This window comes from Ovis aries, chromosome 5 (assembly GCF_016772045.2).
Source record: "Ovis aries strain OAR_USU_Benz2616 breed Rambouillet chromosome 5, ARS-UI_Ramb_v3.0, whole genome shotgun sequence".
NCBI lineage: Eukaryota > Metazoa > Chordata > Mammalia > Artiodactyla > Bovidae > Ovis > Ovis aries.
In genome coordinates, this window is record NC_056058.1 from 29,861,151 (window position 1) to 30,149,508 (window position 288,358).

General features: G+C 37.3%; 1 long non-coding RNA gene and 1 pseudogene across 1 annotated transcript; one reads left to right on the forward strand and one right to left on the reverse strand.

The window, feature by feature from the left end:
• LOC101112977 (PRELI domain containing protein 3B-like) overlaps window positions 1-18 on the reverse strand; it is a 3,282-nt pseudogene extending 3,264 nt beyond the window's left edge.
• A 94,296-nt stretch (window positions 19-94,314) lies between these two features.
• LOC132659876 (uncharacterized) lies at window positions 94,315-207,772 on the forward strand. The gene is made up of 2 exons (XR_009600833.1): window positions 94,315-94,535; window positions 206,879-207,772. It is a non-coding gene; the product is annotated as an uncharacterized LOC132659876 (long non-coding RNA).
• The last annotated feature ends 80,586 nt before the right edge of the window (window positions 207,773-288,358 follow it).

Here is a 288,358-nt window from a genome sequence, read left to right on the forward strand (position 1 = left end):
TGAAGTCCAGATCTTCATGGTGCTGGTGGCCAGTAGTTTCTGGGGGCTGCTAGGTCACAAATGAGGCAAAGAGGCCACTCTTGCCCCTGCCCCGCCCCTCAGCCACCCTGCCAGCTGCCCAGTGTATATCTTCTTTTTCTAAGAGAAATGTCTGTTTAGATCTTGTGCCCATTTGGGGGTTGGGTTATTTGGCTTTTAGATCTTGAGCTGCATGAACAGTTCATAAATTTTGGAGATTAATCTCTTGTTGGTTACATCATTTGCAAATATTTTCTCCCATTCTTTGTGTTGTTTTTCTGTTCTGTTTATGGTTTCCTTTACTGGGCAAAGGCCTTTAAGCTTAATTAGGTCCCATTTATTTTTGTTTTTATTTTCATTATTCTAGGAGTTGGATGCAAAAAGATACTGCTGTGATGTACATCAAAGGGTGTTCTGTCTATGTTTTCTTCTAGGAGTTTTATAGTATACAGTCTTAATTTAGATCTTTAATCCATTTTCAGTTTATTTTTGTGTATGGTATTAAAATTTTAATTTAATTCTTTTACATGTAGCTGTCCAGTTTTCCCTGCACCACTTTTTGAAGAGACTCTTTTCTTCTTGTACATTATTGCCTCTTTGATCATAGAGTAAGGTGACCAGAGGTGCATGGGTTTATTTCTTGGTTTTCTATCCTGTTGTATTGATCTATATTTCTGTTTTTGTGTCAGTGCCATACTGTTTTGATTACTGTAGCTTTGTAGTATAGGCTGAAGTCAGGGAGACTGACTCCCCCATCTCCTTTTTTCCCCTCCTCAGAGTTGCTTTGGCTTTTTTTTTTCTTCTTCTTCTGTTTGTGTGTTTCCATACTAACTTTGAACTTTTTGTTCTTGTTCTGTGAAAAATGCCATTGTTAATTTGATAGGCATTGCACTGGTTCTGTATATTGACTTGGGTAGTATAGTTATTTGACAATACTGATTCTTCCAATCCAAGAATATGGTATATCTTTCCATCTGTGTCATCTTCAATTTTGTTCATATCAGTGTCTTACAGTTTTCAGAGTACAAGTCTTTTTCCTCCTTAGATAGGTTTGCTCCTTTATTTATTTATTTTTTGATGTGATGACAAATGAGATTGTTTCCTCTCAATTATCAAATAAATCAGAAAATTTTTTTCTGATCTTTCATTGTTAGTGTATAGGAATGCAAGATATTTCTGTGTATTAATTTTGTATTCTTCAACTTTACTAGATTCATTTATTAGCTCTAGTAGTTTTGTTTCTGGTGGCATCTTTAGGATTTCCTATCTATAGTATCATGTCATCTGGAGATAGTGACAGTTTTACTTTTTTTTCCAAGTTGGATTCCTTTTTCTTCTGATTACTGACCTAGAACATCCAAGACCAAATTGAATAGAAGTGATGACGGTGGACATCCTTGTCTTATTCTTCATTGTAGAGGGAATTCTTTCAGCTTTTCACTGTTGAGTATAGTATTAGCTGTGGGTTTGTAATATATGACCTTTATTATGTTGAATTATGCTCTTTCTCAGAGAAGGCAATGGCACCCCACTCCAGTACTCTTGCCTGGAAAATCCCATGGATGGAGAGGCCTGGTAGGCTGCAGTCCATGGGGTCACTGAGAGTTGGACATGACCAAGAAACTTCACTTTCACTTTTTACTTTCATGCATTGGAGAAGGAAATGTCAACCCACTCCAGTGTTGTTGCCTGGAGAATCCCAGGGACAGGGGAGCCTGGTGGGCTGCCGTCTATAGGGTTGCACAGAGTCAGACACGACTGAAGCGACTTAGCAGCAGAAGCATGCTCTCTCTATGATCACTTCCTGGAGAGTTTTTATCTTAAATAAGTGTTGGATTTTATCAAAAGCTTTTTCTGTATCTATTGAGATGATCAGATGGTTTTTATCTTCAGTTTGTTAATCTGGTATATCATACTGATTGATTTGCAGATATCGAAAAAATTATTACATTCCTCGGATAAATCCAACTTGATCATGATGTATCAGCCTTTTAATATATTGGATTAATTTTAAGGGTTTTTGCATCTATGTTCATCAGTGATATTGGCCTGTAATTTGTGTGTGTGTGTGTGTGTGTGTGTGTGTGTGTGTGGTGTCTTTGTCTGATTTTGAAGGTGATGGTGGCCTTATAGAATAAGTTAGGGAGTGTTCCTTCCTCTAATTTTTGGAATAGCTTGATAAGAATATGTGTTAACTCTTCTCTAAATGTTTGATAGTATTTGTCTGTGAAGCCATCTGGTCCTGGACTTTTGTGTTTTGGAAGATTTTTACTCAGTTTCAGTTTTAGTGCTTGCGATTGGTCTGCTCATATTTTCTATTTTTTCTTGGTTCAGACTTGGAAGGTTGTACGTTTCTAAGAATTTTCCATTTCTTCTAGGTTGTCTATTTTATTGGCATATAATTCTTTTTAGTAGACTCTTGTGATCCTTTGTATTTCTGTGGTGTCCATTGTAACTTCTCCTTTCTATTTTCTAATTTTATTGATTTGAGCCCTCTTCGTTTTTTTCCTTAATGAGTGTGGCTAAAGGTTTATCAATTTTTTTTTCATAGAACCAGAGTTTAGTTTTATTGATCTTTTCTATTGGTTATTTCTGTTTCATTCTGTGATACAATTTTTTTTCCAGTTTGTGAGTCACCCACCCAGTGGGTAGAGAATTTGATTGTATCACAAATGTGTCCCTCTTATCATCTCATTGTGGCTTCTACTTGTCTTTGGAAGTTAATAACCTTTTGTGGTAGGTTCCTGTCTTTTTTTGAATGTTTGTTTCAGCAGTTAGTTGTGATTTTGGTGTTTTTATGAGAAGGGATGAGCTTAAGTCTTTCTGCCCCATGATCTTGTATCCTCATTCTCTCTCTTCTCTTTTTCTAGAAAACCCCAAAATTTTCCAGTCATGTGATGTGGGTGGGATTAAATCCACACAATCACCTTACCAGAACAGAGGATCACATTCCCCTGATCCTCACAATCAGAGGTTGACAATGGAAGTGGTTGGCTCAAGGAAGTTCAAGATTTTGTGTGGGGTTTGCAGGAAGAGAACATATTTCTGCCTTCCTATAACAAACATGTAACTCTTGTCAAAGATGCTGTCTAACCTGAAAGTACAAGGATGTTTATGTTTAGATAAAATTTATATTGTGGAAAAGAATGGAGGGTCAGAATGAAATCAAGAGCTTATTAATATTATTGGGTCACTACATCTTTAATTTTTCAGTTACCTGAAGCACTAAATACCTTTTTTCCTAATGCTTTCAACTGAAGGGAATTTACCTAATACAGAGTCAAATAGGGATTAAATTTACTGCTTCCTCTAATACCTTATAAGAATTGGTTTTTGAAAACTATATATTTAAACAAATTGAAACAAGATCTCTTATTTATTAGTCTTTCCCTCTTCCTTTTGTATTAGAAATGAACCTTCATAATTGAACAGGATATATGGGAAACCGAAAATGATAGATAATTTTGTTGTTAGAATAAGGCATCAGGTGGCATTTTCTACGTACACGGTGATTTAAATAAATAATGATGATTTTATGCATAGCAAAATATAAGGACAGTTTTATTCATTGACTAATTTATACCAGTGTCATCAAATTCGGTTTGTGTGCCAAAATAGCCCAGGTTGGAGGGCATAATTGTTGATAGCAGTTCAAAAGTGATTTTACAATGTGCCTAATAACCAAATTCAACTTGAAATTTAAACTCAATTTATATATGTAAACATGGAAGTTATTTCTTCAAAGTTTATGAACTGGTGCTAAGTAGATTGTTTTCCTCCACATGTAAAAAGAAATAATTTTGTATATATTCATTGACTATTGTCACCATGTATGTTAACTATATGTGTGTGTGTGTATATATATATATATGTATATACACACATGTACCTATACATGTCTATTTATATAATCTCTTTACACATATAAAATATATACATGGTATGTAATATTTCTCTATAAAAATATATTTACCTGAAAGTATGCTATTTTCTAGTCTCCTTATACAAGTCTAAATAAATTGTTTTTATACAACTATTCTTCTTCTATAAATATACATAAATTTGATTTTGAGAAAATGTATTTGAACAGTATGAAACTGACTCACTAATACAGGAATATTATTAAACTGTAAGGAAAATTGTGCAATAAACTTTTTGACAACTTTTTCTTTTAGAATCAAGTTAGATTAAAGTGTAATATAGAAAAAAAATATGTGGCCTCAAGTTGTACTCAGTAATTCTATGCATACTTGTAGATATGACAGAAAGATTATAATAATAAAGGTAATGTTTTTTAAGAAAACTTCAAATGGGTGTGAGGTTAGAAAAGTCATGGGGTTTTTATTTTCAAAATGATTTCTAGAATACTGTTGTCACCTTAAATTTTTAATCAGTTTAATGAATAGCTACTGTAAAACTTATGAGGAAAAATTTGCAAATGAGATACATTTTTATTCTGAAGAATATTGTTACAGAGAGATATCATTCTCATGTCTATCAAAAGATTATGGGTCATTGTTTTTAGAAGAGAATCATTTCCTCCTCTCATACTTTTTAGTCATGTCCCAATGATCCTCTAGAGGAGGTGCCCCCTGAGAGCAAACTAGGTTCACAATTAATGTACTGACTCCTCCAGGAAACAGGGCTGTGGCGGCTGCTTAACTATTCTGCTGCCATATTCCACAATGACACTTTGAGTCCAAAGAAAGAGAATAAAAGTACTTGTCCCCAGGTATAAATAACAATTTGGGTGATGAAAATAGCTTAAATCCACCTTTCCTGTAAGTAATGAAATAATTGGTTCCAACAATAAAAGAATCCATTGACAAAGATAACAATTTCTAAGCCTCCTAGAAATTTCCAGTCTAATATAATATGTGTTTCCAAAAAAAAAAAAAAAAACCAAAAACTGTGTTTCCCAAAGTTTGAGGTCTTCCCTTATGGCTCAGATGGTAAAGAATCTGCCTAAAATTCAGGAGACCCAGGTTCAATCCCTGGATTGGGAAGATCCCCTGAAGAACGACAAGGTTATCCACTCTAGTACTCTTGCCCGGAGAATTCCATGGACAGAGGAGCCTGGCAGGCTGCAGTCCATGGGATTGCAGAGAGTCAGACATGACTGAGTGACTAACACTTTCTCCCTATTTTTAAGAGAAAATTTGAAGGCTAATTTTTTGGAAAAAAAAAAAAATGCACTTATGTATGTTAGTTGCTCAATCGTGTCTGATTCTTTGTGACCCCATGGACTGTAGCCCACCAGGCTTCTCTTTTCATGGAATTCTCCAGGTAAGAATAGTGGAGTGGGTTGCCATTTCCTTCTCTAGGGAAAAAAATGCATACATTATTTCAATTTTTATTTATATTTGTCTTTTTATTAAAAATGTATGCAATTTAAAACAGTTGAAGATCCCCAGGGAAAACAGTGTCACTTCAGTTTTCTAATCTTGATTATCAGCAATGATCAGAGTTGTTGGCTTCTTGTGTATCCTATAAATATTCTACATCCTTCTTCATGCATCTCAGTTCAGATATGTAAATATATTTGTTACATGATATTGCAGTGGATTTCTAGGTCAGGGGTGTTTAAGTCAGGGTAGGCTAAGTTACATTACAGTAACCATTAATATCAAAGTGTAAGAGACATAAAACACCAAAGTTTAATTTTGACTCGTGTTACATGTTCATTTACAGTCAGTTGAGGTCTCCATGCAGCCTGGAGTGATGAAGCAGCCAGTGCCAGGAATATTCAGCTGTCAAGTTGGTTTCTATTTCTAGTCTGTGGTCTGCAAATTTGCCTCAGTCAGTTTAGTTCAGTTGCTCAGTCATGTCTGACTCTTTGCAAATGCATGGACTGCCAGGCTTCCCTGTCCATCACCAACTCCTGGAGTTTGCTCAAACTCATGTCCATCCAGTCGGTGATGCCATCCAACCATATCATCCTGTAAAGCACAGGATCTTTTCCAAAGATCCCAGCATCAGGATCTTTTCCAGTGAGTCAGTTCTTTGCATCAGGTGGCCAAAGTGTCGGAGCTTCAGCTTCAGCATCAGTCCTTCCAGTGAATATTCAGGACTAATTTCCTTTAGGATTGACTGGTTGAATCTCCTTGCAGTCCGAGAGACTCTCAAGAGTCTTTTCCTACACCACAGTTCAAAAGCACCAATTCTTTGGCACTCAGCCTTCTTTATGGTCCACCTCTCATGTCCATACATGACTACTGGAAAAACCATAGCTTTGACTAGATGGAACTTTGTCATCAAGGTAATGTCTCTGCTTTTTAATACGCGGTCTAGGCTGGTCATAGCTTTCCTTCCAAGGAGCAAGCGCCTTTCAATTTCATGGCTGTAGTCACCATCTGTAGTGCTTTTGGAGCCCAAGAAAATAGTCTGTCACTAGTCCATTGTTTCCTGATCTATTTGCCATGAAGTGATGGGACTGGATGCCATGATGTTCGTTTTTTGAATAATGAGTTTTAAGTCATCTTTTCACTGATATTTCTCCTGGCAGTCTTGATTCCAGCTTGTGCTTTATTCAGCCTGTCATTTCACATGATGTACTCTGCATGTAAGTTAAGCAAACAGGGTAACAATACATAGATTTGATGTACTCCTTTCCCAATTTGCAACCAGTCCATTGTTCCATGTCCAGTTCTAACTATTGCTCTTAACCTTGAGAGATATCTCAGGAGGCATGTAAGGTGGTCAGGCATTCCCATCTCTAAAAATTTTCCAATTTGTTGTGACCCACATAGTCAATAAAGCGGAAATAGATGTTTTTCTGGAACCCTCTTGCAAATTTCCCTACTTGCTCAAATTTATTTGTATCCAACCACCGAGACAATACCCATAGGACTGTTGTGGCCATTCAGACATGCACAGAATGGCAAAGAAATCAAGTTGCCCAACATACATGTTTTCCAGGTGAGATCAAACAAGGTGATGCAGTGCCCTCTTGTTCAAGTCTTATACTGTAAACAATTGACTTTTAATGAAGTCTATTTAGTGCCTTTTTTTTTTTTTTTTGCTTTGTTAGTGATTTTGCTTTTTAAGACAGCCACAAGCTTAGTGCTGAAGTGCTCTCTAATGTTTGTAAGCATGAGAAGGCTGTGATGTGCTTTATGGAGAAAATAATGTTTGATAAATTTTATTCAGGCCTGAGTTATAGTGCTGTTGGCTGTGAGTGCAGTGTTACTGAATCAACAGTACCGTACATCCAGGAAAAGAAAAAGAGATTTACATATCTGTATGTGAGCCTGTTCCAGAAAAGGCTAAAGTAACACCTACAGTATTAACATTCAAGCTATATAGTAACATCTGAAGCTAAAGGAAGGATGAAAAATAGTTAAATTTGTGGACTCATGAGAGGACAATCAATTAAAAAAAAGAATATTGCATACTATTGTTGCAAGGCTGAAAAATAAGATAATTTAAGATCATGTTATTCAGCTGTGAAAACACCCATTTTAGCTACTACTATTTTACTATAAAGAAAAATTGGATTTAAATTTTGTAAGAAATATGTATTCCATAATATCTTTAGGCAGAAACATATATAAAACATGTATTACTAGTTGTATTGATCAGTTGATAGAAAGGAACCTAACCATGTATTTCTCCTAGGAGCTGTGATGTAGGATTTGTTACTTCACTATTCATAGAGATTTTAAAAATTTTATTTATTTAATTGGAGGCTAATTACTTTACAATATTATAGTGGTTTTTGCCATACACTGACATGAATCAGCCATGGGTGTACATGTGCTCCCCATAGAGATTTTACAGAACAGAACTACTGTATATTGTTGACTATAGCTTACATTTGTTCTTAAAGACTAGAAGTGACACACATCCTTTCTGTTCATATATCATTGCTCAAAGCAAGTCATATGACTATTACTGGCTTCCAGGGGGTAAGGAAGGATAATTTTCCCACAGGAAAGAAAAACTCGATATTGGTGAATGGCAATCCATCTACTAAAATGGGTTTCAAATAGCCAAATGTCTTCCAACTTCCAAGCTACTTGTATTCCTAACAGCATTTGAGAGTGCCTATTTCCCCACACACTCACATACTGATACTAGGGAACTGAAAAAGTAGGTCAAATAGTGCATCTCTTTCTCCACACCCTGTGAAACTTCTGTAAATATGCTTCTGACCAAGGAGAATATTATCATTTCTTTGAGAGTTTCTGATAAATTGTTGCCCTCATTGTCTTTTTTTTTTTTTTTTTTCTTCTTATAAGACTACTCCTACTTCTGTCATGAATGGAGGAATACTGGGGAAAGATTCTTTTTCTGGCCAGCAAAATAAGATTATCTATATTTATGTATTTTACCTAGATGAATATCCTTTTAAAAAATTCTGAACAGATTTAGAATCTTAGATTTATTTTGGTATGTAACAGTGTATATGAGCCATTGGAAAGTTGTTGAAGAAATAGATCCTGCCCCTGGTGTCTGCGTAATGTTTTAAGATCATATAATCATTTAAAAAATTCTTATTCAGAGTGATAATCTGTTCCAACATCAGCCTTGGTTCTCAGGAATTCACAATCCATCTTGTCAGCTTGTTCTGTCAATTATTGAATGAAATATATCAATCTCTCTTTACAGTTTTTGTATTTGTTTTCGGTAGCTTTTTTTTTTCTTTCAATTTTTCTTTGTATGTTTTAAAGACCATGTTATTCTGTGGGAAGATTTTTGAATTATTGTGTCATTTTGGTGGGCTGAGTCTTTTTACTTCATTTTATCCTCTTAAAGCCCCTTTGTTTTAAATTAATAATTTTGATTAATATTTACATGATGTACCTGATTTCATTTCTTCAGTTTCAGTTTTTCTCTAATTTTGTGCTGTTAATATATCAAATGCATTTTTATACAGTTTGAAAATCCTTGTATTTATTGCAATTACATTTATTGCAACTACATTTATTGCAATTACTAATACATTTGAAATTCTGCTACCAAACTATGATCTTCCTTGACTTTCCCAGACTCTTGTTCAGCCAGATAGGCATAGCTTCTTAGTTGTAAATTCCTGAAGTGTGCTTCATATACCAGTCTTCCACATCAACTAAATTATGGAAGATATGTAGAGTGTCCTTGAGAAGCCTCTTCCTTTGATTTAATGTAGAAAGAAGCCTTCTCTCCCCATCGCCATGGGGTAATGCTAGCTCACTGGCATGACTTTTCAAGGCAATTCTCTCTGTGAAGATTAAGCATTAAATTTTTTAAAAAAAAAAAGTTAGGTGAGGTGGCTAACCTTGTAGAACCTCAAATGTTTCTCATGTTCTGGCATTGGTGAACTACATCTCACTCTAGGATATATGAGTGCTTGGCATATAATCTATAGTTGTCAGCCTTGGAGGACTTCACCAAAGGCAAGGTAGAAAGATTATAATTTTAAACTCCTATTGCATTAGTTCTTTGAGAATGTTTTGGCATCTCTTTTTAATATGATTGCATATAATTTTTAATATAGATTTTTTATGATTGTACATTTAAGCTTAAGGATTGCAATAGTTTTTTAAAAATTATCATATAATTTGCCTTGATTGGGTTGCAATCATAGTATTTTAAATTGAAGCTATAACATATCTTTTGTAAAAAGTGTGTAAGAACATATATTATTCAGTTGAAATTATAAATCTAGAGTTTAAGGCCATTCTAAAGATTATGTTAATGGAATAAGCTTTAGATTGGTAGAAGTTCAGCTAAAATTCATAACTGAAAGACTGTTGATAATAAGACTCACTCTTGAGTCCTAAAATTTAAAAGATATTTTCCTTAAAAATTATCTACTTCTTGCCAAAGGCCAAATAAGTTCGTCTAGTGAGAATTTATAATTTATGATTGCGGTCCCATCTCCTTTGAATCAGAATAAGAGTACATTTTCACACAACATTCAAACCACTAGACTGCAGACTTATATTTTAATCGGCTTGTACACATATGTTCTCTCTATTTCACATTCTGTCTTTCTGTTGCTTACATAAATATATATATATATTTGAAATAGAAGAAAAACTGCTTGTAATATTTAGAGAATTCTCTCGCCTTCAGTATGCTTTTGACTAATTTGTAGAAGGTGGTAGGAAAGTCAGTGATTAGCAAAGTTAAACAATGTGTCTCTCTTGATTTTGTAACGGAAGCAAAGAATTACCCAAGTTTATTTGGGATAATGCTAGTGGACCGATGCAATGGACATAAACTTGGGCAAACTTCAAGAGATGGTGAGGGACAGGGAGGCCTGGTGTGCTGCAGTCCATGGGGTTGCAAAGAGTTGGATATGACTCGGTGACTGAACAACAATGCTGCTGCTGCTAAGTTGCTTCAGTCGTGTCTGACTTTGTGCGACCCCATGGATGGCAGCCCACCAGGCTCTGCCATCCCTGGGATTCTCCAGGAAAGAGTACTGGAGTGGGTTGCCATTGCCTTCTCTGGAACAACAATGCTAGTGTATCACAATAAACATGAAATTTGAATTTGCTATTTTGTGTAAGTCCTACTGGCACCGCAAAATTCTTGTGTGATTCCCTGGCATTCAGTAAGTGTTAGTTGAATTGGAGTTGGACAGCAGAATGGTTCTGAAGCTATCATCAGCATATCTGAATGAGATGGTAGCCTCCCAGCATTGGCTGACTTCCTTTCAACTGCTCTCCATAGCAGATCAGTTTTGCAAGCAGGTTTTCTAACACATGTAAGCGAAAGTAGTTTTGCTTTGTCTGCAAACTTATACTGATCCTATATATTTCCTCCATTTCTAGCAATCCCTGTCATTTTTAATGGCTTCTCATAGCCCAGGGGAATGTGGAAACAAGATGTTTTTCAATTTGAAAACTATTAGGTGGGCAAGTGGAAGGTAAATTGTGAGCTAAATATTGATATTTATGGATTTTTCTCCCTCCAGTACAGCAATTTGACTGGAGAGCAAGAAAAGCTACTTCTCAAATTCATGCCAAGGCACTCATAGCATGTGACAGGAAGAAGAGAGAGATAGCCATTCTGACACCAAATTGGAGGTGAATAACATTTTTTATTTTTCTCTCTACTAAATGGATGAATGGAGAAAGTTTGAGGACTTTGAAGTATTTTTTTAAGGTCACATGGAAAGATGTTCTTTTCTCAAGTTTTCTAACTTTATCTTAAATGATACGGGACTATATATCTCCAAAGTTGCCAGAGAAGATGGCAGTAAGCCCTCTTTTTAGATGCATATTTACACAAAAAATATCTTAGATTGAAATTAGAGTTCAGAAAGGACCATGTAATTTTTAATTTATAAAGGATTTCTAAGATCACCAACTTTGCTAATTCTCTATTCAATTGATGAGGAAATTGCTGTTCCAAATAGCTGGATGATTTCTTCAAGGTCACACAACTAATTTGCCAGGTATTCTGGTTCCTAGTCCTTTGCCTTTTTTATTGTATCTGCCACTTTGGGGGTTGGATATTTTTCTTCTGACAAGACTCCGCTAATTCTTAGCAATGAACATCTGAGTCTTTTGACACAACAGAAAGAGCTTAAGATATGTGCCCAATCTAGCCTTGTATCTGAATGTCAGCTCCTGCATTTACTGATTGTGGTCTCTTAGCCAACTGATTTTCTTATGAGGCTCAAATTCAGATTGATGCTGCTGCTGCTAAGTCACTTCAGTTGTGTCTGACTCTGTGCGACCCCGTAGATGGCAGCCCACCAGGCTCCCCCGTCCCTGGGATTCTCCAGGCAAGAACACTGGAGTGGGTTGCCATTTCCTTCTCCAATGCAGGAAAGTGAAAAGTGAAAGTGAAGTTGCTCAGTCGTGTCTGATTCAGCGATCCCATGGACTGCAGCCCACCAGGCTCCTCCATCTATGGGATTTTCCAGGCAACAGTATTGGAGTGGGGTGCCATTGCCTTCTCCACAAACTTAGATTACCTATATGTAAAATGAGAATAATGGTACCCGAGTTGGATAGCTGTTATTATATTAGACAATGTATATGTAATGCCCACAAAATAGTAGGCTTACAAAAAAGCATGTATTTTCATCAGTACCTGTTTGTACTCTTTATATTTTTGTGTTATACTTCAAGCAAACTGTATTACAAGCAATAGGATTGAGAGATGTGTAGGGCAGAAAAGTGGCCATGAAAATAATCTAACTTCAGAGGGAAGTTTTATTGGTTTTGTTCAGTTAACTCTATCAGAAAGTCATTGTGAATTCTAATGAAGCAAGTTTGTTTATGGAGTGTAAGGTGGGAGTGACAGACTGACAGAACAGCCCACCAGGCTCCTCCGTCCATGGGATCTTCCAGGCAAGGGTACTGGAGTGGGGTGCCATTGCCTTCTCCAGAAGCAGATACAAGAGAAACTCAAAGACAGTACTTTGTCACATACTGTTATAATCCAGATAAGGAGTCTATTCACAATGGGTCCCCAGTAATGTGTGTGTGTGTGTGTGTGTGTGTGTTTTGGTCGCGAAGTCGTGTCCAACTCTCGTGATCCCATGGACTGTGCCTGCCAGGCTCCTCTGTCCATGGGATTCTCCAGGCAAGAATACTGGAGTGGGTTGCCATTTCCTTCTCCAGGGGATCTTCCCAACCCAGGGATCGAACCCGGGTCTCCCGCATTGTAGACAGACGCTTTACCATCTGAGCCAGGAAGTATTAAAGTACAAAGTGCACACAAGCCCTCAGTGCTTATTCTTAGAACAATGGATACTGGGCCTGTTGGCAATAATATCAGTTAACCTGGGGGGACTGAAAATCCTGATCCAAACATAAATGAGCAAGAATCTGCCTATGAACTAGGAAATGACTAGGTCTGCCAGCAGCTTCACTATCAAGTCAGCCTGTGAGGGTCCGGGGAAGTCAGGGCCTCCTGGGAGGAGACGGAGACTGAGAAAGAAGCATATTTGTTCCTGCGGCTTTTGCTGTGGTGAAAAGTGAAAGAGAATCAGTTAGCAGTGATTGTCTCTGTTTGTTTTTGTTTTTTGACTCTTTGCCCATTTCCAGATAGGAGCAGCTTCTTTTTGCTCACCGGTGACAGAAGACTCCTGGGTAACTCAATTCCAAAGCTGCAGAGGCTCTATGGTTGCCCTTTGTATTATGTTAGTTTGTGTGTATGTGAGTGTGTGTGTGTATGTGCTGTGCTGTGCCTAGTTGCTCAGTCATGTCCAACTCTTTGCAACCCCATGGACTGTAGCCTTCCAGGATCTGCTGTCCATGGGGATTCTCTAGGCAAGAATACTCGAATGGGTTGCCATGCCCTCTTCCAGGGGATCTCCCCAATCCAAGGATTGAACCCAGGCTTCCACATTGTAGGCAGATTCTTTACCATCTAAGCCACCAGGGAAACCCAAGCATACTGGAATGGGTAGCTGGTCCCTGCTCCAGGGGATCTTCCCAATCCAGGAATTGAACTGGGATCTCTTGCTTTGCATGTGGATTCTTTACTAGCTGAGCTGCCAGGGAAGCCCATGTGTGTGTATAAATATATATAAAACATGTATAAATATGTATATATGTGTTGTTGGTCAGGAAGTCGTGTCTGACTTTTTTGGACCCCATGGACCATATCTCACCAGGGTCCTCTGTTCATGGGATTTCCCAGGTAAGAATACAGGAGTAGGTTGCCATTTCTTTCTCAAGGGGATCTTCCCAATTCGGGGATTGAACCCACATTGTCTCCATTGGCTGTGGGTTCTGTACCACTGAGCCACCAGGGAAGCCCCTCAAACATGACTAGAATACAATAAGTACTCAAATTTTTGTAATAAGCTACAAAGACTTAAATATATTTCTGTTATCCTGCTTTTAAAAAGTTATCTTTGATTATAATTTAAAAAGAAAAAGTGTCAAGAATAAGAAAGCTTGCACTCAAGGGGAGTGCATAGACTTAGTTGATTAATGGCAATGAAAAGTTCAACTTTTTAGACAGAATTGAATCCTTCCCCTTTCAAGCACAGGTGTTTACAAGCCTCATGAATAATTAATATTAGACAATGCACCAAGAGTCATGTGAAAACAAGAGAATTACAGACACTTTGTCAAAATTCTTGAAACTATCAAAATAGTTCAGGCAGCAAAAGAATATTTTCTGAATAAACAATTAATGGGTAGCTGCAGTAGAAAAAAAAAAAGCCATTGGAAGTTAACTAAGTGAAAGTGAAGTCGTTCAGTCATGCCCGACTCTTAGTGACCCCATGGACTGCAGCCTACCAAGCTTCTCCGTCCATGGGATTTTCCAGACAAGAGTACTGGAGTGGGGTGCCATTGCCTTCTCCGCTGACTAAAATGATGCCTAATTGACCTAGAAAAACAAAAACTTGTGTTTTGAAATCTTGAAGCTGAAGTCAAAGATACTGAAGCAGATGGGACTGTCTTGTTTTTAACCTTTAGGTTTGGTATAAGTCTTTTTGTACTTATTATACATTGTACTTATTATTTATTGTTATCTGTGCTTAGTAAAATTTCTGGAAAGAAAAAAAATGGTAGAAAGGAGAGGAGGAAGGATTGGGGAAATAAAACAACCTCTATAGCAATATAGATGAGAGAACATATTTTAATATTGAGTAAGCATTCTCAGATTTAGAAGCATCTAAGTTTGCATGAAGTTAATTATAAAATCTGGACAGAATTTCATACTAATTTATATGGTAATACAGAAAATTTAAGGTTTCTCTTATCTCCTTGAGCGACAAGAAGATTTGGTTTGTGATTGTCTCCTATATATTTTATGAGACTTCACAGTTAATCTCAGCTGTGAGTACAGTTACGGTAGTCATGAGGTCTTGATCTTGCAGTGAAAATCAAAAGATTGTATCTCTTAGGCTTTCTAGAGAACACTCTGAGGAGGGGTAGGGAACCAACTGTCTCCTTCCTCTTCAATATTAAACAAGGGAAATTTGATCTTTGTTTACTAAGGATTTGAATGCTAGGTCATTTTACCTTCATAAAAGGAGGAAAGGGAAGGAAGGAGAGAAGAAAAGAAGGGAGCGAGCAGGAGAGGTGTAGAAGGGAGACCGAAGAATGGGCAGATTCACAGGTGAAAATGCTGAATGTCCCATAGCAAACCAGGCACCCTCCCATTCCCCTATGGGGAAGTTCCCAGGAGTAGTAGATTTCTGTTCATTGAATCTTGTGAAAAGACAGACACACACAAATTAATCTACAGACTCAGGAAAATGTTCCATTGCCCTCTTGTCCAACCTTAGAGAAGGGACTCCTGTTTGGGAACAGTCTGCATTTGATTTTGTTGATTTCCTGTTGAGACAGATTCTCTCTTTCCATAGACAAGCAATAGGAGCTGGGGCATCAAAAAAAAAAAAAAAAAAGAAAAAGAAAAGAAAATCTTAGCAACTGTTTTTTTAGTGAAAGAAAACAATTTCTCTCCCCAGTGGTTTCCCACTCCCTACCCACTGTTTTTGCTCTCTCTATTCCATCCTTGAGTCTTTTTTTTTTTTTTAAAGGGGTCTCAATTTTAATCTCACATGCAGAATGGTAAAGAAAGAAATGACAGCAATCTGCCAAAGGGATATTCAAAGGATGTTTCTTATACACACAGTTTAGTGATCACCCTGATAATGGAAAGAATCTGCCTGCAATGGGGAAGACCTGGGTTCGATCCCTGGGTTGGGATGATCCCCTGGAGGAAGGCATGGCAACCCACTCCAGTATTGTTGCCTGGAGAATCCTCATGGACAGATAAGCCTGGTGGGCTACAGTCCTTGGGGTTGCAAAGAGTCAGAAACGACTGAGCGACTAAGCACAGTACAGTAGCCTGTTTAGGTTATTCAGTGGTTTGTGAAAAAAAGTAGGGAAGGAATACTTTTTCTTTACATGACAGATATGAGGAGGATAATGTGTTCAGATTTCTAGCACCATCTCAGATTTGATGGTAACAATTGTGGTCATTATTTTTTAATTTACTAAGAAAAAATTCGCTCAGAAATCTTTGTCCCAAAAGACAAAGAACACAACTTACATAGTACAACTTGAGCATCATATTCTCCTTTGTAATAATTTTTTTCTGGGTGATTGTAGAGATTCAAGGAATTGTTTCCATAAATACTCCAATTATGACTTGTGGAAAATAGTTTGTCTCTTATCAAACCAAGAGATAGTTATCATTTACTATAGAAACTCTTCTCCAAAAATCTGTTTTTGTGCTACATTTGCTCCAGAGGAGTTGATTACATTTGGAAAAACTATATAAAATTCAGAAGATTTACCTAACTTACCAGTTCTGATGCCTTGTTTCATAAAATTTACCTTTTTCACTAATAAATTCATTTCTGTTGCAAGTGAAATATTGTTGTAGAGTATAAGATTCTGCTTCCAGAAACTCTATTTCCTTTGCCACTGAGAACAAGAAATTCTATATATATATTTTTAATTTGTCATAACTTCCTGGTCTTTAAAATTTCTACTTTTGGTAAACTGCCAATGTAATTCAGCAAGGTAGCAATACTGTAGGTTTTTTTTTTTTTTTAACATTCCTTCAGATAATTTTAAAAGTAGGCCAATTTTGGAAGGAACATAAATCCCCAAGCTTAAGTGCATGTGAGGTTTCTCAGTCAGTCCCCTCTGGCTGCTAATCCTTTACTTGTCTTTTTAGTCAGGTGCTAAAAAGCATTACTGTACAGTTTCCTTAAAATAAACTTCTGTGATTTGCATATGATAGTCAAGTTGGGTTCAACCAGTGCCTTTTAAACTCAGTATCCTTGTTTATCTTGCATGTTAGGAAGCTCTGATTACATATTTCCAACAAAGTTATTAGAAAGCTGTTTTGCCAGAGACCTATAGAGAAAAAGGTCAGATTTAGTGCAGTCAGCAATAAGAAACTTTATTCACTAAGTTGGAAGAAAATAATAAATTATGGGTCTACTTATGTTTTCTTAAATTGCTACTGCCTGCTTTTGAAATGAGAGAAAATGAAGCATGTCTGTAAAATGCTGATTTTCAGAAATTTGTTTCAGAAAACAGATAACCTTGTCTCAGGGATGAGAGCACCCCTTTTCTCTAGCTGATTAAAGCAATTGAGCTTTTATGTGAGAGCCCCCTGATTGGCCAGAATTGCTTCATTATACCAGAATTTTGGTTATTGGCTCTTACACGAAAACAGATAAATTAATAAATGAACAAAAGCATATGTTTATAGTCTATGAAGATAAATATCCCACAAATTTGAAAGAGTCTTGTGTCAAATATGGGCTTCCCTTGTGGCTCAGCTGGTAAAGAATCCACCTGCCTTGCAGGAGACCTGGGTTCGATCCCTGCATTGGGAAGATCCCCTGGAGAAGGGAAAGGCTACCCACTCCAGTATTCTGGCCTGGAAAATTCCATGGACTGGATAGTCCATGGGGTTGCAAAGAGCCGGACACGACTGAGTGACTTCCACTTTCACTTTTTACTTGTGTCAATTATAAATATATATAGTCTGGAAAATTATAATTATCTGGTCATGTTTGTTTAATTTGGGGGATTTATCAAGTAACCATTTTGCTCTCAGACAACTGACAGCAATAAAACTAAACTGATAAAACAAAAAGAAATGGATTTCTGAGTCCTATAAAATTTCCTTGCTTAATATTTTCCTTTCATCCTATTTAAACCTCTGTCAACAAGCTACACATCTAAATTTGTTACTATATACACACACACACACGCACACTTTTGACTCCCACAAAAATATGATATATTTAAAGCAGAGTCTGAGTGATAATGCACATATGCATTTAAAATAATGTATATGTTGATACATGTGTTATGACATATATATACACATATGTTAATATTAGTTCTTACTATTCTGTAGCCACCATGAACTTAAATAATGTTTTGATGAATAGAAGTCCTGGTTAACTAAGAGAAACTTAAACTGAACTGTATTAATGGAAAAACATGTAGGCACACTAAACTTCTGATTGTTTGTGCCTTATTTGTCCTTGGGCAAAATGAAAAATAACCCCAAAGGGGTTTTGATTTATCTGGTAAAAGTGAATGACATAAAGAAAACCCTTGTTACCTAAGAATAATTCTGTCACCAAGAGAATCCATTAAAAATGGAAATGAACATTTCATGGTGACTAATGAAGACTATTTAATTTGGATTATACTTTGAAAAATAAAGGAAGCATATCTATTATGTACAAACCAAAGTTTTACCTGCCCTAATTCTGATGATGAACTTTGAATGTAATTTTTCTGACAAGTTGGCAACACACTACTAATTTCTCTATTTCACCTTTAATTTTGCTTTGTGACCTTAGGGAATACAATTTATGCCAAACAACAACAACAACAAAAAATCTGAGTTTTATTACTACTCGTAAAGACCACTAGCGATTCTTAGATCCTCAAATCACTATTTTAAAACATTTCTTTCACCATTCTTGCTGATTTCCTTTTTCAGTATAGCTTGGTTAGATCGTCCTTATCTGAAGAGTGTTTATAAGATTCAAGTTCATTCTCCAACACTACTTTTATGTAGTCTTTGACAAGCTTTGCTTTACTTTGGAATTACTTTGCCTTTTTATTTCAGCTTTGGTGTTAATGTTCGAATACTCAACTGTTGATGTGAGAATTCCTGACAAAGGACCTGATAAAATGGGATAAGGTACTAGCAATAAGCCACAGAGGGATAATTGTGTGGACATTAAATATTTACAGATATTCAGCTAATTGGTATAGATATGCAAGTTTTGCAACTGAAGAGACTTGTATAATGAACATCACATAAAATGAGCAATCTCATAAATTTAATTAATCCTTCAGGACATTAAAATTACATTCTAAAGTGATGGTAACAACTGTTATAAATTCCACCAACAGTGATCAAGCGAGGTTTATTTGACCTGCTTTTATTGCTTTTCATCTGTAATTATAGTTTTAATTAGTTTTTAAAGGACATAGCTCCCATTATTTCCCTAGATTTTCTTTAGCTCTTAAGTTTTGAATTATGATTATGTTAGCAACCAAAACATGTATTTCAGAATGCAAAAGAGCTAGTAATGATTAATTATGTGAGATTTGAACAAATGTGTACAATGTGGACTGTTTTCTTCCATTCACAAAATTATCTTTATTTTATGAAACATCTTATATTGCAACATTAATTACCTGACTATGATATGAAAATTTCAACAAAACATAGTTGATCAACTTTCAAAAAACTAGTCAGCAATAAAGGAAATTGTTTTACTTTAATACAAAAATAACAATACTCAGAAACAATTTGAATACTAGATATCTTTTAAAAGTCACTAATGTGATATATAGGCTTGAGAACTAATGGTTTTATCTTTCCTAAAACTAGTTCCATCCTAATGTAATTTTTGAAAAAAGATGACTTCTCCCAAGTGATTTCTTAATATTTTCTCTTAAAAAAGTTTATTTTAGCATAGTTTGGTTAAAAGTTATGTTAAAAATAATGAGAAATTAAAGTTAATATGTGATACCTAAAATGCATTTAAATATGATTTAATTGTGAATTTAAGTTTCATGTTAAACAAGAAACAGATGCATACAGAGAGGCTTAGTCATCTGCCCTTTGCTTACCAAAGTGCTGGGCTCATTTAATTGTCAGATATTGCTTGAAATTTTTGGTTTTATTTTATCTAACTTTGTTAAGAAAATTGGCCTTTAAACAATACAAGTTTGAATTGCGTGAGTCCAATTATGTTCAGTTTTTAAAATAGTAAATACAACATGAAAACGCAGTCCATGGCTGGGTGAATTTGCAGATAGAGAGGAACTCTGAATATGGAGGGCTTACTATAAATTACGGGTGGATTTTCAACTATGTGCCCCAACTGCCATGTTGTTCAAGAATCAACTTTTTATCTTTGATCCATATCTGTACTCCATTAATAATAACAGCAATCAGCAGGAGATGAAATTAGATATCAGTTTTGTTGATGCAGGGCAAGATAGATGCCAAGTCAAAACTAATGGTCTTTGCATTTCTTTATCATTTGTTCTTAAAATGTTTAAATAGAAGTGAGGCTTCTAGTTATTTGCCTCAAATTGAGTTTCTCTCTGTAGCTAGCTCCTGTTTAAAATGCTATAAAATAGAAATAAGATTGCTTATGAAGAAAGACAATATAGAGATATTCTATGTCAACTTTAGTCATGGCAACAATAAAACTCTGACCTTGAATACAATCTGATCTTGGTTGTTTTAGTTTCTTTAAAATTACGTTTTCAACCTTCCTGTGTTTGGATTTAAGGGAACCCCAGGTGGCAGTTTCTCATATGCCCTTTCCCTTCTGTAATTGCCAAAGTAAATTCTGCATTTTTGTGTTTAAAAATATAGGTTATTAGACTTTTTCCATGGTGAAAGTGTGATGGATATAAACGTAATTTGAGGTAAAATATGTTATTTAAGATAAATGAAAAACACATGTAAATATTAGCAGGTATTCAATTTAAAATATACTCATTAAATTTTTATTGATAGTGGAAGGAACATAGGCAATTTAATTAATTTTTATTGAAGTATAGTTGATTTACAATGTTATGTTAGTTTCTGGCATTAAGCAAACTTATGGTAACCAAAAGGAAAAGGGATAAAGAGATAAATTAGTAGTTTGAGATTAGCAGATATAAACTACTACATACAAAATAGATAAACAAGACAGTCCTACTGAATAGCACAGGGAACTATATGCAATATCCTGTAATAAACATAATAAAAACCCCTAAGTTTGCTTTTTATGTCTGTGAGTCTGTTTTCTGGTTCATAAATAATTTTCATTTGTGTCATATTTTAGATTTCACATATAGGTGACATCGTATGGTATTTGTCTTACTTTTTCTCATTTCACTCCATATGACAGTCTCCAGTTGAATCCATATTGCTGCAAATGCATATATACCACATCTTCTTTATCCATTCCTGTGTCAATGGACATATCCTGGCTATTGGAAATAGCACTGCTGTGAGCATTAGGTGCATGTTTCTATTCAAGTCATAGTTTCTTCAGATATATGCACAGAAGTTTCCAAGGAGCCTCCATATTGTTTTCCATAGTGGCTGCACCAATTTACATTCCAATCAACCATGTAGGAAGAATCTCTTTGCTCCACACCCTCTCCAGCATTTATTATTAGCAGACTTTTTATTGATGGCCATTCTGACTGTTATGAGGTGGTGCCTAGTTATACTGGGTTGTGCAAAAACTTTGTTTGGGTTTTTCCATAACATCTTACAGAAAAATCCAAAAGAACTTTTTTGCCAACCCAGTAGTTTTGCATTGCATCTAATACTTATTGAACATTTTTTCATATGCTTATTGGCCCTGATGCTGGGAGGGGTTGGTGGCAGGATGAGAAGGGGACGACAGAGGATGAGATGGCTGGATGGCATCACCAACTCTATGGACATGAGTTTGGGTAAACTCCGGGAGTTGGTGATGGACAGGGAGGCCTGGCGTGCTGCAATTTATGGGGTCGCAAAGAGTCGGACACGACTGAGCAACTGAACTGAACTGAACTGATTGGCCATTGGTATGTGTTATTTAGAGAAATGTCTATTTAGATTTCCTGTCCATTTTTTGATTGGATTGTTTTATTTTGTTGTTGTTAAGTTATATGAGCTGTTGGTAGAGTTTAGAAATCAACCCCTTGTGGGTTGTATTGGTTGCAAACATTTCCTCCCAGTCTGTAGGCTGTTTTTTGTTTTTTCATTTTGTTAACAGTTTCCTTTGCTGTGTGCTAATAAATTTGATTAGGTCCCATTTGTTTTTGCTTTTATTTCTAATGCCTTGGGAGACTGACCTAAGAAAACATTGCTGTAATTTAACATTAGAATGTTTTGCCTAGAACATGGGTAATTTAATGTTGCACTTGAGGGTTGCTTTTGCCATCTTAGTACAATATGCAGGACAATTTGTGTGAGTTTAAAAGGGCTAACAAACCCTGACAAATGCCTTGAACACCTATTAATTTTGATAAAATTCTGTGTGGTAATTAATAATCTGAATGTAGGAACCTATCAGAGCTCTCTAGCTGGATACCACCAGTAACCAAAAATTTACCCACACCTGCACAGCCCTATCCAGATATATTTTCTGCCTAACATCAGCTTCATGTAAATCTATAAACTCTCCTGTACTTGTATTTGGGTCCCTAGTCTTTTAACCGAATGTTTAGATGGGGGATTGAGAAGGAAAGGTAGGATAGATCTGAAAATAGAATGTCCCTGCCTTGGGAGGGCTAACGTTTTTTGATCAAAGTCTGAGAAAGTTGAGTTATTTCCAGATTTGTTACACTATAGCCCCCACAAGTGTTGCTAGTTTCCTTGCCCCCATTCTCTCAGAGAAGATTAAAGTTATCAGGTGCTAACTCCTATATATAGCTTAACCTCATCTTGAAACATCAAAAGAGTTATATATATATATATATATATATATATATAATTTACTATTTCAAAGGAAGTTCATATACCTCTCTATATTCTAGGTCTAATTCCTTCTCTCTCCATATTACCCTTATCATTAGCCCTTCTGTCTCTAGTAATCAATTATTCTCTTCCCATAGACTCCTCCCCTCTGCTTTCCCTTGTTAAAAAAAAGCAAAGGTAAACTATCATTCACTCTCATCAGGCCATTTATTCATTTATTTAAAAATAAGTGCCTATTTAATTGCTAGCTCTGTGATTGGCACATCTGTTAGCACCACCCTAGTCTTCTCTTTCCTTTCCTGGCTCAATGCTTGCGGTAACTGATCAAAATTGTTTCATCTGAATTACTTATAGCATCATAAAATTTAACTGTGTATTCTATCACATTAATGATGCTTACCTTTTGTAATTTCTATCTATCCTGTAAATGGATTTCTCTTCTGAAAAAAAAAAATCTGTAGAATTTGGCATTATGGAATACCCTTAGCTGATTTTGAATGCTCTTTTTTTGTGTGTCGTATTTTTGTTATTTCTCTATTTTGCTTCCCCCAGAGTAATGTCTTTTTTTCTGTTGTTTCTTCTGATTGAATCTAAATATGAACATTTCTCAAGACTCTAGCTTTGACTCTTGCTTGTCTTGCGTGCATGCTAAGTCACTTCCATCATGTCTTGACTCTTTCCCCATAGATGCAGACTTCCAGGCTCCTTTGTCCATGGGGTTCTCCAGGCAAGAATACTGGAGTGGATTGCCATGCCCTCCTCCAGGGGATCTTCCCAACCGAGGGATTGAACCTGCATCTCTTGTGTCTCCTGCATTGGTAGGTGGGTTCTTTACCAATAGAGCCACTTGCTTGTCTTGTTACACTGTTATTTGTTGTTGCTGTGTTAACCACTGTTTCTATGAGATTGAAGTGTATCTAGTCAGATGTGACCTCCAACCTTTGTACCAGTTCCATATTTCTGTTTGTCTTCTCAATCGCTTTATTTGCCTGTTGTGCCATTAACTGTATAATCTGAATATCCCTATGTCTTAGCCGATTCTGGATGCAAGTGAATCCACATTAATGGTAATAACTCAGATTTCAGTGCTGTGACTCCTATATACATAGCCAGGACACCAATACTCTCCCAGAATCCTTCCAGTTTCTGGGGTTCCCTGGATACCATACATGTGCTCAAAGACTGTTCTGTCCTGTTCTCCTCTTCTGATTCCTTCATAGATGTTCGTTGTCCACAGAGAACTGAAGGAAGCTGCTGCTGTTAACACATGTCCTTAGTCAGCCACCCTTCCTTGCAGATACTGTCTGCCCAGCCACTTCTTCCACACCCTGTTTTAGTTTTTTTCATAGATCTTGTTGATACCAAACATGATATTTTTTTCTTTAGGTATTTTTTATTGTTGGACTTTTATTAAATAAGACTTTGTCTTGTTTACTACGCTACACTTAGAGCCTATAACAGTGCCTGACACTTGAGAGGCTTAATACATACTTCTTCAATGAAGAAATGAACAAATTGATAAGCCTAGAATGCCAAGGTGGTGCCATCTTCCCTACCATTCTCATTTTATGTGTATACTCTGAGTTAGATATGGAATTGAGAAAAATGCCACTTTCAAGACTGTATATCACGTTTACTACTTGGACATCAAATATATGCTTTTGTGTCCCATGGTCCCTGAAGTCCCATATGACAGCCAACTTTGAAAGTGGGCCTTTCTGAGGATAGCCGTCTTGGGTCTACATTTTAATCATTAAAAAAAGAAATCCAAGGAAGAAAAACCTCAATAGAATTATTTAATTGTGTATGTTATACTGAAGCCTGTGTCTGAATAAAAAATGGCTAAAGTCCTTATTCTTGAATATACTTGAATGTAGGATGTCTAGTCTTTTAGCAGGTTTTCCTCCTCCAGTATTACAGAGTGTACCAGGAGTTCTTGATGCCCCGCAGTTTGTCGAGGTCCAGCCTCAGCAGAGTCCAGGGATATACTCAGGATAGACGACGTCAGCGAATGAAGAAAGATACAGAAAGAGAGAAGGAAAGAATGACACGGGGTGACCAAGCTTCTGTGAGCGAGGCCCACTTACTTTATTTTCTTTGGGGCTTTTATACCCTGAGTTGTACATACAGCAAGGTGAAAAATGCAGAGTCAACTCAACATTCCATCAGTATTAACTTTTATCGATATCAGGTTCCTTCTTGCAAGAGTTTTATTTTTTGTACATTATCTTCTGGCCCGGAGGCCTGTTGATATTTTATGACCTCTTTATGATAAAGGTTGATCAGCCAGAACAATAATTTTCCCTTAAAGTGTTTCTTCTTAAATTCCTAGCCTGCATCACCCTTAAAGTACAGAGTTACATTTTTATGGAGCAAAGATTCAGCGGGTTACAGCAAAGAAATAACTTATTAACTCAAAGTCTAATGTTGTTAATGCTAAAGCTACTGCTTGTTATTTCTATATCTTGACTATATGCACTCCCAGGAACACAATGGATAAGGGATGTGAGAACTTGGCAGCAAGCATTGGCTCAACAATGTTGCAAGAGTCTGGATAAACCTGCCAAGTAAGCTAGAATGCTAACAGGGGGTTGAAACATTCCTTTCATGTCCAGGAGGTTTATCAACTAGAGCCCTAAGTTTACTCTTTCCAGAGAAAGGTGGTTGGGGATAGCCCCCTGTTAATGTCAGAAGAGCTGGTGAAAGACATAAAATAGTAAGACAGACAGATTTTGGTTTTGGGGTAGATGCTCGAGAAGGTGGGCCCCTCGAGGCCTGATCTCGCCTTTGCCCATTAGACCTCTTCCTCATGACCTTTGCCGTGGGCGGGATTCTCCACGCTGGCTCCCAGCAGCAGTTAGTTCTGGGAATTACTGCCCACATCAGTCTGATGTCACATTGTGAACTAATGCCCAGTGGTCACCTTGCCCTCCATTGCTGGTGGCCTGCTGCCATCGCAGGGTGGAATGTCTCTTAACTTACTGCTTTTCTCTCCCAAAGCAATATCTTTCCCTCAAGGATTAGCACACAGTTTCTCTCATTTACTCAGGCTATGAGGAAGATGGAGGTTAAGATTGTAACTTGGAAGCAGAGTATAGAAAGTTTGGGAATAATGGAGGCGGAGTCTGGCATAAGTAAACTATGATAGCTCCTGAATGTGAGGGCATGCAGACACCACCAGATACAACACAGTCTCAGAAGCCTTTCCAGAATATTCTTCGGCTCAGACACTAGCCTGGTGTCACTTAACAAAATGAAGTTTATGATGAGATATTGACTATTGTTCCCTGTGTTATACAGTAAATCTCTGCTGCTTATCTAATTTATATATAGTAGTGCATAGCTCTTAATCCCATACTTCTAATTTATCCCATCCCCCTCCCTTTCCCTTTGATAACTATGAGTTTGTTTTTTTATGTTTCTGAGTCTTTTTCTGTCTTGTAAATAGATTGATTCATTTGTATTATTTTTTAGATCCCACTTATAAGTGATATCATATTTTATTTGTCTTTCTTTAAGAGTAAATAATCTGCAAATAATATATATATATATATGCATAGATGTAGCACTTTGCTTTACACCTGAAACTAATACAATATTGTAAATCAATTATATTTCAATTTTTAAAAAGTAAGTTTACCCAGAAGGAGTATTTTAACCGTTTCTATTCAAAACTGCTCCCAGGATACTGAGAAGAGTAATCGGTTTCTTTGGCACTTCGAATGCAAGGCTTACATCTTCATTTTCATTTTTGTCATTGAATGATTAGTGGTCAGAATATCCACTCTCCTTAGTTAAAGTCTCACCCCCATCTATAGGTATGTGGTCTGCTCTTATCCTTCTGGTACAGTAATCTTATATAAGAACATCTACTGAAGTCTGAATTAGTCGGCCTTAAGTACAGCCATGTGAAGTAGCACCAGTGCAGAACAACACAGTCTGGAATAGAGATCAGTCTAGCAGACCTTTTCTGTGGTCTTTTGTGTCTCTGCTCCTGATCCCTTTAAGTAACTTCTTGTTCAAGGATATATATGTATAGCTCCCTGAAAATAAGCAGTAATGTACAGATCCAGGGAGGAAAAACAATGCAGTAATAGTTTAAGGATACATGGTCCAGATTGTTGTAGGTCTGCTTACATTCCAACCAGCTCTTTCATTAAAAATGAAAGTGATTTCATTTTTCCCAAATAAAGGACAATTCAGGTCTTCACCACTTGCAAAGAGAAAAGTGATGCTGAAAGTTCTAGAATTGCATGATTTCCTTGTTTTTAACCTATGTCCTTGATCCTTCCTTACTGAAAAGAGAAAACTGATGTCTCTCTACTAGATGTAATTATGGCTTAAGATAGGATTTATAGTTAATTACTATTTTGATATAGCTATTTTATACTTTATATTCTTGATTTGAATATCATGAATGAGGAATATGCTCCCAAGGTATTCTAGGGGACACTAACAATGTATTGTTTCAAGTTTCAATTAATCTAAGAAAATTATGCCAGCTTGGCAATGTCTAAAATCATGCTACTATAAAACCTTAAAATGTATATAATCTAGAGATGTCTGGTTAATTTTAGCAAAGTTCTGTTACAAAATCTGAATTTTTAGGTTAGCTTCAGAGTCTTAATAACTTAGAGGTTGTTATTAAGGAGAAATGGGTTTCCCAGGTGATACTAGTGGTAAAGAATCTGCTTCCCAATGCAGGGGATGCAAGAGACTTAGGGGTTTGATCCCTCAGTTGGAAAGATTCCCTGGAATAGGAAATGGCAACCCACTCCAGTATTCTTGCCTGGAAAATCCCATGGACAGAGGAACCTGGTGGGCTACAGTCTAGGGGGCCACAGAGAGTGAGATGTGACTGAGCATATTAAGGAGAAGGAAGCATTTGCGGAGTAATACCAATCAGCAGGTAAGAGATTACTGTCAGAGAACATAATTTTGAGCAGGATTCATAAGTAAGGAAGACATCTTGCTGACTTTTTACATTCCATTGATTTAACGTTGGGGCGTAAAATCAGGAATATTTCAGATCTAAAATTCTGATACTCAAGTCTCACTTCCATCTTTGGCCTGAAAGAAACTTTGCCAGTGTATGGGATGATTGCTTGCAAAAGTCTTTTTTGAAGAACTCTATCAAATTCAAAGAGATGAAATAGAAAATGTCCTAAAAAAAATGACTTTGCTGAGAGGGGCGGCAGTGTCAGAGTTAACTCATTTTGGAATTTGTGCCAATGAGGCTGAGTTGCTTGCTAACCTGGAAGTCTTTCATATAAAAGCTTTGTCAGTGTTATACTGCCAGGTTTAAGTTTAAGGCACTGGGAGTTGGTAATGCTCACTTTAGTTAAGATGCTAAAGACAATTTGGCACTTAGTGTTCACGTAAACATTTAGTTAACTTGATTGGGAGTCTCTGATATTTTTTAAGGAAGAGAGGTGAAGATGGCCATTGTTACATCACTTTTTAAAAGAATGACTATAGATTATGTTGTCAGATTCAAAGAAATTTAAAAAGCCCCCCAGCTGTTTTTTTTTTTAAACTCTTAGTTATGAGCCACAACTGTAAGATAAACTGTAAGTAATTTGCCTAAAGAAACTTAACTAAATAAAAAGTTACAGGAGAATGGGTTTAGAATGCCAGACTATGAATTTCTCTCAAAAACAGCATTTAGCCATTGGCTTGAGGTTTAACTGCAAAAACCAGAAATGTAGGTCAGGCAGAAAAGCTGGGGTCCTGTGACATGAATTCGTGGAAATTAAGCATGTTGTCATTAAAGTTTCCTGGAAATTGAAAGAGCATATGGTTCCCATAGTTTTTTTTTTTTTTTAAATATTGGCCAATTGGCTCTTAGAGAGGAATTGTTTCAGTTTGGCTCAAACAGAAGTAATTTAAATAAGACTTGCAGAAAAGCAACAGCATGCTAGCCACAGCTCTACAGTTTGCTGTTTAATTTCCCCCTCAAACTCATGAGAAATAATGAATGGAAATACTTATGAAAGGAAACTGGTATTGAACATTTTGTTCTACTTTAAGTAAAGGAACAATTTACTTACTGTTTGTGATTACAAGGTAATTTAATTTAGACACAATAGCATATTAGAAGTTTTTGATTATTGTACTTCTTACATTACTTATTTCTTGATTAAAAATGGATTCCATTCCCATTTGTGGTACAAATGAGAACAAAAGAGAAAGAAATAAGAAAATTCAAACTATTCAATCTTTTTCTCCAAAGAAATAAACACTCAAATATATTTTCTTAAGATTTTTTGTTCAATGAATATATTTGAAGAAATGAAGATTTTGCATTCTAGTGCCAGTCATTCCATTGTCTGGTGAACAGCCAAGCAATAGACAAACATAATTAACCCCTAATTTAAGTATAACTTATAGTCTACCTCTGGGTCACTGTCTCTTACTCCTTAAAGATTTTAACTTCTTGTTTACTTTCCTTTTCTCCAGTACCACTCCTGTCGTGGTGATGGAATATTCATGTTTTGTCTATTCAAACTTCCTCTCTCCCATTGATCTTGTCCTGCTCTCCATCAACCACTCTGTCCTCTGGTTACTCTCTAGATCTTGTCCATTTCAAGCACCACACCTCTGACCACCACCTTCTATCTTTTTCCGTGGTCCATGGGATTTTCCAGGCAAGAATATTGGAGTGAGCTGCCATTTCCTTCTCCATTATTTTTTCCACTCACATCCAATCCAAATAATCCTTTAACCCTGTCAGAATATTTAAACCAATGATCTTACTACTTTTTCACTGTTCCTTTTATCTTTTCATGTTCTCCTTTTCCCCCTGGGCTTCCCTTATGGCTTGGCTGGTAAAGAATCTGCTTGCAATGTGGGAGACCTGGGTTCAATTCCTGGGTTGGAAAGATCCCCTGGAGAAGGAAAATGCTACCCACTCCAGTATGTAGTCCCTTGGGAAAGAAATTCTGTGTAGTCCCTGGGGTGGCAAAGAGTCAGACACGACTGAGTGACTTTCACTTTCACTTTTCCCTCTAAATTGTAAGTTCTTCAATTTCATGGTCTTTCATTTTAATCACTTCTTTGCATATCCCCTTATCTTCTTTGTCCTTCTATTGCTTCATTATATTCACTCAGAAGTTCTAGGTAAATCAGTCTCTGACATTCCATAGAAATGTGGTAAGAGAAAAATACATAATTAGACAGGTGGATCTTACTTTCACCCCATCTTGGCCTTTAGTATGATCAAGACAGCCATAATGTTTTGCTCAGATTGACCTAACCTTAGAAAATTTTCTTCGTGACAGTAAGTCCCTGACCTTTCTTATTGTAGAAAACTTTCAATTATAGAATCTTTCTCTGATCCTATGAGATGTAAATCTCTTGGCCTCTTGCCAGTTTTGAAACCCAGGAATGTCTTTCTCAATGATTTGGGCACCATCCTTTTGAAATGTAATCATCAAGAAATATAAGGCCCTTGTCTTCCATTCTCTGTAGGAGGGTAGGAGCTTAACATTGATAAGCACCCATTAGAAAACTCAGATGGTCTAATCACATGGACCAACTCCTCTTCCACCCAGCACCTTTCCTCCATCTTTACATTTATCTGTCCATTTGAGAGAAGAAATTGAAGCAATTAGAAATGAACTTTTACCAGTTCCCATCATCACCAGTGGATGCTTAACCTTTTCTCCTGGTCACATAAAGACATTCTTATGCTAACTTCCCCTACTGTGTCACATTTTTGCTCATCAACTCAAGGACATTGTTTCAGGAATTCCCCCTCCTCTGTCTTGCACTGTCATTTTTTTCCACTTCTGGAATGACTTTTCCATCAGTAAATAAAAATGCTCTATGTCTCATTTAAAAATCAAAGCCAAAACATACTGAAACTATATCACTTCTTTCTCATTCTAGCCACAATGCAATTTATCTGTCTACAAAAAAATATTTGTAAATTTTTAAAAAGGTGCTCCAACATCTGGTTTTCTATTCTTTTGACACTGCCTATTCTTATTTGAACTCATTGCTTTGAATAAAACATTTGGAGGCATCTTTTATTCTTCTAAGTTTGTCATATCCCATATTCTGTCACTAAAAATTTTTGCTTGATTCTCAAAATATATCTCACATCTCATTACGTCTTTCAACTTCTGCTGCTAAAGTGTTGTTCCAAGCTACTATTCCATCTTCTCCTACCTATCTTATTGCAGTAGCATCCAACTGGCCTTGTTGCTTTCTCCTTTGGGTCTATTTCTAACAGAGCCACAGCAGTAATGTAGTTCAAAAGTAGGTTAGATAATATCACATAAGATCATGTCAATTAAATACAGCAATGGCTTCCCACATCATGAGACTAAAAACTAATAACCCCGCTAATCACCTAGAAGGCTCCACACAATGTATTTCCTCTCTGCTCCACAATGCTCTTTGACATTTCCCTCTCTTTTGCTTATTTCTCACTACCTAAACCAGCCTCATTACTATTCCTCACTCATATAAGCAGAGTAAATACTCAAGGCCTTTGTGCTTGTCCTTGCCTCTGTCTTTGTTCTGTGAGTGGGCCAGGCTGTGCGTTAGGTTGTTAGGTTAGGCCTTCTGAGATTCCAAAACTCCCCACAGACCCACGTGTGAGAGGGGTTCCTACTGTGTGGAAACTTTTTTCTCCTTCATGACTCCCTCCCCAGGACAGGTCTGTGTCCCCAACTCTTTTGACTCTCTTTTTGTCTTTTGCAAGCTAGCTGGCTACCTACCAGTCCCTACCTGCCTTTTATAACCTACCAGCCCCTCCCTGCCCAGAGGAAGACAGCCAGAGCCAGAAAGCAAGGGCCTGCTACAATCTCAGCCTCAGAGATGGCATCTTCCACCAAACTGTGAGCAGGATCCCAGCTGCTAACCATGTCTTCCTGAGATCCTGGATGGTTGATATCTGCCAGGAGGGTCGCAGCCTGAGGTCAGCTCTCTGGAGGAGACATACAATACACCTGTGATGATGCTCTCATGGCGCACCCGGGAAAATGAAAGGCCAGGACTGGGGAGGTGACTAAGATGCACAGTCCACCTGGGACAGTGTGCTTGCCAAGTAACTGGTTGCCCAAATGCTCAGACCTGGGAAGGACACAAGGAGGTTGCCATCAGCCCACCATAGAACCACCAGAATTTACACAGGACTGATGAAACAGACTCTTGGAGGGCACACACATACACACACACACAAAAATCCCTTGTGTGCACCATGATGCAGGAGAAAGGAGCAGTGACCCCACAAGAAACTGACTCAGACTTGCCCATGAGTGTCCAGAAGCCTCCAGTGGAGGCTTGGATCAGCAGTGGCCTGCTGCAGGGTTGGAGGCACTGAGTGTAGCAGTGCATGCATGGGACCTTTTGAGGTGGTCACCATTATATTCATTATTTCCACCATAGTTTGGCCTCAGGTCAAGCAACAGGGAGGGAACACAGCCCATCAACAGAAAACTGGATTAAAGATTCACTGAACATGGCCCTGCCCCTCAGAACAAGACCCAGTTTCCCCCTCAGTCAGTCTCTCCCATCAGGAAGCTTCCATAAACCTCCTATCCCTAACTATCAGAGGGCAGACAGAATGAAAACTACAATCACAGAAAACTAACTAAACTGATCACATGGACAACAGCTTTGTCTAGCTTAATGAAAATACGAGCCATGCCTTGTAGGGCCACCCAAGATGGATGGGTCATGGTGGAGAATTCTGACAAAACCTGGTCCACTGGAGAAGGGAATGGCAAATCACTTCAGTATTCTTGCCTTGAGAACCCCATGAACAGTATGAAAAGGCAAAAAGATAGGGCGTTGAAAGATGAACTGCCCAGGTCGGTAGGTGCCCAATATGCTACAAGAGATCAGTGGAGAAATAACTCCAGAAAGAATGAAGAAACGGAGCCAAAGCAAAAATAACACCCAGTCATGGATGTGACTGGTGATGGAAATAAAGTCCGATGATGTAAAGACAAGTATTTCATAGGAACCTAGAATGTTAGGTCCATGAATCAAGGCAAATTAGAAGTCATCGAACAAAAGATGGCAAGAGTGAACATTGACGTTTTAGGAACCAGTGAACTAAAATGGGCTGGAATGGGTGAATTTAGCTCAGATAACCATTATATCTACTACTGTGGGCAAGAATCCCTTAGAAGAAATGGAGTAGCCATCATAGTCAGCAAAAGAGTCCAAAACGCAATACTTGGGTGCAGTCTCAAAAAGGACAGAATGATCTCTGTTCGACTCCAAGGCAAGCCATTCAATATCACGGTAATCCAAGTCTATGCCCTGACCAGTAATGCTGAACAAGCTGAAGTTGAACTGTTCCAAGAAGACCTATAAGACTTTCTTGGACTAACACCCAAAAAAGATGTCCTCTTCATTATAGGAAAATGGAATGCAAAAGTAGGAAGTCAAGAAATACCTGGAGTAACAGGCAAATTTGGCTGTTGAGTAAAAAACGAAGCAGGTCAAAGGCTAGTAGAGTTTTGCCAAAGGAACTCACTGGTCATCACAAACACCCTTTTCCAACAACACAAGACTCTACATATGGACGTCACCAGATGGTCAATACCAAAAAAAGACTGATTATATTCTTTGCAGCCAAAGATGGAGAAGCTGTATATAGTCAGCAAAAACAAGACTGGGAGCTGACTATGGCTCAAATAATGAACTCCTTGTTACCAAATTCAGACTTAAATTGAAGAAAGTAGGGAAAACCACTAGACCATTCAGGTGTGACCTAAATCTACTCTGTTACAATTACACAGTGGAAGTAACAAATAGATTCACGGGATTAGATCTGATGGACAGAGTGCCTGAAGAACTATGGACGGAGGTTTGTGACATTGTACAGGAGGCAGAGATCAAGACCATGCCCAAGAAAGAGAAATGCAAAAAGGCAAAATGGTTGTCTGAGGAGGCCTTACAAATAGCTGAGAAAAGAGGAGAAGTTAAAGGCAAAAGGGAAAAGGAAAGATATATCTATTTGAATGCAGAGTTCCAAAGAATAGCAAGGAGAGTTAAGAAAGCCTTCCTCAGTGATCAGTGCAAAGCAATAGAGGAAAATAATAGAATGGGAAAGAGTAGAGATCTCTTCAAGAAAATACCACATACCAAGGGAACATTTCATGCAAAGCTGAGCACAATAAAGGACAGAAATGGTGTGAACCTAAGAGAAGGAGAAAATATTAAGATGAAGTGGCAAGAATACACAGAACTATACAAAAAAGATCTTCATGACCCAGATAACCACAATGTTGTGAACACTCACCTAAAGCAAGATATCCTGGAATGAGAAGTCAAGTGGGCCTTAGGAAACATCACTATGAACAAAGCTAGTGGAAATGATGGAATTCCAGTTGAACCATTTCAAATCCTAAAAGATGATGCTGTGAAAGTGCTGCACTCAATATGCCAACAAATTTGGAAAACTCAGCATTGGCCACAAGACTGGAAAAGATCAGTTTTCATTCCAATTCCAAAGAAAGGCAATGCCAAAGAATGTTCAAACTACTGCACCATTGCACTCATCTTCCATGCTAGCAAAGTAATGCTCAAAATTCTCCAAGCCAAGCTTCAACAGTATGTGAACTGTGAACTTCCAGATGTTCAAGCTGGATTTAGAAAAGGCAGAGGAACCAGAGATCAAATTGCCAGTATCTGCTGGATCATTGAAAAAGCAAGAGAGTTCCAGAAAAGCATCTACTTTTGCTTTATTGACTACACCAAAGGCTTTAACTGTGTGGATCACAACAAACTGGAAAATTTTTAAGGAGATGGGAATACCAGAGCACCTTACCTGACTCCTGAGAATTCTGCATGCAGGTGAAGAAGCAACAGTTAGAACTGGACATGGAACAACAGACTGGTTCCAAATAGGAAAACGAGTACGTCAAGGCTGTATATTGTCAGTTCAGTTCAGTTCAGTCGCTCAGTCATGTCCGACTCTTTGCGACCCCATGAATCACAGCACGCCAGGCCTCCCTGTCCATCACCAACTCCCGGAGTTCACTCAGACTCATGTCCATCGAGTCAGTGATGCCATCCAGCCATCTCATCCTCTGTCGTCCCCTTCTCCTCCTGCCCACAATCCCTCCCAGCATCAGTATTTTCCAGTGAGTCAACTCTTCGCATGAGGTGGCCAAAGGACTGGAGTTTCATCTTTAGCATCATTTCTTCCAAAGAAATCCCAGGGCTGATCTCCTTCAGAATGGACTGGTTGGATCTCCTTGCAATCCAAGGGACTCTCAAGAGTCTTCTCCACCCCACAGTTCAAAAGCACCAATTCTTCGGCGCTCAGCCTTCTTCACAGTCCAACTCTCACATCCATACATGACCACAGGAAAAACCATAGCCTTGACTAGACAGACCTTAGTCGGCAAAGTAATGTCTCTGCTTTTGAATATACTATCTAGGTTGGTCATAACTTTTCTTTCAAGGAGTAAGCGTCTTTTAATTTCATGGCTGCAATCACCATCTGCAGTGATTTTGGAGCCCCCCAAAATAAAGTCTGACACTGTTTCCACTGTTTCCCCATCTATTCCCATGAAGTGATGGGATGTATATTCTCACCCTGCTTATTTAATTTATATGCAGAGTACATTGTGTGAAATGCATGGCTGGATGAAACACAAGCTGAAATCAAGATTGCTGGGAGCAATATCAATAAACTCAGATATGCAGATGACACCACCCTTATGGTAGAAAGTGAAGATGAACTAAAGAGCCCCTTGATCAAAGTGAAAGAAGAGAGTGAAAAAGTTGGCTTAAAGCTCAACATTCAAAAAACTAAGATCATGGCATCTGGTCCCATTGCTTCATGACAAATAGATCGGGAAACAATGGAAAGAGTGAGAGACTTTCTTAGGCTCCAAAATTACTGTAGATGGTGACTGCAACCAAAAAATTAAATGACGCTTGCTCCTTTGAAGAAAAGCTATGACCAACCTAGACAGCATATTAAAAAGCAGAGACATTACTTTACCAAAAAAGGTCCATCTAGTTAAAGGTATGATTTTTTCCAGTAGTGGTGTATGGATGTGAGAGTTGGACATAAATAAAGCTGAGCACCAAACAATTTATGCTTTTGAACTGTGGTGTTGGAGAAGACTCTTGAGAGTCCCTTATACTGCAAGGAGATCCAACTAGTCAATCTTAACGGAAATCAGTCCTGAAATATTCATTGGAAGGACTGATGCTGAAGCTGAAACTGCAATACTTTGGCCACCTGATGCAAAGAACTGACTCATTATAAAAGACCCTGATGCTGGAAATGATTTAAGGTGGAATAGTAGGGGACGACAGATGATGAGATAGTTGGATGGCATCACTAATGCAACGTTCACAAGTTTGAGTAGGCTCTGGGAGTTGGTGATGGACAGGGGAGCCTGGTGTGCTGCAGTCCATGGGGTTGCAGAGTCGGACAGGACTGAGCGACTGAACTGAGCTGAACTTGCCTCTGTCTAAAACATTCTTTTCTTGGACATTGACTTAAAAATTTCCTTCACTTCCTTCAGATCTTCACTCAGGTGGCACTATCTGAGTGAAGTCATACTTAGCCACGTCATCACAAGTTTACATATGCTGAACTTCTTGTTCATCCTCTTGCTTTATTTTTCTTCAGAGCATTAGATATACGTTTATTATCTTCTTTGTTGCTGTCTTTTGTTGTTGTCCTTTTATCTACTAAAAAGCAAGCTCTCTGAGGATTGGAATTTTTGTCGCTTTCTCTCTGGTTGTGATACCAATACCTAGAACAAGGACTGTCTCAATAGATGTTCATTCATGTATTTGTTGAATGAATAATAGAAAGATACCACAAAGGCTACAACAGAATACAATCCGACTTAGTCCTTAATCAAAGTTTAACTCTCTTAGAAAAGCTTCTGATACAGTATGAAAAGAAAGGAAATAAGTGAGAAATTCAAAGCACTCTATGAAGGAAGAGTTGAAAGTGAGGCATTCTTAGAATTCATAATAGAGAATCTGCCAATGAAGACATTTGACTCAGAACTAGGCAATAGTAACAGGACTGAAAATCTATGATGTGTGAATCACAATGATTTACTGTAATACATCCCTTTGCATTTATTTCCAGGAAAATGTCTCCAAAGAAAAGTTCTTCATGTGGGTGGGTAAGAATGCAAATCTTAAGTGGAAAATGTCTTCTCCAGCACCACAGTTTGAAAGCATCAATTCTTCTGTGTTCATCCTTCTTTATGGTTCCACTCTCACATCCATACATGACTACTGGAAAGACCACAGTTTCATCTATACGGACCTTTGCCAGCAAAGTGATGTCTTTCCTTTTTAATATGCTCTCTAGGTTGCTAATAGCTTTCATTCCAAGAAGTAAGTGTCTTCTTGTTTCATGGCTACAGTGGCAATCTGCAGTGATTTTGGAGCCCAAGAAGAGAAAATCTGTCTCTGCTTCCACTTTTTCCTCTTCTATTTGCCATGAAGTGGTGGGATTGGTTTCCATGATCTTAGTTTCTTTAATATTGAGTTTTAAGACAACGTTTTCACTCCCCTTTCTCCCTTATCTAGAGGCTCCTTAGTTCCTCTCTGCTTTCTGCCATTAGAATGGTATCATCTGCATATTTGAGGTTGTTGCTATCACTCCCAGCAATCTTGATTCTAGCTTGTAAATCATCCAGCTTGGCATTTTGCATGATGTATTCTGCATATAAGGTAAATAAATGGTATGACAATATATAGCCTTTTTGTCCTTCTTTCCCAATTTTGAACAAGTTAGTTTTTCCATGTAAGGTTCTAACTGTTGCTTCATGACCTGCATACAGGTTTATCAGGAGACAGGTAGAGTGCTCTGGTTTTCCCATCTCTCTAATTTTCCACCATTTGTTATGGTCCACACAGTCAAAGGCTTTCACATAGTCAATGAAGCAGAAGTAAATGTTTTTTCTGGAATTCTCTTGCTTTCTCTATGATCCAACAAATGTTGGCAATTTGATCTCTGGTTACTCCACCTTTTCTAAAGCCAGCTTGTAAATCTGGAAGTTCTTGATTCAAGTACTGCTGAAGCTTAGCTTGAAGGATTTTGAGCATAACCTTACTAGCATGGGAAATGAGTGCAACTGTCCAATAGTTTCAATATTCTTTAGCTCAGTTGTGAGTGTGTTAAGTGGTGAAAGTAAAATCCAATTCTGTAAAAACAATCGACCAGCGCACTAAGCACAGGCAGCTGCGATGGGCACAATAAGTGAGGCTGAGAGGAGCTACCCCACCTCTGAGGTCAGGGGCAGAAGCCGGGAGGACTTCATGTCCAAAGGGCGGCATCCAAGAGGAGTTACCCCACATCTGAGGTCAAGGGCAGTGGCCGAGAGTGCCAGGCTGCAACGGCACAGGAGCAGCTGAGAGGAGCTACCCAAGTCCGAGGTCAGGGGTGGCAGCCAGGAGGAGCACCCCGTGTCCAAGGCCAGGGGCGGTAGCTGGGAGGAGCCATCCTGTATCTGAGGCCGGGGGCAGCAGGTGGGAGGAACGGCCCCACATGCAAGGAGAGGTGGCTGCGTGGCGGCAGGAGGGCCTAGAGGAGCTATCCCATGTTGAAGATCAGGAAGGGCGGTGGTGAGGAGATACCCCTCATCCAAGGTAAGGCGCAGCGGCTGCGGTTTGCTGGAGCACCCGTGAAGAGCTACCCCACGTCCAAGGTAGGAGAAACCCAAGTAAGATGGTAGATGTTGCAAGAGGGCATCAGAGGGCAGACACACTGAAACCATACTCACAGAAAACTAGTCAATCTAATCACACTAGGACCACAGCCTTGTCTAACTCAATGAAACTAAGTCATGCCCATGGGGCAACACAAGACGGGTCATGGTGGAGAGGTCTGACAGAATGTGGTCCACTGGAGAAGGGAATGGTAAACCCCCTCAGTATTCTTGCCTTGAGAACCCCATGAACAGTATGAAAAGGCAAAATGATAGGATACTGAAAGAGGAACTCCCCAGGTCAGTAGGTGCCCAATATGCTACTGGAGATTAGTGAAGATATAACTCCAGAAAGAATGAAGGGATGGAGCCAAAGCAAAAACAATACCCAGCTGTGGATGTGACTGGTGATAGAAGCAAGGTCCAGTGCTATAAAGAGAAATATTGCATAGGAACCTGGAATGTCAAGTCCATGAATCAAGGCAAATTGGAAGTGGTCAAACAAGAGATGGCAAGAGGGAACGTCGACATTCTAGGAATCAGTGAACTAAAATGGACTGGAATGGGTGAATTTAACTCAGATGACCATTATATATATTACTGCGGGCAGGAATACCTCAGAAGAAATGGAGTAGCCATCATAGTCAACAAAAGAGTCTGAAATGCAGTACTTGGATGCAGTCTCAAAAATGACAGAATGATCTCTGTTCATTTCCAAGGCAAACCATTCAATATCACAGTAATCCAAGTCTATGCCCCAACTAGTAATGCTGAAGAAGCTGAAGTTCAACGGTTCTATGAAGACCTACAAGACCTTTTAGAACTATCACCCAAAAAAGACGTCCTTTTCATTATAGAGGACTGGAATGCAAAAGTAGGAAGTCAAACACCTGCTGCTGCTGCTGCTAAGTCAGTTCAGTCGTGTCCGACTCTGTGCGACCCCATAGATGGCATCCCACCAGGCTCCACCGTCCCTGGATTCTCCAGGCAAGAACACTGGAGTGGATTGCCATTTCCTTCTCCAATGCAGGAAAGTGAAAAGTGAAAGTGAAGTCACTGAGTCGTGTCCAACTCTCAGCGACCCCATGGACTGCAGTCTACCAGGCTCCTTTGTCCATGAGAGTTTCCAGGCAACAATACTGGAGTGGGCAGCCTGCAGTAACATACAATTTGGCCTTGGAATGCAGAATGAAGCAGGGCAAAGACTAATAGAGTTTTGCCAAGAGAATGCACTGGTCATAGCAAACACCCTCTTCCAACAACACAAGAGAAGACTACACATGGACATCACCAGATGGTCAACACGAAAATCAGATTGATTATATTATTTGCAGCCAAACACGGAGAAGCTCTACACAATCAACAAAAAAAAGGCCAGGAGCTGACTGTGGCTCAGATCATGAACTCTTTATTGCCAAATTCACACTTAAATTGAAGAAAGTGGGGAAAACCGCTGGACCATTCAGGTATGACTTAAATCAAATCCCTTATGATTATACAGTGGAAGTGAGAAATAGATTTAAGGGCCTAGATCTGATAGATAGAGTGCCTGATGAAATATGGAATGAGCTTCGTGACATTGTACAGAAGACAGGGATCAAGACCATCCCCATGGAAAAGAAATGCAAAAAAGCAAAATGGCTCTCTGGGGAGGCCTTACAAATAGCTGTGAGAAGAAAAGAGGCAAAAAGCAAAGGAGAAAAGGAAAGATATAAGCATCTGAATGCAGAGTTCCAAAGAATAGCAAGGAGAGATAAGAGAGCCTTCCTCAGGGATCAATGCAAAGAAATAGAGGAAAACAACAGAATGGGAAAGACTAGAGAGCTCTTTAAGAAAATTAGAGATACCAAGGGAATATTTCATGCAAAGATGGGCTTAATAAAGGGCAGAAATGGTATGGACCTAACAGAAGCAAAAAATGTTAAGTAGAGGTGGCAAGAATACACAGAAGAACTGTACCAAAAAGATCTTCATGACCCAGATAATCACAATGGTGTGATCACTCACCTAGAGCCAGACATCTTGGAGTCAAATGGGTCTTAGAAAGCATCACTACGAACAAAGATAGTGGAGGTGATGGAATTCCAGTTGAGCTATTTCACATCCTAAAAGATGATGCTAAGAAAGTGCTGCACTCAATATGCCAGCAAATTTGGAAAACTCAGCAGTGGCCACAGGACTGGAAAAGGTCAGTTTTCATTCCAATCCCAAAGAAAGGCAATGCTAAAGAATGCTCAAACTACCGCTCAATTGCACTCATCTCACATGCTAGTAAAGTAATGCTCAAAATTCTCCAAGCCAGGCTTCAGCAATATGTTAACTGTGAACTTCCTGATGTTCAAGCTGGTTTTAGAAAAGGGACAGAAACTTGAGATCAAATTGCCAACATCCGCTGGATCATGGAAAAGCAAGAGAGTTCCAGAAAAACATCTCTTTCTGCTTTATTGACTATGCCAAAGCCTTTGACTGTGTGGATCACAATAAACTGTGGAAAATTCTGAAACAGATGGGAATACCAGACCATGTGACCTACCTCTTGAGAAACCTATATGCAGGTCAGGAAGCAACAGTTAGAACTGGACATGGAACAACAGACTGGTTCCAAATAGGAAAAGGAGTACGTCAAGGCTGTATATTGTCACCCTGCTTATTTAACTTACATGCAGAGTACTTCATGAGAAACGCTGGACTGGAAGAAACACAAGCTAAAATCAAGATTGCGGGAGAAATATCAGTAACCTCAGATATGCAGATGACACCACACTTATGGCAGAAAGTGAAGAGGAACTAAAAAGCCTCTTGATGAAAGTGAAAGTGGAGAGTGAAAAGGTTGGCTTAAAGCTCAACATTCCGAAAACGAAGATCATGGTGTCTGGTCTCATCACTTCATGGGAAATAGATGGCGAAACAGTGGAAACAGTGTCAGACTTTATTTTTTTGGGCTCCAAAATATCTGCAGATGGTGACTGCAGCCATGAAATTAAAAGACGCTTACTCCTTGGAAGAAAAGTTATGACCAACTTAGACAGCATATTCAAAAGCAGAGACATTACTTTGCCAACTAAGGTCGTCTAGTCAAGGCTATGGTTTTTCCTGTGGTCATGTATGGATGTGAGTTGGACTGTGAAGAAAGCTGAGCGCTAAAGAATTGATGCTTTTGAACTGTGGTGTTAGAGAAGACTCTTGAGGGTCCCTTGGACTGCAAGGAGATCCAACCAGTCCATTCTGAAGGAGATCAGCCCTGGGATTCCTTTGGAAGGACTGATGCTAAAGCTGAAACTCCAGTACTTTGGCCACCTCATGCGAAGAGTTGACTCACCGGAAAAGTCTCTGATGCTGGGAGGGATTGTGGGCAGGAGGAGAAGGGGATGACAGAGGATGAGATGGCTGGATGGCATCACGGACTCGATGGACATGAGTCTGAGTGAACTCCAGGAGTTGGTGATGGACAGGGAGGCCTGGCGTGCTGCGATTAATGGGGTCGCAAAGAGTCGGACACGACTGAGTGACTGAACTGAACTGACCTGAAAGAACAATATTGCTTAGGAACCTGGAATGTTAGGTCCAGGTTCAAGTTAAATTGGATGTGGTAAAGCAGATAATGGCAGGAGTATACACTGACATCTTAGGAATCAGTGTACTAGAATTGAAAGGAACGGGAGAATTCAGTTCAGAAGACCATTGTATCTACTATTGTGGGCAAGAATCCCACAGAAGAAATGGAGTAGCCCTCATAAACAATGAAAGAGTCCAAAATGCGGTACTCAGTGCAATCTCAAAAACAACAGAATGATCTCAGTTCATTTCCAAGGTAAACTGTTCAACACAGTAATCCAAGACTATGCCCCAACCAGTGATGCTGAAAAGATGATGTTGACCAGTTCTGTGAAGACCTACAAGCCCTTCTAGACCTAACACCAAAAAAAGATATCCTTTTCCTCCTAGAGGATTGGAATGCAGAAGTTGTTGAATGCAGATTTCTATTACTGTCTGAAGTTTGATAGGGTTATGCCTCCTGCTTTATTCTTTTTCTTCAGAATTTCTTTAACAATTCTGAGTCTTTTATGGTTCTATAGGAATTTTAAGATTATTTTTATTCAGTGAAAAATGTTTTCATTTTTTATCTCTATCAAATGATTTGGTAGAGGTCTCTAAATTTCTGCTTCCCCCATAGCTCAGTTGGTAAAGAATCCCCCTGCAAAGCAGGGGACCCCAGTTCGATTCCTGGGTTGAGAAGATCCACTGCAGAAGATAGGCTACCCACTCCAATATTCTAGGGCTTCCCTTGTGGATCAGCTGGTAAAGAACCTGCCTACAATATGGAAGACTTGGGTTAGATCCCTGGGTTGGGAAGATCTCTTGCAGAAAGGAAAGGGTACCCACTCCAGTATTCCGGCCTGGAGAATTCCATGGACTAAGTCCGTGGGGTCGCAAAGAGTTGGACATGACTGAGCGACTTTCAGTTTTCACTTCATTAAATCTGTAGATTGTTTTGGGTAGTATGGCCATTTTAACAACATTAATTCTTATAATCCAAGAGCATGGGATAGCTTTACGTTTCTTTGAGTCAATTTTCATTTCCCTTTACTAAGGTTTTATAGTTCTCAGCTATAAGTCTTTTACCTCCTTGGTCAGATTTATTCCTCAGTATATTATTTTTGGGAGTATAAAAGGTATTGTTTCTTTGCATTCTCTTTCTGATATTTCATTGTTTGTACAAAGAAAGGCAACTGATTTTTGTATGTTAATCTGTATCCTGCTACCTTGCTGAATTCATTTATCAGCTTTAGTAGTTTTTATGTGGAGTCTTTAAGGTTTTCTATATATAGTATCATATCATCTGCATATAATGACAGTTTTACATCTTCCCTTCCAATTGGGATACCTTTTATTTCTTTTTCTTGTCTGATTGCCATGGTTGGGACTACCATGTATATGTTGAATGGAAAAGGTGAGAGTGGGCATCCTTGTCTTATTTCATATTTTAGCAGGAACACTTTCAGCTTTTCAGCATTGAGTATTATAGTAGCCATGGGTTTATTGTAAGAAGCTTTTATTATTTGAGACATGTTCCCTCTGATCCCATTTTGATAAGTTTTTTAAAAATCATGAATGGATATTGAATTTTGTCAAATGCATTTTCTGAGTCTAACTGAGATGATCATGTGGTTTTTGTCTTCTGTTTATGCGGTGTATCACATTGATTTACATATGTTTAACTAGTCTGGTGAACTTGGGATAAATCCTACATGGTTGTGGTGTATGATAATTTTTTGTGTATTGTTAGACTCTATTTGCTAATATTTTGTTGAGAATTTTTGCATAGATATTCATCAGAGATACTGGACTGTAATTTTCTTTCTTGGTGGTGTCTTTGTCTAGTTTTGGTGTCAGGGTGATATTGGTTTCATAGAATGTCTTTGGGGGTGTTCCCGCCTCTTCAGTTTCTTGGAAGAGTTTGAGAAGGATTGGTATATGTTCTTTTTTCATAGAATTTGCCTGTGAAATCTATGGGTCCTGTACTTTGGATTGTAAGGAGTTTTTCAATTACAGATTTTATTTCACGTATAGTAATTGGTCTGTTCAAATTATCTTGTCTCTTACTGATTCAGTTTTGGTGGGCCATATGTGAGTCAGGAAGTATCCTGTGGAGAAGGAAATGGCAACCCACTCTAGTATTCTTTCCTTGGAAATCCCAGGGTCAGAGGTTCCTGGCAGGCTACAGTTCATAGGGTCACAAAGATTCAGACACAACTGAGTGACTAAGCATAAACACACATGTTTCTAGACATTTGTTTATTTCTTCTAGGTTGTCAAATTTTGGGTATTCACTTTTTTTTTTTTTTGGTATTTCTGCAGTATCAATTGTTTTGTCTCCCTTTTCATTTTTTATTTTATTTGTTTTCTCTCTGTTTTCATAGTAAGCCTGATTAGATATTTGTTAATCTTGTTTCTACTTTCAAAGAACCAGCTCTTAGTTTTACTGATTTTTTTCTATTGTTTTTCTATATTTTTGTGTGTCTATTTTATTTACTCTCTGATCTTTATTATTTCCTTCTTTCTTCTGAATTTAGGTTTTATTTCTTCTTCTTTCTGATTCTTTTAAGTGGTATGTTAGACTGTGTGAGATTTTTCTTTTTTCTTTTTTTTTTGCTTTCAAGGAAGGCCCGTTTTTCTATAAACTTCCCTCTAAGACCTGCTTTTGCTGCTTCCCATAGATTTTTTCATGGTTGTGTTTTCATTGTCATTTTTCTTAAAATGACAGTGGTATTTTAAAATTTCCTCCTTGATTTCATTTTTATTATTGACCCATTGATTTTTTTTTTTTTAGTAGCATGTTGTTTAGTGTCCATATATTTGTTTAGTCTTAATTTAATTGTTTAGTCTCCATGTAATTGTTTAGTCACCATGTAATTGTTTAGTCTGCATGTAAACCTCTATGGGTAATTTCTAATTTCATGGCATTGTGGTCAGAAAAGATGCTTGGAAAGATTTTGATTTTTTTAAATTTATCAAGGTTAGATTTATGGCTCAGGATGTGATCTATCCAGGAGAAGGTTCCTGCACACTTGAGAAAAAGGTGAAATTCATTGTTTTGGGGTGAAATGTGCTATAGATATCAATTAGGTCTAACTGGTCTATTGTATCATTTAAAGTTTGCGTTTCTTTGTTGATTTTCTGTTTAGTTGATCTGTCCATAGTTGTGAGTGGGGTATTAAAGTCTCCCACTATTATTGTGTTACTGTTAATTTCCCCTTTCATACTTGTTAGCATTTGTCTTACATATTGCGGTGCTCCTATGTTTGGTGCATATATATTTATAATTGTTATATCTTCTTCTTGGATTGATCCTTTGATCATTATGTAGTGGCCCTCTTTGTCTCTTTTCACAGCCTTTGTTTTAAAGTCTATTCTATTGGATATAAGTATTGCTACTCCTGCTTTCTTTTGGTCTCTATTTGCGTGATATAACTTTTTCCAGCCCTTCACATTCAGTCTGTATGTGTCCCTTGTTTTGACGTAGGTCTCTTGTAGGCAGCATATATAGGGATCTTGTTTTTGTATCTATTCAGCCAGTCTTTGTCTTTTGGTGGGGCATTCAACCCACTTACATTTAAGGTAATTATTGGTAAGTATGATCCCGTTGCCATTTAGTTTATTGTTTTGGGTTCGGGTTTATATGCCCTTTTTGTGTTTCCTGTCTAGAGAATATCCTTTAGCATTTGTTGGAGAGCTGGTTTGTTGGTGCTGAATTCTCTCAGCTTTTGCTTGTCTGTAAAGCTTTTGATTTGATTTCTCCTTCCTATTTGAATGAGATCCTTGCTAGGTACAGTAATCTGGGCTGTAGATTATTTTCTTTCATCACTTTAAGTATGTCTTGCCATTCCCTCTTGGCCTGAAGAGTTTCTATTGAAAGATCAGCTGTTATCCTTATGGGAATCCCCTTGTGTGTTATTTGTTGTTTTTCCCTTGCTGCTTTTAATATTTGTTCTTTGTGTTTGATCTTTGTTAATTTGATTAATATGTGTCTTGGGGTGTTTCGCCTTGGGTTTATCCTATTTGGAACTCTCTGGGTTTCTTGGACTTGGGTGATTATTTCCTTCCCCATTTTAGGGAAGTTTTCAACTATTATCTCCTCAAGGATTTTCTCATGGTCTTTCTTTTTTGTCTTCTTCTTCTGGGACTCCTATAATTCGAATGTTGGAGCGTTTCATATTGTCCTGGATGTCTCTGAGATTGTCCTCATTTCTTTTAATTCGTTTTTCTTGTTTCCTCTCTGATTCATTTATTTCTGCCATTCTATGTCACTAATCCTATCTTCTGCCTCCGTTATTCTACTATTTGCTGCCTCCAGAATGTTTCTGATCTCATTTATTGCGTTATTCATTATATATTGACTCTTTTTTATTTCTTCTAGGTCCTTGTTAAACCTTTCTTGCATCTTCTCATTCCTTGTTAAACCTTTCTTGCATCTTCTCATTCCTTGTCTCTAGGCTATTTATCTGCGATTCCATTTTGATTTCAAGATTTTGGATCATTTTCACTATCATTATTTGGAATTCTTTCTCAGGTAGATTCCCTATCTCTTCTTCTTTTGTTTGGTTTGGTGGGCATTTCTCCTGTTCTTTTTCCTGCTGGGTATTCCTCTGTCTGTTCATCTTGGTTATATTGCTGCGTTTGGGGTGGCCTTTTTATATTCTGGGAATTTGTGGAGTTCTCTTTATTATGGAGTTTCCTCACTGTGGGTGGGGTTGTATCAGTGGCTTGTCAAGGTTTCCTGGTTAGGGAGGCTTGTGTTGGAGTTCTGGTGGGTGGAGCTGGATTTCTCCTCTCTGGAGTGCAGTGAAGTGACCAGTAATGGGTTATGAGACATCAATGGTTTTGGAGTAACTTTGAGCTGCCTGTATATTGAAGCTCAGGGGTGTGTTCCTGTGTTGCTGGAGAATTTGCATGGTATGTCTTGCTCTGGAAATTGTTGGCCCTTGGGTGGTGCTTGGTTTCAGTGTAGGTGTGGAGGCGTTTGATGAGCTCCTATCGATTAATGTTCTCTGGATTCAGGAGTTCTCTGGATTTGGACTTAAGCCTCCTGCTTCTGGTTTTCAGTTTTATTTTTACAGTAGCCTCAAGACTTCTCCATCTATATAGCACCGATGATAAAACATCTAGGTTAAAGATGAAAAGTTTCTCCACATTGAGGGACACTCAGAGAGATTCACTGAGTTACATGGAGAAGAGAAGAGGGAGGGGGTAGTTAGAGGTGACTGGAATGAGATGAGGTGGGATCAAAAGAGAGAGCAAGCTAGTCAGTAATCACTTCCTTATGTGCGCTCCACAGTCTGGACTGCTCAGAGGTATTCACGGAGTTATACAGGGAAGAGAAGAGGGAGGAAGTAGACAGAGGTGGCCAGGAGGATAAAAGAGGGAAATGAAAAGGAGAGAGACAGATCCAGCCAGTAACCAGTTCCGTAAGTGTTCTCCATCGTCTGGAACACACAGAGATTCACAGGGTTGGGTAGAGAAGAGAAGGGGGAGGGAAGGGACAGAGGCCACCTGGTGGAGAAAAAGGAGAGTCCAAAGGAGGAGAGAGTGGTCAAGCCAGTAATCTCACTCTCAGGTAAAATTGGGTACTGAAGTTTGGGTTTTTAAATGTACAAAATTGACAACAAATACCAAAAAGCAAAGATTAAAAATCTAGATTAGAGGTTGGATTTTCAAAAATACAATGTTAAAGAAAAGAAGAAGAAGGAGAAGAAAAAGAAAAAAAAGCCATAAGAATTATTAAAAAACAACAACAACCACAAAAAGACTATATACGGTGTTTGCGTTAAAAATAGGGTCTTTTTTTTTTTTTGAAAAGTAATAGTAGGTTATAAAAATAAAAATTAAAGGAGAAATAGAGGACTTAAAAATTTTTAAAGGTTAAAAAAAAAGAAGAAAAAGAAAAGAAAAAACAATCACACAGCAATATCAACAACAACAACGAAAAAGAATGTGAAAATAGTAAAGATATATCTGGCCTTTTCTCTGATGTTGTGGGCAGTGTGGGGTCACTTCGAAGGCGGTTCCCTCTGTTTAACTTCTGTTTGCTGGTCTCTTCAGTGTCTGATTTCCGCCCTGACTCGGGGGGGGGGGGGCGGTGGTGGACACTTTTTTTTAAGGCTCACTTGTTCAGTCACGCTGTGGGGAGGGAGGGACGCTGCAAACAAATAACACTGGCATGTGCTCGCAGTGTCTCAGCCCCGCTGGGCCTGCCCCTGCTCATGGCGCACACCGCTCAGGCTCTACATTGCTCCACTGGGAACCGTCTGAGGCCCGTCCTAGGTTGCATACACCTCCCCGTTCTAAGCCGCTCAGGCTCTGCGCTCAGGTAGCCCTCAGAGGCGCAGATTCAGTTGGGTCTGCATTTTGTGCCCTTCCCAGGTCTGAGTAGCTCGTGTTTGGCGAGTGTGGTTGCTGCACTTATCACCTTTCCTGTCTCTACTGCTCAGTTTTCTGGGAGTATTGCTGGTGTCCCTTCTCAGGCGGATGGTGACTGTCCAGAACCCCCAGAAGTCTTAGCAAAGAAGCCTGCTTGCATTTTGGGAGGTAATGTCTCTCTTGGTCTGTGATTGCCCCCTTCCAGCCCTTATGGCCCTGGCTGCCTGCCACTGGCAGGGGATGGTCTGCAGCCGGCTATTTCTGTTCCGTCCTTTGTTCTGTGCATGGTCCTGGCGGTGTCTTATGTTCGAGTTTTTCGCATGGTAGCTATCCCACAGTCTGGTTTGCTAGCCCAAGTTAGTTTGCTCTGGTCACGTGTGGGGTGTTGTGGCCCGAATCTTACAAAGCACTGCAGCCTGCACCTCCTGCGCCTCCCTGCCCAGCCCCCACTTGCTAGTGGCGGATGCAGGCGTCTGCACTGCTTCTCCGCTGGGGGAGTTACTGTTGGGCTCGTAATCTGTTGGTTTTCATTATTTACTTATTTTTCCTTCCCTGTTATGTTGCCCTCTGTGCTTCCAAGGCTGCCACAGACTCAGGAGCGAGAGTGTTTCCTGGTGTTTGGAAACCTCTCTTAAGATTCCCTTCCTGGGACAGAACTCCCTCCCTACCTCCTTTGTCTCCTTTTTTGTCTTTTATATTTTTTCCTACCTGTTTTTGAAGACAATGATCTGCTTTTATGGGTGCCTGAGGTCCTCTGCGAGCATTCAGAAGTTGTTTAGTGGAATTTACTCAGCGTTGAAATGTTCTTTTGATGAATCTGTGAGGGAGAAAGTGGTCTCCCTGTCCTATTCCCCTGCCATCTTAGGACCGCCCTCTGATCTCCTTTAGAATGGACTGGTTGGATCTCCTTGCAGTCCAAGGGACTCTCAAGAGTCTTCTCCAACACCACAGTTCAAAAGCATCAATTCTTCAGTTCTCAGCTTTCTTCACAGTCCAACTCTCACATCCACACATGACCACTGGAAAAACCATAGCCTTAACTAGATGGACCTTTGTTGGCAAAGTACTGTCTCTGCTTTTGTATATACTATCTAGGTTGGTCATAACTTTCCTTCCAAGGAGTAAGTGTCTTTTAACTTCATGGCTGCAGTCACCATCTGCAGTGATTTTGGAGCCCCAAAAAGAAAGTCTGACACTGTTTCCACTGTTTCCCCATCTATTTGCTATGAAGTGATGGGACCAGACACCATGAGCTTTAAGGCAACTTTTTCACTCTCTTCTTTCACTTTCATCAAGACGCTTTTAGTTCCTCTTCACTTTCTGCCATAAGGGTGGTGTCATCTGCATATCTGAGGTTATTGATATTTCTCCCGGAAATCTTCATTCCAGCTTGTGCTTCTTCCAGCCCAACATTTCTTGTGATGTACTCTGCATATAAGTTAAATAAGCAGGGTGACAATATACAGCTTTGAAGTACTCCTTTTCCTATTTGGAACCAGTCTGTTTTTCCATGTCCAGTTTTAACTGTTGCTTCCTGACCTGCATATAGGTTTCTCAAGAGGCAGGTCAGGTGGTCTGGTATTCCCATCTGTTTCAGAATTTTCCACAGTTTATTGTGATCCACACAGTCAAAGGCTTTGGCATCGTCAATAAAGCAGAAATAGATGTTTTTCTGGAACTCTCTTGCTTCTTTGATGATCCAGCGGATGTTGGCAATTTAATCTCTGGTTCCTCTGCCTTTTCAAAAACAGCTTGAATATTAGGGAGTTCACGGTTCACGTATTGTTGAAGCCTGGATTGGAGAATTTTGAGCATTACTTTACTAGTGTGTGAGATGAATGCCTTTGTGCAGTAGTCTGAGCATTCTTTGGCATTGCCTTTCTTTGGGATTGGAATGAAAACTGACCTTTTCCAGTCCTGTGGCCACTGCTGAGTTTTCCAAATTTGCTGGTATATTGAGTGCAGCACTTTTTCAGCATCATCTTTTAGGATTTAAAATAGCTCAACTGGAATTCCATCACCTCCACTAGCTTTGCTTGTAGTGATGCTTTCTAAGGCCCACTTGAGTTCCCATTCCAGGATGTCTGGCTCGAGGTGAGTGATCACACCATCCTGATTATCTTGGTCGTGAAGATCTTCTTTGTGCAGTTCTTCTGTGTATTCTTGCCACCTCTTGTTAATATCTTCTGCTTCTGTTAGGTCCATACCATTTCTGCCCTTTATTGAGCCCATCTTTGCATAAAATGTTTCCTTGGTATCTCTAATTTTTTTGAAGAGATATCTAGTCTTTCCCATTCTGTTGTTTTCCTCTATTTCTTCGCATTAATAGCTGAGGAAGGCTTTCTTATCTCTTCTTGCTATTTTTTGGAACTCTGCATTCAGATGCTTATATCTTTCCTTTTCTCCTTTGCTTTTCACTTTTCTTGTTTTCACAGCTATTTTTAAGGCCTCCCCAGAGAGCCATTTTGCTTTTTGCATTTCTTTTCCATGGGGATGGTCTTGATCCCTGTCTCCTGTACAGTGTCACGAACCTCCATCCATAGTTCATCAGGCACTCTATCTATCAGATCTAGGCCCTTAAATCTATTTCTCACTTCCACTGTATAATCATAAGGGATTTGATATAGGTCATACCTGAACGGTGTAGTGGTTTTCCCCACTTTCTTTAATTTAAGTCTGAATTTGGCAATAAGGAGTTCATGATCTGAGCCACAGTCAGCTCCTGGTCTTGTTTTTGCTGAATGTATAGAGCTTCTCCATCTTTTGCTTCAAAGAATATAATCAATCTGATTTTAGTGTTGGCCATCTGGTGATGTCCATGTGTAGAGTCTTCTCTTGTGTTGTTGGAAGAGGGTGTTTTCTATGACCAGTGCATTCTCTTGTTAAAACTCTATTAGCCTTTGCCCTGCTTCATTCCGTATTCCAAGGCCAAATTTGTCTCTTACTCCAGGTATTTCTTGACTTTATACTTTTGCATTCCAGTCCTCTATAATGAAAAGGACATTTTTTGGCAGTGTTCGTTCTAAAAGGTCTTATAGGTCTTCATAGAACCATTCAACTTCCGTTTCTTCAGTGTTACTGGTTGGGGCATAGACTTGGATTACTGTGATATTGAATGGTTTGCCTTGGAAATGAACAGAGATCATTCTGTAGTTTTTAAGATTGCATCCAAGAACTGCATTTTGGACTCTCTTGTTGACCATGGTGGCTACTCTATTTCTCATAAGGGATTCGTGCCTGCAGTAGTAGATATAATGATTATCTGAGTTAAATTCACCCATTCCAGTCCATTTTAGTTCACTGATTCCTAGAATGTCGACCTTCACTCTTGCTATCTCCTGTTTGACCACTTCCAATTTGCCTTGATTCATGGACCTGACATTCCAGGTTCCTATGCAATATTTCTCTTTACAGCATCAGACCTTGCTTCTTACACCAGTCACATCCACAGCTGGGTATTGTTTTTGCTTTGGCTCCATCCCTTCATTCTTTCTGGTGTTATTTCTCCACTGATCTTGGGCACCTACTGACCTGGGGAGTTCCTCTTTCAGTATCCTATCATTTTGCCTTTTCATACTGTTCATGTGGTTCTCAAGGCAAGAATACTGATGTTTTTGGCCATTCCCTTCTCCAGTGGACCACATTCTGTCAGACCTCTCTATCATGAGTGGCATTAGTAACTATAATAAGAGGAAAACGAAAATTAAGTCTTCAGGATGTCAGTCAGGAATGATTTAATTTGTTTTAAAGACCTTCTTGGAATAAAGCAAACAATATAGATTAGTTCACTTGCTTTTGAAAAAAATGAACACACAGCAGTAACACTGAGAAAGAAAATCTACTCAATTCCAATTCTGCCTCTGTGCTATTAAAGGTAGTCGTTTTAAACTGCAAAACAAAACAACCATAGTTACAGCTATCTGAAAGCTAAGTGAAAGGTGGTGTATTTATAATTTGGAGACTGAAGAGAAAGACACTGGGAAGGGTTTATCATAACTGTAATGAAATCAGGAGAAATTTTTTCCCTAAGTTCAAACCTTTTATCCTGGACAGAATTAAAATAGAAAGCTCCTATAAAGTCAATGATAATATTTGGTGTTCTCTTTTTATTCACTCCTTAAGATTTCTAATTTTAGATGAATAACACACCATGTAAATCTGAGGTGTTCTGATATCTAAAGCCATCCTGTCCACATTTTTAATGTTGTTTCTAAGAAACTATATTTTCCATCATGATGTTTAACTCATCAAATCATTCCAGCAATAGTTATACTATTGACATTTTACAACTTAATTCATGTGTAATTTATTGTGTGGGCCCTCTATATCTGTACCTGAGGTTTCTTCACAGGTTCAACCAACCACAGACCATGTAGCACTATAGTATTTACTATTGAGAAATATTTGTGTATAAGTGAACTCAGTTCAAACCTGAGTTCTTCAAGGACTACCTGTAAAACTATTTATTTTCTTCATTTTCGTTAAGTTGACTTTTTCTTTTTTTTAACCTGGGAAAATGATTTTCCTTTTGTATGGATCCGAAGCCACAGACAAATGTTTGCAAGCACTCTGCAGTGTTATTTGGTGACAGTCATGAGTTATGGTGAGGAAAATGGCTGTGGAAAGATAGGCTTTCCTTAGTTTGTCAGTCATCTTTTCAGACTGTATATGCTAGAGGATTTCTAAATGTTTATGAAAAGATTTTAGAAGTGGAGTCTAGAGTAGGTGAAAATGCTTTCTTCCTCTATGGAGCATGCACTCTGGAGTTGGTATTACTTGGAGTCTCAAGACACCTGAGGTGTGAATTAGTGCACTTCCCAAATTGAAAAGCCATTTATACCACTGACAACTGTAGTGGTTGATCATTTGCTATGTCCTCTTCCTCTTCCAAAGTTTTGTAATATAACATAAAATATAATATACATAATAAATATATACATTATAATATAAAACTAAAAATTGAGATTGATTATCACTTGTTCTTCAAACTTCTTAAGTTTTCTACAAATACAGAAAATTTCAAGTCATGTTTTAGCTTTATTTAGATTATAGATGTTATTTCAGTATGATTTCAAATTCTGCAATTTGGCACTCAAAATTTTACTGTTTGTTGAATGAAAGGCAGAAAATTTCCCAGTTAATGCTGTGAATAGCTGAAGTCAATTAGATTCATAGTGATGGCTTTGTAAAGCTTTAGATCACTCAATTAAAGTTGTAAACTTAGAGAATTTTTTATTTACCCTTTAAGATTACTTCATTATTTTCTTATTGAAGAAAATTTTCAAAAGGAAAAAAATAGCTCTTATTACCTAGGTATCTATATTTATTATTAAGAAAGATATACTATTATAGTATGTTGTAATAGTAAATATAGATATCTAGGTAATAAGAGCTAATTTTTTCCTATCTGGAAGTGTAGACTTCCCTGATAGCTCAGTTGGTAAAGAATCCACCTGCAATGCAGGAGACTCTGGTTCAATTCCTGGGTTGGGAAGATCTACTGCAGAAGAGATAAGCTACCCACTCCAGTATTCTTGGGTTTCCCTTGTGGCTCAGCTGGTAAAGAATCTGCCTGCAATGTGGGAACCCTGGGTTTGATCCTTGGGTTGGAAAGATCCCCTGGAGAAGGGAAAAGTCTACCCACTCCAGTATTCTGGCCTGGAGAATTCCATGGACAGTAGAGCCCATGGGGTCACAAAGAACTGGACACGACTGAGCAACTTTCACTTTCATTCTGGAAGTATAATTATTGCTGTGAGATGAAACAAAACTAAAGTCAGTTTGTTTGTTTTTTTAATTTAGTGAATGCTGTTAGTCACTGTCACTTGATTAAGGTCCTTTCAGAAAATTAACTATCTTTATGCTGCTTATTTGTGCTCTTATAAGGGAGAGCATATTTCTGTGGCTAATAAAGATTATAAACCTGTTAGAGAAGACTGATTAGTGAAGAGAAGGCAATGACACCCCACTCCAGTTCCCTTGCCTGGAAAATCCCATGGACGGAGGAGCCTGGAAGGCTGCAGTCCATGGGGTCGCTGAGGGTCAGACACGACTGAGCAACTTCACTTTCACTTTTCACTTTCATGCATTGGAGAAGGAAATGGCAACCCACTCTAGTGTTCTTGCCTGGAGAATCCCAGGGACGGGGGAGCCTGGTGGGCTGCCGTCTATGGAGTTGCACAGAGTCGGTCATGACTGAAGCAACTTAGCAGCATGCTGCTTATTTGTGCTCTTTTAAGGGAGAGCATATTTCTCTGGCTAATAAAGATTATAAACCTGTTAGAGAAGACTGGTTAGTGAAGAGAAGAATGCATGAGTATAAATCCCAATTTAATTAGCAGATACTCTTGAAGTAATTAATTGTTATGGATGTTTCTCATTATTTAAACTAAAAGGTAGGTTAAAAGAAAAGTGTGAGAAGCTCCTTTTGCTAATGGTTTTTCTTCATTTAGTAATGATAGAATCTCTGGCAGTTGTTCAGAAAACATTTAATTTATTGGCATGAAAAATAATTAATAATTATGTTTGTAATCATCAACTGGGCCTGAACAAAAATTTCTAATTTATTGTTTATTAAGAAAAAGAAATTTATAAAAATAATTCATAAAGTAATTTTTATTAACCACCAAAATTATAATTGTACCTTTTCTGCAGGTCTTAAAAAAATAAGAAGTGATAAGGTCCAACTAATTGTCAAATAGTTTGGGACAGGAGGGACCAGTGTGAAGTGGGTTCTGCTGTATAGGTGAGAGAAGTGAGCTTTATAAAGGTCTAAGTCCTGAACCCAGATTGAAGCGCCACCTTTGGCTTCATGATCTCCTTTTCAGGATGACCCACTAAGTCCCAGCTATACACCTATGATTTTCTGCAAATGGGAATGTTGAGACTTCCAAGTTGAGAAAATAAGCAAGAATTATTAACATAGCATCATCTATTCTAGTCTGAAAGTGTTAATCACTCAGTTGTGTCCGACTGGGACTCCATGGCCCACCAGGCTCTTCTGTCCATGGAATTCTCCAGGCAAGAATACTGGAGTGGGTTGCCATTTGCTTCTCCAGGGGTTCTTCCCGACCCAGGGATTGAACCTGGGTCTCCCACCTTGCAGGCAGACCTTTTACTAAGCCACCAGGGGAGCCATATTCTAGTCTAATTAAACAATATTTTGTTAGAATTCTCCATGCCTGAATCATTGTCATGATCATTAAAAGTATGATGGCAATGATTCAGGCATGGAGAATTGTCATGAAGCCATGGGTAATGTATTTGTATTCTAGTGATTTATACTATTTAAGTAATGCCAGAAGTCAGTATGAGTGCCTAAAAGTACTTGATATGTAAGCAAACATAATTTGAGAGATATATAGGAGGTCCTTGAGGCCAGACTGGGATGTGACAGTAATGTATACTTAAAAGTTGCAAAGAATCAGACATGACTGAGTTGACTGAACTGAAAATTAAAACAGGTATCAGCTTTAGCTAGCTGGGTATATAGAAAGTACTTGCTCTTGATTTGTCACCATTAAAATACTGAAAAAACCCTTCAGAGCCACAATTATTATTAGACCCATTCACAAAAATTTTCATATTAATTAATTAATATTAGCTGTCTGGATTAACTGCACTGATTCCATCAGGAAATAATCTAGAACTAAGCTACATGCTAAGGAAGTGTTAAAATATTCTAGTCTACATGAATAATATTTTAATTCTTCCTTAGCGTATAGCTAGTAAAGATATAGTCATATCTTGCCTTACATTTAGATTGTTTAATCATTTGTGAGTTTAATCATTTGTGACTCCATGTGGGGCATTAGGGAGTGTTCTAATTTCATTCTGCTACATGTAGCTCTTCAGTTTTCCCAGTAGCACTTACTGAAGATGCTGTCTTTTGTAGATTCTTGCCTCCTATGTCATTAGGCGACGATAGGTGTTTGGGTTTATCTCTGAACTTTCTATCCTGTTCTATTGATCTGTATTTCTGTTTTTTCTTGTGCCAGTGCCATAATATTTTAATGACTGTAGCTTTGTATCAATAGTATGGTCTGAAGTCAGGGAGCCTGATTCCTCCAGCTCCATTTTCCTTCAACAGGATTACTTTGGTTATTCAGGGTCTTTTTTATTTCCATTAAAAACTGTAAATTTTTTGTTCCAATTCTGTGAAAAATATCATTGGTAATTTGATGGGAATTACACTTCTATCTGTAGATTGCTTTGGGTAGCATAGTTATTTAGACCATATTTATTCTTTCAATTCAAGAACATGGTTTATCATTCTGTCTGTCTGTGTCATCTTCGGCAACATTTTATACATGTTGTCACAACTGAATGTTAGAGGATTTAAGCATATCCTGTGTAACTCCACTGTGAGAGATCTCTTGGAAGCTTGAGCATGGAAGTTTCTTCTTTTTTAAAAAAAAAAAAAGTTATTGAAGTATTGTTGGTTTACAATGTTGTATTAATTTCTGCTGTATAGCAAAGTAGTTGTTATACATGTATATATTCTTTCTTCATATCCCTTTACATTGTAGTTTATAATAGGATATAAACTATATCCTTGAATATAGTTGCCTATGCTATCCAGTAGGACCTAATTGTTTATCCATCCTATATTTGATAGTTTGCATCTGCTAATCCCAAACTACATTCCATATGCCTTTCCTCTTTGCTGATTTTATGTACCTTTACTACAATAAATCATGGCTATGAATATGACTATATGCTGAGGCCTATGGGTCCATCTAATGAATCATTGAAACTGAGGGTGGTCTTTGGGACTTTGATCATAAGAAGTCAGTAAATTTATCAGTATTTTTGCTAACTAGGCTCTTTGGGTGATGAGGAGGAATATATACCAGAATTTCTTTGTGAGAATGCTTATTACAAAGCTGCATAGGGTCATGAAGGATAAAGAAATGTTACAAACCACAGTCCCATTTTTTAGATATTAGTCACTCTGAAACTGAGAATTTCCAGAATTAAACTGTGAAATAGTCATGGAGAGAAAAAAAAAAATGCTAGACACTTTAATTATTTCTCTGTCAGGCTTTATCACATATATAACACCCCTACTGGACAGAATGTTAGGCCAAGTTACCTCAGAGAAAAGTGATATTTTTCATGACCAGCCTAGGGCTTCTTTGCCTTTGATTTGGACACAGCTTCTGGTACAGTCATCTGTGGTCAGTGTATCAGAGATAGTATGGCTTATATGTCACAAGGATAACAGAATTAGGGAAAATCAGCCTCTAGGGTTCATACTTCACTGATAGGTACTTGCATTGAGGTAGACACTTAGACCTTAAGATCCTCTTTACCAGTACAAACAAGAAGGGGTATGATGAGTGTATCATTATTCTCTCTTTATACTGAAGCCAGGGCCAGGAACATGGCATAATTAAAAATGAACTAAAGAAATGATACATATTAAGTTCCCAGTAAGAATTTTCCTGATTTTTCCTAAGGGCAATGAGGCAGAGAAATAGAGGAGAGACTCTTGAGAGTTCCTTGGACTGCAAGGAGATCCAACCAGTCCATTCTGAAGGAGATCAGCCCTGGGTGTTCTTTGGAAGGAATGATGCTAAAGTTGAAACTCCAGTACTTTGGCCACCTCATGTGAAGAGTTGACTCACTGGAAAAGACTCTGATGCTGGGAGGGACTGGGGGCAGGAGGAAAAGGGGGACGACCAAGGATGAGATGGCTGGATGGCATCACTGACTCGATGGACCTGAGTTTCAGTGAACTCCGGGAGATGGTGATGGACAGGGAGGCCTGGCGTGCTGTGATTCATGGAGTTGCAAATAGTCAGACGCGACTGAACTGAACTGAACTGATAATGTTCTGTGAGAGAAAGGACATGACATCTGCTCCACCAATCCCCCTTCACGTACAAAAATAGTCTCTTGCAGTTTTGTCCATTCTTTTAAACTTTGTATAAATGGAATAATATTTTAGTTAGTCTTGCATATTTTTACAATTTACATACAGTAATAGCAACTCTTCCCAGTTCCTTAAATGGACATCATCACATATATCATTCTTTGGCAATAGAGATTCACAACCAGACTAAAAATTTCAACTCCTGAAGTTGTGGTGTTTAGATTAAATTAACAAGGACATGTTTAAAAAGTAACTAGATTCCCAAACTATGCTGGAAACATAAGTAGCAGAAGAGAGATGGAATTTGATTATAAAAATAAATTGTTGCCTTTGGACATTCTGTTCTTTAGAAGAATTTAGAAATGACAAAACATCCTTGCAAGGATCCTCAGCAGAAATACATTTCCTTAATTTATAACCATAGTAGATGACTTGAGACAAAGTAAAACAATATGGTCTGGTGAAAGACCATATAATCAATAGAGAATACTGGCAAAATGAAAATAGTAAGGGTTGTAGGAACTTAAACTATAATGATATCTTGTGTTGAAAATGCTGATACCCTTTCACAATTAATGATGACCCTTCTGCTTTGTAATCTGTGAAATTTTTCCCAACTCTGACTTCAGGATATTCAAAAAGAATAATTTTATTCATGTCAAGGCCAGATAACTGGTTAAAGTTGCCCTGAGCAGTGAAAGAAATAATCATCAGAAAACAAAGTGCGAAGTTAAGCAATGAACAATAGACCTTAAAATTGTAAAGTGAAAGTGAAGTAGCTCAGTCGTGTCCGACTCTTTACGACCCCATGGATTGTAACCTATCAGGCTCCTCTGTCCATGGGATTTTCCAGGCAATAGCACTGGAGTGGATTGCCATTTCCTTCTCCAGTGGATCTTCCCAACCCAGGGATCGAACCCAGGTCTCCCGCATTGTAAACAGACGCTTTACCATCTGAGCCACCAGGGAACTGGCTTGAAAAGCATATCATGAGAAACAGATGCAAATACATGGGAATTCTAACTTCAGTACTGCCTAACTTAAGGTCTAGCTAGCACAGAGCTAAAACTATACATTGTCGTAGTGTTATGTCTGAGTGGCTAGCTCTCAGAATCCTGAACATTATACAATGGATGTTCTTTTATATACCAAGATTGGGCTTGTTTATTGCACTAAATGCCTGAAACACTAGACTGTGACTCTACTCTCTTAGTTTCCCAGGATCCTCATTCATCCTCCTCAATGATTCTATCATATGATCAAACAGTGCTTCCTAGTAATCCTGGTGGTGGCAGAGACATACCTTTAATCTCCCTTCAGTTCCACTGGGAAGGAACTGCTTCCAGAAGAAACTTCTTTAATGAATTTTAGTTCACGCACCTATCCAACTTCTGTGACAGCACAAATATTATTTTTATGTGTTTATTTATGTATTTGCATATATCTTCCGCCTTCCCTCCCCACAAAGAACTCTTTCATTCAATTATTCAGCTAGCATTTATTGAAGACTTTCTCTGTGTCAGACAATATTTCTGGCACTATAGAGTTTCCACTCCAAAGAATGATTCACAAATACCAGACCAGCATCATGGTCTGAAGTCTCTCTCTGCTTACTCCTTCTCTCTCATTTTATTTTTTACAGATAGTACCATTAATTAATCATTTGCATTTCCAACTCCATTTTGGCATCTGCTTCTTAGGATACTCCTTCTCATCCTTGTATATCTGAATAATTCTTATTCAAAAGTAAGTATAAAGGAGGAATGAATTGACTAGACTTTAATAATGCAGTCTAGGTAAAGAAAAGAAAGTGATGTGTTTTCTATCCTTCATTACAGGAGACAAAGCTGATACTTATATAAGGGAGTTGATAGTTGAATTGGATTTTCTACTATTTTTTTATGCACAAAGTAACTATGGCCAGATTTGTAAACAGTAAGCCCATGTTTGGGGAATATGTTAAGACCAAATGACTGGCTGCATCTTGCAGTGAATATCGTTTTTTTCCAGATTTTCTCTAGGAGGCACTCAAGTTGCTCATCACCCATGAGATCACTAACATCTCAAACCAGGATGCCATTCTTTCTGTTTTTCAGGATTAGAAGCCCGAATTTGGTACCACTCCCCTGTATGTTGCACTTAAAGGCTGTCTACTTGATTTCCTATTTCATTTGTTTATTTATCTTCCAGTCACTCTGCTAGACATTTTCTGAAGAAAATGAAAGGACTCAGGCTTTTTGCTACATTCAGTTCAGTTCAGTTCAGTCGCTCAGTCATGTCTGACTCTTTGCAACCCCATGGACTGCAGCACACCAGGCCTCCCTGTCCATCACCAACTCCCAGAGCCTACCCAAACTCATGTCCGTTGAGTCGGTGATGCCATCCAACCATCTCATGCTCTGTCATTTCCTTCCCCTGCCTTCAATCTTTCTCAGTATCAGGGTCTTTTCAGAAGAGTCAGCTCTTCACATCAGGTGGCCAAAGTAGTGGAGTTTCAGCTTCAACATCAGTCTTATCATCACTTATTGCAATGACTAGCACATAGTATGTCCCTGATAAATCTACCAGAGTGAAAGTGTTTAATTACTGGACTTCTTAACAAATAAACTCTCTCTTTGCTCAATTGGATTTTCCTCAGGTGGTGACTTTGCTGCCTTAGATATCTTGTTGAGGATTTGTATTAAGAAAAAAGAAAACCAGCAACAAAAGTTTTACTGTAATGTGATATTTGAGGCATTTCATCACTGAATTGTTTGTGTGGTGGTGTCTTAGGATTGTCAAAACATGTGAAGGAAATGTAAGTATGAACAAAGATGATATTTAGATTTAGTACATTATTTATTAGCCATACTTCCTCAATTATTGAAAATTAGCATAAGCAACTCTGCCAATACAAAGTGAAAGGTATTCTTTTCTCATTAATTATGGGGACATTGCTTTCTTGGCATTCACTTGTTATATTACCATTAAAAAATAGAAATTTAAAAGAGGAAAACAACATTTAAGGCTTCAATTCTGGGTCCATTTTCTCAGAAGGTAGAATTCTTGAACATATGGCTGCTTGATTATATAAATTTATGACTGCTATCTATGATATTATATATCCAATAGTTGTACATTTGTCCTTTAAGTGAATACAAATTTATAAATAACTCAAAATACAAAATGCTGGGTAGTAAGGCTATTTATGCTTTATTGACTATGCCAAAGCCTTTGACTGTGTGGATCACAATAAACTGTGAAAAATTCTGAGAGAGATGGGAATACTAGACCACCTGATATGCCTCTTGAGAAACGTATGTGCAGGTCAGGAAGCAACAGTTAGAACTGTACATGGAACAACAGACTGGTTCCAAATAGGAAAAGAGTACATTAAGGCTGTATATTGTCACCCTGCTTATTTAACTTATATGCAGAGTACATCATGAGAAACGTTGGGCTGGAGGAAGCACAAGCTGGAATCAAGATTGCCGGGAGAAATATCAATAACCTCAGATATGCAGATGACACCACCCTTATGGCAGAAAGTGAAGAGGAACTAAAAGCCTCTTAATGAAAGTGAAAGAGGAGAGTGAAAAAGTTGGCGTAAAGCTCAACATTCAGAAAACGAAGATCATGGCATCTGGTCCCATCACTTCATGGGAAATAGATGGGGAAACAGTGGAAACAGTGTCAGACTTTATTTTGGGGGGCTCCAAAATCATTGCAGATGGTGATTGCAGCCATGAAATTAAAACACACTTACTCCTTGGAAGGAAAGTTATGACCAACCTAGATAGCATATTGAAAAGGAGAGCTATTACTTTGCCAACAAAGGTCCATCTAGTCAAGGCTATGGTTTTTCCAGTGGTCATGTATGGATGTGAGAGTTGGACTGTGAAGAAGGCTGAGTGCTGAAGAATTGATGCTTTTGAACTGTGGTGGTGGAGAAGACTCTTGAGAGTCCCTTGGACTGCAAGGAGATCCAACCAGTCCATTCTAAAGGAGATCAGCCCTGGGATTTCTTTGGAAGGAATGGTGCTAAAGCTGAAACTCCAATACTTGGGCCACCTCATGCGAAGAGTTGACTCACTGGAAAAGACTCTGATGCTGGAAGGGATTGGTGGCAGGAGGAGAAGGGGACAACAGAAGATGAGATGGCTGGATGGCATCACTGACTTGATGGATGTGAGTCTGAGTGTACTCCAGGTGTTGGTGATGGACAGGGAGGCCTGGCATGCTGTAGTTCATGGGGTCGCAAAGAGTCGGAAACAACTGAGCAACTGAACTGAGCTGAAGGTAAATAATAATTTGATCTAGGGATAAAATTATCGTCTTGTTTCTATAGGCATTTAAATATTCCCAACGTTGTGATCTGTTTATCGGTGCATCTCACAGGACATGCAGGGGACGGGCCCATGAAAAGACTGAGACCATGTGTCCTTAGAATATAGTCTTTGGACAGCCTAGTCTTTGCTAGGCTCAGATTTAATTGTGAAGCCAAATGCGAATTACTTATAAGTCCATCCCTGCTTTTTTATATCTAGAATCCTTTTTTCCTGCAGTTTTGAATGCTTTTGTATTCACAGACCCAAGGAGAACTCTTCATATCATTTGTTTCAAGATTGGGTATGGATGTGGGGCTGAGTGTGATGGGAGAATAGAGCTTTCTCCACCCAGCACAACTATTCCAGTAACTGCTAGATGCCGCAATGAGAGCTCACTAGGTAGTGAGCTATCATAAGAACAAATCACCTTCTTCTGAAACATCAAACAGGTTTCTTAGAAGGAGGAGAGAGATACGCAAGTAATGCCATCTGGCAGTAGGAAGCACTTCATACATTCCATAGAGAAAGGGGTGCTAGCACATCCTATACATCATGGGTGCTGAGGCAGGGAGTCACACAAGGTGAAGAGTTGTGGGGACCCTACTTGCAGGAGAGGTTAGTGCCTCAAGGACAGGAAGGAGCCCCTAGGACACTGAGGGCTTTAAATTCTTTAGGTGGAAGGCTCAGATGGTAAAGAATCTGCTTGCAATGCAAGAGACAGTGGGTTCCATCCCTGGGTCAGGAATATTCCCTCTAGAAGGGACTGGCAGCCCACTCAAGTATTCTTGCCTGGAGCTTCCATGGACAGAAGAGTCCCCCGCTGCAGTCTGTGGGGTGGCAAAGAATTGGACACGACTGAGCAACTTAACACACACACAGAGTTCATTAGCAGAGATCTGTACCTGAGGTTCCTTTCAGGGATCAGTTACCAGTTGTTTCCAACTATTGCGACCTCTGGACTGTAGCCTGGCAGGCTCCTCTGTCCATGGGAATTCTCCAGGCAAGAATACTGGAGTGGGTTTACATTTCCTTCTCCAGGGGATCTTCCTGGTATAGTAGACCAACTTCTATTTCTTCTGACTCTATATAATGGTTTTCATATTTTTGTTTATCGAAGCATAGTAAGAATATTTTATATTCTGTTTGATAATTCTAGGATTTAAATCACTATGAGTCTTATGCTGCTATCTTCTTCATGAACCTGTTTTATGATTTTTATAATGCGATTATCTTTCTTGGAAGTTTATTGGTGAGAATTCTCTGATGCTTGAATTGAAAGTGGGTCCTTGTAGAGTTGGTTTATATTTGCTTCCATCTTTCACTTAAAATTACTACCTTTCATCAGGGCCACTTTGAGATAAATGTTGACTGTGAGATCTTTTACATAATGTGGGTTCCAGGTAAAAACCTAGGTGAGAGCTAACTTAATGTGGTAAATCCTTTGGAGGGATTTTCCCCTTTAGTAAATGGTAATTTTTGAGGCAGATTATATTTTTTATAGCACCCTGAGTGTGTATTTGTGTTTTTAGAACTCCCTTACTCTGATGACAAGACCTTTAGATTGGGTGCTCCGTGGCTTGGTCATGTCCAACTCTTTGTGACCCCATGGACTGTAGCCTGCCAGGGCCCTCTGTCCATGGGATTGTCTCAGCAAGAATACTGGAGTGAGTTGCCATTTCATTCTCCAAGGGATCTGCGCGACGTAGGAATGGAACTCATGTCTCTTGCGGCTCCTGCATTGGCAGGAGTATTCTTTACCTCTAAACCACCTGGGAAGCCCCTCTTTTGGATTGGGCCTTCTTCTAATGGATGTTATAATTTGGCTGTAGATTTTTATCATCATCTCCAAGGCCTCTTGATGAGGGTGAAAGAGCAGAGTGAAAAAGCTGACTTAAAAACTCATTAAAAAACAAAAAAACAAACCTAAGATCATGGCATCCAGTCCCATCCCTTCATGACAAATAGAAGGGGAAAAAGTAGAAGCAATGACAAATTTTATTTTTTTGGGCTCCAAAATCACTGCAGACAGTGACTACAGTCATGAAATTAAAAGATGCTTGCTCCTTGGAAGAAAAGCTATGACCAACGTAGATACCATATTAAAAAGCAGAGACATCACTTTGTCAACAAAGGTCCATCTGGTCAAAGCTATGGTTTTTCCAGTAGTCATGTATAGATGTAAGAGTTAGACCATAAAGAAAGCTGAGTGCCAAATAATTGATGCTTTTGGATTGTAGTGATGCAGAAGACTCTTGAGAGTCCCTTGGACTGCAGGGAAATCAAACCAGTCAATCCTAAAGGAAATCAACCCTGAATATTCACTGGAAGGAATGATCCTGAAGATGAAACTCTGGTACTTTGGCTACGTAATGCAAAAAGCCGACTCACTAACAAAGATCCTGATGCTAGGGAAGATTGAAGGCAAAGAAAATAAGGCAGCAGAAGATGAGATGATTAGAGAGCATCTCTGACCCAATAGACATGAGTTTGAGCAGACTCCAGGAGATGGTGAAGGACAGGGAGGCCTAGTATGCTGAGGTTCATGGGGTCGCAGAGTGGGACATGACTTAGCCATTGAACAACAAGGCCTTGAAAGGCCATGAAATATCAAGTCAGAGGTATTACATAAGGTAGTTTCCTTTAAGGGGAGAGATACGTTTAGAGTTCTACTTGTGTTCTAGACTGTAGAGCAGGGCTTGGCAAACTAATATTTTTATGAACAGACATAGACTATTCAATTCATGATAGTATACATGTTAGAATGCTCTGAGTTCCGTTATATGTCTTATACAGCTAAATTCCATACAGGAACTGATTCAAAATGGGGCTTAATACTCCTATATACCTTATCTTTTATATACAATGGAGTAAAGACAATCTCTTTAACAAGTGGTGCTACTGGTTGTAATGGATTAAAGATCTAAAATTTCAGAAACCTTTCTCATAAAATATCCTCTATGATTATGCTCACAAAATGGGATCTAATTTAAGCTTTTAGCCATCTAGCAAATAACTGATTCTTACTTATGCAGTTCAATTTTTATTTTTGGATAATATTTTAGAATTGACACATGCTTTTATTTTAACATTTTATTAATAGGTCTAAATACTGTATTGGTAAGTTTTCAGATATATGTCAGTCAGGACACCCCATCACTGCTGGAAATAGAATTTTTAGTCTTTTTGTATGGAGTCTATAAATATTTACTTAAATTAATGATCATATTTGCCATTTTCTATTTTTACTGTGTTTTTCTATCTCAGACCTTTTTTGGCATGATATTCTTTCTCTTTCAAATATATACTTCAGTTAAAATTATGGTGGCTAAATTTTTGCAATATGTATTCTTTTTTTTTTTTTTTTTTTTTTACTAATTTGAGTGTTTATTTCTTCAAATATTGTTTTCTATTTATGCTTCTGAGTGTATTATAGGTTTTTCATGAAAGAAGAGTTGAATGAGAAAGGAAAATCTTCAAATATCTCTAGTTAGTTCAGTCGCTCAGTCGTGTCCAACTCTTTGCGACCCCATAAATATTATTTCACTATGCATTCAATTATATGTTCCATTTTATTTTCTTCAACTCTCTGAAAATACTGTGGACTTACTCTTACTTATCCCAAATGGGATGTATTGTGCATTCTGATTCTGGCGATTTATATATTTTTTTAAATTAATTCCAGGAAATTTTAAGCTATTACCTCTGAACTATCTGACCTCATTCTGCTTTGTTCTTTAGAATACTCCAATTAGATATATGTTAGACCTGTCACTCTTCACTTTCTCTTTCATTATGTCTCCACCTTCTTCTTCCTCTGCTCCCTTTCCTCCTCCTCTGGCTTCCGGGTAATTTCCTGGTGTGTTGTTGGTTATTTTACTCTATCTTAGGGTGCCTTTCTTCCATTCTTCTTTTCTTTTGACATTTTAAAGGGTTTGGGGAACATTCTATGTGGTAATTCTATGAGTCCTAGAATGAAAATACTGGCTTTTGCTAGGTATCTGGATGCTTTCCCCATACCGGATAGTTGATTTAAACTAATTAATTTCTTGATTTAGGGTTTTTAAACCATGTGGCTAGTAAGCCTTTAAATGCCATTTAGACATGTAGTCTGACTTTTGAATACATATTCTCAGGGAGGAGCATTCTATTTCACTCTATTCTTAACAAAACCAGGGATTACCAAATTTTGTTGCTATCTCTATAGGAGGAGATGGATTATTTTATCAGCTTACTTTTTCACTAAAGGTGAACCTCTTCAGGAATACACACTTAAAGGGTTTTCTCCATTTTATTTTCTATTAGACTCCCCCCCCCCCCATAATAAATGCTCTTTGTTAACAAGAATCTGAAAATGCCCTCAGATGTAGCTTTTTTTCAGTGATTTTGCTTTGGTTCTGGTCTCTTGAGCCTATATTCTTTTTTTTCCCAGCTATACGTTTAAAAGGACATCATCACTATTTTCATTAGTATGTTTGGGAGAATGAACATTTCCTGGATTTGTAGGATTTCCCAGAAAAAGATATTTTGTGTTGGCATCTTCAAAGTGAAAATGATAGTCGCTCAGACATGTCTGACTCTTAGCGACCCCATGGACCATAGCCCGCCAGGTTCCTCTGTCCATGAAATTCTCCAGGCAAGAATACTGGAGTAGGTAGCCATTTCCTTTCCCAGGGGATCTTCCTGACCCAGGGATCGAACCTGGGTCTCCTGCATTGCAGGCAGTTTCTTTACTGTCTGAGCCACCATGGAGGTGCATTGGCATCTTACTTTAAGGCATTGACATCTTTAACTCTTTTTATTTCTTTCCTTCAGAGAAGACAAAATACTTAAGATGTAGGATTAAATTCTTTATTGGAATCAGTTACTGTTATCATGATCTTAGGGAATAACTTACATTTAGCATTTCTGTATCTTCAACTAATTTGGCTTTCCAGGTGGCTCAGTGGTAAAGAATCTGCCTGCCAATGTCAGAGAGACATGGGTTCAATCTTTGGGTCAGAGAGATTCTCTGGAAAAGGAAATGGCAGTCCACTCCAGTTTTCTTGCCTGAGAAATCCCATGGACAAAAGTGCCTGATGGGCCACATTCCTAGGGGTTGCTAAGAGGTGGACACAACTGAGTGACTGAGCACAGCACAGAACACACATCAGCTAATTTAGGGCCCTGTTAATACCAGCCTCAAAGTGTTGTAGATTGGTATAGGCAGTGGGTATTAACATACTTTTCAAAACCATAATGCACGACACAAACATTGGGTAATATTATTAACATAATTACCAGTTTAACATGTTTCAATTAAGTAGTTCTTTAAACCAAAAAATAGAACTTTTGCTAATATATCATTATAAATTGATGTTTCATATACAGAAAAATATTCCTTCATGGTCTTATGAAATTCAAAAGCTGCTTTTTGAGAATAAAACAGAAAGAAATACATCTGTAATCAGAATGAAAACTTATTTGTGTTTATCACTTAGAAAAATAACAAAGTCAACTAAAGCCAATAGCTCTTTTATAATACTATGGTTAACTTTGATGATGTCTCAGGGAAGAAAACAAACCCAAATTCTCTTATTCCTAAGCCAAAGTAAAGCACAAATGTAGACTTCCTCAATATAAGAGGCTATTTGACAAGCAAGTTCAAATTAAACTCCCCTAAAATGTTTAACAAACAGTATATCTGGTTCTTATCTCATGTGGTATATAATACCATTTATTTATACAACTTTTAAGATATTTAATACCACTTTACTGCATATTTCATCTTTTCCACATTTCTTGCAATAAGTTTTCATATAATTTCAAGTTGTCATTATTTGTACTACTTACAGTGAAGTATTGTGTTTGGCTGCTATATCATTTACTTGCCTGAGATAGAATTTATTACTTCATCTTCTAGCAAGGGCATTACAGGAAGACAGCTTTCTTTCTCAACCATAAATTGTTCATTTGATCACAAATATGTCTCGTTTCATGATGATCATAGGTAAAGTTAATGGCTTCTGTGGAAAATATTGTTTTAATACATGTTCATTTTTTTTGTTAATTATTTGGTAAAAAAGTAAACCATTTAATATCAGTGTATAAGGAATATGATCAATTTAGTTAAACAGAATTTTTTTTCTGATTGTGTAAGTTTAGAAAATTTGAAGGAAAAATAGAATCTGTTTCCAAAAGCAAATTGAAAACAGCAATTCATTCTGAATCTGAATTCAATTTGAAACACATTTCCAAAGTTTTTATTTATCTAGTTTTAGGAAGATACTTAAAAAATTTTTCCATTTGTAAAACTTCAATTGAATAATGCTTCTCTTTCAGGTATACTTCTAAGCACTTAATAATGTTAATATCCTTAAACATGCCAATACCCCTGTGTATCTGTTTCCTGCAGATGAATAAACAAATAATATAGTATTAAAAAACTTGCACGTGGTTAGTTAGCTAATAGATAGTAAAGTCAGAATTTCTACAAGGTTTTGGAGTTTCTATATTGCCCCCAACCAACATTTTGAAAGCTTATTTAAAATTTTCTGTTCATATTGAAGAACAGATACTCAGAACTGTTCATTTTTTATGGATAACCAATCTGAAAATATTTTGATTTTTAAAGAATGCTTGATCAAGTGGGTGTTTACTGATGTGACTTCAGTAAATATAAAAAGCAAAATGAAGAATTTGAGGCAACTTGAATACATTTTTGTACACAGAGAGCACCAGGGGGCATGTTTTTACCAAGAAATAGTTCCTAAAATTTCCAGCTATTCTCTAGTGTCACTGTTCTGACTCTGTAGTCTCCCTAAATGTTTTGACCAAGATACTCTTAGTATTCCACTCAGCTCCACTAAATTTTAGACAGACTTCTTAACTATAGGACCCTGACCTCGTTTTCTGGGAGCATTTACCTAAGAAAACTTTCCATTGTAAATTCTATCTCTGCTTCTTTGAACTGTAAATCTTTTTCCAGGCTCTTGACAGTTTTACAAACCAAGACTTTTTCTGGAGTCCCTGGGAGCCCTCCCTTTGAAATGTAATCATCAAGAAAGATAGGGCCTCTGTCTTCCAATCTCTGAAGGAGGGTAAGAGCCTGACTTTGATTAAGTGCCAGATTGCAAACACAGAAGACCTAATTATTTTGACCAGATTCCTCAAAATCCTTTAATTCTTTCCTACTAGCTCATACCTCTCCCAAGTGTCTAAGAATAAAAAATTTTCTGTTTTAGTTCTTTTCCTCTGCCCCACTGCAAAATCCTGATCTCCATTGCAGTTAATTTGAATAAGGTCTTTCTTGCTGTTTTAAACAAGTGTCCTGCGTAGTTTTTCTTCTACAGTATCACTATACTGTGCCTTAGCTCTGGAATATGGAGGTAGTCTCTACCGGCTCCAGAGGAGGACTATTTCTCTTTTACAAGAAAGATTAATACAAATTGTTGACTGTCTAGATTGGTTTTGTTTCTTCTTAGTCATTATCTTAGCTAGTACTATCTGATAATTTCTCTTTGTGATTCAGTATATAGAGATTCCTCCATGAGAGGGCAGACAGACTGAAAACCACAATCACAGAAAACTAACCAATCTGATCATATGGACCACAGCCTTGTCTAAATCAGGGAGACTATGAGCCATGCCCTGTAGGGCTGCCCAGGATGGATGGGTCACAGTGGAGAGTTCTGACAAAGCATGGTCCACTGGAGAAGGGAATTGCAAACCACTTCAGTATTCTTGCCTTGAGAGCCCCATGAACAGTATGAAAAGGCAAAAAGATAGGAACTGAAAGATGAACTCCCCAGGTCAGTAGGTGCCCAATATGGTACAGGAGATCAGTGAAGAAATAACTTCAGAAAGAATGAAGAGATGGAGCCAAAGCAAAAACAACACCCAGATGCAGATGTAACTGGTGATAGAAGCAAAGTCTGATGATGCAAAGAACAATATTGCATAGGAACCAAGAATGTTTGGTCCATGAATCAAGGCAAATTGGAAGTGGTCAAACAGGAGATGGCAAGAGTGAACATCAACAATTTAGGAATCACCAAACTAAAATGGACTGGAACGAGTGAATTTAGCTCAGATGACCATTGTATCTACTACTGTGGGCAGGAATCCCTTAGAAGAAATGGAGTAGCCATCATAATCAACAAAAGAGTCCAAAATGCAGTACTTGGGTACAATCTCAAAAATGACAGAATGATCTCTGTTCGTTTCCAAGGCAAGCCATTCAATATCACGGTAACCCAAGTCTATGCCCTGACCAGTAATTCTAAAGAAGCTGAGTTGAATGGTTCTATGAAAACACCTTCTATAACTAACACCCCCAAAATATATCCTCTTCATTATAGGGGACTGGGATGCAAAAGTAGGAAGTCAAGAAACACCTGGAGTAACAGGCAAATTTGGCCTTGGAATGCGGAATGAAGCAGGGCAAAGACTAACAGAGTTTTGCCAAGAACATGCACTGGTCATAGCAAACACCCTCTTCCAACAACACAAGAGAAGACTCTACACATGGACATCACCAGATGGTCAACACCGAAATCAGATTGATTATATTCTTTGCAGCCAAAGATGGAGAAGCTCTATACAGTCAGCAAAAACAAGACTGGGAGCTGACTATGGCTCAGACCATGAACTCCTTATTGTCAAAGTCAGACTTAATTGAAGAAAGCTGGGAAAACCACTAGACTATTCAGGTATGACCTAAATCAAATCCCTTATGATTATATGGTGGAAGTAACAAAAAAATTTAAGGGCTTAGATCTGATAGAGTGCCTGATGAACTATAGATGGAGGTTCTTGACATTGTACAGGAGACAGGGACCAAGAACATTCCCAAGAAAAAGAAATGCAAAAGGCAAAATGGTAGTCTGAGGAGGCCTTACAAATAGCTGTGAAAAGAAGAGAAGTGAAAAGCAAAGGAGAAAAGGAAAGATATACCCATTTGAATGCAGAATGCCAAAGAATAGCAAGGAGAGATAGGAAAGTCTTCTACAGCAATTAATGCAAAGAAATAGAGGAAAACAATAGAATGGGAAAGACTAGAGATCTCTTCAAGAAAATTAGAGATGCCAAGGGAACATTTCAGGCAAAGATGGGCTTAATAAAGGACAGAAATGGTATGGACCTAACAGAAGCAGAAAATATTAAGAAGAGGTGGTAAAGTACACAGAAGAACTGTACAAAAAGATCTTCATGACCCAGATAATCACAATGGTGTGATCACTCACCTAGAGCCAGACATCCTGGAATGTGAAGTCAAGTGGGCCTTATAAAGCATCACTATGACCAAAGCTAGTGGAAGTGATGGAATTCCAGTTAAGCTATTTCAAATCCTAAAAGATAATGCTGTGAAAGTGCTGCACTCAATATGCCAGCAAGTTTGGAAAACTCAGCAGTGGCCACAGGACTGGAAAAGGTCAGTTTTCATTCCAATCCCAAAGAAAGGCAATGCCAAAGAATGCTCAAACTACCACCCAATTGCACTCATCTCCCATACTAGCAAAGTAATGCTCAAAATTCTCCAAGCTAGGATTCAACAGTACCTGAATTTTAAACTTCCAGATGTTCAAGCTGGTTTTAGAAAAGGCAGAGGAACCAGAGATCAAATTGCCAGCATTCGCTGGATCATAGAAAAAGCAAGAGAGTTCCAGAAAAACATCTATTTCTGCTTTATTGACTATGCCAAAGTCTTTGTGTGGATCATCACAAACTGTGAAACAAATTTTAAGAAATAGGAATACAAGACCACCTGACCTTCCTCTTGAGAAATCTGTATGCAGGTCAGGAAGCAACAGTTAGAACTGGACTTGGAACAACAGACTTGTCCCATATTGGGAAAGGAGTACGTCAAGGCTGTATATTGTCACCCTGCTTATTTAACTTCTATGCAGAGTACATCATGAGAAATGCTGGGCTGGATGAAGCACAAGCTGGAGTCAAGATTGATGGGAGAAATATCATAAACCTCAGATATGCAGATGGCACCTTCGTTATGGCAGAAAGTGAAGAATAAAGAGCTTCTTGATGAAAGTGAAAGAGGAGAGTGAAAAAGTTGGCTTAAAGCTCACCGCTCAGAAAACTAATATCATGGCATCCAGTCCCATCACTTCATGGCCAATAGATGAGAAAACAGTGACAGACTTTATTTTTTGGGGGGTTCCAAAAACACTGCAGATGGTGACTGCTGCCATGAAATTAAAAGACGCTTACTCCTTGGAAGAAAAGTTATGACCAACCTAGACAGCATATTTATAAAAAGAGACATTACTTTGTCAACAAACATCTGTCTAGTGAAGGCTATGGTTTTCCAGTAGTCGTGTATGGATGTGAGAGTTGGACTATTAAAAAAACATGAGTGTTGAAGAATTGATGTATTAGAACTGTGGTATTGGAGAAGACTCTTGAGAGTCCCTTGGGCTGCAAGGAGATCCAACCAGTCCATCCTAAAGGAACCCAGTCCTGAATATTCATTGGAAGGACTGATGTTGAGGCTGAAACTCGAATATTTTGGCCAACTGATGCAAAGAACTCACTCATTGGAAAAGGCTCTGAGTGCTGGGAGAGATTGAAAGTGAGAGGAGAAGGTTAAGACAGAGGATGAGATGGTTGGATGGCATCACCGACTCAATGGACATGAGTTTGAGTAAACTTTGGGAGTTTGTAATGAACAGGGAGGACTGGCATGCTGCAGTCCATGGGACTGAAAAGAGTCAGACATGACTGAGCAAGTGTACTGAACTGAACTGACATAGAGATTCAGATAAATATAATACTAGTGGAACACAACAAGTTAGGCCATGTCCCCAGCTGGAAGAAATATGAGACATTCATTTTTTAAAAATTCAACAAGTATTTCCATAAGCATTCATTCAACTAATATTAATTGTGCAATTCCCAGGCACTTTTGTAAGTGCCTAGGCAATGGCACCCCACTCCAGTACTCTTGACTGTAAAGTCCCATGGGTGTAGGAGCCTGGTGGGCTGCAGTCCATGGGGACGCGAAGAGTTGGACATGACTGAGCGACTTCACTTTCACTTTTTACTTTCATGCATTGGAGAAGGAAATGGCAACCCACTCTAGTGTTCTTGCCTGGAGAATCCCAGGGATAGGGGAGCCTGGTGGGCTGCCATCTATGGGGTCGCACAGAGTCAGATATGACTGAAGTGACTTAGCAGCAGCAGCAGCAGCAGCAGCAGCAGCAGCAGGAGGAGGAGGCTTGTACCTACAAAGCCTTTTAGAACTAGCACCCAAAAAAGATGTCCTTTTCATTATAGGGGACTGGAATGCAAAAGTAGGAAGTCAAGAAACACCTGGAGTAACAGGCAAATTTGGCCTTGGAGTACAGAATGAAGCAGGGCAAAGACTAATAGAGTTTTCCTAAAAAAATGCACTGGTCATAGCAAACACCCTCTTCCAACAACACAAGAGAAGACTCTACACATGGACATCACCAGATGGTCAACACTGAAATCAGATTGATTATATTCTTTGCAGGCAAAGATGGAGAAGCTCTATACAGTCAACAAAAACAAGACCAGGAGCTGACTGTGGCTCAGATCATGAACTCCTTATTACCAAATTCAGACTTAAATTGAAGAAAGTATGGAAAACCACTAGACCATTCAGGTATGACCTAAATCAAATCCCTTATGATTATACAGTGGAAGTAACAAATATATATAAGGGCCTAGATTTGATAGATAGAGTGCCTGGGAACTATGGAATAAGGTTCATGACATTGTACAGGAGACAGGGATCAAGACCATCTCCATAGAAAACAAACACAAAAAAGCAAAATGGCTGTCTGGGGAGGCCTTACAAATAGCTGTGAAAAGAAGAGAGGTGGAAAGCAAGGGAGAAAAGGAAAGATATAAGCATCTGAATGCAGAGTTCCAAAGAATAGCAAGAAGAGATAAGAAAGCCTTCTTCAGTGATCAATGCAAAGAAATAGATAAAAAGAACAGAATGGGAAAGACTAGAGATCTCTTCAAGAAAATTAGAGATACCCAGGGAACATTTCATGCAAAAATGGGCTCAATAAAGGACAGAAATTGTATGGACTTAACAGAAGCAGAAAATATTAAGAAGAGGTGGCAAGAATACACAGAAAAATTGTACAAAAAAGATCTTCACGACCCAGATAATCATGATGGTGTGATCACTCACCTAGAGCCAGACATCCTGGAATGTGAAGTCAAGTGGGCCTTAGAAAGCTTCACTATGAACAAAGCTAGTGGAGGGGATGGAATTCCAGTTGAGCTATTTCAAATCCTGAAAGATGATGCTGAGAAAGTGCTGCACTCAATATGCCAGCAAATTTGGAAAACTCAGCAGTGGCCACAGGACTGGAAAAGGTCAGTTTTCATTCCAATCCCAAAGAAAGGCAATGCCAAAGAATGCTCAAACTACTGCCCAATTGCACTCATCTCATATGCTAGTAATGTAATGCTCAAAATTCTCCAAGCCAGGCTTCAGCAATACATGAACCGTGAACTCCCAGATGTTCAAGCTGGTTTTAGAAAAGGCAAAGGAACCAGAGATAAAATTGCCAACATCCACTGGTGCCGGGGTCCAGCCCTGGTGGATCCAGGGAATTCGAAGAGGGGACGGCGTTGGCAAGGAAAGGCTTATTTATTTATTAATATAAGATTAGATTAGGAAGAAATAGTGTAGTAGGAAAATTAAATGGAGAAAAGATGCTGATTAACTTGGTTTACGTGGAAAACCAATAAAGTTCCAGACAAGGAACTTGCACCATCTACCTTAGGCCACCGGCTCCCATTTGAATTACGGAGAGTGCCCCGTCTTGGGTTCTCTCTCTTATGGATCTTAGAAGCTGGGACAAGTAAGTATACATGGTGAGCCTCCACGCCCCAGATGGGAATTCAGCTTGAAATTAGAGTAAAGAGGAGACACGGGGAAACCAGTCCTTCCAATGACTGCTCCCCCCTCTATTGTCCTTCAAGGCCTATTATACTTTTGATTATACATAGAGATCAATGGGTAATACAAAATTATGTAGCGTTAGCAGCCCAGACTCTTTCTGTATATCTTTTGTATACAAAAGGTCTCAGGTGATTGACATTATCTTCTGGCCAAGAGGCTTGCTAACACTTTTTGGCTCTCTTCCTTAATGAATGTTAATTTCATTTCCCCTGAAGTTTTTTTTCTTTAATCTGTATCTCCTTAAAGCACTAAAGTTACATCTCTATAGAACAAAGGCGCAGTGGATTATAACAAAGAAGGTACTTAACTCAAAGATCTAATGTTGCTAATACCAGGTCTACTACTTGTTTTTCTATATACCAACTATATCTAAAAATAAAGGATATGAAAATTTGGCAGCAAGTATTGGCTCGACAATGAAACGCTTAATCAGTTTTATTCTAATGATCTTGACACCTCGGAAGCCCCTGCAATCCTAGGATGTTTTAAGCTTCCTGTGCCTCTCGAGGTTGGGAGACTGTAAGCAATCACATGCACAGCTGTACGAGTCCTGCAGGCAGGCTAGAAAGCCATCAGAGGGGTTTTTGGATTGAAACACTCAAATTATGCCCAGGAGATTTATTATCTACAAGCTCTAAATTAATTTTTTTTTCCAGTAAATGGTGGTGGGTGGACAGCCCCCTGTTAATGACCGAAGAATAGGTGGAAAGCATAATACAGTAAAGCAGGCAGACTCTGGTCTTGGGGGCTGGATGCTCAGGAAATTCCAGGGGGAACCCCTGAAGTCTGATCATGTCCTTGCGTTTTGTCAGGCTTCCTTCTGCATGACCTTGTCACGGGTGGGAGTCCTCATGCTGGCCCCTGGCACACTGGATCATGAAAACAGCAAGAGAGTTCCAGAAAAACATCTATTTCTGCTTTATTGACTATGCCAAAGCTTTTGACTGTGTGGATCACAATAAACTGGAAAATTCTGAAAGAGATGGGAATACCAGACCACCTGACCTGCCGCTTGAGAAATCTGTATGCAGGCCAGGAAGCAACAGTTAGAACTGGACATGGAACAACAGACTGGTTCCAAACAGGAAAAGGAGTACTTCAAGGCTGTATATTGTCACCCTGCTTAGTTAACTTATATGCAGAGTACATCATGAGAAATGCTGGACTGGAAGAAACACAAGCTGGAATCAAGATTGATGGGAGAAATATCAATAACCTCAGATATGCAGATGACACCACCCTTTGGCAGAAAGTGAAGAGGAACTACAAAGCCTCTTGATGAAAGTAAAAATGAAGAGTGAAAAAGTTGGCTTAAAACTCAACATTCAGAAAATGAAGATCATGGCATCCAGTCCCATCACTTCATGGGAAATAGATGGGGAAACAGGGAAACAGTGTCAGACTTTAATTTTTTGGGCTCCAAAATCACTGCCGATGGTGACTGCAGCCATGAAATTAAAAGATGCTTACTCCTTGGAAGAAAAGTTATGACCAACCTAGATAGCATATTCAAAATCAGAGACATTACATTGCCGACTAAGGTCCGTCTAGTCAAGGCTATGGTTTTTCCTGTGGTCATGTATGGATGTGAGAGTTGGACTGTGAAGAAGACTGAGCACCGAAGGATTGATGCTTTTGAACTGTGGTGTTGGAGAAGACTCTTGAGAGTCCCTTGGACTGCAAGGAGATCCAACCAGTCCATTCTGAAGGAGATAACCCTGGGATTTCTTTGGAAGGAATGATGCTGAAGCTGAAACTCCAGTACTTTGGCCACCTCATGCAAAGTGTTGACTCATTGGAAAAGACTCTGATGCTGGGAGGGATTGTGGGCAGGAGGAGAAGGGGACGATAGAGGATGAGATGGCTGGATGGCATCACTGACTCGATGGACGTGAGTCTGAGTGAACTCCAGCAGTTGGTGATGGACAGGGAGGCCTGGTGTCCTGTGATTCATGGGGTTGCAAAGTGTCGGATACGACTGAGAGACTGAACTGAGGCTTATATGTACTGGAGAATAAGTGAGACAAATTCCCTGACTTCAAAAGCTTGTTAATACATTCTATTAGATGTGAGTAACACAAAGCAAGGCTTCTAACACTTTTTTTAAGGGTAAATAAAATTCTAAACTGAAGAAGTATGTATTGTATCTTGAGCATTTGACAATTGTTGGTAAATATGTGCAAATAAGATAAGGTCTGAGTCTTCCCTAGTGGCTCAGATGGTAAAGAATCTGCCTTATAAGGCAGGTGACCCAGGTTTGATCCTGGGATTGGGAAGATCCCCTGGAAAAGGGAATGGCAACCCACATCAGTATTCTTGCCTGGAGAATTCCATGGACAGAGGAGCCTGGTGGACTACAGTCTGTGGGGTCGCAACGAGTTGGACAAACTGCAACTAACAAGACTTGCTGTCAGTAAAGGGCTTCCCTTGTAGCTCCGAGAGTAAAGAATTCTCCTGCAACTCAGGAGACCTGGATTCAATCCATGGGTCGGGAATATCCCTGGACAAGGGAATGGCTACCCACTCCAGGATTCTTGCCTGGGAAATCCCATGGACAGAGGAGTCTGGTGGGCTATAGTCCATGGGGCTACAAAGACATGACTGAGCCACCACCTTTACTGTCAGTAAAGCACTACGTTTTGTCATTCTTTCTGTATATATTTTTTATGTTCCCACTCTTATCTTATACAAAAAGGCCATTAAGTGCTGACATGTATTTGTCATCTCTGATGCAGTTCTGGCTTGAGATGATTTGCCCTATGCAAATCCTTAGGGCTGCCAAGTGGAACAGAAGGCTGAGCTCTTGAGGAGAGAGATAATCTCACATTTTAGAACCACAGACACCTGCACAAAACATTGAGTTAGAAAGGAGGAAAAAAACAACTCTTTATGAGACAAGGAACGTTAAGGAATAATTAGGAGTTTGTGAAAAGATCAGCTTGTTACAATCCATGATAATTTCTTGACAACATCCTAATTTGTATATAAAACATCCCTAGAATTTTCTTTCTTAAACATTCACCATCTTTTGCATCATGATTGTATTTCTTTAACTTGTTATAAAATAACTAATTCATCTAAACGCCTGTTTTTGAATTGTGATAAAATCATTTTGTTAAATCAATAATGGTAATTATTTTCATTTCCATCCTATATGTAATGCATGCTCATTACTAAATATATTATAAACTGAAAAATAATTAGCAGTTTTTGTATGTATGTCACACAATTTCTTGCTAACATTTCAGTGAACTCATTTATGTGACTGGATAGTCTTCTTTAAAAACTATAGTAATTAGAATGGCATCGCTATATTGGTTCATGAATGTTAAATAATGAGAAAGGACAAGTCTGAAACTAATTGTTTTTCAGGATAAAAATCTATTTTTGAGGAAAATGTCAGGCAAAACAACTTTGTTGTGCTCTAAGCTGTAAATTAAATCTTGTCACCAATAAGAATATTATAAACTATTGATTTCCTTAGCCATTAATTCACTCAAAGCATTGTCTTAGTCTCTACAGCATTTAGCTGCTTGAATTTACTTGTCAAAGCTAATCAGCTTCCTTTCCCCTTTCACTAAACAAACCAACAGAGTAATTTTCTCTAATCATTTACTATTGTATTTCAGGGAAATACATCTCATCAAACACTGGCTGATCCTTTCTCATACACACAAACACACACACAGAATGTTATACAATCATTATTTTACTTTCATAAGAGGTAACTGAAAATATGGTGAAACCATTGCTTTATATACAATAATACATAATTTTTGTGATTTTTTTTCCTTGTTGGCTGGTGTATGTCTCCTGTGTATTTGGCAGGAGTAATGGTTAAATGGCACCCCACTCCAGTATTCCTTTTTTTTTTGACATGTTCATAAGATAGACTTAAAAAAAATGATTGAACATAATGAAAATAAAGCCATCGATGAAGGTATATCTGTAAAATGCCACAGAATGCAGATTTAGCAGTTCAGGACCACGTTGTTTCCTCAGTAAATTTGCCTTTACTTTTTTAAAATATAGATTTATTTATTTTAATTGGAGGTTAATTACCTTACAATATTGTATTCATTTTGCCATACATCAACATGAATCCACCACAGGTATACACGTGTACCCCCTCCTGAAACCCCCTCCCTCCTCACTCCCCGTACCATCTCTCTGGGTGGTCTCAGTGCACCAGCCCCAAGAATCTAGTATCATGCATCAAACCTGGACTGGCTATTCGTTTCATATATGGTATTATACATGTTTCAATGCCATTCTCCCAAATCATCCCACCCTCTCCCTCTCCCATAGAGTCCAAAAGACTGTTCTATACATCTGTGTCTGTTTTGCTGTCTTGCATATAGGGTTATCGTTACCATCTTTCTAAATTCCATATATATGCATTAGTATACTGTATTGGTGTTTTTCTTTCTGGCTTACTTCCCTCTGTATAATCGGCTCCAGTTTCATCCACCATTGTTTTCAATGGAGTATTATTCAGCCATTAAAAACAATACATTTGAATCAGTTCTAATGTACCTCAACTTTCTTATCCATTCATCTGCTGATGGACATCTAGGTTGCTTCCATGTCCTGGCTATTATAAACAGTGCTGTGATGAATATTGTGGTACACGTGTCTCTTTCAATTCTGGTTTCCTCAGTGTGTATGCCCAGCGGTGGGATTGCTGGGTCATAAGGCAGTTATAGTTTCAGTTTTTTAAGGAATTTCCACACTGTTCTCTATAGTGGCTGTACTAATTTGCATTCCCACCAACAGTGTAAGAGGGTTCCCTTTTCTTCACCACACCCTCTCCAGCATTTATTGCTTTTAGACTTTTGGATAGCAGCCATTCTGACTGGCGTGAAATGTTACCTCGTTGTGGTTTTGATTTGCATTTCTCTGATAATGAGTGATGTTGAACATCTTTTCATGTGTTTGTTAGCCATCTGTATTTCTTCTTTGGAGAAATGTCTATTTAGTTATTTGGCCCATTTTTTGATTGGGTCATTTATTTTCCTGGAATCGAGCTGCAGGAGTTGCTTGTATATTTTTGAGATTAGTTGTTTGCCAGTTGCTTCATTTGCTATTATTTTCTCCCATTCAGAAGGCTATCTTTTTACCTTGCTTATACTTTCCTTTGTTTTGCAGAAGCTTTTAAGCCTAATTAGGTCCCATTTGTTTATTTTTGCTTTTATTTCCAATATTCTGGGAGGTGGGTCATAGAGGATCCTGCTCTGATGTATGTCGGAGAGTGTTTGCCTATGTTCTCCTCTAAGAGTTTTATAGTTCCTGGTCTTATGTTTAGATCTTCAATCCATTTTGAGTTTATTTTTGTGTATGGTGTTAGAAAGTGATGTAGTTTCATTCTTTTACAAGTGGTTGACCAGTTTTCCCAGCACCACTTGTTAAAGAGATTGTCTTTAATCCGTTGTATATTCTTGCCTCCTTTGTCAAAGATAAGGTGTCTATAGGTGCGTGGATTTATCTCTGGGCTTTCTATTTTGTTCCATTGATCTATATTTCTGTCTTTGTGCTGGTACCATACTGTCTTGATGACTGTGGCTTTGTAGTAGAGCCTGAAGTCAGGCAGGTTGATTCCTCCAGTTCCATTTCTTTCTCAAGATTGCTTAGGCTATTGGAGGTTTTTCATATTTCCATACAAATTTTGAAATTACTTGTTCTAGCTCTGTGAAAACTACCATTGGTAGCTTCATACGGATTGCACTGAATCTATAAATTGCTTTGGGTAGTATACTCATTTTCACTATATTGATTCTTCCAATCCATGACCATGGTATATTTCTCCATCTATTAGTGTCCTCTTTGATTTCTTTCACCAGTGTTTTATAGTTTTCTATATATAGGTCTTTAATTTCTTTAGGTAGATGTATTCCTAAGTGTTTTATTCTTTTCTTTGCAATGGTAAATGGAATTTTTTCCTTAACTTCTCTTTCTATTTTCTCGTTATTAGTGTTCAGGAATGCAAGGGATTTCTGAGTGTTGATTTTATATCCTGCAGCTTTACTATATTCACTGATTAGCTCTGATTGGAGGAGTCTTTAGGGTTTTCTACGTAGAGGATCATGTCATCTGCAAACAGTGAGAGTTTTACTTCTTATTTTCCAATTTGGATTCCTTTTATTTCTTTTTCTGCTCTGATTGCTGTGGCCAAAACTTCCAAAACTATGTTGAATAGTAGTGGTGGAAGTGGGCACCCTTGTCTTGTTCCTGACTTTAGGGGAAATGCTTTCAATTTTTCACCATTGAGGATAATGTTTGCTGTGGGTTTGTCATATATAGCTTTTATTATGTTGAGGTATGTTCCTTCTATACCTGCTTTCTGGAGAGTTTTTATCATAAATGGGTGTTGAATTTTGTCAAAAGCTTTCTCTGCATCTATTGAGACTATCATATGGTTTTTATTTTTCAATTTGTTAATGTGGTGTTACATTGATTGATTTGCAGATATTGAAGAATCCTTGCATCCCTGGGATAAAGCCCACTTGGTCATGGTGTATGATCTTTTTAATGTGTTCTTGGATTCTGATTGCTAGAATTTTGTTAAGGATTTTTGCATCTATGTTCATCAGTGATATTGGCCTGTAGTTTTCTTTTTTTGTGGCTTCTTTGTCTGGTTTTGGTATTGGGTGATGGTGGCCTCATAGAATGAGTTTGAAAGTTTACCTTCCTCTGCAATTTTCTGGAAGAGTTTGAGTAGGATAGGTGTTAGCTCTTCTCGAAATTTTTGGTGGCAATCAGCTGTGAAGCCGTCTGGACCTGGGATTTTGTTTGCTGGAAGATTTCTAATTACAGCTTCAATTTCCATGCTTGTGATGGGTCTGTTAAGATTTTCTATTTCTTCCCGGTTTAGTTTTGGAAAGTTGTATTTCTCTAAGAATTTTTCCATTTCGTCCACGTTATCCATTTTATTGGCATATAATTGCTGATAGTAGTCTCTTATCTCTTCATTTTCATTTCTAATTTTATTGATTTGATTTTTCTCCCTTTGTTTCTTGATGAGTCTGGCTAATGGTTTGTCAATTTTATTTATCCTTTCAAAGACCAGCTTTTGGCTTTGTTGATTTTTGCTATGGTCTCTTTTGTTTCTTTTGCATTTATTTCTGCCCTAATTTTTAAGATTTCTTTCCTTCTACTAACCCTGGGGTTCTTCATTTCTTCCTTTTCTAGTTGTTTTAGGTGAAGAGTTAGGTTATTTATTTGACTTTTTTTCTTATTTCTTGAGGTATGCTGGTATTGCTATGAACTTTCCCCTTAGCACTGCTTTTACAGTGTCCCACAGGTTTTGGGTTGTTGTGTTTTCATTTTCATTCGTTTCTATGCATATTTTGATTTCTTTTTTTTTTATTTCTTCTGTGATTTGTTGGTTATTTAGCAGCGTGTTGTTCAGCCTCCATATGTTGGAATTTTTAATAGGTTTTCTGCTGTAATTTGCATCTAATCTTACTGCATTGTGGTCAGAAAAGATGCTTGCAATGATGTCAATTTTTTTGAATTTACCAAGGCTAGATTTATGGCCCAGGATGTGATCTATCCTGGAGAAGGTTTCGTGTGTGCTTGAGAAATTCATTGTTTTGGGGTGAAATGTCCTATAGATATCAATTAGATCTAACTGGTCTATTGTATCATTTAAAGTTTGTGTTTCCTCGTTAATTTTCTGTTTAGTTGATCTATCCATAGGTGTGATGGGGTATTAAAGTCTCCCACTATTATTGTGTTATTGTTAATTTCCCCTTTCATACTTGCTAGCATTTGTCTTACATATTGCGGCGCTCCTATGTTGGGTGCATATATATTTATAATTGTTATATCTTCTTCTTGGATTTATCCTTTGATCATTAGGTAGTGTCCTTCTTTGTCTCTTTTCACAGCCTTTGTTTTAAAGTCTATTTTATTGGATATGAGTATTGCTACTCCGGCTTTCTTTTGGTCTCTATTTGCATGGAAAATCTTTTTCCAGCCTTTCACTTTCAGTCTGTATGTGTCCCCTGTTTTGAGGTGGGTCTCTTGTAGACAACATATATAGGGGTCTTGTTTTGTATCCATTCAGCCAGTCTTTGTCTTTTGGTTGGGGCGTTCAACCCATTTACATTTAAGGTAATTATTAATAAGTATGATCCCGTTGCCATTTACTTTATTGTTTTGGTTTCGAGTTTATATACCCTTTTTGTGTTTCCTGTCTAGAGAATATCCTTTAGCATTTGTTGGAGAGCTGGTTTGGTGGTGCTGAATTCTCTCAGCTTTTGCTTGTCTGTAAAGCTTTTGATTTCTCCTTCCTATTTGAATATGATCCTTGCTGGGTACAGTAATCTGGGCTGTAGATTATTTTCTTTCATCACTTTAAGTATGTCCTGCCATTCCCTCCTGGCTTGAAGAGTTTCTATTGAAAGATCAGCTGTTATCCTTATGGGAATCCCTTTGTGTATTATTTGTTGTTTTTCCCTTGCTGCTTTTAACATTTGTTCTTTGTGTTTGATCTTTGTTAATTTGATTAATATGTGTCTTGGGGTGTTTCACCTTGAGTTTATCCTGTTTGGGACTCTCTGGGTTTCTTGGACTTGGGTGATTATTTCCTGCCCCATTTTAGGGAAGTTTTCAACTATTATCTCCTCAAGGATTTTCTCATGGTCTTTCTTTTTGTCTTCTTCTTCTGGGAGACCTATGATTCGAATGTTGGGGCATTTAACACTGTCCTGGAGGTCTCTGAAATTGTCCTCATTTCTTTTAAGTTGTTTGTCTTTTTTCCTCTCTGATTCATTTATTTCTACCATTCTATCTTCTAATTCACTAATCCTATCTTCTGCCTCTTTTATTCTACTATTTGTTGCCTCCAAAGTGTTTTTGATCTCATTTATTGCATTATTCATTATAAATTGACTTTTTAAATTTCTTCTAGGTCCTTGTTAAACCTTTCTTGCATCTTCTCAATCCTTGTCCCCAGGTTATTTATCTGCGATTCCATTTTGACTTCAAGATTTTGGATCATTTTCACTATCATTATTCGGAATTCTTTATCAGGTAGATTCCCTATCTCTTCCTCTTTTGTTTGGTTTGGTGGGCATTTATTCTGTTCTTTACCTTCTGGGTATTCCTCTATCTCTTCATCTTGTTTATATTGCTGAGTTTGGGGTGTCCTTTCTGTATTCTGACAGTTTGTGGAGTTCTCTTTATTGTGGAGTTTCCTCCAGTGGGTGAGGTTGTACAGGTTGCTTATCAAGGATTCTTGGTTAGAGAAGCTTGTGTCCGTGTTCTGTATTTCTTCTCTCTGGAGTGCAATGAAGTGTCCAGTAATGAGTTATGAGATGTCAATGGTTTGGGGGTAACTTTGGGAAGCCTGTATATTGGAGCTCAGGGCTGTATTCCTATGTTGCTGGAGAACTTGCCTGGCATGTCTTGCTCTGGAACTTGTTGGCCCATGGGTGGTGCTTGGTTTCAGTGTAGGCATGGTGGTGTTTAATGAGCTCCTGTCATTAATGTTCCCTGGAATCAGGAGTTCTCTGGTGTTCTCAGGGTTTGGACTTAAGCCTCCTGCTTCTGGTTTTCAGTCTTATTTTTACAGTAGTCTCAAGACTTCTCCTTCTATACAGCACCGTTGATAAAACATCTAGGTTAAAGATGAAAAGTTTCTCCACAGTGAGGAACACCCAGAGAGGTTCACAGAGTTACATGGAGAAGATAAGAGGGAGGAGGGAGTTAGAGGTGATGCGAATGAGATGAAGTGGAATCAATAGAGGAGAGAGCAAGCTAGCCAGTAATCACTTCCTTATGTGCACTCCACAACTGGACTGCTCAGAGATGTTCACGGAGTTATACAGAGAAGAGAAGAGGGAGGAAAGAGACAGAGGTGGCCATGGGGATAAAAGGGGAAATCAAAAGGAGACAGATCCAGCCAGTAATGAGTTCCCTAAGTGTTTTCCACCATCTGGAACACACAGAAGTTCACAGAGTTGGGCAGAGAAGAGAGGGGTCAGGGAGGAGACAGAGGCGACCTGGTGGAGAAGAAGGAGAGTCCAAAGGGGGAGGGAGCAGACAAGCCAGTAATCTCACTCCCAACTGAAAATCCATATGGAAATTAGGGTTCTTAACAGTACAAAATTGAAAACAAACCCAAAAGCAAAGATTAATAATCTAGAGTAGAGTTTCAAATTTCAAAAATAATATATTAATGAAAAGAAGAAAAAGAAAGAGAAAAAAAACAAAGTCACAAAAATTAAACTTTATATATATACATATACATATATATACATACACACACACACACACACACACACACACACACACACACACATATATATATATATATATGGTTTGCTTTTAAAAAATAGGGTCTTTATAAAAGTGAAAATTAAAGGAGTAATAGCCTTGTCTAACTCAATGAAACTAAGCCATAGCAGGTAGGGCCACCCATGACGGGCAGGCATGGTGGAGAGGTCTGACACAATGTGGTCCACTGGAGAAGGGAATGGCAAATCACTTCAGTATTCTTGCCTTGAGAACCCCATGAACAGTATGAAAAGGCAGAATGATAGGATACTGAAAGAGGAACTCCCCAGGCCAGTAGGTGCCCAATATGCTACTGGAGATCAGTGAAGATATAACTCCAGAAAGAATGAAGCGATGGAGCCAAAGCAAAAACAATACCCAGTTGTGGATGTGACTGGTGATAGAAGCAAGGTCCGATGCTGTAAAGAGCAATATTGCATAGGAACCTGGAATGTCAGGTCCATGAATCAAGGCAAATTGGAAGTGGTCAAACAGGAGATGGCAAGAGTGAATGTTGACATTCTAGGAATCAGCGAACTAAAATGGACTGGAATGGGTGAATTGAACTCAGATGACCATTATATCTACTACTGTGGGCAGGAATCCTTTAGAAGAAATGGAGTAGCCATCATGGTCAACAAAAGAGTCCGAAATGCAGTACTTGGATGCAATCTCAAAGACGACAGAATGATCTCTGTTTGTTTCCAAGGCAAACCATTCAGTGTCACGGTAATCCAAGTCTAATCAGTAATGCTGAAGAAGCTGAAGTTGAATGGTTCTATGAAGACCTAAAAGACCTTTTAGAACTAACATCCCCCAAAGATGTCCTTTTCATTATAGGGGACTAGAATGCAAAAGTAGGAAGTCAAGAAACACCTGGAGTAACAGGCAAATTTGGCCTTGGAATGTGGAGTGAAGCAGGGCAGAGACTAATAGAGTTTAACCAGGAAAATGCACTGGTCATAGCAAACACCCTCTTCCAACAACACAAGAGAAGACTCTACACATGGACATCACCAGATGGTCAACACCGAAATCAGACTGATAATATTCTTTGCAGCCAAAGATGGAGAAGCTCTATACAGTCAACAGAAACCAGACCAGGATCTGACTGTGGCTCAGATCATGAACTCTTTATTGCCAAATTCAGACTTAAATTGAAGAAAGTAGGGAACACCACTAGACCATTCAGGTATGACCTAAATCAAATCCCTTATGATTATACAGTGGAAGTGAGAAATAGATTTAAGGGCCTAGATCTGATAGATAGAGTGTCTGATGAACTATGGATGGAGGTTTGTGGCATTGTACAGGAGACAGGGATCAAGACCATCCACATGGAAAATGAATGCAAAAAAGCAAAATGGCTATCTGAGGAAGCTTACAAATAGCTGTGAAAAGAAGAGAAGCAAAAAGCAAAGGAGAAAAGGAAAGATACAAACATCTGAATCGAGAGTTCCAAAGAATAGCAAGAAGAGATAAGAAAGCCTTCCTCAGGGATCACTGCAAAGAAATAGAGGAAAACAACAGAATGGGAAAGACTAGAGATTTCTTCAAGAAAATTAGAGCCACCAAGGGAACATTTCATGCAAAGATGGGCTCAATAAAGGACAGAAATGGTATGGACCTAACAGAAACAGAAGATATGAAGAAGAGGTGGCAAGAATACACAGAAGAACTATACTAAAAAGATTTTCACGACCAAGATAATCATGATGGTGTGATAACTCACCTAGAGCCAGACATCATGGAATGTGAAGTCAAGTGAGCCTTAGAAAGCATCAATATGAACAAAGCTAGTGGAGGGGATGGAATTCCAGTTGAGCTATTTCAAATCCTAAAAGATGATGCTGTGAAAGTGCTGCACTCAGTATGTCAGCAAATTTGGAAGACTCAGCAGTGGGCACAGGATTGGAAAAGGTCACTTTCCATCCCAATCCCAAAGAAAGGCAATGCCAAAGAATGCTCAAACTACCACACAATTGCACTCATCTCACACACTAGTAAAATTCTCCAAGCCAGGCTTCAGCAATATGTGAACTGTGAACTCCCAGACGTTCAAGCTGGTTTTAGAAAAGGCAAAGGAACCAGAGATCAAATTGCCAACATCTGCTGGATCATGGAAAAAGCAAGAGAGTTCCAGAAAACATCTATTTCTGCTTTATTGACTATGCCAAAGCCTTTGACTGTGTGGATCACAATAAACTGTGGAAAATTCTGAGAGAGATGGGAGTATCAGACCACCTGACCTGCCTCTTGAGAAATCTATATGCAGGTTAGGAAGCAACAGTTAGAACTGGACATGGAACAATAGACTGGTTCCAAATAGGAAAAGGAGTACATCAAGGCTGTATATTGTCACCCTGCTTATTTAACTTATATGCAGAGTACATCATGAGAAATGCTGGACTGGTAGAAACACAAGCTGGAATCAAGATTGATGGGAGAAATATCAATAACCTCAAATATGCAGATGACACCACTCTTAGGCAGAAAGTGAAGAGGAACTAAAAAGCCTCTTAATGAAAGTGAAAGAGGAGAGTGAAAAAGTTGGCGTAAAGCTCAACATTCAGAAAACGAAGATCATCGCATCTGGTCCCATCACTTCATGGGAAGTAGATGGGGAAACAGTGGAAAGAGTGTCAGACTTTATTTTTCTGGGCTCCAAAATCACTGCAGATGGTGACGGCAGCCATGAAATTAAAAGACGCTTACTCCTTGGAAGAAAAGTAATGACCAACCTAGATAGTATATTCAAAAGCAGAGACATTACTTTTCCGACTAAGGTCCATCTAGTCAAGGCTATGGTTTTTTCCAGTAGTCATGTATGGATGTGAGAGTTGGACTGTGAAGAAGGCTGAGCACCGAAGAATTGATGCTTTTGAACTGTGGTGTTGGAGAAGACTCTTGCGAGTCCCTGGGACTGCAAGGAGATCCAGCCAGTCCATTCTGAAGGAGAGCAGCCTTGGGATTTATTTGGAGGGAATGATGCTGAAGCTGAAACTCCAGTACTTTGGCCACCTCATGCGAAGAGTTGACTTATTGGAAAAGACTCTGATGCTGGGAAGGATATGAGGCAGGAGGAGAAGGGGATGACAGAGGATGAGATGGCTGGATGGAATCACTGACTCGATGGACGTGAGTCTGAGTGAACTCTGGGAGTTGGTGATGGACAGGGAGGCCTGGCGTGCTGTGATTCATGGGATCGCAAGCATCAGACACGACTGAGTGACTGAACTGAACTGAGAGGACTTAAAATTTTAAAAAAATTAAAAAAAATATCATAAAAATAGTAAAAATATATCTAGGACTTTCTCTGTTGTTGTTGTGGGTATTGTGGAGTCAGTTCATTTTCAGATAGTTCCTTTGTCTAGCTTATATTTCTCTAGATTTATAGGCCCCTTCCTATGTAGTCGGTACTAATGACAGGGTTTTAATATATTGCACCTGTCACTTCCAAGGTGGTTCCCTCTGTTTTAGCTTCTGTTTGCTGGTCTCTTCAGTGCCTGATTTCTGCCCTGACACAAAGAGTGCGGTGATGGACACTTTTTAGGTTCACTTGTTTTGTCGCGCTGTGGGGAGGGAGGGACGCTGCAAACAAATAACACTGGCATGTGCTCGCAGTGCCTCAGCCACACTGGGCCTGCCCTCACTCACGGTGCATGTACCCTCCCTGCTCACACTGCTCAGGCTCTCTCTCGGTTGCTCCACCAGGAACCGTCTGAGGCTGGCCCTGGGCTGCATGTAACTCCCAGGTATAAGCTGCTCAGGTTCAGGCACTCAGGTAGTCCTCAGAGGCACAGAATCGGTTGGGCCTGCATTTTGTGCCCTTCCCAGGTCCGAGCAGCTCAGGTGATGAGGTGTTTGGCGAGCAAGGTCACTGTGACTTATCACCTCCCCCGTCCCTGCTGTTAGGTTTTCTGGGTGTACCTGTGCACCTACTCAGGCAGATGTTGACCATCCAGAACCCCAAGAAGTCTTAGTTAGCAAAGAAGCCTGCTTATAGTTTTGTAGATAATGTCTCTCTGGGGATGCGATTGCCCCCTTCTGGCTCTGGCTGCCTGTCACTGGAGGGGGATGGTTTGCAGCCAGCTATCTCTGTTCAGTCTGTTCTGTGCACAGGCCTGGCAGTGTCTTAGGTTATGGCTGGCTTTTCACGTGGTAGTTATCCCACAATCTGGTTTGCTAGCCCAAGTTAGTTCACTCAGATTGTGCTTGGGGCATTCAGGCCAGATCCTTACTCTAAGCAATGCAGCCCACACCTCCCTGCCCAGCCCCCACTTACTAGCGGCAGGTACAGGTATCTGTGCTGCTTCTCTGCTGGGGGACTTACCTTTGGGCTCATAATCTGTGGGTTTTAATTATTTATTTATTTTTCCTTCCTGTTATGTTGCCCTCTGTGCTTCCAAGGCTCACCACAGACTCAGCAGTGAGAGTGTTTCCTGGTGTTTGGAAACTTCTCTCTTTTTCAGACTTCCTTCCCGGGACCGAGCTCCATCCCTACCTCTTTTGTCTCTTTTTTTGTCTTTTATATTTTTTCCTACCTCCTTTTGAAGACAATGGGCTCTTTTCTGGGTGCCTGATGTCCTCTGCCGGCATTCGGAAGTTGTTTTGTGGAATTTACTCAGCATTTAAATGTTCTTTTGATGAATTTGTTGGGGAGAAAGTGGTCTCCCTGTCCTATTCCTCTGCCATCTTAGGACTGCCTCCTCTTTCCTAAGAAGCATCCTCCTGCTGTTTGTCCCCCTTCCTTCCTTTCCTTTCAAGCATTTTCAAAAGCGTCTGCTTTCCCTCTCTGCTGATTTCTCAGCTCCCGGTTTCTGGTCCCTAGACAGTGCTCTAGGGTGAAAGGCTTCAGCGACTGGGGCGCTGCTCTCTCCAGTACTCTTGCCTGGAAAATCCCATGGACGGAGGAGCCTGGTAGGCTGCAGTCCATGGGGTAGCTAAGAGTCAGACACGACTGAGCGACTTCACTTTCACTTTTCACTTTCATGCATTGGAGAAGGAAATGGCATCCCACTCCAGTGTTCTCGCCTGGAGAATCCCAGGGATGGTGGAGCCTAGTGGGCTGCCATCTGTGGGGTCTCACAGAGTTGGACACGACTGAAGCGACTTAGCAGCAGCAGCAGCAGCAATGGTTGAAAGAGCTGAGGTATGTTAAGTTGTTCTTCATGTCTAAATGTTGAATTTGATTGATATCAAGTTCAATATTGATTTTGATTAATATCAAATTCAACTTCTATCATAAAGAAAAGAAAACCTATACCCAACTGTCAATTCAGTTGTTCCATCGTGTCCAACTCTTTGCGACCCCATGGACTGCAGTATACCAGGCTTTCCTGTCTATCAACAACTCCCTAAGCTTGCTCAAGCTCATGTCCATTAAGTCCATTGATGCCATCCAGCCATCTCATCCTCTGCCATCCCCTTCTCTTCCTCCCTTCAATCTTTCCCAGCATCAAGTTCTTTTCTAGTGAGTCAGTTCTTCGTATCAGGTGGCCAAAGTATTGGAGTTTCAGATTCAGCATCAGTCCCTTCCAATGAATATTCAGGACTGATTTCCTTTAGGATTGTCTGGTTTGATGATCTTGCAGTCCAAGGGACTCTCAAAAGTCTTCTCCAGCTATAGAAATCTAAATATTCTGTTGAAATTTTGGTATTCATTTTTCCTTGACCTTTTTCTGAATACTATGAGCCCATTGCTCTTCTTCATTCTAACTAAACTCATCCATGGGCCAATTTTAACTATAACCACAAGGAGACACCCATTAGCCTAGATTATCTACCCTTGAGCCTCTTTAGACACCCATTAGTCTAGATTATCTACCCTTGAGCCTCTTTGAATCTCAGCCATGTAATATTGTAATGGCTAATAATGGAAGCAACAACGAAGCCCTCTTTTATACATGAGCTATATTTATATTTCTCCATAAGCTATATGTAAGCTTGGAAAATATTTCCATATGTCATTACCTTGTTTTAACCATGAAATACTTTGACATTGGTGGGGAAGGCAATATTCTTCCTGACATGTCATCTACGTAGATTCCTTAATAGTGCTTCAAGCCTAACATTGACAAAATGACACCAGATGACTCCCCACTATTCATTTGTATCAGAGGAATCCAGACTAGACAACTCTGTTGCTACTCTATTCTCTTCTTTCACCTGTTCTGTTAGAATATACTATTGTTTGCTTGATATAGTTCTTCGATTTATGGCTTCTCTACTTCCATATCCCTTTGTTTTCAATCTTCATCATTGCAGAGTTAACTCATTCTAACAACCTCCTGGTTGTTTCCTTGATTCTAGGATTTTATCTCTTTATCAGTTCAGTCCAGTCGCTCAGCTGTGTCTGATTCTTTGCGACCCCATGAATCGCAGCATGCAAGGACTCCCTGTCCATCACCAACTCCCGGAGTTCACTCAGACTCATGTCCATTGAATCAGTGATGCCATCCAGCCATCTCATCCTCTGCCTTCCCCTTCTCCTCCTGCCCCCAATCCCTCCCAGCATCAGAGTCTTTTCCAATGAGTCAACACTTTGCATGAGGTGGCCAAAGTACTGGAGTTTCAGCTTTAGCATCATTCCTTCCAAAGAAATCCCAGGGCTGATCTCCTTCAGAATGGACTGGTTGGATCTCCCTGCAGTCCAAGGGACTCTCAAGAGTCTTCTCCAACATCACAGTTCAAAAGCATCAATTCTTCAGCACTCAGTCTTCTTCACAGACCAACTCTCACATCCATACATGACTACTGGAAAAACCATAGCCTTGATTAGACGGACCTTAGTCGGCAAAGTCATGTCTCTGCTTTTCAATATGCTATCTAGATTGGTCATAACTTTTCTTCCAAGGAGTAAGCATCTTTTAATTTCATGGCTACAGTCACCATCTGCTGTGATTTTGGAGCCCCCCAAAATAAAGTCTGACACTGTTTCCACTGTTTCCCCATCTATTTCCCGTGAAGTGATGGGACCGGATGCCATGATCTTCGTTTTCTGAATGTTGAGCTTTAAGCCAACTTATTCACTCTCTTCTTTTACTTTCATCAAGAGGCTTTTTAGTTCCTCTTCACTTTCTGCCATAAGGGTGGTGTCATCTGCATATTTGAGGTTATTGATATTTCTCCCGGAAATCTTGATTCCAGCTTGTGTTTCATCCAGTCCAGCATTTCTCATGATGTACTCTGCATATAAGTTAACTAAGCAGGGTTACAATATACAGCCTTGACGTACTCCTTTTCCTATTTGGAGCCAGTCTGTTGTTCCATGTCCAGGTCTAACTGTTGCTTCCTGACCTGCATACAGATTTCTCAAGAGGCAGGTCAGGTGGTCTGGTATTCCCATCTCTCTCAGAATTTTCCACAGTTTCTTGTGATCCACACAGTCAAAGGCTTTAGCATAGTCAGTGAAGCAGAAATAGATGTTTTTCTGGAACTCTCTTCCTTTTGCGATGATCCAGTGGATGTTGGCAATTTGATCGCTGGTTCCTCTGCATTTTTTAAAACCAGCTTGAACATCAGGAAGTTCATGGTTCAGGTATTGCTGAAGTCTGGCTTGTAGAATATTGAGCATTACTTTACTAGCATGTGAGTGAAAGTGAAGTGAAAGTGAAGTCACTCAGTCGTGTCCGACACTTTGCGACCCCGTGGACTGTAGCCCACACGGCTCCTCTGTCCACAGGATTCTCCAGGCAAGAATACTGGAGTGGGTTGCCATTTCCTTCTCCAGGGGAATCCTCCCAACACAGGGATTGAACCCGGGTCTCCCGCATTGCAGGCAGATGCTTTAAACTCTGACCTACCAGGGAAGTGAGATGAGTGCAATTGTGTGGTAGTTTGAGCATTCTTTGGCATTGCCTTTCTTTGGGATTGGAATGAAAACTGACCTTTTCCAGTCCTGTGGCCACTGCTGAGTTTTCCAAATTTGCTGGCATACTGAGTGCAGCACGTTCACAGCATCATCTTTCAGGATTTGAAATAGCTCAACTGGAATTCCATCCCCTCCACTAGCTTTGTTCATAGTGATGCTTTCTAAGGCCCACTTGACTTCATATTCCAGGATGTCTGGCTCTAGATGAGCGATCACACCATCGTGATTATCTGGGTTGTGAAGATCTTTTTTGTACAGTTCTTTTGTGTATTCTTGCCACCTCTTCTTAATATCTTCTGCTTCGGTTAGGTCCATACCATTTCTGTCCTTTCTTGAGCCCATCTTTGCATGAAAATTTCCTTTGATATCTCTAAATTTTCTTGAAGATATCTCTAGTCTTTCTCATTCTGTTGTTTTCATCTATTTCTTTGCACTGATCCCTGAAGAAGGCTTTCTTATCTCTTCTTGCTATTCTTTGGAACTCTCGATTCAGATGTTTGTATCTTTCCTTTTCTCCTTTGCTTTTCATTTCTCTTCTTTTCACAGCTATTTGTAAGCTATTTGTATTTGTCTCTTTATAGTGCATATTAAAACCAACCTATTGTCAGATGTGTGATCTCCAAAAAAGATTTAGCTCTGGACCAGGGACCAGGCTTGAGCATGTGAATTACAAATTGGCACTTACCAAGAGCATTGCCAATGACTGAACAGCAAAGGCATTTGCCATCTGCCTCTATGGAGACTGATCCCCATGCTGGGATAGCTGTTGACCTTCAACAAACCCTGAGGGAGTTCAAGTTGGAGTGAGGCACTCTGCTCCAGGGAATCTGGTGGGACAGGTCTTTAGATAGTTGGATGTTTCTAGGAACAGATTTTATGATCTCAATCCTTGCATCTCCTTATATGCAGAGAAGCACTAAATCCCTTCATGGTGATATCAGATCCTCATGACTAGCAAAAAGTCTTTTGTAAAATGAGCACTTCATAGTATTGAACTCCTCCTTCACCAAACCTCTTTCTCCCACTACTGCTTTGCAGCAGTCTCTCAGATCTTTCTGAGATGCTGCCTCCTGGGCTGCAGTCCTCATTTTGCCCCAAATAAAACTTAAATCAGAACTCTCAAGTTGTACATCTTTTTTTAGTCAACAGTTATGGCAACTGATGATGTGACCCAGAGTGGACTTCTTTCCTTCAACTGGACTCCAGGAGGAATCAGTTTTGGTACCAGCAGCAGCCCCTTGCATCCATCCGCCTTCTTGGGGAGTGTAGATGAATTTGGGTAAGTCTCTCCTGGTTCTTGAATCTCCCATATTGGTTGAGATTCTGAGTTTTATTTGATGGTGGAGCAGGTTACCTTCCCACTCCTAGTAGAAAATATACTAGGCGGGGGACCCAGGTGAAACATCCAGGGCGCACCCACTCAAGGTCTAGACACTGAGTGGGGCTCGGTTGAAAGATAGTGAGGAATTCCCACCCAGTCAAAAGATGCTAGGTGGGGGACTGGCTGAAAGATGCCAGGAGAACTGCCCACCCAGTGGAAAGGTACTGGGTAGAGGGGCTCAATTGGGAAAAAATTGAGGAATACCTGGGGCTCGGCTAAAGGATGCCAAGGTTGCTCCATTGTAGGGGACTGGATGGTCTTGGTTGAGTGGTTAAGTAATAGGCTGATCTGACACTTAAATTTGACTGCCTTTATAGAATTTGTCAGGATAAAATTGAGGAAAATACAGGCGAGCTTTGCTCTGAAGAAAAGGGATGAGACTCCTCCCGGCCGGTTTCATTTTTCTCAGGTGACTGAGAAATTTACAGGAGTGGTGGAGGCCTAGTCCTCATACTGTGCAGTGGTCCCATAGGGAAACCCAGTCATTAATTAAAATACTTGCTCATCCAGGGGTTGCACATAAGAACTGGCCATTCGGTGACCTGAGAAGCCATGGTCTTAGATTGCCAGAGGCAGAATCTGAGACATGTAAGATGAGCTGAAATGATTCCGGGGTGACTCTTGGAGAAGTTAAGCTCACAAGCAGCACATGGACCCACTACACAAGTTCATTAGTGATTTTTATCCCTGACAAATTCAGCTTAAAATGGGAAACAGAATCTCTCAACAGAAATAAAGAGGTGTCAGAAAGCCAGACTCTGACTAACACTCTAGCTATATTCATGTACAATACATATGGAGCACATACTTGCAAGTACCTAATTAATTGGAGAAATTATACTAAAAGAGATCTCGGCCTAAAGTGGCCAAATTTGGTTTCTTTTTATATTCTAAAATTGATATTTTTATGTGCACAGTTAGAAAAGGCCAACTGTGCTTTGACTGGTATCTGCTGCTGCTGCTGATCTAGAAGCTTCTAAAACAAGAGATGATAGAGTAACTCCTTCACAGAAAACCAACAAGAAATTGCTTGAAACTATCAGAACTAAAAAGGCTGACTTTGCCAGGTCGCAGGTCTAGTGGAACTGGGAATTCACGTTTGGCATTTATGCCATTTGACTTTTGATTTTCGGGCATCACTTTACCATCTTTCGGGGGCACTCTTGCCATTTAGCTTTTGATTTCTGGGCATTTCTTTGCCTTTTGTTTCATTTGGAATGTGACTCCTGGCTGATGAAGTTCTGGTTTGGTTTGTTGGTTTGGTTTGAGTGCACAGATATCTGGAGAAGGCAATGTCACCCCACTCCAGCACTCTTGCCTGGAAAATCCCATGGATGGAGGAGCCTGGTAGGCTGCAGTCCATGGGGTTGCTAAGAGTCGGACACGACGGAGCAACTTCACTTTCGCTTTTCACTTTCATGCATTGAAGGAAATGGCAGCCCACTCCAGTGTTCTTGCCTGGAGAATCCCAGAGACAGAGGAGCCTGGTAGGCTGCCGTCTGTGGGGTCGCACAGAGTCGGACATGACTGAAGCGACTTAGCAGCAGCAGCAGCAGCAGCACAGATATCTGGTACAAACTGTTTGAGCTAATATGTGAATTGCTCACTCTAAGTTTGCACACCCCACCTGGGAACCTCTCGGGAAAGTTTTTTAGATGACTGGTCAATCTATAGCTATGATCTAATGACAAGAAAATGGCCTAAAAATATTAGATCTTTATTGACATAGGATAGGAAAATGGACTGAAGTTTCCTTAAGTCCAGGACTTGTGCCTGTAATCAACAGCCAGGGACTGATCAAACTAAGACCCCTACTTCCCCAGAGAGACAATCCCTGCTGGGACCAATCTACCCTTGTTATCAGGGCCAAATTGAACACAATCTGGTCTAAATTTTGGCTATAAAACTATGGTTATACACACACACACACAAAATACAATTTTGACAATGTGGTCACAATATTCTTTAGACTCCAGAGGAAGCTTGAAAAAAAAAATTATCTCTTTAAGAATTCTTGCCCTGAGAAAATAACTCCTCCTATACCTTTAGACCAGAGATCTCTGGATCACTTATCTAGACCATATCTAATTCCTGAAACCAAAAGGAACAAAAAAGGGAAACAAAGCCTTTTAAAATCTTACTCCAACCATCTTTAAATCATAACTAAGTTTGCAAAACAAAGCTATAGGATCTCTTGTGTCTATTTGTATGTATATATGTCTCAGTGTGTGTCTTTGTTTTTTTTAATAATATTGCTGATTGCTAAGATCAGTTTGTAAATGAGCTCTAATCTAACTGGCCTTAAAAAAAAAAAAGTAAGTGCTTACAAATCAAATAATTCTAAATATAAGAGATATTAACCTAAATGAATTTCAGGTTCATGTGAAATGGGAAATATTCAGTGTTAAATACATGATATTAATGTTTGTTTGTTGATCTAAATGATGTAGACATGTCTGAGAGTACTTAACATTAAGCAGGATATTGTCATTGTACCTAGGTTCAATATAAGTTAAATATTATTATATCTGTTACAAGTTTGTCAGCAAGGAAATTAACTCAAGTGAAGAGGTAATTTCTGTCCTCTTTTGTGCCCATCTTTGCATGGAATGTTCCATTCGTATCTCTAATTTTCTTGAAGAGATCTTTAGTCTTTCCCATCCTATTGTTTTCCTCTATTTCTTTTCATTGATCACTGAGGAAGGCTTTCTTATAGCTTCCTGCTATTCTTTGGAACTCTGCATTCAAATGGGTATATCTTTCCTTTTCTCTTTTGCCTTTAGCTTCTTTTCTTTTCTCAGTTATTTGTAAGGCCTCATCAGACAACCATTTTGCCTTTTTGTATTTCTTTTTCTTGGGGATGTTCTTGATCACTTCCTCCTCTACAATGTCACAAACCTCCATCCATAGTTCTTAAGGCACTCTGTCTATCAGATCTAATTTCTTGAATCTATTTGTTACTTCCACCTGTAATTGTAACGGATTTGATTTAGGTCATACCTGAATGGTCTAGTGGTTTTCCCTGCTTTCTTCAATTTAAGTCTGAATATTTAGTAAAATAATTTTGACAATGTTGATTCTTCCTATCTAATAACGTGTTGTGTCTTGGATGTCCTGACACAAATTTGGCAATCTCTTCTCTAAAGACATTAATAATCAACAATTTTATCTGTAGATTCCCTGACTTTCATTATTCCTTTCTGTTCTGTGAATGCTTTTCACATCTCTATCATTTAGCCTGAAGCAGATTTGTCTAGCAGACAAATTATTAAGATTAATCATTATTAAGATTATTTGTAATTATATTAAAATTATTATTATTAAATTTAATTATATCATCTTAATTATTATTAAGATTAATATTCTGTCCAGAGAGGCAAGACAAAATGTATTCTATTCTGATGACTTTCTTTCTCATGACCTTAATTATCTCTCAAATATTCCTTTCATACAAACTTCAGCAAATTAGAGACAGCATGAGATAGGGCTTTTCCTATATTTAGGTAGTTAGTAATGCAAATCTGAGAGTCTCTTGGACTGCAAGGAGATCCAATCAGTCCATTCTGAAGGAGATCAGCCCTGGGTGTTCTTTGGAGGGAATGATGCTGAAGCTGAAATTCCAGTACTTTGGCCACCTCATGCAAAGAGTTAACTCATTGGAAAAGACTCTGATGCTGGGAGGGATTGGGGGCAGGAGGAGAAGGGGACTACAGAGGATGAGATGGCTGGATGGCATCACTGACTTGATGGACGTGAGTTTGAGTGAACTCCGGGAGTTGCTGATGGACAGGGAGGCCTGGCGTGCTGCGATTCACGGGGTCACAAAGAGTCGGACACGACTGAGCAACTGAACTGAACTGAACTGACTGAATGCAAATCTGACTCTTTCTGGTTATGTAGCCCAAATTTGGTGGGTTATAGTGTAAAGTGAGGGACTCCTAGCTTTGCGAGTGACCTTTTACATGTAGAGGGGATGTGTTGCAGGAGGCAATGGTGGGTCTTTCTTCAACCACACTGACTTCTAGGAATATCCTAAAAAGAAAAAGCAGGTGAATTCTACTTTTACTGCTTGTTCCAGATTGTTCTTTGTTTTCATCCTGAGTTTTATATATTTCCTTATGTATTTACCACTTTCAAAAGAAGGTGATAGATGTCACTCTTTTTGCAAAGAAAAGTTAGAGCTGTTTGTTCCCCAATGATTTCTACCCCTCTCCCCCGGTCTCAGTTGATACTCATAGTGGGCTGAACTTACATAAACAATACTGTATGTTTACTGAATGTGATATACCCACATGCTTTAAAGATGAAGCAAATTTCCCTTGTGATATCTGAAACTTTCTATTGTACAGAAAGGTCCTGTAGATAATTAATTCAGTTAATTAACTGTGGATATAATTGACTGTTTTTGAAAGCAATTATTCACTTAACTGTCATATAAGAACAGAAAAGACAAAATACATACAAATTAGAAAGCTGTCATTGTGATTATTTGAGGTTATTGCAGAGAAATCTTCTCTATGTTGGACATTTAACAAGACCCTGAATCAACATGGGCAAATTAGAGATGACTATTTTGAAACTTTAAAAAATATACTACTTTTGGTTTACTCAACCAAGTTTGTTCAAACTGTGAGAGAACCTTAATATTAGGCAAGTCTAAAGATGTTAGACAACCCTAAGTTATGTTAAAAACAAATTGTTTTTTTAATGTCATGTTAATTGGCATTATTTCCAGACAATTAGGAATTTAGAGAATTTCACTTCTACTTTAAACTATAGAAATAAAAAAATTAAATATACAAATATTTATAGCTTAAAGAAAATTAACTTTAGTAACAAGTTGCTAAGTATACAAAGAATTTGCCATTATTCAAAGTTCAAAAACTCTGATTTTTATAGGCTGCAGAAACAAATCAATAGAGAAGAAATCCGTGATGAGTATTAACTATAACAGATGGTCATATGCTGAAGTTAATACTTACTATTCCCATGCTTGGAAAGTTCCCTTCCTTTAGAATTAATTTCTAAACTGTGACTCATATGTAACTTAATGGAGAAGATAAAGTATGGTAAAGTTCATTAAGGAAATGAAAGAACGATACATCTGATTATTTTTGACATATGGTATACTCTTTAGATGATCTCCAAACAAAATAATTATGTATGCTGTGATAAAGGAGTATTAAAACAAAGCCAATTAGAATATTCCACAGAGACTTGGATTATAACTAAGTCATTGGGGCAAATGAGTCAAAGTTCTATATCAAGACCTTTAGCAAAGTCCCCTGAGTATGCTTCAGAGAGAGTGTGCTGAAGACCCAGCTTCACCAGTGAAAGGCCAATAAAACTAGCGACAGTGATAGGCCAAAAGTACGTTTTTTTTTTTTTTTTTTCTTTTTGCAGGTTTTAAGTCATGTTCTACACAATAACAAGCTTTGTGCAGCATTACTGATTCCTTTTTCCTGGTGATCCACATAACCTTACATAAAATAGTGCTATTATAAAGGAAGACTCAATCACAAAAGATATTAGGAGTATGAAAGGATGGTTAAAATTTCCCATTCATTCAGTCATTTATATAACGGACATTTTTCAGATCTGCAGTAGTTAGAAATGTTGTTAGAAATCAATATATCATAATATTTCCTCAAGGCTCTTGTAGTCCAGTATAGTGATGGAATCAAATAAATACACCAGTATTTTAGTTTCTGGCAAAAAATATATTTAGAGGATATTATAACAGCATATAAGGGATGGAGAGGCCTTTTTTTTTTTTCTGCAAGAGACAGCAAAGACCTTATAGAGAGGTGACAAGAAATGTATGAATTAATTAAACAATGATTTGTAGATTGCCTCATATTTTCTGCACTGCAGATATAACGAAAAAGCAAGACAATCTTTGTCTTCAAGGATCTTATAGAATTTTGAAAAATGGATAGTTAGCAGACAAGAGAGATGAAAGTGGAAATACAGAGGTTTTGAGTATATTTGGGTATATTAGTCAATGTGCCTTCCACAACCATCTGTCACTTTGAGATTAAACTTGTAGTGCTCCTCTTATCCTGCTCCCAGGGAAATGATGCTCAGTGTGATTTCTTTTTCTGTTTCATTTTAGTTTTGTTTTCCCTGCATGCTCTGACCATCAGTCTCAGGTTCAGCCCAAGTAGTAATGAGTTGAACTAGATTTGCAATTCACTGACAAACAGCATATAACCAGTAGGCAATGGGCTCTGGAGCAGAGGTGACTTTGTACAAAGCTATGCATTGTGGGCAGGCTGTTTCATGTAAAAAGATGAGCTGAGGAGAGAAGGCATGTCAAGAAGTTGACTCAGGGAGCTGACTCAGGAAGGCAGATATTATAGACCATGCCATAAAAGAATAACTTAATTATTTTTCCTTCAGTTTCACTTCTTGTGATCTGATTTGTACATATACATCAGAATCTGTGAGCTGTTCATACCTTATCATTAGTATCTCCTTCCATTGGCTTTAAATGTCTCAGGTGGCTTTCTATTGCTTTTTTTCTAAAAGTAGCAGGGAATGTTGGTGACTCTCTAGATAGTTTTATGAGGGTGAAAAGTAGAAAACAGAGCCCTGAAAGAAAGACATGGCCATAACTAACAGTTTTGTGTGCTGTGATTAGGAATTTGGGATTTACATTAAGAAAATGAAAATCACTGTAGGCTTCCAAGCAAAGTGGCATGATTATTATATAATGGTCACTTGGGTGCTTTTTAGGAGTCATAAATGGAGGTAGAGGGTGACATTGATGAAAGGGATAGTAAAAGTCTGCAGTAAGGCAGAAGCTGTAGGAATATAAGGAAGATATTTAAGACATATCAGTGTTGTGGAGCTTACGTGACTTGCACACTGATCTCATGAAAGGAGTGAAAGATTAATGACAAATGAATCAAATGAATTAATGACAAATGAATTTCCTTTATCAATACAGGAAATCATGGAAGTAGCATTGTATTTGACAGAAGAAAAATGAGGGTAGTTGTCAAGATATTAATATTGGGATGTTCCTTCACTGAGGATTTAGTTAAGGAAACAAAGTGCAGTAAAAGTAATTTGTGTTTTCAAATATCTTAGAGTTTCAGTGAAGAGAAGAATTCAACACAGGAGTTAAGCAGGAAAAGCACAAATGGATGATAAACACTTGCTAAGATTATTGTTATTCAATTACACCTGCTCTTATTGTATGGGCTTTCCAGGTGGCACAATGGTAAAGAATCTGCTTGCCAATGCAGAAGATGTAAGGGACTTGGGTCCATGGGTCTGGAAGATTCCCCTGGACAGCCCCTGGCAACCCACACCAGTCTTCTTGCCGGGGAAATTCCATGGACAGAGGAGCCTGGAGAGTTGTAGAAGCAGACATGACTGAGCACACACACACACACTTATCCATTTTGTCCTTTTAAAACTGTGATGGCTGTCATTTGGAGACTGGATATCAGAAGCTGGATAACAAATTCACATGTGTAATGTTTGATTTTCCTAGTAATCATCCTCTAAGGCAACTATTAATATCATGATTTTGCAGTTGCAGTAGCTTGGCTACACAAAGTCTAACTAACATGCCTAAGGTGATAGTAATATAGTAAATATTCAAGCCAATTTGAATATTTGAATATTCAAAGAAGGCAACATCTGTCTGATTCCATAGCTTGTGCAATGAACGATGTACTGCATGTTGCGTTCCAAACACGAGGTGAGCTGAAGAAGGCACAACTGTCCATAACATTCACCATGAGCATTTGTCATTTGAACAGTTCAATTCTCATAGGAGACAAGCTTTCCTGTGGGCTGGGAGAGAGTGAGGAGGGTGAAAAGTGAGAAGGTTCCATGGCGGAAAAGCAGGTTCAAGATCAGACAATGAAATGGTATTTTCCTCCTCTTTGGCCTCTGAGGTTTTAACCACGGCACTTTAGAGTTAGCCTAAGACACATGTGAGCAGAGGAGCTGTGGTGGCTGATACTACCCCACAGCATCACCCTGGACAGGTTTGGAAAGAGATTTTTGTATGAGATGCTCTTTAATTCTGTAGGAGAATTATTTATTTCTGACAGTTGAGATCATAGGACACAAACTGGAGACCTGATTTGTATTTGTACTTTAAGTGTAAGACCAATCTTTTTATGTTACAAAGAGGAGAAAAGTCACTTTTTATTAAATATTCTACAGAGCATGCCTTCAATTGTTAATGTTAATATCATCCTGGGATATCTTTGCAAATGCCATCCCTTAGCTTGTTCTGCAAATGTAAAGGTTAGAAATGGTTTCAGGAAGCATGGTCACATGTTTTAAATAACTTTTTTCCTTTAAGCAGCATAAATTTATGTACATAATTCATTGTTTTGCATTAAGGAATAATAGAAGAAATGACAGAAATCTAATATTTGTGAGGAGGCAGAAACCAGTATCTTTTTAGATAGGATACTGCCTGATGCTTAGGTGGTCTTCTTGGGGGTGTATGAGCATGCTAAGTCGCTCAGTCATGGCCGACTCTTTGCGACCCTGTGGACTGTAGTCCACCGGGCTTCTCTGTCCATGGGATTCTCCAGGCAAGAATACTGGAGTGGTCTGCCATGCCTTCCTCCAGGGTATCTGCCTGATCAAGGGATTGAATCTATGTCTTTTATGTCTCTTGCATTAGCAGGCAGGTTCTTTACAACTAGCACCACTGGGGAAGCCCTTTTTTGGGGTTAGAAAAAAGAGCACCTGGTATTGAACTGTCAAATAACGTAACTCTTTAAATAGTTGTATGTGGCTTTCTGGATTTAAATTAATTAAAATTAACTGCAATAAGAAATTTATTTTCTTACTCATAGTAGGAATTAAAGAAACAGAGAACAGATTAAAATGGTATCAAGGATGACGGAGTAGCTGCTCTGTCAAAATATATTGCTTAATTAGCCCTTTTATGTATCCTTATGTAGCCCTTTTAAGTTTTAGGCAAACTTCTTCTGCATTCCTTTGTTTCTAATTATCTTTTAGCAATTACAAATATGTCTCTATATTGAATATTTTCTTCTTTTACTGAAGACAAAAACATTTTTAAACAACGAAAGAACTGTAACCATTCATCCACTTATCCAGCCATCTATCTGTCATGTATGTCCGTAGAAGGTTTTTGGTTTCATAAATGTACCAAAAAGTAAGCAATAATGGTAATGTACCACTTTCTATCTATTATTTGAATACTTTTAGTTGAGTTAAGTCCTCTATTATACCACAGGAGATGTATCTCTGTAATCGTTATAGATATAGATACAGAGATCAAACAATCTAGCAACTTCAATGTCTATGATAATACATATAAAAATAGTTATTTATAAAACAGCTTCATACACATGTTTATAGATATCTTTCCTAATTTAGTCTATATTATATACATTTGTGCATTTGTTTTACATACATATATATGAAAACATGACATTGTAAAATTAATTTCTTAACATTAATTTATCTTAATTGGAGGATAATAGCTTTACAATATTGTGATGGTTTTTGCCACACATCAACATAAATTGGCCAAAGACCCTGATGCTGGGAGGGACTGGAGGCAGGAAGAGAAGGCGATGACAGAGGATGAGATGGTTGGATGGCATCACCGACTCGATGGACATGAGTTTGACTGAACTCTGGGAGTTGGTGATGGACACGGAGGCCTGGTATGCTGTGATTCATGGGGTCGCAAAGAGTCTGACACGACTGAGCAACTGAACTGATACATATGTTTACCCCATCCTGAACCCCCCCTCACCTCCCTCTCCACCCTATCCCTCTAGGCTGTAATTTTAATAACAGTAACATTTACTGAGAAATTGCTAGATCCTTGGTCCTTTCACTAGATCCAATAAGGGAAAATTATTGGCCTTAATATAAACTCAAAACTAATTTCCCAAAATGAAATATTTTGTCTTTTTCAACACTTTTAGTCCTATGGATTCTTACCCACTGTGTGTCTGTTTAATAAAGTTCAGTACGTGTTGTTAAAAATACCATCCTGTTCCTGATATTACTTCAGGTTCCCTTGCTGCATTCCAAATATCTGTCTTTGTTGTTGTTCAGTCACTAAGTTGTCTCCAACTCTTTGTGACCCCGTGGGCTGCAGTACGTCAGGTTCCTCTGTTCTCCACTATGTCCTGGAGTTTGCACAGATTCATATCCATTGACTCAGTAATGCTATCTGATCCTCTGCTGCCCCCTTTCCATTTCCCTTCACTCTTTCCCAGCATGAGGGACTTTTGCAGTGAGTTGACTCCTCACCTCAGGTGACCAAAGTATTGGAGCTTCAGCTTCAACATCAGTCCTTCCAATGAATATTCACAGTTGATTTCCTTTAGGAATGACTACTTTGATCCCTTTGCAGTCCAAGGGATTCGGAAGAGAATTCTCCAGCACCACAATTTGAACAGGTTAATTCTATGGTGCTCAGCCTTCTTTATGGTCCAGCTCTCACATCCATACATAAATACTGGAAAAACCATAGTTTTGACTGCAGGGACCTTTGTCTGCAAAGTGATGTCTCTGGATTTTAATATGCTGTCAAGGTTTTTCATAGCAGTCTTCCAAGGAGAAAGTGTCTTAATTTTATGGCTGCAAGTCTCTGCAGTGATTTTGGAGCCCAAGAAAATAAAATTTGTCATTACTTCCACTTTTTCCCGTCTGTTTGACATGAAAAGATGAGACTGAATGCCATGATCTTAGTATTTTGAATGTTGAGTTTTAAGTCAGCCTTTTCACTCTCCTCTTTCACCCTTGTCTAGAGGCTCTCTAGTTCCTCTTTGATTTCTGCCATTAGAGTGATCATTTGCATATCTGAGATTATTGATATTTCTCCCAGACATCTTGAATCCAACTATGGTCATCCACCCAGTGTTTCACATGATGTACTCTGCATAAAAGTTAAATAAGCAGGGTGACAATATACAGTCTTGCTGTCTTCTTTTCTCAATGTTGAACAAGTTTGTTCCATGTCCAGTTCTAACTGTTGCTTTTTGATCTGCATACAGGTTTCTCAGGAGACAGATAATGTTGCCTGGTATTCCCATGTCTTAAAGAATCTGCCACAGTTTGTTGACATCCACACACCTCATCCTCTGTCATCCCCTTCTTCTGCCTTCAATCTTTCCCAGCATCAGGGTCTTTTCCAATGAGTCAATTCTTCCCATCAGGTGGCCAAAGTATTGGAGTTTTGGCTTCAGCATCAGTCCTTCCAATGAATATTCAGGACTGATTTCCTTTAAGATGGACTGGTTGGATATCCTTGCAGTCCAAGGGACTCTCAAGAGTCTTCTCCAACACCACAGTTCAAAAGCATCAATTTTTTGGTGCTCAGCTTTCTTTATAGTCCAACTCTCACATCCATACATGACTACTGGAAAAACCATAGCTTTGACTAGATGGACCTTTTTTTGGCAAAGCAATGTCTCTGTTTTTTAATATGCTGTCTGGGTTGGTTGTAGCTCTTCTTCCAAGGAGCAAGCATCTTTTAATTTCATGGCTGAAGTCACCATCTGCAGTGATTTTGGAGTCTCCCTATCTATTTGCCATGAAGTGATAGGACCAGATGCCATGATCTTAGTTTTCTGAATGTTGAGTTTTGATTTAAGTTGGGTATTATATCAGTGAGGTAAAACAGATTTTAAAATACAGGTTTTCTATTATAATTGTCACTTAGTTCCTTTTTAGAAAGATAGAAAATCTATTGTTTGAAATTGGGAATCTTGCTGAATTGGTTCCAACCCAAAGATCATCTGTAAGATGATAGAATATGAAGCATGTGCCTTTCTAAGAGCAAATACATATAGATATATAAATAATTAAAGACTTTTTCTTGTGATTAATCTTTGTTGAAAGTCAACACCAATATTGCTAAGCATGTAGACTTTTATTTTCTTGGAAGAGAATTTTACCCTTGACATAGGAAAATAGGCATTTACTGGCATTTTTTAAGACTTTTTATTTTGCATGTTAGGTAACTTGACACCTTGTTGATGCAAGTGGAGGAGGCCCACAAAAGCTCCTTTTATGAAATCATACTAGTAACCTATTCATAGGTGCTCAGTCCAAATTATACACTTGGGCTAAACAAGGAAGTTGTGCATACATACACATATGTATGTATACACACACACAAGGATATATATGTAATATGGTTTAAGTCCCCTATATATCAAGACATGTCTTGATAAGCATTATAGATATGATACCAAATGAATTATCAAGTTAAATATATATATATAAATCATATAAATTTACTGGATTTTTATAATAAATTTACTATTATTTAAATTTATTATAATATTATAATTAAAATTATAATGAGGGTGTATACATACTCATATACACACACACGTAGAAGGATAGATAAAGAATCAGCCTCTGTGTTTAACTGCATTCGTAATAATCTCAGGAGCTTTAAAGAGACATTGTATATCAGGTAGTATGATGTGTGGGAGAAGCCAGTCTGTAGAAAGAAATACAACAGAAAAAGATGTGCAGAGAAGCAGAAGTTCTGTTTCTGTGTCTTCAGCAGTATTCAGATCCACGTTTATGTAATCCTGAGGCTCTGCTTCTTTCATACCTCATAGTCATTAGGTTCTGATAGCCCTACAGCCTTCAGACAAATGTTCTCTTTTTGTGTAAGACCTCTCTGCATAAAATCAGAGTCCTGTGTAAACTATTTGGGAAGAAAACCATTGCTTGAAGGACAAATAACCAGTTATTATTAAGATATTTTATGTTTACCAACTACAAGAACACCACTGCAAAATAATAAAATGCATTTTGAGTCTATAGAGAAAGGCTGTATGTTTTTGTCTTTGCATGATATTTATATATATTTGAGCTCTGTTATAGTGTATTTCCATCGAAGATGCTTGTAATGGGACACAGCAATACTTCTGGGGATCTTTACTCTCTGATAGGCTCAGTAAAATCCATAATAGTGGTATTGCAGCCTGATTATGGGGATGGAGTCTTGTCCTGTCACTGCTCTCTTTCTTCTTAATCTGCCTTTTTGTAAATATGAAAATAAAATTTTGAAAAGCTTACTTTGCCTGAGGTGGAACATAAAACATTTTAAGTTCGTCCACTAATGCTTGCTATGTATATGTAGCTATGTTAATAATAATACATATTAGTTTTTCAGATTCTTTTCCCTCATGGCTTATTACAAAACATTGTGTGTCGTTCTCTGTGCTGTACAGTAGGTCCCTGTTGGTTGTCTATTTTTATACATAGTAGTGTGTATATGTTAATCCAAAACCCCTAATTTATTCCTCTCCCCCTTTTCCTGTTAGTAACCATAAGTTTGTATGCCTATGGGTCTATTTCTGCCTAGTATATAGTTCTTTTGTATAATTTATTTTTAGGTTCTACATATAAGCAATATCATATGACTATGTGTCTTTCTCTGTCTGGGTTACTTCACTTTGCCTTTTGATGATATTGTTAAAGGGTATGTTTTTACATTTTAACCATGTAGGTAGGTTATATAGTGGTATCCTATTGCAGTTTTAATTTGTATTTTCTTGATCAATATCAATGTTGAGTGACCTTTAAGATGTTTATTGGTCATTTGGTTTCCTTCTTTTGTAAAGTGCCAGTTCAAATTTCTTGTTCACTAAAGAATTGACTTGTCTTTTCCTTTTTAACTAATAGGAGGTCTTTATTATTTCCTTAATATGAGACTCATTGTCAGTTATATTGTCAATGTTATATTGACAATGTTACACTCATTGTCAGTGTTGAATATATAATTATTAATTTTGGCCTTGCTGTTTATATTCTTTTTGTGTCTTTGTAAAAAGAGTTACTAATACTAGTCTAAGTTATCTATAGTTTTCTTTGTGTTAGAGAATTTTTTCTTGTTTAACGAATCATCCTATACTGTGAAAACATGGTTGTCTTTGTCCTAGAATTTTTATTTTTTACCTTTCACATATATAGGATCCATTTGGGATTGATAATTGTGTATGTTGTGAAGTGGGGGTTATTTATTTATCTAACTAGTTAATTTACAAACTGCCATTTATATGAAAGAAAAGACTGTTTTTCACCCCTGCTCTACAATACCAGTTTTGTTAAAAATCAAGGGCCCATTCCTATGTGGGTCTATTTCCAAATTGCCTCTTTAGAGAACTGAAGAGACATTTGTCTCTTGGCCCATTCTTCTCTCCTTGTCCCATCACACTGCCTTAACTACTGTTGTTATCATGCTTGGTATAGTAAGTGTTCTCACTTTGTTCTTGGCAGTTTGGGGCCCTATTTATATCTATGTTAATCTTAAAATCAGCTTGCTAATTTCATAAAAATTCTAGGATTTTACAGGGGTAACGTTAAATCAGTAGGTTAATTTGAAAAGACTTTCAAACAAAAGGCATGGTAGTTCCCTTTATTAAGATAATCTTTAGTTTCTCCCAATAAAGTTTTATATTTTGCTAGTGTAGGGCTTTTGTACATCTTTTATCAGATCTGTTCTTTAGAATTGTGTGGGTTTTGGTGCTATTGTAAATGGTATTATTTTAAAGATCTATTTCATAAAATTTTGTTGGTGATTAAATAGAGAAATAGAACTATAATTTATAATAATTTTACATCTAGATACCTGCATTAACTTCCTAATTCTAACACATTAGGTATAAGTAGATTTCAGATTGTCTACATATCCTCTTCAAATAATAACATTACTATGCATTTTCCTATAACCCTAGCTTTAGTTGTATAACACAAATTTGAATGCCACATTTTCAATATAATTTGGTTCAAAGTACTGTGTAATTTCCATTTTGATAGCTTTTTTCACTAATGCACTATTTAGTAGTGGATTGTGCTTGCGTGCTAAGTCACTTCAGTTATGTCCGACTCTTTGCAACCCTATGGACCATAGCCTGTCAGGCTCCTTTGTCCATGGGATTCTCCAGGCAAGAACACTGGAGTGGGTTGTGATGTTCTCCTTCATGGCGTGGATCTCCCGACCAAGGAATTGAACTCATGTCTCTTACATCTCCTGTGTTGGCAGGCTGATTCTTTACTACTAACACCACCTGGGAAGCCCAGTAGTGGACTTCGTTCAGTTTAGTTCAGTAGCTCAGTTATGTCTGACTCTTTGCGACCCCAGGGGCTGCAGCACACCAGGCTACCCTGTCCGTCACCAACTCTCAAAGCTTACTCAAACTCGTGTCCATGAAGTCGATGATGCCATCCAACCATCTCATCCTCTGTCATCCCCTTCTCCTCCCACCTTCAATCTTTCCCAGCATTAGGGTCTTTTCCAGTGAGTCAGTTCTTCGCATCAGGTAGCCAAAGTATTGGAGCTTCAGCTTTAGCATCAGTCCTTCCAATGAATATTCAGGACTGATTTTCTTTAGGATTGACTGGTTGGATCTCCTTGCAGTCCAAAGGACTCTCAAGAGTCTTCTCCAACACCAAACTTCAAAAGCACCAATTCTTCAGTGCTCAGCTTTCTTTATAGTCCAACCCTCTCATCCATACATGACTACTGGAAAAACCATAGTTTTGACTAGATAGACCTTCTTCTGGCAAAGCAATGTCTCTGCTTTCTAATATGCTGTTTAGGTTGGTCATAACTTTCCTTCCAAGGAGTAAATGTCTTTTAATTTCATGGCTGCAGTCACCATCTGCAGTGTTTTCAGAACCCCCCAAAATAAAGTCAGCCACTGTTTCCATTGTTTCCACATCTATTTGCCATGAAACGATGGGACTGGATGCCATGATTTTAGTTTTCTGAATGTTGAGTTTTAAGCCAGCTTTTTCACCCTCCTCTTTCACTTTCATCAAGAGACTCTTTAGTTTCTCTTCACTTTCTGTCATAAGGGTGGTGTCATCTGCATATGTGAGGTTATTGATATTTCTCCCAGCAATCTTGATTCCAACTTGTCCTTCATCTAGCCCAGCATTCACTTGCTGTAACTCTGTATATAAGTTAAATAAGCCAGGTGACAATATACAGCCTTGACACACTCCTTTCCCAATTTGGAACCAGTCTGTTGGTCCACGTCCAGTTCTAACTTGTGCTTCTTGACACCTGCATACAGATTTCTCAGGAGGCAGGTTAGGTGGTCTGGTATTCCACTATAAATAGTGGACTACTTCATTTAAATAATACATGAAGTGGACTACTTCATTTAAATAATACATGAATATTTTCATTTACTTTTTGCTACTTATTCGTAGTTGAATTACATTGTAGGAAGAGAACATCCTGTATATGATTTCATATACATGCACAATTTTTGAGATTTGTTGTTTGGCTCATAATCTTGACATCTAATACCCTAGGACTTCCCTCTTTAATTTTTTCTCCATTAGCCTCTCTAACCACTTTAAAGTAGCTCTTCATTACATCTCAGTCTAATAATTTTTGACATAGCACCATATCCATTTTTTAATGATATTTATCACAATTTGTAGATGTGTGTGTGTGTGTATTCTATGATTTCAGGAACTATGTCTGCTCCTATAATACTGCTTCCTGTGGCTATCGTGAGACTTCAAATACGTATAGGCCCTAAAACAATATTTGATGAATTCAATCAGTAGTGATTGAATTTCTGGGTGAAGGCACAATGGGCTACGGAGAGTATGTGGCATACATAAAGACAACCAAAGGTAGAACTTTAAAGATAGACATAGATGAGACTGTAGTGTGGAGAACTGAGAAGGCATGACTTGAAGGATAACAGTAAATTAGGACAGTGGTGTATCATGCATGCTAAAAGAGAAGAAATGTCACAAGACAGCAATCAATAACCAACTGTCACAAGTTGTAGACAGGTTAAGAATAATAAGAACTGAAGTATGTGCATTTGACTTGGAATTGAGGAGACTGATAACAAGGGTAAAAACTTGAAGTAATGTGGATGCTAGACATTACCAGATTTAAGATGGTTGCACTGTAGTAGTTTATTCAGATACGTCTAAAAATGTGTGCATATTATTTTCAGAACAATCTCTCTTTTCACTCTATCAATTAAATTTCACAGTTAGGAGAAACCTTGATTTAACTTTTCTTTTTAACGGAGATAAGAACCGAAGCCCGAGATTGTGGTGTCAAAACAGAACCCCAATGACTTATTCTCATTCCATTCTTTTCTCTCTTACATCAGTTGTTGTGTATAAGTTGCTTCCTTTCAGAGAGAAGCATAGTATCATATGAGCAACTGAAGGCAAGGTATTCTCTTGGGACACAGTAGTTTGCTGTAGAGTACCATTTACCTGATTTTTGGTGTGGTTGTTTGAATATACATCATTAGTGCTCTTTAAAATTTCCTTTCAATGCCATGTGACCATAAAAGGGAATAAATTGCAGAGTGCACAACATACTGAATGTTAAAATAAGGTGGACCATTCAGGAAATAACATACAAATTGAATGAGGATTTAAAAATGTGAGGTTGCGATCCAGTTCCAGGAAAAAAGCAAGGTGGGGAAAAATCAAGATAACCAGTGGCAACACAGAGGTTTTGAGCTCCTGAGTGAGAGATGGAAGGGAAAGTAGAGAAAGAAAATCACCTTTATTGAGCATCTGTCCTTCACGGCACTTTGAAATGACTGAGCAATTTAATCCTTAAGATAAACCTTGGCATAGATGCTATTGTCTACTTTTGTTTTTCTAAAGGGAATTCCAAGATACAAAGAGCTTGTAGAAAGAACTTGCCTAAGAACGCGAGTGAACGAGTGACAGCCCTGGGATCCGAGCCTTAGTGAGTCTTTCTCCAGAGGCTGTCTCTTATCCACTGCATCGTATGGCACATGAGGAAACTTAAGTCTCAGGAAGATTTTTCACTACCTAAGCTCGTAGAGTGACAATAAACTAAATCTGGATCTGTGCCCAGCTGTCTCGTTCTGTAGTCCGTGCACCTCCTCCTCCATCTGCTTTGAGAAACTATGCATGTGCTCTCTCATTCTTGGGGGGTTCATAATTCAAATGAATAAACTGAAAGCTTTCAGAAATCTTGTAAAGAAAAAGAAAAAAAAAAAAACCTGGTTACTTTTACTAAATTCAGCTTTCCTGGTGTGTCCAAATTTATTTGATCATATTATGCCTCTTTTTCTTGTAGGTTCTATTAACTTTGTACCGGTTTGGTATATTATAGACTGCCTTGAGGAATAGTGCCTCTTGCTAGACAGTGTCACAATTGACCAAAGGATGTTTAATAAAGCAACAAAGACATATTTCATCTAGCCTTTTGATAAGAGCTTTATTGCTGATGATTTAGTATGCACCTCGTACTACTGGGATAGTAGGAGTAAGAATATTCTTTTAAAGGATATTTTAAAAGACCAGAGGAGGTGGACTCTGAAATGATTTTTGGTATCTGAAATTCACATGAGTACTGCCTCAAACAGCTCTTAGGGGTGGAGCTGAGATTAACATTCAGATCCTGTTCCTGATTTGAGAGTAAGCTGGAATTATGTTGCCTTGTGCAATCTTTAACAGCAAATTAAACTTTGTTAAAAATTTCACACTAGGGATGAAAGGGATTTTACTTTTTAAAAACAGATGAACAGGGAACCTGACTGTTGCGGTACAGTGTTGTTATTTCCAGAATTCCTGAAAATAATCCACTCCCTACATTACCTATAAACAATTTAAATGTAATCAGGTAATATGATGAAGTGTTTGGTGAGCGGTGGCTAACTCCTATTTACATCTAATTAAGTTTTGAACGTGATCTGTGTAAAGAAGGACTGAGTGGCTTTGTAAAATGGGAGAGGCTACATATTCTTACATAATTTTGCACCTTAAATTAGTTATTATCTTTCTTGTGACTTTTTCCCCTCTTGTTTTATATCTCCAATTCCTTTGCTGTGTGTCTTCAACATCCTATTATTCATGCCCCCCACCAACATCTTAATTTGAATAATGTGCTTAATCTGAAGAAAGGGAAAAAGGCAGGAGAGGGAGGGCAGGAGGAAGACAAAGACACAGAGAATTGTGTGTTACTTTAGGATTCAAAAAAAACCTACTTTTAAGAAAGGACAAACATTAAGTGTGTACTGTATAGGTTAGCTGAAACAATAAACATTTAATGTTTGTAGTAACCGGTCTAAATCACATGGTAGTTAAAGTTATACATATAATTATTGAATCACAATTGAGCACTCAATATGGTATCCAGCCATGATAAGATTTACTTAATCTTAAGTTAAAAATATTTAACTTAAATACAATTAAGCATATTTTTCTTTCCATAGTTTTCTTCTTATATATGTTTGCATTTTCCCATTATATATGTTAAATTCATTACATGGACCATTTTTGAGGGAGCCAAAATGTCAATTACATTTTGTAAGGGGAAAGATAAACTTTAAAAATGTGCTTTTACAGAAAATATTTCCAAGGATAAATCTATTGCCACAGACCAAGGAAAAGAAAATGTTTCATTTCCATTATGGTTAATAGGTTTTATATGCTTATCAAAATAAATATTCATTTTCCAAAGTTAAGAATTTATAGAGAAGTAAGCAAATAAAAAGGTTGGAATTTTCAAAGTTTAGAGGGCATTAATGGAGGATGGTATTATGAAAAATGAAGTGGTGAAAACATACTCTGAATGTGACTGATAAAGGACTTGGCAAATTAAGAAGGTTTGGAATGGTTTTAGATTTGGGGTTGTGGATTTCAAAGTTCACCTGAGGGTATGTGAAATAAGGGGAAGTATTTGGCTTGTTTTTCCACTGTCCATGTATGCCATCAAATGTGAGTGGGGAAACGGATATATGTATTTAAATTCTCATACTTCCTTTTGCATAGGTATTAAAGGTGTCACTCCTTCTAAAGATAATTTTATGTCATTTTTAAAGAAATAGTCAGAAATGGCAAGGGATGAATCATTTTTTTTTAAGTTGACTTTATTTTATTTTTAACATTTATTTTTAATTGGAGGAAAATTGGTTTACAATGTTGTGTTGGTTTCTGCTGTACACCAGTGTGAATCAAGTATAAGTTTGTAGGTATCCCTTCCTTTGCGGGCCTGCCCCCAACCCCAAATCATTGTTTCTTGATCTCAAAGATAGAACAAATATTTAAATGAAACAGATAGATTAGAATACTTTTCTTGCGACTCCTTTGTATGAAATAAAGCATTTTTGCTGTTCAATTCTGATTTTGTAAACTCAACTTTTCAGAGCATTGTAATGCTACTTTATGTAGAGATGACTGATTCTTTGGTAATAAAAGTTGCCAGTAGATTTGAGCATGACTTAGCATCTAGATGGCTCATTAAACTATAGAAATGAAAGCAAACATAGTTTAATGAATATTACAGTATAATACAATATTGTAATTAACCTCCAATTAAAATAAATTTATTTAAAAAATATAATAATTTAATAGAATATAAACTTGGACAAACTATAGATAGATTTATTAGCATTTTATACCTGTGTGGGAAAATATTTTTTTCAATAAACAGAATAGACTCTTACTTGAAAGTAAGTCAGTCATAAACCACTGGCGCTCTCCATCTGATCTCTTGGCTTTTCCATATATCTTATCTAGCCTCTTAGCTAAATTTCATGTCTAAACAAGTGACTCTTTAGTAAATATATCCAGCTTGGCTCTCTTGAAAACATTATTGACATTCACTTATTCATTAATGAATTAGGTTAGAAAATACAGTTATATTGCATCACTTGCTTTTGATCATTTGTAGCATTGTAGCTCCTGATACTATGCCAGGACCAACCCTCACATACATTTTTTTTTTTTAATAAACACAAAAAACACCCTGCCCTAAGAAAATGTAGCCCTGTTTTTATAAATGAGAAAAAATCACGAAAGAAAAATAACCTTCCCCCAAATCTATAACTAGTAATTGTCAGAACTGGTTTTCAGATTATGTTCTGATAGGCTATGTCATGGTGTTGCTACTATACTGTTTCTTCCAAGTAGCTCCATTCAAATTATCTACAGAAAACAGTCATTTTCCTTAATCTGAGGCAAATCAGTATTTAATAACAAAGTATTTAATCATAATGTTATCATGGTGGCTATAAAAAATAAAAAAAATTGCATATGAAATAAATATTATTTCTTCTATCCTGTTTGGGGATATCTAACTGATTTCTATATCTTATTATATATAACTACAGATTAAGCAATATTCATATCAATAAGGCAATATGCACATAGTATAAGAACAGATTGTCTCTGGGTTAGCAATAGCATAGTCCCATCCTGTTGACTCATAATTTTAGTAGTTGAGGTACTCCAAGCCTAGCAGTAGCTATATGGACCTGCTTATTGTTCTATCTGTGACCCTCTTTTCATCTGTCTAGAACCTTTTGAAAACTGACTTCTCCTTGTCTGTTTCACATTCAGTGATAAGTGCTAGATGGATTATTTGAAGAATAATCATAAACAACATTTAAGTTGCTTGGGGTTGCTGTGGAGAGACACAGTTTAATTGAAAACATCAATGACTTAGTTTTTGAGATTTTTTAAAGTATGAAAGATCTGTGGAACATCAGATCCATCTATATTCTCCTAACAAGAGACTCTGAAGTGAAGCAAAAGTCACTCAGTCATGTCTGACTCTTTTAAACCCCATGGACTGTAGCCCACCAGGCTTCTCTGTCCTTGGCAGGAATACTGGAATGGGTAGCCATTCCCTTCTCCAGGGGATTTTCCCAACCCAGGGATCAGACCTGGATCTCCTGCATTGCAGGCAGATTATTTACCATCTGAGCCACCAGGGAAGCCCTTATTCCAAGTTAAAGACACACACAGATTGAAAGTGAAAAAACATATTTCATGCAAATGAAAATGACAAGAAAGCGGGAACAGAAATATTCATTCAGACAAAATAGACTTTAAAACAAAGTCTATAAAAAAGGCAAAAGTAGGGCATTATATAATGATAAAGGGGTCAGTAGGAGACAGAACACTCGTATGAATGCCTGCTTGCTTGTGCTTAGTTGCTCAGTCGTGCCTGACTCACTGCAACCCCATGAACTGTAGCCCACCAGGCTCCTCTGTCCATGGAATTTTTTTCAGGAAAGAATACTGGAGTGGATTGCCATTTCCTCTTCCAGGGAATCTTCTAAATCTAGGAACTCGAGTCTCCACTGTCTCCTGAATTGCAGGTGGATTCTGTAACTGCTGCTCAGGGAAACCTATTCATATGCATATTTACATGTAATAGAGAAGCACCAAAACATATAAAGCTAATCTTAACAGACAAAAGGGAGAAGCTGACAATAATCCTATAATAGTAGAGGACTTTAATATTTCAGTTACCTCAAGGGATAAATCATCCAGACAGAGAATAAATAAGGCAACAGTAGTCTGAAATGACGTAGCTTGGATTTAATAGATATCTACATTCCATTTGTATGGATGTGAGAGTTGGACCATAAAGAAAGTTGAGTGCCAAAGAATTGATGCTTTTGAACTGTGGTGGTTGGAGAAGACTCTTGAGAGTCCCTTGGACAGCAAGGAGATCCAACTAGTCAATCCTAAAGGAGATCAGTCCTGAATATTCATTGGAAGGACTGATGCTGAAGCTGAAGCTCCAGTACTTAGGCTACCTGACGTGAGGAGCCAACTCATTGGAAAAGACCCTGATGCTGGGAAAGATTGAAGGTGGGAGGAGAAGGGGGTGACAGAGGATGAGATGGTTGGATGGCATCACTGACTGGATGGACATGGGTTTGAGCAAGCTCTGGGAGTTAGTAATGGACAGGGAAGCCTAGCGTGCTGCAGTTGATGGAGCTGCAAAGAGTTGGAAATGACTAAGTAACTGAACTGACATTCTGTTTGAACACAGCAAAATACACATTCTTTGCAGATGCACATGGGGTGTTCTCCAGGAGAAAGACATGCTAGGACACAAAACAAGTCTCGACGAATTTAATTAAGAGGATAGAAACTACATCCAGCATTTTTTCCTATTACAATTGTTTGAAACTAGAAATCAATTATAGGAAGGAAAATGGGAAAAACACATATGCAGAGACAAACAACATGCTATTTAAACAACAGTATGTCAGTAAAGAAATAAAAGAAGATATAAAAAATTATCTGAGACAAATGAAAACCAAAACAGTTTTCCAGAATCTACAGGAAACTGCAAAATCCGTTCTAAGAGGTTTAGAGTGATAGGGGTCTACTTCAAGAAACAAAAAAATTTAAACAACCAAACTTACTACCATCTAAATGAATTAGAAAAAGAATAACAAACAAATCCTCAAAATGTAGAAGAAAGGAAGTAATGAAGATCAGAAAGGAAATAAAATAGAAACCAAAAAACAGTAGAAAAAAATAAATGAAAACAAGCTGGGCTTTTTGAAAAGATAAGCAAAATTGGTAAGCCTTTAGCCAGACTCATCAAGAAAAAAAGACAGAGATCATAAGTAAAATAAGAAAGGAAAGAGAAGAAATAACTCATATCACAGAGGTACAAAAATGAGAATACTATAAACAGATATAAATGTCCAACACTTCAACAACTTAAAAGAAATGGACAAGTTTTTAGAAACATAACCCTCTGAGACATTGATGAAGAAAATTAATGATGATACAAATATTTTAGTTATTTCCTTGTTCACCTCTGTTTGATTATTCTTTATAGATTGTCAGTCTTTGATAAAAAAATAACTTCTTGCTCTGTGCATCCATTCTTTTTCCAAGTTCTTTGATCATCTTTTCAATCATTACCCTGAACTCTTTCTTGGCTAGATTGCCTATCTCCACTTCAATTAATTCTTCTGGCATTTGCCTTGTTTGTTTGAAACACTTTCTTCTATTGCCTCATTTTTCCCACCTTGGGAAAGTGGTCTTTTGCAGGAAATATCCTGTGTTTCCGAGTAGCACACTCCTCTCACGTCACTGAAGGAATATGCTCTGGGGATTCCCTCCTTGAGAGCTGTGTGAATCCTTTAGTTGTCGTAGTCTGTATAGGCAGTACTGTTTGTTGCCAGGCCCTGCCTTCTGCAGAGGCTGCTGGTCACTAATTGGCAGGACTGGATTACAAGGTGACTGGCTATGGAAACTCCTGGCAGCCCTAGGGCTAGTGCTGGCTCACTGGTGCAGGGAAGTAGGGTCCAGAAGACTCCAGGGCTATTGCCTACCTATTGGTGGGTAGATTGGCACTAGCCCCGTATACTATCTGGCAGAGCTGGGTCCTGGACTCTGGTTGCACAGCTCAAGAGACCCAGAGCTGGTGTCAGATCAATAGTGGGAGATGTGGTTCCTGACACAATTGGCTGTGGCTCTCTTGTATGTGGGTGCAGATTCCAGGCAGTCTTTAGGGAAGGTTGTGGACTGTTGCTAGGCAGGCCAGGTTTGCAGACAGTGGGGCTGTAGTTTTCCTGGGACTGGTGTCTGCCCTTGTGAGTGGAGCTGGATCCTATGGTCTCTGGCTGGAGAGTTCTGGGGGTTCTGAGTCTAGTGCCTGGTCACTAGTGTGTAACGTCAGGTCCTGGACCCTCTGGTAGGCAGGGTTATGTCCAGGGATGGCTGTGGGCTCTGGGAGTCTTAATGTAGCCTGCCTGCTGGTGGATAGGGCTGTAAGCATGCCCAGTGGCTTGGTCTGAGAGACCTCAGCACAGGTGCCTACTGGCTTTTGGTCCAAGGAGGGGCTGGGTCCTGGAGTTACACACTAGAAAGAGGATTCTAAAATGGTACTTGTGGGCACCAGTGTTCTGGGAAAATGAGCTTCAGAAATGGCCACTGCTACTATCTGTGTCCCCAGGGTGAGTGTTAGTCTCCTCCTGCTTCTCTGGGAGACTCTCCAAGATAAGCAAGTAAATCTGACCAAGGCTAATACCAAATTGTTGCTTCTGCCCTGGGTCTGGGAGTGTGTGAGATTTTGTGTGTGCCCTTTCAGACGGAGTCTCTGTTTACCCCAACCTTTTAGGACTCATAAAGTAAGCTCGGCTAACCTTCCAATCCAAATGCTCTGGTGGCTTATCTTCCCAGTGCAGGACCCTTGGTCCATGGAGACTGATGTGGTGCTCAGACCTCTGTTTCCTTTGGGAGATCCTCTGAAATTGTAATTATTGGTGGTATGAGACTTGACCATATCAAAACTGCTCTCTTCCTTCCCATCTTGTTGTGGTTCCTTTTTGTATCTTTAGTTGCAGATCATTTCTAGTAGGTTCCACTCTTTTTTCATCAATGATTGTCCGGGAAATAATTGCGTTTTCCATGTGCTTATGAAAGGGGGTGCGCTCGGTATTTCTACTCTTCCATCTTGGCTCATCTTTATCTGAGGATCATTCAAATACATGGAAAGATATTCCATGCTCATATATTAAAATAAGTAATATTAACTTGCAAAACAATTTTCTGAGTAATAAGAATGTCCTTTGTATACTAATGATATGACTGTCTTGCCTGAGGGGCCTCTGAAATAGCTTCAGGGTGGGAGCTATTAGAAGAACTTATCATGTGATTAGAAGGTTGAAACTTTCAGCTTCCATACCCCTCGGCTTCTCAGGGAAGGAGAGGTCTGGAGACTGGGTTATAAACACTCCTAAACAATAAAGATTTGGAGAGTTGCCAGGTTAGTGAACATGTCAGCATACTCTCAGAGGAACATGCATAAAGTGGGTATGTACTGAAGCGACTTAGCAACAGCAGCAGCAGGAGCTGTTCTATCCCTGCCTATTATACCTTATAATATGCATCTCTTTCGTTTGGTTGTTTCTGAGGTGTATCTTTTAAGATAAATCTGCAGTAGTAAATATAGTACCTTCCCAAGTTCTGTGAGTTGTTCTAGCAAATTATCACACCTGAATGAGGCTGGGGAGTCATGAAAACCTTCCCATTTGTAGTCAGCCAGGTAGATGTACAGGTAGCCTGGTATCTTCAGGGCAGTCTTGTGAGATGGTGCCCTTTAACCTGTAGGGTTTGGGCTGCATCTGGGTAGTTTGTGTTGAAATTGAATTGAATTCTTGGATACCCAGTTGGTGTTGGTGAATTAGAGAATTGCTTTTTGATGTTGGAAGACACATCATAGATGGTCACATAGCTGGAATATACCTAAAATATATCTAAATGATCAGCTTACTATGGGACTCTTCTCCTTTAATGATGAGCAGATTTTGAATTTCCTGATATCAAGATGCTTTATATACATACAGGTGGTACTTCCATACCGAAGGAGATACAATATATTCTCTAAGGCCCAGGTGAGAAAGGAGAGAGGTCTGTATCTGTGACCTCAGATTCCTTTCAATCATAGGCTTTTCTTGCTATCATGTTGTATCTTGTACTAGAGCTCTTTTCCATCAATCTTTGCTAATATTCTTAGACACTGTAGGTCTAAGACTGGTAGGTGAAGGGAGAATTCAAGTATATAAAAATCTATCCTGCCTGTGAAATTAATATGTAGCATTAGCTGCTATATATTAATTGAGCTTCAATCCCATAGAATTCCAAAAGTGAAAGTAATCATCATGCCTATTTCTCTAAAATACTGAGTGATTTTTCCTATCAAAAGTATAAAATTTATTTTATCATAGATGGTGGGAACTCAGTATATTCAGAATTACTTTCAGCTAGTCATTATATTTCTTATTTTTTTTTCTAAAATTCCACTTTAATAAGGATACAGGGAAAGTATATCACCATTACTACTACTTCTTTTTCTCTGTCCATTCATTTCATATACTATTTGAATCACAAAGAAAATTTTGGTAGTCTGTGTTGAGTTTAGTCACATAATGTTTATCATGTTCATTCATCTTCCTGTACAAGAATAAAATTTACATTTGATTATTAATAATTTTTGTGAATAGATGAATTTTATGTAATAATACTAGCCTATATGTCTAGATTAAAAAAAATTAAATAACTGTATGCATAAATGCCTAATGAAAGGGAGTGTTTACAGCTTGGAGTTTTAAAATATTGATATCAATTAAGCACACATGCAATTTTTTGATATTTAAACACAGTAGCTGCTGCTGCTGCTGCTAAGTTGCTTCAGTCGTGTCTGACTCTGTGCGACCCCATAGGTGGCAGCCCACCAGGCTCCACCGTCCCTGGGATTCTCCAGAAAAGAACACTGGAGTGGGTTGCCATTTCCTTCTCCAGTGCATGAAAGTGAAAAGTGAAAGTGAAGTCGCTCAGTCGTGTCCGACTCTTAGCGACCCCATGGACTGCAGCCTACCAGGCTCCTCTGTCCATGGGATTTTCTAGGCAAGAGTACTGGAGTGGGGTGCCATTGCCTTCTCTGATTTAAACACAGTAACACAGTGAATAATACTTGCTTTATTTCCTGGTAATGGAATAATGTTGTATATATATGCTTTATTTAACCAGTGATTAATTTTCATGTTTCTACTTTGAAGAATTAAGAAAATTCAGTTATTATAGCTAATTTAGGATTAGAGGGTTGTTTTCAGTACTACATACCAACACAACTGTCTCACTGAAATTTCAGTGTCTGTCGACCAGGCAGTCTGTGCATGACAGATAAACCCAAGTAATCATTGTGCAATAAGCAGTTTTATATTTTCAGACATTCTGTGGGCATCATCTGCTTTTGACAGACAGCCGTCCTCCTCCATAATCACCCACACATGGTGAGAAATGAAGCAGCGGCACCAGGTTCTTTTTACAACAAACTGGAATAAAGAATTCCAAATAAACCACTAAAGTAAATGGAGAAAAAGGAAAACAAAGTCATTTGGCCACTTGCTCATTGTCATATGCCTTTTCACACTATTAGTTATCAAATATCAGTTTCCCAAAATTATTTATTTGTGTATATTTCTTTGAGTCATAGATTAACTACATAATAGGGTATTTCATATTTCCTTTGTGGAAATTTTCACTTTCTACTTGCTTCCTGGGTAATTTACTAATGGAAACTTCTAAATTTATTTTGACTTATGCTGAATGTTATAGCTCTAAAAGACTTGATAATTGTTTTAGGACCATTGATATAAAAATATTGGCTTTTATACCAGAGGATGTATTAACCATTGGATATTTTAAAAATTGATTTGGTTTGTCAGTTAGGTGGTTAGAAATAGAGGGTGGTACTCTAAAGTAGAATACATAGTTTCTTCTAAGTTTGAATTTTGATAACTTGAGTTACAAAAAATGCTTCTACTACCCCTTTCTGGATGAATGTATACTAAACAAAGATTCTCAGAGCATTTATAAAGTGAGCATAATAGTAACCTCCCTTCTGTGTATCTGCTAAGATAAGTATGTGGATAAAAGTATCCAGTAAGGTTTTTTTATGAAGCTATTCCTCATGCTCTTGGCATTTTTTTTGTTGTTGTTGTTGTTTGTTTACGGTTATCTATGGAAGACCTTATCTTCTGCTATGAAATATAGTTATTTGTAGAGTTGCTTTACTCCAGTATCAGCATTGAAATTTAAACCCTTTGAGTGTAGAAACTGTGTATTACTAGTGTATCTTTACCAATAACACACAGTACCTTCTGTCCAACAATGATGATAAAAAAAATATCTTATATATCACTCTAGGAGTATATTCATATCTATTCACCAGTTTGTTAGAAGGAAATCAACTCACACGCACAACCACACATATATCTGTCTGAGATGTGACTTTTGAGGTGTGACTTTATGTTAAATTGAAGGCTGAATTTTTTCTTCATTTTCAAGCACATATAACAAGGGGCAAGCTCGGAGATCAGCTTTGCTGAGTGGTTATTATATCTGGTGTGAGTTAGATAATTGTACTTTTTTGCTTCAGAATAATAAATATGCCTGTGTTTGTTTGTTTGTTTGTTTTCTGTGTTAAACACACAGGATTTGGAGATGGACAATAGGAGGCTTTAGTAAAAAGCTTCTAAACTTTTTTCAGGGGAAGAGGGTTTACAAGAAAGGTAATTGTCCTGGAAGAAAGTGCCCTGGACAGAGAGCCAGGAGCCCCATGTCAGCAGTAAAGGCTGACTTATTGCCTTAGTTACATCCAGTAAACTTTCTGTGCCATCATTTCCTTATCTGAAAAATTATAAAGAAGATGGTTTGATCCTGAGACATGCAGTGATCACAGGGAACCATAAGAGTGAGAGTGAGATTTTAGTCTTGTTTTTAAATTGAGTCAGATCTTGCATTGTTCCCAAGGGCAGATTAAAAACTAAGAATATTTGCACTGAGAGAACAAGTTGACTACTGAGTGTGGCTGTATCCAGGACTGTTCACTAGATTAAGTGAAAAATATGGCATGTGGAAACAAAAGAGACAGGAAAGCAGTACTCCTTTTTCGAAACACTGACCACTTTGCCAAAAGATCTGCAGTTACTAGCCAGCTCAGAACAGACACTCCTGAATTATTGCTGATAATTCTAGAATATCTACATCTACAGCAATAGAGCCTTTTGACTACCATGATGTTGACAGTGGACACATTTAAATTTCTAAGTTTGGTTAATAGTATAGGATGGAGAAAGATATCGCAAGCACATGTTAATGATGGAATTCAGTATGAAGAATATTACTAGTAGTAAGGAGGGAGATTTCATGATGACTAATAGTTTGCCAGGAAGATATATCGTAAATGCATAGTCATTTAAAAATAGAGCTTCAAATATAGGAGGCAAAAACTGATGAAACTGGGAAAAGAATATGTACATTCATTACTGTATTTGGTGATACCAATAATCTTCTCTTAGTAATTAAAAAATAGTAAAAAAAAAAAGCTGTAAGGATATTAAAGGCTAAGAATAGTGTTAACTGACTTGACCATCCATACTGATATTTATAAAACATCCCATCCAAAAACTGCAGAAAATGTGCTTTTCCAGTGCGCAGAATGCATCCACCAGGATAGTAGTTGTTGATAGATAGTAGGTCTCTTGTAGTATGGAGGGTCTCCAGTCATACCTTCAAGTTCAATGATTTGCTAGAAAGATTCACAGATCTCAGAAAAGCCTTTATACTAACAGTTACAATTTACTACTAAAATAATATGCTTATATGATATCTAACACTCTCGAAGTGAAGCAAAATAATGGACCCAGAGTGTAATATACAGTTCACTAATAAATTTGCCCCTTCTTGAGACTGACCTAAGGTTTCACCTTCTATAGGCAGTGAACATTTTCTCAGTCATACCTAATCCTATGGCTAAACTAAGTAGAACATCTAACACTGTTAAAGATGAAACTGATCTTTAACTGTTAAAGATTTAAAAGCAATTGTGAAGAACAAAACAATCGTGAAGTGATTTCCCTAAGAAATGTTTTAGCTATAGCATGCATCTGTAGTCTGTTTCTAGACTACCCTACTGGCTGCAGCCATCTTACTGTGAGTTTAAATATCTTTATAAATCCTACAGATGCTCCTTATAAATTCACAAAACTGATCTCCAAGATCCACCCACTTCTTTTGGATGGTATTGGTTGACAGACTGAAACCCAGTAATTATGAGACAGCATAAGGACTTGGGAAAACAAATTTCTTTAGATTAACTGTCCTTTATTGATGAGCTTTATTATCATCAATAGTTTTGCAAACTTGAGTGGTTTCCCATCCCATGGGAGGAAGAGCTATACCAGGACTGCAGCTAAAATATTTAAGGCCTTAACACATATCTTCCTTTACCAAAGGACATAAGATCCAAAATTTCTAGTCATATATATGCCTTAATGCTCAATTTTGCAGATTCTTAAAAAGGCAAACCTCTCATTGAATATTTATAGAACTGAACTGAAAATTGCTTTAAAATATAAAGTATAAAAATGAAAAGATTTTGATGTTTTAAAATATAGGAAGTTCAATATTTTTAAGATGGGGAAAAAATGTTTCCTTGGCTTCAAATGGTACAATGGGATGTTTCTAATGTTCTTTCAGTGGATATGAATTTCCTCTACAATATCCAACTTTGATTTATTTTAAATATTAGTAACATAATAACTAAGTCTAAAACTGGAAGAAGATTTTTACAATTAAAATTATGTGGAAGATGTTAAACTATATTCCATTATTTTTATTTTTATTTATTTATTTTTAAATTTTATTATTTATTTATTTATTTAACTTTACAATATTGTATTGGTTTTGCTTTCCAAATTCTACATTTTCATGGATATTTATTTCCTACTTTTTTAAAACTATGTTGGTGAATTCTAGCGGAGAGTATATGTTGATATAAGTACATTTTTTCTGTTAGAAATAATTTTGGAACTCATTGCTTGGAAATATTTATAGCAGTGACCAGTCATGACAGGTCCTATATTTGGTGCTTTGCATATGAGTCTTGGTAATACACAGTTTAAAACAAAAACTACTCCTTTTCATAAATTTCTCTTCTCACCTAATCTCTTATTGCTTATCCCTTCTTAACGTTTTTTGAAAGATGGGCTTGTGTTTCAAGAGCAATTCCCCCACCCACCCCAGCCACCCCCCCTTTTTTTTTAAATTAAGCATCTCCTCAGACTGGCCTTAACTTCCTTGAGATGACAGAATTATTTTGCTTTTTACTACTGCTGTTTTAGTTTTGAGCAAATGAACATCCAGACTGTGTCATGATTCTGTACCTTTTTATGTTTGTTGTTTGAAAATGCACTCATAGTAATTGCTTTGTGAAAAGTATATGTGACAACCACACTATTTCCCAGAAACAAGATGTTACTTCAAGAACCTCACATTATATTTTGAAAAATATTTACTTTAGACATGTACCAGAAAAGAAATTTCACACATATACAGAATGAAATGTTTTACAATGTACAGTTTTATTATACTTTTAAGAATGTGCAGATTTTATCTCCATTAAAGAAAGTTATTAACTTTTTTCTATGCATTCATCATTTTCACTTCATTTTAAAGAACTTTTTTCAATTAAATTGCTGTTTCAAGACTAGCATAAATATATTATACTGCTTTGTTTTTCAAATGGGCATTATAATGTCAAATTCCATCTTAGATGTTATGATCCACAAAAATTATAAAATAATCTGCATCTATCTCCTTCCTATTCTTCTATAAATGATCATTTTTGATACTCATTTTGCTTTAAAATTCCAGAAATATATAGAATGACATTCATTTTCCTACTTCTGAGGAAAACACAGATTGTGTAAAAATAAGTATTTGAGTGATTAAATTATTTTCCAAACAAGTCTCATTTGTATAATCTTGTATATTAATGAAAAAATATGTATAAGCATCAGAAAAATAACTAGCTTTTCCATTCTAGTTTATTTTTTCATTTAGCAACCAAAATTGCAAGCTGGTCATATCCTGTTTCATTCCTATCAGCCTCATCCTGTGATGAATGAGTGTTTCTAAATTTCCACTTCATATACTTGTTTTGACTTCAAATAATTTCTTCACTTAAATTAATTATGGGAAAGTATGACATTTCTTAATTGTCCTTTCTTAAAGGAGCAGGGTTTATGAAGAAACTGACAATTGCAGTGATCTTCAGACAACATGAAGTGAGGGTACTTGACAACAGTCCACACCATGTAAAATTTTAGTCATGAAAGAGTAAAGAACACACCAGGCTGAAAAACAGTGAAAACAACTTGGACTGTAAAGAAGAGAAGCAGCCTTCTAATTAATCAGTTTGAGAGGACAGGCACAGATAAAGCCAGCTGTGAAGTTAACTGGGAACATTGTTTGTCCTAAAGGCAAGATATGCTGCAGCTGGAGAATGCTAAAACCACCGCTTCTTTGAGCGATGACTGCTTTATTATTAATGATGGTCCCACTCATACATGTCTGTGCCTGTCTGTGCCTGTGCCTGTTGCTGTTAGGTCACTAAGTCATGTGTGATTCTTTGTGACCACATAGGTTGCAGCACACCAGACTTGCCTGTCCTTCACTATCTCCTGGAGTTTGCTCAAATTCATGTCCATTGAGTCTATTATGAGGGATAGCAAATTGCTAAACTACCTCCATCACATGGTAGTACTCAATCCCTAGTTTATCACCACTTCTGTTAATCTCAACTCAGAAGCAGCAACCCATCCAAAACCTATCCCTGCTTCTCTTAGACTGACTCCCAATTGTTTCAGAATGCATCCCAGTCCAAATAAGGGGCTTCCCTTTGCCCTCTTGTGAAATATCATTCAGTAGGTTCTCTGGAATGAGAGAACCTTTCTGCATTGAGCCATACAGAAAAAAGCGACACTGTCTAATCGATACATGACTATAAATCCTGGGAAGAAAGCCAGTCTGGTAATTCTTCCCTTTTGAATGAAACAGATGTTAACAAATTCAGGGGAAAAAGAGAAAACTCTCTCATATGCAAGGTAAAAGACTCAAAGTTACAGCATCAACAAATCTTTACTGGAGGTGATAAATAAAAAGGAAAGAAAAGACTTGATTATAAAATAATTTATATAGGTTACTTAGCAAGATGGCTGGAATGCTGGGCTCACTTTGGATTCTGGGATTGGCTTGGTCTTATGTGTTGAATGGTGTTCAGAATACATGTTTAAGTCAAAACACCTGGTACCTGGAAATATGACCTTCTTTGTAAGTAGGGTATCTGAAGATGCAGTCAAATTAACATGAGGTCATTAGTATTTACCGATATGACTGGCATTCAGTATGACTGGCATGTGAATAAGTAGAGCGAAATTTGGAAACAGGGACTCTAGGAGAATGCCATATGATGACAGAAGCAGAAACTGTCCTGACTCAGCTACAAGCTCAGGAACAGCAAGGGTGTGGCCACCACTGGCTGCTAGGAAGGGGCAAGAATGGGTTCTATCCAGAATTTCAGAAGGAACAAGCATGGCTCTGTGGACCTCATTATTTTGAACTAACCTTCAAGACTGCAACAGAATACATTTCTGTTGCTTTAAGGTACCCAGTTTGTGGCACTTTCTTATGACAACCCTGGGAAACTAACAGAGCTTTTGATACTGGGAAGTGGAAAAGCACTGGTGTCAGAAAAAACTAAAAATGTGGAAGTGGCTTGGAATTAGGTAGCAGGTAGAGGGTGGAAGTATTTGGAGCATTTGATAGTGAAAACTTAGATTTTCCTGTAGAGACTTTTGATAGAGATATATCTGATAAGTGGTTAATATCCAAAATATAGAAGTAACTCATACAACTCAATAGCAAAAAATATAAACCCACAACAATTTGATTAAAAAATTAGAGAATTTTAATAGACATTTTTTTCCCCAAAGAATACATACAGATGACCAACAGGTACGTGAAAAGCTGTTTGACATCACCAGTCATCAGTGAATGATAATTAAATCCATTAGAATGGCTATTATCAAAAAGATAAAAAAAAACAAATGTTGGTGAGGATGTGAAGAGCTATGGTCCCTTTGTGCACTGTTGATGGGACTGTATATTGGTATAACCATTAAGGAAAACAGTACACAGGCTTTCTAAAAAATTAAAAATAGAACTACCCTATGAGCCACCAATTTACTCTAGGTATTTATTCAGTGAAAATTAAAGCACTAACTAAAGTATATGCACCTCCATGTTCATTGCAGTGTTATCTATAATAGCCAAGATATGGAAACAGCCTAAGTGTCTACTGATGTATATATGGATAAAGGAAATGCGTATATTTATACAATGGAATATTGATAGCCATAAAAAAGAAGGAAATCTTTCCTTTTGCAATAGCATGGAGAAACTTGGGCGCATTATGCTAAGTAAAATAATTCTCACACAAAAAATCAAATAATGTATGATTTCATTATTCTTATATGAGGAATCTAGAAACAACAGCCAAAAAAGAAAAAACAAACCCACTGAAAACAAACTCATTGATACAGAGAACAGATTGGTGGTTGCTATAACCAGGGAGTGGACAAAGAGGGTAAAGATAGTCAAAAGGTACAAACTTCCAGTTACAAAATAAACAAATTGTTTAGTCAGGACACTCAAGATGGCTGTTCTCTTGCTCTCTGTATATCCCCTCCTAGACCACTGCCTGTTTCACTTACACCCTACTCAACATGACTGATCTTCCTACATATTTGCTCCAGGCCTCAACTCAAAGGGATATTGAAGGATGCGCCCCTCTACTGGTTTCCCTGGTAACTAATGAGCTCAGTTGATGTCTACTCCCCTATAACTGGTAGTCTTCCCTCCCCCACCTAGCAAAGACTGCCACTGCCACTGTCTGTCACACACACCGTGGTGGGGGGGGGGTCACTCTGCGACCTTTCTTCAGACATGTAAACTCCTCCATCCATTAATCCACTGGTGTCTGTGTGGCAGACTCTGAGCCCTTTGCTCTTGAGGCTTGGCAAGCACAAGCCTTGTAAGCCTGTGGGATGCAGTCCAGCATAAGTCATGGGGATGTAAGTACAGCATGGTGACTAAAGTTATTAGTATTGTATTGCATATTTGAAAGTAAATAACAGTTTTAATCTTGAAAGTTTTTATAACACATATAGAATTTGTAACTATGTGTAGTAATGGATATTAACTAGACCTACTGTGATGCTTCTGAACTGTGGTGTTGGAGAAGACTCTTGAGAGTCCCGTGGACTGCAGGGAGATCCAACCAGTCCATCCGACAGGAAATCAGTCCTGAATATTCATTGGAAGGATTGATGTTGAAGCCGAAACTCCAGTTCTTTGGCCGCCTGATGTGAAGAACTGACTCGTTTGAAAAGACCCTGATGCTGGGAAAGATTGAAGGCAGGAGGAGAAGGGGATGACAGAGGATGAGGCACTGACTCAATGGACATAAGTCTGAGTAGACTCCGGGAGTTGGTGATGGACAGGGAGGCCTAGCATGCTGCAGTCCATGGGGTCACAGAGAGTTGGACATGACTGAGCAACTGAACTGAACTGAACAGTGGTGATCATATTGCATATATATATACAAACAAGGAATTGCATTATACAACTGAAACTATATGTCAATTACATCTCAATTAAAAAAAAGTAACTAGAAATAGAAGAAAATTTGCTCTGTGTAATAAAGGTCCTACATGATAAGCCACAAGTAACATCATACTCAACAGTGAAAAACAGAAAACTCTACATTAGAAACAAGGCTAGGATGCCTACTGTTACCATTTCTGGTTAACACAGCACCAATTCTAACAGTGGTGTAAGTCTTTTTCCTGTAAGTCGGCCTTTCCTTAAATTCCATAAATTCCTGTTAGCATCTAACACAGTGGTTCTCAAGGTGTGGTTTCATGATTGGCAGCATTAGAATCCTCTGAGAACTTGTTAAATTGCGAATTCTTTGCTTCACTCCAGATTAGTTAAATCAAAACACTAGGTGTGGCTATCATCAAATGTGTTGAACAAGCTTGTCCTGTGAACTGGTTTCACACAGGTTTTAGAACAACTGTTCTATTACCAGCATACACCAATGCAAGAAAGGGAGAATCTAGTGGGGGGAGTTGAGAAGTGACAGCCTGCAGGATTGCTGTTTCTTTTTAAGAATAAGAGAGGGGCAAAGGAAGCAGAAACAATGAATGGTAAAGTACTGGGTCCAATAATTTAGTCAACCACGCTTCCACTAGACTGTCAGACTCATGATGGGAAAAGTGCAGGATCTCTTGTTGACTGTATTTTTCATGGTGCTTGGAATAACATCTGGCACACAGTAAGCTCCCTCAAGTATCTGTTCAGTTGTTTAGTTGCTGATACGTGTCCAGCTTTTGGAACCCCATGGACTGTGTAGCCCACCAGGATCCTCCTCTGTTCATGGTATTTTCTGGGCAAGAATTCTGAAGTAGGTTGCCACTTCCTACTACAGTGGATCTTTCCGACCCAGGGATCAAACCCATGTCTCCTGATTGGCAGGTGGATTTTTTATACTGCTGAGCCACCAGGGAAGCCCATTTGCTAAATAAAGGGAAAGACTTTTGCAAATAATATAGGCTACTCATGTATTTTGAATACAAATGTTTTTTAGGAAATAGTCCAAATCTCTGGCTGCACAGAGGAGGGAAGACCAGAATGAATGAATGAATGCTCTCTCAGGAAACAGATCTGAGAAAAGAGAATCTTGAAGGAGCTGTGATCCCAGCATGTGATTTTCTTCTCTGAAATTCAGCAAGATGTGTCACTCATCAGCCTTGGAAGGAATTAGAGAAGGTATGGAAGACACTAAGATTTTTATTTTAATGTAGTCCTTAAAGCAGCAATATCCAAAATCCTGCGGTAGATTTTTTTTTTAGTTTCTTAGTTGTTGGATTAAAAATGTTTTGATGAGATGTCTGAAGACTAATTGACATGAAAATAACAGCACTTATGCAGACTGTACATTTTAAGTTCTGTTTTATTTAAACATCCATGAAACAGTCACCACAATTAGGATAATGAATACTACATCACAAAAGTTCTCTTGTGCCCTTTTGTAATCAGTCCCTCTAATTCATTGCTGTATTTCCCCATGCCCAGACAAACATTTTTATCTATTCTGTCACTATAGATAGAATTTCTAGAATGTTATGTAAATGAAATCATAAAAGTATGTGCTTTCTTTGGTTTATTTTAATACTTTGTCTCATAATTTGTGATTCATTCATACTGCCTTGTGCATATAGCCAATTCCTTTTTATAGGGAGATAGTATCTCATTACATGGATTTATCAGAATTTGTTCATTTACCTTTGTTGGATATTTGCTTTATTTCTAGTTTTGGGGCAGCTGTAAATAGAGGTGCTATAAACATTCATAAACAAGTCTTTTTGTGATCAGATGCTTTCATTTATCCTGAGTAGTTCAGTTCAGTGCAGTTCAGTCGCTCAGTCGTGTCCACCTCTTTGCGACCCCATGAATTGCAGCACGCCAGGCCTCCCTGTCCATCACCATCTCCCGGAGTTCACTCAGACTCACGTCCATTGAGTCAGTGATGCCATCCAGCCATCTCATCCTCGTTCGTCCCCTTCTCCTCCTGCCCCCAATCCTCCCAGCATCAGAGTCTTTTCCAGTGAGTCAACTCTTCGCATGAGGTGGCCAAAGTACTGGAACTTCAGCTTTAGCATCATTCCTTCCAAAGAAATCCCAGGGTTGATCTCCTTCAGAATGGACTGGTTGGATCTCCTTGCAGTCCAAGGGACTCTCAAGAGTCTTCTCCAACACCACACTTCAAAAGCATCAATTCTTTGGTGCTCAACCTTCTTCACAGTCCAACTCTCACATCCATACATGACCACAGGAAAAACCATAGCCTTGACTAGACGGACCTTAGTCGGCAAAGTAATGTCTCTGCTTTTGAATATACTGTCTAGGTTGGTCATAACTTTTCTTCCAAGGAGTAAGCGTCTTTTAATTTCATGGCTGCAGTCACCATCTGCAGTGATCCTGAGTCAGTACCTTAAATTTTTATTTATGTATTTTTGGCTGTGGGGGCTACTCTCTAGCTGTGGTGTGCGGGCTTCTCATTTTAATGGCTTCTCCTATTGTGGAACACGGGCTCAGTAGTTTGGGCACACGGGCTTAGTTGCCCCACTGCAAGTGGACTCTTCCCGGAGCAGAGATGAACCCATGTTCCCTGCATTGTCTTAGCCAGGCCACCAGGAAAGTCCCTGAGTAAGTACCTTAAAGTGGATATATATATTTATATATGTTGTATGTTTCACTTTTTAAGAAACTGCTAAAAATATTTTATAATTTATTTTTACCATTTTTTATTCCACAATGTTTGAGAATTTCAGTTTCTTCAAATTCCCACTAGCACTTAGGATGAGCACTTTTAAAAAATATTATTCTAACAGGTGTGTACTGTTATATCATTGTGGCTTGTCACATTTTCTTAATTACTATTTATGTTGAGCATCTTTTCACTTGGGTATTTGTGATTTGGTATCTACTTGGTGAAATATAGGTTTAAATATCTTGCCCATTTTTAAATTGTGTTACTGTTAAGTTTTAAGAGTCATATATTTTAGATGGAAGTAGTTTATCAGATATGTAACCTACAACTGTTTTTTAACAGTCTTTGTTTTTCATAGTCGTTATCTCATTTTTCATTTTGTAGCAATGTTTTTGAAGAAGTTCTTAATTTTGATGATGTTCAGTTTATAAATTGGGCTGATTTTGCATGCCTGGGGATATTTTTGTTGGATGCTAGACTTTGGATTTTGCATTCTTAGGTACTGCATATTTTTGTATTCCTATAAATATCCTTAAATATATTTAAGTTGTGGGATGCAATTAAGTTACTTGGAGACATTTTGATCTTTTGGGATTAGCTTAAATTTAGTTAGGTGGGAATAGAGATAATTTTATTTCAATTGTGTAGCGTGATTCTTCTGAGTCCTTTACTTCTGCCTCCTGAATTAGAAGCTTTCTACAGTGACTAGGGATTTTGTTCCTTGAATGTTTTTGGGTAGTTTTTTCCTGTGTGTTCACATGCATGGTGACCCTCTGGAGATCAGCATCTTTTCTGCATCTGGTGCTCTACCAGTGAATTGTAGCTGCCATGGCCACTCCAGACTTCCAAATCCGATTGCCCAACTGCGGGGCAGTATGGCACCCTGCGTCTTCCCTGCATGGTTTCTTCTTCCTGGTACTATGACCAGTGCTGTGCTCTTCAGAAGGCAGTAAGCTGGGACAATCAAAGAGTTTCTTTCATTTGCTTAGCATATCTCTGGAATCACTGATGACATATGTTTTGAAAACCTTTGTTTATATATATTTTTTCTTTATGCTTTTCAGGCAAAAGGGTAAATATGATAACTGTTACATTTTGCTTCCCAAAGCAGAAGTGAAGTGAAGTCGCTCAGTTGTGACCGACATTTTGTGACCCCATGGACTGTAGCCTACCAGGCTCCTCCCTCCATGGGATTCTCTGGAGTGGGTTGCCATTTCCTTCTCCAGGGGATCTTCCCGACCCAGGGATCGAACTTGGGTCTCCCATGTTCCAGGGAGATGCTATAACCTCTGAGCCACCAGGGAAGCCCCAAAGCAGAAGACCTACTGAATTTCTAATATTAAAAATAAGAGGAATCATAGAGACTCATAAGCCTTACGTATCATTTTGTGGTATTAATTACATGCTGTCTTGTTTAACTACAACTCTTTTAACAAAGATAATACAGTGATGCTGTCTTTTATATAAATATATATAAATTAAATAGTTGCTGTTTAATTTGACAACCATAGAATTTTATTAGGTAACTGTGGAATTTTATTAGGGGTCTTGACCTTAATCACAAAATATACATTTCTGATAAAATATCTAATAGGAAACAATGCATTTGGATTAGAACTTTTAAAAATTCATCATGCCTCTACAAGGATATGATTCTTCATAAAAATGAGGTCTGTTGGAAGAAATAGTATCATATGGATCACAAGTATTTAGGGAAGCCTAAGGAGAACAAATCGAGATTTAAACTAACCCTAAAATGCAGGATAGGGACAATTCAGTAGTTCTTTTCATACCATTTTCCTTGTGGTGTATGAGCACGAACATCCTCTGGCACAGAGCTTTCCAGTGTCACAGCACACAGTAGGTTCATGGATGTGTCTGAGATTTTGGTATCTGGAACTGTTCACATGGTCTGGTAGAGTCTGAGGAGGCTGAAATGTATAGAATTCTCTCTAGCCATAATCAGCATCAGCTTCCCACACTGTACCCTACAAATACAGTGCTATGATGCAGAAAGATTAGGACACACTGCTCCAGCAGGTACGAGTTTCTGTTTGTTTCATCTTCCATAATGCCATGCTCAGTTTAGAAGTTTGTGTTGCTTTCTTTACTTCAAGGGATGGCTGACTTGCTTAGAAAAGGAATGCAGCTCATGAAAAGAAGGGGCTTTCTACAACTGTCTTTTTTTTCTGAACTCTATTGCCTTGGGGAAACTTTATTGTTAAAATGAAAATTCCAAGTGTGCCTTTTTACTGATACATATCTACAGTTGTAGAGTTCAAAAACACTTGATGATGGAAATCAATACTGCGTATACTTGGTAAAAAAGTGAATCTCATCTTTTAAAATGTCCTTAGGAGAATGTGTTCATTTTTATGACAGATATTACAGCCTTTGCAAGTACTAAGCAGATGACTGTGATACCCATTTAAATCACCTGTCCTGTACTCTGGTTTCCCTTTGAGAAATCTGTTCATAAGAGGTAATTTGCATTTTAGTAAAGAAGAAAGCTTTAATCATGTTACTTGGGGAGTGAACGGACTTTATTATTCAGCCTACATTCAGTGTACATTTTCCAAATTTAAGAGTCTGGTGGAATAGTTGTTCCATGCTGCATTTCACAAGTTCTAGCTGTGCTGTTTACAGATGCGGCCTACAGCATTTAAAGGGGCCAGCATTTTTTGTTTTTCCATTTCGGATTAGAATTTGTTCTCAGAGATTTAAGTTTTTGCATCATTTTATCTAGTAAAGGAAAAGAAGCTAAGAAAACAAACTGAAGTATTGAGATAGTTTTGAGATAGTTTTGAGATATTAAGTATTTGAGATAGTTTCAATTTCTACCTATCCCTTTTGATATTTTAATTAGAAGAGACTTCTTACCTGTGGATTTGCCCCATATTGTGGAATTTACCATTTCACTTTTCACCTGAGTTTTGATACTGGATGAATAGCAGAAACGGAAAAGCATGAGGTAGAGGAAATGATATTACTTTTCTTTATTTAATAGAGGGAAAAGTCTGATGATGGGGTCATTTTACATATTCTGCCCTTGTTTGTGTGTAAAATGAGTATATATAAACAAGCAGCAATATGATTTTTACCTCCATGACTACTTTTTTCACTTCGATTGAGGTATAATTGGTATACAATAAATTGAACATATTTAAATATACCATTTATTAAGTTTTGACATAGAAATATCATGAAGCTATCACTGTTATCAAGATAATGAGCACATCTGTTACTGCAAAATTTCCTTGTGTTTTTTGGTAATTCCCTCATCCCACTGAGCTCCTGAGGGATGGAGACAACCATTCATCAGCTTTCTGTCATTTTATATAAATGTGAGTTTTTGTGCCTTTTGTATTAGTAGTATTGAAAATAACTTAGTATTGTTTTCAGAATCATCTATATAGCTGCATGCATCTTTAGTTAGTTCTATTTTTTACAGAATAATGGTCCCTTTTATGAATGTACTCTAACTCATGATTCACTTGTTGATGGACATTTGTGTTATATCCAGGTTTTGGTTCTTATAAATAAGAATGTTATTAACATTCATATACAAGTCTTTGTAGTAACATATGCTTTTGTCTATTTATAGACATATAGCTAGAAGTAGAATGACTAGGTATGTGCCAGGTGTATATTTAACCTAAGAAAGAAAAACTACCAAGCTGTTTCCAAAAGTGGTTGTACCATTTTACACTGCCAGTAGTAGTGCTTGAGAGTTTTATTTGCTCCATATTCTCACTATTGCATTTTGTCTTAACTGTATACATTCTAAAAGGTATATAGAGTATCTCATTGTGGTTTTTCTTTGCATTTCACCAATGATGTTGAAGACCTTTGCAAATGAGCATTTGTGATCAGCACATCTACATTGACAAAGTATTTCATTTCCCCTATTTGTGTTGGTTTGCTTTTTGCATTTTGAAAGTTATTTTTTTCAATGTATATTCTGGATACAAGAACTTAATCAGATGTATATTTTCCCAATCTAGACTCTTTGTTTTCTTTTACTTCATTTTTATTTATTAATTTTGTCTGTTTTGGGTCTTTGTTGCTTTGTGCGGTCTTTCTCTAGTTGCCGCAACTTGGGGATACTCTTCATTGTGATGTCTGGGCTTCTCTTTGTGGTGGCTACTCTTGTAGAGCACGGGCTTGGTCGTTGTGTCTTATGGACTCTAGAGCACAGGCTCAGTAGTTGTGGCACATGGGTGTAGTTGCTCCGTGGCATATGGAATCCTCCCTATTCAGGGATGAAACTGTGTCCCCCGCATTGGCAGGCTGATTCCTATCTACAGTGCCAAGAGGGAAGTCCCTCTTTTTTTTCTTAACAGTGTCTTTCAGAGAGTAGATATTGTTAAAGTTGATAAAGCACTATAATTTTTAAAACGAATTTAGCTTTTGTAGTCATGTCTTTACTTAATCCAAAGTTTCAAAGGTTTTCATCTATGCTTTAAGAAATTTTATAATTTTCCTGGCTTTTATATTAAGGTCTACGATTAATTTTGAGTTAATTATTTTACATGATGGGATAGAATTTTGAGGTTATTTTTCATTGTTGTTGTGCAGTTGCTCAATCAAGTCTGAATCATTGCGACCCCATCGACTGCAGCATGCCAGGCTTCCCTGTCCTTCACTGTCTCCTGGAGTTTGTGCAAACTCATGTCCATTGAATCAGTGATACCATCCAACCATCTCATTCTCTGTTGTCCCCTTCTCCTCCAGCCTTTAATCTTTCCCAGATCAGGGTCTTTTCCAGTAAAGCTGGCTCTTTGCATCACGTGGCCAAAGTATTGGAGCTTCTTCATCAGTCCTTCCAATGAATATTGAGTTGACTTCCTATAGGACTGACTGGTTTGATCTCCTTGCAGTCCATGGGAATCTCAAGAGTCTTCAACATCACAGTTCAAAAACATCAGTTCTTCGTGCTCAGCCTTCTTTATGGTCCAACTCCCACATCTGAAGTAATGTCTCTACTTTTTAATGTGCTGTTTAGATTTGTCATAGCTTTTCTTCCAAGAAGCAAGCGTTTTTAAATTTCATGGCTGCAATCATTGTCCTCAGTGATTTTGGAGCCCAAGAAAATAAAAGTCAGTCACTGTTTCCATTGTTTCCCCATCTATTTGCCATGAAGTGATGGGATCAGATGCCATGATGTTAGTTTTTTGAATGTTGAGTTTTAAGCCAGCTTTTCCACTCTCCTCTTTCACTTTCATCAAGAAACTCTTTAGTTCCTCTTCGTTTGCCACCATTAGAGTTGTTCCACTTGCATATATGAGGTTATTGATATTTCTCCCAGCAATCTTGATTCCAGCTTCAGCTTTATCCAGCCTGGCATTTCTCATGATGTACTCTGCATATAAGTTAAATAAGCATTGTTTCTGAATTGTTCCTATAATATTTAAAATAAGCTTTTTCCTGTTAAATTGCTTCCATATCTTTTTTGAAAACCAATTGACCATAGATGTGTTGGTTTATTTTTAGACTCTATTTTCTGTTTCATTTTTTGCCTTTTATGACCTTACCACACTCTATTATTGGTTTAAAATGTTTCTTAAAATCAGGTAGTATAAATTGAGCAACTTTGAAATTCCTTTACCATCATTGTTTTTGAAAGTTCGGGTTCCTTTTTCTGATTTTTTTTAAGTATAGAATTTGAAGTCACTTTGTCAATTTATACTTGAAAAATCTGCTTGAATTTTGACTGGGATTGTATCAATACTGTAGAATAGCTTGAAAAGAATCAACATCTTAATCTAATACTTCTTAGTTATCTGATCCAGAAGCACTATATACCTTCTAGTTTCTTTAGTTCATTTTCAGATTTTCTCAGCAATGTTTTATATTTGGCAATGTATTGGTCTTCTCCATCTTTAGTCAAATTTGTCTAAAACTTGAGAGGTGAGCATATACAATAACGTTGAATATCTTCCTTATAAGTAAGCTAGTTAAAATAATTTAAAATAAAGTTGTCATACTTGCACAGGCATGCAACTGAACAGTAAAACTTGCTTGATGTTGTCTAAATCTGACTTAATCTTACTTTTCAATGTGAGAAAAGTCATATTGTATATCTGGTATATTTTTTGGGAAAATCTTTTAAAGTCCTTTTCAAGCATATTTTAACAGGCTTCGATTTATTCTGTAAAGGGACCTTATTTACTTGCCCATTTCCAAGGGAAAGACTCGCTTTTCTATTTTTGATATTTCTATATTTCACTTGAGTCATTTCCCCCATAACTTGGAATTAAGACTTTTTTTTAAAGACACGCTATGTAACATGCTAACTTTCATCAAAATCTCATAAAATTTTGATGGTTTTTGTTAAAGCCAAAAATTCTTTGTGCACAACTTTTAAGTTCTAATATGCCATTACTTTGAAAGAAGTTTTCTGACTTTCTATGGTTTTAGTGATCTAAATTTTTTATATGTAATTGATCAAATTTACATTTAAAATTATGAAACACTACATATTCTTTAGAATAGTTAACCGCCTATGCTTTGAAATACTTTGTTCTTTTAATAGAATTTGCTTCACTTGATATAATTTAATGTTACAAAATCTTTTAAATTGAGCACAGATTTTAAAATAATTTTCTGAAGTAACTGCTCCCATGAAAAATTGTGACAGGGAAAGGAACAAATTTTGTTGTGAAGATTTGTGGCATGTTTCTTTCATAGAGTGAATTAATCTGTTTTTAGTCTCTATCTTGATGATTTCTAATTTTTACAGTGACTCACAACAAAAGCAAATGGTATATGTTTGTCATTTGCATAGATCATGTCATCCTGAATCATGTCTGACATCCTACTAGGCATTTTATGGGATTATTAACTTTTTTTCACTCTGTATTTTAACATGCAAACCTCATTCTGATTTTTTTTAGTAAATTATGACCTAAAATTTCTGTTTGCTATGGCCAGTAGCCATATTGTTTCTTCATAAGAAACAGAATATAAAAGTATATATATTATTTTTCTGTAATGCATGCAAAGTAAGGGAAGATTATGAGAACATATTCATGGAACATATAAGTAGCATATATAAATAATTACTTATTTGATAAATATTTAGATTCAGCCTTATGTAATGGAAGAGTCACATTTTCATCAAAGTAAAGTGAGTTTGATTTCCATTTCTCCTACCAATTAACAGAACCATCTTTGAAAAATCATGTGGTCAGTTCAAGCAACAGATTCTGCATTTTCCAGTTGCATATTAGTGTATCTACCTCACAAGATTGATTGGAAAATTAACTATAAAAACATGGAGTAGTGGGAACTCATGTAATGTCAGTGTTTAAAATCAATATCCTCCCTCTGTTCTAGTTTATTCAGCAGAATTCAAAGTATTGTGGTATATATAGAAGTATAAACATATTCCCCTCTAGCTAATAATTTACTTAGCAGCAATATTGACAATGTAAAATATGCATTAAACTTATAGAAATGTATAACAGTTAAATAATGAGGTAAAGAATATAGATACTTTGGAGGTTTTCAGGAGGGGTAGATCAGGAGAAAAAGAGGCCATGATGGTTTTAGAAAAGGCAGAGTGCTGAGGAATTGATGTTTTTGAACTGTGGTGCTGGAGAAGTCTTTTGATAGTCTCTTGGGCAGCAAGATCAAACCAGTCAATCCTAAAGGAAATCAAAAGTAAAAAAAAAGCAAAGTAAAATAGTGGTTACTAGGGAATGGGATGGGGCAGTAAGATTGGTGTTGTTTAAAGGCCCCAACCTGCAATAAGTCGCAGGTAATCCATATACGTCTAATACACAGTGTAGTGGATACAGTTGTCTTTAGTTGATATCATATTGTAGAAAGAGAAATTGGCATATTCTGTGATATTTTTAGACATATCATTTATAAAATTTCTCTAAAGTTATTCCTCTTTTTGCTTGTAGTTTAGCTATTATTCCACTTTGTGAATGTATTTGATTTTATGGTTCCCTTTACCTTAAAAAATTACCTCATTGTTGAGTTGTTTATTGAAAAATATTATGCAATAAATAGCCCAAGTCCATTCTATAATATGAGCAATGTCAGGTAATTGCACCTATGTAACAGAATATTCTCTGATAATTTTTTTAAAATTATTTATTGTATAAGAAATGTTGGCATGCCCCTTTTTTGCTTTTTAAAAAATTATTTTTCATACAAATAATTTCTAATGTATGATTTTTTGAACATAGAAATGAACTTAAAATTGGAAGAAAAAAGCTTTTGTAATACTACTGTCAGAGGTGGTCCCAATTACAAGTTAGTAGCCATACATTTATCTAAATATATATACTTCAAAAAAAGAGATAGGAATGCAACATTTTGCAACCCTCTTCACTCAACAGCATGGTAAGTAATCAACTCATGTTATCAACAGAACACTTCTCAAACATTTTCGCTTTCAGAACTCATTTACACTCTTAGATATCAAGTTGTTGTTCCCCCAGTGTTACTGAGCTATAATTGACATACAGCACTATTAAGTTTAAAGTGTACACTGTATGATTTGACTCATATACATCATGAAATGATTATTACAGTAAGTTTCGTGAATATCTATCATCTGACAGATACAAAAGTAAAGAAATAGTTTTTAAAAAAGTTTGCCTATGATGAGAACTCTTAGGACCTATTCTCTTTAACAGCTTTCATATATAAAATACAGCAGTTAATTATATGTATTATCTTATACATTACATCCCTAGTACTTACTTATCTTGTTAACAGGAAATTTGTACCTTTTGACTATCTCTCCCCACCCCTAAATTCTTTTTCTGAGTTTGTTTTTGAAGTATAATTGACCTGTAACACTAAGTTAGTTCCTGTTATACAGCATAATGATTTTTCTAAACATTTCAAAATAATTACCACAGTAAGTCAGTTAAGGTATGTGACAAAGATGCCACATAGTTATTGACTATTATTCCCCACACTGTACGTTTCATACCAGTCACTTAATTTATTTTGCAACTAGAGGTTGTACCTCTTAATTTCCCTTACTTATTTCTTTCCTCTATGCAAACCTCTCCCTTCTGGCAACTGCCTTTTTGTTCTCTGTCTCCATTATTCTGATTGTTTTTTAGATTCCACATGTAAGTGAAATTATATAGTATTTGTCTTTTTATGACTTATTCACTTAGCATAATACTCTCTATATCCATTCATGTTGCAAATGGCAGATTTTCATTCTTTTTTTTTCCCAAGTAGTATATCAATTTGGTTTACGTCTTATATGTTTGTTCAGAGTACCAGAGCTTTTTAATGACTTGAGCATTTGCTTTGTGGCAGTTAGTCCTGGTAATTTTTTTAATTGAAGGACTTCCCTTTCACTTTTCACTTTCATGCATTGGAGAAGCAAATGGCAACCCACTCCAGTGTTCTTGCCTGGAGAATCCCAGGGACGGGGGAGCCTGGTGGGCTGCCGTCTATGGGGTCGTACAGAGTCGGACACGACTGAAGTGATGCAGCAGCAGCAGCAGCAGCAACAGAATATGTGAATCATGTTGTCTTTTTGAGGTTTATTCTATCTTGTTACATAGAGATTTACTTTAATTTTCACATGATACTGGTACATGTAGGATACCAGTGAAGTATATTTGAATATACTGACTTACTTTTTTCTCTTTAAAAATTATATAAATTTTCTTTGTATTTCATAATTGAACCATGTGTATTTTTTCTCTCCCATTGAGTCTTTTCTTAATTTTTAAATTGAGGTATAGTTAATATACAATATTATATTAGGGTCAGGTGTGCAACATAGTGATTTGATATTTTTATACATTATGACCACTGCAGTAAGTCCAGTTTTCATCTGTCACCATACTATGCGGTTAAAATATTATGGACTATATTCCCTGTGTGTATGTTACATCTCTGTGACTTATTTTACAGCTGGAATTTTGTGCCTTGTAATCCCCTTCACCTATTTCCTCCACTTCATTGATCTCTGTGTGTGTATTCTGTGGATTAGTATAACTTTGTAGTAGAGTTTCAAGTCTGGAGCATGCCAGCTTTGTTCTTTTTCTTTTTGCTTGATTGCTTTGTCCAGTCTATCTTTTGTGGTCCCATACAAACTTCTAGTTCTCTAAAAAATGCCTTTGGTAATTTGATAGGGAATTAATTGAATCATAGATTTCTTTGGCTTTCATGGACATTTTATTAATAACAATATTGATTCTTCCAGTCCATGAATACAGTATATCTTTCCATTTATTTGTGTCATCATCAGTTTCTTTCCTTAGTGTTTCATAGTTTTCAGAGAGTAGTAGGTCTTTTACCTCCTTGGTTAAATTTATTCCTCTTTTATTATTTTTGATACAATTATAAATAGAATTTTTGTTATTCATTTCTCTTTCTGATATTTTGTTATTAATGTATAGAAATGCAACAGATTTTTCTATATTAATTTTGTAATCTGCAACTTGAATGAATGTATTAGATCTAAGTTTTATGATGGAATCTTTGGAATTTCTGTATATAATATCATGTCATCTACAAAATAGTGACAGTTCTTTCTTTCCAAATCAGATGATTATTATTTCTTTCTTTGCCTAACTGTTGTAGCAAAATTGATGAGAAGGGGCATCCTTTTCTTCTTGCTGATCTGACAGGAAGAAGTTCATCAGTGATGTGGTTTGTATTTCTCTTTTCTGTGTACTCTTTGGCTACCTTGGATGTTTAGATAATGGTGATCTCATAAAATGAGTTCAGAAGTGTTGCTGCTTCAATTTTTTGGAATAATATGAGAAGGATTCACACTGACTCCTCTTTACATGTTTGGTAGTATTCACCTGTGAAGTCATCTGGACTCGGACTTTGCTTTTTAGGGTTTTTAAATTACTGATGCAATATCATTACTAGTGATTGCATATTCAGATCTTCTATTTATTCATGATTCAACCTTGGAAGATTGTGTGTTTCTAGGAGCTCATTTTGGGGGCTGTCTACTTTTTTGGTATGTATTTGTTCATAGCATTCTCTTAAGATATTTCATATTTCTATGCTATTGGTTGTAATTACTCCTCTTTCATTTATGGTTTTATTTATTTAGGCTCTTTTTCCCTTGATTAGCCTGGCTAATAGTTTATTGATTTATCTTTTCAAAGAAACAGTTCTTAGTTCCATTTGTCTTTTCTCTTTTTTTTTCCTAATATCTATTTCATTTATTCTTGCTCTGATCTTTTTAATTTTCTTAATTTGAGCTTTGATTGTTATTTTTTTAGTTCATTAAAATGCACATTCAGATTGTATGAGCTTTTTCTTATTTCCTGAGGCCAGCATAAATTGCTGTGAACTTTAAGAACTGCTTTTGCTGTCTCATAGATTTTGGAAAGTTGTGTCTCCATTTTCATTTGTTTCCAGGTATTTTAAAATTCCCTCTTATATTTCTCCATTGACCATTGATTGTTTAGTAGCAACTGTTATGTAGTCTCCACGCATTTGTGTTTTTTCCACTTCTTCTTGTAGTTGATTTCTAGTTTCATAATGTTGTAATGAGAATACAGATTCTTGATGGGATTTTGATCTTAGATTTACTGAGACTTGTTTTGTGCCCTACATGTGACCTATCTAGAGAATGTTATATGTGCAATTGAAAATAAAATATATTCTGCTCTTGGATAAAATACTCTGTGTATATTTATTAAACTCATTTGTTAAAATGTTATTTAAGGACAATGTTTACTTAATGATTTTCTTCCTGGATATTTTATCCATTTATATAAGTGAGGTACTTAAGTCTCTTACTATTATTGAGTTGCTGTCAGTTTCTCCATTTATTTTTGTTTCTCCATTTATATTGCTGTATATATTTAGGTGTTCCTGTGTTGGGTGCATAAGTATTTAACAAATATTATATGCTCTTGTTGGATTGCCCTCTTTATCATTGTATAATGCCCCTTATAATCTTTTGTTACAGTCTTTATTTTAGAGTCTGTTTTCTCTGATATATGTATTGTTACCCAAGGTTTTTGTTTTTTGTTTTTTTTTTAACCCCCATAAGCCTGAAATATCTTTTTTGTTCTCTTCACTTTCACTCTATGTGTGTCTTTAGCTTTAAGGTGAGTCTTGTGGACAGCATATAGATAGATCTTGTTTTTATCTATTCAGCTACTCTGTAGCTTTTGATTGGAATATTTAGTTCATTTACACTTTTGTTATTAATATGTATGCATATATTGCCATTTTATTCATTATTTTCTGGTTGCTTTTATAGTTCTCTGTTTCTGTCATATTCTCTTGGTTTCTTCCCTTTTGATTTGATGCATTCCTTTAGTGTTATAGGTAGATTCCTTTCTCTTTATTTTTTGTGTATCCTTCTACTTTTCAACTTGTTCCATTCCATGACTTATAGATAGGCTTATAATTTACTTTGATCTAGAGTGCAAAATGAATTCTATTCACACTGTAATTTTATTTTGTGACAGAATAGTGAATCTTGATTAGATAAAAGTGAAAGATGATTTTAAATGTATACTTAAGTCCACATCAAAGGATGTGGTAAAAATCTAACCTAAAAATCTAATCTGAATAATTACATCGGAAAATTTTAATTTTTACAAAGCTATACAGGATATTTTTCATTTAAAGTAAATATTCTTACTCTATATTAAAGATTTTTAAGCCTCAGAAAAATTATTATATCTATGTAGCAACTTTTCCAATATTTAACCCAATAAAAATCAATCAGGTTCACATATATTGCAAATCAGTTGCTATAGAAGGACTAATGAATACTTTGTATATCACAGTTTGGTAACTATCACATTAACAACAGTTTTAGACAGTAAACATCAATGGATGTTAAAACTAATGGGTAAAAGTTTAATTAGAAGCAGTATATTTACATTATCTCAAAGTATTTGCCTATAATACCAAGGGAAATTAAATACCAAGGGAAAAAGATTAACTTTCAGTAAGATAAACCTGACAAATGCTACCTAGAATAAGTGATCCAAGTTAATGGTACCATTAGAGAAACAAATATATATTATTTGCCTCCTAATATGATGTACTTGAAAGAATACATCAGGTCTCAAAAAAGTATGTGAGATAAATGTAATCATGAGGAAATATATAAATCCAATTTGAAGAACAGTCACTAGAATAAATGGCCCATACTCATTAAAAAATGTTAAGAACATAAAAGATAAGAAAAACCAATAAACTCTTCCAGGTAACATAAAATGAAAGACATAAAAAGTGATGACAATAAGTGGTCCTGAATTAGACTAGGAGAAAAAAACAAAAACAAAAACAACTTTCTCTCTATAAAGGTCAGTATGGCCACAGTTGTAAACATTAACTTATTAATGAATAATAATGTCAAAACTGTTCATGGGGTTCTCATGGCAATGCCAAATAATGCTCAAACTACTGCACAATTGCACTCATCTCACACGCTGGTAATGCTCGAAATTCTCCAAGCCAGGCTTCAGCAATGTGTGAACCGTGAACTTCCAGATGTTCAAGTTGGTTTCAGAAAAGGCAGAGGAACCAGAGATCAAATTGCCAACATCTGCTGGATCATCGAAAAAGCAAGAGTTCCAGAAAAACATCTATTTCTGCTTTAGTGACTATGCCAAAGCCTTTGACTGTGTGGATTACGAAAAAAAAAAAAAAAACACAACTGTGGAAAATTCTTCAAGAGAAGAGAATACCAGACCACCTGACCTGCCTCTTGAGATAGCTGTATTTCTCAAGAAATACAGGAAGCAACAGTTAGAACTGAACATGGGACAACAGACTGCTTACAGATCAGGAAAGGAGTACGTCAGGTCTGTATATTGTCACCCTGCTTATTTAACTTATATGCAGAGTACATCATGAGAAACGCTGGGCTGGATGAAGCACAAGCGGGAATCAAGATTGCCAGGAGAAGTATCAGTAACCTCAGAAATGCAGATGACACCACCCTTATGGTAGAAAGTTATGAAGAAGAACTAAAGAGCCTCTTGATGAAAGTGAAAGAGGTGAGTGAAAAAGTTGGCTTAAAGTTCAACATTCAGAAAACTGGCAAATAGATGGGGAAACAGTGAAAACAGTGGCTGACTTTATTTTTCTGGGCTCCAAAAACACTGCAGATGGTGACTGCAGCCATGAAAATAAAACACACTTACTCCTTGGAAGGAAAGTTATGACCAACCTAGACAACATATTAAAAAAGCAGAGACATTACTTTGTCAACAAAGGTTGTCTAGTCAAGGCTATGTTTTTTCCAGTAGTCATGTATGGATATGAGAGTTGGACTATAAAGAAAGCTGAGCGCCAAAGAATTGATGTTTTTGAACTGTGGTGTTGGAGAAGACTCTTGAGAGTCCCTTGGACTGCAAGGAGATCCAACTAGTCCATCCTAAAGGAGATCAGTCCTGAGTGTTCATTGGAAGGACTGATGTTGAGGCTGAAACTCCAGTACTTTGACCACCTGATGCAAAGAGCTGACTCATTTGAGAAGACCCTGATGCTGGGAAAGATTGTGGGCAGGAGGAGAGGGGTACAACAGAGGATGAGATAGTTGGATGGCATCACCAACTCAATGGACATGAGTTTGAGACCTGGGAGTTGGTGATGGACAGGCAGGCTTGGCATACTGTGGTCCTGCTACTGCTCCTAAGTCGCGTCAGTCATGTCTGACTCTGTGTGACCCCATAGATGGCAGCCCACCAGGCTCTCCGGTCCCTGGGATTCTCCAGGCAACAACACTGGAGTGGGTTGCTATTTCCTTCTCCAATGCATGAAAGTGAAAAGTGAAAGTGAAGTCACTCAGTCGTGTCTGAGCCTCAGCGACCCCATGGACTGCAGCCTACCACGCTCCTCCATCCATGGGATTTTCCAGGCAAGAGTACTGGAGTGGGGTGCCATTGCCTTCTCCATACTGTGGTCCATGGGGTTGCAAAGAGTCGGACATGACTGAGTGATTGAACTGACGGTGTTAATTTTGTGTTAATAATTGCACTGTGATCATATAAGAAAATGGCTTTGGAAATACACAAATGAAATGTTTAGAGGTAAAATGCATCATATCTAGAATTAGTTCTGAAATGGAGGGGAGTGAGTAGGGGAGAGAGAGGCAGGCAGAATGAGCTGTGAGAATGAAAGCATGAGGGAAAATGGTAGGGGTGAGGGAGGGGAATAAAATCATAAATGTGAAGGTTTGAGCTCCTGAGTGAATGGTAAATACATTATCTGTTTCCAGGAACTGTTTCAAGCTTAGATAGGATATTTGCCACAGATTATCTCCTTTATCCACTCATGTGAACTGAAATTCCTTTCTCTCTTTATTTGTGGTTCTTTGAAAACCTTCTGCTGGACTCTTTGCAGATTTACCCTTAGATCCTTCTTGCCTTATAATCTACTTAAGGAGTCCTCTCTGGTTCAAACCATGGACATTTAAACATGATTTTATAGTTTTGTCCTGGTTCTCTATACTTTTGTATGGAATTCAGAGATTATCTCTCCATTCAATCTTCCCCCATTTTTTAAAACTTTAAAGTTTTGATCTTGGAATTTTTGATACTTTTAACAATTTGCTAAATTTCAAACACTTGGGTGATATGCAAATTATGAATTCTGAAACTATCAATTGTCACTTAAAAAAAATATCTATTTGGCTGCATCAGATATTACTTGTGGCAGGCAGGGTATTCATTGCATCATGCAGGATATTTTGTTGTGGTGCCCAGACTCTCTAATTGTGGTGCTCGGACTTAGTTGCTCTACGGCATGTGGGATTTTAGTTCCCCGAGCAGATCAAAATTATTGGTACAATTTTTATACCTTTTCTGTAACTCTGAAGTTAGTTTGAAATATTTTAAATATCAGAATAACTATAGTAAATAAATATTTCACAAAAAACAGCTAAGAGAGTTCTTAGTCTAAGTGGGTTAATTATTTATCTGAATTTCATATCAGTTAACATTATTGGATCCAGAGGTTGTACAAATGAATTTGTACACATTTGTATACATTTACAGTTGTAGATGTGAATTTAGGAAACCAGTAGAGAGTTTTGTTTGTTTGTAAATAGTAGAAACCACACAGGGAGTGTTAAGTTTATAAAATACATATTCAGTCTTAATTTCTATCATTTGATTATTGTCACAGAGTACATAAAATTGTCATTGAGTTATCTGAAGCATTGTCTTCTGGATTGATTTTTGGACTCAGATATGCTGCTGTAAAGTCTCTCCTTAACTTTTCTCCTACTAGGATTTGTGCAGAGTGGCTCTAAAATGAGTATCATCCATCAGGAATCTAGTCACAAATATTTAATTAAGACAGTTTGAGGAATATGAACATTATTTCATATGATTAAATTCTTTAAAAAGAATTTTAATTGGAGAATAATTGCTTTACAATGTTGTGTTTGTTTCAGCCATACATCTACATGAATCAACCATAGGTAGACATATATCCCCTCCGTCTTGAACTTCCCTGCTAACTCCCACCCCATCCCATCCTCTAGGTTGTCACAGAGCACCAATTTGAGCTCCCCATATTATATAACAACTTCCCATTAGTTATCTGCTTTACATATGCTAATATATATATGTTTCATTGCTACTCTCTCAGTTCGTCTCACTTTCTCCTTCCCCTGCTATGTTCATGTCTGTTCTCTATATCTGCCCTGCAAATAGGTTCATCAGTACCATCTTTCTAGAATCCATATAGATGCATTAATATACGGTATTTGTTTTTCTCTTTCTGACTTACTTCATTCTGTATGACAGACTCTAGGTTATTCCACTTCACTAGAACTGACTCAAATTCATTCCTATTTATGGCTGAATAATATTTCATTGTATATATGTAGCACAACTTCTTTTTTTTTAATTGGCAAAAGTTCTTTTAGTTCAGCCCCAAGCATGCTGCATCCTGCGTCAGACATAGACTGGCGATTCAATTCACATGATAGTATACATGTTAGAATGTGATTCTCCCAAATCATCCCACCCTCTCCCTCTCCCTCTGAATCCAAAAGTCCGTTATACACATCTGTGTCTCTTTCCTGTCTTGCATACTGCCATCTTCCTATATTCCATATATATGTGTTAGTATACTGTATTGGTGTTTTTCTTTCTGGCTTACTTCACTCTGTATAATCGGCTCTGCACAACAAAGGAAAATATAAGCAAGGTGAAAAGACAGCCTTCTGAATGGGAGAAAATAATAGCAAAATGAAGCAACTGACAAACAACTAATCCAAATAGACATTTCTCCAAAGAAGACATACGGATGGCCATGAAAAGATGCTCAACATCACTCATTATTAGAGAAATGCAAATCAAAACCACAATGAGGTACCACTTCACACCAGTCAGAATGGCTGCGATCCAAAATCTGCAAGCAATAAAGCCACTATGGAGAACAGTGTGGAGATTCCTTAAAAATTGCAAATAGAACTACCTTATGACCCAGCAATCCTAGATGTCCATCAGCAGATGAATGGATAAGAAAGCTGTGGTACATATACACAATGGAGTATTACTCAGCCGTTAAAAGAATTCATTTGAATCAGTTCTGATGAGATGGATGAAACTGGAGCCGAAAAAGTTCTTTATATTTGAAGTTTTGAAATGATGACTAAATAAGAATACATAGGCACACATGGAATAACCATAAATGTAACAGCTGCAAATAGAGATGGATGCAGGTATGTTGTATTAAACACCATGATTTGGTGACATGATTTTCCAAAATGGTGAACAACTGTGATATAATTTCAAATGAAACATAGTATAATCCTTCCTCAGTTTACATTCAAGGAAATTGCAGTCTTTGAAAATTTAGTAGTTATTAAAATGTGCAGGAAACTGTGTCTATAAGTAAATTGGGGTTGGGTTCTAAATTTAGATAATTATAAACAGGAATTTTCCATCTACAGAAAAGTCCAGTGAGACATTGGAAAGACTTGCAGGATGCAAGATAAGTCTTTGTTATTGACGACTGTCCTATCTAGCATGCCTGGCTCCAGTTTCCCATTGTGATCATTGAAAACACCCAAAAATGGCCCCAGGGGCAGTGCCAGTCCCACTGAGAGCTACTGGTCTAAAGCTGTTCCTTACCACTTGTGCCCACGTGGGGTCCTGTCCAAGCTGTAGTGCACTTTGCTTCCTGACTTAGCTTGACATCATGCTACACCACGTGTGGGTCTCTTCCTGCTCTGGGACTGTTCTTCTTGAAGCACTTTCCAGATTTCTGGCTGATAACTTCTAGGGATGCTGAAATCCGCTCAGGTGGTTTCTAATTCTCCTGATTCGTCAGCCCCTTTCTTGAGATAGATTTTATAGATTCTTAAAAGGTTATTACGTATAAAAGGAAGTGAATTGTTGGGCAGGTTTCACTCCTTTTCAGCGCCTTTCTGATTACAGAACTGGTTGCTGTTGTTCTTGCTGGTGATTTATTGCCTCATTGGCTGTTTTCTTTCTGTTGTCATCTGTATTTCATGGGTACGTCCTGCCATTTGTCTGTTGCTCGGTATCCCTGCCACCACTTCTGATCGTGATCATTATCACTGTTGCGGTTCTCTTTCACTCTCACTCCTCTTAACTTTATTAAAGTGTCTTTATGATATGTTACCACTCCATTGGACTATTTCTTTCCTTCCAGTTCATCAATATCATGGTCCTCTGCTGTGCTTTTAAAATTGCTGTAAACTCAGGGATGACTTCTTTAATATGTTTTTTTTTTTTACTCCTTTTTTGTTGTGTCTATACCACAATGAGAAATATCTAAAAGATGTGATCTAGAAAGCCCTAGTTTCTTTGCCACAGAAACCTTTAGTATGTAATGTAATGTATCAATTACATTAATGTAATGTATCAATTACATTAATGTAATGTAATGTATGTCATGTTTACCACATGGGCACAGTAAGATTTTGTCTTTCATTTGGTATGACAGACAATAGTTAGTACATGTTCTTGAGATGAGTGAAATGATCAAAGTTATATTCTAATGACTTAAATTGTATTCATTCTGCAGGGTGTGTGTGTGTGTGTGTGTGTGTGTGTGTGTGTGTGTGTGTGTGTGTGTGTTTTAAGAGAAATTGTATGTGAATTCTATTTCAATATGTGGAATATTAAGAAACTTATTCAAGGTTTTAAATATGCCATCGTCATCATCTTTACTAACTAGAGGAAATTTCCATGATGGTTGACACATCAGAAACCAGGGTCAGATTTTGAGTAGAAGATCAAACTCTGCTTCAGGGTCATGCGTGACCTGGTACCACAGCTTCTTTATCTATTCATCTGTCAGCAGTTTTTTAGGTTGCTTCCATGTTCTGGCGATGTAAATAGTGCTGCAATGAACATTGGGGTACATGTTTGTTTTTCAGTTATGGTTTTCTCAGGGTATTTCAATTCTTATAACATTTAAAACTCTTAACAGTTGCAATTAAGTAGCCTGGGTGCCTTTCCGGTTCCTGTTTATCAGTAAAGATTATATTTTGGCCCATTCCCTAACTTTATGTGAGCATTTGGTAATCTCTGCGAGTTGGTCAATATAATTAAAAAAAAGTTCAACCACATGCTACTTTAAGAAAAAATTATATTATTTTAACTAAAAGTTATTATAATGGAATCGCTATATAAATCTAGTAAAGATGATGCCTAGATTGAGTTGGCCTATGTGATAGTCTCAACAACTTCTAACTTCTCTTCTTCAGTAGCATGTTTTTTTTTCCTGTCTGGATGGAAAATTACATTTTCTTTCTCCCTTACCTTTAAGTTTTTGTAACTTCACCAAGACATTTAAAAATATAAATAAATAGTGAGCATCTCTGTCTTGTTCTTGATCTTATAAGAAAAGTTGTCAATTTTTTTCTATTAAACAGAAAGATAGCAGTAGGTTTCCTCTTATCACTTTTATTAGATTCCTTCTATATCTAGTTTGTGAAGGGATTTTTATCAAAAGGGATGTTGTATTTTGTCAAAGGCTTTTTCTGCATCTATTGAGAAGATCTTGTGATTTTGACCTTATATTCTCTGAATATGATGTGTTGATTTGTTTATGTTACCAGCTTTGCATTCCATACACACACACATACACACATTTATCTGTCTATCTATCTATCTCCCTATTGTCATTTAATATAGACTTTTAAGTATGTTCTTGACTTTGGTTTGCTAATATTCTTTTTAAAATTTCTGCATCTGTATTCATCAATGATATTAGTATAGTTTTATTTTCCTTTAGTATATTTCTCTGGCTTTTGTATCAGAGTAATTCTGGCTTCGTAGAACTGGTTTTGAAGTGTTTGCCCCTTTTCAATTTTTTAGAAACATCAAAAGATTGAAATTAATTCTTTGGTAGATTTTGTCAGTAAACTCTGTAATCCTAGAGTATTCTGTATTGGGAGTTTTTTGATTACGTCTTTACTCATTATTGGTCTGTTCAAATTTTTCATTTCTTCCTGATTCTGTCATAGAAGTTTATTCCTTCCAGATTTATCTAATTTGCTGCAAATTAATTTTTCATGTTCAAACAATTAAATTGTCTACTTAATTGTTTAATTGTTCATCCACTGGATCACTGAAAAAGCAAGAGAGTTCCAGAAAAATGTCTATTTCTGCTTTATTGACTATTCCAAAGCCTTTGACTGTCTAGATCACAACAAACTGTGGAAAATTCTTAAAGAGATGGAAATACCAGACCACTTTATCTGCCTCCTGAGAAATCTGTATGCAGCTTAAGAAGCAACAGTTATAACTGGACATGGAACAACAGACTGGTTCCACATCAGGAAAGGAGTATGTCAAGGCTTTAACTTATATGCAGAGCATATCATGTGAAATGCTAGGCTGCATAAAGCACAAGTTGGAGTCAAGATTGCCAGGAGGAATATCAGTAACCTCAGATATGCAGATGACACCACCCTTATGGCAGAAAGTGAAGAAAAACTAGAGAGCCTCTTGATGAAAGTGAAAGAGAAGAGTGAAAAATTTGGCTTAAATCTCAGCATTTAGAAAACTAAGATTATGACATCCAGTCTCATCACTTCATGGCAAATAGATGGGGAAATAATGGAAACAGTGACAGACTTTATTTTTGGAGGCTTCAAAATCACAGCAGATGGTGACTGCAGCCATGAAATTAAAAGATGCTTGCTCCTTGGAAGAAAAGCTATGACCAACCTAGACAGCTTATTAAAAAGCAGAGATATTACTTTGCCAGTAAAGGTCCACCTAGTCCAAGATATGGTTTTTCCAATAGTCATGTACGGATGTGGGATTTGGACTATAAAGAAAGCTGAGCACCGAAGAATTGATGCTTTTGAACTGTGGTGTTGGAGAAGACTCTTGTGAGTTCCTTGGACTACAAGGAGATTCAACCAGTCCATCCTAAAGGAAATCAGTGCTGAATATTTATTGGAAAGACTGATGCTGAAGCTGAAGCTCCAGTACGTTGGCTACGTGATGTGATGAACTGACTCATTGGAAAAGACCATGTTGCTGGAAAAGATTGAAGGAAGGAGGAGAAGGGGATGACAGATGATGAGATGGTTGGATGGCATCACCGACTTGATGGACGAGTTTGAGTAAGCTCCGGGAGTTGGTGACGGACAGGGAAGCCTGGCGTGCTGCAGTCCATGGAGGTGCAAAAAGTCAGACATGACTGAGTGACTGAACTGAACTGAGATCTTTCTAATTTCTTAATATGTTACTTTGTTCTCAGAACTGCTTTTGCTGCTTCTCATAAGTTTTGGTATGTTTATATTTTTTGTTTGTTTGTTTCAAGATATTTTTGGTTTCCCTTTTATTTCTCCTTTGACTCATTGGTCTTTCAGAATCACAGTGTTTAGTTTCTACACATTTATAGATTTTCTATCATTCTTTTGTTTGTTGATGTCTATTTTCATACCATTGTGGTCAGAAAAATTAGTTGGTATGATTTCAGTCTTCTTAAGTTTGCTAAGATTTCTAGGCTATGTTCTTTATTTTTTCCATATGACTGATTTGTTTTTAATCATTGTTTTTTGACAGCATTGTTATTTTATATTTTGGATAAGATCTTTTTTCATTGTGATAATAGAATCTTCTATTAGCTTTGTGTCTTGTATATTTAATTTCCTCTATAAATTTGGGAAATTCTCAGCTATTATTTCTCTAAATAAACTCTTTGTTCCTTGTTCTCTCTCCTCTCCTTCTGTTAGAGGGTTTTTTTGTTGTTTTTCAATATTTGCCTTTCTGATTGAATCTGATAACTCTTATAGGGTTTCTGTCTAACTTCTCTTCTTTTAACTGAAATTATTTCTATAGGCCTCTTTCCCAAGTCATTTAATCTTTCTTTCATCTAGTCTGAGCTGTTACTTATGTTCTCTATTGCTTTCTTCATCTCATTCATTGAATCCTTCAGCTCCAGAATTTGGTTCTTTTTAAATTTCAATCTCTTTGGTAAGAAATTCCTTCTGTTTATTAATTTTATTCCTGAGTTTATTGAATTACCTTCTGAATTTTCTTGTAGCTTATTAAATTTCTTCTTAACCACTATTTGAATTCTTTACCAATTAGAACACAATTTTCTATGTGTTTGAGTTTGGTTGCTAGAGAAATACCATTTTCTTTTTGTGATACCTGATTTATCTTTTCATAGTGTTTGATATACACATGTGCTTTTACATTTGAATAGAAGACACTTTCTTTAGCTATGAATTTATGTTTTCTTTGTTTCTTACAATTCAGCAAGCTGATGATTAGTAACCTTACTTTTACATTTTAGAAGGTGGCACTATATCTCAAGTGTGTGGTTTCTCCTCCTGGAGCTGGATCTCCTGGATTCACTCTGATATTGTGGGAACTAGCAATAGAGTGGCAGGAGATGTTGTCTCAGCACCTGCAACTTTGGAGGTTGACCACATCCTAGCAGGGAGATCCTGTAGTAGGGGGCATTCTAAGGAGTCTGTAGGTGGATTGACTACTGAAATCCCAAAGCACACAACAGGAATGCATTCCTTCAATGCCCTTTAATACTTTTGTCTCCCTCCATCCTTTGCTTCTTTCTCCCCCCAGTCACCGAGATGCCTTCTTAGAAATCTGGGTGTTACTTGAGAAAAATGTGTAACTCTAGCTGCAGCCTGCACCAAGGCAGATGGATGGTCACTCACCACTTTTGCTTTCCACCAGCTTTGCTGAAGAGGTAACCTTTGATGTTGCCTAAAGCCCAGTGCCCTGCAGTGTTGCCCTGGCAGGGAGGCCAACTTAGAAAATTTCTCCATCTCCTCTACTCAAAACTCATCTCTGTTCCACTTAGATGGTGTGGCGGATTCCTCTGTCAGGCAGGCTGAACCGCCACAAATCCTCTATCCACCATGCCCCAGTACCCTCTTTGCAGATCATGGAGAGTCGGAAGTTTGGCAGGCTCACCAACTCCCTTGGCTCTGCCGCCTGACCAAGGTCCTATCTCTTTTTAATTCACAATTGGATGCTATAATGCTAATGTCACTCCCTTTTTCATTCTTTATATTAGCACTTTGTGTCTTTTATTTCTTGATCGGTTAAGGGTTAATGGTATTTCTCATATTTTTAAAGAACTAGCTTTTGGTTTCAGCGGTTTTTATTTCCTATTATTTCTGTTTTAAATTTCACTAAATCTGCTCTTATTATTCTTTCTGCTTATTTGGGATTTATTTCTTTTACTTCCATATTCTGCTTCTTCTGGTAGAAGTTAGGGCCATTAACTTGAGACCTTTATTTTTTTTTCACATATATGTTTAATGCTATGAATATTCCTCTAAGCACTGCTTTAGCTGAATCTTATTAATTTTGATTGTTATAGGAAAGTGAAAGTGAAGTCGCTCAGTCGTGTCTGACTCTTTGCAACCCCATGGACTATAGCCTACCAGGCTCCTCGGTCCATGGAATTTTCCAGGCAAGAGTACTGGAGTGGGTTGCCATTTCCTTCTCCAGCGGATCTTCCCCACCCAGTAATCAAACCAGGGTCTCCTGCATTGTAGGCAGACGCTTTACCATCTGAGCCACCAGGGAAGTTCTTTTGATTGTTATATTTTCACTTTATTCTCTTCAAAACATTTTCTAACATCTTTTGGGAACCTTTCTTTGACCCATGAGTTAATCAGTGTGTTGTTTAGTTTTCTAAGGATTTTATAATTTTTCAGATATCATTCTGCTATTGATGTATTTTTTATTGATGTTGGCATACATTTATGAAGAGTATTTTCATGGCCCCAAATATGGTCTATTTTGATAAATATTTCTTGTGAACGTGAAAGAAAGTATATTCTGCTTTCATTGGGTGCAATGTTCATTAAATGTCAGCTAAATTGACTTGTTTGATAGTGTTCTTTGATTCTTATATATCCTTACTTTTAAGTCAACTTGCTCTATCAGTTGTCAGTACTGAAGAGTCTAAGGATAACAGTGGACTTGTTTAATTCTTTTACTTTTTTATGTTTTGGCCTTATGAAGCTCAGTTATTTGTGGAAACATATTTTGTATGATGTGTCTTTTTAGAACCCTTTACTTTAAAACTGTATTATTTTTAGGGGGACAAATCTTATTAACATACTTATTACATATATATATATTTTGTAGTATAAGTTTTTTATTTGAATAACTTATTTTTAATATAAATTTATTTAATTGTAGGCTAATTACTTTACAATATTGTATTGGTTTTGCCATACATCAATATGAATCCGTCACGGGTGTACACGTGCTCCCCATCTTCCAGTGCAACAGCTCCAAGCATCCTGTATCATGCATTGAACCTAGACTGGCGATTTGTTTCACATATATTATACATGTTTCAATGCCATTCTCCCAAATCATCCCACCCTATCCCTCTCCCACAGAGTCCAAAAGACTGTTCTATACATCTGTGTCTCTTTTGCTGTCTTGCATACAGGGTTATTGTTACCATCTTTCTAAATTCCATATATATGCATTTTTCTCAAATATTTTTAAATGTCATTTTTATATTGTTGGGCATAAACTTATGATCTTGCTTTTTATTTTCTGTTATTTCTCATCCACACTTTATTTTTTCCTCTTTTATAATTTTTATCTTACGTCTTTTTCTGTTCTAGGTTTCCACCCATGGCCAATTTACCTTTAATTATCATGTCTCTATAGACTCTTTTTGGCTATAAGAGTTCTCAGACTCCTTTTATTTTTCATGTTCTTGACAGTTTTAGGAAGTACTCATAAGCTATTTTGTAGATGTCATTTTGTCATAATTGTCTGTTTTTCTCATGATTAGACTTGGGATATATATTTTGGGGCAGAGATCATAGACATAAAATACCACTTTTATCATATTAATGATTTCTGTTGTTGTTCATTTGCTAAGTCGTGTCAGACTCTTAGTGACCACATGGACTGTAGCATGCCTTAACATGATATACGGATGTTGATATTGATCTTAAGCACTGGACTGAGTCAGTCTTTGCCAAGGTTCTTCTGCTATATTTCCTTTTCCATTCTGTATTATTTTTAAGGAGGTAATAAATACAATCCACAGTTAAAAGCGTATGGGATTTTGTTTGTATCAGTATAGACTCATTTGTATTTATTTTATAGTTTGTGTTATAAGCCAATACTGATCTTCTTTTTTTTTTTTTCAGATGTTTGGCTTAGGTTATTGCAAGCTCTTTCATTTAACTCCTGTGCCCCTTTGATGTATTCACAGTGGTTTATGTGTGTGTGTGTGTAGATGTGTTTTAAATACTTTCTTAATTTCTGTTACTGTAAAATGTCCCCACCTCATGTTATATTGCCTGCCAAGTCCTAAAATTAGATATCTTCCCTAAGAATCTTTGTTCTTTTTATTGGGGAATAGAGTTAGAACACAGTACTGGATGAACTTATTACTCCTGGGGGTCATTGTTTTGAAGGTCTCTTATCCAACAGAGCAAAGGAATGCGTGTGTTTACTCACCTACTATAAACACATGTCTACACATATTTCATTAGCCTTATCTGACTGAAGAAGGGACAAGTGCCTATGTTCGTAACACAAAGTAAAAACTATAGCTGTTAATGTTTCAGGAAAATACAGTCCATGTTTACATGTTTATAAATACATTTATATTTGTGTGTGAACCCAGCTGTGTATTTATAATGTTTGATACTTTATTACCATTTATTGTGTTTGACCATGCTGGCAAATCAGATTATTGGTCCCTCTTATCGTGGATAGGGAACAAAAGACAAAAGTTATTCAATAAGGGAAAAGTTCTCTGTATCTATGTTAAACATGAGCTCATATTGATGTCTCCCACTTTAATTCATCACCACAGAGATCACTATCCTCTTGCTTTGCCTTATTTGTAAATTAACATGACAGCAATGAGAAATCTGGCTTCTACCATCTGCCATTCATTTACTTAATTGTTCATTTCTAATATCCATATATAATAGTTTTTGAATTGTTAATCTCTACTCCCTTGTGAGAGAACATTATCAGTCAAAATATATTGCTTATGTGAAGTGTCCTATGGTGAAATTTATAGACTCATTTATAGACTACTCATTTCCAAAGTTACTTACCATTATATCTCCTCTTATCATCTCCTTCAGTGAATTTGCCTTAAACTTTCCCACAGTCTACATTCTTTCTCAGCGTCTCAGCATTAAATTACAATAATTTAATGAATTGTAAATTATTATTATTATTTTTTACTTTGTTTAAGAGTGCTTTGAAGTTTGGTGGGTCTTGATAAATTTATGTCATATATCCACTTTTAGAGTGTCAGAGTAGTTTCTCCTACCTGAAAGTTCCTTCATGCTTCATGCATTCAGTACTTTTCAGTTGTTTCAAACCCCAGCAACCACAGAGTTTTGAAAATTTCCTGTTTTGCCTTTTCCAGAAGGCAATACAATTTGAGCCCTATACTGTGTAGCCTTTTCAAAATGGCTTCTTTCATTCAGCAGTATGCATTTAAATTTAACCCATGTCTTTGATGGTTGACAGCTCATTTATTTTTATTACTGAATTATATTCTGTCGTGTGGATGCACCACAGTTTGCTCATCTATTCACTTATTGAAGGACAACTCACCTGTTTTCAATTTTTGGCAGCTGTGAACAAAGATGCTCTAAATATTGGCACTCAGGTTTTAGTATGGATATAACTTGTCAAATCAGCTGCAAAAAGAGAGTACTGTTGTTGGATTATATGATGAAACTATATTTAACCTTGTACGAGGCTAACAAACTCTTCCAAAATTGTTGTACTGTTTTGCATCTCCACAAATAATCAATGAGAATTCCTCTTGCTCTGAGTACTCACCAGCATTCAGTGTTGATCATTTTTTGGATTTGAGCCATTCTAATAAGTGTGAAATCTCATTGTTTTCATTTGCAATTCCCACATGCCACATGGTGTTGAGCATCTCTTCATATGCTTATTCGCCATCTGTGTATCTTCTTTGGTGAGGTATATATTCAGATGTTTTGCCCATTTTTAAGTTATGTCTTTTTTTTTTTTCTTATGGCGTTTTAAGATTTCATAGTATACTTTGGATTCAATCCTTTTATCCAATACGTGCTTAGCAAGTATTTTGTCTCATTTTGTGGCTTGTCTTTTCTTGATGCTTTTTATTTGCCTTTAGATTTCTGAAAAACCAGTATGACTGTTTTATAGCACCACTTCCTTTCTGTACCTTTACCCTTACTGTAGCTGCAGTCTACTCTTGATTGGTATTCCTTTCAAGGCTTATGGTGGGGTCAGGTTGTCTCTAAATTTCAGCCTCCCTCCTGACCTGTGCTCTAGAACCTTAATGGTTATATTTTTCAGCATTTCTGCCCCTCCCCTGTTTGTGGTATCTTTGTAACAGTTGAAGGTTTGTCCTATCTTTGTAACAGTTGAAGGTCTTAGATAGAGCATGCTGCCTTCCCTCTACCATCAAATGACAGCAGTCAGTCTTTTGCTTTGGATCAGTTTAGGATCATGAGAACAAGTGGATTTTCTGTCACTCCCTCTGTGTGAAATTTCTTTTAGCTCCACCCAGCGACAGGGGCTGGGATCCCAGTTTTGCCTGGGATCAGGCTGGTTGAGGATTGTTTGCCGTTTCTTCAATGGTAGACCCCTTCATTCCTGTCAATGAGCAGCATCCCCTCAAGTCCTGCACATATGTGGCCCCTTCAGTTTTCCTGCTGTAGCCATAACCTTTTTTGTTGTAACCACTTGAGATCCTTGCAAACTGGCTGGAGAGTAGAGAAAAGCAAAATCATGCTTTTTATTGGGGATCTCTGAGAATTTGAACTGCTTCATAGTGAGCTACACATGGCCCCTAAAAATGCATTCAAATCTCATTTGTAATTTTTTTTTTAACATGTCTTTATGGATGACACCTCTTTCAGAACTTGTCTGTGGGCAAGAGAGTTCATGTATTTTGTCTTTCCTTAGAGGAGATTGCTACCATGTAAAATTAAAAATACCTAATTATCTGATAACCTCAGCTTTCTTATGCAAACCAAAAATAGTTATGATTGTTTTAGATTATTTGAATTTTCTTTGATATTAGTGTAGAGCAACATTCTTTTATGAATCCTACAAGGAAGCGGAACTCTTTGGGTTGTTTCTTATTGTTATTTAGTGACTAAGTTGTGTCCAGTTCTTTTGTGACCCCATGGACTATAGCCCACCAGCCTCCTCTGTCTATAGAATTTGCCAGGCAAGAATACTGGAGTGGGTTGCCATTTCCTTCTCCAGGGGATCTTCCCAACCCAGCGAGTGAAACCACATCTCCTGTACTGGCTGGTGGATTCTTTACCACTGAGTCACCTGGGAAGCCCCAACATACATATAGGTATAAATGGGTTTCCACAGTATATCAGTAAGATTAAAAATATGTATACATTTTTATAATAAATAACTTTGTATATGAGTACATATATTTGTACACACAAAGGAAATATTAGGTATATGTAATTGGACTGGAAAGATTCTGAATGTAGCTTAAATTTATAGTTATGATTATTGTTGCAAGAAATATGTCTTAATTTTATAATTGAAAAGACAAATGCCCACACATATACTTATTGGGTATGGTAATTTTCATGTAGGAATTTAAAGAGCAGAAGCTTCCTTTTGTGATTCTTATTTTTTTTCTTGTGTCAGCAATGATGAGATACAGCTGTGCTGAAGTTTTTATAACTTTAGGGCCATATTTACTACCTTTACATGTCTTGTAATTTGTTCTCACAATCTTATAGCTCTGTGTGCACTATAAAATTAGGAACAAAAATCAAGTCTGAATAGTTTAATGCCAAAACTTTTGCTATTTTGTTTACTCACTAAATATGTATTAATTATTTTAGTATTACCTTTTCTGCAATTGGTAGAATTATAAAGCCATGAAAATAACTTTGATAAAGTTCCAATAAGTAATAATTTTAAAACTACCTGGTTAATGACAGTTAAGATATTGATCCTTTCAAAATTCTGAAAATATGCACTCCAATTTGGATCACAGAGAGTCTCCTGTGTTGGGAAGTGCACACAATAAATATACTGTATGTATATTTAGATCAGTCTTCCCAGGCGGCACTAGTGGTAGAGAGCCTGCCTGCCAATGCGGGACATGTTGAAGACAGGGTTCGATCCCTGAGTCAGAAAGATCACCTGGAGGAGGGCAAGGCAATCCCTGGACTGCCTGGGAAATCCCATGGCAATCCTGGCAATGCCTGGGAAATCCCATGGACAGAAGAACCTGGTGGGCTATGGGCCACAGGTTCACAAAGAGACAGACACAACTGAAGCCACCTTAGCACACACACATGTTCAGATCACAGCAGAACCCTTCTTGGCACTCAGGTTTTGACTCTAGTTTTCATGGTGGCTGAGAATATTTCAAAAAATCGCAGTCATCATTTACAGTTCTTTTCTTCTCGGATGATCCCAGAAGTCAGAATCATAAGCAACAATGCCATTGCTACCAAGCAGGTGTCTGTTAAGGTTGGTGTGGTTTTACTGCCTGCATTGGTTATCATGTTATGATCCATGGGTTCTCTAGGCAAACTGTGAATAAATGCCACATTTCATCTGATAGTCTTATGTGTCTGCCTTTACCTTTTTCAGTCCCCTTTGTATTCTCCTCTTTTTCTCATTATTTTTTCCTTATTTCCTTCTTTGTATGTTTCCTCTGTCTCCCTCCCTCCCTCAACCTTTCTTTTCTTCTGGTTTGTTCATTTCCTTCACCTGCTAATTCTCTTACTTTATCCCCTTCTTTTTTTCTATTTCCTTCCTTTCTTTCTGTTTTTTTAAAAATTCTTCCCTTTTCTTATTTCACTGAGTTTTTCCTTTTCTTGACTTTGGTATCTTACCTGCAAAATACTGGAACTAGATAAATTACCTACTACCATAATTCCCAAAACAGGCTTTTAAGATTTAAAACTACCATAGAATCTATTTGTCTCATGAAGGGTTAAATAAATACTACATGGGAGTGGGTAGCTATAGGTAGTTTTAATCAAGATTTTTTTTTACATGAGATAAATATACAGGACTTGGAGAAATTAATGGATATAAGATTAGAAGAAATTATGACATGGCACATTTTAATTAATGGGTGGAGTGCAAATAAAAATGGATTGTTTGCATACAGCAGATAATAATTCTTCCCCATTATAATCAGCAGCCATTCTATCCCTTCCTTGAACTAACTGAATTCTGTACATTCCTAGTGCTAACTCCATGCTCTACAGAGGGGCCAGCCCCTCTGTGGCCCTAGGAAGTGAACTGTAGTTGGAAGGAGCGGGTATATGATACAGTTTCAGATAATTAGTGAGGGTAGGGGGCATACCAGAAGGCTCTAGGAAAGGTTTTCTTGAGTTTTATAACATTTTCCAAAGAAACTTTTAAACAGTTCCTCTTTTGCAACTTATCAGTGACATGTCAGTGTGCGGCATATAAAATTTTATCACCTCCCTACGGCAGTGAGGGAGGCTAAGCTGAGAAGAACATGCTGAGGGGTACAGACTGGAAAAACTGCAGGTACTTGGGTCTTTAAAGAAAGTATTAAGTCACTGTATTAATAAATTTTTATTATTGCCCTGGCAGTACAGACTGATAGCGATGTCCTGTGCTGTGCTTAGTCACTCAGTCATGTCCGACTCTTAAAGACCCCATGGACCATAGCCTGCCAGGCTCCTCTGTCCATGGGAATTTTCCAGGCAAGAATACTGGAGTGAGTTGCCATGCCTTCCTCCAGGTGATCTTCCCATCCAAGAGATCAAATCCAGGTCTCCTGCATTGCAGGCAGGTTCTTTACCATCTGAGCTACCAGGGAAGCCAAATAGTGATGTCCTAAATAGTGGGGAAAAACCTGATGAAAAAAGTTGTAGAGTGATTATTGTACCAGTTACTTGTAAAATAGATTGGAATATAAGGATCTAGATATTTAGGAAGATGTGATTATACATACTTTGGGTCTCTGTGACATGTAGCCAAAACAATTTCTATTAATAAGATATCAGAGGTTTTTTGTTGTTGTTGTTGCTGTTGCTATTGTTGTTTGTTTGTTTTAAAGCCGAAATTCTGTTTTTGATATGGCTTAGGTAAAATTTGATGCAGGGGAATATAGACTAAAATAATTACTACCTTTACGGCCATTCATTTTTTAAAAGTTCAGATATGCTTCACATACTATGTAATTCCCCAATGTACAGTATACAGTTCAGTTTGGTTTAATATATTCACAGGATGAACCACCATCATCAAAACCTAATTTTAGAGCATTTTCATCACCCTGCCTCATGAAAATCCCATCCCTGTTACCAGTTATTCCCAAGTCCTTCTCTGCTGTCACTGCCCTTCCTACCTTAGCCACAGAAAAATACTACTCTATCAGTTCAGTTCAGTCAGTTGTGTCCGATTCTGTGACCCCATGGACTGCAGCATGCCAGGATTTCCTGTCCATGACCAACTCCCTGAGCTTGCTCAAACTCAAGTCCATTGAGTTGGTGATGCCATCCAACCATCTCATCCTCTGTCGTCCTCTTCTCCCCCTACCTTCAGTCCTTCCCAGCATCAGGTTCTTTTCCAATGAGTCAGTTCTTCCCATCAGGTGGCCAAAGTACTGGAACTTCAGTATCAGTCCTTCCAGTGAATATTCAGAACTGATTTCATTTAGGATTGACTAGTTTGATCTCCTTGCAGTCCAAGGGACTTGCAAGAGTCTTCTCCAATACCACAGTTCAAAAGAAATTCAAAAGTTCTTTGACTCTCATCTTTCTTCATGGTCCAACTCTCATATCCATACATGGCTACTGGAAAAACTATAGCTTTGACCAGGTGGACCTTCATGGACAAAGTATTGTCTCTGCTTTTTAATAAGCTGTCTAGGTTGGCCATAGTTTTTCTTCCAAGGAGAAAGCAGCTTTTAATTTCATGGCTGCAGTAACCATCTGCAGTGGTTTTGAAGTACAGAAAATAAAGTCTGTCACTATTTCCATTGTTTCCCCATCTATTTGCTATGAGGCGATAGGACCTGATGCCATGATTTTAGTTTTTTGAATGTTGAGTTTTAAGCCAACTTTTTCACTCTCCTCTTTCACTTTTATCAAGAGGCTCTTTAGTTCCTCTTCGCTTTCTGCCGTAAGGGTGGTGTCATCTGCGTATCTAAGGTTATTGATATTTCTCTTGGCAATCTTGATTCCAGCTTGTACTTCATCCAGCTTGTTATTTTGCATGATGTACTCTGACTATAATTTAAATAAGCAGGGTGACAATACACAGCCTTGATGTACGCCTTTTCCTATTTGGAACCAGTCCCTTGTTCCATGTCCGGTTCTAACTGTTGTTTCTTGACCTGCATACAGATTTCTCAGGAGGCAGATAAGGTGGTCTGGTACTCCCATCTCTCTTAAGAATTTTCCACAGTTTGTTATCATCCACACAGTCAAAGATTTTAACATAGACAATGAAGCAGAAGTAGATGTTTTTCTGGAATTCTCTTGCTTTTTCTATGATCCAACAGTTGTTGGCAATTTGATCTCTGGTTCCTCTGCCTTTTCTAAATCCAGCTTGAACATTGGAAGTTCTCAATTCACATACTATTGAAACCTAGCTTGGAGAATTTTGAGAATTACTTTGCTAGCATGTGAGATGAGTACAGTTGTGCAGTAGTTTAAACATTCTTTGCCACTGCCTTTAAAGATTTGCCCATTCTACACTTTCACATAAAGGTAATCACATAATACACGGTCTTCTGTGACTGATTTCTTTCACTTAGCATAAGTGTTCTCAAAGTTCACTCATGTAACCTAATTCCTCTGTTGTTGATGGACAATTCATTAGTTGATGGACATTTTGCCTGTTTCCTCTTTTTGTTTTTTTATGAATAATTTTTCTATCTATAGTCATGCACAAGTTTGTGTGGACTATCTGCCTAGGAATGAAACTGTTGGGTCATCATGATAAAGAATGCGCCTGCAGTGCAGGAGACCCTGGTTTGATTCCTGGGTTGGAAAGATCTGTTGGAGAAGGGATAGGCTACCTAATCCAGTATTGTTTAGCTACCCTTGTGGCTCAGCTGGTAAAGAATCTGCCTGCAACACAGGAGATCTGGGTTCGATACCTGGGTTGGGAAGATCCCCTAGAGAAGGGAAAGGCTACCCACTCCAGTATTCTGGCCTGGAGAATTTCATGGACTATATAGCCCATGCAGTTGCAAGAGTTGGACATCACTGAGTGACTTTCACTGGTAACTCTATGCTTCAAATGTGAGGAACTAAATATATTATTTTAAAAGTGGCTGTACCATTTTGCATCTGCACCAGCAAAATGTAAAAGTTCCAGTATTCCATTTCCTCACCAACACTTGCTATTTTCATTTCAATTTTAGAGATCCTGGTGAATGTTAAATGATATTACATCATTACTAATGATGTTGAGTATCTTCTTGTTCTTATTGGCCATTTGTACATCTTCTTTGGGAAATTTTCTATTAAAATCATTTATCAAGTTTTAATTTTCATGAATTTTCTGTGGGTTGTCATTTTGCTTTCTCGTTGATGTTCTTTGAAGCAGAAATGATCTTAATTTTGATGAAGTTCTATTTATGCATTTTTTCTTCTGATGCTATTCTTTCAGTGTGGGATCCAAGCAGATATGCTTAATCCAATGTTGTGAAGATTTTCCTCCTTTCACCTAGAAGTTTTATTCTTTTGTTCTTTATTTAAGACTATGATCCAGTGTTTTTGATATGTGGGTCCAGATTCATTCTTTTGCATGTAGACATCTAGTTTCCCAGTGTTGTTTGTTGAAAAAATACTTCTTTGTAATGTAACTACTTTGCAATCCTTCCCATCAAGTGTTGAGTCTCTTTCGTACACCTTAAATCATGGCTCATCTTTTGACCTTTTAATTTTTGTTAGAGAGGTGTCCACTAGTTTTCTTACTCTGCCATTCCAACCTCTGGCCCCTCAATTTCAAAACAACTTTTTAAAGACAAAAGAAAAATGAAATTGGATTTGGGAAAATGTTCATAATGTAAGAGAATTATGCATTAATATGGCTTCCCTGGTGGCTCAGCAGTGAAGAATCTGCCTGCAACAGAGGAGACTGCCTGCAGAGCAACAGACGAGACCACCTGCAGAGCAACAGACATGGGTTCGATCCCTGGGTCAGGAAGATCCTCCAGAAGGAAATGACAACCCACTCCAGTATACTTGCCTGGGAAATCCCATGGACACAGGAGCCTGGTGGGCTACAGTCCATGGGGTCACAGAGTTGGACACGACTAAGCACATACTAACAGTAACTTTAATGCATTAATATGTAAAAAAAAATGTGTATTTAAGAATACTGCAGAGAAGAAAAGATGAGACATTTTGAAGAGAATATGATTAAAATTTTTCCTCTTGGAATTAAATTTTAAAATATAGGATTTTAAAAAATGTTGGTTTATCATTTGGAAGTACAAAAAATGCTTCTTAGTTTTCCTAAATATTTCTTGGTTTGTTATTTTTTAAAAATAGCATGAATTAATATGAGTATTAACATGTCACCATTAATTTCTCAATGCTATGAATAGACACTATTAAGTATTATTCAAAACATTCAGAATTTTGAGCCAGTCTTGCCAAGAAGGCAATTGTATATCATCTGGTAGTTGCTGAAAACTAAGTTGCAAACTTCGCCAGCTGAAACACGTGATTATGGGTTAAACTTTGAAAGCTGCATGAGTAAGCACCAAAAAATCTCTTTATATAGTTTTGATGATGGAAAGAATATAATTCTGCATAGTATAAACAACTAGTATCTTGATCTCAAAATGTGACACATTACACTAATCTTCAGCTTTGGACAAAATTTACAATCTTGCAATAGGAGGAATGAAAATACTGGTTTATGGATTTTCACATGTGTTTAACTTGTTGAAGTGAGTTATTTACTTTTTATTTTCTTATCAGTGTCTATGTCAAATATGTGGTCTGTGACTCTCAGTGAGTCCTCTGAATTTTCTTTTATGGCTCCTTTGATTTTGTTTTTTTTTGGTATCAGTAGTATACAGACTGTTTCTTTTTGACAGCTAATGTGTATTTCACTTATCGTATTGGAAGAGCAATCATTGTCAAGTATCTATCATCAGTGACAAAATGTACATTAAGTATACATTATGGAATAAATGTGGAGAAGGAAATGGCAATCCACTCCAGTATTCTTGCCTAGAGAATCCAGTGGACAGAGGAGCCTGGTGGGCTGCTGTCCATAGGGTTGCACAGAGTTGGACATGACTGAAGCAACTTAGCATGTGTGGAATAAATGTCTAGCCAGATACACAGCTGATTATGTAACTTTAAATAGTGTTTGAGACATAAATTTGGGGTTTTAACCCGTAACTGAAATATTTACTACTGAATGTCTAGGAAAGGTATTAATCAGAAGTTAGTTTTGTGTTCAAAACCAGAGGGGCATCCTCAAAATAGAGCACTGAGATCTGAATCCTACAGTGAGTTATAACTGCCAAAGCCAATGTTAAGGGCATATTTTCCCACTAGATTGGCCTCAGTTCACACACAGTTTCAGGGGTTCTTGGGGCCACCTTTATTTCTCACCAGCTGGTTACAAATTTTGGAGTTCATATACACACACATACACACACAATTGGTTTTATTTCTTTGGAGAATACTGACTAATATAAATACTATGTATATTTGTGACTAATATAAATACAGTGTTTTGGCCTCTATAGAGTCTCAAATTTAGGGATGCTTAATCTATCTTTGATAGGTAATTTTGAAACTTAAACAAAATGTCTTTTAAAAGGATGCATCTTCTTTGTAGGATAGATAGTTTTTGAGTTTGTGATTGTAAACAAAAGAAAACCTCAATATGCAAAGAGTCAATAACTAGATTTACTCTACCTTTATTACCTCTACAGTTTTCCAACTGTTTTTTCCTCTACAGTTTTTCCAACTAATTTTTCCTTTTTTCCAGAGATAAGATTCTTTAGAGAGGATTTTTTTTTGTTTATTATTATTTTTATTATTTCTTGGAAGGGTTGTGCATAACTACTAAAACTATTTGCTTTCATTGTAAAGGTATAAAGGAAATACAATTCTATGTTTTTAAAGGAGTTCTCAGGTCTTAAATAAAAAACCTTTTTTTAGAGTTGCTATAATGGGAAATACAGAATATTGGAAAAAATGGTAACATTTTCTCAATATAGTCAGTGTTGCTCTCAAGATGTTGGGAATTTGAATTAACAGATGTGACAGCTGACAACTGTATATTTCTTGGATTATTGAAGTAATAACATGTCAAGTTACTCATTCCTGAAGTGAGGAGATCAATTAAATTTTTTCCTGGCTTCCTGCTCTCTTGCGTTGAAAGTTTTCTGCCCTGTAGAATTTTTGTAACTCCCTGGAGGATCCAGCCACTTTTTAATTGAAGGAAATGAAAGGATTTTCTTTTCCAATAAAATCATGCACATTCCAGAGGTTTAACATGATTTATTGAATGAATGAATAATTTAGAGATAAAATAAATACTGGACCAAATTTGAGAACTAAATATCTGTGTAGATGAGATTGTGAAACTTTCCTTAATGGTATCAAACTGTCTTAATTGATCACTAAACTAGTCTACCCTCTACCTGCTTCTGTAATGGAACTTTTATGATGAAAAAGATGTGGCATTGCCCCAGGCCTGCAGTATCGGAGTGGGCAGCAGCTGTGTTTAAAAGCAGAGAGAAACCTGTCACCCATCAGTGCTCCCTTCAGGTTGTGATTATTACTCGAGATTAGCCCTTTAATTAGGTAATACGTCATACACTTACTAAAGCAATGTCTGAAATGAATGAAGACATGCCAGCTATTAATTTTTACTGTTGTATTCTTTCTTCTCAGTTGTCAATATCTGGGAGATTTGAACAAACAATAACAGAAATGGCTTTGCATTGACCAGTTAACGGTACCTCAGTGTTTCTCTCCATATGATCATCTTTACATGACTCATTTCCTTTGAGGAAAAAGCTTGCTTCCAGATGTTCTCTCATTATCCTTCTCTGTCTTTTCCTCACTTAAAGGATATCTGCTGTGACATTTTGTCCTTGCTGACTCTGAGCTGAGTGGCCAATGTTAACTGGTTTCCATTAAGTGGTGGCTAGTCTCATCTAGCTCTTGGGAACCTTTTACCAGGACTCATTGTTGAAGTTCATGGCCACCAATGTCCTTCCAGTCAGGAAGTCCTTGAACACTGCAACCTCTTTGCCCTAAACTCAGTCCTCAATGGGTAATGGCTTGCCCATTCATTCAATAATTTTGCATGTTCTCCCTAAGCAAATAAAGGGAGAAAATTTAGATAATCTCCACACTGTATCCAGGATGTAGGGAAAAAACTGTTCACCTCCCTCTGATAATGCATGCGTAGATACTAAGTCTCTTCAGTCATATCCAGCTCTTTGCAACCCTATGGAACATAGCCCGCCAGGCTCCTCTATCCATGGAATTATCCAGGCAAGGATACTGGAGTGGGTTGCCACTCCCTTCTCCAGGGGTTTTTCCCAACCCAAGGATCACACCTGCATCTCTCATGTCTCCTGCATTGGCATGTGGGTTCTTAACCATTAGCACTACCTGGGCTGAGGCATATATCTTGTGCATCTTGGGAAGTAATTTCAAAATAAATGCTGAGCTACCTTTGGAATCCTAATCCTTACCCTTGTTATCCTTGAAATAGGCTATAGCCTATTTCCTTACCCTTGAAATAGGCTATAGCCCAAAGTATCTTCTTATCTGCTCACTTCTATAATCCACACCTTGGGGTTCCTTGGTGGCTCAGATGGTAAAGAATCTGACTGCAATGCAGGAGACCTGGGTTCTTGCCTGGAGAATTCCATGGACAGAGGAGCCTGGCAGGCTATGGTCCATGCAGCAGCAAAGAGTTGGACATGACTAAGTGACTTTTACTTTCATAATCCACACCTCAGGGTTTAACCTTAAGGCAGATAGATGGCACAGAAGCCTAGAAAGCACTGTGGCAAGTAAAATCTTCAGTTGTCTTTTATATCTCATTTTCCCAAACTCCTTAGGGTTATGATGTAGGCCTCTTACTCTTTGCAGGAACTTCTATATCTTCTTTCTTTCCACTGACACAAAGTTTCTTAAATTTTCCATAATGCATTATAGGACAGAAATAAATATTGGTATACTAATAAGGGGGCATCTTAGAGAAGGAAGTATTTTTAAAATAGTTTTTACATGATGTTCTTGCTTGTCTAGGGAAATCCCCTGTTGCTGGAGAACATTTATTGTCATCCAGATATGCCCCTACTTCTGAGAAGGAAGAAATGGGTGGATTTCTTTATCTCAGTTCCCAATCTCTAGTTTTCAAGATGTTTCTATGTTAAACTTGGATTCGAAGCAAAATGATCACCTCTTAGAAGTAGGGGCACTAATCAACCTCCAGGGAAACTGACTTCTCAGTACTAGGTCAAAAAATACTTTGCCCCATCACAGAGGCATGTAAAATATTCATTGCAGGAAAAGAAGTCTCAGGTTCTAGCAGTAAGCCATAATGAAGAGTTGTCACTGCTTAAAGATACAAGTAACAGAGTCTGATACTCTAGTTACTACTAGTACTCTAGTCCATTACTCTGGTAGTAACTCTAATCATGAAGTCCTCATTGGCTACACGTTGGAATCACCTAGGGAGTTTTTCAAAAAAAGAAAGCACAACACAGAACACATCCAGACCACCTGAATCATAATGTCAGGTGGGCTGTGTTTTATAAAAAAGTTCACCAAGTGGTTCTTTGTATATGAGTCTTAAGAGCTGTTGAAGCCATTGTCTAGTTTCTGATCCTGGCTCCTGGAGACCTGGTTGTAAGTGGGATTTGTTTTGCAGGAGTCATAGAATCTATTTTCTGGTTTGACTGGAATTTTCCAACCTATCTAAATGTTTTCATTTTTGGCTTTGGGTTCTCTTTCCGATCTGCTTGTGGAACTTTCTTTTGTCATATAAAGCACAAGTACAGACAGATGGAGACCCAATTATTTAATGGATGGAGTTTTTGTAGTTGGAATTGCATTCAGGACTTCCAAATTTAGAGCATCCAAAGGGAGCTTGCCAACGAATGTTCCTCCCTATCTCTTTCTGTCTCTTATTCTGTATTGCCTATTTTCTCTTTGATTCTACACACTTGATGGCACAGGCTTACATCTCAGGCCTCAAGATGCGTAGCTTGCTTATTTTAATCCAAAATGGGAACACATACTGTGAGATTTTAAAGAATCCCAGAGAATCTCTTACATGTATTCCATTTCCTACAACTCATTCAGTACCTCAGGTTGCTGGGAAAGGTGGGAGATGGGAAGAGGGAGACGGCTCTTAAGACCTTTTAAATTTCCTTTTTAATACTACCTGTTGTTAGTCTCAGCCTTCGGCAGTCAAATGCTATGTCTTGAAGACTTTCTCACCTCTTCCTTTTCTTTTTTTTTCCTCCTGATAGGAGACTTAACTTGGCTGCAAGGAGATGGAAATGGGCTTTTGGAGGACAGATTCTACCCCCCCACCCCGGCTTTATTTTTCTGGTTCCTGGTGTCCGCTGTTTCATGATATTAGTCTGGCCTATCCCCCGTATTGCTGTCCAACAAGATGATCCTGCTTTTATCTAACATTTCACTGGTTTCTGTGACTGAGATCTGTAGTCACACTCTTGGCATCCTGCTATAAAGATATCTCTAATTATATACTTCCTCTCAATCTCATGACTTCAGTGACCCACTGGAATCTCTCAACACTTCTCTGTGCATTCACTGGGGCATGTGCACCCTTGGATGTCCTGAGCACTGTATGTAGACTGTAGGGAGTCACGAGGTTTATCTTAGTCTCGTTCATCTCCACACCTCCCTCCATCTAGTGCCATTGAAAGTGAAAGTGAAGTCACTCAGTCGTGTCCGACTCTTTGTGACCCCATGGACTGTAGCCTGCCAGGCTCCTCAGTCCATGGGATTTTCCAGGCAAGAGTACTGGAGTGGGTTGCCATTTCCTTCTCCAGGGGATCTTCCCAACCCAGGGATCGAATCCGGGTCTCCCACATTGCAGGCAGACGCTTTACCATCTGAGCCACCAGGGAAGCCCAGTGCTCATATTGGATTTAAGGGTAAGTTCAGTGTTGGTCTTCCCCCAGACTTTTAAATCCTCACATAGGTTACACCTTGGGAATTATGCCACTTGCCCTGGGATTCTCAGTTTCCCACAGGCTGTTAATGCCTGACATTAAAGTTCAGCCCCACAAAGTCAGGAAGAGTAACTCTGCTGACCTGCTTTTCTCTCATCTGTCACCTTTCCCATTATACCCTCAGACCAGAATGAATGAGATTTCTGCTTCTTTATATTTAGAGAGGCCTCCCTATTATTTCATACCCTCCTTCTTCCCAGGAACACTGAGCCCTGTGACTCAGCATTAAATATAGTTGAGTTGGAGGATAAAATAAACTCATCTGATGATAAGAGAACACATTCCAAAAAGTATTTTTATCTGTCAAATGCACATTCTTGAAAATCACGCTTCTCTTTGAGCTTTGCTGGCAAAGATACCTGCAGCTAGCAGAGACGTTCTTCATGATTTCCTAAACTTCCCACCCTCTGGGCTTTTTAGCCCTGACTCTACTACCATAGGCATTTACCACAAATATTTTAGCATATGTAATTAATTTAGCAAATATACTGAGTGTGTGCTATATATCAAGCACTATTCTCAGAAGATCATTAAATAGTGATCAAGAGTAAGTTGGTCAAAGGAACCAGGAGGCATTCTACTTGAGTTAATAACACAAGTAAAGTGACTGACAGTTGAAGAGATGCTTGAAGAATACAAAGAAGCTCCTATCCTTGAGAAACGTGAAGCCTAGATGGCCAGGGAGACATTTTATGTATTTAATATGGGAATGGTCCAAAGAGGTCAAAGTTTTATGGAAGCTTAAAAGAAAACATGACTAATTCTGCCTGGGACAGTTTAAAAGCAATGATTTCTTGGAAACTCTTGAATACTAAACTTATTTTTGCCTTAAGCAAGGCAAGTCTAGTTAGCATAACATGATTGGTTTTGCTTACAACCATTTACTCAAGTTGATCTGTTTTTTGGCTGCCCTTAAATTGGCAGACCTGAACTGATTATCATTCAGACCTGAAATACCACATATTTCCCACTCTTGCTCTCAGTTTGTTAAATTATTTTTCTGTGAATTGGAAGGCAAGGACAACTTAATGTGAAGGATAGAGTTCACTGAAAATTTAGTTGATATTATATATAAGCTTAATACAATTAACACTAAGAGGGTTACACTACTTAATTTTAAATTCACTTAAGAATGTTATAAGTGAGAAAAGTCTGGACCAGGCAAAAAGATGAGACAAACAGTGCTGATTCTTACCGGTATCAGTATTTCTTCTCTTTTGGGGGCATATAGACCGTATTTCTAAATTTGCCTTTCAATCACATACAGCAGTCTGCCTGACTTCTGACCATGGTCACACAGGAAAGAGGTGGTAAAGCTCAGATGTGAACTCAAGTATTCTGGCTTCTAGGTGGCACTAGCAGTAAAGAGCCTGTCTGCCAAAGCAAGAGACATAAGGATGCAGGTTTGATCCCTGACTCAGGAAGGATCCCCTGGAGCAGGAAGCAGCAACCCACTCCAGTATTCTTGCCTGGAGGATCCCATGGACAGAGGAGCTTTGTGGGCTACAGTCCACAGCATCACAAAGAGTCGGACACGACCAAAGTGACTTAGCACGCAAACACTTTCTGGCTTCTGTTCCCTTGCCTTTAATAAGCTAATTGTAATTCTAGGCCTCAACCAAATATAGTGTGATTAAGGCATGGAAGCTGGTTGAGTGTGCCCAGGTGCCAGAGGATAAGAGAGAGGATGTTAGAAGATGAAGTTGGAATTGTGTAGAGCCATATAGACCATAAAAACTTGGGACTTTACTATAAGAGCAATAAGAAACTATAGGTGGGTTTTAAGTGGATTAGTGATAAAAATCTCATCTGTGATTTTAATATAACATTGTGCCATGTAGCAAATGAATTATATGAGACTAAGAGAACTATTTCAGTGGCCCATGTAAGCAATAACAGCTTAGACAAAAGTAGTATGATAAAAATGGAGAGACATGAATTGGATTTATTTATATGTTGAAGATGGAGCCAATAAGGCTTTCTGTTGGATTGGGAAGAAGCTGGGGAGGAAAAAGACAGAATCAAGGGTAATAATTAAAATGTTTAGCTTTAAGCAGGAAGGGATAGGTAGTGGTGCCATTTACTAAAATAGTGAAAATTGGGAGAATAGGTTAGGGTTAAAATCAATAGTGTTCTTTTTTTTCTTTGAACAAAGAGGCCTAGGATAAATATCCAGTTAGAAATTTATACATCTGGAGTATTTTAAAGAGTCTGAGCCTAGAGGTGTACATTTGGGTGTAGTTAGCACTGAGAAGGAAGTTTTAGTCATTGGGCTAAATAAGGTTAGCTACAAAGTGTCCCAACTTAGTTTGAGCAGAAATATTTGAGCAGAAATAGTGTGACTTGCAAAGAAGACTGGTCAAGTGGGGTCAGACAGGAAAGAGAAAAAGTAGGAGAGAGTATAAATGAACATAAACATTTCAAGGAGGAAATGCTCCTGAAATGTCAATTAAGACGAAGACATAGATGTTACCCTTGGATCTGGTATCAAAGAAGACATTTTGATAAAGTCATTTATCTGAGTTTTAAACAAATTTACTGAAGTAAAATTGAGATACAGTAAATAAACTTCTCATATTTAATTGTAATCTACTACTTGAAAAATTTTGACATTAAGCATCCATCCATGAGGGCTTCCCAGGTGGCGCTAGTGGTAAAGAACCTGCCTGCCAAGGTAGGAGATGTAAGAGATACAGGTTAGATCCCTCGGTCAGGAAGATCCCCTGGAGGAGGGCAGGGCAACCCACTCCAGTATTCTTGACTGGAGTATCCCCATGGACAGAGGAGCCTGGCGGGCTACAGTCCATAGCATTCCCCAGAGTGAGACACAACTGAAGCAACTTAGCAGGCATACGTCCATGGAGCTATCCTTGTGAACAAGATGATTAACATATTTGTGCTCCCGAAAGTTTTGTTCCCCTGAATAGTCCTTCCCTCCACTTCCTCCCTAGGAGGAATTTGTCCGCATCCTTGAATTTGTCCTCATCCTTTTGTCCTCAGCCAAGCACTTACTGGCATTGTCACTATGTATTAGTTTGATTTCTTAGAATTTTATATAAATGGAGTCATACAGTGTGAATTACTTTTTTTCTGACTTCTCTTACTTGACACAATTTGAGATTCATCTCTGCTTTTGTGTGTTATCATCTGCTTTTACTGCAGAATAGTAACCCACTGTATGAATATTCTACAATGGCTTAATCATTTATTTTGGAAGGACAGATAGGTTGTTTTCAGTTTGGGCTGCTTAAATTAAGGCTTCTATGACAAAAATTAAAGTCTACGGGTGGATCATGTGATATGGTCAATTGTTTGAAAACCTGGCGCACTCTTTTCACGGCCTGTGATATTGGTGTCATGTTCAAGAAACTTTTGTATAACCCAAAGTCATCTTCTAGAAGTTTCACAGTTTTAAGTTTGACATTTAGCTCTGTGGTCCATGTTTCAAATTAACTTTTGAATATGATATGGAGTGGAGTATGAATTAAAGTCACTTTTTTCCATATGGACATTAAATTGTTGTAGCAATACTTGTTGAAAATACTGTCTGTTCACCACCTAGTTACCTTTGGTCTTCGTAAAAAATTAGTTGTCCATTTATGTCTGGATCTTTTGGGAACTCTCTGTTGTGTTATATGGAAACAAGCATCTTTTTTAATTCCAGTATTATACTATCACGGTTATTGTAGCTATAAGTCTTTAAGTCAGATAGCATTTGTTCTCAGGCTTTGTTTAAGTAGGAAATTATTTTCGCTAATCTAGGTCCTTAATATTTCCTTATAAATTTTAAAACCAGTTCATTAATTTCTGCAAAAGTGTCTGCTGTGATTTTTTTGGGCTTATGTTGAATCTACAGATAAATCTGGGGAGAACTGACATTATCAGAGTATGTCTCTATATTTATTTAGAGCTGCCTTTCTGTCAGCAATCTGTTATAGTTTTCAATATACAGTTCTTTCCTATATTTTACTTTATTCTAAGTATCTCAAAGCTTTGAATCTTTTATAAATTGGATTTTATTGCACTTCACTTTCAAATTGCTTGCAGCCAGTTTCTAGAACTACAGTTGTTTTTCTTTGCATTAACCTTGTAACTTGTCATGTTAATACTGAAATCACTTACTTATTCTAGCAGTGTTGTTGTAGTTCTTTAGGATTTTCTGTGTAGATGATCATGTCATTTGAGAATAATGGAAATTTTCTTTTTTTCTCTAATCTGATGCTTTAAAGTTTGTTACCTTGCTTGATTGCTCTGACTTGTATCTCTAGTATGGTGTCTTAATAGAAGTGATGAAGGCAGACATCCTAATTCTTTTCTACTCTTCAGAAGTAAACATTTGGGCTTGACTGCTAAATATTATGTTGAAAGTGAAAGTCACTCAGTTGTGTCCGACTCTTTGTGACCCCATCTCCAGGCCAGAATACTGGAATGGGTAGCCTTTCCCTTCTTCAGGGGATCTTCCCAACACCCAGGGATTGAACCCAGGTCTCCTATTTTGTAGGCAGATTCTTAATCAGCTGAGCCACAAGGGAAGCCTAAGAATACTGGTCTGGTAGCCTATCCTTTCTTCAGAGGATCTTCTGGACCTAGGAATTGAACCTGAGTCTCCTGTATTGTAGGCAGATTCTTTACCAACTGAGCTATAGCTGTAGGTTTTTTGTAGATGATATGTATCCATTTAAGGAAATTTCCTCTGTTTGTAGTTTTTCTGTGAATTTTTATCAGGAATGGATGTTGGATTTTGACAGATGCTTTTCTTGCATCTAACCAAATATGACATGGTTAGGAAAAATGACCTAAGCTTGGTAAACTGTCAACCCCACCAGCTGGTCCATAAAACTCTTGAGGCGGCCCAGGCCAAGCAGCTAGCTGGGCAGGGACACGACCTCACCTACCAGTAAGCTGACTGCCGTGGCCACCCTGACTAACAGGCTTGCTCACCAGTGGGCTGAAAGCAGCCTAGGATCCTGGGTCTGGCAGTCAGGGATATCTGGATCTATTTCTGTCAGTGAGCAACCATAGCCCCAGGACCTGGATAACCCATCAGTTGGCAGGCATTGGTCCTGGGACCCCACCAGGACCCCATGTCCAGAGATTCCAGAACCCATATCTGCTCACTGGTAGGCTGGCAGTAGCCTCAGGCCTCTTGGGCCACTCACCCAGCTGTCAGAACCTGGCCCCACCCACCAGCAGGCTGATATCAGCTCTGGGACCCTGAATACCACAGCCAGATGCTCCAGGACCCAGTTCTACTCACCACTATGTCAGAACTAGCCGTGGGGACCTTGTTGCCCCAGGTCTCTTCATCTAGCTACCTTGTGACCCAAGCCCATCTACCAGTGGTCAAGCAACAGGACTGGGAAAACCTGGGCTACTTGTGCCCAGGCGAGCCCCATTCACTAGCAACTGGCAGCCTCTGCACTAGGAGAGCCTGGTAAATAACCTGACAAGGGGCCAGCCACACATATCAGGGCTTCCACAGAAGTTAGCCTGACACAGTGGAAGGGACCACACATTCCCCAGAGAGAGCATCACTAGAGCATATGGCTTTGGTGACCAGAGAATTATGCTGCTGGGCTCCTAGGACAACCCCTACATAAGGACACTTCTCTAAGACCAGGAAACATAAACCACATACTTAGAAATAACAGCAGAGAATTAGGCAAAATGAGGCAACGGAAGAATATGTTCCAAAGGAAGGAATATGATAAAATCCCAGAAAAAAAAACTAACTGAAGTGGAGATGTGCAACCTAATTGATAGACAGTACAAAGTAATGATCACAAAAATGTTCAAAGACCTTGAGAGAAGAAGGAATGGACTTGTGTTCATTTGTAGACAATTGTAAAAAGAGTTATAAAATAAGAACCAAACAGAGCTGAAGAATACATTATTTAAATAAAAATACACTAGAAGAAATCAAGAGTATATTAGATAGTATAGAGGGACAGATCAGTTAATTTAGAAGATATTGTAGTAGAAATCACCCAAGCTTAACAGAAAAAAGAGAAAAAATAAAAAAGAAATTAGTTTAAGAAACATCTGGGACAACATCAAGCATGCAATTTCATAGAGGTCTTGGAAGAGAGAGATAAAGGTGAAAAAAAAAAAAACATATTTGAAGACATTCTTTGTGAAAACTTCCCTAACTTGAGAAAGAAAACAGACATACAAGTCCAGAAAGCACAAACAGTCCCAAAGAAGATAAACCTAAAGAGGATAGCATCAACACATTTAAAAATGAAGAGAAAATAAAAGCAGCAAGGTAGCTGTGTAGAAGGGGGCTCCCATAAGAATGTCAGTTCACTTTTAAGAAACAACTCTGCAGTCCAAAATGGAAAAAGGCATGATAAATTTAGAAGAAAGGAAAGGTTCTACAACAAAGAATATTGCACTAGCCAAGGCTGTCATTCAGATATGAAGGAGAGGTCAAGAGCTTTGCAGACAAACAGAAGTTAAAAGAGGTCAGAACCACCAATCCAGCTTTATAAGAAATGTTAAAAGGGCTTCTCTAAGCAGAAAAGAAAAGGTCACAACTAGACTTAAGAAAATTATGAAAGAAAAAAAAAGTCTCATTGTTAAAGACATATGCATAGTCAAGCTAGTAGATCAATTAGTTATACAGCTTGTAGGAAGACAAAAATAGCAGAATCACCTATATCCACAATCCATAGTTAAGGTGGATACAAAACAAAGGGATGTAAAACGTGATGTCAGAAATATTAAATGTGGGTGATGGATTTTATCATATATAATTAAATATATCTTTATAATATATAATTAAATATCTATTAAATTTATATATTATATATAACATATTTATACATAGTACTATATATAAACCTCATGTAAATGGAATAAATGCTCCAATCAAAAGACAAAGACTGGCTGGATACCAAAATAAGACCCATACACACACACATGCATATATATCCTACACGAGATTCACCTCAGGTCTAAATATATAAGACTGAAAGTGATCAGATGGAAAAAGTTATCCCATGCAAATGGAAATCAAAAGAAAGCTGGAGTAGCAACACTTATATTGTCACCCTAAGCAAATACAAGTATTGGGATGACAATATAAGTATTGCATATTAGACAACATATTAAAAAGCAGAGACATTACTCTACCAACAAAGGTCTGTCTAGTCAGAGCTGTGGTTTATCCAGTAGTAGTGTATGGATGTGAGAGTTGGACTATAAAGAAAGCTGAGAGTCAAATAATTGATGCTTTTGAACTATGGTGTTGGAGAAGGCTCTAAAGAGTCCCTTGGACTGCAAGGAAATCCAACCAGTTAATCCTAAAGGAGATCAGTCCTGAATATTCATTGGAAGGACTGATGCTGAAGCTGAGACTCCAGTTCTTTGGCCACCTGATGTGAAGAGCTGATTTGTTGGAAAAAACCCTGATGCTGGGAAAGATTGAGGGCAGGAGGAGAAGGGGATGACAGAGGGTAAGACCGTTGGATGGCATCACTGACTCGATGGATATGAGTTTGAGCAAGCTCCAGGAGTTGGTGATGGACAGGGAAGTCTGGCATGCTGCAGTCCATGGGGTTGCAAAGAGCTGGACACAAATGAGTGACTGAACTGACTGACTGAGCAATACTTACAACCCTTGGACTGGAAGGAGATCCAACCAGTCCATTCTGAAGGAGATCAGCCCTGGGATTTCTTTGGAAGGATTGATGCTAAAGCTGAAGCTCCAGTACTTTGGCCACCTCATGAGAAGAGTTGACTCATTGGAAAAGACTCTGATGCTGGGAGAGATTGGGGGAAGGAGGAGAAGGGGACAACAGAGGATGAGATGGCTGGATGGCATCACTGACTCGATGGATGTGAGTCTGAGTGAAGTCCGGGAGTTGGTGATGGACAGGAGGCCTGGTGTACTGCGATTCATGGGGTCGCAGAGAGTCAGACAAGACTGAGCAACTGAACTAACTGACTGACTGACTGACAACAAAATTGACTTTAAATCAAAGATTCCAACAAGAGACACAGGACATTATATAATGATATGGGGCTCAAGTCAAGAAGAAGTTATAACAATTGTAAATATATATTTATTCAACCTAAGACCACTTAAATTCATAAAGCAAATACTAACAGACATAAAAGGAGAAATTGACAGTAACACAATCATAGTAGGGGATTTTAACACCCCACTTACATCAATGGACAGGTCATTCAGACAGAAAATAAATAAGGAAACCCTGGCCTTAAATCAGCATTTCTTTTTAAATTGTGTATATTTTTGTACGATTCCTCAAGTACATCTTATTCGAGATATAACTATTATCAAACTAGATTTAAGAACACAGGTTTAACATCTCAGAAACATATATGAAGATTTAATGAAGAATCTAAAATTTTTTGATAGGTTCTGCTTTCAACATTCTTTCCACTTACTATTGAAATATCCTTGCAACTGTCATGTGGGAATGATCTGTGACTGACATATGTAGACTATGAGTGGGTCCAAATGAGGAACAGTTGCTAGAGAATGTTTCTAATTCATGGCACACTAAAGATACAACAGTGTTTCCTACACGGTTACCATGACTTTGATAAGATGGCGGTTAGGAGTGTTTTTACATAGCAACACTAATATGAATTTCTTTAATTTTTAATTTTGAACTAAGCGTCTGCGAAGTACAATAGTAACAACCTACTTTGCATTTCCTGATTAGGTAAATCACATGTGAAATATATTGCGATGCATCCAATAGATACACGTCTGGTTTATGTAGCCACCCCTCCCTTTTCTTGCAAGTCTTGTCCTCCTAGGTGGTTGTTTCATTCTGCTGACAGTAACGCTATGAGGCATTTAATGGCAGCAGAGCTTTAAAAATATCTCTTATATGAAGATGGAAAATTCTACTGTCCTATGCTTTCCTGTTTTAAATGCTGTTGCCATTTTATTTAATTTCTTTTTTTTAAATTAATTTATTTATTTTTTAATTTAAAAATCTTTAATTCTTACATGCGTTCCCAAACATGACACCCCCTCCCACCTCCCTCCCCACAACATCTCATCTTATTCCTTTCTCTTACCTGGCTTTTTTGACTTTTAATCCCAGACATATGTTGTTGAGTGATTGACTAAAAGAGACGTCTCGTTGTAGGAGAAATTTTTATTTTTGTAATGTGTTAGGCCAAGTTTCCTGATGCTACTTAAGTTTTTATTAAAATCATCTTCTTCATGAGGCATTTTTTTTAAAATTCCCAAGGCTTTTCTTTGGTCAACTACTATGTAAACAGAAGTCTATGAGAACCCATTTTGATTTTACAGACATAGGGTTGATGACCTAGTTTGGCACGTGGATGAATTTGAAATGGTCATTTTTATTCTGATTTCTTCGGAACTATTTGTAGAAACAATATAATGTGAGTAAATAGTTTCCTTTATTGTTATGGAAACAACAGTGATTTCAAATTTATCTTAAAATTTTTTTTCTCTGCCTCCCAGAATGTGGAACCATCCATACATTCATATTTCTTATTTTAAAGTAGTCAGTTTTCTGAAGGAAGAAATAAGTAATAGTAAGGGAAGCTTACTAAAAAATTAGGGTTAGGGTATTTAAATAAATCCCAAGCTCTTTTCCTAAATGTTTTGATCTTCATGCTGAACCAATTTGAGGATATCTTCCAGGCACAATTGCTGCAAACTGAGAATAAAAAAAAAAAAAAAAAGCAACCAACACAGAAATTGCAGAAATAAGCACAATGTCTTGTTCTGTGGTTTAGTTTAATCCTTGTATAATTGAAGTCCTTTGATAACATTCCAGAATACTACCAGAAGTATTCCTAAGATGATAAACTATGAAATTATCCAGTACAATAAATGTCTCATTAAATTTGAGCAAATTTTAAGAAGCTGGGTTTTCCTATGGCGAAAATTCATTTCTCCAAAATACTGATCAAAACCCCCAAATACACTGTTGTTTGTAAGCCAAATTCTCATTCTCTCCCATACTGATTTTATACTGAAGGTAGAGCTCAAATTGGGCCAGGGTGACTCGACATGATTATAAGCTTATATTGGTCAGAGCTCCAAACTGTTCATTTACTGGGGCTAGTAAATGATATACCAAACAGATGGCCAAGTGAATGTTTGTTTATGTGCAAAAACAAAAACATTAACAGATACACTCTGGTGTAGAACAAGGATTTTTCAAAACTGGTCAGCTCTTGAAAGCCTGAGGCCATATCTGTGCTGTCAATGCACAGTTTGGTATCTGAAAACACAAGGATACTGTAATCTTTTGATCCAGACATAGTAGATTACTTACAAGAAACCTTGGCATATTATTTTCTGGTAACTATGAAAAAAATTCTTTTTTCTGACTCACTTTTTGCATGCAACAGTAGTTTTAGTACAGGTTTAGACAAAACTGGCAAAATGTTTAGGTAGAAAAGACCTACCTGCATGGTTGGGTTTTGAGCAGCCTGAGGAGAATGTCTCCCTAGCCTCCCACTGTACAATATAGAGCCCTTCTCTTAGTACTAACTGTATGTCTAAAATCCTCACATTTTGATTGAGGTTACTGTTAAATTCCAATACTTTGGCCACCCGATGCGAAGAACTGACTCATTGGAAAAGACCCTGATGCTGGGAAAGATTGAAGGCAGGAGGAGAAGGGGCCAACAGAGGATGAGATGGTTGGATGGCATCACTGACTGAATGGACATAAGTTTGAGTAAATTCTGGGAATTGTTGATGGACAAGGAATCCCAGCATGCTGCAGTCCATGGGGTTGCAAAGAGTCGGACACAACTGAGTGACTGAACTGAACTGACTTTTAAACATCTGCTGATTACTAGCTCTGTGATTTGGGGCATGTGTATTTATAATTCTGAACCCTCGTCTATCCATTTCTCTAAAGGGATAATGTATGAATGTCATAAAATTGTTTTGAGGGCTACATGAAAGAATTCATATCAAGTGTTCAATACTGTTGCTAAATAGTTTTTGTTGTAATTATTATCACTGTCGTCAACATCAGGTCTTTACAGACGTTAGTGCTTTTTAGAGTACTCTGTGTTCAGTAGCAGGAGGGGGAAAGGAAATCAATCAGTGGAACAAGCAGCTAGGGTTGTTAGTAGCTCAAGACAATTCTAAACAGTTACTGAAGAATGTGCTTTTCTGTCACTATGGGCTGGGGCTGTTGCGCATATACCAGTGGCTCTAGATATATACGCGAGACCACATGGATCCCTTTAGATCTGGCACCAGTGCAATGGCTTCCCTCTTGTCAGTGAACGATGCACAGATCCATATGCATGAAAAAGTCTCCACATGAGGACTTCAGAAGATTTTTTAAAAGTTATCACTTGTGGTCAAAGCACTGTGATTTCACCCATCATCCATAGTCAGAATTTTGCATTGCTGTTCAGTTGCTAAGTCATGTCAAACTCTTTGCAACCCCATGGACTGCAGCACGCCAGGCTCCTCTGTCCTTCACTGTCTCCCGGAGTTTGCTCAAATTCATGTCCATTGAGTCAGTGATTCTATCCTCTGCCACTCCCTTCTCCTTTTGCCTTCGATCTTTCCCAGCATCAGAGTCTTTTCCAATGAGTCAGCTGGGCTGTTCGCATCAGGTGGCCAAAGAATTGGAGCTTCAGTATCTGTCCTTCCAATGAATATCAGGATTGATTTCCTTTGGGATTGACTGGTTTGATCTTACAGTCCAAGGAACTCTCAGGAGTTTTCTCTAGCACCATAGTTTGAAAGCATTAGCTCTTCAGGGCTCAGACTTCCTTATGGTCCAACTCTTACATTTGTACATGACTACTGAAAAAACCATAGCTTTGACTATATGGACTTTTTTGGCAACATGATGTCTCTGCTTTTTAATGTGCTATCTAGACAGGAACCAGTCTGTTGTCATGTCTAGTTCTAAATGTTGTTTATTGACCTGCATTTAGGTTTCTCAGGAGATAGGTAAGGTGGTCTGGTATTCCCAGCTCTTTAAGAATATTCCACAGTTTGTTATGATCCACACAGTCAAAGGTTTAGCATAATCAGTGAAGCACAGGTAGATGTTTTTCCTGGACTCCCTTGCTTTCTCTATAATCCAGTGAATCCTGACAGTTGGATCTCTGATCCCCCTTGCCTTTTCTAAACCCAGGTTGTACATCTGGAAGTTCTTGGTTCACATACTGCTAAAGCTTAGTTTGAAGGATTTTGAGCATAACCTTACCAACATGTGAAATGAGCTCAACTGTATTATAGTTTGAACATTCTTTGGCATTGTACATGACTGCTGTATATCACTCTAACCCAAATTAATGCAATCATTTATTTGTAGCCTATTTCATCAGTGTATTATTATTTAGAGGAGGATGCCCACAACAATGCCAGACAAATTGTACATGTGAAGTTCGTTCCTTGCGAGACATTCTTTTACAGTTGATAAACTAGAGCTGGTTTTTTATTGAGATATAATTTACATATAGTAGTTTTCGGTATACAACATAATGATTTGATATTTATAAATACTGCAGAGTGATCACTACAATGTCTCATTAACATCTATCAGCATGTATAGTGACAAAAGTTCACAAAATTTTTCTGTGAACTTTTAGGATGTGCTCTAAGCAACTTTCAACTATGAAGTAAAGTACTATTAAGTATAGTCACCATGGTGTACATTATATCCTATGACTTATTTATTTTATAACTGGAAGTTTGTACCATTTGAATCCATTCAACTACTTAGTCCACACCTCACTACCTGCCTCTGGCAACCACTACCCTGTTGACTGGATCTATGGCCTTGATTTTTTTTCTGGAAATGAGATCATATGATACTTATCTTTCTCTGTCTCACATATTTCACTTAGCATAATGCCCTCAAGGTCCAGCATTGGGTCACAAAAGGTAAAATTCTCTTCTGTTTTATGGCTGAGTAGTATTTAATGTGTGTATATATTACATCTTCCTTATCCAGTATATGGTGATGTGCACTTAGGTTGTCTTCATATCTTGGATATTATAATTAATGCTTCAATTAATTGTGCACATGTCTTTTTGAGTTAAATGCTTTCATATTCTTGGAATAAATACCCAGAAGCAGAATGACTGAATCATATGATAGTGCTATTTTTAATTTTTTCAGAAACTTCCATAATGTTTTCCATAGTGGCTGCACCAGTTTACATTCCCACCATCGGTGAAGAAGTATATTTTTCTCCATATCCTTCCAAGCATTTGTTATCTCTTTCTATTTTTATAATGACCATTCAGACAGGTGTGAGGTGATATCTCATTGTGGTTTTGATTTGTACTTCTCTGATGATTAGTGATGCTGAGCACCTTTGCACGGACCTATTGGCTACCTATATGCCTTTTTTGAAAATTACTTATTCAGGTCCTTTGCCCATTTTTAATTGGATTATTTGAGGACTTTTGCTGTTGAGTTATATGACATTTATTTTGGCTGTTAACCTCTTATCAGATAGATAATTTTCAAATGTTTTTTCACATTTGGAAAGTTGATGGTTTATTTTGTTGAATGTCTCCTTTGCTGTGCAGTGGTTTTTTTACATTAATGTAGTCCCAATTCTTTATATTAGCTTTTTCTTGCCCTTGCATTGGGGTATCAAATCCAGAAAACATCTCCAAGACTGAGCTCAAGAAGTTTATTGCCTGGATGTAATTTTTTTCTGAGTTTTTGGCATATAATGGTCTCTCATGTTCCTCTGTACTTTTTGGTATCAGTTGTAACATCGCTTTCTTCAGAATTTATGATTTTGTTTGAGTGATTTCTCTCTTTTGTTGAGATTCTAGCTACAGTTTCATTAATTTTATTTATATTTTTAGGTACCAGTTTTTAATTTCATTGATTTTTTATTTTATCTTTTTAGTCATCGGGTGCCAAGTGTCTCTTTCATTTATTTCCTTTCTGATCTCAGTTATTTCCTTAATACTTCTAAATTTGGACTTTATCTTTTATGGATACTTCAGATGTAAAGGTTCACTTGGTATTCATTTGCACAGCATATTTTTTTCATCTTTCACTTTCAGTCTTTATATCTGAAGTTAGTCTCTTCTATGTTGAAAACAGATGGATCTTAACTTTTTTTAAAAAATCCATTCGGCCACTCTGTGCCTTTTGATTGGAGAATTTAGTCTGTTTACTCTTAACTAATACTAGGCATGTAATTGTATTAATTATCATCTTGCTGTTTTGCAGTTCCTCTGTTGTCTCCTTTCTTGGTCTCTTCCTTTATGCTTTGATTACTTTCTCTATTGTATGCTTAGATTCCTTTCTCTTTATCTTCTGTATATATTGTGTAGGTTTTTGCTTGGTGGTTACCATGAAGCTTACATATAACATCTTAAAGTTCTAACAGTCCACTTTATGTGATAAACTTAAATTTGAATGTATTCAAATGCTTTATAATTTTACTCTCTCCTCAAAATGTTTTATGTTTTTAATATCAATTTTAACATCTTTTTATCTTGTATGCCCCTTAACTAATTACCATATTTGTAATTCTGGCTGCTTTGGCTTTTAACCTTCATACTAGCTTTATGAATGATTAATTCACTACCTTTTCCTGAATATGTAACCTTTACCAGTAAGATATTTACTTCCATAACTTTTCTTATTACTAATTAGTAACCTTCCTTGTTAGTTAAAAAAGTCTCAACAAATCTTATGCAGCCGGTTTATTGGTAATTCTCTCTGTAGCTTGACTATAAAACTCTTTCTCTCTCCTTAAATTCTTAATGATAACTTTGGTTGGAAGATTTTTCCTTAGTACTTTGAAAATATCATGCTTCTCCCTTCTGGCTTGGAAAGTCTCTGCCAAAAACCTGTAGGTAGTCTTATGAAAATGCTCTTGTATAATATGTAACAGGTTGTTTTTCTGTTTCTGCTTTTAAGATTCTCTACTTATCATTAACTTTCAAAATTTTAATTATAGTGCATCTTCATATGTATCTCTTTGGGTTCATCTTATTTGGAATTTCTTGAGCTTCCTGGATCAGAATGCCTTTTTTCTTTTCCAATTTAGGGAACTTTTCTGCCATTATATCTTTAAATAAGTTTTTCACTTCTTTCTTACTTCTCCTCCTGGGATCATTGTCTGCGTCATGAAGATCTTTTTGTACAGTTCTTCTCTGGATTCTTGCCACCTCTTCTTAATATACTCTGCTTCTGTTAGGTCCATACCATTTCTGTCCTTTACTGTGCCCATCTTTGCATGAAATGTTCCCTTGATGTCTCTAATTTTCTTGAAGAGATCTCTAGTCTTTCCCATTCTATTGTTTAGAACTAACACCCCAAATTTCATGGCTGCAATCACCATCTGCAGTGATTTTGGAGCCATGAAATTAAAAGATGCTTACTTCTGGGAAGGAAGGTTATGACCCACCTAGATAGCATATTAAAAGCAGAGATATTACTTTGCCAACAAAGGTCTGTCTAGTCAAGGCTATGGTTTTTCCGGTGGTCATGTATGGATGTGAGAGTTGGACTGTGAAGAAGGCTGAGCGCCGAAGAATTGATGCTTTTGAACTGTGGTGTTGGAGAAGACTCTTGAGAGTCCCTTGAACTGCAAGGAGGTCCAACCAGTCCATCCTAAAGCAGATCAGTCCTGTTGTTCATTGGAAGGACTGATGCTAAAGCTGAAACTCCAGTATTTTGGCCACTTCATGCAAAGAGTTGACTCATTGAAAAAGACCTTGATATTGGGAGGGATTGGGGGCAGGAGGAGAAGGGGACGACCCAGGATGAGATGGCTGGATGTCATCACTGGCTTGATGGACATGAGTTTGAGTAAACACCGGGAGTTGGTGATGGATAGGGATGCTTGGTGTGCTGCAGTCTGTGGGGTAGCAAAGAGTCGGACGCAACAGAGCGACTGAACTGATTTACAAAAAGTCAGTTTATAGAGGTGCTTTAAATAAGGTAACTACAATGTGTAGTATAGTACCCTTGAACTAACTTTTACCATCCCTAGACCTGAAGATAAGAGGGACAGATTCCATTGACTGAGAAGTAAAACCCCAGTTATTCTTTCATTCACTTTGATAATCACAAATTTGTACAACCATTACTACAGTGTACTTTTCAAACATATTCATCATCCTAAGAAGAAACCCCCCTGTACCTATTTGCAGTCATTCCATATTTCCCATCTAACCCTTTTGGAAACTACACCAGTCCCACTTTGTCTTTATGGATTTGCCTATACTGAGTACAGTACAGATATACTCTATTTTATTTATCCATTGATCAAGTTGATGGACATTTAGTATATTTTCACCTTTTGGTTATTATGCATAATGCTATGAACATTCATGTACCTGGGTACATATGTTTTCATTTCTCTTGAGTATATATCCTCAGGGAATGGATTTTCTGGGCTATAGGGTAACTTTATGCTTAACACTTTGAAGAACTGTCAAAATATTTTACAAAGTAGCTGCACCATTTTACATTCCCACCAGCAATATATGAAGAATATGAATTCTGAACATCTTCACTAATACTTGGCATTATCTTTTATTTAAAACATCCTAGTGGATGTCACCCAATATCTCAGTGTAATTTTGATTTACGTTTCCTCAATGACATCATTGGGCATCATTTATTTCCTGATCATTTGTTTATGTTCTTTGGAGAAATGTCTAGGTATTTAAATACCATGCTAGGTATTTAAATTGCACTCTTTGTCTTTTTACTTTCATGGTGGTATTCTTTGAAGCACAAAACTTTTAAATTTTGATGAATTTCAATTTAACTTTTTTTTTTTTTTTACTGGTGTCACATCTAAGAAATCATGGCATAGTATATGGTAATGAAAATGTATTCATGTTTTATTCAAAGAGTTTTAACTCTTACATGAAGATATGATTTATGTATATGATTTCATATACATGTATGGTATGAGGTAGAGACTCAAAGGCATTCTTTTTTAGGTAGATATCCAGTTGGCACACCACTATTTGTTGAAAAGATTATTCTTTCCCAACTGAATTGTCTAGGCACGTTGACTGAAAATCAGAGCCAAATGTGAAGGTTTATCTTCTGAGACTTCACTTCTGTTCCACTGATTTATATCACTATCCTTATGTCATTACCATGTTGTCTTGATTACTGTAGCTTGGTACTAAATTTTGAAATAGAGTGAGCCTTCTAATTTCTTCTTTTCCCAGATTGTTTGGGCTCTCCATTTCCATATCATTTTAAAATCAGATTATCAATTTATGAATTAAACAGCTAAAATATTGATAGGAATTACATTGAATCTGTAGATCAATTTGGGGAGTATTGTCCTTTTTAACTGTTCTGGTACATGAATATGAGAAATCCAGTTTTTTTAGATTTTCTTTAATAGCTTTTAACATTTTGTATTTTTCAGTATATAAGTTAGGGGCTTTTCTTTTTGCTAAATATATTTCTGCTGCTGCTATTGCTGCTAAGTCTCTTTAGTCTTGTCCGACCCTGTGAAACCCCAGAGACGGCAGTCCATCAGGCTCCCCCGTCCCTGGGATTCTCCAAGCAAGAACACTGGAGTGGATTGCCATTTCCTCCTCCAATGCATCAAAGTGAAAAGTGAAAGTGAAGTTGCTCAGTCGTGTCCAACTTGTAGCAACCCCATGGACTGCAGCCCACCAGGCTCCTCCGTCCATGGGATTTTCTAGGCAAGAGTACTGGAGTGGGGTGCCATACTTATCTGTTTTTTGGGCTTCCCTCATGGCTCAGTTGGTAAAGAATCCACCTGCAATGCAGGAGACCTGGGATCGATCCCTGGGTTGGGAAGATCCCCTGAAGGGGAGGACATGGCAACCCACTCTAGTATTATTGCCTGGAGAATCCCCATGGACAGAGGAGCCTGGCGGGCTACAGCCCGTGGGGCAGAAAGAGTCGGACACAACTGAGTGACTAAGCACGTCTATTTTTTGTTGCTACTATCAATGAGATTGTTTTCTTAATTTCAGTTTTGTATTCTTCATTGCTAGTATATATAAATACAATTATTTCTTTATGTATCAATATTTTATCTTGCATATTGTTGTACTTGTTTATTCTAATCAGTTTTTAGTTGATATATTGGCTGTTTCTTTTTTTTAATCTTTTTTAGTTTTTTATTTTTTAAATTTTAATATCTTTAATTCTTACATGCGTTCCCAAACATGAACCCCCTCCCACCTCCCTCCCCATAACATCTCTCTGGGTCATCCCCATGCACCAGCCCCAAGCATGCTGCATCCTGCGTCAGACATAGACTGGCGATTCAATTCTTACATGATAGTATGTTATCATGTTATCTTACATGTTAGAATGTCATTCTCCCAAATCATCCCACCCTCTCCCTCTCCCTCTGAGTCCAAAGGTCCGTTATACACCTCTGTGTCTCTTTCCCTGTCTTGCATACAGGGTCGTCATTGCCATCTTCCTAAATTCCATATATATGTGTTAGTATACTGTATTGGTGTTTTTCTTTCTGGCTTACTTCACTCTGTATAGTCGGCTCCAGTTTCATCCATCTCATCAGAACTGATTCAAATGAATTCTTTTTTACGGCTGAGTAATACTCCATTGTGTATATGTACCACAGCTTTCTTATCCATTCATCTGCTGATGGACATCTAGGTTGTTTCCATGTCGTGGCTATTATAAACAGTGCTGCGATGAACATTGGGGTACATGTGTCTCTTTCAATTCTGGTTTCCTCGGTGTGTATGCCCTAGTACAGCCGCTATGGAGAACAGTGTGGAGATTCCTTAAAAAACTGCAAATATTGACTGTTTCTAATATAGGATCATGTCATCTATAATTGGAGTAATCTTTACATCTTCCTATCTAATTTGAATGTCTTCTATTTCTTTGCATTTTATTACTGCCCTGAGTAGTAAAAAGTTGAATAGAAGTGGTAAGAGCAGATTTTCTTCTTTATTCCTGATATTAGAGAGAAGGCATCCAGCCATTTCCCAATAAGTATGATGTTCGCTAAGGGTTTTTCATAGAAGCTCCTTACCAGGTTGAAGCAATTCCATTCTCTTCCTAGTTTGTTGGTCTTCATCTGCTGAGATGATCAGGTGATTGCTGTCCTTTATTCTGTGACTGTGGTGTAATCCTTTGATTGATTTTCAGATGTTAAAACAACCTGTTGTGGGGCATGCCACTTGGTCATGGAATATAACTCTTTTTATAGGTTGCTGGATTCAATTTGCTAGTTTTTATGAGCATTGGTCTGTATTTTTCTTGTTATCTTTTTGTATGGTTTCAGCATCAGGGTGATTGTAGTCTAATAAAATGAGACAAAAGGCGGTGGGCTTTTTTTTTATTTTTTGGAAGAATTTTTGAAGAATTGATCAAGAATTCTTCTCTAAGTATCTGGTAGAATTCACTAGTGAGGCCATCTTGCCCTGAGGTTTTTTTTTTAGATAATAATGAATACTTTAATCTCTTTGCTGTGTATAGATCTATTCAAATAATTTCATTCTTCTTGCATCTGTCTTGGTAGTTTACATCTTTCTAGGAATTTGTCCATTTCATTTCAGTTATCCAATTTGTTGGCATATAGCTATTCAAAATTAAGCTGTCCCTTAATATCTGTTTTATGTCTGAAAAGTCTAGTAATTGTTCCTCTCTCATTCTTTAGTAATTTGAGTCTTCTCTTTTTTCTTCATAAATCTAGCTAAGTTTTATCACTTTTGGTGACCTATTCAAATAACCATTTTATTATTGCTGTTTTGTTTCTAAGTCATGTCTGACTCTTTGCAACTCTGTGGTCTTTGCCTGCTAGGCTCTTCTGTCCATGGGTTTCCCAAGCAAAAATACTTGTTCAGTTCAGTCGCTCAGTCATGTCCAGCTCTTTGCGACCCCATGAACTGCAGCATGCCAGGCCTCCCTGTCCATCACCAACTGCCGGAGTCCACCCAAACCTATGTCTATTGAGTCGGTGATGCCATCCAACCATCTCATCCTCTGTCATCTCCTTCTCCTCCTGCCCTCAATCTTTCCCAGCATCAGGGTCTTTTCCAACAACTCAGCTCTTCACATCAGGTGGCCAAAGTATTGGAGTTTCAGCTTCAACATCAGTTCTTCCAATGAACACCCAGGACTGATCTCCTGTAGGATGGACTGGTTGGATCTCCTTGCAGTCCAAGGGACTCTCAAGAGTCTTCTCCAACACCACAGTTCAAAAGCACCAATTCTTCAGTGCTCAGCTGTCCTTATAGTAAAACTCTCACATCCATACATGACTACTGGAAAAACCATAGCCTTGACTAGATGGACCTTTGTTGGCAAAGTAATGTCTCTGCTTTTTAATATGCTGTCTAGGTTGGTCGTAACTTTCCTTCCAAGGAGTAAGGGAAAGGGAAGTCGCTCAGTCGTGTCCGACTCTTAGCGACACCATGGACCACAGCCTACCAGGCTCCTCTGTCCATGGGATTTTCCAGGCAAGAGTACTGGAGTGGGGTGCCATCACCTTCTCTGCAATGGAGTAAGTGTCTTTTAATTTCACTGCAATCACCATTTGCAGTGATTTTGGAGCCCAAAAATAAAGTCAGTCACTGTTTCTCCATCTATTTGCCATGAAGTGATGGAACCGGATACCATGATCTTTGTTTTCTAAATGTATTTCTAAATACTTGAGTAGGTTGCTATTTCCTTCTCCAAATCATTTTATTACTTCAATGATTTTTTAAATTGTTTTACTGTTCTATTTCATTAATTCCACTCAAATATTTTCATTTCCTTCTTTTGGCTTGGTTTGGGATTAACTTGCTCTTCTTTGGATAGTTTTTGAAAGTGGGGTTTTATATAGGGATTTGCAATTTTATTCTATTTTTTTAAAAAAAACTAAATAAAGTTACAGCTCTAAATTTTCCTCTTAAAAGTGACTTTGCTCTATCTGCCAAGTTTAAGTATACTGTGGTTTTGGTTTCATTTGTCTCTTGCTTTGTAATTTCTTTTTTGTTTCATTTTGATTTATTATTTAGAAGTATGTTATTTCATTTCTACATATTTGTAGACATTTTTTATGTTATTAAGTTCTAATTTCATTCCACTGTTTGGAAAACATCCCTGTTTGATTTCAATGTTTTTGAATTTATTGAAGATTTTCTTATGACTTAACATATGATCTACCTTAAAGAATGTTCCATGTGCACTTGAGCAGAATATATATATTCTGCCCTTGTTTTGTGGAGTGTTGTGTTGATGTCTGTTTAGTTCATAGTGTTGTTTAACACTTCTACTCCCCTGTTGTTCTTTTGTCTAGTTATTCTATTTATTACTGAAAGTAAAGTTTCTAAGTAAGTCTCTTATTATTTTCCAAATGTCTCTTCTTTCAATTATGCTAGTTTTTGCTCCATGTATTTTGAGGCTTTTTTTGTTAGTAATATAATTTTAAAATGAGATGTAATTGACAGACTATTTTATTAGTTGTAGGTGTACAACATAATGATTAGATACTTGTATTTATTGTGACGTGATCACCATAGTTAGTCCAGTTAACACCCATAGTTAGTCCAGTTAACACCACACCTAATTACTATTTTTTTCCTAGTGATGAGAACTTTAAAGATCTACTGTTTTAGAAACTTTCAAACATACACTGCAACATTGCTATGTTTTCCTGATGGATTGACAATCTTGTCATTGTAAAACATCCTCAGTTGTTTCTAGTAACAGTTTTTGTGTTGAGATGTATTTGATATTATTAAAGCCACAGTATCATCCTTTTACTTACAGCCATCGTGCTGTAGGATTTTCCAGTCTTTTGTTTTAATCTATTTGTGTATTTGCTTCTATAATGAGTATCCAATATAAAGCCTCTGTTTTTGTTTAACCAGGGCTGCCAATTTGTCTTTGATTGGTCAGGTTGTTCATTTAAATGTAATATTATTGCTCTCAAAATAAGATTTACATCTTCTATTTGCTACTTGTTCTGTGGATGTCTTAATGTCTTTTCTGTTCCTCTATTTGATTCCTATTTAAAATATATCTTTGAAAATTTCTGCCTAGCTACATATTTTTTAATAAATAGATATTTATTTTGTTGAGATAGAAATTAAAGCTGTACAACATGTTAACTTTATTCATTTACATATTGTAATATGATTACCATTGTAGAGATAAATAACACCTCTGTCACTTTATATAATTATCTTTTTTTTTAAACTGTAGTTGATGTAAAATGTTAGTTTCAGGTATACAGCAAAAATATCCATATATATATATTCTTTATAAGATTCTTTCTGCTTATAAGTTATTATAAAATTTTGAGTAGTTACCAGGAGGTTCTTGTTGGTTCCCTAATTTATACATATATAGTAGTCTGTATAGGTTAATTCCAAACTCCTAGTTTATCCCTTACCCCCTTTCCTCTTGGTAACCAGAAGTTTATTTTCTATGTTTGTGGGTCCACTTCTGTTTTATATATAGGACTACTTGCATCATTAAGTTATTTTAGATACCATATATAAGTGATGCTATATACTATTTGTCTTTATATGTTTGGCTTATCTCACTTAGCATGATAATCTGTAGATACATCTATATAGCTGCAAATGACGTTATTCCATTCATTTTATAGCTGCATAATATTCCATCATATATATGTAACACATCTTGTTTATCCATTCCGCTATTGGTGGACATTTAGGCTACATGTCTAGTGTATACAGTGCTGCAGTGAACTTTGGGGTGAATATATCTTTTTGAATTAATGGTTTTCTCTGGATATATGTCCCAGGTGTGGGATTTCAGGATCATATGGTGGCTCTATTTTCAGTTTTTTAAGGAACCTCCATACTGTTCTCCATAATTGCTGTACCAATTTACATTCCCATCAACAGTGTAGGAGAGTTCCCTTTTTTCTACCTTCTCTCCAGCATTTATTATTCATAGACTTTTTAATCCTGGCAGTCCTGACTGGGTTGAGGTGATACTGCATTTCTCTAGTTTTAGTAGTTTTGATTTGCATTTCTTCTCTAATAATTCAGTTCAGTTCAGTCGCTCAGTCCTGTCTGACTCTTTGCAACCCCATGAATCGCAGCACGCCAGGCCTCCCTGTCCATTACCAACTCCCGGAGTTCACTCAGACTCATGTCCATCGAGTCTGTGATGCCATCCAGCCATCTCATCCTCTGCCATCCCCTTCTCCTCCTGCCCCCAATCCCTCCCAGCATCAGAGTCTTTTCCAATGAGTCAACTCTTCCCATGAGGTGGCCAAAGTACTGGAGTTTCAGCTTTAGCATCATTCCTTCCAAAGAAATCCCAGGGCTGATCTCCTTCAGAATGGACTGGTTGGATCGCCTTGCACTCCAAGGGACTCTCAAGAGTATTCTCCAACACCACAGTTCAAACGCATCAATTCTTCGGCGCTCAGCCTTCTTCACAGTCCAACTCTCACATCCATACATGACCACAGGAAAAACCATAGCCTTGACTAGATGGACCTTAGTTGGCAAAGTAATGTCTCTGCTTTTGAATATGCTATCTAGGTTGGTCATAACTTTTCTTCCAAGGAGTAAGTGTCTTTTAATTTCATGGCTGCAGTCACCATCTGCAGTGATTTTGGAGCCCCCAAAATAAAGTCTGACACTGTTTCTACTGTTTCCCCATCTATTTCCCATGAAGTGATGGGACCAGATGCCATGATCTTCGTTTTCTGAATGTTGAGCTTTACGCCAACATTTTCACTCTCCTCTTTCACTTTCATCAAGAGGCTTTTTAGCTCCTCTTCACTTTCTGCCATAAGGGTGGTGTCATCTGCATATCTGAGGTTATTGATATTTCTCCCAGCAATCTTGATTCCAGCTTGTGTTTCTTCTAGTCCAGCATTTCTCATGATGTACTCTGCATATAAGTTAAATAAGCAGGGTGACAATATACAGCCTTGACATACTCCTTTTCCTATTTGGAACCAGTCTGTTGTTCCATGTCCAGTTCTAACTGTCGCTTCCTAACCTGCATATAGATTTCTCAAGATGCAGGTCAGGTGGTCTGGTATTCCCATCTCTTTTAGAATTTTCCACAGTTTATTGTGACCCACACAGTCAAAGCTTTGGCATAGTCAATAAAGCAGAAATAGATGTTTTTCTGGAACTCTCTTGCTTTTCCATGATCCAGCGGATGTTGACAATTTGATCTCTGGTTCCTCTGCCTTTTCTAAAACCAGCTTGAGCATCAGGGAGTTCACGGTTCACATATTGCTGAAGTCTGGCTTAGAGAATTTTGAGCATTACTTTACTAGCATGTGAGATGAGTGCAATTGTGCGGTAGTCTGAGCATTCTTCTGCATTGCCTTTCTTTGGGATTGGAATGAAAACTGACCTTTTCCAGTCCTGTGGGCACTGCTGAGTTTTCCAAATTTGCTGGCATATTGAGTGCAGCAGTTTCACAGCATCATCTTTCAGGATTTGAAACAGCTCAACTGGAATTCCATCTCCTCCACTAGCTTTGTTCGTAGTGATGCTTTCTAAGGCCCACTTGACTTCACATTCCAAGATGTCTGGCTCTAGATTAGTGATCACATCATCATGATTATCTGGGTCATGAAGATCTTTTTTGTACAGTTCTTCCATGTATTCTTGCACCTCTTCTTAATATCTTCTGCTTCTGTTAGGTCCAGACCATTTCTGTCCTTTATCAAGCCCATCTTTGCATGAAATGTTCCCTTGGTATCTCTCATTTTCTTGTAGAGATCTCTAGTCTTTCCCATTCTGTTGTTTTCCTCTATTTTTTTGCATTGATCGCTGAAGAAGGCTTTCATATCTCTTCTTGCTATTCTTTGGAACTCTGCATTCAGATGCTTATGTCTTTGCTTTTCTCCTTTGCTTTTGCCTCTCTTCTTTTCACAGCTATTTGTAAGGGCTCCCCAGACAGCCATTTTGCTTTTTTTGCATTTCTTTTCCATGGGGATGGTCTTGATCCCTGTCTCCTGTACAATGTCATGAACCTCATTCCATAGTTCATCAGGCACTGTATCTATCAGAAATAGACCCTAAAATCTATTTCTCACTTCCACTGTATAATCATAAGGGATTTGATTTAGGTCATACCTGAATGGTCTAGCAGTTTTCCCTACTTTCTTCAATACTGAGTATCTTCTCATGGGCCTTTTGGCTATCACGGTCCTTTCTTCTTAGTAGTTGGAATGGTGAAATTCTAGTCTCTTAGCAAGTTTGATGGTTATAATACAATATACTTGTCTATATTCATTGTATAGTCATCTGTATTCATTGTATTATATTTCTAGAACTTATTTACTACATTTTGTAAGTTTTTACCCTTAAACAACATCTGTCCTATCCCTCCAGCCTCCACCAACTTGGGACCAATATTTTTTGTTTTTATAAGTTTGACTTTTTAAAATTCTACATATAAGTAGAAGCATTTATACTTAGCATACTTGTCAAGGTTTATCCATATTGTCCCGTATGACAGAATGTTTTTCTCTTTCGTGGCTGACTACTAATCTATTAATTCTATTATATCTGTACCACCTTTTCAAATATGTCATCATTTATTGATGAGCACTTACATAGCTTCCATATCTTGGTTATTTTAAATAATGTTGCAGTGAAAATGAAAGTGCATATATCTGTTGTTTTCTTCAGATAAAAATGCCAAAGTAGAATTGCTGAATAATAATGATAGTTCTATTTCTAATTTTTCAGGAACTGTCATACTATTTCCCAAATGTGTGCACCAATTTGCATTCCCACCAGCAATGCACAAGGGTTCCTTTTTCTCTACAGCCTCATCAATACTTCTTTATCTCTTTGTCGTTTTAAAAATTATTATAATGAATATAGTGGATTTACAATATTGTGTTCTAAGTGTAAAGCATAGCAACCCAATAGTTTGCAGATTATATTGTACTATGGGTTACTATAAGGTAATGGTATGATTTTCTGTGCTACAGAATATATCTTTGTTACAACCTCTTTCATATATATGGTAGTTTTTACCTGTCAATCCCATAACCCTACTTCTCCCTACCCCTTCCTCTTCTCTTTGGTAATCACAAGCTTGTTTTCTTCATCTGTGAATGTTTCTGTTTTGCATACACGTGGATTTTCACTTTTAGGATTCTACATGTAATTGATATCATATGGCATTTGTTTTTTTCTGATGTATTTCACTAAAGCATATTAATCTCTAGGTTCATCAATAATGCTACAAATTGACCATATTTCATTCTTTTTTATGGCTGAGTACTAATGTATTGTGTGTGTGTGTGTGTGTGCTATCTTCTTAGTCCGATCATCTGTAGTTAGGCACTTGGGTTGCTTCTATGTCTTGGCTACTATAAATAGTGCTGCATTGAGGGTGCATGTATCATTTTGAATGAGTGTTTTCTGTTTGTTTGTTTTTTTTGTATGTATATATATATATACATATATATATATACATACATACACACACACACACATGAGTTAAATTGCTGGATCATATAGTAATTCTACCATATTTTTAGTTTTTTAAGGAACCTCTATACTGTTCTCCATAGTGACTGTACCAATTTACATTCCCACCAACAGTGTAGCAAGGATCCCTTTTCTTTACATCCTTTCCAACCTTTTTTTATTTGTAGACATTTTGATGATAGCCATTCTGATAGGGTGTGAGATGATATCTCACTGTGGTTTTGATTTGCATTTTTCTAATAAATAAAGATATGAGCATCTTTTTATGTGCCTGTTCAATTCACTTAGTCATGTCCGACTCTTTGAGACCCCATGAACCGCAGCACACCAGGCTTCCCTGTTCATCACCAACTCCCGGAGTCCATCCAAACCCATGTCCATTGAGCCAGTGATGCCATCCAACCATCTTATTTTCTGTCGTCCCATTCTCCTCCTGCCCTCAGTCTTTCTCAGCATCAGGGTCTTTTTAAATGAGTCAGCTCTTTGCATCAGGTGGTCAAAGTATTGGAGTTTCAGCTTCAACATCAGTCCTTCCAATGAATACCCAGGCCTGTTAGTGATCTGTATATCTTCTTTGAAAAAAAAATTTCTACTCAAGTCTTCTGCCCATTTTTTGATTGGATTTTTTATATTGAATTTTATGAGCAGTTTATATGTTTTGGATATAAACTTCTTGTTGGTCACATCATTTGCAAATATTTTTCAACCATTTGGTACCTTAATGGCCTCCTTTGTTATGCAAAATGTTTTTAAGTTTAATTAGGTGAAATTTGCTTGTTTTGACTTTCATTTCTTTGCCTTAGGAGACTGATCCAAGAAAATATTCCTGCAATTTATGTCCAGGAATACTCTCCATATGTTCTATTCTAGGAGTTTTATGGTTTCAAACCTTACATTTAGGTTTTTAATCCATTTTGAGTTCATTTTTAATATGGTGAGAGGAAATGTTCTAATTTCATTCTTTTACACGTGCCTTTTTATATTGACTGATCCCTTTATCATTATGTAATGCTATTGCCTTTCATTATAGACTTTATTTTAAAGTCTACTTTGTCTGATATGAATATTACTATGCTTGTTTTCCTGTCATTTCCCTTTGCATGAAATTTCTTTTCCCATCCTGTAACTTTTAGTCTGTGTCTCTCTCATCCTAAAGAGAATCCTGTAGGCAGCATATGGAAGGGTCTCGTGTTTTTATCTAATCACTCTCTGTCTTTTGTGCAAGTGACCTGAAGTCTCGTATGTTTTCCTGCCATTTCCACCATGTTGGTTTAGGCCCCTGTGGGTCTCATGTTACCTAAGGGTCTTTGCCCCTAGCGTCTCTCCTCTACACAATCTAGTTTGCTCAAGCTGTCATAAAAAACCACTACAGACTGGGAGGCTGGAGCATGCAGTCCATTTCATTTAAAATAAACGTTGATAGGTTTGTAATTACTACCATTTTATTACTTGTTTTCTGGTTGCCTTTGTAGCTTTTTTTTCTGCTCACTTCTTGTTCTATTTGTCTCTCCCATTGTGACTTGATGATTTTCTTTTGTGGTATGCTCTTGTGTACCTTTTTAATTTTTGTGTACCATTGTGCATTTCTATTTGTGGTTGCCACAGGGTTTGTGTACGTTGACCCATAATTATAGCTAGTTGTTTTAAACTAAAAATCATGTAAGTTCAAACACTTTCTAAAAAACCTGTATTTTTATTCTTGCCCCCCTCACTTTGTTTTTGATGTCATATTTTACATTTTCATGCTTATCACTTTACTATTTATTGTAGTTATAATTGCTTTAACAATTATTTTGTCTTTTAATCTCAGGACTATATTATAATCTATGTACTATCTTATTTAAGTGATCTTCATTCTTTATATTTCCCTTTCCTATAGGTTCGTTTGCATTTAGAGACTTTCCGACATTTATTTTAGGGTAGTTTTAGTATTGCTAACTTCTTCTAGTTTTTGCTTGTCTGAGAAATTCTTTATCTCTGCTTCTAAAAGACAGTCTTTCTGGGTAGAGTATCCTAGGGTTGCAGGTTTTCCCCTTTCAGGGCTTTGAATATATCATGATAATCACTTCATGACTGCAACATTTCTGCAGACAAATCAGCTGATTCCCTTGCATATGACCCTCTGATTTTGTCTTGCTGGCTTTAGAAATCTGTTTTTTTACTTTTCCCATTTTAATTATGATATATCTTGGTTGAGTCTTTTGGGGTTCATCTTGTTTGGGATCCTCTGTACCTCCTGTACCTGGATATGTGTTTCATTCTTTAGATTTGGGAAGTTTTCAGCCATAGCTTCTACAAATATAGTTTTCATTACTCCCCTCTCTTCTAGAACCCCTACGATGCAAATATTAGTAAAATTTATATTATCCCATACATCTCATATGTTGCTTTCTCTTTTTTCCATTTATTTTTCTGCATGTTCTGATTGGTTTGTGTCTATTTTTCTATCTTCCAGGTCCCTTATGTATTCTACTGTGTCATTTAGTCAGCTATTCATTGCTTCTGGTATGGTTTTTTAAAATTTCATAAATTGAATTATCTGTTTTTAATTGGGTCTCCTTTATCATTTCTAGATCTTTGTTAAAATAATCTGTACTTAGATTGGTTCCTTCTCTTAATTCAGTTAGCATTTTTAATACCAACTTCTAAAATTCATTGTCTAGTAGACTGATTATTTCTGTTTCATTATTTTTTCACGCATTTTCTCTTGCTTTTTGAATTGAGAGTCATTCCTCTACTGTTTCATTTTACATTACTTTCTCTGTCTCTGTGAATTAGGTGAAAGTTACCTATTGTGGTTTTGAAGGGGTGTTTTTATGCGGAAGCATCTGCATATAGACTGTGCATGCCCAGTATCTTTGGTGTGAAGGCTAGATATGAGTTGGATGTCAGCATGCTTTTCCTTAGGGTGTGCTGGCCACTATCAACTTGATAGGGGCATGTGGCTGGTGTTGGAAAAACTGGAGCCTGCAGTGGATGTGAGGTAGGAGTTTCTCTCTGCTCAGAGGCGGTCCTTACCTTGTCAGGGCAGGGTCTGCTCCCAAGCTGTTGAAGCAGCTGCCCTGAAGCTCACACTTGAGCTGGCTCTGTTCCCTTTAAGTGTATGCTTTCTCTTCTCCCCACACTGGGACCTTTGCCTCAAAGGAGGAGAGTGCTGAAGTAAGTGTCTGCCATTTGACTCAGACACAGCCCCTGTTGCAGTCATCCCATATCTAGTACAAGGTGGTGTGTAGTAGGTGGAGCAAGAGTGTTCATTCGGCTGGGTTTGGGGATTACAGCGTTGTGGGAACTGAAGCCACTGGAAGTCTGGGCCACTTCTGTGCTACTGTTTGAGTCAGAACCAACAACAGCCATCACACCCACCTGGACTCCCGGCCCCTGACCCCCTCTGCATCCCTCGATCAAGTCCTTGCCACCCTAGACCTGTGCCATGCTGTGGCTGGGGTGAGAAGGGCTTGGGGGCCTCACTCAGCTTGGGTTGAGCCACATGGTAATGTGGTAGGTGCTAAGACAGAGCTCTCTCTGCCCTGTCTTGTGGGAAACAAGAGTGGCACACCTCTCACAAGTGATGTCTAGACTTAGCTTTCTGCAGCTTTCTTTCCATCACAGTGGCTCTCCAGACAGTCAAGGGGGCTTGTCTTCTCTTTGTAGGACCCCAGGACTGGGATGCCCAGTCTGTGGCTTGACCTGCAAACTCCCCAGCATGAATGTTCCCTTGTGTAATCTCCCTTTTCTCCTTATTCCTTTCCCAGGGGCATGGGTTAACCTGATGTTTTTCTTCTCATCCTATTCATTTATGTGGGAATCTTTCTTTCTGCCTTGGTTGTTGTATAGGCATTCTGAAAGTTTCTAGTTAGTTTTTCATGAGGATTATTTCACATATGCATGTATTTTTGATGTGTTTGTGGGGAAAATGAGCCTTTTCTCCTGCCATCTTGATCCACTTCCACCTCTTGTCTCTCTTCATAGCCATTCTAATAGGTATGAGGTGATATTTCATTGTGGTTTTGTATATATTTCCCTAGTTATTAGTAATGGTGAGCATCTTTCATGTACCTGTTGGCCATTTGCATGCCATCTTAGGAAAAATTTCTATTTAGTTCTTCTAGCCATTTTTTAATCAGGTATTTTGTTGAGCTGTATGAGATCTTTATGTATTTTGGATATTAACCCCTTTTCTGATACATAGTTTACAATTTTTTTTCCCATTCTATAGGTTGCCTTTTCATTTTCACTTTTTCTTAACTGCGGAAAAGATTTTAAGTATAATGTAGTTTGATCTGTTTATTTTTGCTTGTATTATTCGTACTTTTGCTGTTATTTTTGTTTTGGTCTCTCAGTCTTGTCTCTTTGTGACCCCATGGACTGTAGGCCGCCAAGGTCCTCTGTCCTCTACTGTTTCCCAGAGCTTACTCAGATTCACGTCTATTGAGTCAGTGATGCTATCTAACCATCTCAGCCTCTGCCACCTCCTAGTCCTTTTGCCTTCAGTCTTTCTCAGTATTTGTACTTTGGTATTATATGAAAAAATTATCACAAGACCAATATGAAGGAGCTTCTTCCCTATGTTTTGTGTGTGTGTGTGGTGGGGGGGGGGGGAGTTAAATTAGGGCTCATGTTTAAGTCTTGGATCCATTTCAAATGTTTTCCCAGAAGATGGCACTGTAGTTCAAGTTTGGGGTTTCCTTTCACTTGAGTTGCCCCTGGTGCTGCACTCTTGGGGATGCATAAAAACAGCTGGTGTAGAGAAGCTGGTGGTAGAGTGGAGAGAGGCAAGGGCTTAGCACCTGAGGCTTTGTGAGTGCCCACTGCCCAGGAGGAAACTCCTCAAGCGGTGGTACTCCTAGAGTTACCCAGGCAAACCTTTTGCTAGAAGCAGACACAGGGAGTATATTTCTTCTAGGCCCTTTGTTATTCTTGTCTGCCTTTCCCCCTTTCATTTTCCTTTCCTCAGTTATAGAGGTCCCTCCTTAGAAATTGTGCTGCTGGGGTGAAAGTGGTTTCTCTGGCTGTGATCCATGTAGCTATTGGTCAGTCACTCACCACTTTTGCTTTCTACCTCCCATGTGAGGAGGTCACCATTGTCATCACTGGCCAAAACCCAGCAGATTGCATTGTCACCCTGGAAAGGGGGACTGACTCCACAAGATCCTCTCTTATAGTGCCTTCAAACTCAAGTCTATCCCATTCCAAGGGCATACCTGGTTTTTCCGTCAGGCTGGCTGGACTGCCACAAATTACTCATTTCCCTTTCGTGCCTGCTTTATTTTACACCCTCTTGGTTTGCTTATACTCTGATCATAGTGAGTAGGGTGGGGCAGGCTTGCATATGCAGCCCCCTTTAAAATTATATCAACTTCCTTTCTGAAGCACAGGTGTGTAGAGTTCTCCTGGGTGTTCTGGTGTAATATGCAGAGTCCCTTGTATTTAGTTATTAAGAAATAATTAATTGTTCCTTTTCTCTCTCCTCTCTGTTTACAACTCACATCTCCACAATGCTGATGTCACTGCTGCAACATGGTTTTGTTTTTTTTTTTTTTTTCCTGAGTTATTTTCTTACTAGTTTTCTTGGGAATCACAATCAGCACCTTAATTTAAAACAGATTTAGAATAATTCTACTTTAATGTCAGTAGTATGCAAAAACTTTGCTCCAACATACTTCTGTTGTCTTATTGCTCTTTTGTAATATTGCTGTCATATGAGCTAAAACTATGTTATAGCCATGCAATACAGTTGTATAATTATTGCTTTATGCAGCTACCTTAAAAGAAAAAAAAGTGAGTTATAGTGTCTTATAATATCTATGTAGGTACCATTAATGGTGCTCTTTACTTCTTCATGTTGATTCACATTAGTATCTAATATCCTTTTACTTTAGCTTGAAGAATTTTGTTTTGTATTTTTATGAGGCAGGTCTGCTACTGATAGTGTTTTTGAGAATGTGTATTTACTACTTTATGCTTAAAGGAAAGTTTAGAGTTTTTGTTTCTTTCATTTCTTTACAAATGTCTCCTCACTCTCTTCTAGTTACAGTGGCTTTTGATGAAAAGTTAGCTGTTAATCCCTTGTATTTAATAAATGATTTTTCCTTGCTGCTTTCAAGATTTTGACTATGACTTGCATATATGTAAATCTCTTTGAATTTGTTCTATCTATAGTAAACTAAGCTCTCAAATATGCAGATTAATGCTTGTCATAAAATTAGAGAGTTTTATACCATTATTTATTTCCCTTTCTCTGCCTCTTCTTTTGGGATTTCTATTATATATTCCTTAGTGAACTAATGGTGTCCCACTAGTCTTTGAAGCTCATTTTTCCTCCTCAGTTTTGTTTTCTGTCTGCTCCCTAGACTGAATATTATTATTGACTTGCCATCAATTTCACTATCTTTTGCCAGCTCAACTCTATTTGAATCTCTCTTTAGTGAGTCTCTCTAGCAAATTTTTATTTTTTTAATTTAAAATATTAATTAAAAATTTAGTGCATTTTACATAACTAGGATTTGTTTTTATAATTACAACTTCATTATTGATATTCTCTATTTGAAATATTGTTATACATTCCTTTAATTCTTTGTACTTGTTCTGGTAGTTTTAAAAATATTTATAATAGCTTATCTAAACCCTGCTTATTTAACTTATATGCAGAGTACATCTTGAGAAACACTGGGCTGGATGAAGCACAAGCTGGAATCAAGATTGCTGGGAGAAATAGCAATAACCTCAGATATGCAGATGACACCACCCTTATGGCTGAAAGTGAAGAACTAAAGAGCCTCTGGATGAAAGTGAAAGAGGAGAGTGAAAAAGTTGGCTTAAGGCTCAACATTCAGAAAATGAAGATCATGGCATCTGGTCTCATCACTTCATGGCAAATAGATGGGGAAGAGTGGAAACAATGACAGACTTTATTTTGGGGGGCACTCCAAAATCACTGCAGATAGTGACTGCAGCCATGAAATTAAAAGACATTTACTCCTTGGAAGGAAAGTTATGACCAACCTAGACAACATATTAAAAAGTAGAGACAACTCTGCCAACAAAGGTCTGTCTAGTCAAGGCTACGGTTTTTCCAATAGTCATGTATGAATGTGAGAGTTGGACTATAAAGAAAGCTGAGCACCGAAGAATTGATGCTTTTGAACTGTGGTGTTGGAGAAGACTCCTAAGAGTCCCTTGGACTGCAAGGAGATCCAACCAGTCCATCCTAAAGGAGATCAGTCCTGAGTGTTCATTGGAAGGACTGATGTTGAGGCTGAAGCTCCGGTACTTTGGCCACCTGATGCAAAGAGCTGACTCATTTGAAAAGATCTTGATGCTGGGAAAGATCGATGGCAGGAGGAGAAGGGGATGACAGAGGATGAGATGGCTGGATGGCATCACTGACTAAATGGACATGAGTTTGAGTAAACTCTGGGAGCTGGTGATAGACAGGGAGGCCTGGCGTGCTGTGGTCCATGGGTTGCAAAGAGTCAGACATGACTGAGTGACTGAACCTAACTGAAACTATTACTAAATCCAAAATGTGTTCCCACTCATGGACACTTGCATTGGCTAATATAGTGTGTGGCACACTTTCCTGTTGGAAAATTTTGCTTGCTTTGACCAAAGCAGAATTCTGAAAGGACATCAGATAGTGCAAGAACAATATATATCAAAGGTTCAGTTGAACCTGCAGTATATTAGTCTCTTTACTATGGTGGTAACAGTTTTTTTCCTGAAGAATTACTCCTTGCTGAAATAACTGAATGCTGAATACATAATGACATGCAGATAAAAAGGTAAGACCAGAGGGAGTCAGAACACACAACAGTCCTATAATTTGAAGATAAAGGAGCTTAAACTTTTAGGATCATTAATCTGCTTGGTATTGAGAGTCTCTCTTGCCAATATAATTGAACAAAATAATTAATGTACAACAATGAGGACAGCTTTTACATGCTTTCCTTTGTTTAATTTTTATCACATTCTTGATGCATTGCCAGAAGTTTGATTTTTATGTTAAGGTGGTATGTTCTGCATGTTGCATTTCTTTCTCCTTTAAAGGTGGAAAAAATTTATAAAAAGGAACAGATAATTAATATTATTATATTGTTTTAATCTTAGGCTGTGATACATATGCATCCCTGATCATGTTTACAGCCTGTATTTCAATAGTTTGTATCTTTTCATACTCCGTGTACTGAAAAACTGAAGCTTAAAGAAATTAATTCTGCACTTTAAATTGCTAAATTCATTTCTACCTAAGAGATCTTTGTATTTCAGTCTGTTTCCTCTCTGAAACACTCATCCACGAAGTTTACACATGGTTGGCCTTTTCTAAACATCCAGTTCTTTGTTTATTATCGCCTCCTAAGAGAAGGCTTCCTCCATCAACCAACCAACCATGTCATTCTACTCAATGTTTACTGCAGAATTCTTTGTTTTCCTTAATAATGATAAAAAGTACCTATTGTCTACTTTCTTCTACTAGAATATAAACTTCACAGAAAGAGATCATACCTGTTTCCAAAGCCTTTTTCTTCCCATTGCCTAGAACAGTACCTGACACAAGTGACTACACGATAATTTATACTAAAAGAGTGTATGCATGGTTCTCTTCATAAATAATACAATTTAAGCTCTAGTTTAAAAAACGCCAGTGAACCTAAGCATGTACTTAACGTTGTTTCAGAAACTGCTGAACCCAGGTCTCCCGCATTGTAGGCAGATTCTTTACCATCTGAGCTGCCAGAAAAGCCCTCAAAAACTACACAACATTCTAAGTTTGTTTATAAAGAAAAAGCTGTTTTCATTAAGGAAAAAAAAGGACTGAAGAAAAGTGGATGAACTAAGAAATGGAAAAAAAAAAAAAGTTACTGTCCAAAGCCTTTAAAAAAAAAAAATTCATTTCACTGACGACTGGTCATAATAGGGCTTCCCTGATAGCTCAGTTGGTAAAGAGTCTACCTGCAATGCAGGAGACCCCAGTTTGATTCCTGGGTCCAAAATATCCTCTGGAGAAGGGATAGGCTACCCACTTCAGTATTCTTGGGCTTCCTGATGGCCTGGAGTAACTATAAAGATCTTGTAGTTACTGTGTTAATGTAGACCTTCAGGTTTAGCACTATAAAATGCCTGACTAGGCAGCTTTGGTACCTACACCCTCTTACGGATTCCAGCTTCTTTTGTCAGCAAATCTCTGGACTTGCCAACAGAACTCTTTCAGTACCTTAAGACTATGATCATGAGTGATGAACCTTGAGCAGATATTCTCAAAACCTGGTGCTCAGTCCAATGACAGGCCATAAGGATCGTTCGCAAGGTATTGATATATAAAAATGAATGTATTTTCTTCCATTCTTACAAATAAATGCCATGCATCCTTAACAGCTCCACTGTGTACAGTACATAGGAGTGAGGAAGTGTTGGTAGTAATTATTATACTTACTGCATTATTACTACTAATAGTGAACATATACAGTATTTCTCTATATCAAGTATTGTTTTGAGAACTGTTCATATGTTAATCAGTTTAACCATTACAAAAATTCAGTGACGTAGGGACTTTTTAATTAGCCCCAATTTTTCAAATGAAAAACTGAAACACAAAGTTTAAAAAGACTTACACAAGGATATATAATGAAACTAGGATTTTATCCCTTAACTATTAAAATATACTTAAATTTTGCATTGACTGATATAAAATGAAAACAAAAATGAACTACTTTCAGGTTTTTTTTCCTTAATCTTTAGAATATCAAAGCATGTGGTCTTTCATAAAGGCCATGGATAAAGCATTTTAGAACTGATAAATTAGAAGAACTTTTTCTAAAAGGAAGTGAGAAGATGGAGCGATAGAAAAGTATGCTTATATTCCTATGCTTGACTAGTGGCAATGGTGAAAGAATAGGCAATGAAAGAACAGGGCAAGAACTGTGGCCAAAGAATAGCCAAAAAACAACAACAACAACAACAACAACAAAAACCCATGAAAGAGATTAATACCCAGGGAGGCAGAAGCTCAGTGTTGACATTTTGTGATTATATTCATGTCCCTAATTTGTACCTATAACAATAAGGACCCTTGAGAACAGTTTCTTATAGTTTAAAAATAACTTATGGTCACCATATAAAATTGTGGCCTAATAATCAATCAAAAACTTCAGTATAGTTAAGAATAATATATCTCCCAAATGTGTAGTTTTTATCTTTCAGACTCGGCAAGTTAGGCCATGTAATATTACATTAAGTGTTCTAATCATGGCAAAATAAAGTGTTTGAAAATGATAAGCATCTGAAAAAAGTATTTGCTGGGGAAGTTGGTATTAAACTTTAATTTGCAGAGTTGCCATAGTGATTATTTTATTTTGTTAATTTTTAAGTGTTCTGAGAGAGTACTTAATTATTTTCTAGTGTATTTCCTCAGTGTCCCCAATTAAAGAAACAGCAATATACTATTGAAATACTAATACTACATATAATTTAAAAGTTGAATTAATAATGGCTATAACCCAATAACATGACATAGGACTTGGCAGTATCACATAATCACTAATTATGATCTTATAAATAATTATTGATAGTTAACTGCATTAACATTTTTCTCATAATTACATTTGACAGCAAAATATTAAGGAAAGTCAACCTTACAGTTTACTGCCAACACAGAAAAATCTAGAAGTAAGCACTCAATTCTACAAATTGTTAATTCAGATAAGGTAACATTTGCCACATTATATTTTTCTAATTAAAATATATGGAGAAAAAGTAATAATGAAAATTGAAATATTTTATGTTTGTTCTATTTAACATGTTATTTTTCCTATATCTTAATTCACTGGACAAGTAAAGCCTGTGAGTAAGGAAATATTTACTACTATATTATTGTATTAGCAGCTTACATATCTGTCTTATGCATTGTATTATGAAATTCTTGAGTGTGAATTAGATATTTTTATCTCTAGTAACTATATCTGTGCCTGATATAAAATAGGTATTAAATGAGTTATTTGCTCATTTGCAATTTAATCCATTTTATACAACTTTATAAAATAAGGCAAATAAATGTCAAATTCTGAGTTACAATCATATATGCAATTGTACAATGAAACTATTATCTATATTAACTGGATATTAAAGCTGAAGTATTAATGTTTCTATGGAATATTTTCTATAATTTTCTTTGTTTTGATAGCATGTCTCTGGAACTGGCATGAACATTCAGAACTAGTTGAATTTCAACACTGTTTCATTATGGGGAAAAATAATTTTGTTTCACATCTCAAAATATAGCATTGTATCCTAGAGAAAGTTGGTATTTGTGGACAATAAAGCTCACTTTAATTAAACATTCAAAATGCTTCTCCTCATCCTTGTCATCTCACTGATATGAAATGACTTGAATAACAGAAGACCCACTAAGAACAATCAAGCACATTCCTTCACAGCCTGTCTTATAGCCACACTGCCTTAGCTCTAGTAGTGTAGATATATCTAGTAGACCTGGACTATCTTCCTGTGGTATTTAAGCATGTTCACATTTGCCTCTGGATACATGAGCACTTCTGACAGCTTAGCTAAATTCCTTGCACATATGTGCACATCTGAAGACAGGAACATTGTCTCTTGTGAGCAAAAGGCCTGTACAGATCTCTCAGTAGTCAATGTTGTTGGCATAGCTGCCAGAAGATGAAAGAGTCTCCTCAGTTACTATCATAAAGCAAAGGACCCAGAGCATGAAAAAGAATGTGGTAGACTTCAAACAAAGGAACATCACCCATCCAATTGGTATCAAATCATAAATTCTCTGTTATGTATGAAGCTTAGCTTCCCTGATACAAGATTTGAGTAGATGACATACATCTGGTAAATATGAACATGCAGAGCTATGGAAGCCATCTAACTCAGCCAGAATAGCAGCATAGGGATGAGGATGGTATTATTTTTCATTGACTCTAGTCTAACTTGCAACTCCTGAAAATTATCCAAGTGTTTAATTCGGGTTGTTCAATTCAGAAAGTAACTGCCTTTTCACAATATTCATTTACAACAACCGACAATTTTTTTTTTCACTTTTGCCTGATATGCAATAAGAATTTAATAAAAGCTAGTTATTATGGTTAATATTATTATAGTGTTTACTCTATAAAGGACCTGGTAGAATATATAAAGATATATAAATTGTGGACCTGTCAATACAAGGTCTCACAATCTAGTTGAGAAGAACAAACACTGAGGCAAAAAATCAGTATACGACTGAAGCAACTTAGCAGCAGCAGCAGCAGCAGGATGTTTAGAAAGGAGGAGTAGAGACTAAGTTATTGAAGAACAATTCAAAGAAAGATGTACCTCAGTGGGAACTTCAGGAATGGCTTATAGCTTTAAAAGGACTTAAAATGCATTTAAAAGAGAAACAGAGATATTGAGGACAAAGATTAGCAAGTTGAATGAGTATACTATATTCAATTGCATGAGACTGGAAATACAAAAAATACTAACTGTGTATTAAGGATAGCAAGATACTCAAATATATAATTTAATAGCAAACGTTTTTCATATCCCAGAGTCTTTGCTCATATTATTCTTATCACCTTGATATAGCCTTTTAGATGATAGGTTGGGAAGCAGGATATACACATGAAAAGAATGAAATTAGACCTTATTTTATACCATACACAAAAGATAACATGGGTTAAAGACTTAAATGTAAAACCTCAAAATTTCAAACTCTTAGTAGAAAACATAGGGAAAAATCTTCTTGACACTGATCTGGGCAATGGGTTTTTTTGGGTGTGACACCAAAAGCATAAGCGACAAAAGTTAAAATAGACACATGGGATTACTTAAGTCTAATGGGCTTCTGCAAGAGAAAGGAAAGTGTCAGCAGAGTGAAAAGGCAACCTATACAATGGGAGAAAATATCTGCAAGTCACCTATCTGATCAGGGTAAGGAACTCCTACAACTTAATAGCAAAAGCCAAATAATCGTATTTTCAAAATGGGCAAAAGACTTGAACAGACATTTCTTTAAAGAAGACATACAAATGGCCAACAGGTATATGAAAAGGTGCTTAACACCACAAGTCATTAAGGAAATGCAAATTAAAATCACCTGTAAGAATGGCTATTCTCAAAAAGACAAGAGATAACGAGTGCTGGGAAGACTGTGGAGTAAAGGGAAGCCTTTATACTGTTTTTGGGAATGTAAATTGGTACAGCCATCACAGACAATTATATGGAAGTTCTTTGAAAAATAACAAGTAGAACTACCTTATGATTCAGCAGTCCCATTTCTGGGTACACATCTAATAGAAATAAGACCAGTATCTGGGAGAAATCTGAATTTCCATATTAATTGCAGGGTTAGCCAAAATGTAGAAATACCAATGGATGAATGAATAAAGAAAACATAAATATATTTACACATATACATACAATGGGATATTATTCATCCATAGGAAAAAAAAATTTGCCATTTGTGATCAAATAGTTGAAACTGGATGAAACAAGCCAAACAGAGAAAGATACTGCATGACCTAATGTATGTGTGGAATCTAAAATAGTCAAACTCATAAGACAAGGGAGTATACTGGTAGTTACCAGGAGCTGGGAGGAAGGAAAAATGAAATGATGTTGGTTAAACCATCGAAACTTTCAATTATACTAGATGATTAAGTTCTGGATGTCTAGTGTACAGCCTTGTGACTATAGTTATATCAATAGTATGCACTTTAAATGTGCTTGGAGGGTGGATCTTAAATGCGCTAGAAAGTAAGGAAGGAAAGAAGAAAGGGAGAAAGGAGGAAAGGAGGGATGAAAGACAAGGTGGAGGGGAGGGGAAGGGCAAAAGAAAAGAAAGAAAATGCTACATAAAACAGTAAGAAAGAAAAATGTGTTATATACTTACAATGAAAAATTATTCAACCATAAAAAGAAGGAAATCTTGCTACATGCAGTAACATGAATTTGATAACATTATGCTAAATGGAATAAGGCAGTCACAGAACAACACATACTTGATTATTCCCTTATATGAGATATATATTATAGTAATATTTATAGAAGCAGAAAGTCATTGCCAGAAGCTAGAGAGAGAAATAAATGAGGAGTTGAACGTGTATAAAGTTTCAATTATGCAAAATGAATAATTTATAGAGATCTACAGCATTGTGCTTATGGCTAAAATACTCTACTATATATGTCAACCTTTATAAATAAAATGGTAGGTCTCATGTTATTTTTGCCACAATAATAAATAAAAATTTAAAAGTCCTTGCTATTATAATGCATACCAGGAACTGCTTCAGAAAGCTCACTGCTATTTCTGCAATTGAAGTACACCAGAACTCATGGTTGATGGGTTTCCCTGGTGGCTCAGATGGTAAAGAATCTGCCTGCAATGGGGGAGAACTTGGTTTGTTCCCTGGGTTGGAAAGATCCCTGAAGGATACCCTGGAGGAGGGCATGGCAACCACTCCAGTATTCTTGCCTGGAGAATCCCCATGGATAGAGGAGCCTGGTGGACTACAGTCCATGGGGTTGCTCAGTTGGACACAACTGAGCGACTAAGCACAGAACTCATGGATGATGGGGTATAAAGTGATATTCTGAAGTAGTACAAAAAAAATGCTCACATTTAGGTGTAGAAAAATAACAAATTATTTGCAGCCTAGAGATCATATTAAATTCTGTTCATAAACAGAAGCAAAGAATATACTGTTTTTGCCACTTGAGGGATATTTAAAAAGCCCATATGAATGTGATGAAGCAACAGATGAGATCTGAAATCTACAGAAAGCTACAAGATCTTAACAGAGATTTTTTTAGGCTGTTCACATAAAATACTATCTTTTAAGAAAGAAAAGAGATGGATGGATTAGAAATTAACAATGAGTTTCCTATATTCTGAATAATGAATTTGTTTTATACTTTTTCTCACTCACTCCAAAGAAATAAACAACTGTAGGTAATTAATAACATGTATAATTATACATCATTTGTTGTTCAGTGAAAATAACACATTAAATACCAAAATGAGAATGATCCATAATGTGTCTGTCATACATGAAAAATGGAATACATAAAATAATGTGTCACAGGCAGAGATTAATGAACCCAAGTCATCTAGCAGTAGTACTTCCATCCATAAGTTATTGTGGTGGGGATGGGAGCTCAAATTCAAGGCATTAAAGTCATCTGAGGCAACGATAAATCAAACTGAAAGACACTATGTACCATAATAAGTTGACGGGATATACCGAAGAAAAAAAGCCTTATATATGGCATTGTCTTTTCAAAAATCAATCCAATAACAAAAGGAATGAAGACAAAAAAGTTGTCTCCAATTCATTAGGAAATGAAAGAAAAACACCAATACAGTATACTAACACATATATATGGAATTTAGGAAGATGGCAATGACGACCCTGTATGCAAGACAGGGAAAGAGACACAGATGTGTATAACGGACTTTTGGACTCAGAGGGAGAGGGAGAGGGTGGGATGATTTGGGAGAATGACATTCTAACATGCATACTATCATGTAAGAATTGAATTGCCAGTCTATGTCTGACGCAGGATGCAGCATGCTTGGGGCTGGTGCATGGGGATGACCCAGAGAGATGTTATGGGGAGGGAGGTGGGAGGGGGGTTCATGTTTGGGAACGCATGTAAGAATTAAAGATATTAAAATTTAAAAAAATTAAAAAAAAGAAAGAAAAAAAAAGTTGTGTTTAGAAGGTGAATAAATAAATTTCAAAGAAGTGAAGGACTAGAAACAAACTCATACTAAAACTAAGGAGTATGGCAACCTTGGAAATACTGAGCATGCTTAGTCACTCAGTTGTGTTTGACTCTGTTACCCCATGGACTGTAGCCCACCAGCTCCTCTCTCCGTGACATTCTCCAGGCAAGAATACTGGAATGGGTTGCCATTTTCTTCTCCAGGGATCTTCCCTACCCAGGGATTGAACTCACATGTCTTCCATTTCCTGCATTGCAGGCAGATTTTTACTGGCTAAGCCACCAGGGAAATACTGAGGTGGAACACATATAGGCTTCAAAATCAAATGCGGATATGGGGTTTCATGTTCTAAGTAACTGAAGTGAAACCAGTTAATTCAGGCTGTTGTAGTGTATATTGCTTTATCCTATATTTCTTTATCCTCCTGCTTATTTCTTGATTCAAGAATATCTCGCATTGGCAAAGAATGGTAGTTTCTTGATCATTGTCTATTCTCATGTTCTGTCAAAATTTAAACTAACTCTGAACAGTACTAGTCAACATTCTAGGAGAACAGAAGACAAGAAACATGATTTGATAGAGAATGAAAAGTGAAAGAGAATTTTCCTTCATGCAGATTTGTCTATATGCCCAATAAGCAGAATGCAAGCACCTAAGACATATCCAGAAAAGTAAACATTTCTCAAAGTATATTTATATTGATACAGATATATATTCCTCCCCAAAGAAATTTTCCAACTCTTTATTTTTATAGTTTTTAACCAAGAGTAGATGTTAAATTTACAAAATGCCTTTTTAATATCTATGGAGATAACTGTATGCTTTTCCTACCAATACAGAAAATGGTTTGTATAATTCTAGAATTCATAGAAAACCCATACATGTTAACAGTATATCATTTTTTAGGATGTTTCTGAATTATCTATAGTTGCCTGTTTCGTCCTCCTTTTGAGTTTTGATACCAATATTGTGATAGCACCTTAAAAAGAATTTTAAGACTTTTCTCCCTTCAAATTGTATAAATACAACTGAAATTTTATTTCTTAGAAGTGTAATAGAATTGCTCCAAGAAAACTTTGGGTGACTTTTGGAGATTAGTCCTTCAATAATTTTCTCTATTTTACTTATTATGATTGGTGAGTTTGCTTTCTGTCTTCTGAAGTTGCTTTGATAATTATGTTTGCCCATAACGTTGTCTGTTGATATTCTAAAATTTATTTGTATAGTAATCAAGATTTTCTTTTCAGATGCTTTTAAACCAGCTTGTATTTCGTGTATGTTATTTCTTTATAAGGATTTCTTATTTTGTGATTTATGCCTTTTTATCATTTTCCCACAAAGATCAGTTCTTGCATTAATTTATTAGTGCTTCCATTTTCATTTCTAATTTAAAATTTTCTATTTTTACCTTTATTAAGTTTTGTTATGCTTTTTATTTATTAAGCTTTAAGCTTATATGCTTTATTAAGCTTTTGTTATAGTTTCTTTTGTCCTGAATATTTATTGGAAGGACTGATGCTGAAACTCCAACCCTTTGGCCGGGCCACCTGATGCGAAGAACTGACTCATTGAAATAGACCCTGATGCTTGGAAAGATTGAAGGCAAGAGGAGAGGGGATGACAGAGGATAAGATGGATGGATAGCATCTGTGGACATAAGTTTGAGTAAGTGATGGGAGTTGGTGATGGATAGGGAAGCCTGGCATACTGCAGTCCTTGGGGTCGCAAAGAGCCAGACACAACCGAACGACTGAACTGAACTGAAGCTTTCTTTGGATTTGTTGTAGTTGTTACAACTTTAGTTGGTTGCTCAATTCCCTTATTTTAATTCCACTGTTTATTAATATATGCTTTTTAGACAATATACGCTTATCTGAATGCTGCTTTAAGTGTATCTAAGGCTGTAGTGTATAGTTGTTAAGAATCCCAACACTGGAAATAGACTACTTGGGTAAAATTCCTCTTCATTTACTAGTTGTGAAATTGGGAAGCAAGCCACTATGCCTTGCTGTGGCTGTATTTTCTCATCTATGAAATGTTGATAGTAACAGTTTAACTGAATAGCTATCATGAGAATTAAATGGATTAATACAAGAACAATGCCTGACACCTAGAAGAACCTTTAAAAATAGTTCTTGAATGAAATATCTACATGATAGATATGTTTAATCTCAACTTTAATTCACATCTTGCAGAGTAGATAAAAAGGCTAATCTATAAACCAGGCACAAGGACTTCCAGTTGCAACATAAATTTCTGGATCTTAAGCAACATTCAAAATCTAAAACACCCTGGACCCAATAGAAATATCTTGGGTAAAGGACAGCTCTCCTGGAAACTGTATAGACTCAAGGCCAGTGGAGCCTCCCTAGCCTGTTGCAGCATGTTCTGGTTAGAGACTGTGGGATTAAAAAGCAAAAATGACTGAGTTGTATTTTCAGAAGAGGTCAAAATGATAGAAATTCAGAGCAAAAATTAACATGAAATGAAATAAATGATTGTCATCTACCCTTTATGACAGTGGCCCCAACAGAGACCATATTTAATTTTCTATCTTAAACACATAGAAAACCAAACAAAATATATGAAATGAGTTTTTAAATATTGGCAACACAGAACTATTATTCTTGAAGAAATAGAGAAGAAAGAAATACCAGAAATATACCACTTGATGGCAGTTTCCAGGGCACGAGATTAACTCCAACCCAACTCCGCCTGTTCTGATGAAGACAGATGAGTACCAGCATGTGAAGGTGCCTAGAATTTACAAGAAAGAGTACCAGGAAGGAGAGAGCTGCCCACCAAGAAAAATTTCTAGAGATGAAGGATTTCCTCCAGGCCTTGGACATATGTCAAACTAGGCTATGAGAAAAAATGTTACTCTCAGTAAAGAACTCACAGCAGAGTAGGCAGGGAAATTTTTAGAGCTCACAAAAGGCTATGAAATGTTGGTCCTTCCATAAGCCAGAATATAAAGACCTTTTAATACATGAGTTTTGAATAAAATTATCTAAAAGGTGTTTACATAGTAGAGGATCAAAGTTAACTCTGTATTAAATGCCCCTCTGTTATCTCTCAACAGAATTTAAAAACAAGCCTGAAAATGATTGAAACTGATTCCAGTTACCTGTATAATAGGAAAAGAAAAAAAAAAAACCCAAAAAAAACAAAACTAAAAACGCTTTAACCCAGAACTCACTTAGGGAAAGAGCAAGATGTAACATCAAATAGTGCATAATTTACAGTGACAGGATTCAATTCAAAATTACCATTCATGAAAATGAGCAGGAAATGTGACCCATTATTGAGTGAAAAATCAGTCAGTAAAATAGACTCAAGGATGGCATAAATAATACAACTGGCAGTGAAGTGAAAGTCTCTCAGTCCTGCCTGACTCTTTGTGACCCCATGGACTATACACAGTCTGTGTAATTCTCCAGGCCAGAATACTGGAGTGGGTAAGCCATTCCCTACTCCAGAGGATCCTTCCAACTCAGGGATCAAACCCAGGTCTCCCACATTGCAGGTGGATTCTTTACCAGCTGAGCCATAAGGGAAGCTCGAGAATACTGGAGTGGGTAGCCTATCCTTTCTCCAGCAGATCTTCCCGACCCAGGAATTGAATCAGGGTCTCCTGCTTTGCAGGTGGATTCTTTACCAACTGAGATACCAGGGAAGGCCCAGGTGAGGAGATTAAAAAAAATTTAAATATGGTTAATATCTCAAAGTCTAGGGGAAGAAATATAAATGAAGAGCAGATAAATGGAAGATACTAAATAAACCAAAATTAAACAATGAGTAATGAAAAACAAAATAGTACCTGAAGTGAAAATTAATACTACAAAAGACATGGTAGAAAGAAAGATAAGTGAACTTTAAGACATAGCAGTAGAGTCTATCCAGATGAAAACAGATTAGGAAAAACACCAATAGCAACAAAAAATTTCTGATGACCTGTGGTATTAGAAAAATTACCAAATAGTAAAAACATGTTAACAGCTGACAGATTATAATCATACTGGTCTTAGGATCTCAGTTAAGCTCAAAGTCATTATTTAAGAGGGGAACACAAATAAAAAGAGAATTCTTATCAGAAATAATGGAAGCCAGAAGACAATAGAGCAGTATCTTTGAACTACGGAGAAAAGGAAGTGCCAACATAGAATTCTACACCCAACAAAAATGTATCTCCAAAATAAAGGTGAAATAAAGATATTTTAAGCCTAAAATAAAAAGCTGATACCATTTATCATAAAAAAATGTGTAACAAAGATTGCAGAAATTTTTTTCAGATCAAAAGGATGGACTTTGGACCTATGCATGTGAAATGTATGAAAATGGTGTCACAAAAGATGGGCAGGGAGGTAGATTTATACTGTAGCTTCTTTAAAAATCTAAGTATATAATTATTGAAGATAGATTGAGTTAAATATATAAATAATATAAGAATGTAAATAGTAAAAATGTTACATTACTGATAATCTAATAAATAGACAAAAATAGCTTATAAAACATTCTCAATTAATGTAATAGAGGAAAGGAATAATATTAAAAATGAAAGAGGAGCAAATGGGATACATAGAAAACCAAATGGGAAATAACAAATTCAAAATATGTCAATATTCATGACTAACTATAAAGGGTTTGAATATCCAATTAAAAACCAGAGATAATCAGATATGATAAAAGAGCAATATCCAGCCACATGTTTCTGAAAGATCTAGTTTTGCTATAAAGCCACAGATATGTTACACATAAACTGCTGGAAAAAGACACCCCATGCAAACACTAAACACAAGAAAGATGGTATCCCCTCACACTGGTCAGAATGGCCATTGTGAAAAAAATCTACCACCAAGAAATTCTGGAGAGGCTGTGAAGAAAAGGAAACCTCCTACACTGTTGGTGGGAAAGCTGGTGTAGTCACAATTGAAAACAATATGGAGGTGCCTTAAAAAAATAAAAATATAACTATATGAACCAGCAATCCCACTCCTGGGCATGTAACGGGAGAAAACCATAGTTTGAAAAGATCCATGCACCCCTGTGTTCACTGTAGCACTATTTATGATGGCCAGGACCTGGAAACAACCTAAATGCCCATCAACAGGTGAATGGATAAAGATGCAGCATGTATATACAATGGGATGTTACTCAGCCATAAAAAAAGATGAAATAATACCACCTGCAGCGACATGGATGGACCTAGAGATTGCCATACTGTGTGAAGTCAAAGAAAGAGAATTTCATATGGTATCACATATATGTGTTATCTTTAAAAAAAAAAAAAAGGGTACAAATGAACTTATTTACAAAATAGAAATAGTCTCAGATGTAGAAAACAAACTTATGGTTACCAAGGGGGAAAGAGGAAGGAGGGATAAACTGGGAGACTGGAATCGACATATACACACTATTATATATAAAATAGATAGCTAATAAGAACATATTGTATAGCACAGGGAGCTCTACTCAGTACTCTATAATGACCTATATGGGAATAAGAATCTGAAAAAGAGTGGATGTATGTGTATGTGTAACTGATTCACTTAGTTGTACAGCAGAAACTAACAACACTGTAAATGAACAATAGGTCCAATAAAAATGTTTTAAAAAAGAAAGCTTGTATGACTATATTAATATTAGTAAAGCAGAGTTTGGATTAAAAATATATCTAGGGATAAGAAATATTCCATGGAGATAAAGTGCTCCAGTCATCAAAATGGTTTTCCAATGCTAAAAGTGGATATACATTTAATAAAAGTATTAATATATATGTATTTAAACACATAAATCAAATGTGATATAACCAAAAAAGGCAAATCTATTATTATAAATGGAGTTTTGAACTCTGCATTCTCAATGATCAGTGACATAAATAGGAAGAATATCAGTAAGAATGCAGATGGCTTGAATAGCATTATAAAACCAAGACGTTTTCTCTGACAATAGCAGGATAACAATTATTTGAAGTGCACATAAAATATTCACCAAAATAGACCATATTATGGGCCATAAAATGAATATCAATTTTTAAAAATTGAAGTCATACACAGTACGTTGACCACAAGAAACTTAAGAGATGATATGGGGTGGGAGGTGGGAGGTGGGAGGGGGGGTTCATGTTTGGGAACTCATGTACACTCGTGGCGGATTCATGTCAATGTATGGCAAAACCAATACAGTATTGTAAAGTAAAGTAAAAATTAAAAAAAAGAAATTAAAAACAAAGACAGAAAAAGAATATCTAGCAAAAACATTTTGAAATTGAAGAATACACCTTAAATAACCCATTGACCAAAGAAAAAAGCATGAAAGAGATGATAACATATTTTTAATGGACTTTGGGAGATTAAAAATTAAATATCTTGATTGTGAAAAATGAATGAATATATACGTGTATAAAATACAAAACTTTGAATTGTACATTTACAATTGGTGATTTTTAAATGAATGTTTTGCCACAACAAAGTTGAAATACTTAATTAATAACTTTTTTTTCATACTTGAATTTCTTCATGGAATATATCTTGCCACTGAAACTAAGAAAACTATATTTAAACACAGAGTTTTAGTAGGAATCATGGAAAAATTACTTTTTCCTCCTTTCCACTCAAATTTTTATTACATTCATTTCTATCACTCCTTCACATTAATCACACTTATTTTGCCACCATTTAATGTTAGTTTTATTGATCACACTTTAAATATAGCCAGTCTTTTATTTACATTTACTTCAACCACCAATATTTTCTAGTCATGCATTATGTTGATATCTTCCTTTATGTATCCCAACATCTCACAATTTTGTGGCTTTCTGCTCCAAATATACAGGAGATTAATATTTATGTTCTATTTCTTTATATCTTATATGGAATATCATATCTAATTCAAATTGTTTTAAGAGTCCTTTCAGTTGAAACATATATGAACCTTGAATCACAATAACACTTTGCAAGTTACTTCCAGCAATTATAACCCTGCATGCTGATTCCTCAGTCATATCTAACTCTTTGTGACTCTATGGACTGTCGTCTGACAGGCTCCTCTGCCCAAGGAATTTTCTAGGCAACAATACTGGAGTGGGTTGCCATTTTCTTCTCCACAATTTCTTCCCAACCCATGCATTGAACCCATGTCTCCTGTGTCTCCTGCATTGCAGGCAGATTTTCTACCACTGAGACATCCGGGAAGCTCCTAATTATAACCCTGTGAAAGTGAAAGTTGCTCAGTGGTGTCGGACTCTTTGGGATCCCATTGACTTATACAGTCCATGGAATTCTCCAGGCCAGAATATTGGAGTGGGTAGCCTTTCCCTTCTCCAGTGGATCTTCCCAACCCAGGAATAGAACACAGGTCTCACTTTGTAGACAAATTCTTTACCAGCTGAGCCACAAAGGAAGCCCAAGAATACTGGAGTGGGTAGCCTATCCCTTCTCTAGTGGATCTTCTTAACCCAGAAATCCAACCAGAATCTCTTGCATTGCAGGCAGATTCTTTACCAACTGAGCTATCAAGGAAGTCCAATTATAACTTTAAGTAACATTAAAAATAAAATGTTAAACTTTCTCAAAATAGCAATTTCTCATTAAGTTTTCACCTAAAATAGAGAATAAATTTAGTTCTTTTCTATCTTAAGAATAAGGAAAATATCTAGGAATAACATATTATATAACGCAAGAATATGGAGGCTATAAACATACATTATAAAGTAAATAGAGCAGAACTTAGGAAAATGTATTCAGCTTTCAGTTTAGGACATTCCCTGGCTTTGCTTTAAGAATTAGACAAACTGAGGAAGTTAATAAAACAATTGATCTACGCATGCTTCACTTTACTGCAGTCAAATACATTCTAAAATATTTTAGAAAACAACAGTCTAAAAAGTAAAAAAGAAAAGAAAAGAAAAGAAAAAAACCCAGTGGAGGCATGGCAAATTAAATTATTTTTATTCCTTTCAAGTAAAACAGTATAAGTAGAGTTAAGGAGAGAGACCCTAGTGGTTATACATGCTGAAAACTACAGTATTTACACAGTACTCAGAATCACAGAAAGAGTAGTGTGAGAGGGATAAAATTGCATTTAATTTTTAAAGCTGCCTAGAAAGTGGAGTTAAACTCATTTAGGTACCTGAATTTGTCCTACAAAATAAAACTGACCCTTAAACAACAAGGGGGTTAGGGACAGCAACTCCAGACTATCACTAGTCTGGCCCTCTGACTGTTTGGCCAACTTGTCTATTGTAAGAGGGAAAGGTCAAGAACAATCATTCATGGTGAGTATTGCATTTCAGCTACCTCTAGGCATCTTTGATAATGAGTACAGAAATTACTGAGTTCTTAAATATAACTTTTTGAGAAACTATGACAGAACATGGTAAAGAACAAAATATCCAGATCATTAAAGGGAAAAATGCTATGAAATTAATCTACTGCAAGGACATTTTAGTAAATTAGTTTCTTGCTACTAATGGGATATGAATAGATAGGGTTCTAAGGAACAGGCACCAGATTATATGTAAGCTGAAAATGAATATGATAAGGAATGGTGGCAAGGAGACCAAAAATACAAGGAATGTAACATTAATGTAGCCATGGTTTTAATGCATGTTGCTGGAAATTTATCAATGACATGAAATTTTAAGTGGAAAAATTGACAAAGATATGAAAATCATGTGAACAAACAGAAGATATGAGTTACCAGGAGAATAAAAAGTACAATTTTCTAAAGGTGAAGAAAATCTGAATAACCATTTTTCAAGCAATCAATGAATTGACTCTTAAAGATTCATAAACATGTTTGAGGCACAAGTATATTAAAATTTTACTAGTGGCAAAAAATCCCATGGACAGAGGAGCCTGGTAGGTTGCAGTCCATGGGGTCGCGAAGAGTCAGACACAACTGACCGACTTCACTTTCACTTCTCACTTTCATGCATTGGAGAAGGAAATGGCAACCCACTCCAGTGTTCTTGCCTGGAGAATCCCAGGGACCGGGGAGCCTGGTGGGCTGCTGTCTATGGGGTCGCACAGAGTCGGACACGACTGAAGTGACTTAGCAGCAGCAGCAGTGGCAAAAAAAAAAAAAAAACACACAAAATTCCTACATAGAAAAAAACCTTTAAACATTTACATTTCTAAACAGGAAAAAATAGTAATAAGTGAATTGCAATTGAACTATACAATTTTGTGTCAGAAAATAAATGCTGCAATATGAAAGTAATGACAAAAACAATTAAAAATATAATTTGATTGTAAATATTAGAATGTTAGGTATTGAAGTGACTTAGCAGCAGCAGGTATCTTTGCAAAGATCAAATAAACAGACTACCCAGTATCTCAAAGAGATAGAAATTATGAGGTTGTGGATTGGTGTGTATGTGAAAGTGTTTAGAGAGAAAGGGAGGAGAAAAGCAGTAAAAGAAAAGAAGAGAGGAGAGGAGAAAGAAAAAAAACTGCATAATATACAAAAACAAAAAAATTGGAAGTGTTTAAGTAAATAAGATAGAAAATAAAACCATTATGATAAAATTTTATGTGATTTGTGATAATTTCTATATTCTATATCAAATAAACTACCAAGCTACATGAATAAATGTTAGAAATTTTATTACAGTAACAGTAGAGGATGAGCTTTAAATAAGCTTTTCAAAGAACTAATTATCCTGTTAAAATTATTATAGATCACAGGGAAGAAAGGAAAGTTTTCAAATAGTTTTCATGGAAATATCATTTCAAGGAATCTAAAACTAGATGAAGGGTTCATAACATTTTTTTTAAAAAACAATATTGATATCACTGAATATCAGCTTCTGCTTGGAAGGACTGATGCTGAAGCTGAAGCTCCTTGAAAGGACATGATGCAAAGAGCCAACTCATTGGAAAAGACTCTGATTCTGGGAATGATTGAGGGCAGCAGAAGATGGGAGCCATAGAGGTTGAGATGTTTGGATGGCATTATCGACTCAATGGACATGAGTTTGAACAAACTCCAGGAGATAGTAAAGGATAGTGAAGCCTGGTGTGCTGCAGTCCATGGAGTCACAGAGTCAGACACGACTGAGTGACTGAACAACAACAATCACTTTAAAATATTTTAAAAAATCAAGATTATACATTAAAATTCATGATCATTTTACATTTAATATAGAAAAAAAGTCTATTAATAACATTTTCTATTCATTCATTCAACACTCATTTATCTTGTGTATGACCCAAATCTTGGACAAAGTCTCAGCCCTCATGGAATTTATAATTGAATGACTGACAGATAATAAATTATGGATTTACTAACATGTTATTTATAATCATTAATATGAAGAAAGTATACAAGGAAAAGAGATGTGAATGGAGAATGATCGGAGTGTTTAGGGATAGCTTTTCTGGATAAGTACAAGTCGAGTGGAGAAACAGACATATAGGGTAGAAAGCCAAAAATATTTGGGGAAATTTTATTAAGCATAACAGATAAAATCCTACCCATTTCAAAATATGTACCTTTTAAGAATATATGAACAAAAACAAAATAAGTCCTCAGTCAAAAATAAAATCAAAATTTAGAATGCCAGTGTAAGCACTAAGGTGCCTAAATAGATGAGATAAAAAAAGTGAAATCAAAGAAATGAGCAAATTGAGCACACGTGATATGTGAGGCACTGTGATAAAACAGTTTAGGTCCTATTCTTGAAACTCTGGTAGTGTAGAAACGTAAAGGAGACAGTCCCGTGGACTGCAGAATGCCCAACTTCCCTGTCTTCCACTATCTCATGGAATTTGCTCAAGTTCATGTCCACCGAGTCGGTGATACTATCTAACTATCTCATCCTCTGCCATGCTCTTCTCCTCTGCCTTCATCTTACTCAGCATCAGGGTCATTTTTTTTTTTTCTCCTAAATTCTCTTAAACAAAATTTTGACACTTCCTATATCACATGCTTTATTTTCAGGCTTCTTCTTTTTTAAAAATACTTCTTAGAAACATAGAGAAAAAAAGAAAGAATGGCAAAAATAATTCAGAACCTGTAAAAGCTGTGGGACAATATCACATAATCTAACAGAAATAAAACAGGATTACCAGAAGAGAAGCAAGAACATGTGGCAGAAGTATTTAAAGACATAAAAGCTGATATTTTTACAAATTAATGATTGATACCTAATGAGAAATCCAAGAAATTCTGAGAATATGATAAACAGTGAATGCCAAATAAAAATAAACACCTTGGCCATTTGTATGTCCTCTTAGAGGTAAAGTCTATTTAGTTCCTTTGCCCATTTTAAAATTCAGTCTGTTTTTGCTAATGAATTGTAGGAGTTTCTTATATGTTTTGGTAGCTCAGCGATCAATGCAAAGAAACAGAGGAAAACAACAGAATGGGAAAGACTAGAGATCGCTTCAAGAAATTTAGACACCAAGGGAACATTTCATGCAAAGATGGGCTCGATAAAGGACAGAAATGGTATGGACTTAACAGAAGCAGAGATATTAAGAAGAGGTTGCAAGAATACACAGAAGAAGTATACAAAAAGATCTTCACGACCCAGATAATCACGAAGGTGTGATCACCCTCACCTAGAGCCAGACATCCTGGAATGTGAAGTCAAGTGGGTCTTAGAAAGCATCACTATGAGCAAAGCTAGTGGAGGTGATGGAATTCCAGTTGAGCTGTTTCAAATCCTGAAAGATGATGCTGTGAAAGTGCTGCACTCAATATGCCAGCAAATTTGGAAAACACAGCAGTGGCCACAGGACTGGAAAAGGTAAGTTTTCATTCCCATCCCAAAGAAAGGCAATGCCAAAGAATGCTCAAACTACCTTACAATTGAGGTAGTAAACTCATCTCACATGCTAGTAAAGTAATACTCAAAATTCTCCAAGCCAGGCTTCAGTACTACGTGAACCGTGAACTGCCAGATGTTCAAGCTGGTTTTAGAAAAGGCAGAGGAACCAGAGATCAAATAGCCAACATCCGCTGGATCATGGAAGAAGCAAGAGAGTTCCAGAAAAACATCTATTTCTGCTTTATTGACTATGCCAAAGCCTTTGACTGTGTGGATCACAATAAACTGGAAAATTCTGAAAGAGAAGGGACTACCAGACCACCTGACCTGCCTCTTGAGAAAGCTATATGCAGGTCTGGAAGCAACAGTTAGAACCGGACATGAAACAACAGACTACCTGTCCATTCTGAAGAAGATCAGCCCTGGGATTTCTTTGGAAGGAATGATGCTGAAGCTGAAACTCCAGTACTTTGGCCACCTCATGTGAAGAGTTGACTCATTGGAAAAAACTTCGATGCTGGGAGGGATTGGGGGCAGAAGGAGAAGGGGATGACAGAGGATGAGATGGCTGATGGCATCACTGACTCGATGGACGTGAGTCTGAGTGAGCTCCGGGAGTTGGTGATGGACAGGGAGGCCTGGCATGCTGCTATTCATGGGGTCTCAAAGAGTCAGACACGACAGAGCAACTGAACTGAACTGAATGAACTTATCAGATATACCATTCATAAATAGTTCCCTCTCCTATTTAGCTTGCTTTTCCTCTCTGTAAGTTGTTTCCTGTGCAAAAACATTTTTGTTTGCTGTGGTCTTACTTGTCTATCTTTCATTTTGTTGCCTGTGTTTTTAGTGTCATATCCATGAAATCATTGCCAAGATCAAGGTTACAAAAACTGTATCCTATGTTTTCCTCTAGTATTTTTACCATTTCAGAACATTTTTAATCTTTAATCCTGATTGGATTTTTTTTTGTTTTTTGTACATACAACTTCCTATCAGATATTAGAGGTTTCCTAGGTGGGGCAGTGGTAAAGAATCTACCTGCCTATGCAAGAGATGCAAAGGAGGAAATGGTAACACACTCCAGGATTCTTGCATGAAAAATTCCATGGACAGAGGGGCCTGGTAGGCTACAGGCTGTGAGGTTCCAAAAGAGTTGGATATGACTTAGTGATTAAACAAATTAAACAACAACGATGTGTTCCTATTCTCAATCTTGACAAGAAAACTTTACATCAAGAAAAAAATGCAAACAGAAGTCTACTGTCATTGCAATAGTATTGAAGTAAAAATAATCACAATGATGCAGAAACAAAAACCACTCAATTTGAAGTTGGACGGAACTAGTGTCTATTTAACTGCTTTTCAAAATCACAGTAATCATTCTGATCTCCAAATAGAGGCAATTTCTTAGAGGAAAGAAATTTATGGTAAGAACATTTTATATGAGCTCTTTTTCAACAAATCTTTAGTGTATAATATGGAATTGCTAACTATAGGCCCAAGGTTGTACAACATATCTCTAAAATTCAGTCTTACATAACTGAAACTTTCTAACCTTTGAACAGTTTTCCATTTCTCCCTCCTCTTAGGCTCTAGCAATCACCATCCTACTCTACTTTTATGATTTTAAGTATTTTAGATATCTCACCTTATATAAACGAAAACATGCAGTATTTGTCCTGTGATTGGCTTATCTTACTTAACTATATAATATTCCACTTTTCTCATGTTGGGGGGGTCCTTCCTTCTGCTCGATCACGTATTTTTCACTTTCACATATTTGCCCTTATAGACTTCTTTTAATATACATTTTTAAACTGCTAATTTGAGTGCTTATCCTTGGGATTACATTTATATCTATGTCTTAACAGATCTAAAGTAAATGAAGTATTTTGTGGTCTTAACACTAATTGTAACCATGTCTCTGTTGCCTATTGTTTCATTATTGTTTCCATTTTCAGTAACACATATATTTTAAACTGAAAGACTGAACTGAATAGTGGATGCTGAGTTATATGGTCCTCCTTCAGTTTTTATTTCTTCCTGCATCCTGGGCTTTAGTCTGGGATCTTTCTCATTTTGCATGAAGAGTATTATTTTGAGTTTACTTTGGTTGGGTCTTCTAGTGATGAGTTTTCTGAATTTTTTTCTGAAAACATTCTTACTGCATCTTTACTTTGGGATATTATATTTTTTACAGGTATATTAGTCTGCACAAACATTATTTCTCCCATCCAAGTACTAACCGGGCCCGACCCTGCTTAGCTTCCGAGATCAGACGAGATCGGGCACGTTCAGGGTGGTATGGCCGTAGACACAAACATTATTTCTATTGAGATACAGCTGTCATTTTCACTTTGATCCTCTATATGTGCTTATCCACTGTTTTATTATGATGTAGACATCCCTGTAGTTCAAATGGCAAAGAATCTGCCTGCAACGCAGGAGACCCAGGTTCGATTCCTGAATCAGGAAGATCCTCTGGAAAAGGGAATGGCAGTCCACTCCAGTATTTTTGCTTGGAGAATCCCATAGGCAGAGAAGCCTGCAGGGCTACAGTTCATGGGTTTGCAGAGAGTTGGACAAGACTGAACAACTAACATACACACTTATAATAATGTGTTTCCATATGGTTACTTTGTGTTTATCCTATTTGAGATCCACAGCTTTTCCTGCCTATATGGGTTGATGAATTTTAGCCATTTGAAATAATCTTAGCTGGTATTTCCTTATTTATTAAGTCTATCCTGTATTCTATGTTATTTTCCTCCTACTGTTTCAAATCACAAACCTGCTCAACCTTTTAACTATGTTACTTAAAATCCTTATTTTAGGTAAGACAAAAGTGAGATGCTACTACTCACCTATTATAATGGCCAAAATCCACAACACTGACCACATCAAAATGCTGGTGAGGAACACCCATACCTTGCTGATAGGAACTGAAAATAGTATAGCCACTTTGGATTACAGATTGGCAGTTTCTTATAAAACTAAACATACTCTGAATATATAATCCAGTACTCATGCTTCTTAGTATTTACCCAAAGGAGCTGAAAACTTATCTACAGTAAATCTGCACACAGGTGTTTATAGCAGTTTTATTCATAATTGTCAAATCTTAGAAACAACCAAGATATCCTTCAGTAGGAAATAGATAAACACACTGTGGTACATCCAGATAATATAATTTTATATAGTGCTAAAAAGAAATGAACTTTCAAGCCATGAATAGACATGGAGGAATCTTAAGTACATACTACTAAATAAAAGAAGCCAATCTGAAAAGTCTACATACTATATAATCATAAAAATAAGACATTCTGGAAAAAGCAAAACTACAAAGACAAAAAGATCAGGAGTTGCTAGGTTGGAGGTAATAAGATGAATAGTAGAATACAGCAGCATTTTAGTGCAGTGAAAATATTCTGTATAATACTATAATGATGGGTATATATCATTATACATTTGTCCAAACCCATAGTATGCACAATACCAAGAATGAATTCAAAGGTAAACTCTGGGAATTGAGTGATTATGATGTATCAATTTAGGATCATCCTTGGAAACATGATCTGGTAAATGATGTTGATAATATAAGTGTTCATAGATGTGTGGAGGCAGGGGGTGTATGAGAAATCTCTGAACTTACCTCCCAATTTATGTTTTACACTGCTTTGAAAAATAAAGTTTTTTAAAAATCTCTATTATTATTTTCTGTGATACAGGTTGGAATTTTTCTACTGAACTGTCTTATAGTTCAATCTCTTGTCTTCAGCTCTACTTAATGTGTAGTAAAATCCATCTTTTGGATTCTCAATTTTATTATGTTTTGACTGAACAATTTCTGTTGATAGCTTTTATAGATTTTTAGTCCCTTTGGACCTTTTAAAATAAATATATATATATTTCTAAAGCTTAAAATACTGGATTTCTTGTGGTTCTATCTCTAATGACTATTTCTTTCACGTGAATTTCACTTATTTTCTCTTACAGACTGACATGCCAAGTTTTTATTAAATGTTAGGCATTATAAATATTGTGAAGATAATTTTAAACTTTAGCTGATACCATCTTACTCAAGAGAGGATTTTCTTTTGCTCTTAGCATATATGTTTACTAGAGGTATACCATTTTGAACCAGTCCACCATTAAATTGATTTAAATTAAAGATTTAGTATTTGTTAAAGTGGTCTATTACTGGCTAATATTTATTCATATGGTTAACTCTTCAGGAATCTTAATTGGAAGTCTGGGGCACACTCCTGGGCTGCTGTCTCTTACATTCTCTTTACTTCTACCATAGTAAAAATGCTTACAACTCTACTCAGTCTATCATACCTTAGTTTTCACTTGGTTCACTGTCTAATTTTTTCTTCTGGGCCTCTTCATCACTTCATTTTCTGTTTAAGAAAAGTTCATCTACTTGGCTTCTATACTTGGATGCTTTAGCTTAGAAATGGTTTGGCCTCAAGGGAAAAAAAATCTACCCAGAATACTGGACTCACTTCTGTTCTTTGTTTCTCTCTTTGATCATGGAATCCTCATATTTTTAGTGCATTAGTAGTTTTATTATTTTAGATAATATTTATGAAACATTACTCATTCTTTCCTGTTAGGCATTCTAAGAGGCTCTGTTTTATACAAGCTATTTCTACATGGCTGGAGGTAGAATTCCTGCATTCTTTAATATATTTATTAACTAAATATATTCTGGACACTTATTGTTTATTTATTCAGTATTATTCTGGGCACTTATTGTTTATTTATTCAGTATATATTTATTGAACATATATTATGTGCTTGGTATTCTTCAAGGATGACTCTATTCTTATATAATGTATATTATAGTGTGGAGGCATAAACTAAAAAATAAACATATAGACATAATAAATATTAAATATTTGTTGTAGGTAGGTAATTATTGCATAATGAATAATAACATAGGATAAGAAAATAGTGATAAGAAGTGTACTTTTAGATAGGTGGGTAGGAGATTTCTCTTTGTGGAGGTAAAAGGAGCACCATGAATGAAGTGAGGTACTAAATTATTTGAGGAAAGATAATATATAGAGAGAAGAGAAAGTGCAAAAACCTAAAAGTAGAAGACTGATGCTTTTTCCTGAGATTATCAAAAAGTCTAGTATGATGGAGATGAGTTATTGAGTTATAACAATATGTTATATTATGTTATATATACTATACTGTGTTATATATATATTATACATATGTTATATTGTGTTATATATTATATACGTATATATGTGTGTGTTATATTACACTCAATATATATATTATGTATATATATGTGGACCCAGATAGATTTAGGATGCAGAGCATGTAAGGGCTTACAGGTCATAGTAATAACCTAGGATTTTATTCTAAATGTGACAAGTCACTAGAGGATGACATGATATGGCTTAATGTTTCAAAAATATTTCTTTGGTCACTTTGTTGGTAATAGAATGAAAGAGGCCAGAAAGGAAACAGGGAGACTTCCTCAGATTCTATTCCAATCTCCTAAGCAAAAGTTTGTGTTGATATAGATAAGAATGGTACTAAGGTCTTGGAAAACAATGAAATCCTTAGATAGTGAATAAAAAGAGAGGAGACAAATTAAACTGAATGACTACTGAATTTAAAAGTTTAAAGATTTCAGAAGGATAATTTAGCAACTGAGTATGAGAAGGAACTATTCAAGAGGCAGGAAGAAATCCAGGAGAAAGTGATGTCTTGGATTTCAAGATCATTATTTAAAGAAGATGGTGTAAAAAAAAAATAAAGAAGATGGTGTAAAATATTACCAAGAAATTGAGTAAGGTGAGGACTGGTAATTGAGCACTGACTATGGTCAGCCTCTTCTCCAGGTGCTTGATTTAAAATGAAAATCATAAAGAGATATATGATTTTTACCTTTACGGGGCTCATATCCCAGTGGGGGTACAAACACATCCATCAAATGGTTACCAAAAAAAGAAAATAAAATTACATTTGTGTGAAGTGTTCAGAAATAAGAGGTCTACAGTGCTAGGAAAAGTAAGTTTGATTTAGTTCTGGGGGTCAGATAACAACTCTTTTCTGAAGTAATATTTTGGCTGATAGCTGGAGGATGAATTGGAATTAAATAGGTAAAGAACACAGACAAAAACAAGAACTACTGTAAATTGTCTATGTGAAGAAAGAATACTGAAATAAGAAAAAGCTGACAGATCCAAATCGTGACTGTAGAAGAGTGTGTATAACCGTGTTAATTCAGTGACGTGAATTAACCCAAGCATAAAACAGTATAATGAATTCACCCAAGCATGAAACAGTATAATGCAGTCTCAAGAACAGAGACTCTGGTGTCAGACTGTCACATGGCCACTATGCCCCTTATATAGAAAATGGATACAAAGCAAAGTACTCAACCATCTTTCCATTCATTGACAAAGACCATTATAGTATGTACCTTACAGAGTTATCACGAAGATTAAATAAGAATATAAATGTTAACACTATAACTCAATTCCTGATAAAGAAATGCAGAGGTGATGCTGATATAATTTTTACATTGATGATAACATTTTGGGAATTTTTACTCCTCTTTTCAGAGTATAAGCAATATAATTATTAAGTTAAGACACCCAAAAAAGATCTTATTTTTGCCTCAGTTTGTATATGTTTACCAACGTACACATATATTGTAAGTAATTTTTATCTTAAATATGACACAATATCTAGATAGTCTCATTTTTATTATATGTTAAGTACTTCTGGTACTTTCTACATCAAAATATAGAAGGTACTTGATAAATGTACCTCCGTTGAATGACTGGAGGAAGACAAAGATAGGAGGAGGGAGGAAATAAGAGACAATAAAGTGATTTGACACTACTCCCAATATATTTAGCACATGCCAGAAAGAATGCTGTATACATGAGTCAACCCTGAGACTCTATATGAATTCTAAATAGCCTATATTAGCTATTAGTAGAGATTAAGCCAGGCAGATAATTAACATAGGTTATCTTTACTAATACCATATTGATAAAGCAATACATTAGAAAACATGTTAATCACATTTACTACTGTACTATTTATAGCATTATTTGATGGATCCTTTTGAATTAAAAAAAAGTGAAACTGTTTTCACACCTAATGCAGAATTAAGTATACAAAGTTTTCAAACATTTTTATATGAAATATTGTTTGAAAACCTAGTATGTAAATGAGGCATGGTGATTTGGAGACCAAAATCTTAGTTAGGAAGAAGCGTGGAGCCAAGTTTGACACTCACTGTTCTGTACAAGCTTCTTCAATATTCTCAAGAGAGAACTCAACACATAGCTGAAGAAAATGACCAGATGGAAGCATCAGCAAAGTTACTCTCGAGAGTAACAACTTTAAATAAGTGTGAAACATCCTTGGGATTCCCTTCCTGACATCATATTCATTTTTTGGAAAGATTTCTTTTTCTTTTTGTCCATTCATATTTTAGCTTTGAAGATGGTCAATAATAAATAGGTTTAGTTCTTTAAAATGGAGTACATATTGTAATTCCAATGGGATAGACTAGATAAAAATTAAAGAGATACAGTGATATCTTTCCACTTTTTTAAAACTTCCCATTGAGATAGGACTAATTTTTTCATAAGTAGACAACAGAGAGGGATACTTCTTATCCATAGAACTATGGAACTGACTCAATGAAAAAAGCTACAAAAGGGATAAAGATAGATTTCAATAGTGAAAAAATAGGTATGGGTTAATAGCATTCTCCAAATGTTTTATTTCTCAAAGTTATTTCATCTGAGGAATTCTTAAAATAATGGAAAACTTTCCATAATAGGAAGGAATGGTATACACTGGGGAAATAGCTCTACCTGCGAGTCAAAAATCCAATCAATATTTTACCAATCCATCTATTTTTAATTATCTGAAAACATAGCCCAAGAGTTTTTTAATCAGGTGAAATTTTTCTTAAAAAGAATTATTTATTTATTTTAATTGGAGGCTAACTACTTTACAATATTGCGGTGGTTTTTGCCATACATTGACATGAATCAACCACGGATGTACATGTGTCCCCCCATCCTGAGCCCTGCTCCCACCTCCCTCCCCATCCCATCCCTCTGGGTTTTCCCAGTGCACCAGCTCTGAGTGCCCTGTTTGATGCATTATACTTGGACTGGTCATCTATTTCACATATGGTAATACACATGTTTCAATGTTATTCTCTCAAATCATCCCACCCTTGCCTTCTCCCACAGAGTCCAAAAGTCTGTTCTTTATATCTGTGTCTCTTTTGCTGTCTCGCATATAGGGTTGTCGTTACCATCTTTCTAAATTCCATATATATGCATTAATATACTGTATTGGTGTTTTTCTTTCTGGCTTAATTCACTCTGTATAATCGGCTCCAGTTTCATCCACCTCATTAGAACTGACTCAAATGCATTCTTTTTAATGGCTGAGTAATATTCCATTGTGTATATGTACCACAGCTTTCTTATCCATTTGTCTGCCAATGGACATCTAGGTCGCTTCCATGTCCTAGCTATTGTTAACAGTGCTGCAATGAACATTGGAGTACATGTGTCTCTTTCAATTCTGGTTTCTTCAGTGTGTATGCCCAAAGTGGGATTGCTGGGTCATATGGTAGTTCTAGTTCCAGTTTTTTAAGGAATCTCAACCTTGTCCTCCATAGTGGGTGTACTAGTTTGCATCCCCACCAACAATGTAAGAGGGTTCCCTTTTCTCCACACCCTCTCCAGCATTTATTGTTTGTAGACTTTTTGATAGCAGCCATTCTGACTAGCATGAGATGGTACCTCATTGTGGTTTTGATTTGCATTTCTCTGAAAATGAGTGATGTTGGGCATCTTTTCATGTGTTTGTTAGTCATCTGTATGTCTTCTCTGGAGAAATGTCTGTTTCGTTCTTTGGCCCATTTTTTGATTGGGTCATTCATTTTTCTGGTATTGAGCTACATGGGCTGCTTATGAGTACTGCAACAAAATATGGCCCATTGGAGAAGCAAATGGCAAACCACTACACTATTTTGCCTCAAGAACCCCACGGACAGCATGAAAAGGAAAAAAGATATGACACCAGGAGATGAGCCCCCAGGCTGGTAGGTGTCCAGTATGCTACTGGGAAGAGCAAGGAATAGCTCCAGAAAGAATGAAGAGTCTAGGCCAAAGTAGAAATGACACACAGTTGTAGATGTGTATGGTGCTGAAAGTAAAGTCTAATGCTTTAGTCTAAAGAATAACAGTGCATGGGAACTTGGAATGCTAGGTCCCAAATCAATGACCTTGATGTGGTCAGGCAGGAGATGGCAACAATGAACATCAACATTTTAGGAATCAATGAACTGAAATGGACAGAAATGGGAGAATTTAATTCAAATGACCATTATATCTACTACTGTGGGCAAGGATCTCTTAGAAGAAAAGGAGCAGCCCTCATAGTCAACAAAATAGTCCTTGTATCCAGCCATGATACTATTTATCTAGAAATATTTTAGGCAGAGGAAGTAGAGATCAAATTGCCAACATCCATTGGATAGTAGAAAAAGCAAGGGAATTTCCCTACTTCTGTTTCATTGACTATGATAAAGGCTTTTACTGTGTGGATCACAGGAAACTGTGGAAAATTCTTAAAGAGATGCAAATACCAGATATCTTACCTGTCTCCTTAGAAACCTGTATTCAGGTCAAGAAGCAACAGTTAGAACCAGACATGGAACTACTTATTAGTTCAAAATTGGGAAATAAGTACATCAAGGCTGTATATTGTCACCCTGCTTATTTAACTTATATGCAGAGTACATCATGTGAAATGCCAGGATGGTTGAAGCACAAGCTGGAATCAAGATTGCCAGGAGAAATATTGACATCCTCAGATATGCAAATGATACCACTAATGGCAGAAAGCAAAAAGGAACTAAAGAGACTCTTGAGAGTCCCTTGGATAGCAAGGTGATGAAACTAGTCAGTCCTAAAGGAAATCAACCCTGAATATTCATTGGAAAAACTGATGCTAAAGCTGAAGCTTCAATACTTTGGCCTCCTGATGGAAAGAGCTGACCCACTGAAAAAGACCCTGATGCTGGGAAAGATTGAGGGCAGGAGGAAAAACGGGCAACAGAGGATGAGATGGTTGGATGGTATCACTGACTCAATGGGTGTGAGTTTGTGCAAACTCCAGGAGATAGTGAAGGATATAGGAAAGGCCAGCATGCTGCAGTCCATGGGATTGCAAAGACTTGGACACAACTTATCAACTGAACAACTTTTAGCAACATAATAATAAGCATTGCCAGGCAGACTGTATAAAATTAAAAATAACTGCAAAATGAAAAACTCTTAATATTGCTGTTATTTAAAACTTAATCCAAGGTAATTAAGATGAAACTTTATTGAACTTAATTAACATATAAGTGTCCTGTTGAAGATGGCTACATAGGATGACCCTGCACTCATCTGTTCCCATGGGCACACTAAATCAACAGCTACATATGAAAAAAGTTTCTCTGAAAAAAAGGTAAAAACTAGGTAACTCCTATATATTGGGCAAATGAGAGAAAAACCCACATCAAATTGGGTAGCAGAAGCTGAGACATTATCTCACCATAAAACCCAGCCCTGGTACAGCAACTTACAATTGAGACTGAACTCAAAACCTGGACCTTCTCCCTAAAGGAGTAAAGGGTTTGAACTGCACATCAAGAACCCCATCTTTTAAGACTTGCACCTGACAGATGGGTCCAGAAACATTTAGCTTTGAAAATCAATGGGGTTCATATTTGCAAGACCCACAAGGCTGTAGCACTCTGAGAAATGGCTGTTAAAGGGCTTGTACTTTGGACTCACCCATCCCAAGGACCAACAAAAATGCTGCCAATTGATAGGCACCCATGCTTTAGGTAAATGAGCTTTCTTTGCTTATTATCTTAAACCATTAGCCTGAGGGGTAGGTATGTCTTAACACATATTCAGAGGCCTGCTGGGGTATATCTTCAGGGATAAAGCTTGGCAGGAGGCATCTTTTCAGTCTTCCTAGTCAGTAGGCACCATCTCCATGATTTAATGATATTTCCCAGAAAGGAGGTTTGTAAGCCTTCTGGTTGTCTTGATTTTTTGGCTGCAATCCAGAGGACAGTACAATCACCCAGCTATAGTTGTCAGTGGGGCTTATGCTCCAGACTCTTACATGACTGTTACCAGAGCAGACAGAGTTCTTAAGTGGCTACCACCTTCAGAGCACAGCAAGAAGCAAGAGTCTCAAGAGCCCAGGATAGCAAAGTGGCCTATTAGTTTATGTTCATAACTGTGTCTTGAGGAGCGGGTTTCTAATGAAATACACTTTTAGGAGCCAGTCCTTTCTAGAGATCCCAGATAGTGGCCTATCTTCATACTCTTCCTGTGCCATGCTCTGGAGCACCAGTGTCCACCAGAGGGGAGCTTTTACATGCATTTTGTGGCTGCTCCCCAGTGGACACCCCATGATCACTGGGCTCTAAAGGCCAAAGGACCTTATTTTTCTGGGACCCAAGGACTATAGCAATCAGAGTGACAGTTCATGATTGGTTAAAACCTGAGGGCACTGCACAGATAGAAGACTGAAATGTACCTGGAGGCTTTCTGTGAAAGAGGCTTGTCTAGGTGCTTGGCCAGAAAGGCAGACTTCTGGTTTGGTACACACCTGTGGCCATGAAATTGAAAGACACTTGCTCCTTGGAAGAAAAGCTATGACAAACCTAGGCAGCATATTAAAAAAGCAGAGACATTACTTTGCCGACAAAGCTCTATCTAGCCGAAGCTATGGTTTTTCCAGTAGTCATGCATGGATGTGAGTTGAACTACAAAGAAAGCTGAGCACTGAAGAACTGATGCTTTTGAACTGTGGTGTTGGAGAAGACTCTTGAGAGTCCCTTGGACAGCAAGGAGATACAACCAGTCCATCCTAAAGGAAATCAGTCCTGAATATTCACTGGAAGGACTGCTGCTGAATCTGAAACTCCAATACTTTGGCCACCTGATGGGAAGAACTGACTCACTGGAAAAGACCCTGATGTTGGGAAAGATTGAAGGCGGGAGGAAAAAGGGATGACAGAGAATGAGATGATTGGATGGCATCACCAACTCAATGGGCATGAGTTTGAGCAAACTACAGGAGTTGGTGATAGATAGGGAAGCCTGGCATGCTGCAGTACATGGGGTCGCAAACAGTCAGATAGGACTGAGTGATTGAACTGAACTGAACTGTGGCCTATGAAGGTGCTCTCAGGGAATAGAGGCCAGGGAATGTAATTTTTGTGTTCTCTCTCTGCAATGCTCCAACTTCTGGTACACACCTTAAAAGAAATTTGTACCCTTTCTCTGATTCTCTGTCCTTATAGCTGCTTCCAGGCAACACCTCTGTATTACCTGGTTCTGTTGGCCTGCAGGGCTTATTTTATCTATACACTGAAAGCTGCTGCATGAAGATCTGGCTTCCAGTCAGCCTGAATCTAGGTGCTGACTGATATCCTCTCATTTGGGATACTGACATGTCTCAGCACACCCTCAACTACTGGGAACCATAAAACTTAAAATAGGGTTCTTGGAGAATCACAAAAATGGAGAAACAATCAAGAACTAGGGTGGGATTGAATATATAATTTATCTTTTACAAAGGGCCTTTCTTTCAAAAAGGGGGGGGGTGGCGTGGGGTACTTGTTCTAATTAATGCATAGAAACCAACAGAGAGACTAAAGGTAATGAAAACCAGAGAGGAATTTGATCCAAATGAAAAAATAATATGAAACCTCAGGAAAAAAAATACTTAATGAAATGGAGATGAGTGGTATATCTGATAAAGAGTTAAAAATGCTAGTCTTAAAGATGATTATCAAGTTCAGGATAATAAAGGAGAAGCACAATGAGAACTTCAAAAAGAGAGTGTATAAGAGAAAATCAAATAGAAGTCACAGCTGAGAATTATGACTGAACTGAAAAATATACTAAAGGGATTGAAAAGCAGACTAGATGAAATAGAAAAAAGGATCAGTGAACTTAAAAGATGGGACCATGAAATTCACCCAAGCTGAGCAGTAACAAGGGAAAAAAAAAAAAAAGAATTTAAACAGAAGTGAATATATATAGTTTAAGGGATTTATGGGATAATATCAAGTGGATGAATATTCAAATTCAAATTATCCAAAAAGAAAATGAAATAATGAGGGAGAAGACCTATTTGAAGAAATTATGACTAAAAACTTCCCAAACACGGAAAAGAAAAAGATATCCTGGAAGCCCAGAATTTCATATAAAAGGATTATACAGAGATATATGCCAAGATACCTAATTAAAATGTCAAAAGTTAAAGAAAAGAAAATCTTAAAAAGAGCAGGAGAAAAATAATTTGTTATGTACAAGTGAATCTCCATAAGACTGTCAGCAGACTTTTTCAGCAGAAACTTGCTCCTTCAAAAGTAGGGATGGTCCGGGGAGGGAGGAGGGAGGGGGGTTCAGGATGGGGAACACGTGTATACCTGTGGTGGATTCATGTTGATGCATGGCAAAACCAATACAATATTGTAAAGTAATTAACCTCCAATTAAAATAAATAAATTTATATTAAAAAGTATTCTCCATCCTACTCTACTTTCTACTCTATATTCTAGGCTTCATTGCCCCCATGTCTTATTAAGTTCAGATTGGCCATTAGGAAATCATTAGAAGACTATTAGAAGATCAAATTTGGGGAGAAGAGGAAAGTTGGGATTTAGCCACTTGGCTCCTTTTCTGCTGAACCATGGCAGCCCCCTCAAAAGAATTCTGGGTCTTGCTGGATTATTACAACTCACTCTTCTTCCTCCTTCTGGCTCAGGGGTGGTAGGTTCTTCCTCATGCTGCCAAGCCAGGAATATGTTACCACTCCTTAATTGTTTTCATTAACCCGGTTTGCAGGGCTTCCTTGGTGGTTTAGTTGGCAAAGAATCCATTTGCAATGTAGGAGACCTGAGTTTGATTCTTGGATTGGGAAGATGCCATGGAGAGTGAAATGGCAACCCACTCTAGTATTTTTGCTTGGGAAATCCCATAGACAGAGGAGTCTATTTGTATTTTGTAAACCACTCCTCCATTACATTCTCTTTGTTACCCATTTTGAGTATGTCATTGGATAAATTTTTAAATTACACTAGATCCTAACAGAGAATTGCCAGAAAAAATAATTTTAACATAGCAAAGAAATATAAAAGATGGAAAATATTAGGGAACTATAAGAGATGTGGATATAAAATATACCAAGTATGTATCCTATCAAAGTTCCAGAAGGAAATCAGAAAGTGACCGAGGAAAGTCATATTAGGAAAGATCTTAGCAAAGAAGTTTTCAGAACTAGTGAAAGATATCAATCCACACATTCCAGAGTCAAAAGAATTGTTATAGTACCCAATATTTGTGCCCATCTCAATTCATATGTTGAAACCTAACCCTTAAGTGTGATAGTATTAGGAGTCAGACTAGTTGGGGAGATAAATAGGTCATGAGGGCAGAGCCCTTTGAGTAGGAGTCTGCCTTTATAAGAAAGGTTTGACATAGTTATTTCCCCAAAGAAGACATACAAATGGCTAATAAACATGAAAAAATGCTCAACATAGCTCATTATTAGAGAAATGAAAATCAAAACTACAATGAGATATCACTGCATACCAGTCAAAATGGCCATCATCAAAAAATCTACAAATAATAAATGCTGCAGAGGGTATGGAGAAAAGGGAACCCTTTTGCACTGTTGGTGGGAATGAATGTAAATTGATACAGCCACTATGGAAGAAGATAGTATGGAGATTTCCTTAAAAACTAGGAATAAAACTAACGATGATGCAACAATACCACCCCTGGGCACATACCATGAGAAAACCATAACTGAGAAAGACACATGTACCCTAAAGTTCATTGCAGCATATTTACAATAGCTAGGACATGGAAGCAACCTAGAGGTCCAACAACCGATGAATGGTTAAAGAAACCACTGTAGGTATACACAGTGGAATATTACGCCACCATGAAAGGGAACCCATTTGAGTAAGTGCTAATGAAGTAGGTGAACCCAGAGTCTATTACAAAGAGGGAAGTAAGAAAGAGGAAAACAAATATCATATATTAGCACATATAGATGGAACCTAGAAAGATGATGGACCTATTTATAGGGCAGCAATGGAGATATGGACAAAGAGAACAGATTTATGGACATGGGGTCAGGGGGAAACAGAAGGTGGGACAAATGGAGAGTAGCATGGAGACATATACAGTACTATATATAAAATAAATAGCCAGTGGGAATTTGCTGTATGATTCAGGGAACTCGAGCTAGGACTCTGTGACAACCTGGGGGGTGGGATGGGCTGGGAGGTGGGAAGAAGCCTCAAGAGGGAGGGCACATATGTATACCTATGGCTAACTCATGCTGATGCATGGCAGAAACCAATACAGTGCTCTAAAGCAATTATCCTTCAATTAAAAATAAATGAAGAGAGAAGAAAAAAAAAAAAAGGAAGGTTTGAGAGAGAGTTCTTCCATGTGAGGCTACAAGTGAAAAGAAATGTGTTGATTAGTTGATTATAAGCCACCTAGATTTTGTTATAGTAGCACAAATAGACTAAGAGAAAGTCTGAAGCTGGATAAATATAAGAAAACAGACCTAGAGACATTTTGGTAAAACTTTAGACTATAAAGACAAAATGATAATCAGCGCAGTCAAAATAGTAAAAACGAGTATCTTCTTTCAGAAAACAGCATTCAGACGGAGAGATGGCTTCTCAGCAGCAAGAGCTGGAGCCAGAAGACAGGGATGATCTTTTATTCTGTGCTGAAATAGATCACCAAGTAATAAATTAATTTGTGACAAAGATATATTTCTAGAACATGCCCAAGGTAAAACTCTTTCAGAAAATAAACTGAGCTAAAGAATTTCTAAAGGGTATATTTTCATCCTAACTGGAAGAGTTAATAAAGGCTGATATGGGCAAAATAAGTGTTAAAATATTAGTAAAACTGTTTAAGTATTGACTATTTAAAAATATGTGCTTCCCTGGCGGTTCAGGTAAAGAACCTGCTTGCAATGTAGGAGATATGGGTTCAGTCTCCGGGTCAGGAAGATCCTCTGGAGAAGGGAATGACAACCCACTTCAGTATTCTTGTCTGGAAAATTCCATGGACAGAAGAGCCTGGCAGGGCTACAGTCCATGCGTTCACAAGAGTCAGACATGACTTAATGAGTAAACCACCACCACCAATAAATAAATAAATAAATAAAAGTAAAACAAACAAACAAAAAAAAAATGCATTCTCTGACCATAATGGAGTGAAATTAGATATCAATAATAGAAAATAATTGGAGGAAACTCACAAATATGTGGAAATTAAACAATGTAGTCCTCAATAACCAATGACTTAATAAAGAGATCAAAAGGAAAAAAAAAAAAAGAATGTATTACAGAAATAAAATCTTTCACAAACCTAAATAGGGTGAAAACGTATGACAAGTCAGCAGGTAGAGGGGGCGCTGTGGTCAATGGTCAATATCGCAGAGTAGGAGGACCTGTAGCTCACTTCCCTCCACAAACAAATCAAAAACAAACCCACATGAGGAATAATTCTTATGGAAAACTAACATAATGATTCTTATGGAATCTGGCAGAATAACTCCTGTACAACCAAGAGTGCAAAAATATAGCTACATAATCAGGTAGAACAGGAAGAAACGCACCAGGTCAGGACCTGCAACCCTGGTGGGTGGGTGACTAAGAGGAAGGGGAGACTGTAGAGTCAGACACTCACTCGGAAGAGTGAGCAGCTCAAGACACAGACTGGGTGTCCCAGTCCTGGGGTTCTATGTGGAGCAGACAAGCTTATGTGCCTGCTTGGAGAACTACTGAGACAGACAGAAAGGCTGGCGAAACCCAGACTTCAATAGTGAGGAGTAAGCAGGTACTGGTTTGTCACCAGACAAGGCAGAGGGAAGTCTACCCTAGTGGCTGCCAACTTGCCAAGCTCTCTGACCTGAGTGAAGGCCCTGGCCCTACTCATTTAATGCCACAGCTTGTCACTGGACACAAGGCAGCCAAGAAGTGGGAAAAGGCTGAATCTAGGGATGCAGAGGTTTGGAGAGTGGTCCAGGTATGGTGCTGGTGGTTGCTATTGGTGCTTACTCAGCCAGCGCCCCAGAAGTATACCAGATCTCTGATGGCAGCCCAGCTGCCTGAACTCTCTTGACTAACATGGCACAGTCTGATGGCTTCACAGGATAATTTTACTAAACAAATTAAGAAGGGCTAATACCTATCCTTCTCAAACTATTACAAAAAATTAAGTGGGCAGAACACTCCCAATTTCAATCTACAAGGCCACCATTACCTTGATACTACATTTTCTAAGGCAAAAGAAATAAAATCAGCACAGAGGAAAAAAAGTATAATGGTTAACATAAATTCTTTACATCTAACATATATAAGAAATGGGAGAGGGGCAAAAGCCTAGAACAGGTGGGACAGATAGAAAAGAGGAATTATGTGATATATAGAATTTATACAGATTACTTTCTACAGGGAAAGACAACAACCATTGCAATAGAAATTTAAGTAATTCAACTGTAAAAATAAAACAATGTATTGCTTCTAATAGAAATCTATGAGACACAAGAATGCAGAAAGTTGGAAAAAATAATGGTAGAAGAAAATATTACATGCAGAAATATGAAAATTACTATCTCTGTACAGACAAAGCAACTTCTTGAAAGTAATGAAAAGAAGTGGAGCTAGAGGTAAACCACTCTTGAAAGGTGAGCCACTACAAGCAAACTTAGAAAAAAAGAGTGTTTCAGGCAGGGCATTTGGGAGACTGTGGCTTATCAGCCAGTGGAGGGAACACAAACATTCAGACCATAACACTTAGCAAACTAGAACTACTGAAATGGCTTCCAGTAGGCTAAATGGGTAGAAAGTATATGGTACTGGGTTTTGATCTATTACTTGGAAATTTAAAGCTGTTAAAACCTGACATTGGACAGAACTCTAGAAATCAAGAGCTCCTCATTAACAGGGGTCTTATTTGGGGTAATAATTTGGAAGATTAAATGTGATCTTGTATTTCGACAGTAATATGAGCAGTCAGGCTAAGGAATGTGCATACATCTAGCTAATAAATTAGCTATACATCTGCAAACAAGAGCAAAACAGCACCAAACAGATGCCAGGCCATCAAGAGAATGTTAGGAAAGCATTTCTTAGAATTTCAGTCTCTAAGAGTTTGAGAGTAGGATAATTTAAGATGTGACCTACATCAAAAACTAAAGATCAAATATGTTGTGGCGCTAGGGTAATGAATAAGAAAATGGGAAATGGGAAAACCTGGTATCCTCCTAGACACTGACTATAAGAGTAAAATTCATGTATTATCGGTTAAGGACAGAGTAAACTAGACATAAATTACAGAATCTACTGAGTCACAAGTAAAGCTAAAATATTTATATTTTATGATTATGTTTTATATAATATCAGGATTATAGTACTAGATTAATACATATTAAGCTGAAAACATGAATTTTAGAAGAGGTCTAAAGTCTTAGGAAGAAGTTATCAACTATTTTCTTCTTACTCTGTATGAGAAAAAATAGAGACAGTAAACCAAGTTTTGATTGATGCTGAAGTTACCTTGCTTGTTTTACCTCAACTTTTTTCTTTTTCTTGCCATTATGCAGTATGCAGGATCTTAGTTCCCCAACCAGGAGTCAAACTCGTGCCCCTTGCAATGGAAACATGGTCTCTTAACCACCAGGGTAGTTCCTGATCTTATTTCTTTTTGAAAAGAAAAAAAATATTATAAACAGGGACAGTTATTCTTTTTAAAAGAAAAATAAACCATGTGATAAATATAGCATAGCTCCAGCAAAGAAGCTGTTTCCAGTTGAGGGTACTTTCCCAATTTCTTAGAAAAGTGTTGCCAAACCTCAGCTGTCATCTCAATTTCATTTTCCAAGTGGAAGCTCAATCTTTGTCATCCTCTTCAAAACATCCATCCCTCAATATAGAACCAAAGAGAAGGACTGAAAAAGAAAATGTTTTCTTAAAAGGAAGACCATGGGTTGAGGTTACTGAGACTAAGAGAAATTAACCTTAAATGGAAGCTGAAGACTTTCTACTTCAAATGGAAAGGGAAAATGGAAAATATAAATACTCTTCACAGAAGGATTCTATTAACTCCTTCCTCATCTTATATCCAGGGATTTGTCTCATGAGAATTTGGCAAGTCTCTATATATGCTCCAAACTGGAAAAAGGTACATCAGAAATTACATTTTCATATTCAGTTTTGCTCATATTTTCATGTGGGTAGTTTGAGGAATGTTTTACTTGGCTCCTGTGGTTCATTCACCAATCACATGCAAGAAGTGGAAAGATGTGTGACTTTTAGGTGATAAGATCCCTAAGCACTCAACTAACACCGCAGGTAAATTCAGATTATCCAGTCTACATATCAAATCAGAGATGCTACTCACATGCAGGAGAAGATCGTAAAGTTACAGGCTTTCTTATGGGATAAACACTGCCTAGATATTAAGAAGTGCCTGTGGGTATTGCCAATTTTATTACAACTGCAAAATAAATCTTTCTTAGTAAATGTGAAAAAGGAGTAGGTAGTTGGTGATTCTTTCTGTAGTGTGTTAAGGCTAAAATAAAAGAACAACATTGTTTGAGGAGAGTTCAAATAGGTGAGGGAGAGACATTATTTTCAGCTCAGTTCAGTCGCTCAGTCGTGTCCAACTCTTTGCGACTCCATGAACCGCTGCACGCCAGGCCTCCCTGTCCATCACTAACTCCCAGAGTTTACTCAAACTCATGTCCATTGAGTTGGTGATGCCATCCAACCATCTCATCCTCTGTCGTCCCCTTCTCCTCATGCCCTCAGGGTCTTTCCAGATGAGTCTTCTCTTTGTATCAGGTGGCCAAAGTATTAGAGTTTCAGCTTCAACATCAGTCCTTCCAAAGAACACCCAGGACTGATCTCCTTTAGGATGGACTGGTTGGATTTCCTTGCAGTCCAAGGGACTCTGAAGAGTCTTCTCCAACACCACAGTTCAAAAGCATCAATTCTTTGCCTCTCAGGTTTCTTTATAGTCCAAATCTCACATCCATACATGACTACTGGAAAAACCATAGCCTTGATTAGATGGACCTTTGTTGACAAAGTAATGCCTCTGCTTTTTAATATGCTGTCTAGGTTGGTCATAACTTTCCTTCCGAGGAGTTAGTGTCTTTTAATTTCATGGCTGCAATCACCATCGGCAGTGATTTTGGAGCCCAGAAAAATAAAGTCAGCCACTGTTTCCAATGTTTTCCCATCTATTTGCCATGAAATGATGGTACAGGATGCCATGATCTTAGTTTTCTGAATGTTGAGCTTTAAGCCAACTTTTTCACTCTCTTTCACTTTCATCAAGACGTGATGGGACTGGATGCTATGATCTTAGTTTTCTGAATGTTGAGTTTTAAGCCAACTTTTTCACTCTCCTCTTTTACTTTCATCAAGAGGCCCTTTACTTCTTCTTTACTTTCTGCCATAAGGGTGGTGTTATCTGCATATCTGACTGAGGTTATTGAGATTTCTCCTGGCAATCTTGATTCCAGCTTGTGCTTCATTTTAATGTCGGTTAATTGATCATATGTGAAAAGACATCTTCATATTGATAACTTTCTAGTGTTACAGGTCCTGACTAAACATCTGCTATGTAATTCCTTTACTTTTCTTTTAGAATTGCAGATGGGAATGAGAAAAAATATTTGGGTAATATGATAAGATTTATATAATGATAGAAGGAAAATGATAATAAGGAATGTGTGGAAATTATTCTGTTGTAACAGGCTAAAAGCATAGATTTTAACAAGATTGAACTTTTGCATTAAGTTAATAAAATGTCACCCACATTTAAGTGATATAAAAGGCAGCAAGAAGGCCCCTTCCATCCAGATAAAATTGCTCCACTATTAGAATTGCTCTGATACATGAAATTCCAGTGTTAGCGGCCCTTTCCTTTCTTATAATGTCTTCCTTGTAGTTTTTACCACAAATTTTTCTCAGGACAGGTAGCAAACCCTCATATGATTTTCTGATGACACATGAAGAAATAGTTATCAATAATAATCAATAAAACAGGTGTCAGAAAAAAGAAAAATTAATTTGTAGCAACCTAATTCACTTACTTGAAATTTTATCTAGGGCTTTTAGACAGGGATAGTCATAAGAAAGTTATCCCATCAAGGAAAACTCCAGCACTTTTGAACAAATATTTTTATATCAAATTTGCCTCTTCGATTATCACTATATCCAAGGGTATGGACATGTCCACAAAGGAAACATGGGCAAGGCCAAGAAAAAACTAGAACCTTAATTTCCTGATATGTTCAGGGTGGCAGTTAGAGGAATGGGGTGTGAATGTCAGAGTTAGGTTTCCAGGGAAGCTGACTTAACATAGAAGTTATCACTGGAGAAGTTTCCTAGGGTGTGCTTTAGAAATCAACATCCATGGGGGTGCAGAATAAAGACACAGAATTGGGTAGAGAGGAAGGCTGGACTATACTGCAGTACCAGGAAGGCTTCAGCCAGCCCTGCAGTGACCTCTGGACTTGAGATGACCCTTCAGAGTTGTCTGGATTTGGGTTTGGGGCCTGTGTTTTCAGGTTCGCGTGTCAAAAACTTACTGGATACAGGCTATTCCTGGAATGGGGTCTGACCTTGGGTCAAGCTCTCTTCAGCCGAGTTAAGCTTTCTCAAAAGGGGTTATAAATCAAGGACTGTCAGTCAAAAAACTTTCCAACATCTGAGGCAGAAATTCTTCAGTCCTGATGGTGATCCTGGTGGCAAAAAAACAGCATCCACAACAAAAAAGTGCTGCCTTCTTCAGGTTTAGACAAATTATTGATTGATGACCCTAGACCGAAATGTCACTTTCACTCTTTTATGTTTTCAATACCGTCTAAAGTTCAATAGCATCCTCCGTTTTCCTGTTCCTTTCCTCCTCAAGTCTACCTCCTGCCATTTTAAAGGTGTTCATTCATTGTTATCTTGTGTGCCAAATACTTGACTAGACCATTCGAATATATAGAGGGAAGATAAAATAGTTTTTAAAGGACAATAATATCTTGTACATATTTTCTGTTTGTGGTTTGCATTGTGCTTTTTTTTTAATTCTAAATAAAACCATAGAATGTCACTGCATCCAGAGTATTCATTTCAGTTATCCTCATTTTACATGCAGAAACATCTTTGTATGTTTCTACATAATTGTAGCCATAATCCTGCTACTATTTATTAGTTAATGGTAGTATTCAAGTATCCGCTTATGACAGAACTGTGACTGCTTACTGCATTATGCTGTTTTAAAGAGAAATACATGCTGTTTGCTCATTACTTAATGTAAATGGGACAGGTAAGCTTTCTTTCCACAAATTCCTGTCTTGGATTGTCTGAGAAAACATAATATCCAGAATATAATACAAGAACTTTCATTTTATATATAACTTATTCACTGATATTCTGAAAAATATGAAGTTTTACTGTGAGAAATTTTAAAACAGTAAATATCACAAACTAAATTCTCATTTTTAGTATTGTGTATCAGAATTTTAGAGGTGTATGAGTAATTAAACAGAGTCAATTCTATCACAGATTTATCACAGATTCTCTGGGTGTCATGATCTGTAACACAGTTATAAAACTGTATTTCAAAGACCACTACATGGTGAGTTCTCTTGATGGAACACTGATTCTTACAAGTTCTTAATGCATATTCTGAAGACACTGTTTTTCAACTTCCCCTGACACTATCATTTTTATAAGAATGACTCACTTAAGCTCACTATTCAGAACTCAATCTTATATGAGTTCACCAGATTCAATTCTAAACTATGCCATCCCTCAATTATATTGCAACATGGACTCCTGCATATCCCTCATATCATGTTTGCCAGATGAATATTAAGTATATAAGCTATGTGTTGGCATAATTGTTTCTGTTTGTCCAGTCTGCACAGCTGTAAGCTACATCAAGAACTAGTGTGTCATCCACCCACTATATCCCCAGGGCCCAGGAAAGGGCCAGGCATATAGGAGGCAGTTCTTAGTATCTATAGGATGACTAACTTCTCAATGCATGGTTTATCAAATCCATGTTCACTAAATTTTTGAAAATAAATTATAACTCTTGCCCTTATTCTTCAAGAAATGGATAACATTCATATAATATCTATACTTTCTATATTTAATCAGGTGTTATTCTGTTCCTCCCTTCATCTAACAATTACTTATTTGACACATATTTGCCAAACTCTGGGTTTATAATGGTGAGAAAAAATAGACTACCCTCAGTCTCAAGGATATCATAGCCCACGTGGAGAACCAACAGTAATCAAGTATTGAATACCCTTCCCAGAGTATTATGAGCATCACACAACACAATCACACCCACAAAAACTATTAGGGAACCAAGAGTGTGTAAACAGCTCATGAACGTAACCGGGAAAAAGCATCTGAGCTGGGATTTGAAGGTGAATTAAGGTGTAGGGGTTAATATCTATCCAAGCATTTTGCTGCACACAGGTCTTGCGGCAAACACCACTGTTACCAGCTGATGAGGATGATCAGATTGGGAGGGTCAGGTGAACATCAGTCACTTAAGTCTCTGAAACTTACAGAAAAATGACCTAGTGATGTGTATACTGCTATGGGCTGTGCCCTTTCAGAAGGACCTTGCTCCTTCTATGTGCTTCCAGGTTACGAAGTTAGCATGAGAGTGGTTTGTTCCTGAGAGAGAAGACAACGAAATAAGCTCAGAACAATTTAGTTGAAGAACATAACTCATGTGGAAAAGCATCTGCCTGCAGCTCAGGAGACCCAGTTTCAACCCCTGGTTTGGGAAGACCCCCTGTAGAAGGAAATGGCAACTCACTCCAGTATTCTTGTCTGGAGAATTTCATGGACAGAGGAGCCTGGAGGTCTGCAAACCATGGGGTAGCAAAGAATCAGACACGATTGAGCTAACACACACAGACACACACATACGTGTTCCATGGAATATTGGCAATGCTATCCACCAGCATATTGAGTCCCCAGTCTTGTGAGAAACTGAGTTCAGATAAATGCACTTCAGAGAGGAAGAACCTTATCTGCAAGGTAGCTTGTTGCCAAGCAAACCAGGTACATCACTAGAGATGATCATTAAACAGTCCTGCTTTCTTCAAGGCAGAGGTAAGGAGTAGCAGACTACAAGGCAGGAAAAAGAACAGGTACCTGAAGATGTAAAAGAAGGCTGGTGTAGCTGGAGCAGAGATCATCAGAGAGTTCTTAATTATGCTTCATACAAAAGGCCACATGAACTGATTCTGGGATCCAAATTCACTGCTGACAGTGACTGCAGCCACGAAGTTAAAAGACGCTTGTTCCTTGGAAGAAAAGCCATGACAAACTAAGATGCATATTACAAAGCAGAGACATCACTTTGCCAACGAAGGTCCGTGCGGTCAAAGCTATGGTTTTCCCAGTAGTCATGTATAGATGCGACAGCTGACCGTAAAGAAGGCTGAGCACCAAAGAACTGATGCTTTTGAACTGTGGTGCTGGAGAAGACTCTTGAGAGTCCCTTGGATCAAACCAGTCAATCCTGAAGGAAATCAACCTGAACATTCACTGGAAGGACTGATGCTGAGGCTCCAATACTTTGGCCACCTGATGTGAAGAGCCGACAGCTGCAGGAAGCATGCTCAGCCATTTTTATACCTTCAGAGAGGTAAGCCAGGGATTTCTGGATCATTTACAAAAGTAGATATGTTCTCAGTTGCATTCTTGATTAAAGGCTGGTGTGCATTATAAACACTGACCATCACATAAAGGAAATAGTTCTGGAACATCCCACCCTGAAGTGCTCCTGTTTCTTCTCTGTTATAGTTTCACTATGGCCCTGCCACTGATTCAGCACTTCTCTCCATCCCTGGACATAACCTGAGACTTTTTTTTTTTCTCCAGCATTTTATTTCAATCTCTAAATGCTCAGCTTCCCAGATATTCATACTGCTCCTGGTAGACATTATATAACTTGGATGACAAATACTTTTCATCCTGAGTACCGAATTTTATAGATCAGTAAGGGGTCCCTGGAGTAGTGTGGTGAAGCATCATTTGTCTGTGTTGTAAGCTACAGTCGGACTTATAGCAAAATGCATTGATGTTCATTATGATGTTAGCTACACGTGGTAGACAGGGTGGGAAAGGAATGACAATTTCTGCTGGGTAAGTTCCATCATATGTAGAGAGAAATTAACATGGACTTTGGCATTAGACCTAAAATTCTGCTTCATGGAATGATGGGTGGAAAAATTCTTAAAAGCTCTTAGGTTGAGGAAACCTAAAAAACATTTTATTGCATATAAAAGAAGTCTTAGAAGCACCATGTAGATAACAAGAGAATGAAAGATCTTTGAGAAGACGAAAATCTGCTTGGTAAATGAATAAAGCAAGTGGTAATGTTTTTGCACAGTGGGAATTAGCTGATTCAGAGGAGGTAGTGAGGAGTCACTGTATCATTTATTAGGGCAGTCTCCCAAACAGGAAGATAGTGCCTCAAATCCCTGGACTATTTCAAATAGCACATATTACAGATTTTATCCGGTATCATGTTGTACTAATAATGTCATGAATATAGGAAGACAGCAGAGCAGGAAGTAGCAACACAGCCCTGCAGGTTCTTTCTTAACACATTGGTGTGCTCTCTCTATAGGTCAGATTAATTAATATCTGAAGTCTCCATGTTACGGATGCGATAATATCTGTTACACATAAGAGAACAGTCTTAGTGGCAGTATGTCACTGTTTTATACTGGAAGTCCACTACATACAAATGAGGAATGCGTTCCATTCTGAGAGCACATTTGAAAGCCTAATTTGTAAGCCCAACAAAGTTAGCCTAGGTACCCAACTAGCATCATCAACTCTATAGTACTGTACTGTAATAGGCTGATACTGCTTTTCACACAAGTAATACGTAACAAACACACACACAAAATAAAGAAAACATTTCTAATCTTACAGTATGGTACCTTGAAAAGTATAGCAGTACTGTATAACATCTGGCATACAGGGGCTGGCATCGAAACAGGAAAGAGTTACTGACTAGAGGAGGGAGAGAAGGTGGGAGATGGTAGAGCTGAAGGATCATCAGCAATAGGAGATGGAGGGCAAGCTACAATTTCACTCCTGCCTAGTGTTGATGGCACAGGCCCTGGTGACTTGCTGGATTCAGTTCTATCTACCCTCTTAAAGAAACGATGTGATGCTGTCTGGGTAGTAACTTTTTTTTCTTGTCATAAATGATATTCTAGGCTTGAAGTTAAGAGACTGTCCTACTTTATGCTGTACAGTACTGTAACGCACAGCCACGTGTAGAGATCATACGCAGGTAACAGAGTCCGCCAGACACGCAAACTAAGTCCCGGGACTGGACATGCGAGCTCACGTTTGCCTCTTCGAAAGACTGCAACTTGAAGGTCAGTATGTAGGGGACTTACTCTACTGTGATAGTACATGTTACCTGGCATTTTTCATGACCCATAAATGTACAGATTCCTTATTTGCTTGCCATAAATAACCCAGAAAGACCAATTACATAGTATAGAACTAGAACAGAAATGACATGAGTGTAGGTGTTTGCCAGGGGGAATATTATTAGCATATTTTAAAGCTTTATCTGGGTCAGTTTCCTTTTCCCGTTCCTAGGGGCAACTTCTTAGTAAAGGAAGGAACTAGATTCCAAGGCAGCTGCTAACCATTTCCTTCCCATATTCTGACATTTCTTATAGGTCGTAACATAATTAGAAATGTTTCTCTGCTCCAAGATAATTAAATTATCTTTTTTCATGTAAACATTTGTGCCATCTGCAAATTGTTTTTTATATAAAAGGTATGAATCTAAATGTATTAGACTTGCATGCTATCAAGTATTCTAATATTATTGTGTGCGTTAGTCATTCACTTGTGTCTGACTTTTTGCTACCCCATGGACTGTAGTCTGCCAGGCTCTTCTGTCCAGGGGATTTGCAGGGCAAGAATAATAGAATGGGCTTCTATTCTAATATTATTAGTTGCATACTAATTTGCAGATAAAAATTCATTATCATCTATACCCTGTGAAAATATATAACACCTAGTACATATTCAGGATTAAAACACTATGTTTTACTTCTATAAAAACTTGAATTTTCTGAAATTATTAAATTTTTAATTTGCTTTAGTGATTAATAGAGAATTTTTGTCTTAATGTATGGCTATAGTATGACTTTTGTTCATTTCTCCAGGTTATTTTAATAAGATATCTTCTTAATATTTATCTTAAAGGACAAGTCCCATCGTTGCTTGCCAAGATTTTTAATATTTCTCCTAATAATAGAGCAATTTTAATAATATAAGCCATTTAATCTTCTTTTCCAGTATGTGCTTGTTGTGTCATTTTATTTTTCCTTTTTAAAGTGAAGTTGCTCAGTCATGTCTGACTCTTTGCAACCCCATGGACTGTAGCCTACAAGGTTCCTCCATCCATGGAATTTTCCAGGCAAGAGTACTGAAGTGGGTTGTCATTTCAAATCCAAATTATATTTGAGGTTAGCTTTTGCTTATATTTTTACATTCTTTCTTCTTTTATACAACTCATATTTTCCTAAGGCTCTGACTCTGCTTCAATTATTTATTATCTATTGTATACAAATATCAGATATTTTGAGATTAAATAGCTGGAATGGGAATGGTAGTCAGAGAACTGCATCTTATCCCATAAATTTCAAACTTAACTCATACTTTAACTCTCATTCTAGATATAAAGTGAAGGTTGCTCACTTGTGTCCAACTCTTTGTGAGCCCATGAACTGTACAGTCTATGGAATTCTCCAAGCCAGAATACTGGAGTGGATAGCTGTTTCTTTCTCCTGGGGATCTTCCCAACCCAGAGGTCAAACTCATGTCTCCCATACTGTGGGTGAATTCTTTACCATCTGAGCCACCAGACATAGAAGGGGTGGACTAAGTGGTAATTCAAAGCAACTCTCAGTTTACTTAATGACCTTATATTTAATTCAATGTAGTAAAAAGCACTTAAGTATGGCTTTTTCCTTTTTAAATGATCAAATCACATTACTTACACTGCATATAGTCAGATTGCTTACACTGATATTATTCATTAAGTTCCTCTCTATCCCCTATTACAATAACGAAATGAAGGAGTGAGAGAGAAAAGAGAAAGAGATTAGGGAAAGAAGTTAATATTTGCTGAAAAATAGGTAGAGTTGTCTAATAAATGTTAAATAAGTCTAACAAATAATAGAAATATGGGTGAGATATTGAACAATAATTATTTTTAATTTAAAAGGATATGAAGAATGTCTTTATAGAATGGATGAAAATATAAACTATAACAATTCTCAGCTACTTGAATATTCATTTTTCAAGTTAAACGTTGACCCTAATCTTTTTGAAAAACTTGAAAAAACAATTACGTATCATAACATCTATAATAACACATATTTTTATTTTTCAGTTATTGAGGACATATCCCTGTGCTCAAACAACTGCAAAAGTCAGTTAAAATTTAAATACTTCTTTTCATTGTAAAGAAATCATCTACATTTCTGAGTTCTAGTTGTATTTACAGGAGTTATTCCTTCCATTTGGAGGTTGTATGGAAGTGTTAAGACAGGTATAAGAAACAATAATTCTCAGAAATTTTTTTTATTTGCTTTTCCTTTAAATTATAGAATGATTAAAATGAACTGAATATGGGATAATACTAAAATTAAAATTATATGTATATTACCTTGAAAGTGTTTCACACTAAGTTTCAAGCATCATTATATTTCAACAATAAATACTTCTACAATGAATCTCTCAAAAATGAGATCTCCTTTACATAACTGTGAAATGATTATCAGGTTTAACAAAAGAAACAATTCTCCAATTATATCTAATAGCCAATCCATACTCATATATTCTCAACATTCTCCAATCTCATTTACAGCTGGGTGAATAGATAATTACCTATTCAGTGACATGCTTTCGGTTGTCATAGCTCTTAAAGCTTTCTTAATCTTAAAGAGTCTTCCCTTTGAGGAATCAGTGCTTTGCTGAAGAGGCAGGATATTTGTTCTGTAGATATTTCTTACCTTCTGTGTTGATCTAATTGTCTTTTCACTGTGGCATTTGACATTTCAACCACCTTTTATTACTGGAAAAATAGATGTTGTACTTAAAGGCTTAAGTAGATTTAGGTTAAGATAATGTTGGCAAGATGACTTAAGAGATACTGCTGTATGCCATAGACTGCATTACATTAGGAGGCCCATCACACTCTCTTGCCCGAACATTAGAGATGCTGAGATTCATCTCTGACTTCAAATAGTAACAGGTATTTCTCTCAATACAAACTTACGTTCATTCTTTCTGTAGTCCGTAGCCTGAAGGATTATACTTAGACACCTTGAGTTTGCCATCAATAGTTTGCCAAATGTTTTATAGATGCATTTAAGATCCTACCCATTTCAATATTTTAAGGGCAAAAGAAAAATTGGAAAATTAGAAATATATTATCACTCTATATTCACTGCTGCTCTTCAGTAAAGAAGATATTTTTCTCATTTATTCCATGATTTTAATTGCAAAAATATTTCCTATAATAAACTCAAGATTAATGCATAATTTTCCCCTTATTAATTTTCAGAGAGAGAGTGGGTCATTCCTCACAATGGCAATTAAATATTTATTGTTGCTGTTTGCTCACCTTTCACTTCTTCTTTTTGAACATTATAGACATGACTTATCATGTATTTAGTGTGTTTCAAGGTAGAGAATTACTCCTCTAGTAGTTTTTTTAATTGGCCATACACTGGCTGCTACGTCTCTTTAGCATATGTTTGTTCATTTTCTTTTTGCTTTTCTCATAACAAAATGTTTCAGGCCCTGCTCACATATTTCTTATTGAGAACTCCAGGCTGCTACTTCTCCAAGAAGTCCTGATTATTCTTTGTAAAGAAGGTGGTTTATTAATTTTAGGGATGAGGGTTTATTGTCAATGAGTATTACTGCTTCTAAACTCTTTTCTTACAGTAGGAAATTTGAATAGCTTCCAGTTTGAATTTACCATTTCAGGATTTTAATTTTTATTATTTTGTTGTAAATATATATCTATTTTCTTACACATTAGAAATTTGATTTTAAAAGCTTTAGTATGATGATTTGTTGTTTGTACAACACACATAGAATAGTTTCAAATGACTATACAAATACTATGTTAAGAGTAGGACTACTGAGAGAAACATATCTCAGCACTTTTTTTTAATCTTTAAGCACTATATTTACTTACATTATCATCTGTTTATTGAAATTTTTGGATCTAGACACATTATTAAAGCATATACTTTCAAAAGTGTGCTTGTTTAAAATAGCAATTATAAATCATCTAGTTAAACTATTTCTAAAACTTTTCATAGTCACAGATCTATTTTTCTGAATCACTTTTCAACTCAGCCATCAAAGTCTGTATTCTATTCTATACTGTCCTGTTAGTCAAAAAAGTATCAGTAAAGCATCATTTCTTTATACACTGCACATGCTAATCTCTGGATTTTTCTTTCAAGTGGCTGGTTCCCATTTTGGTACCTTATTGTTTAAATAAACTAAACCTTTTTACTCAAATTGAGCAGAAAGTTTTTGACAAGGTGATGCCCACAGTTTAAAAAGAGAGCCCTGACTAATGTATGAATTGGTCCCATTAGTCTATTAGTGCTCTAGAAGTCTTCAACTATGTGCTAAACTCAACAATTACTTGCCTTCAGTTGTACTATTTGGTATGCACCCCCACATGTTCATTACCACCTCCACACATCATTCCATTCAGATGATGAAAACAAAAACCATTAAGAGGTGAATAGGTAAAGATAATAAGGGTATGATCAACTCCTGATGCTATAGAAAGATATCGTTATGTGAAGAATACAATCTGATTTCAGAGAGGTAGGAAAAAAAATGCTTACTTTGAAACCTGAGATAAGAAACTGCCAAATGTCATCCATATAAGGATGAATAAAAGGATCTCTTTTCTCATAAGTTTGTTATCAAACTGATTTCTAGGACCTCAAGAGATAAGTAAACATGTTTAGTGCTGTTTCAGTTTGACTTTATCTTATCAAGAGTAAATCTGAGCACTGTTTCCATGTGATTGAAGACTACTGTCATTTCTACAAAAAACCCAGAAACTGGGCAGAAGACCTAAACAGACATTTCTCCAAAGAAGACATACAGACGGCCAATAAACACATGGAATGATGCTCAACACTGCTCATTATTCAGTTCAGTTCAGTTCAGTCGCTCAGTCGTGTCCGACTCTTTGCGACCGCATGAATCGCAGCACGCCAGGCCTTCCTGTTCATCACCAACTCTCGGAGTTCACTCAGACTCACGGCCATCGAGTCAGTGATGCCATCCAGCCATCTCATCCTCTGTTGCCCCCTTCTCCTCCTGCCCCCAATCCCTCCCAGCATCAGAGTTTTTTTCCAGTGAGTCAACTCTTCTCATGAGGTGGCCAAAGTACTGGAGTTTCAGCTTTAGCATCATTCCTTCCAAAGAACACCCAGGACAAATCTCCTTTAGAATGGACTGGTTGGATCTCCTTGCAGTCCAAGGGACTCTCAAAAGTCTTCTCCAACACCACAGTTCAAAAGCATCAATTCTTTAGTGCTCAGCTTTCTTCACAGTCCAACTCTCACATCCATACATGACTACTGGAAAAACCATTGCTCATTATTAGAGAAATACAAATCAAAACTACAATGAAGTATTACCTCATACCAGTTAGAATAAACATCATCAAAAAAATCTCAAAAAACCAAAAGCTACAAAGAATAAATATTGGAGAGGATGTGGAGAAAAGTGAGTCCTACTGCACTTTTGGTAGGAATGCAAATTGATACAGCCTCTACAGAGACCATTATGGAGATTCCTTTAAAAACTACCGTATGACCCAGAAATCCCACTACTGGGCATACACTCTGAGAAAACCACAATTCAAAAAGCCACATGTACCCCTTTGTTTATTGCAGTATTATTTACAATAGCCAAGACATGAAAACAATCTAGATGTCGATCGACAGATGGATGGATAAAGAAGATGTGGTACAGTGGAATATATACACAGCGGAATATTACTCAGCCATAAAAAGGAACAAATATGAACCTGCTGAACTGAGGTGGATGAACTCAGAACCTATTATCTATCTGTCTGTAATATATATATATGTATATATATATTATATAATATGCAACCTAATATATAAATATCATATATTAGCACATATATATGGAATTTTGAAAAATGAGCCTATTTACAGGAAAGGAATGGAGACAGAGACATGGAGAACAGGCTTGGTGACACAGTGGGGGAAGGAGAGGGTGGGGTGAGTTGAGAAGGTAGCATTGACATAAATGAGCTACCATGTGTAAAACAACTAGCTAGTAGGAAGCTGGTATATAACACAGGGAGCCCAACCTGGTGCTCTGTGACAACCTAGAGGGGTGGGATGTGGGACTGGGAAGGACACTTAAGAGGGAGCTTCCTTATATATGTGTGTATACATAAGCTTCATATATATGTGTGTATGTGTGTATATATATAATGTGTGTGTGCGTGTCTATGTGTGTGCATAGTTATGACTGATTTCTGTTGCTATATGGCAGAAACCAATAAAACATTGTAAAGCAGTTGTATCCTCCAATTAAAAAATTTTAAAAAGACATTAGCGTTTCTTTAATGATAAATACATTTTTTATGTATGTCTTTGTACTTGAACTTTTTTTAGGTAATTGATTTCAAAGAGATTTTAATGAGTTTGTGAGATTAACCTCTTGCCTGTCATATAAGTAATAATTTCCCCAGAATTTTGTCTTTTGATTTGCTTATGATATTTTTTCTATAAAAATCTTTTTAAATTTTACAATCAAAGCAATTACTGTTTCTTGTACTGCTTCTTAAACTGAATGCTAAAAATGTTTTTCCACTCTTAAGGTTATAAAAGTCAACCAATGTTGTTCTAATAATGGCATGGTTTACATTGATATATCTAAATCTCTGACCCATGTGGAAATGATCAAAAAGTAAAATGCAACATAACAGTTTACAAGTAGCTACCCAGCTGATCTAACAGCATTTATTAAAAAGTCTACTTTTTTCTCTCGTTGATAGGAAATATCATGTCTACCGCATACTGATTCCCTCGTGTACTGGATTTTCTATATGGATTTTATATTTATCTCTACTAATCTTTCCATATGTCTGTGCCCAATATAGTAATTTCATTTCTGAAGCTTCATCTTATGTTTTAGTATCTGGTAGGTTTTTCGGTACATGTTACTCAGCTGTTCTAGCATTGCTCACGACTAATGCTATTTCTCAGGACCTACTTGCCATTTTCTTCACAGAAGTTTAACCTATTTCTTATTTTCATATTGAAAATGAAGCTTTCTTTTCCATTATGTCTTCTAATTGGTACTGTGTGTATATATGAAAATAGATAGATTTAAGTTAATTTAATATCCCGCTCCTTTACTGAATTTTCTCATGGTAATAGCTTTTGCATTGATTCTTTTTGGTTTTCCTTCTTTATAAAAATCTCTTAACAGAGTTAGTTTTACCACTTTATACTTGTTATAAATCTAATTTCTGTCTCCTGTCTAATCTCATTGACTAATATCTCCAATATGTTTAATTTTGTATGCTTTAAATATTCCAAATACATAGGAGTCCATATTAAACAAGCCTACAGATCAATAAATTAATATAATCCACCTATTTAATCACCACTCATGTAATAAGAATGTTTCCCACACCCTCTGTTTGATATTAATGTACCCACATGGGCTTTCTACTGACCAATTTTTATATTAAAATTTTCATTTAGAATACTGTATGTTTCATGTCTAGAGTTTCTATTTGACTGTTTCTTATAATATCTACTTTGTTCCTCATTATGGCCATGCTTTCCTTTTGATATTTGAATATATAAAGCATACATATAAACATTTTTAAAGACCATGTCTGCAAATTCAGACATCTTTGAGACTGCTGTTTCCATCAACTGATTACCTCCAAAAGGACACAATTTCCTATGTCTTAATATGTCTAGTAATTTTCATTTGATGCTGGACTTGATGATGCTACTATTATTCAATGCCTGGACTCTGTTGTCTCACTTTAAAGACTGCAGTCTTTGCTCTGGTGGGTAGTTACTGAAAAATTTTCTTGATAATTTTGAGACTTGTTTTCAGGCTTTAAAAAGGGATAATCCAGAGTAGACTTGTTCATTGGTGAGTTCAACTTCTTTACTATGGTGAAATGCTTCTGGAGTCTCCAGTGAATACCCTGTGCATTCAACAAAGTCTACTTTGACTGGTGAAGCTCAAGCTGCCACCTTTCTGAGACTTTTCATAATTATTGGCTTCCTCAGAAAGTTTTCTTTCTCTGGGAGTTTTTCTTTGCTTGCACCTCTGGAGTTTTACCATATAAGCATACATATTGATGTTCATAAAAAGCCTGAAGTGGTCTCCTATGCAGATTTTTAAAACTGTCTTTGCATGATTCTCTCCTCTCTCATTCTGATGTGCAAATTCCAGTCACTTTAGGCTTACCAAACTCAAATCTGTTGGATTCCCTTTGCGTTCCTTCTCCTGTTTACTGTTCAGAAATTGCCTGAAGGAAAAAATTCAGAGCAATTGTAGAGCTGACCTCATTTCTCTATCCCCTCTTTCCTCAAAAATAATAGTCCTCTGCTGTCCAATGTCCAATATCTGAGAAAAATTATACTATGTATGTTTTGCAGTTTTTAAAGTATTTATGGTAGAATGGTCATTCTGGACTTGTTATTCCAAAATTCTTACAAGCAGATCACTAATGATCTTTTTGTTGTTTTATAGCAACATATTTCCTGATTGTTTATTGCTCTGTACTATTTCAAGTTCAGCAATAAACTCTGAGATAAAAGCCTAGCAGAAAAACTAGCTGACTTCTGCAAGAATGTGTTTTCCCTGAATCTTGCTACATTTTTGCACATGTTGTAATTTCATTTTTCTTGTTAATACTTAAGTGTGTTTTCCCTGTACTATCTTTTAGAGATTTGTTCTGGTTGGAGGGAGGAAGAGTTTCTATGGTTTTCCAGGTTTTGGTAAAGAAGGTTTTCTGTTTCTATAAAATAGAATGTTTCACTAATATACTGCACTCTTTTTGTTGTTGTTACTTTCTCTGTTTTATTTTAGACAGGCTCTCGCTGCTGTGCTGTGCTTAGGTGCTCAGTTGTATCCAACTCATTGTCAAGATACAAAATTGAAGAAATAGAAGGAAAAAATAGGTACTTAATGTGTTATACATGTTTGGTGCTGTAACAAAAGAGACTGGAATAGGGTATACTTTTATTTTATTATTTTTTTTATTTTTTTATTTTATTTATTTTATTTATTTTATTTTATTTTTTTTTAAATTTTAGTTTTTTATTTTTTAAATTTTAAAATCTTTAATTCTTACATGCATTCCCAAACATGAACCCCCTCCACCTCCCTCCCCATAACATCTTTCTGCAGCTCAATTCCAGAAAAATAAACGACCCAATCAAAAAATGGGCCAAAGAACTAAATAGACATTTCTCCAAAGAAGACATACGGATGGCTAACAAACACATGAAAAGATGCTCAACATCAGTCATTATTAGAGAAATGCAAATCAAAACCACAATGAGGTACCACTTCACACCAGTCAGAATGGCTGCGATCCAAAAATCTGCAAGCAATAAATGCTGGAGAGGGTGTGGAGAAAAGGGAACCCTCCTACACTGTTGGTGGGAATGCAAACTAGTACAGCCACTATGGAGAACAGTGTGGAGATTCCTTAAAAATTGCAAATAGAACTACCTTATGACCCAGCAATCCCACTGCTGGGCATACACACCGAGGAAACCAGAATTGAAAGAGACACATGTACCCCAATGTTCATCGCAGCACTGTTTATAATAGCCAGGACATGGAAACAACCTAGATGTCCATCAGCAGATGAATGGATAAGCAAGCTCTGGTACATATACACAATGGAGTATTACTCAGCCGTTAAAAGAATTCATTTGAATCAGTTCTGATGAGATGGATGAAACTGGAGCCGATTATACAGAGTGAAGTAAGCCAGAAAGAAAAACACCAATACAGTATACTAACACATATATATGGAATTTAGGAAGATGGCAATGACGACCCTGTATGCAAGACAGGAAAGAGACACAGATGTGTATAACGGACTTTTGGACTCAGAGGGAGAGGGAGAGGGTGGGATGATTTGGGAGAATGACATTCTAACATAGGGTATACTTTTAAAGTATTCCCTGGCACCCTGTGTACTAGTTTGGTTTAACAAAGCATCTCAATTTGTAGATATTAAGCAATGAGGTTGAAGGTCTTCAGACTGTATCTCTATCCCTGAACCTTGTGCATGACTGATCTGCAGACAGGAAATACTTCTATTGCTATTATTAATGTGAAACTACTAATTTTTGAATATTTGTATGTCTAGAGGTTGTAATTATACTAATACTACTTATAAAGAAGGTATGAGAAATATAATCTACCCAGCATCAAACCACTCGTAAATACTCCCTTCTGTGTGACTCTAAAGCTAATGTCCTTAATTTGTACAGTTGACTCTCTCTAGGCAGACAGTAGCAATTGTTTTGTAGTTCTACAAGCCAGTACTATGGAATTATCAAGGTAACATAAATTCTTAAGAGTGAGCATGCATCATCTTCTCAAAAAGGTTTTTTTTTTTTTCTTTTAATGGTGGTATACCATGATGGCAATCAGAAAAATTTTTAAAAGTCTGAAATGAAATACATTGACACAGGAAAAGGCAGAGTTTGGGGAGATAAGAGGATCAAGAAAGCAGACACATAAATCGGAGAGTAGGTTTAGGAATGTGCTTTTCCTTTAAAATAGAGATACATACAATAGAGATATATTTCAGTGTTGTATATCAATTTGTTTTTAAAACTCCATTTTTACAACCAAATAGTTTATACCTGTCATACACTAAATAGTTAGCTATCCCTTTTCTGCTTCTAAGCACTTCTGGAGTTTGGAATCTGGCACCACGTTGTTGCATAGGTAGTACCCTCACTGAAGTCCATATGATGTTTTCATAAGGTGCTACTATTTGGTAATAAAAATTAATTTTATTTTTTCAGAAGATATGTGCTGAAATTTAATATTGTCTTTTAAACTGTCCACATTCTCCTTCAATTCCAGTTCAACTAAACTAAGGATAGGCAGAGCAGCGATCACATTAAATTTAAGCAGGAAAACAATGTACTACTTTTAGATACAACTATACAAATTCCTATCAATAATTAGCTACTAGTTTTTGAGTGTTTATATCTATAGTTTCTTTATACAAAATATGTTTAGTACTCGACAAAATTATGCCTAAGTGGTGACTGTTTCATAAAAAGTAAAGAAACATAGCTTTTGTAAATATGAAAAAATAAATGTATGTAAATAGGCAATTTTCTCTTTTCTAAACTGATTATCTTAAACATCTATTGTTTGACATTATGTCCCTTAGCTAATAGCAATATAATGCAGGTTTAATGGATGTCATTTTTCAGGCATTTAGATTTTTAATTGCTTTCCTTTCAGCTTCATTAGCACAATGGCAACTCTTTAGTCATTTCAATTTTAGGTTAAAAAAAAATTTTGTTTCTGCAACTTCTTTTCTGGTTTCAAGAAAAAGTGCTATTAAATAAACATATCACAGAAATTCAAGTTTTCTATACGTAGCAACAAATTTCAGAGTGGCTGAAATAGGCATCTATGGTTTGGGTTTTCTAACACATTTTGCCCATAATCTAATAAAATTAATACTGTTTTACTCCGGAAATCACCTCTTTTGTTGCTCTTTCTGTTCCAGAGAGCGTGTCTATCATAATGCCTGGGTCAGCTCCATACTTTCACTAAAGGTGTGGTTGTCAAAGGTCATGAAATCCAGAAAAATAATCAAAGCAGCCCAGAGCCTTAGCCCATGAGCTATTAGGACTATGTAAGTGTTATCTGGCTGACAGCCATTTTCTCTAACTGTATGTAAGACTCTCTCTACACAGAAATATGCAAACAAGGGTTTTTGGAAATAGGGTGAATATTACATTGTTTGGCATGTTAACTGTGCCGCACTTTAACTTAGGTTATTAACCTCTGTACTTCCCAGTTATGTGAGTCACCGTATCTCCGATTTTGATTTTTGTAACTAGCTCAAGTTAGCTTTCGGGCACAGTGAATCAAAATCAATTTTCATTAATTCAATCATTTCAGTGAAGTGGCTCAAGAAATCATAATGTGCAGTACTGGAATCACTGACTAATAGCTTCAAAATGTCAAGGTTGGACGAAAGGCTCCTGTCACTGAGTACACACCACAGATTTCTCAGGAAGTGACAACCTTTCAGAAAGTTGGTGAACATATATCTGAATTCCTCTGCTCTTCTCTGATTATAAAGTATTGCTAGGTTGATCCAATGAAATGAAATTCATCAACTTAATGACCAATGAACTCATTCAAAAAAACTGCATGCAAGAAAAAGACAAATTGCTTATTTGTCTAAATTCATTTCAGTTCAGTCACTCAGTTGCGTCTGACTCTTTGTGACCCCATGAATTGCAGCACGCCAGGCCTCCCTGTCCATTACCAACTCCTGGAGTTTACTCAAACTCATGTCCATCGAGTCGGTGATGCCATCCAGCCATCTCATCCTCTGTTGTCCCCTTCTCCTCCTGCCCCCAACCCCTCCCAGCATCAAGGTCTTTTCCAATGAGTCAACTCTTCGCATGAGGTGGCCAAAGTACTGGAGTTTCAGCTTTAGCATCATTCCTTCAAAAGAACACCCAGGACTGATCTCCTTTAGGATGGACTGGTTGGATGTCCTTGCAGTCCAAGGGACTTTCAAGAGTCTTCTCCAACACCACAGTTCAAAAGCATCAATTCTTCAGCACTCAGCTTTCTTCACAGTACAACTCTCACATCTATACATGACCACTGGAAAACCATAGCCTTGACTAGATGGACCTTTGTTGGCAAAGTAATGTTTCTGTTCTTTAACAAGCTATCTAGGTTGGTCATAACTTTCCTTCCAAGGAGTAAGCATCTTTTAATTTCATGGCTGCAGTCACCATCTGCAGTGATTTTGGAACTCCCCAAAATAAAGTCTGACACTGTTGTCTAAATTACTTCCTAGCTAATTCCTCCTAAATGGATGTTATCTTCAGGTCCCAGAGGCCATCACTGCAGATGTTTAAAAACAAACAAACAAACAAACAAACAAACAAAAAAAACAACTCTCTGGGAGCCATAGAAAATTGCTTTATAGGCTGCTTCCATAGCTTTCAGTTTGGAAAGTTGTTGTCCTGAAAAGCAAATGTAATTAAAGATTTTAAAATTTAAAAATAAAAACTAAAATTAAAAAAAAAAAGCAAATGTGACTTTCCATAAGAGCTTTCTCATTATACATTAATTCTGCAAGAAGTAAACTGGCATAAGTTCAGGTGAGAAGACAAGGGAAAAAAGAAAGAATAAACCTTAAAGCTATGGGCTATAGTTAGCGAACTTCATAGAAGACAGAGAATAATTCAATTCAGGAGAAACTGAAGAATATTTAAGATAGTATGGCAATGGTAAATATGACAAAAATAAGTATATATAAATTTAAAAAATTAATATTTTGCAAACTTACAATTTATCTTTTGCAAGTAGTAAGGATAAATTAATGAAAAATTTAACATCTCTAAAAACGACTATTAACAAATTTTGTATTACCACAAACAACTGAAATCTTTTTGAGGTGGCCTGAATAAAGTATAATAAATGGGACAATTTTAGAAAGTCAACTATTGATGAGTTTACTTTTTCATTTAATTTTTTTTTCCTTTTTAACTGTTTATGTTTATAATAGTGAATTAAATTATATAATTCTAAGTAGAAATATTGCTGGGAGAAATATCAACTTCAGATTTGCAGATGATACCACCCTAATGCCAGAAAGCAAAGAGGAACTAAAGAGCCTCCTGATTAAAGTAAAAGAGTAGAGTGAAAAAGCTGGCTTAAAACTCAACATTAAAAAACTAAGATTGTGGCATCTGGTCCCATCACTTCATGACACATAGAAGGGGTAGAAGTGGAAACAGTGGCAGATTTTGTTTTCTTGAATTCCAAAATCACTGTGGAGAGTGACTGCAACCATGAAATTAAAAGACACTTGCTCCTTTTAAAAGAAGAAAAGCTATGGCAAACCTAAACAACATATTTAAAAGCAGAGACATCACTTTGTCCACAAAGGTCCATATAGTCAAAGCTATGGTTTTTCTAGTAGTCATGTATAGATGAGTTGAACCATAAAGAAAGCTGAGTGCTAAAGAATTGATGATTTTGAATTCTGGTGCTGGAGAAGACTCTTGAGATTCTCTTGGACAAGATCAAACCAGTCAATCCTAAAGGAAATCAATTCTGAATACTCACTGGAGGGACTGATGCTGAAGCTCTAATACTTGGGCCACCTAACGCAAAGAGCTGACTCACAGGAAAAGAGTCTGGTGCTGGGAAATACTGAGGGCAGGAGGAGAAGGGGGTGACAGAGAATGAGACGGTTGGGTGGCATCCCCAACTCAATGGACATGAGTTTGAGCAAACTCTGGGAGATAGTGAAGGACAGGGGAGTCTAGCATTCTACAGTCTGTGAGGTCACAAAGGGTCAGACACAACTTAGTGACAGGGCAACAACAAAATAGAAACACAGACACATTATAAAATCCACGGCAGAGATCTATGCTTTTCAAGAATAAACTGAGCCTATCCCCTTTGACAGTGCCAAACAAACTTCCTACTTAGAGCACCAGTTTTAGAAAACCCTGCAAGTGTTTTCTCCTTTCTTTATGGAGAACGAGATAGGCCTTTTGTCAGCTCTGAGACCCAGATATGTCTTTCTCAAGAACCTGGGAGCCAACCCTTTAAGTGTAAATATCAAAAGATACCACCCCTATACCCCAGTGTCTGTGAGAGAGTAGGAACCTCATCTTTGCTCCAAGTTCCAAAGCTACTTTCTGTCATAGAGATATGAGAAGTTATTTTTCTCCTGTATTAAGCCAATAAGCTAATATAGATGGTCATTCCAAATATTAGGTAAAGTCAGGATAATCTATATGTGACAAATGGTGCTGTCAAGTCCTCTTACTCAACGACTAGTTGTATATCTTGAATACAGATATTTAATGTGTCTTCTGTGCTGGGCTACATAAGGAAGTGAGATTCCTTTGATTTTGCATCAGTCAACTGGGAGCCAGTGACATGCATGACATTGTGGTTTAATGCTTATTCCATGATACAAGTGGTTTCTATCTCCTCTGTCTTTGTGGATGGTTTCTGGTTTGGAGTAGTGTTTTCAATAATATTTTCCAACAGTGTACACACGTGCATTTTGTATTTAGTATGTTTTCAAATTTGCCTTGCATTTCTTTTTATTATTTAAATCCTTAATATGAACAACTCTTTTCAATACTTCTATTTGCTCTGATATAACTTAGGGAAATTCTCCTTGATGCTTTCTCAACTAAGATCTTAATATCATCTTCATCCTGACTATACTTAGGGAACCTTCCAGGAGCAGAGCACTATGGCTAGTCATACAGGGTTAAGTCATGTGTTGGCTCATTATGTGGTCTGTCTATCAAATTATAAGCTTGGCAAGGCTTTAACCTTATTCACTCACCCCATCATTGTGTATCTTTGCCAAAACTGATGAAAATCATCTGCTACACCCTCTCTTAGACATTTACTCTTTAAGGGTGTATACTTTTAAAACTGTTTTGTCTTGCTACTGGTGAATTCTTTGCTTACCTTTAATATTTTTAATCATTTGATTACATGATGAGAGATAGATATTAGTGATACTACCTCTTTTTCCTGTCATTTTTTCGGTATCTCTCTGTAATTTATTGTGTTTTCTATACTTCCTACATGAAGATTAAGGAGAGAAAATACTTTCCTCTCCTGGATTACACTAATTCCTTAAAAAACAAAAACAAACAAAAAAAAAAAAACCCTGCTTTTTCTCTCAGATAGAGCTGAGCCAACTCAACAGAAGAACAAGTGTCAATCAGACAGATGATGTATTTTATGCAAATTCCTCATCCCTGAGCTGGCTATTACTCCTTTCGAATGAGGCCATTTCTCCAGCAAAGAAAATACTCCTTGTTATATTGTACTGTGCTTAGTTGCTCAGTCATGTTTGACTCCTTGCGACCCCATGGACCGTAGCCTGCATGCTCCTCTGTCCGTGGGGATTCTCCAGGCAGGAATGTTGGAGTGGGTTGCCATGCCCTCCTCCCTTGTTACACTGGCCCCTAATTCTCCCATAATTATTCACAATGAGCCCACAGCCTTTTACTGGGGCACATTCCGCAGTGTCTAGTGACGCCTAGATCAGCACACATTGCTGCATGTAATGGAGAGACTGGGGTTGTGGGTTGGGGAATGCTTATACTGATTGTAAGCCTTTCACAGTAAATTTTTCCTTATGTCCACATTTTCTGTCTACACCCTTTACATGACAAAGATCAACCACCTTAATTTAAAAAAAAAAAAACACACAAGTACACATTTTTAAAAACAATGTCCACTATGTTTAATGTCTTATGCTACAAGTAATTATAGAGCCTGACAGCATATAGCTATCATTCTACACATCAACAGATAAGAGGTACCATACAACTTCAGAGAGAAAAAATTACTTAGAGTCAAAGGAGAAATCATTTCAGAATTATTGAAACCTGCCTTATTTACTTCAGAGATATTCGGGATTGTCAATATCTTATCTGGGCTGGTTTGTGTTTTCAAAAAAAAGAAAAAAGTGAATTTAAAATAATTGGTCCTTTGGAGAAAGTCAAGAACAAATCACTTGTAAAGAAGTACTTTTCTTCATATTTGACATAGACATTTATGACTTGAACTAAGGAGCCAGAATGCCGAACTATTAGTTCCAAAGTTACAAATGGATATTTGGAGGTATATATTTCTGTATACCTAGAAGATTACAGATACCAACGGGACATTTCATGCAAAGATGGGCACAATAAGGGACAGAAATGGTTTGGACCCAACAGAAGCAGAAAATGTTAAGAAGAGGAGGCAAGAATACACAGAAGAACTATCCAAAAAAAGATCTTCATGAACCAGATAAATACGATGGTGTGATCACTTACCTAGAGCCAGATATCCTGGAGCGTGAAGGAAGTCAAGTGGGCCTTAGCAAGTATCTCTATGAACAAAGCTAGTGGAGGTGAAGGAATTCCAGTTGAGCTATTTCCAATCCTAAACGATGATGCTGTGCCACACTCAATATACCAGCAAATTTGGAAAACTCAGCAGCGGCCACAGGACTGGAAAAGGTCAGTTTTCATTCCAATCCAAGAGAAGCAATGTCAAAGAATGATCAAAATACCGCAAAACTGCACTTATTTCACATACTAGCAAGGTAATGCTCAAAATCCTTCAAGCTAGGCTTCAATAATACATGAACCGAGAACTTCCAGATGTACAAGCTGGATTTAGAAAATACAGAGGAATCAGAGCTCAAATTGCAAACATCCGCTGGGTCATAGAAAAATCAAAGAATTCCAGGAAAACATCTATTTCTGCTTCATTGACTATGCTAAAGCCTTTGACTGTATATATTACAACAATCTGTGGAAAATTCTTAAAGAAATGGGAATACAAACCACCTTACCTGCCTCCCGATAAACCTGTATGCCAGTCAAAAAACAACAGTTAGAACCAGACATGGAACAATGGACTGGTTCCAAATTGGGAAAGCAGTATGTCAAGGCTGTATATTGTCACCCTGCTTATTTAACTTATATGCAGAGTACATCATGAGAAATGCCAGAATGGATGAAAAACAAGCTAGAATCAAGACTGCTGGGACAAATGTCAATAACCTCAGATATGCAGATAATACCACCCTTATGGCAGAAAGCGAAAAGGATCTAAAGAGCCTCTTGATGAAAGTGAAAGAAAGAAGAGAGTGAAAAAGCCGGCTTAAAACTCAGTATTTAAAAAACTAAAATCATGGCGTCTGGTCCCATCACTTCATGGCAAATAGATGGGGAAAAAAGGAAATAATGACAGAATTTATTTTCTTGAGTTCCAAAATCAATGCTGACAGTGACTGCAGCCATGAAATTAAAAGATGCCTGCTCCTTGGAAGAAGAGCTATGAACAACCTACACAGTGTATTAAAAATCAGACACATCACTTTGCTAACAAAGGTTCATATAGTCAAATCTATGGTTTTGCCAGTAGTCATGTACACATATGAGAGTTGGACCATAATGAAGGCTGAGCACTGAAGAGTTGATGCTTTTGAATTGTAGTGTTGAAAAGACTTCAGACTCCTTTGGACATCAAGGAGATCAAAGCAGTCAACTTAGGAAAAAGTCCTAAATATTAATTGCAAGGACTGATGCTAAGGCTGAAGCTCCAATACTTTGGCCACCTGATGTGAAGAGTCAACTCATTGGAAAAGACCCTAGTGCTGGGAAAAATTGAAGGCAGGAGCAGAAGAAGGCAATAGAGGATGAGATGGTTGAATGGTATCATTGACTCAATGGACCTGAGTTTGAGCAAGCTCTGGGAGATAGTAAAGGACAGGGAAATCTGGTGTGCTGCAGTTCATGGGGTTGCAAAGAGTCAGACACAACTGAGTAGCTGAACTGAACACTATACATTACTATTTCTTATGATGAACTTAAAATTTCAGTCAAATAATTATCTTGAAAAATATAAATGCAAATAATATATCAAAAATGTCAAGTTAGATTTGGTTAGTCACTTTATAACCAAAATAAGGGACAAAGATCTGACCTTGCTAGAGTCAGGCCACCTTTTTCACATACCTCCTGTCCCTCAAAATTTCTTCAAAGTCACTGTAGGGATGCAGTGGAAACATGGGAGTTATGTGTCTCTATTTCATACTAACTTTTTAAACCTAAAGATGTTCTGCTATTCATTCATTCACTAACTCAATAAATATTGATCAGGCAGTATGCACTGAGTATACAGTAGTGAACTCAGAAAATATCGCTTGCAGCTTAATAAGAGAGACAGGTCTTAGTCGATGCAACAAATGAATATACAATTTAACTTTGTTTAAAAAAGATTGTGGAAGAAAGCCAAAAATACCCTGCAGTTATAGAGAAGCCTGGAGGAATAAATTTAGATGTGGGTCAGTGATGGTTTCTCTTTGGAAGAGATTTTGAGACTGTAAGAATCACTGAGAATGACGGAAGAATGGTAAAGAAACCAGTGTGTGTGAAAGGACAGAGACAAGAAGAGAATAAAACAAACTTGTCTAGACCAAGTGAAGAAAGGAGCAAAGGACTCTAGGAGAGGTAGACTGGCGTCAGAAAGTGCCTTAAATACTGCAAACTGAAAATAATATATAATACCACTTAACTGCTAGTACAAGTTAAATATCTATAAACTCATGAATTATCGTCCTCTCTCTGTTCTTGTTAAACACTCAGTGCCTGTCTCAAACTATTCTTGGAAGTTCAAGTTTCGAAGGTTTCTTTCCTATGAGAAACCTTTGCTAGATTCCCCAATCAGTAACCCATTTTCCTAGGCCTTTTCTGGTGTCTTAATTAATTAGACCAGTCCTATTTCATCGCCTTTGAATTCTGGGGAAAAAGTTAATTTGATGAAGTAATATGTGCTAAAATGTAAGCACTTGAAAATAACCCCAAATGTCATCATCCCTGAATATTTCCATTTACGATGCTTTTAAAAGTGCTAACACAAAGAACTGAGGGATGTGAGACTTGTAACAAATTGTCAAGGGACAAATGGAGGTGGTATCCTAAGTGAGAAAAGTTTGATCTTAACAAAATGACATCCATGGCCATCTTCTCTCCCTAAACGTGTGTGACCAGTGACATTTTAGCAAAGAACATTTTAAGTAAAATATACTGCCTAAGTAACATTTTTCCAGAATCAAGAATCAAGTAAAATGTTTAGATCTTGGGATTAGGAACAAATGTCTTTTAGTTTTACTTCTTCTCCAGGGCAAATACACTGAATATATAAAAAGTAAAATAGTAAAGTATTTACAATATGTTAAATTGCTCAGGCCACAGTATGCAAGTCATGAAAAATATCTTCCTCAAAATTCATTGTCTGTAAAAGATGCCTTACGTGTGGGGTGGTTAGTCTAAGAACACATTGCTAGATTCCTACACTTGTGAAATACTGAAAAATGTTAATGGGGATTATTAGCAATTTTAATATTTTTAAAAGTAAATAGAAACTGAATAATGACTTACTTTCTAATTTAGTGAGGTAATAAAACTATAAGACAGGAATTCCCAAGTTTTTTTCTGAAACCAAATATATTAATTTTTCTATCAATATTTTCCCTTCCATTTTAAAGAGCAATCCCATTTTCCCTACCTTTTCAGTTCCTTTTTCTTAGTAATTTGTCTCTCTTTTCTACTACTAATTTCTCCTTCTATATGGTCATCTCTATCCTTCACATCTCTTCCTAGCAAATTCTGACAATTTTTACAATCTAGTTTGGTGTAAGTCTTCATCATTCTACTAAAACTGTTCTACTTTGATGCCCTTATCTGGTGGAATGGATTTATGCATGTCCTGAATGATAACTCCAAACTCAGATATTCGGTGGCTTACCTGGGATCTACATATCAATATTAAGTAAGTGCATATGTGCTAAGTCGTTTCAGTCATGTACAATTCTTTGTGACCCCATGGATCGTAGCCCACCAGGCTCCCCTGTCCATGGAATTCTCCAGACAGGAATACTGGAGTGGGTTGCCATACCCTTCTCCAGGGAATCTTTCCAACCCAGGATTAAATAAGTACCTCTGATTTAAGATCTTAAAAAGAATCATTGTTGAAAATAACAAAGTGAAATGACAATTAAGAAAATCACTTTCAGTGCAGTCTTTAAGATATAATTAAAAAGATATGAAGCCAGAACTAGAAATTTTAACTATTTCCTTTGGTGATAATGATGAATACCAAAATTTAAAAGCAATAAACTGTAATTTGATATATAAATTCATTTACATTGCATTTTATTATACACAAGCCAAACATATTTAAGAATTTATTTACTATAAAAATCACAATTAAACTATATAAGAGATCTAATTTATATTTGTAGTCTTTGAAATAAATGTTTCTTCTATTTAAAAATGAGATGAAGCCATTTCTGTGTACATGTGTATATATTTACATATATAAATACATAGATTTATACATATGCATATACAAATATATAAAGTTATTTTGAAGGTATTCAAAATTATATTAGCTTCAGAGGCCATTATTATTATTTTTAATAAGAGGACACTTTTTATTTGACCATTTGTCCCAGATTCTTCCAGCTGGAAAAATGAAATTTCTACTTGTGTTACTTACTTCCTCATGCAGTATTGTTGATGTATGTACAATTCTTTTTTGTATTTTGCCTATGAAATTAGGATTTAAATTTAGTTCTATACACAGCAAGGAAAGATAAATGATATTATAAAAAAATATGTTCTTTAGTAAGGAGAAAAGTACAGGATATTAGTGTATTTACCAAGATGATAAGTTTAATAGGTACATTATTATTGGTCATGGGAATAATGATCATAACTCAAGAGTAGTGAATGATAATAAAACACAAAATATTTGATAAACTTAAGCCATACTAATACTCAGTGTTTTTTAATCTATATTTAAATTATATACAGCTAGAGAGGCAAACAAGCATATTTCCAAGTCTCCAATCAAAAAATGGGCAGAAGACCTAAACAGACATTTCTCTAAGGAAGAGGCAAGTGAAAAAATGTACAAAATCACAAATTATTAGAGAAATATAAATCAAAACTACAATGAGGTATCATCTCATATTGGTCAGAATGGCCATCATCAAAAAATCTACCAAAAATAAGTGCTGGAGGGAGTGTGAGGAAAAGGGAATCCTCATTTGTATTGCTGGTGGGGATGTAAACTGATACAGCCACTAGGTAGAACAGAACGAAGGTTCCCTAAAAAAGTAAAACTAGAACTTCCTAATGACTCAGCCGTCTGATTACTGGGCCTATAACATAAGTGATACATTGTCTGGATATTCATTTTATCTCCTAAAGTATAATTGAAAAAAAAAATTATTATTTTAGAGCCGTTTCAGAAAGGGAAAAGCACAGAGATTTCCATAGGCTTTCTGCCTCCACACATGCAGAGCTTTCTTCCACTATCAACATCCTCAGTCAGAGTGGTAAGTACATTGGTTAAAATGGATGAACCTACATTGACACAGTATAATCTGGCAAATGCAATAGTCTACCTTAGGTTTCACCCTTGGTGCTATACATTCTGTGTTTGGACAAAGGTTCAGGGATATATATCCATCACTATTATATCACAGAGCATTTTTGCTAACCTAAGAATCCTCTGTTCTCGTATTTATCCCTCTTTGCTTCCTATAATGAATCACATATTGGTGAGAGGAGTTTCTTGGGTCAATTTTTTTGGATTTTTTGCAGAGAAGATCATGTCATTTGTGAATAAAGATAATTTTATTTTTTCCTTCCCTATCTGTATATCATGTATTTCTTTTTGAGTCTCACTGCATTAGCTAATACTTAATGGTATAATTTTGAAAAGGAGTGATGAGAATATCTTGCCTTGTCCCTGATTCAAGTGGGAAAATTTCAAGTTTTTCACCTTAAAATGTGACATATATGTAATTTTTGTATATATCTTTATCAGGTTAAAAAGGTTTCTCTCTATTCACAGTTAGTACTGAGAAAGTGTTGGGTTTTTTCAAAATATCTTTCTGTAACTATTGATACTAGTATATGATTTTTGTTTAGTAGCTTGATGATATGATGGGCTACATTTATATTTTTTCTTTATATAAGATGTGATATATGTATATGTACATATAAATATTATTTGGGTACTTTAAAAAGTTTTTTTTTTCATTGTTTTTGTGGCAAGCCATGTTCTATAGTGTGGTGAGTTTGGATATTTGAGTATTACCAACTTCTTAAAATACATTTTGTAGCTTTCAATGTTATTGTCAAAATTCAAATAGTATATATAATATGCGAAGTTCCTATTGCCTCAAAGTTGGAAGTCTAACTGATATTTGGGCTGTGGTTTAAGGAAAATAATGTGCTTCTAAAAAACTCAAGGTATTATTACAATGTAATGAGTTTGTTCTTAGACTTTTAATGCTATTATTATAATTGCATATATCATCTTTCAAATTACCTATTTGACAATTTAAAATTATTAATATAATATAAAATATTTAATTCCCACCTCTGCTTATCAGAATATCCCTTTCAATTTTAATTATAATAATTTTTATTCTCTTCTGCACAGTAAATAATCAACCAAATGATAAAACAGCCTATAGAATGAGAGAAAATACTTGCAAAACATTTATCTAATAAGATCTTAATCTTTATAACTTATAAGAAACTCCTATAACTCAGTAGCAACAACATCTGTAAATCAATTGGAAAATGGGCTAAGAACTTGAGAGTCATTACTTTAAGGAAGACATACAAAAAGACAAGTATATGGAAAAAAGTTCAACATCACTGAGCATCATGGAAATGCAAATCAAAACCACAATGAGATACCACCTCTCATCTATCAGGATGGCTACTATTAAAAAACAAAAGTCAAGTGTTGGAAGGATGTGGAGAAACTGGACCACCTGTGCACTGTTGGTGGAAACAAAAAAGTTCAGCCTCTACGGAAAGCAGTGAGGACGTTCCGCAAAAAATTAAAAATAGAACTACCCCACATAATCCAGCAATCCCACTTCTCCATATTTATCTAAAAGGATTGAATCAGGATTTTGAAGAGTTTTTAAGACTGTTATGTTTATTTCAGCACTATTCACAATAGCCAAGACATGAAAACATCTAAATGTCTATTGACAGATGAAGGGAAAAATTAAGTGTGATACAGGTTCCAGTTGAAGTTGGTAACACAAAAAGACCTTGAACTCACTTTCTTCCACAAATACACCAAATGTTCTGCTACATAGGGACAGTTACCTCTGAAAAAACTTAAAAATTATTTGAGCCACTCTTATACATCAGGAAAATGAGAAAAAAACACACGCACACACATTTAAGCAGGTAGGAGAGGATGAGACAAGATCACCTGATAAACACTAACCAACCCCAGCACAGCTGACACACCACCTGGAGGAAACTCACCCTGGAGTTTCTCCACGAGGAGTGGTAGAGTTTGGATCCCACACTGGGCACCACAGCTTTTAAGAGTCTGTACCTGAGAGAGGTTAAGTCCCCCAAATTTCTAGCTTTGAAAACAAATGGGGCTCCTATCCCCAAGACCCACCAGGTTAGAGAGAACCAAGGAAATAGTTCCTAGAGACAGCATGCTCATCCTCACTCCTACCAAGACCAAGCAAAAAAGTAGAGTCGCACACACTTTATGTTAAAGTGGCTTATGTGCTTATCTCAAAGCAATGAACACACAGGCAGGCATCTAGTTTGACACATAACTAGGGGTCCACTAAGGATGGGGGTCAACCCAGTAGGGATCAACTTCACACTTTTCTGCTGCTGTGGTCAAGCTTCAGGTATATCCTGAAAAGGTGTGTGTAACCTCCTCTGGTGCCCTGACATTTGTGACTGCTATCTGGGTATTATCTCTAGATTTCATAGCTCTGGTGGCCAGCAGAGCTCATGCTAGAGGATCCCATAGGACTGTAACCAATGCAGGAAGAGTTTCTAAACAACTGCTTTCACCAGGGTCTGCTACTGCTGCAGCTGCTAAGTCGCTTCAGTCGTGTCTGACTCTGTGTGACCCCATAGATGGCAGCCCACCAGGCTCCCCCGTCCCTGGGATTCTCCACTTTCCCCCAGGGCCTAGTAAGAGGCAATAATCCCTAGGAGCCTTTGGAGCTCCTCTCAGAGGACAGAGGCTGGTGGACACAATGTTGCCTTCTCCTTCTGCCTCTGCAGTTCACCACTGTATCCCAGAAAGGGGCTTGTATACCTGCCAGGGGCTTGTATCCTTGTATCTGAAACTCAAGGTCAGACACCTTGAGTTTTGTGGCTGCTGCCAGGGGACAACACTAGATCAGCTGGTTCTGATGGCTTTCACATGCCCACACAGATGTCACAAGATTGTAACTAACAAGGAAAGAGTCATTAAAGGGCTACCACCCTCAGTTCAGTTCAGTTGCTCAGTTGTGTCTGACTCCTTGCAACCTCATGGACTGCAGCATGCCAGGCTTCCCTAACCATCACCATCTCCCAGAACGTGCTCAAACTCATGTCCATTGAGTCGGTGATGTCATCCAACCATCTCATCCTCTGTTGTCCCCTTCTCCTCATGCTTTCAATATCAGTAGGGAACCACCCTCCAGAAACAGTGAGAAGCAATGGACCGAGGAGCCCAATCTTTCTGAGAAAGAGGCCTATTAGCCTATCTTCATAGATGCTGCTTGTAGAGCAGGCCTCTGATTAAACACACATCTGAGGGCTAATGGGAACCTTTTCCAGAGATCATGGACAGGCAAGAGCTACCTTTGGCTCTCCTATGTAGCACTCCAGAGCCCCACTATGTCCTAGACGGGGGCTTTAACTTGCGTCAAGTGCCTCAATTTGTACATATGGTGCCCTGGTTTAAGAGGCTTTTACCTAAAGGAAACCTCTTGATTATCTGGATCTTGTGACTAGTGGGTTTCTCAGATTTGACACCAAAGGTCAAGACAACAAAAGCAAAAATAAACAAGTAGGACAAGATCCACACTTGATCTTAGCCAAAAGACCAATAAGCACTGCAAGGCAAGATTGAAGGCAGGAGGAGAAGGGGACAACAGAGGATGAGATGGTCGAATGGCATCACAGACTTGATGGACATGAATTTGAGCAAGTTCCAGGAGATGATTAAGGACAGGGAAGCCTGGCATGCTGCAGTCCATGGGGTCTCAAAGAGTCAGACACAACTGAGTGACTGAACTGATTGAGGACAAGGTGAACCAAAAAGCTTCTGTACAGCAAAGGAATCCATCAACAAAATGAAAAGGAAACATAATGAGAGAAAATATCCGAAAACCTTATATTTGATAAGGGGTTAATATCTAAAATATATAAAAGACTCATACAACTCCATCGCAAAGATCAAAGTGAAAGTCACTCAGTCATGTTCGACTCCTTGCAACCCTATAGACTATAGATACCAGGCTCCTCTGTCCATGGAATTTTCTAGGCAAGAATACTGGTGTGTGTAGCCATTCCCTTCTCCAGAGGATCTTCCCAACCCAGGGATCAAACCTGAGTCTCCTGCACTGCCGGTAGATTTTTTTTTTTTTTAACCATCTGAACTATAAGGTATCAAAAAGTGTGACTAAAAATTGGGAAACGGACCTGAATAGACATTTCCCCAAAGCAGACATACAAATGGCTAACAGGTACATATAAGGTGCTGACCATCACTAATAATGAGGGAAATACAAATCAAAATAGTGATATTACCTCACACCTGTCAGAATGGCTATTATCAAAAAGAAATAGCAAGAGTTAGTAAACATATAGAGAAAAGGGAATTGTCATTCATTGTTCATGGGAATGTAAATTTGTGCAGTCAACATGGAAAAGAGTATGGGGATTTTTCAGATAATTAAAAAAAAAAACTACCATATGATTCAGTAATTTTATTTCTGGGGTTTTATATATAGAAAAAGAAAACACTAACTTGCAAAGGTATATGCACTCCCATGATCACTGCAGCATTATTTACAATAGCCAAGATGTGGAGACAACCGTAGTGTCCATCAATGGATGTGTGGATAACGTACATGTGAGACACACACACACACACACACACACACACACACACACACACACACACAGTGGAAAAATATTCAACCATGAAAAAGAAGGAAATTTACCATTTGTGGCAACACTGTCCTCGAGGACATTATGTTAAATGAAACAAGTCAGACAGAGAAAGACCAATAATGTATGATTTCACTTATATGTGAAATCTAAAACAAAAATAAGAGCAAAGAGTTCATAATTACAGAGAACATATTGGAGCTTGCCAGAGACTGGGATTTGGGTGTGGACAAAATGGGTTAACAAGATCAGAAGGCAGAAATTATGTTATAAAATAAGTAAGTCAAGGGGATGTAACATACAGCAAGGTGACTATTTTTAATACTGTATCACATATTTGAAAGTTGCTAAGATAGAAAATCTTCTATTTACGTAAAAACCTTTTATAACAAAACATGATGATAAATGTTAACTAGATTTATTGTACAGATTTTTAATTATTATGCTGGGTACTCATAACTAACATAATATTTATTTATTATTTCAAGTTGCTCAGTTGTGCCCAACTCTTTGCAGCCACATGGACTACACAGACCATGGAATTCTTTATGCCAGAATACTGGAGTGGTTAGCTGTTACCTTCTCCAGCTGATCTTACCAACCCAGGGATTGAACCCAGGTCTCCCACATTGAACGCAGATTCTTTACCAGCTGAGCCACAAGGGAAGCCCAAGAATACTGGAGTGGGAAGCCTACCCCTTCGCTAGTAGATCTTCCCAACCCAGGAACCAAACTGGGTCTCCTGCATTGCAAAGTGGATTTTTTTTTTTTTTTTTACCAGCTAAGCTACCAGGAGAGATCAAATTTTAAATTATTATGCTGGATACTTGAAACTAACATAATATTATATGTCAATTATATGTGAATAAAAGGAATGTGATAAATATGTGAACTGAAACACTATTCAATCTCAGCAAAAAGGAAATTCTGCAATTTGCTACAACATTGGTAAATTTTGAGAACATTATGCTGTGAAACAAATCAGTCACAGAAAGATAAATACTGCATGATTATACCTATATGAGACATCTAAAACAGTCAAATTCATGAAATTAAAGTGTGGCATGGTGATTGTCAGGGGCTGGGAAATGAGGGAATTGAGGAGTTCCGAAGAAGGTGGATATAAAGCTGTGGTTAAGCAAGATGAGTAAGTTTCAGTGACCTGGTATACAACAATGTACATATAGTTAATAGTACTATATTGCATACATATAAATTTATTAGAAATTTATCAAGCTACATGCTCATCCTACAATAAAATAAAATTTAAAACATTGCTACTTAAAAATTAGTGAGAAAAATCTGAAGAATTAAACTTTGCCTAAAATAAATTAAGAAACCAAATATTATTTTTCTATTTTTTCTCTTACCAAATTTTCTATATATTTTACTATTTTACTAAGGTGTATTTTGGAAAATTCAGCCATATAGTTTAAAATTTCACCTTTTTTTTCTCCATTATATTTACCTTTCAGTGTAATGAATACTTCCTTAATTCTATAATTGCAATTTTAAAATTCTTTAATTTATGAAGTTTATATTGTTTCAGAAACATAGATTTAAAAGCACATACCACTGTGTCATAACAATTTTATTATTTTACAAATATTCAATCATTGCAGTGTTGACTTAGTAATTCATTCATTAGGTATATATAACACTTGTAACCATTTGTGTAAACATTTGTATATATATATATATATATATATATATATATATATAATTGAAAGAAAGGTATGCCCTGTAGAGAACAAAATTTAACACATAACTATAATTTTAAAATATACTCCCCATAATTCTCTGCATTTTCTGTAATAGTTTGCCAAATATTAGCATCAATAATACTATGTTTAGAAATTCTCTTTTCTCTGATTTTATATAGGAAATTGCATCTGGATAATGCTAGGTGACAGTTTCGTGATTTGGCATCCTCCTTGATTTTAATTACTGCTACTTTAATTACTCATATAATTAAACTTGTTTGTGTTTTACTGTCACACTTTATAATTTTGCCATGTATTATTCTTCGTTACTAATCCTAGGACCAGATCGATTAAACTTTGGAATTTTCTGATACATCTTTTCATAGATATTCCTTTTTTCAGTGTGTGAATTATGAATATCATAAAATTGCATATTTTCTGAATCAAGTTGGAAAAAATGTTAATAAAAGAGAATAATATGTTTAGTTAAGACAGATATATTAATACTTTGCCTTAAACCCCTACCAGGTTCCAAGCATTTTTTAAACTGACTTCTGGCTCTTCTTCAGTGTTATTTTATCCTTTCTTTCATTTAAAAATGATTCTATACTGTCTTATTGATTTGTTCTTTTCATTGAAGATACATATTATTTGAAAATTCTATGAATACATTATGTTACATTCGCACTGCACGTCTGAGATCCATTAGAATATCATGCTGGCTGGATTTCAAACTTTATCCACTGCCACTACTGCCCATATTCTATTCTGAGCAGCCCCCAACTTTTTCTAGTTTTTAATACTAGCTTCCTAAGCATTCATGCTGATTTTACCTATTCTCAGCAGCATGAATAATCCTTTTAAAGCAAAAGTCAAATCAAATCACTTCCCTATTTGGAATTCTGCAATACTTTTCTTATCAGTCAGAGTCAGTAGTGATGTCCAAGGTCTTGCACTGTGTGACTGCACAGTTATATCTCCGATTTACCTTCTTACTAGCCACATCTTGAACTCCATTCAGGCCAAACTGGTCTCCTTGATGTACCTTGAAGATAACAGACAAGTCTCTACATCTTTGCATTGACTGCTCCTGCTGCTCTAAAACCCTCTTCTCACAGGAAGCTGAACTCCCTCACCTGCCCAGACCATTAGAGGTAGTCTGACAGACGAAGGGCAGAGGACTGAGAAGCCTTACCCCTGAGACCCAGACAATTAAGATTGGCTATACTGCCTTTCTTCATGACATCTCTCCACTTGGCTGTATGCATGTGTGTGTTATGTGAAAGTGGCTTAGGCGTGTCTGACTCTTTGCAATCTCATGGACTATGTAGTCCATGGAATTCTCTAGGGCAGAGTACTGAAGTGGGTAGCAATTCCCTTCTCCAGGGAATCTTCTGGATCCAGGGTTCTGAGCCTGGCACTCTTGCATTAGCAGTAGATTCTTCACCACCTGAGCCATCAGGGAAGCCTGTTTGCCTGATAAGCACAATAAGACCACTGGAGAGGGGAACGAGTACAGAGTACAAAGTGAAGTCACTCAGTTGTGTCCAACTCTTTGTGATCCCATGGACTTTAGCCTACCAGGCTCCTCTATCCATGGAATTCTCCATGGAGAATTCTCCAGGCAAGAGTACTGGAGTAGGTTGCCATTTCCTTCTCCAGGGGATCTTCTCAACCCAGGGATTAGACCCAGGCCTTCCGCATTGCGGGCAGACACTTTACCATCTGAGCTACCAGGGAAGCCTGGTACACGTGTGAAGAAAAGAGAAGGGAACAAGTCTGAAGAAAAGTGCCCTCTAGTGTACAGGTCAATCAGGATGGCCTAAAGCCAGACAGAAAGTATGAAAAGGCAAAAAGATATGACACTGAATGATGAATTCCTCAGGTTGGTAGGTGCCCAATATGCTACTGGAGAACAGTGGAGAAATAACCCCAGAAAGAATGAAGAGACAGTCAAAGCAGAAACAAAGCCCAGCTGTGGATGTGACAGGTGACAGAAGTAAAGTTCAATAATGTAAAGAACAATATTGCCTAGGAACCTGGAATGTTAGGTTCATGAATCAAGGTAAGTTGGAAGTGGGCAAGCAGGAGATGGCAAGAGTGAATATCAACATTTTAGGAATCAGTGAACCAGAATAGACTGCGATGAACAACTTTAATTCAGAGGCCCATTATATATACTACTGTGGGCAAGAATCCCTTAGAAGAAATGGAGTAGCCATCATAGTCAACAGAAGAGTCCAAAATGCAGTACTCTTGGATGCAATCTCAAAAACAACAGAATGATCTCTGTTCATTTCCAAGGCAAACCATTCAATATCACAGTAATATAAGTCTGTGCCCAACCAATAATCCTAAAGAAGCTGAAGTTGAATGGCTCTATGAAGACCTACAAAACTTTCTAGAACTAGGACCCCAAAAAGATGTCCTTTTCATTATAGGGGACTGGAATGGAAAACTAGGAAGTCAAGCGATACCTGGAGTAACAGGCAATTTTGGCCTTGGAGTACAAAATGAAGCAGTTCAAAAGCTAACAGAGTTTTTCCAAAAGAACATACTGGTCATAGCAAATACACTCTTTCAACACAAGAAAAGACTCTACATATGGACATCACCAGATGGTCAATACAGAAATCAAATTGATTATATTATTTGTAGCCGAAGATGGAGAAGCACTATAGAGTCAGAAAAAACAAGACTTGGAGCTGACTATGGCTCAGATTATGAATTCCTTATTGCCAAATTCAGACTTAAATTGAAGAAAGTAGGGTAAACCACTACACCATTCAGATATGGCCTAAATCAAATTCCTTAGGGCTATATAGTAAGTAAGTAAGTGTTAGTCGCTCAGTCATGCCCAACTCTTTGCGACCCTAGGGACTGCAGCCCACCAGGTTCCTCTGTCCATGAGATTTTCCAGGTAAGGATACTGGAGTGGGTTGCCATTTCCTTCTCCAGGGGATCTTCCCAACCCAGGGATTGAACCCAGGTCTCCTGTACTGCAGGCAGATTCTTTACCAACTGAGCTACAAAGGAAGCTTATACAGTGGAAGTGACAAATAGATTAAAGGGATTAGGTGTGATAGACAAAGTACGTGAGAAACTGTGGATGGAGGTTCATGACATTGTACAGGAGGCAGTGACCAAGACCATCTCCAAGAAAAAGAAATGCAAAAAAGCAAAATGGTTGTCTGAGGAGGCCTTACAAATAACTGAGAAATGAAGAGAAGCTAAAATCAAAGGAAAAAACAAAAGATATACCCATCTGAATGCAGAGTCCAAATAGCAAGAAGACATAAGACAGCCTTTCACAGTGATCAATGCAAAGAAATTGAGGAAAACAACAGAATGGGAAAGACTAGAGATCTCTTCAAGAAAATGAGAGATACCAAGGGAATATGTCATGTAAAGATGGGCACAAGAAAGGATAGAATTTGTATGGACCTAACAGAAGCAGAAGATATTAAGAAAAGGTGGCAAGACTACACAGAAGAACTATACAACAAACAACTTGATCACCCAGATAATCATGATGGTGTGATCACTCACCTAGAGTCAGACATCTTGGAATGCAAAGTTAAGTGTGCTTTAAGAAGAATCACTACGAACAAAGCTAGTGGATGTGATGGAATTCCAATTGAGCTATTTCCAGTCCTAAAAGATGATGCTGTGAAAGTGCTGCACTCAATATGCCAGAAAATCTGGAAAACTCAGCAGTGGCCACAGGACTGAAAAATGTCAGTTTTAACTCCAATCCCAAAGAAAAGCAATTCCAAAGTATGTTCAAGCCAAACTACCGCACAGTTGCACTCATTTCACACTCTAGCAAACTAATGCTCAAAATTCTCCAAGCCAGGCTTCAACAGTATGCGAACCATGATCTTCCTGATGTTCAAGCTGGATTTAGAAAATATGGAGGAACCAGAGATCAAATTGTTAACATCCGTTGGATCATCAAAAAAGCAAGAGAGTTCCTGAAAAATATGTATTTCTGCTTTATTGACTATGCCAAAGCCTTTGACTGTGTGGATCACCACAAACTGTGGATAATTCTTCAAGAGATGGGAATAACAGACCACTTGACCTGCCTCCTGAGAAATCTGTATGCAGTTCAAGAAGCAACAGTTAGAACTGGACATGGAACAACAGACTGGTTCCAAATTGGGAAAGCAGTATTTCAAAGCTGTACTCTCACCCCGCTTATTTAAATTATACAACATTCGAAACACTAGGCTGGATGAAGCACAAGCTGGAATCAAGATTTGTAGGAGAAATATCAATAACCACATATGCATAGATGACACCACCCTTATGGCAGAAAGCAAAGAAGAACAAAGGTACCTTTGATGAAAGTGTAAGCGGAAAGTGAAGAACTTGTCTTAAAACTCATGCTTGGGGCTGGTGCACGGGGATGACCCAGAGAGATGTTATGGGGAGGGTGGTGGGAAGGGGGTTCATATTTGGGAACGCATGTACACCCGTGGTGGGTTCATGTCAATGCATGGCAAAACCAATACAGTATTGTAGAGTAAAATAAAGTAAAAATAGAAATTAAAAAAAAACAACAACTAATATCATGGCATCTGGTCCCATCACTTGATGGCAAATAGATGGGAAACAATGGCAACCATGAGAGACTTTATTTGGGGGGGGGGGGCTCCAAAATCACTGCAGATTGTGGTTACAGCCATGAAATTAAAAGTTGCTTGCTCCTTGGAAGAAAAGCTATGACCAACCCAGACAGTATATTAAAAAGCAGAGACGTTACTAGACAAAGCTCTGTCTAGTCAAAGCTATGGTTTTTCCATACATATCCATGTCTAGTCATGTATAGATGTGAGAGTTGGACTATAAAGAAAGCTGAGTGTGGAAGAATTGATGCTTTTTAACTGTGGTGTTGGAGAAGACTCTTGAGAGTCCCGTGGACTGCAAGGAGATCCAACCAGTCCATTCTAAAGGAAATCAGTCCTGAATATTCATTAGAAGGACTGATGCTGAAGCTGAAACTCCAATACTTTGGCTACCTGATGGGAAGAAATGACTCATTGGAAAAGACAGTGATGCTGGGAAAGACTGAAGACAGGAGGAGAAGCAGAAGACAGAGGATGAGATGGTTGGATGACATCACCAACTTGATAGACATGAGTTTGAGCAAGCTCCATGAGTTTGGGACAGGAAAGCCTGGTGTGCTTTAGTCCATGGAGTGGCAGAGAGTCGGACACGACTGAGCCTCTGAACTGATCTGAAAGCCAGATAGAGCAGGAACACTAAGTGAACTTCTACGGCAAATGATTTACAAGAAAACGCCAAAGGAACCATCTCCATGAAAGAGATCTTTTCCTCTCTCCTGTTGCTATAGGTCTTTATGTATGCCTTGGGCTTTCCCAAGGTGCCTTAAGGCTTTTGCCCACAGAGTAGGGTTTCACCATCTTCTGTATGGGAGCTGACCCTTCTTGCAGACCAGCCCACCCTTGGAAGCTTTCTCCACCAATTTAGTTTAGTTTAGTTCTGCCACCAATTTCTCTCCTGAATGACTAGTAAGGTCTATACCCTATTACTGGGTGAAAACTCTTCTTTTATATGTTCCATCAAGGTGTTCACTACTTTTCTGTTAGTCCACATGCAGTTGTTAGCAACTTGGTAAAAAGGTTAGCTGATTAATTTTCCTTCATATGCATTGTAAGCATGTCTTTCTTCTTCCTCTTTTGCTCTACCATAGGTAAGTCAAAGCTTGTTTTCTGTTTCTCTCTGAAGTTGCTGACTTTTAAATTTCAGATTAGCTGTTTGCTCTGCAACCTAACCTTTCTGTAGGGTTCAAGGAAACGTTATGACTTTGCAGA